Source organism: Eublepharis macularius, chromosome 16, assembly GCF_028583425.1.
Source record: "Eublepharis macularius isolate TG4126 chromosome 16, MPM_Emac_v1.0, whole genome shotgun sequence".
Lineage (NCBI taxonomy): Eukaryota > Metazoa > Chordata > Lepidosauria > Squamata > Eublepharidae > Eublepharis > Eublepharis macularius.
This window is the reverse complement of record NC_072805.1, coordinates 47,659,217-47,875,492: the sequence shown is the minus strand read 5'-3', so window position 1 is coordinate 47,875,492 and position 216,276 is coordinate 47,659,217. Positions and strand designations below refer to the sequence as shown.

The following is a 216,276-nucleotide window of genomic DNA, read 5'->3' as shown; positions in this document are numbered from 1 at the left end:
ATGATACACTTTTGTGGAGAACCAATATAAAGGCTTCTGCTAGGAGAACAGGTTGGTAATGCTCCGACACTTTCACAATTTCCCCAACAGAAATCGGTCAGACAGCACTTCCCTAAACAAAGAGTTGCTTTCTCTGAAGGCAGCAGGACAGCAGACATCCAAATAACCACCTTATTGCGAAACTCTCTTATTGATGGGTCTGAGCCTCGATTTAAACATGGTGCTGGCAGCGAAATAACATACGACTGAGTTGCAGTTCCCCCAATTGTATTACCTTTGTTCTAGTTTGAAATCATACCTTATACCTCAAGGTAGTACCAGTGGGCAACAAGACGTAACTTCATCAAGAGAAAACAACGTAAAGAAAAGAGAGACTTCCCTAAGCAAAGTCTGCTGCAGAGCTGGGTGCAATTAGCCTGGGTCCCTCATCATGCCTTCTACCTGTCCTGAATGGAGCACTCATGAGATATTATTAGAATTATAGGCCTTAGCATTTCGGCTCTGGGATGAACCTTGATTGCAATGGTTCAGAATTAATACAGCTGGAGATGCATCACAGAGATTACATAATTGTCGGCATTATCATCCACTCTTGCAAATGTACAAAATGTAACCTTGAGAAGGTGACTTTATTCAGTGCCCTTTGAATGGTAATAAAGTTTCATTTGGGAACATATCCAACATTCAGAGAATATAGACGTTGCCTGATCCAGGCCGACATTGCTGGGATATACTCCAGCTATGGTATCACTGGAAGAAACGGGTAGGGGAAAGCAGTATTTTGAAAGTGATTTTATTGTTCCTGAAGGAAGTTGATATAGAAAGCAACTGAAATGTGACAGTAATAGGCTTGGTAAGTTAGATTGCTTGTAATCATTTTATTATTAAGTCCCTCTCTCTGCACTTGTGGCCGAGTTACACTTTTCCCATCCCCCCCTGCTCACTGCACCGTCTTTCGTAGACTGCTTCCCTCTTTGGACACATCTTGGGTTTTCCCTGTCGCTCACTGGAGAGGGCACGGAGCGTACCAGCTTTGCCAGCATTTACACAGATGTGAAAAGTAGCTGTTTCCCAAAAGTCCTGTGGAAAATGGGAGGGTTGTCCCTCGTATTCAGGTAATGGCTTTGTTTCAGGCTATGACATAATTGAATTGTGGTGGCCAATAGGAGCGCCTTTTGGAAAAGGTGGGGTATAAGTATTTTAATTAAAGTAACTAAATTAAACTCAGGAGGTTATTTTCTTCTAAGCCTACTTGGTTAGACAGGTGCGCTTCGAACAGCTGAGGAGTTTAACACCCGATCCAGAAGAGAGATTTTCACGTATGTTTCTGCAGTGGCCACGTTATGGTGCTCCCCTCACCTTCAAATCTGGATTGACTGATTGATTGGATTTTTAGCCCGCCCTCCCCGCAAGCAGGCTCAGGGCGGGTTACAATCATAGATAAATTACAACAAATAAAACCAGTAAAATACAACTCAGTACCAACATGGATTTCAACATTCCAGGTAGTTGTAGAAGTTGTGGGAAATCCCAGGCCAGGATGACAAGGAAAAGCAAGCCTTGTGCACACCAAACCTGGACTTTTTACGGTAATCAAGCAAAGCCAGAATACGCAACTGCTGCTCTGCAGCATCCAACCCAACTACAGTACCTGATTCAATGGTACAAACATAATCATTGAAATGAGAGGAGCCTGTCTCACAGTCAATGAGGCCAAGAAGCTTATCCATCTGTCAGAGAAGGCTCGCCTGTAACATTGAAGTGGTTATATATCTGTAGACTGTGCTACTGGGTACTGTCTGTTGATGTAGGTATGTTCCTATTGATTAGTTTCCGTGTCATTGAATATGACAAGCCAGATTGCTTATATGCTGTTTCAGCACTTGGTTCTCTATTTGGGTTTATGTTATCCATACCCTATCAATGTTTATTGAATGTCCCATCCATTGGTCATATTAATTCTGCTCTGGGTAATCTGCTTTGAGTCTCAGCAAGAAAGGTAGACTATAAATAACTGTGCATTAACCCACTTCATGCAACTACATCTCAAGTGGTGACCTAGATGCACCCTATAAAGTGGGCATGACAAAACCTATTCCTTACAGAATCCTGTAGTGAACAGGTTACAGCCCGGTTCTCTGTCAAAATATGCAAGATATTTTGAATCAGTACTGCTGGACTTTATAAAGATTCATACTGGAGAGCAACTGCCAGAGATGATACCGACCTTGAAAAACGTGCAGTCCTAAACAGAATCACTCCAGTCTAAACCCACTGAAATCACTGGAGAAACTCTGCTTAGGATTGCACTGTAAGGATCTGACTTGCTTTAAGGCAGCTTCATGTGTTTGCAGTCCTTGCACCATAATCGTTACCAAAATATTTACAACTAGAACCATATTAAAAGCAAATCTGGTGTTACTTGTTAGGGATTTCCACACATGGCGGTCCCTGAACAAAGACCCAGACCTTGCACCCCTCTGCAGGATATACAAGCCTGCGTTGTCTGATGGCCATCTTGGCTAAAAGGCTTTGGCTACCCCAAGGGAGGTTTAAATTTTCACAGTATTATGAGATCTCTGACCTGAAAAGGCATTAATGACTTTTTCAGAAAAATTATTAGAGCCAAAATATTAGGGAGTAAAAGCGCTCATCTATTAATTAACAGTTTGGCTGCAGAATGAGCATGCAGCTGGCACCCAGCTTTTCAGGATCAAATATTGAAAAGATTATAAGGGTACAGAAATTATTCAATTTGCTTTAAAGGAAGACATTATGGATAAAATGCAGAGCATCAATATCCACAAAAGGCTTAGGAGTGAAGGCTGTGCTCGTTACTAGTCACTCCATGCCTTATTGTAGGAAAAGGTTTTTTTTCATATTAGATCCAACACTATAGAGATGCTTGTCAAAAGAAGCCATTCATGCCAACATTCTCCATCTGTCAGGAGTACAAAGAAACAAGAGACCAGCATACTGAAGCCCACCACCTAGCCTGTAAGCCAGAGTTCAATTCACTTCTCTTGCACCCTCTACAGCATAAACTTAATTCAAGTCAGAAACTCAAAATGGGCAAGTTCAAACATGCCAGGATTGTGTCCTTTCTTGCTGCCTCTGTGTGTTTAACATAAATTAAGTGAGAAAAGCTTTCCCCTGGAATTTATCTCTATGCCATGAGCAGCTTCACTGCTTGGTTGTGTGCATCAGCCTCCTGCTAAAGGCACAAAGGCAGGGGTAGAGTAGAAGGCATACCTAGATACAAAGCAGGTCCTCTACCACAGAACACACATGGTATCACTTGACACTGCCTAATTAGCTACGCTTTGATTGGCAGCCTTGGGCAGAGAAAGGTCTTCCTTAATACCTGCAACCTGGGACATTCATGCAAAAGACCTGCTCTACCATTGAGCCACCCCCATTTCCCTGAAGCCCATGTACGTGAGGTTAGAACTGGGCTCCTTCTGTACGCAAACAGGCACTCTTCTGCTCTCCCAGCAACCCCACTCTTTACCTCTTCTTACTAGCAGCAGGGTCTTGGACAGAGAGACATCTTCACCAGCACCTGCTGCTGCCTGAACATTTGGGAGTGGGAGGTGCTGATATGGACCTTGCAGCACTGCCGGCACTCTGCCTGTAAGCCATGGCGCCTCTCGTGTTCATCCCCACAAAACAAATACCTATGAAGAAAAGACCGTTTCCTGACACAACACTGTTCTGTGATGGTCCAACCACAACAGACTTTCCTGTAGCTCACCTTCTATTTTTATTCCTCCCTCCTCTAAGGGCAGTGTCCCTGGCTCTTTCTTCCTTTTATCCTTACAACGCCCCTCCGAGGAAGGTCAACCCAAAGGAGAATGACTAGCCCATAGTTCCCCAGTAAATATTGTATTTTGCTCAGTAAATGCCTTAACTGTTGATTACATGATATCGGGTGTGGGGGGCTACACTGTAAGGAACTGTTCTCAAAGAGATACATCAGTACAGAGAAAGGAATAGAGATTTTGTTGCTATGTATTGTCTGTTGTTGTATGTATGATCTTATGAGGTAGTTTCGATGTTGTTTAATATGTCAGTCTTAGAATTGTTTATGCACTGTTTTAGCATTTCTTTGACTATATTGGAATTCTACTGTTTTTAAATCTTTGCAAATTTGTTCTATTTATTGAAATGTCTTTGAAATTGACTATACTGACTCACTGTGTAATCTGCCTTGAGCCTCAGTGAGACTGTAAATAGGCAGGCAAAATATTAACTTGCACTATGTAATCTACTTTGGGTCTCAACCAGAAAGCTGAACTATTAATAAAGAAATAAAAATAAATAAGTTCCATGGCACACTGGAGATTTGAACGGCGGATGTTTCCAGTCCTAGGCCTGAGCTGTAGCCCAGGAAACATGGGAGGGGGTTGATGAGAAGTTAAAGGAGAAGTGGAATTCACTCTGCCAAAGCACTTCTGGCTGAGTTGCCAACTCCAAGTTTCGAAATTCCTGGAGATTTTGGGGGTGAAGCCTTGGGAGGGTTTGGGGAGGGACCTGAGTACGGTTTTCTTGAGAAGAAACAGATCCGTGTGGCCTGAAGATGAATTGTAATTATAGGTCTCCAGGCCCCGCCTGGAGGTTGACAACGCCCCTCTCAGTAGCAGGGTGTAATGCCACAGAGTCCACCCTCCAAAGTAGCCATTTTTTCCAGAAAGGTCGTTTCAGGCGGGTAGCTGTGTTGGTCTGTAGTAGAAGAGCAAGATTAGGGTCCAGAAGCACCTTGGAGGCCAATTCCAGGGGGACTGATCTGCCTTCCGCCTGGAGATCAGTTGTAATTCCGGGTTTGCAGGGAAAAGCGACGGCCGAGGCGAAGCTGCAGCGTCCGGAAGGAGCGGGGAAGACGAGGTTCAGCGCGATTGTTGTTATTCTTACTTGGTTCAGCGCAAAGGCTCGACAACTCCAGACTAGGCCCCAAACGGGTAACCCATAGCAACCAGCGCGGGGGCCGAGGACGGGCGCCGCGACCCACGTGACCCCATCACGCGCCGGCCCGCTCGGCCAATGCCAGGGACTCGGCCCCGCGCCCCTCCTCCGCGCTGGAAGCGCAGGGGCGGGGCTCCTGGGCGACGCCGCGCGCGCCTGCGCGTCACCCCGGCGGCCTCCTCTGTCTCTCTCCCCCTCCCGCTTCCCTCTCCGCGCGCCGCCAGCCAATGAGGCGCCTCGTCTCATCGGGCCAATGGGAGGGCCGGTCTGTGCGAGCGGCGTCGTCGTCGTCGACGGGCTGCGAGGAGGCGGCGGCGCTGGCCGGGCTGGCGGGCGGGCGCGGGACCCACCGGCGGGCGAGCCAGGGAGGCGGCGCTGGCAGCAGCGGTCGAGGCAGGGAGCCGGAGGCAGGCGGGCGGGCCATGGAGCGGGGCGGCCGGAGGAGGCGACGCCGGGGCTGCTAGAGGCCCGCCGCCCCCCGCCGCCCCGTCAGGCCTCCGCGGGCGCTGCAGGCCGCGCCGGTAAGACCCGGCCTCGTGCTGAGGGGGGCCTGCCTGGGGGGAGGGGCGTGTGAGGGGGCGGGCCAAGCTGGGGGCGCAGGAGGGGCTCCCTCCCCCGGGCCCTTCAGCCCCCCTGGGGGCCGGTCGAGGGGAGGAGGAGGAAGGAGGGGCGCCCCCCCGGCCCGGCCCAGGGCGCGGCAGCTCGGGGGTGGGGGGCTGCGAGGGGGCGTGCGCGCGCGTGTCTGGTGGGGGGGACGGGGGGAGCGTGGGGGGGGGGGCAGCCAGGCGCCCAAATCGGGGCGGGGGGAGCTGTGGAGGCAAATGGCGCAGAGCTTGGGGGGGGTCGAGCCTTTCCAAGGGGGGGCAGAGGCCGCAGGTTTGGCTGCATGGTGGTGGTGGTGGCAGTGGCCGGGGGGGGGGGGGAGCCGTGCGTTCGCATGGAGGCAGTGAAATTGACTTTGCCCTGTGAATTTCCGTTTCCCATTTCATCATCATCTCGGCCGGCGCTGTGCGCGGAAGGCGAGCCTGCGCGGCCGGCCCCTCTGCGTTTATTTTCTTTCTTTTTTTCCATCTCCAAGTGGCTCAGCCTCTCCTCCCCACCCCCCACCCCTCCCGCCCGCCCGGGGTGGCTGCCGCTCTCCTTCTGTGCTCTTCAGAAATAAAAAGCAGCTGCAGGTCTCCAAGCAGAATTTAAACCCCGTTCTCTTCGCCCCCCCCCGGCCCGCTCCCTCAAGAAAGAGGATTGATTACATGTTTAGAAAGGCAAATCGTCCCTCTCTCTCCTCCCCCCTCCCCAAGAAGCCCGGAGGAGCTGAGCCCTCCAGTGCCCTCTGCCCTTTTCCCAGAGAAAGCAGCTGTCTTGTGAGCCATGCATGCACGCGGATTCAAAACCGGTCTGTTCATTGAGGCACAAGGGCTGGTGTGTTCCAGGCCGCCGCCGCTGCTGCGCTGGAAGTTGTGGCGCTGTTTTGATATTCGGCTGCAGGAAGGAACTTCTCTCCCCTCCCCCTCCGCTGCCTGGTTTTGTGCACAGATCTCTCTTGTCACCAGCAAGCCTGCCGCTTACAGCCAGCCAGCAGGGCCCTGGCTTTCTTTTAAAGCCAAATGCATCTCCAGGGATCTTTCCAGAAATAAGATAGGTAAAGAGGGTTAAATCAGCCAGCAGGAACACCATGTTTGTGTTTGAAAATATGTAGTAGAAATTCCTAGAAGTAGTTTCGGCTGTGATGGAAAATATGAGATGTCTGCTTAGTCCTGCCCCCATTGACCCCCAGTTGTTAAAATTTCAGTGTCTTGATGTTTGTTCTAACACACTTGGAGCAAAAGATATTTTGGTTAAAAGGAGTTTAATTTTAAAAAAGGGCCTCCAACATTACTTTTTAAATGGAATTCTCAACCAGTGCTAAGATTTGAGACTTTAATGAACCAAGGATGAAAATTATAAATCATGAATTTGAAATAACTCCTGTTCATCGAATTCCTTGTTAAATACAAGGTCTGGAACAAAATAGCATATGTTGTATTGATGTCAGAAAAGGTGTAGAACTTCTCCTACGAGACTGACGTACTTTTGTTGGTCTTTGAGAAATGTTATTTAATCTTGTGAATACTGCACCCGCAAGTTGTACTGTAGGATACAGTTCTCTGTGCAGCGTAGGTAGAATCAGCCCAATTTTTATTGTTTACATGGTTCTCTTATTCTTGGTTAAATTTACCAGTATTAGAGAGGCCGTGCTCAGGATATGCTTCTTCTCTAACCTGAAAGCATCAGTAATAGTTGCCCTAGTTGGGCAACATAATGGCAGCAGCATACGTAATTTGATGCCTGTGGCAGGGGAGGGAGCACGCTTGATCTCCTAGGGTAGTTTTTAAGTTATCACACTGGCATTACCATGACATTAGAAATTATGCCGTCGCCTGCCAGTGATGGCTGCAGGGAGATTTTATGTTGCCCTTCCCACACATGTCCACTGTGGATGCTGGAAAAAAGGATTTGGTGGCACTTAGCAGTAGGGATTCATAGATTACTCCTCTCTACTTAAGAACTAAATACAAAGAATTGTCAACGCCAGTTTGAACATACGGTGGCCTTGGCGGTGAGTTTTAGTTTGGTTTGGACAAGGCAAAGACAATATGTAAGTGCTAGTAGCTGTTTAAGGCTAGAAGAGAGAATGATGGCTGTGTCTCTGTCTTAGGATACTTATTCAGTTGCCTTGTAATATGGATGCATCAGGTTGCATGAAGGTGATTTGGTATCATAAACAAATTACTTGAAAAGTGCCTTGTAATATGCTCAGGATTGAAGTTTTTAGAACTGATGCGGTTAGAATACACCATGTTTTTACTGATACCAAGGAGTTGTATGATGATAAGGCTCACATTGGTTGTATGGTATTTTCAGTATTGCAGGCATTTTTTCTGAGAGGTCTTTTGAGCAAATGAAAAAATCGAAATGGTTAATATTTTTGTGTTTTAATGGAATGCAGTTTAGAGAATTGTTTGGTTGCTCAGGAAAAAATGTATTTTTTCTTTTCCTCTGCTTTTTCTCTGTTGTTCAGCAGAGCAGACAAATGTTCCCTTAGCAAGAGTCTGCTTAGTCAAGCTACGCTAATCATATTGTACCAGCAGCCTTTGCTTTTTCAGTAAATGAGATAGAATATATATAACCGGCTGTGATTTTTTAAAAAACCATATCCTTATAATGCCTTCTCAGATATGCTGTAAACATCTCTGGTTTGGGTAGTATTTTTCTTATTTTCCTTAAGGCTGTTCTGGATGTAGTTTGCAAACACAGGAGCAAAATATGAATTTTTGTTTTTATAGGTGGAACAACTGATTTGAGCTGATTTAACATCTTCAATAGGATCAGGCAGTTGTTAGAAATTAAAGCAGCATGGAAGCAGTCATAGGTATTAAGATTCAAAGTAGAGGACGGCCACCGACTTGTGTGTGGAGTAAGAGGTTCCATTGTATCACATTATATTCACATTTAATGTGTCACGCTTAAACGCTTGTCCTTTGTTTCCGCTCTGCTTCAGACTTCTGCAGTCAAAACCCTGTTGCATAGTTATATTTGCTGTTCCGTCTTATTGATTGTGTTCACTCACACTATGTGATCCACCTTGAATTGCAGTGAGAAAGGCGGTCTATAAATAATGTAACTAAACATTATGCAAATATCAGATCTGCAGTAATTTTTGCTTGTGCAGTGTTGGTGGCTGCTCTTACCTTCTAAGTGGAATATTTTTAAGGGTAGAACTTTTCTTTGTATGGTTCAGTGAAAAATACAGTAGTGTTCTTGGTTAGCTTTGTTGCAACTTGAAGCGAACACTGCATCTTTCTAGAGGAATGCCTTTTTGTTGAATTCTGCTTTTGGAAGTTTTTCTGGGTAGTATCAGGATTTCAGAAAGGTAGAAAGCATGTCTTGGCAAGCTCTTGTTGCAGTAATTGTTTCAGTAATTACATTGGAAGTAGCCTGCCTCAAATATGTTTATGTCAACAGTTTGCGGATATTTGAATTGGAATGCTCAATTTTTGATTTGCTGTTTGCTGTCAGCCTGTAGCAAAGCCATTTATTCAGCTCCTGGGTGAAATGCGCCTTTTGAAATCCTGTAATGATATTAATGGGCTTATAATGATCAGTATCAGGGTTTAGAGATGTGTCCAGTGGCTGCCATCTCATCCAAAGAGTCCTCCTTAGAACAGAACAGTGCACTCTGAAACCCATTGCTTGGAGATCCGTCTCATAGGGAGAGAGGTACACCAGAAACCACCAGAGTGGAATTTAGGGTAAGCCAGGCATGAATACATTGAGCTGGTAAGGAAGCAGATGGCTGTGTGAGTATACCATAAGCCATTGATGATGATGGTGCTCATACTGAAGTCCATGTAATAGATGTCGGCAGCTGAAGGCCTATCGATCAGATTTGCCCTTTGAGGTGCTGCCTGGCAATCTGGTTGCCAATGTAGATGCCAAGAAGCTTGGAGAACATGGTGCTTAGGATGAAACTTGACAGATACTGCTTGAAAGAGGAGGATTTGAGACCCTGGACCATTGTTTTCACTTTGGAAGAAATCTCATGCTGGAGAATCCTTGGCTGGTAGAATGAAAAAAACCAGGGTAGCTTCTGGAGTGCGTGGGCTGCGATTGAAAGGGAAACTGGAGGGTCCCGGCCATGAGCTTGGTGAGGCCCACGGCCAGCTGCACTCTTAAGGGTTGCGTATCTGTCAAATGACCTGGGGCCTCAGTCATAAGCTTTCACTTTGAATTACTTGTCAAAATGGATTTGGCTTGAATTTTGAGTATAAGGTTAAAATTCTGAACTCAAGTGATGCTCTTCTCAGAGAGGTTTACATTAAGCATTGTCAGATAGTTGTGGGTCGAAAGCCCGTATGGTGTCATGCATAGTTAAGAGTGTTAATCTAAGACTGCCAAGACCTGGGTTCAAGCCTCTCTCTGTTATTATGGAGGAAAGGCCCATCAGTGGTTATGATGAATAAATTATTATGGGACTTCTATGTTCAGAGCCATTGTGCCTTTGAATGCCAGTAATTGGGTGGGGCAATAGAGAAAGGCTTTGTTCTCTGGGTCCTTGCTTGTGTGCCTTCCAGGGTGTCTGGTTGTGAGAAACAGAATATTGGATTAGATAGACCACTGGCCTGGTCCAGCGTTGCTGCTTTTATATTTTTATATGTTCTCTTAGGCCTATTTACTCTCTCTACCTAACCTATCTCACAGGCATTCTGGGGATAAAATAGAGAAGGGGGAGAGCCATCTATATTGCTCTGAGCTCCTCAGAGGAAAGGTGGATAATAGATGCTGATCCTGCTTTCTACCTAGCGGATCTTTGCAGGTACGGAAAAGTCTCATGCAGTCTCATTTTGAACATGTCTGCTTGATAACTAGACCCACAATGTGTGTTTCCCCAAGTAAATAGGATTGATGTTTTACGAGTCAGATTAGAGTACTAAAAATCCCTGTTAGGAAGTACCCAATACTGTGTATTTTTTTAAGACCTAGATGATTTCTTGTTAAGATGGATCCGTCATCTTTTACCTTAACAGAGTTGCTTTCTTAGATTGCATTGTCCATTGTGTATGCATTTTGTAAAGAAATAAAAAGTGAAAAGAGGCATCCCAAATATTATGGTTTTCTGTTATCAGCAATATGGAGATTTCATGTATTCTATAACTTACTGTTTTGCAACTCAGAATTTTCCAAGTGATTTTAGGTAGGCAATGAATAACAAATTTTACACAGCTGGGAAAAGGTTTTCCTGTGACTTGCTTGGCAAGTATGTCATCCTATGTTTTCTGACTCTGTTTTCAGATGAACTGAAACTTTGGCAGCTATGCTAGTTGGGGCCTGCTGCCCATAGAAGAAAGCACTGATATTCACTTAGCAAGGCCAGACCTGCCCATTTATGCTGGTTAGCAGCACCCTTATTTTCTGATACATTCTTTTCTAAAGCTTCTGTTACAACCTTTGGTTAAACAAAGAAACTTAATGACTGTACGGAAACAAGAAGGGGTGCATTTTGTGTGAACTTAAATTGTGTTTGCTGCATTATAGAGTTCTGAAATGTAACAGTGAAAAAGTTACGGCATCCTGTTGGTCCTTTTGATCTCCTTTTCATTTGAAATGTTTTCTTCTTCTGGTGTTGCAGTTGCTTTGACCGAAAGTAGCTTCTGTCAGAGCTTCTGCTTCAGCAGTTCTCTTAGTCTTCGGGATGCTGCAAGGCTCCTTTTGCTTCTGTCAGATATTGCAAATTTCACGAATTAGTTCAGACTCTAGCTAGTACCTGAAATCTGTCTGTTTTCCCGGAAGCTTGGATCTTTTTTCGCTTGTTGTGTGAGTCTGTTCTGCTCAGCAGAATAATGTGTGAGTACAGAGCAAAAAAGAATCAGTTTTTGGATTTAGCAGACATTTCCCCCTGTGTATGAAAATGTGCAGCACTCCTTTATTGTTGCACTGAAGGGCCAGGGGACCTCTTGTGGCTGGGTTTCCCCCCCCCCCTTCACCCAAGTCAGGGTTGCAGTCACTTGGAGGCAGTGCTGTGGGGCCGCATCTTACACTCTGTATTGTCCCTGCCATCTGGATAAACGCAACACTTCAGTTTGCTGCACTGCCCTTGGCATTTAGGTCCTGAATTATTTATCCTGGAGGAGTCTGTAGGCAGCCTTTTCATTCTTCAAAGAAAGTCAAGATGGGTCTGTTGGTTAGAGCAAAATTCTCGCCATATTTAGGCCGCTTACTCCTTTTAAATTCAGGTATGTAAGCTTTTATAAAATAATAAATCGTTGTGTGGATTTCTTTGAAAGGTTATTGGGTTAATCCTTTTCATCTCCTTTAATTATTACAGGTAGAGTTTTTATCAAGGTTTTTTAACGGTGCAAATATGACCTTGGAAAGATTCTGTAGGCAAAGCAGTGAAATTAAATTGCATGAATAAAGAAGGCTTTGTCACAATGTAGAGGTGAGCCCCCCCGCCCCCACACACCTCTTTGGGAGTTTGGATGCATCTGGGCCTGCCTTAAGACTAGAAATACTATATTGATTCCTGTGTGCACTGTTTTTCACATGTGGGAACTATAGTGTTAGCATCTGGAAGAAGCTGCCATGCAACATTTGCATGTGTTTACGTAATGGGAAAAAAAGACTGTGAATTGTGTAGTAGAGTGGCTGGCTGTTTCCCATAGCTCCCTGGTAGTGTTGCTCCCTTTCAACCTCTGTGTGACTAGCCTGTCTCTAGGAAATAGTTGGAGAGGATTTTGCATTCAGGACGCATGCCGCTGTTAAAACTCAGTCATTAGGCACATGGTGTGATCCTAAGTGGAGTTCATATGGGGGGGTGTGGCGGCAAAAAGGAGGAAACCAGACATTCCAGAGGTGGGGAGAGAAGCTTTGAACAGGAGATGCACCACCTTGTTGTGAATATGTCACTTTTTAAAATGCTTCACTCATACTTTATGTCCTTGAAAAATGAGTTTACAGAAATTACAGATATTAACTGACTTTACTGAAATGTGTTCCATATATTACAAAGACACGCTCATTTCATTGAAAACCCTTTCTATTTTAAGTACATGAGCTTATTCATAGTTCAAAATGGTCTCTGTAGAGACCATCTTTTAACGTGTGGAATTACCTATAAATAGCTTTTTAGGAAACATACACAGATTAATTTAGCATTTTGGATGATTTTTTTTTTTTTACCAGCATGGGAATGGTGAAAGCATTGGCAATGGGAATTGTTCTGTGGAGCTTTCATTTTGTATACCAGTAGTCTCTAGAAGTTGCTTCACTGTTTTTTATCGGGGCTACCATACCGTGTGCTGAGATGCTGTTTTCTGGAGCTTCTGTCAAATCTTGTTCTTTCCAATTCAGGTGAATTGATGACTAAAGCACATTGTGGTTCTCTTTGTGGCAACATATGTTGTGTTCTCCACTTTTCATTTTTTTATACTTACAAAGGTGTCTTGTGTAATTCTGTATTGGCTGTCTTGTCTGTTGTAGCAAAATTACACAGGATTCCAGTGTCACCTTAAAGATTAGCCGCATTTATTTCATCGTGAGCATATGTGGTTTTTTTGGGAAGATCTGTGGTCCAACTGGCAATATGCGGTGATCCTGTGTGCATTACATGTTTTAAATATATCCAAGTTGACTTTATTCTTGTTAAATTTATTTTAACAGGCCTGTTTGCTGGAAACGAGTTGCGCTCTCAGGGCTGATCTGCATGCTAGATTTGTCAAGGGTTTTTTGCTGAAAACCTGATGCCAGTGAGTGCTCTCGGTTCTGGCCAGGTGATCTGCATGGCACACCGGGTTGTTATCCCTTTAAGTGTTTCTCATATTCCTGATCAAGTGAGGTCTACTGGATGGGCCTAACTCTGGCTGAACTGCATGTCCTCCTCTGCATCTGAGGACAGCTGTCTAGTTAACTTTCCTTTAAAAGACATGGGAGTTGCTGTGATCATGGTTTCTGTATGAACTGGGAAGCCTTGGGTTCCGATTCCAAACCAACCAAAAATACTGTGGGCCAGCTTCTTGCCTCCCTTATCTCAGAACATTATTGGGGCAATAAAATGGATGCCTCATATATTTGCCTCTTTTATAATCTGCCTTTCGTGCTGAGGGTCTACCTAAGCTGCTTGATGGAAATGTGAGACAAAACCACTGGCTTCCTCCAACGTGTGAGCTTTGTAGTCCATTTTAAATTTCTGCTCTGTTTGACGCGTCAACAGAACTGGAGCACCATTTTTTCTTTATCAAGTAACTTAATGCTTGCCAGTAATAAGCAAGTGAATTCTGAGTTCAGACCCTGCCTGCAGTTACTTTGATGAGCAAAATTTTTGGGTGGTCATTGAAGTTTGCAATAATATATTATGCTTGCATTCAGCATTCTAGTTCCTGTGTCAGAGGCTTTGTGCTAACTAAATCAACTGAGCTAAAAGTTAAGACCAGTATTTTGTTATAACCATTCTGTGCCAGTTATTTTTAGATGACATATTAGAGCATTGATTTCAGAAGACCGATTTGCAAGACCTGTATTGCATGGTATAATGATTTCAAGTAAATGCGTGCATGTGTCTTTAAATGCTTGGTGTGAGATAGGTGAAGAGTGGGGGTGAAAGAGAGGGGTGAGTGAGTGATATGATTGGTTGATGACTGAGAGGGTGGGCGGAGTGAATGCAGTTTGAGACGGAGTGGAGAGCCAAAGGTTCAGTCCGAAGAAAGCAGGCTGGCTGTGGGCTGCCTGAGTATGTTGAAGTATTTATGAGAGAAATAGAACCTGAGTGGAACCTGAACTGAGCATGTCTGTGAAAGGACACTCAGTCAGGGAAAGGGAGGCCAGCCGTGTGCTGCCTGAGCAGGTTTAAGCATTTCTGTGAGAGAAATATTGAGTCTAGAGAAAGCAGGCCAGCTGTGTGCAGCCCGAGTAACTTTAAGCATGTCTGTGAGAAATATTGAGTTAGAGAAAGGCTAACTGTGTGTGAAGCCTTAGAAGAGATCTGTATGAATGAGTTTAAATGAAGCAACTTTATGAACCGAGAACTACTTTTATGAAACCGATAACGCTTCTTGAAAAATTTATTTTGTTTTTGTTATATCGCAGAGTAGCTGTCATTGCTATATCCCATTCCTATCCTCAGGGCCGCATAGAACCACGAAGGAGCCTGACGCTTAGGCACGTTACAAAAGGGAAAATTTAAATAAAATATCTTGGAATATAATATTCCTGGTGGCAGCAATCTACCCAGAGGGTGTAAGGGAAAGATTAAAGGCAAAGTCTACCCTAGAGAAAGTAAGGGTCATAACACATGGCTTGTTTTGGAATTCGGCATTTTAAAAATCGCTATGGGATTCAACTGAAAATGTACCTTTTCACCATGGTGCAATGAAGACCACTGAAAATAAAAGACAGTTTGGTCTATAAAAAGCTTCTGGTGTTGTATGTCTCAATTCCAGCTATCATCATGAAACCACTTGTAAGGCAGGCAGCAGTGCTTTGTAAATATGGCTCTGCCTTGTAAAGATTTTGGCTTGGTTGGGCTCTTCCTGCTGCATACTTCAGAGATCAGGTGCCTGTACCTACCACTGATCTAAAGTAATTGCAGCAGCCCCTGCCTCTGGGTGACAAGGCCTGCATCACTTCCCAGGCACAGCTGCTCCCATGGGGCCCCTCAGAGGGTGTTTCCGAGGGCCATTTGGGCTTGGCTTGGCTTCTGGCCTGCCTGATGGCACAGTGTGGACACTGCTGTGAGTCATCTCTGTGTTGTGTGGTGGGCAGGAGCTTCTTGGCCCTGGAACAAGGACAGAAGTGTCCTGGTCACCTTGGGCTCCTAAGCACTCCAGCAGCAGAGCTCTGCATCATATGATCTGGCTCTTAATGGAATTTATTTTTGTGCACATTTTAATACATAGAACAAGGAATATTCTATTGCCATTGGAAGCCAGGCAGCCTACCAACTTCTTTAGTAAGGTCTCTTTGTTTTGAGGAGTGATTTAAACTTGTAGAACTACGATGTTGTTCTGCAACTGCAAAGTGCCTTTCCTTTTGAAGCAAGAAGGAAAAATGTGTTTACCTTGGAGTAGCCATGAAAACCCCACCTGGGGTCAGCCATAAGTCAGCTATGACTTGAGGGCAGGATTTCATTCATCCTAGAAGGAAGTAGATGCTTGGTGTTGACAGTGTCATAAAACTCCTGGCCTGGCCGTTTGGAATTGCAGGTCAGTCTCCCCCTCCCCTCCTTGTGTGTGAGTTTTGATCCCTGAATTAGATTTTGTGAATGTCATGTCATTTTCAGGAGACCATGTGGGTGCTTTCTGAGCTGATACCAGGGAGCAGTGTTTAGGAGGGAGTCAGAAGAACGAGGCTGTGAATGCAGATTGCTTTTTAAGCTAAGGCTTTTGGAGACCAAACTGCACAGTGGGACTGCTGCTGTTCCTCAGCGCAGCTTATATTTTCTCACTTCAATTATTGGTGTCAAATTTTGTTCCATATCTTTAGACTAGCGAAATAATGCTTCAGACACACATCTAGCAACTGCTCCCCACTGGGGTTTGCTGAAGTCAGCGTGCTTAAACATTACACTTCACGGAAGATAACACGCTCTTGGTACTATCCTGTGCACTGCTTTATAGGTGGAGTGGCTGGTTTTGTCCCGCCCCGTGTAGCTCTGCTGCCGCAAACGGTTCCAGTCCTGATGACTCATGAGGGGAGGGGGAAGGGAGAGGGAACAGTCTGCCGCTGCGCCTGCACGTGGGTTCAAGGCCCTGCTGATTTCCTGGACTTGTTTGGCCGGAATGTCTAATATTCCCATCTCTGGCAATGCTTTTCAGTAGGATTGGACTGTTTGTAGTTAGCTGTGTGTCTAAATCCTCTAATGCTTGCAAGTAACCAACCAAATGTGTGAAGAGTGACAATTCCATATGGAATAAATAGCACAAATTATATATGGTTTCCACAGATAGTGATGTGCAACAAACATTTCACTTCAAATTCAGGTGGAAAAATTCCAACCATTGTAGAGATTACACAAATTGAACATCTTTATGCCTATTTCAGACGATTATGTTTGCATTTACGAATTGTTGATCTGAGCAAAATAATTGATGAGTAGTTTCAGGTGTGAGACTTTGCTGCATGTTTTTGGCTGTCTATTTTAATGTATTTGACAGAACTAGTGAATTACTATGTCATTATTCTTCCTTCATGGAACACTTTTAGACAGCTTACCACCCATACAAGAAAGAACCATTCAAAGTGCAAGTCTTCAAACAAAGGAAGCAATTTCTTGTTCCAGTTTCAGCCAAATTTATTTCAGAATTCTGAGCATCTTAATAGCCAATTCAAAACTGTGCTCTCCTGGGAAGCACATGCAAAAAACACGTTCACCAGCCATGGACGGCAGCAATGAAAACTGCAGATTCTGAAAGCCCAAATCATGAATCTTTTTAATTAGAGTTAAAAAGAATGGCCAGGTTCTTGGTGTATCTCAGATTAAATGGATTTTTAAAGCTTTAAATATGTTTGCTTCAAATGGGTCAAAGACAAGTGCGCTAAACACATAAGGATAAATGATTAATAAACAGTTCTTAATTTTTTGGTCGATATGCAAGAGTACATTGAACTGCTTCATCAGAAGGCATACTGCAAATATTTCTGCATTTTGCATGTATTGTCATGGAGTATAATTTTCGCTTAACTGTAGTTTGCTTTATATTTTTTCCCTGGGTTGTCATGGAAACTCAGTCTAGTGTGGCACTGACTGCTAACGAGTGCTAGGTTACATTGCCTTTTATAACGGAGCTGTGTTAGTCATGCTGCAGTTTTTCAGGGATGGAGCCCTGGCTGCTTGGAGATGTGCTTCATAAAAATTATAACATGATTGCAATGTTTTGAGTATCTTTCAGCTCTGTAAATACTGAGTATTTTACAAACACTGTCTTCTGTCATGAGTTGGGTTCTTCAGTGGGCTCAGAATTTGTGCAGGATCTATTCATGATAGGATTTAGAATCTTGTATTTTATATTCATGTAATCAAATTGCTTAATTAGTAGCATTTTCTTCTTGTGTCATGCAGCTCCATTGAAAACGTTAATGTTTTGAAATACAAGACATAGTCTTTGTTAATGTCTGTTTTAAAAATATCTCTTATAATAACTTATCATTAATGATAAGTTAACAAACTGTGCATGTTTTCTTGAGTCATTGCTAGCGAAGGTTGTTGCCCTTTTGTTCTCTGTCAGGAACATGGTGCCATGTTGGAGGTGTAGGCATTTGCTGTAGAGGCAAATCAATTCTTTCTCTGGTTTGCACAGGTTTTTTGATTCCCATTTGGGAAAACAAAAATCCCGTTAAACTTGGAAGCAGTGTAGTTCTTATGCAAAGTAAATCAATCTGATGTGCTCATAGACTGGTGGAACAGATCTTGTTGTTGCTTGCAGCGTAGAAGGGCAAAGCACAGCCTATAATGTGTGGAAGCAAAAGCAAAGCACATGACATGGGTAGAGTAATCACTGTAGGACCTATCAGGAAGCAGAAATCTTCACTGAAGTTCTAGATTTTGGTGGCCTGATGCAAGTTGCATCATTGGGGGCATGAGGTAATAGACACGTCTTCTCTTTGGTTTGAATCTTTCGGCTAGCCCAGAATGAACGAGATTCCTGCTTACCTGCCAAGCCCTCTGTCTGATTTAGGCCTTGAGAATACTGTGTGGGCTTTAGAAGTCACACTGCTGAAAAATAGCATTAGCGCACCCTTAAATGCTGCCTTCGTGTGTGGACACCTGCTTCTACATCCATGTGGGCCAGAAACATTAAAGAAGAGGGAGCTGAGATTTCAAGTTTCGGGGTTTTTTTTTTGGAAGTAGTGGGCTGCACAAATGTCTCAGCGTGTGGCTTGTGGGCCTTGTGTTGCTTGCTGCAGGCACAAACTGTTTCTAATTTAACATTGTCAGGCAACCTTAGGCAGGGTCTAAGATGAGGGGGAAACGGCTTGTGTAACTTTCCGAGTCTGCAAGGGCAACATGGGAAGTCTCTGAACACAATGAAAGGTACTCCAGCTTCCTTGAATCGTTTATATTGTCAAAACTGGACGGTGAAAAGGTGGACTTGATATGTCTGTTGGTAAGATCTGCTTTTACAAGTTTAACTGTTAGTGGCAAGTAATTTTTAAATACTTTTTCTGCAGTTTTTTTAAAAAAATAAAGAACAAAAAATTCAGACGTACGTATATGTAATCAGACTTTTACCCACGAGAACAAAAATAAGGAGAAAGGTAATCTTTCCGTAGAAGTACTGTGCCTGGTGTATTCCGTATTCTGCATGTAGGAACACTTCTGCATTGTAGGCTCTTCCCGAGCATTCATCCGAATGCCTTTTTGGTTGAACAGAAGCTGCAATGGGAATGAGAGGGTTCGAAAGCCCAAGCGTAGACAAGCTCCCATGTATTGTGGGGGAACTGCCCCTGGCAGCCTGCATGCCAGCTTCAAGTCTGAATCCTAAAAGCATTTGGGCATTTGATCCGAATAGCCTGTTGCTGTATGGTTTTCTCCTAGTGTAACTCATGCTGTAGACAGAGCCAATTGATGGGAATGATAGTTGTGTGAGTTTGGGAGTGCATTGAGAAAAGGGCTGTATGGGAAGTTCATGATTGCAAGGCAGCAAAATACAAAGATGACAAAAATATTATAAACTCTTATTCTTGGGCTTTTTGAAGAAGGAGCCTGTAACTGAGGCCTAGAATAAGACAAACGATTCTGCTCCTTTTTGGAGTACAGAAACATATTGGCAAAAGGTCTGCCTTAGCTTCTAGCATTTGCTTCTTAAAAGTTGAGAAGCCAGTACAGTTCAGTGTGGGTCGTGCAAACTATCAATTGTTGTAATGTGATACTTTTAATAGGATTAAACATATACATTGCCAAACTGCTTTGTAATCATCTATCGTTGATATCAGTAAGATAACATCTTAATTTGTATTTTGTTCTCTTGGATTTGCTCTGCAACAATTATATGCATATATAAACATGCATTGAACAGGTATTGATTTACTAATACATTTTATCATCGTTACGGATTTTAATTATTGTAGATAGGCTTGGGAGCCAATATTGGCAGAAAATTGGATATTAATAAATGCTAATCACTTTCACTTTCAGCTTTTAAAAAATATTTGCTTCATAGGCTTGCTAAAGCTTGGGTGACTTTATGGTATTGTTAAATGAGAAAAATAATTGTTCAGAGCATTATGATCAATCAAGATCCCTTTCTCAAGAATTAAGAGGACATCACTATCGCAATTTTGAGAGCATTATTTTGAGATAATTTTCTGTTAATAAAAAAGGGGCGTGGAAGGCTTGGTTTGGATGGCAGAGCTTCATTTAGTCCAGACTGCGTTTTAGTTCAAACTGCAGTGTTTCAGTTAGTGTGAACACTGAATTATGGTTTTGGGAGAGGGGAGCATATGAGCATTTCTCCAGGCAATTGAACTGAAAATCCATTGACTAGTCACATACACAAGAAAGCTGTGTCTACATCCTGCCTTGAATTCAAAACAATATAAGTGATGGAGGAATTTTAGTTTTATATTTCCCCTACCCTTTGGGGGATAAATTCTTCTAGAGGGTTGATTTTACGAAATATTTAAAATGGATTTAACATTCTGGACCTGAGTGTGGATTGCTCTTGTTTTCTTGCCCAGAGTGTGAGAGACTTCTCCTTTTTGTCTAATATCACCCAGGTGCTGCTGTCAATCTTGCTTATAGAAGCCTTCTTTATAGGGCTCCACGCAGGGTTCAGGTTCATGGATGTTTGTTGCTGTGAGTGCTCATTTTGAGTAATGGGGGTGAACCTTAGAAGCAAAAGCACATCAGATCACTACATGTTACCAAATTCTGTTTTTGGAGTTTGGACATTTTTCTGATTGGCCTAAAGGCCATTATTTTCTCCTATGTTGGGGGTGGGTGGAGTGGAGCACAATGTGGTATACTGGGAAGCCAGTGCACTGCTTCCATAGGAGATTCTTCAAACCTGTCAGAGAAGCTTGGTCAAATGGTGGTTTTGTGTATGTGTTTTTAATCATGTTGAATCCTAAATCAGAACAGTTGTACGAATCCTAGAGCCACTCATTAACAGGGGGCATTGTGCATGCATGTTTCGTATTAATTATTTTGGTCTCTGTGTTTGGGCAGTGGTGTTTTGTGGGATAGGTTGTCACCTGTGCCAGGCAGTGACTGTTCATGGTACTCAGCAGTACCTCAGTCCTACTCAAAGCATCTGAATCTGTTTCATTATGAGAAATGCTCTGGGCAAGAGTCTACTGTCAGGACAGAATATGGGGAAACAGAATGGCTTTCAATTGGCAAAGTTGTCAGACAAGGATTCATATTATCTCCCTACCTGTTCAACCTCTATGCAGAGTATATCATAAGGAAAGCTGGATTAGATCTAGAAGAAGGTGGAGTGAAAACTGGTGGAAGGAATATTAACAATTCATTTGCAGATGACACCATGCTATTGGCAGAAAATAGTGAAGACTTGAAACAGCTACTGATGAAGGTTAAAGGAGAAAGTGCCAAAGCAGGATTACAGCTGAACATCAAGAAGACAAAATAAATGACCACTGAGGAATTACACAATTTTAAAGGTAACAGTGAAGAAATTGAAATTGTTCACTATTTTCTATTCCTTGGCTCAATCATCAACCAAAAGGGAGATTGCAGTGAAGAAATCAGAAGAATATTGAGACTGGGAAGAGCAGCTATGAGGGAGATAGAAAAGATTCTTAAAGATGTCTCTCTGGGAACCAAGATCAAGATAATGCAAACGATGGTATTCCCCATTACTATGTATGGATGTGGAAGTTGGATGGTGAAGGAAGCTGAGCAGAAGAAAATTGATGCATTTGAAATGTGGTGCTAGAGGAGAGTTTTGTGGATAAAAAGGCAAATAAGGGGGTACTAAATCAAATCAAGTCTGAATTCTCTGCAGAATCTAAAATGACAAAACTGAGTCTATCGTACTTTGGTCACATCTGAGAAGACAAGATTCTCTGGAAAAGTCAACAATGCTAATAAAAGTGGAAGGCATTAGGAAAACAGGGAAACCTAAAAGAGGTGGCTGGACTCAATAAAAGAAGCCACATCCTCAGAATGCACGTCCTCTGGAATGTGCATTCTGAGTTCTTGAATATTAAAAATACCATGCGGTGTCACATATGACCTTGATCCAGGCTTCCAGATGAAATGTGAACAAAAGCTTCTATTACAATGTGCTTTAGATCCAGGACATTTATAGATCTGTTCAGTAAATGTGGCTGGAATAGTCAATAACCTATCAACTGCGTGAATCTGGTGACATCTTGCTCTCTGTTAGGTTCTGTTAAACTAGGAGGGTTGGCACATGAGTTTCAGATGGCTGTGGCATGATTTTTTTTAACCAAATGAGAGTACTTACCCAGGAGGCTTTTTTAATGCTAATGTTATATGAGAGACTGCATCTGTTCAGTAAAGACAGTCAGCCCTGTTTGAAACCTCAGCCTGAGCCCTGATACTACAGAGAGTTACTGTTCCCTCCCAATAAATGTGAGTAATATGTATGGTACTTTGATCTGGATAGTCCAGACAAGCTCTATCTCTTCACATCGTGGAAACTAAGTAAGGTTAGCCTTGGGGCAGTAATTGGATGGGAGATCTCCAGAGAAGACCAGGGTCACTGTGCAGAGGCAGGCAATAGTAAATCACCTCTGTTATTCTCTTGCCTTGAAAACCCCCAGCAGGGGTTGCCATAAGTCAGCTATGACTCGATAGCACTTTTTGCCACCACCAATCTGCACAGCGCTCCTTGTGTCTTAGCAATAATAGTTCTCATAAATGGGAATGAAGCATGCTGCAGTATAAAAATATTGTCACGAGCTACAGGGTAAAAAGCAATGATGTGAGATTTCTGAAAAAAATGAATAAAACATTTCTAGAATTTCTCTGGAAAATATTTGGATGCTCTGAATGGAACGTAATTTGGTTCAGCACATTTGTTTGGTCTTTTATTTAGTAAAACTTTAAATATACCCCATGTTAGTTTTATGCTCCCTAGCAACAAATTCTGGAACTGAAATATTTGATTAGGAAAAATATAGTGTGATTTATTTTTTATATTTACATTCAAACTTTTTTTGGAAATTACTGTTATTGGAATAATACTTGTAAAATTTAAGCCAATATGCGCTTGTGCCACTGTGCCCCATTTAGAAGTCAATAAAACATACCGGTGCACTCTCTCACATCCTAATCACGTGGCAACGTTAATCACAAAACTGCCAAACTTGCCTCGTGCTGTGGCATGCGTTCACCATTGTTAGCTTTATGAAACAAGGAACCTTTAGTAATGGCAAAGTTTTCTGTAGAAAAATGAAGTACCACAAAATGTTCTGCCTCACATCTTTGGAAAATACAGCCACGCATAAATGGGATCTGGGACTGCAGGATAAAATCTCAGTTCTTAATACTAGAATGAAGGCTAATAGCCCTGCAGTGGCGTGCAAACACAGTGAACATAAACGAAATTAGGTTTCTTGTGTTGTGAGCACCTTGGACTATTCAGATGTCATAGACTGGGGTTTTGTGTAACTGTGTGCCTAAGTAAGCACAAACGCGTATAGCAAAATTTCAAAAAAAGGTACAGAATATTAAACTTTTAGGACCTGATGTATTGTCGAAGGCTTTCACGGCCGGAGAACGATGGTTTTTGTGGGTTTTCCGGGCTGTATTGCCGTGGTCTTGGCATTGTAGTTCCTGACGTTTCGCCAGCAGCTGTGGCTGGCATCTTCAGAGGTGTAGCACCAAAAGACAGAGTGTCACACTGAGAGATCTCTGTCTTTTGGTGCTACACCTCTGAAGATGCCAGCCACAGCTGCTGGCGAAACGTCAGGAACTACAATGCCAAGACCACGGCAATACAGCCCGGAAAACCCACAAAAACCATTTTAGGACCTGAATTCAAATTTATATTAAGCCATTATATTGGGTTCACAGTATGCCTTTGGAAGAATCACTCCTTGTCTTTGTTATCTCACAGGGTTGTTGTGAAGATAAGTTGGAATAACCCTGTGTGTTCTTGTATAACACAACTATTAAAGAAGAGTGGAGGAGACTTAAAATTTGTGCTTTAAAAAGTGTAATCTTTTGCAAGATCTGTAATCTTTGCAAGCCTGTACAGTTGTACCTGGTTGGCATGATCAGATGTGTTGCTTTACCTGCTTTGTTTTCTCCTCAGTATGGCACACAGCCTGCTTTCTGTTTAGAATTGCAAAAGATCCCCCTGGCAGCTAACAGAAATAGAAGTGTAACATTAGAAAGGCGTTTTGCTTTGTCTTTTGAGAAAGTGCTCTGCTGAAAACTAATCAGCTCTCCTTTGCTTTTCATTTCAATGCTCCCTCCCCATCTGTTCCTCACTTTACCCGCGAAGTTCATCTGCCACCTGTCCCCTAAATGTGCCCCCTTTCTCAGCTTGTTTTTTTCACAGGGTTCCTTCTATCTGGGTGTTCTTGAGAACCTGTTTCAGAGGCTACCAGTCCGGTTTCTCTTTTCTAACTGCATTTAGAGGCTGAGTGCACTAAAGTGTTTAGATGTGTCTGCAGGTAACCGGATTCAAGCAAAATCATTCCTGAGTAAAAGTGTAAAATTTCTGGCAAAATTCCTGGGGGGAGGGGGGGGAGTGGAATCTTTGATTCGTTTTCCAGGAAATAATTGAAATTTGAAAAAAAAAATCCAATACTTCCCTGTCAAATGTAAGCTTCCTGCTCCTTTAACAGCTTAAAATCCATAATTTCTACATTGGCATACGAAATTGTACAAATAGGCATATTTATGGAATTTAAAACTACAAATGCCTGTTTTCTACAAGCAAAATTGCAAATATACCTAGTATGCACTAATATAAGAGAAAGATGTAAATTGCTGCTCTCTGTGCTATCTTAGCGTGTATATCTTAATTTTTACCATCTGAGAGACAGGAAAGAAATAAGGTGAAGTTAGGAAAATTTGTAGTAAAGAAAAGCAACTGTATTTGGACAGAAACAGTCTCTCTCAGTTGTAAAAGTTAGGATTTTTCAGCATGCTTGGATATGAAGTTTATAACATTGAAAACACAGAGCTCTTTAATTTATCGAACATGTTTGCATGTTAATTGTTGCCAAAGTTGTTAACACATTTTCAGGGATATGTTTATTGTTTAAAAGTTGTTTGTCTACAGTATAGGAATTATCATTAGCAAGTGCTGTACATTGTCTTGTATAATTTTTTTATGTTGTACATTTTGAGGGAGTAAAATCTTGTCATAAAAAGCGTTCCAAAAGAAAAAAGACAGGAACATCATTAGTGCTCCCTCCAACACCTTCCCCCCCCCCAGTTTTGCCACTGGAAAAATGGGAAAATTTTGGGAGGAGAGGAAAGACCTCCCCCACTTGAGGCTTCATATCCCTGCCCCAGTAGTATGTGGTGGCTTGTTCATTCTTTAGAAGCATCCGGTTAGCAGAGCAATAAATCTTTTGGTTTTTCTTACCATTAGATTGCTTGATAGGGCCAGAGAGAGGGGGCGGGGGGAGTTGGTTGATACATGCAGAGTGAATAACTTCCAAATAGAGATGCATTGACTTGCCTTCAGGATTAAATAAGCAGCAGTCCCCTCCCCCCCCCCCCGGGTATTTGAAACCTTCAGCATCAATGCACACATTCCACGTTTTGGTTCAGCATTTGGAGCTCTTGTGCAGATTAATTTCAGCAAATATTGCTGGTTTAGTAATCTGGCTTCATAGTAGTCAGGACTGCTCACCATCTGCTTTGGCATTTTTAAACATATCGGGAGGTTCTCTCCAAATGGAATGTTCTGTACTTGGCATGGCGTAGTTTTTATCCTCTGCTGTCTAGATTGGCTTGTCATGCATTGTAGCACATGGGTTCACTTTCATAGTTCACCAGTGGTCTTCAGTATGTTGTACAGGCATTTGTGATGTAGTTGGAACTAGGCAAAGACTCAGATGTTTCCATGCAGTAGTTTTCACCCATATTTATAAGAAAACTAGTTAATTTTGAAACCCAAGAGAGTTCTTCCTTGGTTAAATGGGCATAGCTGGTTTGGGGTAGGATATGTTCCTTGTCTCTTTGAGTGAATCCGTGTGGCTTATCACTTAAATGTTTTGCTGTACAAAGTGCTTTACAATTCTTACTTGTTCTACAGCATTGAGGGTGGTTTTGCTATCAAAATGCACAGTTGAAACTGATTTCTCAGAGGTTGTAGCTTAGTGAGGACTTGAATGCTTGTCTCTGAAGACCAGGTCTACTTGTATTGTTTTTGTTAAATTTAATGGCCCATGCTTTCCTCAGAGGATTGCATAGGGTTCACATGTGGTCTCCCATCCAAGGGTTCTTGCCAGACTAAACCAGCTTAGTTTGAGCAATAGAACTACATTATGTACATTCAGACCATTCTGTGATCGCTATTATTGCGTTGCTCATATTTAATTTTTTCTGCATTCTTTTTCTAGTAAAGATTGTACATGTAGCTTTTGAATGCACAAATCTTTTCCTTTTATAGGTTAGTGTTGGCTTTTTTGACTTAACAGCTGGCTTCTCTGCAATTATGAGTCACAACCTGCTTCTTCTAGAATGTTAATAGCAGACACCAGATATATTCCTTAGGTAGTGGTTAGTTTTTTATAGCTATGAGGGTAATATTTTAAAAGGAGGGAGTATTTTATTTAAGAATATTTCTCTCTTCTTTTACTGTTTATAGTAAAAGGCTAGCATGGGATGGTTGTAAGGTAGGTAGAATTAACAGTGGTATTTGTAAGCGCTGATTTACATTGATAGCATCTGTTACTGCTTGTGTATTTAATTCTGGACACTAAATTTTATTTGCAGTGGTAATTTTTTTCTTTGGGGGAAAATTGTATCCTTTTATCTTGATTTTTGCACGCATTCTTTCCATTCCCTTGCCTTGTAAAATTTCTGACAGCAGCCTGGATGATGGGTAAACATGTTATATAATTTGGTGAATCCTAGGTTATTGCAATCAGCAGCTTGTTGTAAGGGTTAGTGCAAATTAAATGGCAGAGGTTTTTTTTTAAAAAAATGCTCTCTGCCCCATGCCAAGAAAACAGATGTCTTCATTTTATCCTGGCTTTTTGACAGGATTTTGTCAACTATTATTTGAACTCTTTTCTCTTTGTGAATCTAAACCCTTTTCTGAGAAGAAACCACATCTTGGAGGTGGGAGGACAACCTTGACAATGAGACTGCAGTCATTTCTAAATGGACCTGTGGTCAGGCCTAGAGCCAGGGAACCATTTTCTATCACTAAAATATATATTTATGAAACTTTAATTACACTATCTCTTGGAAGTGTTTTTCTACTCGTCCTAATAATGGGCTATTGGAATAGCAAAGCACCACAAGAATAGAATTCAAAAGAGATTTTTATGGATTTATCAGGCAGTGTAATTTTAACATGTTTTTTTCCTGAGGGTTAGACCATGAGTCTTAATATTTATACAAACTAACTTTTGTCTTTCAGGATACAGAACTTTGTTCGAGGGGACATCCTTTTGGATTTTATCCATGTCCTGCTAACTACTACTTTCAGCTATGGAGTCGGTAAATACTTTACTGCCTTTTTACTTAAGTACTTTCTCCTTGATCAGAGGAATAATTTATATAAAAGTTAATATGAAAGGAAGACACAGATATGAATTAAGGCAGTGATTTTTTTTTTTTGCACTCTCCATTCTTAAATCCAACTGTTTTAATAGAACTTGAGAGAATGGCTGAGTTGGAATCAGGGAGTTTTGTAGTGTAGGAGAATGTCTTTAGGTTATTAAACTGGCCAATAGAGTTGGGCATGAACCGAAATACGAACCAAAGTTCATGACGAACCGGGCCGGTTTGTAGTCTGCGAACTGGAAGTTCGTCAGAGCCCATTTCTGATGAGCCACCATGAACTTTAGGCTGGTTTGTTTGGTTCATTTTTTGGTTCGTCACTGTAGACAGCCTGGTGCTGATCAATCAGTTTCCTAGGCAACAGGGGATGGACTTCCTGCAGACCCTCTGCTGACCTGAAAGTGGCCTTCCGCTGGCCCAGAAATGACCTTCTGCTGACCTGGATGTGACGATTTCACGAACCAAACGAACCGGCTCGTGAACCGGGGCAGATTCGTGAAAGTTCATGGTTTGTGAAATGCGACGGACCACACGGTTCATTTCCCCCCTGGTTCGTGCCCATTTCTACTGGCCAAATATCGCAAGTTACTTTTACTGGAGGCCTTCTTATTGCAAGAGATTTTTCTTTTGTTGATTTCTGTTTCATTCCAGCACAGTGTGTGGTAACTTTGAAAAGAGGCTTGAGGGTGAAGTTGCCTGTTCTCTCCCCTTCCGTCATAGATGGGTGCACTTCCTTCCCTTTTAGGCAGGTTGTGCATGGTCATAGTGGTCCTGTTAGTTTGCAGTTACTGCTTGCTATAGGTGACCAACTTAGTGCCTAATTGCACGGCCAGTTTTATGGTGGCTCATAAGCCCTTGACTGCTGATTCAGTGTGTCTTTACAGGCAAGCATATCATGAGATTTCTTAGAGCCTATTCAACTAAACACGTAGACTACAAGTTTTTACTTGTTATATTTAAAAAGTATATATGGCCTTTCTGTTTGAGATGATGCGTATCAGTTGGAATCTCCCAATTTCTGCATGAGCAAGGGGGGCATTTCTGACACACACACACACACACACACGGTACTGTTCCTGGGTGTCCTGTGTCCCCCCCAGGAGCAGCATTTCAGGGGGCATTCAGGTGGTAGCAGGAGAGGGAGGCAGAGAAGAGGGTCTTGTTAGTATGAAAGTTACAAACTTGTATTGGCTGTTTTTGTTCAAGGTTTTATCAATTACTGTTGGATAATTTGAGAAAGCAACTCGGGTCGTGCTTCTATAGGAATGACTTGTGAGGATATTTTGAACACTTTACATGTAATTAAGAAGGGCTCTCATAACAGAGTGGAGGCCAAACACTAAGAGCGGCCATCCGGTCATGTGCAAATACTCGAGCGGCAGACCTGACTCATCCTGGATCTGTGCACATAAGGTTTTGCTTTTCATTCAGGCATCTTTAGAGTGTTTATATATTTAAAACTTAAATATAACCTTTCTGTACTGAATGAGAAATGTTTGTTTTTGACTATCCGTCCAGCAATGAGAGAAACGGAATTTCTGTCTGGTAGGAGGAAGAGGCTCATTTCCCCCCTCCTTTTCACTTCTGGAGGAAGAAGAAGAGAATAAGGATTCATATCCTGCAGATGCAGATTTGCCAGTTCTGTTGCCACCAGTGTGTGGACCGGTGTTGATAAATTGGGGGGGGGGGGCGGTTCTTGAAGTGAAAAGCACTGAACAGATTTTAGAACAGCCACCATCTGTAGGACTACATCCTTTTACTTTCAACTGGGAAGGGCCACTAAATCACAGCATCTTAGCTAAAGCCAAGGGTTTCTTTACAGAAGGGAGAAAGTTGCCTATAAAAAGATTATTTTTACCATAAGTTCTGCTAGGGCATCTTAACAACCAGATTATTAGTGAATGGGTTCCTGAGCAACTGAATGTTGTAACATAACCAGGGTAAAACCCAGGATTTCCTCCCTACATCTCACTACCAGATCACGTGATTTAACGTAGCTATTGTGGGGCAAGGCATGTTTTGCTAATTTGTATTTTGATGGATTTTGTACTCTCCTTTAAGAGCCGTATGAAAGACTGTGAAAACTTGCCGAACAAATAACGATTGCCACTTTGTTTAAAACTTTGATCAGGAAGCTCAAGCTTCATTCCACTTCAGTAGCTGCCCCCTTTCGGAGCACCCTCCTGTTTCGTATCTATTTTCCATAAGAATGTTCTAAGGCATGTGTGCTGCTGCTTGGAGTGTCCAAGAGACCCTCTGCTTGGACAGCAGTCTAAGCAGAGACGTTGTGATTTATCTGCTGGTTGTGTGTCTGTCAAAAGAAAAAATGATAACAGCTGAAAGGAAAAAACAGCTTGCTGTTCCTCTGGTAGCTGATTTAAAGCAGAATATTGGCCAGGTATTAGCGATAATGCCTTTTTACTTTACTGCAAATAGCGTGACCCACTGCACACAGGGCCCATTCCAACCTTTTGTGGAGGACTTCTAGCAGTTTTTGTTTTCTGCAGGGGAGAGATGGGAGGTTTTATTTGTTTATTTATTTATACTTATATTCCACTCTCCCCACGAACAGGCTCCGAGCAGGTTGAGAAGGTGACAGTTGGTCCAGACAAGATTCCCAGGAGTTTTTGGCAGTGTCCTGCTTGGCGATAGCCTGTAGAACTTCGTTGAGTCTCTAGCTTTTGGGGTATTCTGATTGCCTGCCTGCAACTGTGTCTTTTTAATTCGATTATTGCTGTGTTTAATGCTTGTTTCCGATTTGGTTTTATTTTTTTGTAGTGGATATTTTGGGATTGAAAAAGAAAAATAAGCCATGACTAGGAAGTCACTGGTGTGTGCCTCAAGTCCCAGGCATTCAGCTGGGACTTCTTTTCATACTGTGAGACCTTTGGGTGATCTCTAGGCACAGTTATGACTGTCAGTTTTTTTTTCTCAGACCTTTATTTAGTTCTTTACCCTTCCTTTTCTCATGAGCTCAAGGTGAGCGAGCACGTTTTGCTTTAAGAATGCAGCATGTTTCAAGTCACAGGTGGAGACAGCCTTGAATGTTAATATTTTTGCGTTCCAGAATTCTTCACAGCCTGTTCAGTTGGAGAGTTTCTCTCCAATAGTATGATGTCTCTCCAGTAGTAGTATGGCTGTGTCCTAAAGAACACTAGGTTTGCTGTGGAGTAACCTGGTTTTGGTGAAGTCGGAGCAGTGATGCATCTAAATGCTTTAGCGGCAGCTGTGTAACTTCTTTTGTGCCATGTTAGTGCCTGAACTGCATGAAAGCATCTCTGTAGCACTCTGCTAAAACTCTGTAGCACTCTGCCTAATTTAATGGAAGTACAGTAAAAAATACAACATGGCCGAACTGTTAAATGCCACAGGACACTTATTGTCACTGTGGCATGTGCTTTAGGTTCATATTGTTTCTCGTTGATTTTTCATTTGGTCTCACCAAAGCAGCGCACTCTTGTTTTTCTGCTTTTTGTCACCATCACCCGGAGCTAGTATTTCGTGGACTGGTGGCTGGAATCTTTCCGTAGCATCAAACCCCTGGGTGTAGTTCTCATTTCTTACATGAAGCTTGAAGGGTCAGTGCTCCTCTGTGCAGGAATGAGGTTGAAGTGCCTTTTGATGGTGGTTTTGTTAGCAGTATTTCGCGGAGCTTGTAATGCATGTGTAGGTGTAAGATTAAAAGGGTGAATATGGTAGTGCTGCTAAGCAGGATTGTTTTTCCAAGTTTAAGTCTTACTTCCTTCTGACCTCCCAGGAGGAACACAATTGTAAATCTGAGGCCTGAAGAGAAAAGGCAGTTTCACACCTGCTTCCAGCATCAATTTTTTTTTCTGAAAAAAAAACCCACAAGTCCTGGTGCAGGTAAAACTGTTGAGACAAAATGGGGCCCCTTTCCCATTAACAGCTAGCACTTTGACTTGGGTACCCTGGCATTTTAGCATTTCCTGATTCTTGAATGAATGGGGTGGTGCAATCATTAATTCAGAAGGGAAAGAATTTATAGGATCAGAATTCCATTAAAACTCTGAATTTCTGTATTTCATCCAGCGTTCCTGGTTACAGTTTCAGATGTAGTACAATGTGCCAAAGTTGGTTCAAGTTTTTAATTATAAACCCTCAGCCAAATTAAGAGTGTGTTTTACTAATACATCCCAAAGTCATAAAAATAATAATTAAAAAAGATGGTGCATTCAGCATACCAACTACAAAGGGGAAAAAACCCTTACCCTTTGTTAACTATTGAGTATTTTCCTTTGTCAATAGCAAAAAGCACAATAGCAAAGACATCAGAGGGTATGGTTATATAAATAAATGGAGAAAATATGATGTGTTGTCAGTTTCACCCTATATACTCCTTTAAGGTTCTCATTCAGTGCAGTAGGGGTAAAAATGACCCAAATACCCTCAGGCTACACACAGTGATTTACAGTAAATTACTTAGGGGGTGGCGGTTTGCAGCACCACCGAGCAATTGATCTTATAAGCTTGGGTAGTGCCTGGTGTATGATTTACAGAAGATTAAAAACCAGCTTCTTGACCCTACAGTCTGGGCATAGCATAGGATATAGGGGAAGCTTTTTTGTACTCAGCCTCTCCAGGGGCATGCTGTATTTCTCCTAGTACTGGCCTTCTGCTCTGTGTGAGGAAGTGGAGGGCATAGAGAAAGAAAAGGTTTGGCTTGGGGCTGGAGGTGTATTATCTAGGAGAAGAAGGAAGCCACGGTGTAGTGTTCCTTGAGTGCCTGTCCTGTATCCTGAGACATGGAAAATTGAATGGGCTGCTGCTCATTCCACTGTTTTTGGAAGCTGATCAACAACATGTAGCCCTCTTGCTTTTATTCTTCTGAGTCTGTTTTGCACTGAAGAAGATAAATGGAATTTAGGAAAAGGAGTCTTGCAGCACCTTACATGGGTATGAAGAAAATGTTTTTTCTCTATCTAACATACACCTAACCCATTGAGGACGCACTTCATGCACATGATGAAGTGGGTTCAGTTCCACAAAAGCTTGTGTAAAAATAAATCTTTGTCAATTTTTAAGGTGTGACAGGACTATACTTATAAATTCCACTCCTTTGAATTTTGCTGCAAACACAGGTAGGACTCTGGAAAGTAGAATTTACTTAATCAAAAGTATTTTTGAAGCTTTCTGACAGTTATTTTTAATGAGGCTTCTTGACTCTGCCCCTTCCAGGGAGTGTATATGAATAGTCTACCCAGTGGTAACACTCCTGTCTATTGGGCTGTATGCTAAAGATGGCTGCCAGAATTTTCTGAAACCCGTTTACAGTCTCCAGTAGTATGACTTTGGATCTAGGGGCAGTGGGAAATATTTGCATTTGGTACTGTTTAGTGTCTCTTTACATCTTTCTCAGAAGATTTTTCTCACATCAGATTGAGGGTATTGACTAATTTGCTTGAGTAAATGTTGGTAGCTGTTGTTATGAAACCCTTTTTCTGGGTGAAGCCTCCCCCCATCCCCAGTAAAAGTGATTGCTTAAAAAAAGAGGAGGATCCACACTTGGTCTAGTCACTACAAATATAAACAGTACTTGTGTTTAATGACAGAGGTCTGCGTATGTAGAACTACATCCACCCATTGCACTGCATTTGAGGACAGCATGGCATGCGATTGGTCAGAGGCAGGCTTCAGTGGCATGTAGAATGCTCTGTTTTACAAGGAGTGCATCATTATGGGCTTCCTGGTCTGAAGAACACAAAAGATTCTTTTTGTAAGGATCCCACACATTTGGCTCCCTTTCCTGTCCTTCACTCTTCAATCAAGTGACTAGGGCAAAAGTGGGCAGAGTGTAACAACCAAGTGTTAAATAAAGATCTCTTGAGGTATAATCCATGCATCCCAACTGTTCCATTTTGTAAATTCACGTTTAACTGTTTCTTTAGTCTTCAGAACTCGTGCGCTGTCTTGTCCTACTGTTGGGGGAAGCCCCATGAAAACCATTCAGCTGGCCCAGTATTAAAGGCCCATTTGTATTTATGTACTTTGAAATGTTGGACTCCGCCCTGAGCCCGCCTGGTGGGGAGGTCGGACTAAAAATCTTTTTTTTTTTTATATAAATTTTTTATTTTTCATAGCTACAAAACACTACACAAAACTATCACAAGGAAAGGGGAGAGGAAAGGGACAAAGGGGGGGGGTGGAAAAAGAAAAGGGGAGGAATGAACTACAAACACTAAACACTACACTTCAATGTTTCCCTTCATACTGTCATAATACAAAAATAGCTCCATAAAATAATGATGGAGTGGTTAATCATACAGAGAATAAACATTTCAAATTCTGGTTAAACTTTCCTCCCCCTTCTAGGTCCCGGACGCAATTCTCTCTGTGCAACTGCTGTTGCGATGCTCTCCTCCCCCCCCCCCTCCGGCTCCTCCTTTTCTTCGTTCTTGGTGCAGCAGAGTTCTGGGTTTTTATTCTCAAAATCCTTTAGTTGATCTTCTGATAATATCTTATAGGCCTGATCTTTATATCTAAACCATATTCCTTCCGGGAATAACCATTTGTACTTTATTCCATGGTCCCTCAGAAGTGCTGCAAACTTTTTATATTTAAAACGCCGTTTCCGGACTAGAAATGGAACGTCCTTCAAAATCTTGACTTTCAAACCCATAAAGTCCAAATCCGCATTGTATGAGTTATATAGGATGGTGTCCCGAATCTTTTTAGATGAAAAGTCAATAATGATCTCACGAGGCAACTGTCGCTTTGTTGCATATTTTGAAGAAGCCCGACGGACCTCCAAAATGGCGCTTTTAACCTCTTCTTTAGTCGTCCTCGCGGGTGTCGCCAGTAATTCCGAGACCAAATCCCACAGATCCTCATTTTCCTCCTCTTTCACGTTTTGGAGACGCAAAATTGTCTGCGTTCGTTCCACCTGTAGCCCGATCAGCTGGATCTCCACCAACTTCAGCTCCTTTTTTGTAGCCTTCACAAGTGACGCACTTTCCAGAGCAGACTTTTCTGCCCCCCCCGCTGCTGCCTTAATGGTTTTCACCTCGCTTTCAATTAAGCCCACCCTTTGATCAGTTTCGTTCAGCTTGTCAACAAAGGGTTTTATAGCTTCCACCACCGCCCTGCGTACCAACTCTTCGAGCGACTCCCCCTTCTGCAAGGTAGCCGAGATTGACTTACCGAGAGCGGGACTTTGCCTCTTTGCTGCCATTTTGGGGGGGGGGGGGCAACAAAATTCTGGAACTCAACGAAGGGGAAGAGCGAGTCTTCTTCAGATCAACCTCTCCTTCACAAACGCTTGTAGAACAGAAGGGATTCGCTTGTTTACAGGCTTCCGCCTGTTTCTTTTACTTGCCGTTTCTCGTTGCCCGGCGGCACTCAAGGCGCCGCGCACATCTGCCGGCCTCCATAGGGACAAACGGGCAATTCCCCCCCCCGCATTGATTTCGGGGAGTTCTTCCCGCCGCGTCCCGGACCCTGGCTCCCTCCCTGGGAGTCCTGGGGGCTAATCCTTGCGGGTCAGCCGCCCGGTCAGGGTGCCCGGTCGTTTCCTCCCGGACCAGCCGAGAGGAGCGTCCGGCATGGCTGAGAAAACGAAACCGAATCACCGGACTAAAAATCTAATATAATACATAAATAAATACATTTGGAAAGGTAGTTTGTCTTAAGGATTGAATAGAAAAGAACTGAATAAAAATTCTGAATATGGCCTGCTGCAGAATGCTGTGGGCTCTTTCCTGGCATGTCATCTTTTTTACGATGATGCAAAAGGATAAACCTCATGCACGGTGCTTTCCAAGCTGAGCATGCTACAGAAGACATCTTGATTAAAATCATATGTGACAACTTAACATTTTAATGACTAATGCTGCTATGGATCTTGGGAGTGGATGAGCTAATTTTAGTTCCTCTCTTCAGAGGCTGAGCAAGGAAGTGGAAAGAGTCATTTGGGGCCATTATTCCCAATCCAGGGTGCCTGAGCAATCCCGCGTTGCTCTTCTGTTTCTACAGCATTTCTTTTCCTCCCCGCCTCCATCAATTGGCAAAATGACGGACAGGACTGCTGTCCATTCCTAAGCTCAGCCTGGAGGGGGAATCCTGCTGGGATGGGGATGGTGCTTGCCTCCACAGTGCACAGTTGCTAGTCATTAGGGAAGGTTTCAACAAGGAGAAATGCGAGCCCAGTCATTCTCCGGTCAAGAGTATTTTGAGACCTAAATTGTTTTGAAAGATGACTGGGTGGCTTACAGGGTGGGCAATACTTTAGTTTCTCTTTCGAAATAGCCTGATTATAGCAGAATCATTGGTTTTGTATTAGTAAGCTAACAAACATGGGTCCGAATATCTTCTTCAGATCAAACATTATGATCTGCATAGTGTACCGCATTATGAGTTTCAAGGTTAGAGGTCCATGAGGGATTGCAGGAGTGGGGACTCCCCCCCCCTGCCAGCGTCCTGGGATTTTGCAAGCTGTCCACTGCTTGAGAAGGTAATGTCTCCGTTCTTCTTTTACTCATGACTCCTAGCATTCTGGCTTTCTTTGGGCAAACTCAGTCCTCCTTAGACCATTTTTAGATTTTGTGTTGTTAAATTTACAGTCCTATTTTTCTGCCTGCCTGGATGTACCCCCAGTTATCTAGAAGCCCTTTCCAGTTGTCGGCCTCAGTTTGCTGTTTTTCTAATTGGCATATGAGCCATGCTGGTTACTCTTAGGGATGATTATTGGCTTGCTAGTGGGAGCCAGGGTCTGGCTAGTCTGGCCCTGACTCCTGGAGGTGTCATCTTGTGTGTCATTTAGAGGATTGTCTTCTGGGCCCACCTGAATGATTTTGTATAATTATCTGAGCTCTTTGGTTTGCTTGGTTCTCATATTATGAATATTCTTTTAAACTTTTTAAGGACAGCCTAGGGAACTTAGAATGGTTGTCAATGTGAAAATTTTGTGGAAAAATTAAGCTTCTGTTTTTATATCTATCAAAGTGTACCAACGTGGATCGTTGTCATATAAACATGCTTTGGTTACAGTTTAACCAGTTAGTATGCACCATTGTTTCAGAAACACTTGGAGCACCAGCAGAAAAATTGATTTCATCCTGAGGAGAAAGCTGTGTTAGTCGGTAGTTGCAAAATAGTAAAAAAGTCCAGGAGCACCTTTAAGACTAACCAACTTCATTGAGGCATAAGCTTTTGAGAACCACAGCTCTCTCATCAGATGCATGCCATGCATCTGACGAAGAGAGCTGTGGTTCTCAAAAGCTTATGCCTCAATGAAGTTGGTTAGTCTTAAAGGTGCTCCTGGACATTTAACTGATTTCATCCTGATGGTTTAAGCCATGGTCATTTCAACAAGCTTACTCTGATATGTACTGTATGATCTTTGGTGCTATGAGACTCTCTGCTCCACTTGTGAACACCATGAGAATATTGGGGGTGGGGGTGGGAAATAAGGCAATGTCGTGAACATCTGTGCTGCTGGGCCTGCCGCATGTATGTTAATAGAGGCAAAGCTAGTTAAAGGAATGAAGATAATACTTTGGAACTAAAGAGAACGCTCCCTCAGAGATAACGTGACTAGGTATAAGGTGGCATTTCAGGGAAATGGGTTGGCAGCGGAGGAGAAATGGTTTTTGTAGGTTAATGTAACCTTTCTAAGGATATGTCTGTGTTGGGGGCTTTTCTTGTGTGTGTTTTATACAGGATGTTTAATCAGAAGAGCACAAGAGGAGTCACCTGTGTTTTGCTCCATGCAGTTGTCAGAGCGAAGAATTGTGTATGCCTTCTGCATTCTTGTGTATATATCCTCTTAATATAGAACAAAGAATGTCTTCACTCTGCGAATTCCGTGACTGGAAAGCCACGAGAAGCTACAGCCTCTGTCTTGTTTCTTCATTGTAATCTATTTGTTATTTCTATAGCACTAACATATCAACACTTTACAATAAAAGTTCACAACAGCCGCTGCCCCTCAGACATACAATTTTCAGAAATATTGTGGAGGAGGGAATTTTGGTCTGAAAAATAAATAACCTGCTTCAATTCATGCTGTGATCCATGCTGTGATTTGGAGGCTAGTGAGCGAATCATGCGCTCGTGTGCTCGTTCCTTTGTTTTGTGTGTGACATCCTGCTCAGGTTCCTGTTTAGTGTTATCTGTAGTTTGCTGGGACTCCTGGACTGGGAGACGTTGGTGTGCCCTCAGAAATCTACTTCAGGCCATTTTAAAAAAACCCTGATTTATTGGGTTGAATCCAGTACCTCCCGTCTGTTAAGCGAGGAATCTCCATTTGGTTGAGGACTCCTTTCATTGGAATCATCCTCCAGTGGAAGGCTTCTCACAATAGAAGGGAGCCGTTGGGTTTGACTTGGTTTGCCGAGTGAGATGTGGCTAACATGAAGTGGAGAGGGAAGCCATACGTAAGTTTGTTGCTTGTTTCTGACCCTTTTCTAAACCATGATTTTGGGGGACTATCTGACATGAGCCAGTGAAAAATGTGGACATTTAAAGTGCAGCTCACGATTTTGGAGGTACTTTGAAGTTTAAAATTTTAATTTCCTAGATTTCTGACATGTAACCCAGTCGGTGCTAGCAGTCCTGGAGCCTGGCTCCTAGGCCATTTCCTCCCACCCTTAAGGTTCAGCTTCTTTGTTCACAGCCCTGGAAAATGCTTTGGTTGGCCTCCGCCGTAATATTCTTGATAGATGTTCAGGGTCTGCTAGTGGGGAAGGTGGGGCTTCAGCTCACCAGTGTTTTTGTTGGCAAACTGCAATAGTCTAAAATTATAAAGGTGGACAAGCTTTTTTGAAATGAGACTAAGGAGAACCAACATGGCTCAGTTGGCATAGCCCCTCTCAACAGAGCTGCATCTGCATCTAAAATCCTGTTGCCCTTAGCTTAGTCCTGGGTGGTTAGGTTAACATCATAATTGTTTAAAGATCCTTAATAGTTCTGGTTATTCTCTGGCAGCACTAAACTTATTATTGCAGTCTTGCAAGAAATAGACTTCCTCTTCATGTTGCACAAACAGAATAAAATCCATTTGTTGTACTTAGCAGTCTCTCTCTCTCTTTTTTTAAAAAAAAACCCTCATTCCTGCAGTCTTGCCAATATCCTGTATTTGTTTTTCACAGGAAAGCTTTTAACTTTTCCTTAATGCAAGTTCAGTTGTGATAGGTTTTGCATGTTTTAATGTTTTTCTTTTCTAATACAGGATAAATATATATGCAGGAATGAAGCTTTTTTTCTAACTTTTCAGTTAGTGGAAAAATTATTTTAACTGAAACATTTTAACATGTTTCTATGAATTGTATCAGGGGTTTCAAGCAAGTTGTGTTTGGGCAGGATTTTCACCTCAGTGTCTCTGTTTGGGAGCCATTAAGCATCTGGCACAGATCTCCTGAGCACTGTAGGTTTTAGGGTTGCTCAGTCAAATCGGGGGAGGCAGCGTCCTGGCCTTTGGGTTCTCCTTGTTGCCCAGTGTGTTCTTTCTAAACATGCAGTGCTCCCCAAGGCTGCGCTGAATGCGGGAGGAGGACTGGGGTGGTGGGCAAGTGGCCTCTCAGGGACAGCCCCGCTGCAGTCCCTCTCCTCCTAGAACCCGGGAGTTTCCTGGAGCGTTGTTGGGAAGTGGCTGTGTTTGCTCCGAGTGACAGAGATTGCGGGTGTTTTCTGTCTTTCTCTCATTCCTTCAGAACAGCTAACCAACACGAATAGGAGCCAGTAACTCTGATAATCTAATTAATTTTTATTTTATCAAATTTATACTCCGCCCTCCTCGCAAACAGGCTCAGGGCAGCTAGTAACATATATTATACAATTAAAGCCATATACATACTAAAAACCATGTGCGTTATGTGCTGTCAAGTCGTTTCCGACCTATGGCGACCCTATGGATGAAAGACCTCCAAAATATCCTACCATTAACAGACTTGCTCAGATCCTGCAAACTGGAGGACGTGGCTTCTTTTGAGTCAAGCCACCTCATTTTAGGTCTTCCTCTTTTTCTGCTGCCTTCCACTTTTCCTAGCATTATTGACTTTTCCAGAGAATCTTGTCTTCTCATGATGTAACCAAAGTACGATAGCTTTAGTCTTGTCATTTTAGCTTCTAAGGAGAATTCCAGCTTGATTTGATCTAGTACCCACTTATTTGTCTTTTTGGCTGTCCATGGTATCTGCAAAACTCTCCTCCAGCACCCCATTGCAAATGAATCAATTTTTTTCCTGTCAGCTTTCTTTACCGTCCAACTTTCACATCCATACATGGCAATGGGGAATACCATAGTTTGGATTATCTTGATCTTGGTTCCCAGAGAGACATCTTTATCTTTACGGATCTTATCTAGCTCCCTCACAGCTGCTCTTCTGAGTCTCAGTCTTCTTCTGATTTCTTCATTGCAGTCTCCCTGTTGGTTGATGATTGAGCCAAGGAATAGAAAATCTTGAACAACTTCAATTTCCTCATTGTCAACTTTAAAATTGTGTAGTTCCTCAGTAGTCATTACTTTTGTCTTCTTGATGTTCCGTTGTAATCCTGCTTTGGTGCTTTCCCCTTTAACCTTCATCCGTAGTCATTTCAAGTCTTCGCTATTTTCTGCTAGTAATCTAAAAACCATAAAAACGGAGATGTTTCGGTAGGCCTATGAGCAGGGGTCATTTCATAGAAAAAGAACTGCAGGAACTCCTTAGCATATCTCTTTAGCATTTGTCACACCCCCTGACATCACCGGAAGTGTGTCAGAAGGCAACACCCACCCCTCAGGCCCCTTTCCCCAAAAATCTCCAGGTACTTCCTGAAAATAAAGCAGAATGAACTCAAAGCAGCTTACCCTCTTCTGGAGAGCCAGTCCCAGCAGCCCTACTTGCACGGACACACTCACTCACTAGTCACGAATGAAAATAAAGCAGCAGAATGAATTGAAGCAGCTTACCCTCCTTTGGCAATCCAGGCCTAGTAGCCCAGCGCGCGCGCGCGCGCGCACTCACTCACTCACTCACTCACTCACTCACTCACTCACTCACATACACACACACACACACACACACACGAATGAAAATAAAGCAGCAGAATGAATTGAAGCAGCTTAGCCTCCTTTGGAGGGGAGGCAGAGTGGAGGAAAAGGAATCGTGGGCGGGGCCAAATCCCACGTGACCACTTTTCAGCTCTACTGGAACGCCGTTCCGGCGCGTTCCCCCTCCAAATGAGCCCTGCCTGTGAGAGTGGTTGAGGAGCTGACAAACTATCCTGTTTGTCCCTTGCCTGTTTTCCTTTGTTCCACTCCACTTTTTAATGAGATCTGTGGATTTTATTTTTTAAATGATTTTAACTATTGTATTTTAAATTTTTTTGGGTGCTTTTATGATGTTGTGACCTGCCCTGAACCTGCTTGCGGGGAGGGTGGGATACAAATCCAACAAAATAAATAAGTGAATAAATAAATTTGCTGTCTCTCAACCAAAGGCCTGGCGGATCATCTCTATTTTGCAAGCCCTGCGGAACTGTAATGGGTCCCACAGGGCCCATATTTATTTCAGTTGGGAGCCAGGGCCTGGTGGAACATATTAATGGCATATATCCAAGTGCAACGATTTCTGCCAGATGTCCCTTCCCGCTGCAGACACCCATGCTGTCCTTGAGGGTCTGCTGACCCCCAAGAACAAAATTTAGGGAGACTTGGTAGACTGCAGCAGGTGGTAGAAACAGGAGTGTCCTGGTCGGATATACCCCAGTAGTTATGTGATGGCTGGGAAAGGGAGGAGCTTGAGCAGACACCCATTGATAGCTAAATGATAGGCTGTTGACAAAATTAGACCCCCAGTAGACAAATACAGGTATATTTGTATTCTTGTGCATGTATTGTGCATGTGATTTGTTCACAAGGCTTGAAAAATTAAACACACAAATCTAGTCTCCTGCTTGTATGTTTAATCTTACTTTGTCGTGGTTAACTGAGTGCTTTACATCAGTGATAAAATATGGATTGTTGTGATGACTTTTGGGGCTACTTTGGAAGGACGGGGAGAATTGCTTGCTTAGATTTCATGCAGAAAAATCTAAATAAATGAGACAGACGAATGAGGTACCTCCCAACTCTTCAGTGTTTAGACAATAATGTGCAGCTTCCACAAAGCTTGCTTATTACACTGTTGCCACTCTCTGTTATCAAGCTCATTATTCTGTTTTAATATAGTCAATTAGCAGCACCTATGCAAAGTTTGCCTTTTGTAATTAAAACATGATTCTCCTGAAGATTCTTAATTTAATAAGTTGACAGTCTTCAGATCCATCAGTAACCAATCCTTTTTTGAAGGATTGCGTCTTCCTGTATTTCCAAAAATAATTCTAGTTGCTGTTAAATATAAAATTACATCATGGTATTCTGGAAGTATGACACATTTTACATAATCTAGGAGGAAAATTAATGGGTCCATGGGTGTATGGAAATGTAACATTTCAAAGATTGAATTTGCAATCATATTCCAGAATGCTGAGCTCCTAAACAACTCCATCATATGTATCGAATCTCTATTAGCTTTATGACAGATCCAACAACTGTTTATTTGCTTTGCGAACTTTAGGAATTTTCTAGGGAGATAGATGCTGTTAAACAAACATCTTAATACAACTCTCTTATAATTCTAATTGTAAGTATTTCAAAAATTCAAAAAATGTACGTTGCATCTCTTGTATTGTTTTTAAGGGCTTCTTTTTTTAGAGTTCCGGCACATTTGGTATATTGTGGATCATATATAGTTTGCAGTTTTCTATAGAAGTACTAAGTATGTTATGTCTAGTCACCGCTGTGCCTTGCATCATTGTGTTTTCTCTGAGAAGACAATACAGCTCTGTGATTTCTTATGCAAGTTTGAACCAAGTAAGAGGACTGTAAACCTGATCTTCCAGCTGCATAAGTAGGACACTGAATTGAGCATAAAGGCAGCTTGGGATTCTCGCACCTGTTCATAGAGCACAGCACCCTACTGTCACACAGCTGAAAGACCCGCTTCCCCAGTCACAAGCCCAAACACTGCCAGTGGACCTTAGCAAACGCAGTATGCAAAGCATACCCATGGTCAGCTGGGATATTGGCATCTTTGGATTTGGAAGAGTGTTGTAATTGTGGTAGCATTGAATGCTGACATATTACAAAGCAGAATGGCCTGTGTGGGTATTGGGGGAAAGTTCATATTACTCCTTTCTAAGTCACTTGGAAGGTAAACAATTCATTATTGTCAGGGGTGGGGTGGTGGTTCACAGTGGTGTTGCGTGGGGTCCTGGCACCCGGGAAGTGTTCATCGCACAGGGTGTCCCCGCTTCCTAGCAGCACTCGCACAGTTTGGGCCACTTGCCTCCCCGCCCATTACCTGGCTGCTGCAGGAGCCAGAGGGCCATATCAGTGCCCAGCGAGCTGGCTGCCCTGTTGGCACGCAGGTGCTGCCAGCTCTACATACTCCTGGCGGGCCAGCTCGGCGCCCAGAAAGCTGGCCATCTGTTGGTGCGGCAGGCGGCCAGGGCGGTGCATGCTGCCGCCACCACCTCTGCATGCTCCCTGGCCAGCAGCTGTGTCTGCCGCCCTCTCTTTGGCGGCACCCAGGGCGTGACCCCCCCCCCTCCCAAATACGGCCCTGGTGGTTCAGGACATGAGCAGAGGATGCTAACATCGTGGATAGGTAACAAGAGGTGCTTGGATTAGCCAAGCTGAGTATAACAGGAATGTAGCTTTGTCTGATGAAAACCAAAGCAGCTCCTTTTTCTGTTGGTCCCAGACTCCCTGCTTGAAAGTTCAGCTTCCTTATCCAGAACTTCTATCTTCCTCATGTATTTAAGTGCCAACTTTTATAGGTCTTTCTGACCTACTACTTGCATACAAGTCCTTTATAGTGCAAGTCCTATGCATATCTACTGAGGCCTCAGCCCATTGAAATCAGTGGGCTTAGACAGGAAACATTCTGCATAAGATTGCACTTTTTCTCATGTTTACGCAGGGTATGGTTTCATAAAGCTTGTTTTGATCCTTGAGAAGAGTGAACTTGACTGTGATAAGTATATGAGATTCAGTGACTTCAGAATGAAAACCATAGATTAGGTGGCTCATGTATATAGTGTTTGGATCATATTGTGCAAGGTGTTCTGGTGGGGGCGAGGGCTCTGCCCCCGGCTATCACTTACCTGGCCGGCAGGGAGAAAAGGTGGGGGAACAAGCCTCCCAGGGCACATTCCTGGCACGGCGCAATGATACCACTTCCAGGAATGATGTCATTGCACAGGCCGTGGGAGTGCTCCCATACTTTCTGCCGGGCCGATTTGAGCCCCAGATTGGCAGATTTTTTTAAAGAATTGGCCCGGCGTGAAGCGTGGGAACACTCCTGCAGTCCGCATGATGACATCACTCCTGGAAGTGACATCATTGTGCCGCACCTGGCAACCCTGTACTCTGGAGATGTATTGCTCTGAAGTACTCACCAGTGCGGACAATGAATATATCAGAAGACAGGCAGTTAACTTTGCATACATGGAAACTGACTGGCCAAAACTGAGTGTCCTTCGTTGGTTGTGCTTCATTAACCATCTCATTGGGGAAAGCGGTATATTGTATTGTGGTAGATTTCGTATCGACCTGCAATAGATTTCGAGTTAGTTTCCTGTTTTTATGGAAAACTGTAATGCTGCATAGACTTGGCTTATGACCTAAATAAAGTTCATTCTCAGTATGAAGAAGAAAAAGCTGCATGTCCCAGTGGGGTGTTTTTTAAGCCTGCCAGTTAAACAGTGGGCCGGATTTGTGGCCTTGTCCTTTTCCTTTACCATGGCCGTGCAGGCCAGCTTCTATAAATCCCCTCAGGCCCTAGCTTGGTTCTGTAATACCCAAATGTATTGTTTGAGGTCTTGCATTCCACCGAGATCAAAGAGCCTCTGGGCCACATCCACTGAACATCTAAAGCTGTTAACAATCCTTTGCCTCCTGTCCGGATCCAGGTGCTGCACACTTACTGGGCGAAAGGCAACAAGGGCTGTTGCAGCTTTTCGGCTTTTTTTGCTTAGTTCTGACTGCTCTGATTCACCACAGCTGGTGAAACAGATTTGGTTCAGACATGTACGGTGGTAGCTCATTTTCATGCTCAGAATTATAATTATGTTCTTTCTATTCAAGCTCACAGCTGTAAAAGATTTCTTCGAGTGTGCATTACTTAAAACTTACAAGCGTTAAGTAACATGGTATAGGAAACATACCAAAGTTTACCAGCATCTATAAACTTTTTAATTGTAGTGTTCTTTAGAACAGGCATGGGTGCCTGCCTACTTTTCTTCACATGTGCCTGCTATATAATACCTTTGCTTCAAACGGAGGGCCTGAAAGAGTCTGCTCTATAAATGAAATGGGTGCTGTTCTGACTTGCCCGGCTGTCCTTGACATCTTTGCCTGGTGCAACTTGACTGAAGCTTCAACCTCCATATTTTACTCTTTAAAGCCTATTCATTATCTCCTAATCTCCTTGAGACACTTTAAGGCATAGCCAGTTGGTTTACTTGGTAAATGCGAGCCTAATTCATTTGATCTACTTTGAACGCAAGAAAATTTTTGACAAACTCTCTAAACAAAATGAAGAGCCCGGTGGTGCAGAGTGGTAAGCGGCAGTACTGCAGCCCAAGCTCTGCTCACGACCTGAGTTCGATCCTGGCGGAAGCTGGGTTCAGGTAGCCGGCTCAAGGTTGACTCAGCCTTCCCACCTCCCGAGGTCAGTAAAATGGGTACTCAGTTTCCTGAGGGTAAAGTGTAGATGACTGGGGAAGGCAATGGCAAACCACCCCGTAACAAAAAGTCTGCCAAGAAAACGTCGCGATGGGTCAGTAATGACTTGGTGCTTGCACAGGGGACTACCTTTACCTAAACAAAATGATTTTGTTAAATGTTGTCATACCATTTGCTGTATAAAACTGGCCATTCGTTCATTTCTGAGGGGATCTTTCTAAACTTCAATAATGTTGTCTCTACTGTCCTTTTTGTAAATCCTAATATGCAGGATTTTAACAGAGGCAGGACTGGAAGGTTTAGGCTCCTTGACCTCAGACAGCTCTGCAAGTTGCTTGGACCAATCTCAGCATCTCTGTTTTGTTGGGGTTTTGCACATACCAAGGCAGTGTGTTTCCCAGTGGGGCAACTGTTCTTTGCGTCAGGGTCTTTAGACATGCATCCTTGAGCTAAGGAGTTCCATCCCACATCGTACAAGGCAATGGCCAAGCTTGCTGAGCATTGCTGCACCCTGTCCCCCATCTGCTGAGGCTGTGCCCTAGAACATGTCCAGTGATCCCCATAGATGGCAGAGGAAGGTCTGTAGTAGGTTACCAGTATGGCAGAGAAGCTTCTCCACAGTCTTTTAATTAAGGAACCCTTTCCAAGTGTCCACTTGGTTACTAGACTTTGAGTGAGGAATCCCGTCTCTTTTGTGCTCTGTGCATTAAGATTTTGGCTGTAGGGAGTCTGATATATTTTGTTTTAGAAAGTTTCTTTGTATCGTGTTGTGGGAATGCAGTACCACATGTATGAGTCTGTTTCTAGTGAGTAAGAACATAGACTTCATTTGACTCTCATATTGAACCATAGTTTGCTCTAAGCCTGGTTAGTGGTGATGGCTGAGTGCAGAGGTGACTCAGCTAACTAGAGTTCAGTTGGAAGCAATCTGAGATATAAAACTGGGATGGTTTGTTAACTGCAGCTTGCACTAATTGTGGCTTGTGATACAAAGCACAGTTTGAACAGCACTGCCCCTTGGCAGTATAGGGAAGGTGTACTCTCTATGGGAGCCAAGATGCATCAGTCAAACCAGGGTTTACACACAGGCCAGTATCTATTTCTTACATCTGGTAGAGTAACCAGAATCTGGAACACAAAGCAAACACTTAAATGCCACTATAGTTCCTAAGAGGAGCCCCTAAATTCCCACGACATGATCCTTATTCAAAACATACTGATTTAAGCACATATTTTGGGTTAGGCAGCTTGGTGAATGTACAACATTCATAGAAATGAATCCTTCCATTTCTGTACTTTGGTATTTGGGGGAGACAGTGGAACATGCATGCAAGTGAATACTGTAGTATTCAAGGTGCCACTGGACAGTATTCCTGTACAACTGTTCCATTTGCAGAGGGGTTTTTTGGGCTAAGATAGTGGGTGGGTGGATAGGTTGCTCTGCTACTGGAACAGACTGTAGTATAACAGTTTGAGATGGCATGCTGGATCTTACTTCAGTATAGCTAGAGGTAATCTTTATGGATTGGAAGTCCAGGTATATAATGCTCACTGTTTGATCCAAACAATGGTGAGAAAGAAAACGAAAGATTGTGTTATCTTAATTCTACAGAGACAACTTTCTGGGGTAGCAAACTGCATTTTACTCAGATTATGTTACTTGAGACTGACTTTATGGGAGTTTGGCATTGTGACCTCCAAGCAGACAGAGTTTGGAAGGCATTTGTTTCTTGAGGCACTTAGGCAGGGCAGCAGTCTGTGGCCCATCTCTTGGGTAGAAAAGTTCTTGTGAAACTTTCCAGCTTTTTAAATGGGCAGCCAGTACAATATCTGAATGCAGCACCATAGTTCAGTGCTGTCGGCTGCATCTTCCAGAACAAGTATTTGTCATCGCATTCTAAACATTTTTAGGAGAAAGAGGATATCAGTGTGGAAGTAGAAAAAGAAGCAACTGCAATGAGAAACGTCCTACTAATTGGGGCAAAACATAGGCACAACCATGTGAAATGTTAAGTGTAGTTTCTATTTCTTGTGGAAACTGAAAATCTCACAATTAAATTAGGAAAATTCATACATACATTTTTATGTAGGGTTTGAGTTGAGTGGCACTTTAGAGACCTAAGCTTGATCTAAGCTTCTTCATATACCAACACTCAAAACTGTACATCCTGAAAATCTTGCTGGTGTTTAAAGTCCCACTGGACTCAAATCTGGTACAGACCAACACAGCTACCTACCTGAAACGATAATTCTTATATGTGATTTTTGTTTTTTAAGGATTTGGTCCCATTGACTCCAGTGTGGACTTATTTCCAGTTATGTGAGCATAGAATTTCAGTATATTGTTTTCCCTTTCCATGGGTTGTCTATTAAAGGCAGGGGAGGCAAGGTTCAAGCTAAATACTATTCTTGCGAATTCTGAGCATTTCCTATTTCATATGCAAACTAGTGTTGCTCAGGGACTACAATTGCAGGGCCTGGCAAACTGAAACTTCATTTTAAGGATAATTTTCACTCCTTTAGTATGCTGTGCTGTGATAATAAATAGCCTGAATGGAGACTTTAAGGACGGCAGAGAAGCAAGTTTTTTTTAGCTTTTTGCAAATGAGTGGTGCGTTTGATGAGTAAGGTCCTTTGATAGAGGAGGATGCAGTCTTGACTCCTTGAACAAGGATTATGTGAATGGCATAAAGGTATGGTTTTTACATTTGAATTAAAATACTCATGGAATGAGGCAGGTCTAAGGTAGTTATAGCACTTGTATGGCTTGGTTCAGATAATTAATAACAAGTAGGTGCTAAGAATCAGGTTCTGTTGGTATTGTGGCCCATGTCGAAATCTCAAAAGGCATTTTGTGCTGTTCTTAGCTACAGAGCTCTTTCAGTGGGAGGAAATGAGGAACTCTGTAGTTGATTCCTGTAATATGGGACCACTTAATACAGCAATTAGCAATTGCAAAGCACATTTCAAGAGTTCAGAGTGCTTTTCCATACACGAGCTTAGTGATCAGTCCTATAAGGTAGGTCAGAGAATAAAAATGGGTAAAATGTAATGTTTGCTCTTTTTGATCAAGGTAGATACTTCAGGAAATTGATCTATACAGCTGAATTAAATCCAGATAATGCTCACAGTGGGGGTGAGGGTGTTACTGTTTGCCATGACATCTAGAATAGGCAAAATGGTGCTGGGTATCGTGCAGCTTTTCCCCAGGTTTGGCTCTAAGAAGAGAACTATGACATTGAGAAATAACACCTATTCATGCAATTCCTGCTGTGAGAAAGGCTTGCATTTTAGCCATTTTTGAGTGTTGCACGTTTCATGTGATTTAAAACAGGTAATGTGCTTTGACTCGCACTTTATTATCCAAGTTTGGGATTCTTTCCCCAAATTATGCAACAGAATCAGACTGATAGAATTTTTTCCCCTGCTAGTAGGCATTATCTGAACAGACTCCCTTGAGGTTGCTTTGGATGAGGTCGTAGGAAAGACATACGTGGCGGCAGCTTGCCAGCTGAGGTTCTGTTTGCTCCAATTAAATTGTTGAATGAGGCACAGTCAGAAGAATTGCCCTTGTTTGCTTTTAGACTTTTGAAATCTTGCAGTGCCTTTTTAGTTTTGTGGTTTTGGTGCTGCATCTGAACTGTCTTGTCGGAAAGGAATCCGTGATGCTGTCCTTTAGGTTCAGGCTACTGAGATTAAGCTGGCTTGGGCGTAGAGGAAGTTGGACTTAAGGTCCTCATGGTCTCTCTCTTCCTGGACAGGAAACTGGAGTTTGAGAATCTTCCCACTCTGGCAATGGTGATGCAAGATTCTTTAAAAAAACAGAACAGGCTTTGCATTTTTTAAAAGTCATTAGCACTGTGTTCAACTGCTGCAGTGTAGCTCAGAGCTTATACTGTTTGTAACTCGAGCCATGTTTTAAATTTGCTGTGCCTCACCACTTGATAACCATATTCCTTATTAAAGTTCTTTTTGCTCATTCCCCCTCGGTGGTCAATAGTAACCTACGAGGGCTGTCCTTTCCTCTGGTGATGGTCATAGATCCAGAGGAGTTAGCTGTGTTAGTCTGTAGTAGCAAAATAGTGAAGAGTCCAGTAGCACCTTTCAGACTAACCAACTTTATTGTAGTATAAGCTTTTGAGTGCCACAGCTCTCTTTGTCGCATGCAGCTGACGAAGAAAGCTGTGGCTCTTGAAAGCTTTTGCTACAATAAAGTTGGTTAGTCTTAAAGGTGCTACTGGAGTCTTCGCTATTCTGGTGCTGGTGAATGTGTTCTCTTCCTGGTACTGCTTCTGGAGAAATGAAAACTGTGTTAAGTTGCTCTGAGTGGAGGCGTATTTTACAACCATGGTCTAGTACTTCAGCTGAATATATCATGTTGTAGGTTCTCAGACCCAGGAGAGGCAAATAAAACCCAGCCATCCTGTTTGCACAAAATGCGATAGTGTAGTCAGTGTATCGATTGGTCCCAGAGGGTGGAATGTGTGTAAGAATTGCTTGGAAGGAATTTTGTTTGCGGGTGTCAGATGTTACTTAATATTCTACTCATAAATACTTCCTTGAGTGCTTTGCAGCAGTGGTATAAAAATACTTAAATAAAACAGATGGTAGAAATCAGGGTGGATTTGATTTAAATCAAACTGATTTAAATCACGATTTAAATCACAATTTAAATCACTAGTCATTAAGGCTTGATTTAAATCATAGTTTTCTACATAAAGACTAATTCTTGCTGGTATAACTTTAATATGCAAGTAGATGCCTGCCTTACTGATAGGTAAAGGAACTTCATTAAAGTATTCCCAAACTGGGTCTCTTATACGGCCTGCTGCCATTACAGGTTTTTTCCTCCAAGGAAAGAATGTGATAAACCTCAGGTCATACACACAAAAGATCCAAAGACTTGTGCAGTATTGTGCTCAAAAAGTTTCACTTTCATTTTGTACTGCTTGCCCCTCCCTCCTCACACTTAGTTTCTTCTTGTGCAGATCTATTCCACTCCAGACAATCAGAAAAATATTGTTTCTATTCACTGAACTTCTTGAAACTTAGCACTGGAGGGGTTGATTCTGTCTTCGTAGGTTTGTAGAACAATAGGATTAAGGTCTTTTTCTCAACTCTGTTCATGTTATAACATTTTTGCTGTGAAGAAGAGGCATGTGATCTCTGCTGAGCTGACACAAATTCAGTTCTGAGAACTGCAAAACCAAGCATCTGTGATAATATCTTGTAGGCAGAGAAACTGCCCAATAATCTTACAAAAACCTCTGGAAGAGCATGACATTGTGAATGGATTAATGGAATTTATTTACCAAAAAAATTAAACATATACAGCCTTATTCTACATAATTAAAAACTAATCTTTATTTCATGATGGAATAACTTTTGGATGGTAATATATTTTCCTCAAAAAGCATTTTATTTAAAAAAAATCCAATTTAAATAAAAAAAATCCAATTCAAATAAAAAAAAATCCGATTTTGTTTTTATTTTTTTTAAAAAAATCATTGATTTTTATCCACCCTGGTAGAAATCTTATGGCTTGCCTTAGAATTCTTACAAGTTAATTTTAAGCAGTGTGTGAGTTCTGTGATTCCTTATGGATCCAGAGAAGGCACCGGATTTTGTATTGGCTGCAGCATCGGGAGGATCCTAGTTTGACCCTTATGCCTGCAGATAGAGATTAGGATGTTTCCAGGCAACGCTTGTTGAAATCTGTGAAGCTAGTTTATGCCTGTGGCTGTTGGTTTTTCAGTGGTTAAAGACTGGCACTACCACGGTCCTGCTTTAGCTGCATTCCCAGTCCCAAGACTAGAGAACATGTTATGCAAAGTGAGTGAAGATATGCAGACAGGATTTGAATACTTTATGCAGGATGCGTAATTGACTTGCCTGGATGCTAAACCCATAAAAGGAAGTTAGCAGTGTACCTGTTCAAGTTTCTGTTTTGTACTTCCAGTTTTAATATTCTGGCAGGAAACTTAACTGTCTGGGAGATGGAGCTACACAAGAAATTAAGTTTCTTATGTGTGATCTTTGTGGCTGTCCTGCTCAGAGTAGAAAAGGGGTTTTTAAGCAAAGCTGCCAATCTGGAATGTGTGCATGTTGCCAAGGCAGCTCTTGACATGTCATGTGCATACTTCGCTGGAATTTAATGTCTTCTGTGTTTGAATGAATGTGTTCACATTTGGTAAGCTTCTTTGCACCTGTCTAATCTACTTTGCTGCCTCAGTGTTAACACAACTGTCATTCATATAGCACAGTGCTGTCTTATGTATTGGGCTTTCCTTGCAGAATGGGAGAAGAACAGGGCCGGGCAATTGGTGAAGCTAAAATATACTTGAGCGCTCTCAAAAGGAGATGCAGCGCCTAAAATGCAGGGCCATCAGGGCTCAAGTTTAGGCAAAGCAGTGTCTCATTTAGCTTGTTGCCATTCAACCTGCAATAATCTCTTCTGCTTTATTTTATTAGTCATGCTGCATGTTAGTGATATTGTAAAGGTTCCAAGGATGCGTGCTTGGGGAAACAAAAGATGAAAGAATTAAGTAAGAACTGTATTTTCATGTCTGGTTACTTGAACCATACCTATGAAATGTCAGATAATCCAAAGCGGCTTTTGTTTGTGAGTTCATTTTAATGAGGGCAGGTTACAATGTCATCTCTGGCCCATTTTTTTCATAGGGTTCGTGCGCTTTAACAGAAACTTGTGGTCCTATAAAGTGGGAAATACATACGAGGCCATTTTCATGGGATGAAGAGCTGTTGCGTGCTTCTCCTAGTGGCTTCTGTGTTAGTCCTTGTCTTGCAGCATCTGTAAAACTGTAATTGCAGCTCATGGTGTGTTCATGTGCATGCTACTGCTATGGTGTGTTAGGGAAGAGGAGATGATGGCTGTGCATAGTGTGCTGGACCATATTGCAGTGGGGTAGGACTAAAGAGACTCCAAAATGTCAGTGCACATGTGCACTGACAATAAAGGCACACAGCCATACAGGTTGCAAATTATCTCAGATGCCTTGGAAAGAACATGAGAGTATTCCCTGGTGCTTTTACAAGGGTAAGAACTGGGTAGACAAGGGGGAGACTTTCATTTGCCGTCTGAAACACCATTGCTTTCTCTTCCCATTTCATATGCAAGCAAGCAGATGTTTATAGATGTATGGGGAGAGTCACTTCTACTTTGCAGCTGCAAAATACATTTCTGGGCCCATATTTTGATTATCTCATGAGTGCTTCTATCTTGCTTTTCAAAAAAAGAGTTTAGATACCATTGTTGGTATTGATAATACCAGAAATGGGCATGACCTTCTGAAAATAATAATTTTATTTCCTTGCCTCCCTCCTTTTTAGGGGTGGGTGGGGTGTATTAAAGACGGTGGCCGGACCACCCTTCCAGTCGTTGGGATGCTGTTGCTGGCTGAGTCTGTGGTTCCGCACGTGTGACGGTATACCACCCGTGGCGTTCTTCATTGGCATGTAGTGCAGGTGTTTCCAGCATAGTAAACTGAGTTGCCGTTGTTTGAGAAACAGCATGATGAGCAGCAATAGTCTTGGACAGTTTTTGTTTGCCTTCCCGTCTCTGCCCGTCTTGCTGTGCAGTAATGAACCAGGGTTGCCTGCTGTTCTGGGTTTGCTTTGGTTGTAGTAGGATGATTAACACGAAGCAAGAGGTTGGCCTGTTTACTGCTGCAGGATGCATCTAGATTACGTTAAGCCAAACTGATATTTGAGGAGAGGGTGGCATATGCCATCATCGATGCTATTTCCACCACTAAGTAGCAGGACTGAGACGGCATTGTCTGGCATCTAAGATTCCTCTGAGATTTCAAGGTAAGGACAAAGCTTAAAGTGGAGAAGGGTTAGATGTCTGAAAATATACATGTGGTAGAAGCTCCTAAATTACTATGATCCATATAATAAATTGTAGGATCCTGCGTGTTATGTGCCATCAAGTCGCCTCCAACGTATGGTGACCCTATTAATTAAAGACTTCCCAAAGTCCTATCATTAATAGACTTGCTCCTAGGATCTTCTATACCTCCTTTAACAACAAGATTTAATTAAAATGGATCTGAAGAGTGGTAGGGCCCACTTTCAGTGCTATAATTCAAGTTAATGTTGTCACAAGTCAAAGGTTGGAGGCTTTAGAAAATAAATCCAGAGCTGCCATGGTTTAAAAGAGAGATTTATCTTACTGGTAGCTCTGCCTATTTTACAGAAAACAAGGGTTTTATTTTAATAGTGGCAGATGCTATTTTTTGTGCTCTTCAGTTGGAAGCTTCTTATCTTAGAGCTTTTTGTGTACAATAAAACAAATTCAAAAAAGTTGATTTCTGTTGAGTGCATTTTTGTCCTACCGTTCCTCTGGGGAGTTCAGAGCAGCGTATGTGGTTCTCTCTCTCTCATTCTACCACACAAGGTTGTTGTGGTAATAAATGAAGCTGAGTGATTGGCCCAGGTTCACTCAGTAAGCATCATGGCAGAATGGGAATTTGAACTCAAGTTTCCCAGATCCCAAGGCAATCATCACTTCACCATGCTGGCTCTCCTAAATGGGCCAAATGTTCAGGGCTAAATGTACATCCCAGTTTTTAGTTTCCTAGTACATGACAGCAGCTTCTTGCCTTACTGAGTTCCCTGCAGTTCTGCAAAATGGGGTAATCATTACCTGATCACAGTGCAAAAAGAACATTATGGCTTCCAAAGGATACAGATTTGAATCCCAGTAGGGGGTGGTATGTGGTAGAGTCCATTTGCTGAAGCTAAGCAGGACTGGGTCAGGCTAATGTTGGGGTGGGGGCCACCTGGGAATCCTGTGCCTGCTGGATAGGATTCCATGATGGAAGAAAGGTGGGGGTAGAAATGAAATAATTTTTGAGACAGTGTAAACAACAAAGTCTTGTGGCGCTTTAGATTCAGACAGTTTTATTATGGCACATGCTTTTGTTGAATACAGTTTGCTTAATTAACTGAAAGCATAAAATATTCTAATTTGGGGGAAGGTATATGCATATACAGTGTGTTGCGTATGCACTTGTGTGCTTATCAGTGGTGGGGCAAAACAGTTGGTATAGATTTGATGGAGGAGTTGCAGTTGGGAGATGTGCTTTTTATGCTGTCAGAGTCCTCTACAATCTCACAATCTCTCTATACAGTCCTCCTTATAGGAAGAAGAACAGGAATTAGCCTCTTCCTCATAACTGAGAGGATCATAGGTAGACATGAGTCCTCCTCCCTCACCAGCAGGAACATTGTGGTGCTTCTTAACAACTTTGCACTTTACAGATGGACAGGTTAGCAAGGAGAAGGTTGGGCAATAGACAAAATAAACTCATTAGTCCAGTCTGATGCCCCTTTCACAGTTATTCAGCCATTGTCAGAGTTCAGTAGCTGCCCCTAGTCCCAAATGTGCAGGTGGCTAAGGCAGTGGTTTTGCCCCGCAGTGGAGACTCTATAGTGTGGGGAGAGAGGGAGGGATAAAAAGCACCTTCTCTTTGCCCTGCTTGTCTCCCTGTCCCTAACACCCCCCTTTTGTGTTCTGCACATGTAGAGTTGCCACTTTGTGTGGCATGGATTTTGGAGATGGAGGGGCAGAAGGAGAGCATTCATCTGTGCGCAACCTGGTTTACTGATCCTGGAGTGAAGCTGTTCCAGAGAAGAGAGAAAAATCTTCTGCTCTGCCAAGGATTAGGTCTTGTCAGCTGATAAAAATAGAGCCATTTATGATGTCAGTGCCAGCACTGCTCCCCAGGCTGGGTGTCCTGAGCAGGTCAGAAGCACAGCCTTGCTGGGTGTAAACAGAGCTTTTTGCATGGGGTGTCAGTCAGTCATTTCCAGCATGCTTAGCTGTCTCTTTGAGGGTGGGTATACTCAAAAGTATGTTGGCACTGCCCACTGAGTGAGCATGTTTCATTTTAAGACAGCTTTATAGTGGTAGCTTCTGCCTCCCTGCCCTAGGAAACAGAAGAGACTGAACTCTTGATGTGACAAGGCTAGAGCATTTCAGGCTCAGCAATGGTACCTGAACATCTTGGCAGTGTTGCTAAATGTGTAGCCTTTGACTGCAAAAGATCTGCTCCTGGCAACTAAAGTGGAGAGCACTAAAACCTTCCCTCCCTGTCCCCCAAAGGGGAAATATTTACCCTAATGAAATGTGTATTAATGCATCCCAGAACAATTGGTTCAGTATCATATAGCTGAGCATAGTGTTGGAAAATTGCCCTTCTATGACAGCCAATGACCCTATTTCTTGAAAATCACTTATAATTTACCTTTTTATTGGTGTATCAAATGGAGAAGCAACTGAGGTGTCTGTGCTATAAACCTGATGATGGTGGTTTCAGATGTAAACAAGAGCCATTGGTTGTAGTTTCTGATGCTATAATGTGAATAAACTGTGCAATTGTTTCCTTCAGCATCAACAGACTAATTGCTTTTGGGGCACATTCACGCACACTTTAGTGTTCACTCGCATCAAGCAGATAGGATAGTAGAAGATGCTGTAGGACTTCTGAATCGTTGCCTATTTCAGTGTGTGATCGCTTACTGGCTGTGTAGTGGTCCATGTTTCTGCAGTTCCAGTTGCAAGACTTATTTAGCCAGGAAATTTGGAATTTGGTACTAAAAAAAACCTTATGTAAATTGGACAAGTGTGTATATTAACTTCATAGTGTTTTACAGGGATCGTAGGAATCGGTAGTTTTGTAGCACTGGCATTTTGTATTCATGTTTGGGGAAAGATGCTTTTTGTGGGAGAAGTGCAAGTGGTGGAAATAAGTTCTTTGTTTCCTTTATTGTAGATGAGGTGGTTTTTCAAGATTCTTTGGAAAGGCAGTAGGGAAAGAGGAAGACCTAAAACGAGATGGCTTGACTCAATCGAAGAAGCCACGTCCTCCAGTTTGCAGGATCTGAGCAAGTCTGTTAATGATCCGACGTTTTGGAGGTCTTTCCTTCAGAGGGTCTCTATAGGTCGGAGGTGACTTGACGGCACACTCTCTCTCACACACATGCATGCGCGCGCGCGCGCACACACACACACAAAAGAGGTGTATGATCTTATACTGCTTTGACTCTTCTAGTCAGTTTGGAAGTTGATCTAATAGGTTGCCTTACCCCTTGGGGTAGACTTCTGAAGCCTTTGCAGGTTATCTTGAAATTGGGAAAGCAAACGGGTAGCCTTCTGTTGTCATGTGGGAAGCGTAAGATCCAGGTCCAGCACCTTAAAGACCAACTAGGCTTCCAAGATGATACCTCCGTAGTTTGGAAGCTGTCTAGGGGGAGAGAGGCCTGTGGCTTATTTTTCCAGTTCATTAGCAGGAATGAGAGGAGATGCCGGTCACTTCTTCCCTCGTGGATGCTATGTAAGGGCTGCATAAGGGATGCTATGCAAGGCCCTCTTCCTTGGCTCCCAACATGGTACTGCCACTGTATGCCGTGTTTATTACATAGACCTGATTACATGGCTGGGTCTCTTTCTTTTTACAGCCTCCTTGTGCTCCATAATAAGTAACTTTCAGAATTCTCAGGCTGCTTTTAGGACAATGCAGATACAGTTCTGGAAACAGGAAACGCGGCGATGAAAATGCGCTTCTAGCAGCAAATGAGCTCCAGAAGCCCTGGCAGCCAGCACTCCAGCTGATTAAAGAGCATTATGTTAAGGACGGAGTTTCTTTGAATGGCGCCCTTGTGCTCCCCCATTTTGTAACTGCACAGTCGGTTCAAGAGGCAGATGGAGATCTCTCCCCTCCCCCAAGTACAAAGTGCTTGGTTCCAGTTCAAGCTGGGGGCAGGGGGAGAGAGGCCACTCCATCGATCCATATACGTCGCCGCAGAGCTGTGGCAAAGGTTAGCAGCTCTCTGAAACATGGCTGGCTTGTGCCCTGGCTAGAGGCGAACCACGGCCATGGAGCAAATCAGAGACCACAGGTTTGTCACCTGCGAGAGAGAGAGTAATTTCACTGGAGGAGCGCTAGCTTTTAAGTTGAAGCAAAAGAGTCTTAGAGAGGCGGGTAGCTGCCCTTCCGTTGTTTTTCTGTCTTTTCCAATGGCTGTTCTCCAGGCCCTGCACTTCTCAGTGCTCAGCTGTGAGGCTTTGTGCTTCTCTTCTGCTTGTCCTCTTGATCTCTGTTTCTCTGCTTGTATTTTCTGCTGTTCGGCCCTTCCCCCACTGCTTGTTTCCACTTTTACTAGGGTAGGAGGTGGCACGGCTAGCTGAACAAGGCACTCCGGTTGAAACGGCTTTGAAGCTGAATGGTATTTTTTACTGATAGTTTCCCCCAATCTGGGGATGAAACAAAATAGTATTTTCCCTTCATGTAGGCAATAATGTTATATTTTGCTTGAAAGTGTTTTTCCTGACCAGATGAACAATTAAAAATGGTGCTGTCGTTAATGTGAACTAATCAAGAAGGATATATTTCTTTGAAAACCACTTTATTTCATCAGCCTGGCAGGATTTTTTTCCCTAGGAGAGCTTTCCTTAGTATTTGAAGGCAAAGTTGTAGTTCTCCTATGAGTTTTATTTTATTAAAAATCCTAATGGGAGACACATCCTGCCTGTCTTCTCGCCTGGATTCTCTTAATACTAGGATGAAGTCACAGTCAGTTACAGATAAACAGTCATAGTCACAGATAACCATTAAAACAAACTTTAAAATATATGAAAGATTAAAAACAAAGAAGGGGCCAGCGAGGAAGTGCCAAGCAGAATGGAAGTCTTCAGCTGTTGGCAGAATGAGAGAGAGGAATTGATGCCGCAGTGGAGAGGGAAGGCCCTTCTTTGGGTCGCCACCTGGAGCAGGGGCTCCTGAAGGTGACTGTGGTGGTCAGGCAGTTCCTATATAGGCAGTCCCTGTGTACTGTCCCCAAGCCACGTAGGGCCTTAAAGGATCAGTACCAGCACCTTGAATTGGGCCTGGAAGCAAATTGGGAGGTAGTGTTTGTGGAAAGAGACTGGAGTGATATGGTCCATACAACCTACCCCAGCCAGCATTCTGTACCAGTTGTAACTTCCAGACAGTCTTCAAGGACAGCCGCACATGGAGTGCATTGCTATAATCTAGATGTTTCCAGGACATGCACCACAGTAGCAAGTCTCCCCCTTCCCTGGAAGGGCCACAGCTGTCTCATCATCCAAAGCTGGTGAAAGACACCCCTGGCCACTTGTCACCTGTTTAGAGCGGTTGGCCATATTGAAAAAACGCCTTCTGTTCCAAGGTTTTGAACATTGACATAGACAAGATGTGTGTTTGGGGCAGAAACTTAGCAGTGACCTCAGCAATGGCCTGACAGTGAAACTTGGGCAGTTTATCTTTTGTCTGATTTAGTTTTGGCAAAACAGGTGTGGACTACTAAGTTTGCCACTAGAGTATATGCTTCTATATGAGACTGTAGGTTCTTCCTCTGAGGCAGAGGACATCTTGGGTTGTTTCTTTTCACCCAATCAGGGAGGCAGGAAGTCAAATCTTTTCCTCCTCTTCCTCTTGGAGCCTATGAACGCCCCCTTTGCCTCAGTTCTTTTCTGCCTCCAGGGAGAGCAGTCGTGGCTACAGATTCTCTTCCAGCCTACGTTTCCTCAATTTGCGCCTTATCTCTCTCATTTCTCTGCTTCCTCCTCTTCTATATCTTTCTCTTCTTTCTACTGCTCTGACATGCCCTCTCTTTTCTTTTTGCCTTTTTAAATCTTTCTCCTGCCTTCCTCTCCCCTCGTTGCCCGTTCTTAATCTCCACCAGGCCCAAGAGGATATGGAGTCTCGGGACTCAGAAGATAGCTTCATGGAAGGCAGAGAGGGAAGCGGCCGATCCCCACCACCACCCGGGTACTGTCCTGCCCCGGTACTGTCTTGCTGACTAGGCTTGAATGGCATTCCGGCACCTTTCCGCTTGACAAGCCGCATACTTCTTCTAAGAGATCTTGCCGTAAGCAGCATGAATTGGGATCAGCGGAGCTGGGTAGCTCTGGAGTCGACAGCAGCCCTGTTACAGCAGCCGTGGAAATGGCGGGAAACAACAATGGCATTTGCACCAAATCCCACGTGGCTGCAAACACCGTGGTTGCCAATCTTCCGGCGGGAGAATGATCCTCAAGCCCTTCTGCTACAGATGGGACCCTGCAAATGGCCAGTTCCAGCACCCAAGGAACGAGTAATGTAGGCAGCGATCTTGGTTCTCTACTACAAGGCGAATTTCTGTCCCTTCTGCACCAGACTATGAGAGAGGAGATTCTTAATTTCTGCCAGTGTTCTTTAGAGGCAGCGAGTGAGTCTACCTCCATCGGGGGAGGGGGAGGGATGGAGGTAGACTCAGCAAGGTACGCCACACTCAGCAGCAATGGCCCACCAAGGCTGCTCAGAAGTCTGCCCCAAATACTTCCAGGGACAGGGCCTGTGTTGTGTGTGTGGGGAAACTTCATCTGATAGTGAAGGAGAAGAAGGGGGAATTCCTCTCAGATGAGGAGGAGGAGGAAGAAGAGGAGACCATTATGCCTGATCAGCCTGATAGGCTATTTAGGGCTGAGGATTACCAGTATCTACTGACCAAGGCTTTGACAGCCCTGGACCTCTAGGAGAAGCAAAAAGGGGAGGATGACCAGGCCGGTGCGGGTAAGGCCACCTCTAGGCCCAAAGAGTGCAAGGAGTTCTTCCCCAGGGCAGATACCCCGGAGAAGTTCTTCCCCTTTCCTGAATACTTTGAAAGGCAGCTAAAAGCAGAATGGTCTTCTCCTGCTTCTAGTAAGCAATGTTCAAGCTCCATTAAAAAATTATATGCCTTACCATCTTATGCCAATGAGCTTTTGAAGGTTCCAAGGATTGATGCTCCAGTAGCTGCTCTTCAATCCTCAGGTCTTCTGTCCAAAGACGGCCAAGGCTCAATCACAGAAAACATGGATAGAAAAGCTGAAGCCGCTCTCTATACTGCTTTGGTCAGGCCACCCCTGGAGTACTGTGTGCAGTTCTGGAGGCCTCACTTCAAAAAGGATGTGGACAAAATCGAGAGGGTGCAGAGGAGAGCGACAAGAATGATCAGGGGTCTGGAGACTGAGCCCTACGAGGAAAGGCTGAGGGCCTTGGGAATGTTTAGTTTGGAGAAGAGGAGATTGAGGAAGGGGACATGATTGCTCTCTTTAAATATTTGAAAGGCTGTCATTTGGAGGAGGGCAAAGAGCTGTTCCAGTTGGCAGCAGAGGGTAGGACGTGAAGCAATGGGCTAAAACTACATGCACAAAGGTGCATGCTGGATATTAGGAAAAACTTTTTCATGGTCAGAGTAGTTCAAAGGTGGAATCAGCTGCCTAGGGAGGTGGTGAGCTCCCCTTCACTGGCAGTTTTCAAGAAGAGGCTGGATGAATACTTGTCAGAGATGCTTTAGGCTGATCCTGCACTGGGCAGGGGGTTGGACTAGATGGTCTGTATGGCCCCTTCCAACTCTATGATTCTATGATTCTTAGGAGAGCCCACGAAGCAGCAGCCATGGTGATCAGGGCCTCTTCAGCTGCATCCATCGTATCCAGAGCATCAGTGGTGTGGTTGCGTAAGCTGATTCAACTGTTCCCAGACAACCAGAAGCGCCACCTGGAAGGAACAAACAGAATTATGAAAGCTGCCGCCTTCACTGCAGACGCCACCCTAGATGCTCTCACCTTCTCTTCCAGGGCCGTAGCCTCAGCAGCAGTCGCTAGAAGACTCTTACGGTTACGAGCATGGCTGGCCAATCTCCGATCCAAATTTATTCTGATGGCATACCCTTTCCAAGGGGACAAGTTGTTTGGGGATGCCCTGGAGAAGGTGCTCGTGGAGACTAAAGACAAGAAGAGATCCTTTCCTAAGTCGATCAGATGACTAGACAGACGGTATTTTAACAATCAGCCCTTTCATACGCATCACTCCTTGGCAAGACCACGCCAGGACAACGAGCGCACCTCCTGGAACACTAACAAGTGCAACTTCAAAAGAACTAACTTCAGCTTCAGATCCTCCAGACAGCATCAGCAGCGGGGGGACAGGCAAGTGTATGACACTTAAGAATCAGAAATCCTGTCTCACTTCAAGATCCGGTGGGAGGGAGACTACAGGAGTTCTTTCAAGAAGCCTGGGAGGAGTCAAAGGCGGATGCCTGGACTCTGGAAGTAGTCTCAAAAGGGTATTCGATAGAGTTCAAGTCCTGCCCACCGGATCGTTTCCTGATATCCCCCCTATGCAAAGGTCATCAAAGAAGAACCATCACTCTAAAAGCTGTTCAACACCTACTGAACATCAAGGCAACAGAACCCTTTCCTCATCAAGAACAGGGCTCCAGAGTTTATTCTCTCTTTTTCACAGTACCAAAGAGGAACGGAGATTGGAGAGCCATCTTGGACTTCTGAAACTGAGCTTAGTGCTTCTTCGAAAGGTTCTGCATGGAAACTCTAAGTTCAGTGCTTCTGAAACTGACCTTAGAGTTTCCATGCAAAACCTTTCGATTACAGGTCATGAGAGTAAAACAATGAATTACTTAGTCATTCGGGAGCGCTTTGAATGATGAAAGACTTTCTGCTTGTGGAGTCACCAGAACTGAGGCAAAGGGGGCATTCCTAGGCTCCAAGAGGAAGAGGAGGAAAAGATTTGACTTCCTGCCTCTCTGATTGGGTGAAAGGAACAACCCAAGATGTCCTCCTGCCCTCAGAGGAGAAGGACCCTTCTTGGTAAGTGTCCAAAGGTCTGTTCTCTGCTTAAAAAACAATGCAGAAATGCTGTCAACTATTTTGAAAGTTTTGTGGTTTGTGATTGCCCCTCTGTTGTTCATTTGGGGGTCCTGGAGATGAAAGTTAAAAACAAGTAAAATGCTTTCTGTGATGAAAGACTGGTTACTTAAATTTTCTGTTCCTGTTGGAGACTAGGAGAGTACAGCCTAGTGCTACATGTTGATCTTTGCTTTTGTCCTACCTTGTTTCCTCCTTGTCGATGAGACGTTGTTTAATGCAGGTTTTGTGGCGAGTGAAGTTTTTCTGTTGCCCTTCAATGACATTTACTTGTTGGTGCTTGTGTTGCGTTTTTTTAAAATTCCATATTGAAGACTGAGTGGGCAAATTGCAGCACGAGCTACCATGGCAACTTTTGAAAGGACTTCCACCAGAGCTGCCAGCCAGTAGCTTTTTAGTGCTGTAGTGACTTTTAATGCATAATTGTTTCCAGACTATTTAATTGTTTTCTCTTCAAACATTCTTCCCTTAAATTACCTTCTAAAACCTTCTCTGGAATGTCTTTGTCATTGGACCAGCATTCAAAATCTAAACCGTCTCTTTGAGTTAGGAAATGCCCTAACTCAGAAATCCCGTAATGGTTCTGATGGCAGCTCCAGGCAAGTAGGAAGCCATGATTTTTCAGGCCTCTGGGGCTCCAGCCTGCATCTCCTGCATTTGGGCATTTCCCCCCTCTGAATGCAGCTGTCTTGGAGCACAATCTTGATGCAGCAGTTCCAGCAGAAATCTCCTTCCAAAGAAGCTGCTTTTTGTATCAAGAACTAACTGAGCAGATGGAGAATGAAAAGGAAGGCGGGTGCGTTCATCTTCCTGACCTTGTCCTGGGAGATGGCATTTTGAGCCATTATGAATATCTGTGCCTCACGTCTTACTCTAGGGGAGCAGCTGTGTTTCTCTGTGACAGCAGAAGGGCAAATAGCAGCACGTGAAGCTGGCAGTCCATAGGGGAAAGGGCTGGCTTACTTTTATGGGCAACTTTCTACCACTGCAAGGAAAAGCTTCACTTCCGTAGCAGTGGTGATGCGACAGGGACAGAAATCCAAGGGGCAGGCCCTACAGCAAACCCCAGGGCCAGGCTCTGTCCCCGTGTGCCCCAGCAGTGCTGTTGCTGGCCTTTAGCTCATCAGCCATGCGGCTGATGGTTCATCCACTGGCACAACCTTGAATGTCACATGTTACACATTATTCATCAGCAGTGGCCTTCCCAATGTATTTGTTTACTTGATCTCTCACCATCCCTCATTCCGTGTAAACCATGTTTCTCCCCCTGTCTGTATCCCTACAGCTAAAGCAGGCTGGAGTCTGCAAACGCTCACGCCACATTGTCTGTCCCTGAAGTTCTGCGTCGCTTTTTTGCAGTTGAACTTGCATATCTAAGGGTAAGAGGAGCATATGCAGGTGGGCCATCAGATGGTTTGGGGAGAGTTTTTTGTTTTTGGCTTTTTTAAAGCCTTCCATACAGCTAACCATTTTCTTCCCGATGGAGCAATAATTAGAAAACACTGCCCTTTTTTGGGGGGGCGGGGCGGGGGATAATTTGGAAATTATATAAGAAGGCGTGAGACATTTTCCTCTAAAATAGCATACTTTTAGAAGGCAGTAAAAGCCTAAGAAGCAGAAAACACAGAAGAGCTGCCGGTGGCTGCCACGGCACCGTCCCACACCTGGGAAGCCAAACATGAGACTTCTCTTGCCTGTTCATCACAGCTGTGACTTCCCTTGCCAGGAACCACAGGGAAGATGGGAACGGGCCTTTTCCCGCTGCTTGAAGCAAACGTAAAATGCTTTTTATTTATTTTTTAGATATTTATACTGTCCCTCCCTCGAACAAGGCCCAAAGTGGTTTACAGCATTAAAAACAACAATAAATATTATATTTTAAAACTTAAAACAAAACCATATCACTACAATTGAGGGGCCCCACAAGAATACAACCAATAGTAAAAAAAAATGCTTTCTGTCTCCCACTAAGACTTGGTTTTAGCAAAATTAGAGAATGGATTCTGGGCATCTGATGGTAATGGGTCAAACAGGTATTGGGTAGCATGCCTGCATTCCAAGGAAAACACCCAGCCAGGCAATATGGCAACCCTACACAGTATGTATTGTGCTTGTCCAGTTTGGAAGTCACTACAGCCTGTGTAACGGAGTAGATCAGTCTCTCCCATGGACAGTTGTGGTTGCCATGTCACCCTGGTTTAATCCTGGCAACGCTTGCGATATGAGCATCTGGGAGAAATGCCCGGACTGCAAACCCTGCCCGTCAGGGGAAGTGTGACACTGTCCAGTGCTAGTTGAGCTATGAGTATTGGCAGGCAGAAGGACTAGTGATCTGGCCCAAAATATTTTCCCTAATGGAAAAAAAAATGGGTGTTTTATTTTTTTCATGGGAAACTTCCCATCTCTAAAGACTATTTCCCAACAGGAAGCCTCTGTTAGAATCTCTAAAGTAGTGAATTACTTGTGATTGCACTATGTTTCAGTGAGAAAGGTGGGCTATAAATAAAATAAAATTTGAAACATCGTTTATGGGTAAAGAAACGAGTATGTTAACAATGGGGGTGTTATTTGGGGGTATCTTGCCTTAGTATCTCCACTTGGGTAATCTCAAGCTTTTGTTCATTGAGGTATAAGGTTAAATAAAATTGTACTGAATGAAGAAAACTCTCCTGCTTTATTCCCATCTTGTATCTAGATCTTGAAGTGTCTCTTTTTTCTCTCAATCCTCCTGAGTTGATTTAGAAATGAATGCAAGACATCTCGAGGTCCCTTGTTGCGTGGACTTCATTGCTTCAAACTCAAGAGTGTCGGAAAATGGCTTAGCTGGTCTTTGGTTGCAAAAGGAAGCCAGGCAGCCATCTTGAATATTATAAGCATTTATTGGTATAAGTGAGCGTGGAACCAGAATGGTTAGAGGTCCTGCACAAACTGTGTCCCCTTTTTTAGAAGGCAGCTTTGGCAGACAAAGCAATCTGAAAAATCTAATTCTTTTTACCGCCCTGGCACTGGCTGTGTAATACAATAGGATTACAGGCTAATCCTTTTGGAAATCGGAATAAATTTCATAAAGACTCTGAGATGTGAAGTGTTCATGTGAAAACAGCAAGGGATACAGTTCTACGAAGTAATGCTGGAAAATTGCGAGAACCCGTATAAAGCCCTTTCAAAAGTTAGAACCTCTTGCTTTTGTGCACAGTAAAGAAATAGACTGCAAATTTGTAATTTAATGTCAGAACAAAAGAAATGTGATGTTTTAGTTAATCCTAGCATCTTTTGGTGCTGAGTCCATGTCATTTTAAGTCTCAGTGGGGCAGCAGGAGGGAAACTGCGAGTGAGAATAAACGATCCATGCAATAATGTTTTAAATTGCCTTTATTACTCCAGAAAGAACTGATCTGCTGGTCTAGATGTGTGCTTATCAAAAGTGAAATGGAAAGAATCCACCTTGGTGGCCCTGATGAGGACAGAAAGAAAGGGGGTATTTTGTAAGTCAAAATAATCAATATAAGAAGAATCCAGTATTCTACAAACTTTCATAACCTCTAACCAACTTTGATAATTTACTATTGAGGAGAATGAGTCATGTGATCAGTAGCGCATCTTGTGAGGTGCAATAAATGTTTACGTCTTTTCTTTTTGGAACGTAACTGTGCCTTTTCCCCACTGGTTAGATACCCTGGTCTGCTCTGTCACTTAGCCAGACAGAGGGGCTTACAAGAAATATATTTGGCTGAAGTGGGTTCCTCATCCCTGTGCGTTATTAATTCCAGCAGATTTTTAGTTCATACAAAGGGCAGCTGCAAAGAACAGCACACCCACAGTTCTGCACCACGTGCTTGAAACAGCGGAACTGTTATCCTCAGAATGGGAGAAGTAACTCTTCAATCCACCAGTTTTACTTCAAATTGTATGAGGTTTTTTCTTCTCGCTATATTTTAGTTTGCCCAGCAACCCTTTTAGCCACTTGCCACCTGTCTCCTTTTCAGCAGAGAACACAACGATCTCCTTTTTGCTGAGTGCTACCTGCTCTGAATGCCGCTCATGTAGCAAAGCCATCAGAGAGCTGCACGCACCATTCTGCAGCCAGGAGGAGATGAATTAAAAGGAAGCTGGAGCAATATGAAAGGGCGCAGATGTGAGCATCTCCCTTGCAGCAGGGGGACCTCACAGTTCACTCGCTTACCTTGTAAATGCCAGCGTCTTGTTTTTATTCAAGGAGGAGTTCTGCCCCCTCCCCCGTTGATAGGGAGCATGAAGAAGCATGTAGTGCTCTTCAATTGGCACACAAAGATCTGTTAGTAGCAGTCTGCAAATGTTCAAGTTTTAATCAGGCTGCCAATTTGAATAAGCTGCTCACATGAGATGATGAAATAAAGTGTGTGTGTGTGGGGTGTGTGTGTGTGGATGAGGAAAGGACAGCAACAAGCTCCAAGGTGGCAGAGAACAATGAGTAGTGCTTTGTCCTCTCTGTGTTCAAGAATAACCCAATCTGAGTTTGTTTTATTTATTTAAAATATTTGTGTCTTGACTTCTGTCCTAGGGAGCTTCTAAGTTCAGGGTTTGAGGAGAGCCAGTGCAAGTCCCTTTTTCTAGGTGCAGCATCTGATCTAACGTTCTCCTAGCCAGTCACCTTCCTTTAAAAGCCTCCAATGAGGTTAGGGACATTTTCCTACATGGGTGCATTAAAGTGATATTATGGCCATATGCTGGAAAACAGCATTGGACATTCCAGATTTCTCATTTCAGAGTTTCATATCTCTTCAAAATGTCACGTGAAAAAAGTGTTTGATTTGCCAGGAAGCCAGTTAGTTGCCAGATTGAGTTGATTTATGGCTAGTGAGGAAAAAAAAATACTTCCCACTCCATAAAGTTATGGCAAACCGTGTAGCAAGTGTTGATTTAAAAATGGGCACCAGTGCTTGTGGTGAGATACAATGACAGGCAAGTACAGTAAGAGCAGATGTAGTTAGGACAAATGCATTCAGATTATTTTGCAAAAACGTTTCCTCTCTTAGTCCAGAGCTCAAAAAATGCAGCTGTGTCCCGTAATTGCAAAATGCTGCAGCTCAATTATTATCAGGAGCTTAGGTGGAGCATGAATATTACTCCCATTCTGCAGTCACTCCATTGGCCACCCCTCGCTTACTGGGCTAAGTGCAAAGCCCTTCATGGCCTTGGTCCCTCGTATCTGCAGGACTGCCTCTTCCTATGTTCTTTCATGGCAGCTTCACTCATCTAAACTGGGGTCTGTTGCGATACCATCCTGGAGATGGGCTAAATCAACAGCTGCCCGTGCACGTGCATTCTCTGTGGTGGCTTCTGCCTTATGGAATGCCCCGCCTAAGGAGGTCAGGAAAGCTCCCTCTCGCCACACTTTGCTCAAACTATGCAAAACTAAATTAGGCAGGAGTTTTCTCTCTCCAGATAATAGGGTTGTGCCATAAGAAACGGCTTAGTTGGTTCTTATGGAGATTCATACATGATAATTTCCCTACAGAAATATTATTTTAAACAGGAAAATGTGTATACCTGTAAACTTACTGGTTGTCAGATGGCTTTTCTCCCCTCATTATTACTGCAAAGGTTGGGGGGAAGTGAGAATGTGAAGAGCTGGCATGCAGGAGAGAAAGAGAGCCGTGCAAGGGGCAGGGCAGCCCTTCGGCAGGGCTTGCCCGCGACCCATTTTCAGAGGCTTCACAGCCCACTTCTGAATGTTCAGTTGAGTATACAGCATCAGAATTGCATGTCAGTGTGCTGATACAGCTGGTTTGAAATGAGGGAGCAAACGTTGGGGTCCCAGTCGCCTGCAAAATGAAGAGAGGGGCTGTGTGCTACGGCAGGAGGGGAGCACGGAGGGCGGGAGAGCCAAGGAATCCTGGCTTGCTTAGGCTGAGAGAGCCTGGCAAGATCACTCTGTTTTGAGGAGTGCAGTATTATATGGCATTATTGCCCTTGAAGGGGCAGCAAGGACTGAGAAGTGGTTGCGGTGTTTTGTGTGTGTGTGTGTGAGTGAGTGAGAGGAATTTCATGTATTGTTTTAAACTAAGAAGCCAGTTTGGCTGTTCCCTTAGCTTACCCCAGAGCCACCCGATGAGCAGGAACTGGAACCCAAATATCTCCATTCCAGATCTGAACCTCTGTTTACTCCCCAAGTCCAAGGGCCTTCCTTGTTGCAGTGTTTTGCAGACAGGAACCCTCACTGGAGCAGTAACAGCTAACTCTGAGCGTATGTGAAGCTCTCCTAGGTTGGCAATGGGACCCATCCACTTGTCCCATTTGATAGTCGGATTTAGACCTTAACAGCCGTCTGTACAGTGTAGGCAACATAAATGGGCCTTGAGTCCAGTTGAAAGGATGCTGTGCACACACATGGACAGTGAGGTTCCTCAAGTAATGAGAAGTGTCATTTTCACCACTCTGACTCATTTCCTCTTTCCCTCCTATGTACACATTCTTCCTCTAAATCTTAAAACCATTGTTTGCTGAGCACTTCGAGATCTCCCCTCAGAAAGCACTAGAGAGAGGCTATGGGATTATGGAGAATTTATTTTTGTATCTCTTGTGTAATAAAGGAATGAATGATGCTAATTAGGTCTGCACCAGAGAGAAAAGTCTGCAGTCTTCCTCCCAGGCATAAAGCAACGCTGGCCCTTGTTGCATCCTGGCGCAGCAGTGTATCCAGGAATAGTCTCAGGTTGCAAATCAGTGACTCCGAAAGACCTTTACTTAGCGAGGGGTGAAAGGTGTGATGTCGGACCAAAGCAAAACTCTCTCAAACTGGACTCTGAAAATGGTTTCACCCACCTTACTGCTGTATGTGGCCAAACCACACTCTCCTTCATCAAAGGAAGGCCTTTTGTTTCGAACATTGATAGTGATATACAGAGTTCTTAAACTAAGTGAAAGCATTTTGATTACATTTCCAGTCCAGCAAGAGGCTGGGGGACGATGTCATGAGAAGAAAGGGGGCTGTTGCCCAGGAGAGGAGGATTTGCCTTTTGCAGACAGCTGCGTCTAATCCATAGTAAAATCACAAGCATCTGGAGTTCCTACAGTGTGCTGGTAATAAGGTCTGTGAAAGCTTGATGCTCAGCTCTTACAGGAGGAAGGACATTTTGTGGAGGGCTGACCTTTGGCCTCCTCCAGGATTGTGCATTTCTTTCCCCCAAACCGGCTGAAGTTGCCTATCGACAAAACCAACCATTGGCTTCCCTCAGGTCATCCTTTGTGTATTACCAAATAAGGCACCTCTCAGTAAGACAGAGAACAAGGCGGCTTGTATTCCTTGCTAAAGACCAGCCTCCAGCCCTCTGGGCCACTTGGAATCCCCTGCATGGTGATTACCACGAAGAAGAAACCACCCCTTCCTGTGTTTGGCTGCTGGTGTTGGCGTTTGCCAGTTACCCACTGCCTTTCCCCACCCCTGAGCACCCTCAGCTGGTGGAAAGGAACAGGCCCCACCCAGCATGCTAGGAAAAGCGAAAGGTCTTCGGCGTGGAGCTGATTCCTTGTTCTGGGCACCTAGGCCTATCAGTTGCTGGACCATTGTGCTGGATGCTAGTCTTGGTGCAGTCAAGCCATCTTAAATATCCCTGTGCATGTTGACCTGGGTGGAACAGAATGCAGAGACACAGAGCTGACTTCTGGAGTTACCTGGGTGAGTTGGCAGTCTTGGACATTTCCAGAGCAGTTTAAATTCTGGCTTACATTAGAAATCTGAGCTAAGATGTGTAGCTTTGTACTAAGCCTTGAGAAATTCTCTTTAGAGTGAAGAGCCAGCCCCAAAATTTAGGAACCAGACAAACCGTTTAGACGGTAATACAAATAAGGCAAGATATGCCTATCTGAAATAACACCATTTTCCTCAAATTTCACTTTTCACAGTGAACAATTTTAATTAATTATTCTTTATGCCACTACCCCACAGATAAATGTGAAAGTGTTCTACCTTGCTACCTTTGGATTCTTCCGTTAAGCCCTGCCTTCTGCACGGGCTGAGGACTCCTGTTTTTAAGGTGAAGAGTTTTACAGGGCAGTCCCAAAGATTCAGAAGTGAGTCCCACCGAGTTCAGAGGGATGTGCTCTGCAGGAAGCCTGGTTCAGACTGCGGCCGTACTCCCCTGATGCCGGGAAGGGCATCATTATTCTGTTTCTCGTCAGGCACCAGCATAATACAATCAAATGTAGTCCAAGAGCATTTGTAGTATATTCGATCATAGGTGTTTAAGATGTCATCAGGTGGCAGTATCTGACTGGGCATTCAGTTAGTAATTTCTGGTTAGATAGGGTAGAGGTAAGGCAGCACCGTTTGTCCATTGTGGCTGCCAGCTGTCGGCAGAGCAAAGTAGCCTCCGTGCTCAGAGGCAGTATTGCTGGAGGTTAGTGGCAGGGGAGGGATGATGCCGCCTCCTGCTGCTTGCAGACGTCCTAGAGGCACGTGGTTGGCCTTTGTGGAGAACCCGAACGGCAGAAATCCCCTGCTGGACTAGGCCAGAACCCCCCCCCCCCCACTCTCTGTTACTCCGTTCAGGAAGAACTGCTGTATCTCTTCTCAGTTCTTATGGCCAGGCAGATGCTAATCATTTATAAACTTAACTTTTAAAAAATTTATTCCTCTCAACAACTTTGTTGATTATTTATACCTGCACTGTTGAAAACAGATACAGAAGTATCAGTACATTCCTTTTCTGAAAGAGAATGCAGCCTCCCACCCAACTTTTGGGGTGTGTGTGTGTGTGTGTGTGTGTTAAAAGTTCTGGCTGATGAAAGCCGCGGCCACAACTCTGAGCCAGCTGCCCCTCAGGTGCCTGCAGACTGAGGCCTGCTCACAAGCGTACTGGCCGTTGCTTATGAGCACAGGAACTGGCGCTCCTGTGAGAATTGCTTCTCGCTTGCTTCTCCCACACACTGGTCTGTCTCTCGGGCCGTGCACCGGGCTGTTAACTGGCCTTTCCGACTCTCCGTGGTTGACAAAGTGCCTTTTCCAAGTTAGTCTCTTTCCTGGTGCTGAGCCTTCTTCCTTGAAGCTTTTGGGCAAGTGACAGCTTTTCGGGCATTCTTGTACTTCTGTATTGATAAGTCCTTGGCGTGGGGACTTCTGGGGCTTGAGGCACGAGAATAGATTACAAGTCACCTTGGTGACCGGGCACATGGATTTGTCAAGACATATAGTACCTAATTAAAGGCTAAAGGAGGGGCTGTGACTCAGTGCTGGAGTCTCTGTTCTTCATGCAGGAGGTCCCAGGTTCAGTCCCCAGCACCTCCAGTTAAACAGACAAGGTAGAAGATGATATAAAAGGTCTCTGGAAAGCTGCTGCCACTTTAAGTAGGCAGTATTGATCTCTTGATGGACACAGTGGTCTGATTCAGTAAAAGGCAGCTTGTGTGTGTGTGTGTGTGTGTGTGGTGTGGTGTGGTGTGGTGTGGTGTGGTGTGGTGTGGTGTGTGTGTGTAAATGTGTAAACATTTTCCAAGGCTTGGAAAGCTGGCCACGGATTGCCTGTACATTCCAAGATTGACTCTGCCTGGGGAATGTGTGTTTTCCAGTGCTGGCATTATTAATTGTGCATAAGATTGGAGCACATTGATGTTAAGTTTTCTTAACAGAAATCAAAAGCTGAGCCGATAATATGTAAGAATACGTATGTGGGCTAGATTGCGATTGTGTTCATGCTTAAGCAGTAACATTTTTGATAGTTTAAATGGTTGCTTTGTTAAACAAATTGGACACATCCTTAATCTGAAACAGGGATCTCGTCTTGCAGCTCACATCAAAGCATATACTTGTGTCAGAGGTTTGCATTCTTCTGTTCGTGGGGTTATATGCAGATAGGTACTAGGAAGTAATCCAGTTGACTTGGCTTCTCTTCAAAGTACAAACATGTAAAAAATGATAGCCAGTGGTTTTGTGTGGTTAGAACCGATGACTTAGTGTTGCATCTGGGAGCATTTATCGCTTATGCCGGGCCTTCCTTGTTCATTTCCGAATACCTTATTGAGATACCCCACCACCACTGAAGTGTTTTCTGCAGACTTTATAGAGGGGAACATGTGGTATGTTAGAGAAAGTTGATCCTTGAAGTTTAGGCCCGAGAGACTAAGGTCGTTTTCACACGTCTCGGCATAGCGCTGAGCAAGGACAGAATCTTGGCGTGATGGCGCCAGAAACCACGCCATGATGGCACCCTCATTTCGTGAGACGTGTGAGAATGATCTAAGCTTCAGTCCCTTCTTCACCTGTTTGTGATTGGTCCCCCTGCTTTTGGGTGATGATTTTAGCTTTCTTAGAAATATTATTTGCTGCTGGTGATTTAGTTACATTTTACTACTTGCATTTTTAACTTTTGTGAGCAACCTTGGGATTTTTTTTTAAAACAGTGGGTGGGTTAAAAGCGTTTTCAGCGTTTTCAGTAAATATCCCCACAGCACAATCTGCTCCTTTCTTCTTTTTTCAAGGTCTTAACTGAACTTCAAGAGTTGGAGGGGGAGAAACGAATGTTACCTGTGAAATTGACATGTGGGTCTCTAGTTCATAGGATCTTTTTTCCCAGTGCAGAAGCTGGCTTTTCATTGGCCCTGCTGTTTAGTCCAGGGGCTTGTTTTCTTACTCTTATGCGACACAGAGAGACCTATAAAGTCCCGTCTCTCCATCAAAATAATTGCTTCTGAAGACTCACTTATGTCAGGCTGCTGGCATTGTTTTATTCAGGGTATGTTTTCAGAACTCACGGCAGGTCTCTCTTTGTGAACGCAGCTTCTGTAGAGCAGCGTGCATCGCTTCCTCTTTGGAAGTAGACTAGCATCAGTCACTCCTAGGTCTCACTGTTCTTCTTGGCATCTTGATTTCCTCGTACGCCGATAATAAGGAATTGCTGCCATAGATGCTGCTTTCACTGAAGGTTTGCTTTCTTAGGACACTCCTTCCTAGCTGTGGCTGAAGGGGAGCTTGTAAATCAAACTTGTATCTGAAATGAAAATCTTGGTAGTTTGAGTCCGAAGGAAATATATAATAGATGCACAGGTATACTGGGGAAACTTTATGTCCTGCACTCGAGAGAGGGAACTTACACACATGCGTTTGTTCGCTTTCCATCATAGGTGGCTTACAATATCCATCAAAAATATAATAAATTAGCAATACACATACTCACTGTTTGAAGTGTGGGTTGTCTGTCCTTGACAATGCTTTGTGACCCTTGTTGTTTGGGTCTGTTGTTTGGGTTTGACCAGATCATCCTGCTGCTGCTACAGAAGGTGAAGGCCGAACGAAGCAAGTTTAGCTTCTCAAGCCGCCTTTCAGGATGGATTTGACTGGAATGTTACACTCAGTGTTCAGACCTTCCTTAAGCATATGTGGTTTTAAACCAATGCAGGGAAAAATCTTCTAGACTTAAGAACCACAAACATTAAATGGATCTTATTTACTTAAAAAATGTGCAAGCTGCTTCTCCATAGGCTTCTTGAGGTGGCTCATAAGCATAATGGTGCAGTAAAAAAAGAAAAGAGAAAAAAAATCACAACACAGAAGCCAAGTCAGGACATTAAAAATAATCTCATGATACAGTCTAGAAGCAGACCATAAAAAAAGCTTTTTAAAAAGTTGGGATCCTTCAGTTAAAAAGCTGGGTAGAAAGAAGTGTTTTGGGCTGATGCCGAAAAACAGCAGAGCAGGTGCCAGGCAAGCCTCAAGGGGGGAGGGCCTTGCAAGGGGCAAGCACCACCAGCGAAAACCTCTCTGTGCCTGGTTGCCAACTGCACTGAGAATGGGGTTGAGAAGAGGGTCCTAACCGGCAGGGGCTGTACGGTGTGGGAGGAGGCAGTCTTCCTTAGTCCTGCCTAAGAATTCTGGGTGGTCTTTAAATGGCACATCACACACCTGTTTATGCAGGTGTAGAGGGCAATGTGTAAGATATACAGTGCGGAGAGAAGAAACCCACCTTTCAGCCCCACTTTAAGGAGATGGGATCAACACTGGGGGTGGGGGCAGCATTTGTGTACAAGAAGCAAAATAACCATGTGTACAAGCTCCGAACCTGGTAACATGTTTTTCTTACAGCTGCCCAAGAAAAATATCCAGGCTGATGCTGCAAGAGCGAGAATTTCTCCGTCTCAGATTTTCATACAGTGTTCATCATGAATCTTCCCAGAATTGCCTTGATGGTTGTTTTAATTGGCTGCAGACAGAGATGTCCCTCTTGGTACCTGCCTATGTTTCTTTGGGTTGGGTTGCTCCCTTTTCACAAAAACGTAGCTTTAAGTTTTAAGCTCCTCATAAGTTTTCCTTTTTTAATAAACATGTTTCGTCACAGTATTTGTTATGTTAGGCAGTGGGAGCAATGGCCTAAGTCCTCACGTGTGTAAAGATGTCCTGGAAAAGAGTTGGTTTGTGTATTTTGTTTCCTGATTTGCCAAAGGGTTTGCAGCTCCAGTTTGCATGGGGGGGGGGGGAACAGCAGCATGAGCGGATGTCGAAGTAGCTGGAATGAGAAGCTTTTGTGCCATTAATAACAGTTTTGGCTGGCAGCCAAGGCTCAGAGTGTGGGATTAGCCTGAACAATCAAGACTGCGGGATCAAAACAAGGAGGCAGGAACAGCGAGGTCACACTGCTGCCATCTGCGTTGCCGCAGTGCTGGGAGGAGAACGGAAAAAGATGGGGGCAGGGCTGGAGGAAAACGTGCTGCTTGTAGCTGCAGCCTGGAAAGAGCAGGAAGGAACCCCCCCCCCCAGTCCCTTTTGGAAATGTCTTCCCAGGGCTTCGTCTTCCAGGGAGCAGCTCCTTTTCCCTCAAGGAGAGAGGGTCTGTCGAATGTTGCCAGTGTCCTTCATGTTTAGCCCTTTTATGGGGCATGTGTGATCAAGGCCCACCGTCAGCTGTTTAGTGTTTGGCTTGGATTCATAAACGTTTCTGCTGCTTAACCATATTTTGTATTTCATTGGTGCTTAATTGTGTAGCACAATGTTTATTGTAACTTATTTGAAGATATTATTTGAATGAAGTAATTAAGTAAATTTGTAAGGCTGTAACTTTTCGGGTAGTCAGAGAGGGGGAAAACTTTTTGGTCAGACCTCAATGTGCATCGCGACTCAGGCAGCTGTGGAAGTAATTTTGACTGCGTACAACGTTTGGAGGTTTCTCCAGCCACGTGTTGTCTAAATCAGAGTGGCTTGCTCGGCATCCTGGAAAAGTGTTTATCTGAGGAGTGCTTCAAGTGATTACCTGAATACAACTACGTGATGGCTTTTCCTTTTCTTTTGGGCGAATTCCTGTCCTCCTTTTTAAATAGTATACCATAGACATAAATATGGAAGTTGAAATCCCACAGCAGTCTCTTGACTGCTTGCTAAAAATATTCCTGTCTAGTGCAGTTCACTCTGCATTCTTCTGTCTGACCAAATTTGAATGCCCTAATTGAGGTAGGATGGAAGGCAAATGTGTATGCTAATTGAATGGCTGACTTATCAACTGTAGAAGACAAAAAAGTGAAACAAAGCTGCCTCATTCTGCACTTTAGCGTTTTCTTTTGATTTTTTTTTGTATTGGAAGGAAGATCTAAAATATGAAGTACTTTCTACCAAAGTTTCATAGTGGGTTTCCAGAAAGTTCTATGCATGGGACTGCAATTTAAGTTTTATTTGGCATGTCTTCCAAACTCTTAGAAGAGTTCAACAGAATTCCAAATGGTGGTAACTGCTGATGTCTAGTAGGAAGAGATCCCAGGGAGTTTGGGGGGAGGCAGATTTTTCTGCTTACGTTTTTGAGCAAGAGGACTTCTTTTTAACATCAAAACGTTTTGCAGACCCCTCACATGATAATAATTGGTACCCGTTGATTGAGAATATCCATAATGAGAAAAATATCAAAATGACAATGCTTAGTGGACGTATGGGTTAGCAGGCTCCTTGCAATAACTCTGCTGGCCTCCCCAGGGGCTCTGGACGAAGTCGGTTCTCAGTGACTCAGCCAGTGAAAGGAGGGAAAAGAAGTATGGGATGCCCTGCTTTTAAATTTTAAAACGTAATTTTCCTATTTAACATAGTGCAGTGCTTTAGCAGGGCAAAGGGGAGCTCTGTCGTATAGAACGCCCCTCCTGCCCCCGAAATACGCCTTTTAATTTTTCCAAGGATGTTCTCATCCTTGAATTGTTTTCCCCTCCTGCTTGTCTGGCACTATTATCACTGTGTGACCCCAGCCAGCGAGCATTTGTTTTGTGATATGCTGCCGCGATGCACGGTAACCAATCTGATTTTACTACGTGGCTGTATCAGTGAAGGCGAGTGAAGCAGCGTTGCCATCACTTGAATGGGAAGGTGTCCCCAGGTCTTCGGAGATGAACGGGCTACTCCTAGCTTTCAGCGCTGTACTGTGAGAGCGGTTTCATTGTATGGCAAGGTGGGGTACACTGCCTGGCAGCCTTGAGAGCAAGTAATAAAGCGGCCCTGGCTCTGTGGCATTGTCAGAGCAACGGGGGTGAGAGGGGAAGACCATCTGCTTTCTCAGTGAAGCCACAGCACCGGAGTTCTACCTGAGCAGTACCCTCCCTGACATCTGAGTGTGCTGAAGCACATCTCCCAGTGAGACTGTCAGTGAGAGGCGTGCTGGAGGGCTCATCCAGGCTCGTGCTTCCTGTTTTGCCTAATGGGGCAGCATTGTTGCTGTAGTCTGACCAAACGGGGAGCATCCCTTGGCTGCCGTATCCACAGGGCATGCTCCCTCTTGCCTCTGAATGCTTTGGCACCCCTTCAAGTGCTCAAATGAAAAATTGCCAGAAACGAGGCAAGGAACACAAAAGTATTTTGGGAGTTCACTCCCTCCTCCCCCGCCCAAGTTTGGCTCACCTCTCATTTAATAATACATAAGCAGTCCCCATGATATCGCTGGGGGGACGTCTGGTCTTGATACATCCTTATGAGTTGAGAACTAAAACATTGCAGAACCTTTCTTTCAAGAGCCCCGTGGCACAGAGGGGTAAGCTGCAGTACTGTAGCCCAAGCTCTGCTCACGACCTGAGTTCGATCCTGGCGGAAGCTGGGTTCAGGTAGCCAGCTCAAGGTTGACTCAGCCTTCCATCCTCCCGAGGTCGGTAAAATGGGTACCCAGTTTCCTGAGGGTAAAGTGTAGATGACTGGGGAAGGCAATGGCAAACCACCCTGTAAAAAGTCTGCCAAGAAAACGTGATGAGACCGCTCCCCCACCCCCCCACCCCATGGGTCAGTAATGACTCGGTGCTGGCACAGGGGACTACCTTTACTCTTTTTTTTTAACCTTTCTTGCACTTGGTTGGGTCTATGTGTATGATTAGCGAAGGCTGAGAAAGCCAGCCTCCTTTTCAAGCATTGTTTGAGGGTAGGTTTGTATTACTTGAAAACAGTAAAGTATTTGCTATCATTTTAAGAAGTAGGGGCTTTGGAAGGCTATGTAAATGGGAAGGAAAGCTGTGTTGTCTGCCCCCCAATTTCCTGTCCAAAAGTAACTTTGTGGGAAGCCATTTGACACACTGGGCCGTAAAATGGCAGCAAGTGTAGCATTCCAGAGCTCCTCAAACATGTGCCTGCTTCATACCACCTCTAGCGTTGCTTGTTTCCCTCATGTGGGTTAGAGAAAGTGAGCAGGCGTCTCAGAGAAGCTGCATGCTTCCTTGGCAGGAGTTGTTTCATATCTGCTTGGCAGCCACAGTAAAGCAAGCACAAACTCTTCTGTTTTTCTGGGATAACTGCAGTGAAGCAATGCATGGGGGCTGGGCTGGCTGGTGCCCTCTGCACTGGCTGTTTCCGGAATTTGTTCCCATCCCCCTCTCACGTAAACAGCTCTGGAGCATCTCATTGCTGTGCAGAGGACTCCGTGCTGCAGCCGAGTTCTTGGAGCAAACTGTGGGAGAGTCATCTTCCCAGCCCCCCCCAATGCATTTATTGTGGTGTTTGCCTTGAGCTGGGGTGGGGGGGCTCGCTATTGTCTCCTCCCCTGCGGTTGGGGAATTTCATAGTTGAACTGAAAACTCAGAGGAGCCTTCTTTGTCTGCTGGAGAGAGGGCAGGAGGAGCAGCTGGCAGGGTTCATTCAGATGCGGAGTTCTCTGCTGCTTTGTGTGCTGGCCAACAAGCAGCCACAGGACATTCTCAGAATGTTTTCAGTATGGATTGTACCAAAGCCTTGTGTGGTGGTGCTTTAGGGAGTGAGGCGAGACCCAGGAGTGCAGCTTCTCGGTGCTTCGTGGCCCCGTCAGAGTTAGGCTGCTGGTCTTCAGTGGGGAAGATGCTGATGCCGTCGAGACGTGCCCTGTAATAGCAGCCATCTGCTGATTTAATGGAAATCTACCCAGGCCTTTTGATGGTGCTTCTGGAGCATGAATAATAGATGTCTAATGCGGGCCTTTCTGACCAAGCCCGTGCCGTCCACATCTTTCCTTTGTTGGTATGGCTTGGGGAAGCTTTGTGCCTCTCCTCGGGGACAAGCCAAGATTATACATCAGAAGAACGAATGTGAGGGCTGCCTACACTTGTACCAGCATGACTGATCCTGAGCGGCATAAGGCACAGAGTGTACCTTGCTTTAGGCTTGTGTAGTTGGCCCAGCCAGTACGCTGCTCTTCTGCTAGTCTGTTAAGAGGGGCCACAAGAATGAGATCCGCTTTGCCAATTGACACCGACCTCGCCTGATCCTCAGGTTGCCCTTGGCGTACTCCTTGAGGTTCTCTGCATGCTGTAGCTAGCATGCTGTTCATGAAAATGCCTGCTGTAAGCAGGAGACGCCATGGCCGCCAGCTCCTCTTATTGGCAGAAAAGACTTGGGCAAGGAGCCAGCCCTCCTTGGAGTTCGGCTGCAACAGGTGAGTGTACAGGTTGCGTTTTAGAGGAGGGCAGCAGAAGAGACTGAAGGAAGGGTGAGCCTGTTGGAAGGGAACTTGCCCGTTTGGGATAATGACAGAGTTCAGATCATTTCTGTACCCATCCATATTATCAGAGCTCTTCCGTTCTTATTGATGGCTTTAAGAGGGAATTGGGCATATCCTGGAGGAGAGGTGCCTCAGTGGTTACTAACTATGGTGAATAAAGGGAGCCTCCATGTGCAGAAGCAGCAAATGTCTGAATCTCTGCGCTAGGGTGCCGCATCAGAGGAAGGCCTTGGTGTCAGCGCCTTCCTCCTCGGCCCTCTGAGGCAGCTGGCTGACCACTGTGTGAGTCAAGAGGCTGGACTAGATGGACCACGGGTCTCATCCAGCAGGGACATTTTAGGTGGCCCTGTAGCATCGTTTAAATTTTAAACCAGTCAGATATACGTCGCAGCAGGCTACAAGCACCCTTCTGATGAGCTAGACCTAGTCTGGCAATTACCTTCTTGGGGCCAAAATATTTAAAAGACTGTGCATGAACCTGCCTAGCAATTCACATCTTCCGCGGTGGCTCTTTGTAGAACGGTCTCCTCCTTGCTGCTTGTTGGGCATCTGGCCTTGCTCGTTCTAGGCACAGAGATAAGATGTTTTCATTCACTCAGGCTTTGGGTTGATTATGATTGCGTGTGAGAGAGCTGGCCTTTTCCTGTCTGGTTGCTGGCGTTAGGAATGGACTTGTTTTTACTGCGGGCTTCTGCTGTTCTTGCTGGAAAACATGGGAGTGTTTTAAAATGTTTTTATTTGGAAACTGCCATGGAACCCTTTTCAGCAGCGAGGTATAAATCTTTCAAATAAATGTTGTCCATAGTATGCTCATACATCTAATCAGTTAGGGAAGAGAATTGGGAGTGTGCCTTTAAATGCATTTAAAAGGCATGCTTCAGACTAGCCCTCTCAGTGCAGCTGTGCTTTCCTGCGTGTGACAGAGCTTTTGCTTTCTGGAGCGCCGTTGCCAAGGGTAATTCCAGACTGTTCCTGATACTCAAAAGTTTTCATTGCAATATATAGGAATGGCGCATGCTGACATTGCTGTTGGCAGCAAATTCATATAAGCAGGGCTAGTCACATTTGTAACTCTGAAAATAAGCGGAGCAGAAATGAGGGGGAGGAGGGGTTAGGTTTTTGGGATGGAGGAGATGCCGCATGGTAGGGAAGGGATGCAACAGCAGCTGCCAGAAAGGAATGGGATTCCCAGCAAGGTATTCAAGGAAGGGCGGCTCCGTTTCTCTGTCATAGTTTGTGTGTACCATGCTGAGTTCGTGCCTGCACAGACCCATGGTTTGGAATCTTTTAGAAGTAGTTTTTAGGCATAACTCAGAAGGAACTGAGCAGAAAGGCGCAGCTCTTCCCCTCTGGGCACATGCCGTCTAAACAACATCTGTGAGGGGAGGAGGTTTTTGCACCTCAAAGCTGCATCTAGGTAGAAATTCACAAGTAGATCTCCACAGGCGGAAAGCCCATTAGTAAGAGCGCACAGATATTTTGAAAAGCCAAAACATTGTATGCAAAAAGAATGTACATAGCTATGTGTCACTACCCCGTCCAGGTTCTGTTTTTGCGTATTCTGGCTTTTGGATGCCAAAATGCTAATATAGCATTTTCAGCTTGTACTGCCAATGTGAATCTCATAGCCACAAAATTGTGCTATTTTTCTGACCCCGTTTTTGTTTCTTTCATTACTCTAAAATACTTTCCCTTGGGTTTAAAACTTTCCATACTTTGTTTCAGGTCAGAGAAACATGCAGGCCAAGCATGTTAGGTTTGTGAAATCCCTCAGTGAGGCAAGGCAAGTGGAAAATATTTTTCCATTTTAAATGTAAGTAAGCGGCCTAACAACTCAGAAGGCTAAACAGGCTTAGCCAGCAGCAACTCCAGCCACTCAAATACTTTCTCCAGAAGCCAAGGTGCACAAATCCCTGTTGTGTGTTACCACTGGCTGCCCCCAGTTCTTGCAGGAACTGCTTGGGAGTTCTGCACTCCTGTGTCGCACTTCATTATAGCTTGAGCAGTGCCTGGGGAAGGAGAGTTTGGATGCAAAGCATACTCCCCCCCTGCCCCCCCCCCGCACTACCCTTGACAACTTTTTGTTGCCTTCTCTTCATTTCACAGCCCTGGTTGTTGTGCAGTAGAAGTGGAATTGATTGTGTGGTATTCTTTGAAGAGAGTGGAGTCGGGAAGCAGTCTGGAAGTGCCTCATCAAAGAGCTGTACTTGTAGCCCACTCCTCTAGATGCATTAGTTCTTGCTGCTGTAGAGAATACAGCCGGTGAGTTGTGTCAAAGGACAGACGATACAGCTCGGTCAGCGTTGGGGATGAGTGGTTGTGGCTCCCTGCTGATTCTTACCCTTTTTGTAGTAGAGAGACAAAAACCAGACCGGAGGAGAAATGGTGTCTCGGGGCTGACTGCTGGGAATTGAGGAACTGACTTCTCTTTCCAACCTGCGTCGCTGGCTGGCTTCAGCCTTGTATTTGGATGCTTAGTTTCTTTATGCTTCTCTCTCTCTTTTGTGATGGGAGAATAATTATTGCCTGCCTCTCCAAAGCCCTTTGGAAGATGTGTGGATTATTCTTTTAAATTTGCTTTGATTACCATTTTTATTGTAATAAAGCTGAGCTGACTGAACTCAGAGCTGTGCAAAGTCTGGCTTTTTATCGCCTCTGCTTTGCCAAAGCTGCACACTTGAGGCTCCCTTGGTCAGGGGCTGAACAGGCTGTGATCTGAGACTTCTCACTCGGTCACCTGCAGCGACCTGAACACTCGCACATGAAGTGCTTTATACTTACTCAGGCCTTCGGCCCTTCCAGGTCCACATTCTCCAGGGCCTCAGGCAGAGGTCTTCCCCATCACCTACTTATCTGATCCTTTTGACTGGTGATGCCAGGAATTGAACCCAGGACTTCTGCATGCTAAGCAGATGCTCTACCACTGAGCCACATCCCCTCCCCTTAGTGGCAGCCTCAGTGCTGCCTTTCCTTCCAAGGAAGATAAATGGGAGGGGGAAAGGACAGCGCAGAAATGAAGATGTCTTGGAGATTCATGGCTTGGTTTACAGCAGGAGATGGTCAGAGGTGCACAGCTCAGCAGGTCAGCCATCAGGAATAAGTGGTGGGCTGCCCCTTAACAGTGCCTGGCTTATAAGGAATAGCTAGGTGCTGTTATGGGGCAGCCCAACTAATGTATACACCCCTGACCTAAACAGAAGATAATTCTTTTGTGACTTGGCTCTGCCTATGAGGGTGTGGGGTCAGAATGCTGCATGTCAGGTGTTCTCTGTGCTGAAGGGTGGTGCTCTTATTCCTCCTCTTGGAAAACCTCTTGTTGCATCCAAGAGCTTGCAAACATCAAGTGCCTGGGATCCAGTGGAGAAATTGGTTACATTTGCAAATGCTCGCAAAAGCAATACATTTTCTGTATCTCAGAACCTTGCAAATGCAAGTACTTGGAGTGAAACAGAGAAATTTCCAGAGTATGTATGTGAATGCTGTAGCGAGGGTAGTAAACTCCTGCCCCCCCAAGTTCTTTATCATACTCTGGAATGCTGCAAAAAGTTGGGGGCTGGTGATTCCAGAATGCTGCACTTCCGTGTTCTGATTCCTCCTACCTTGCCCTGAAACTCTTTGCCGGTTCCCAGCTGGGAGTGTTCTTATCCCACCAAAGGTCCAAGCCACGTCCCGTGGGTCTGTTATACCAAATTGCATAAGTTCCTTTTCAAATTCCTGTCCCTTACGGCAATCTCATCTGGAATTCCTTTCTATGCAAAGATAGTCAAACTATCTTCCTTGCTGAGAATCGTTCATTATTGTTCAGGTTAACACATTGGGCATCTTCTTATTCTTAAATTATCTTAATTTACCAGTCATTTTTTTTGTTTCTAATCTGTCATTTAAAGATTGGTTTTCAAACACACGTGCACACGCATCTATGAATCTTCACAAATCAAATGTTTCTTATGATTGCTGTTGCCATACAGAGGACTGCAGGCACCCAAAGGGTTAGAGAAGTATTTAATTATGGAATGGAAAGAATGCCCTACTTTGAATTTTTTGTATCCTTATAAACTCTGCTATAGCAGGTATTTCTGGCTTCCCTTGGCTTGAGACAACTTTGGTAAGTGTGTGGTGTACTATTTCACAATCGACATGATATACATGTGCAGGTTACGGTGCTAATGGGTGTTGGGGCCAGAAGTAAGAGCCCATAATAAAACACAAGAATGTGCTTTATAATGTTTAGTTACAGTGTGTGGCGCTTCACAGCATTTGAAAAAATATATGCCTAAAGACCCCAGGTCCTCACAGAGGGTCCAGAATCGCTAGGGTACTTCCCAGTGTATTACAGCCCTTGTACGTTGGCTCATAAAAGAACACAAGGTCCCTGTTGTGTCGCGCCTGGATTGTGGCATGCTGTTTCACACAGTGGCCAGCCAGCCAGATGTTCCACAGGGCATGCAGTCAGGACGTGGAGGCCAAAGCCTCACCCGTTGCTCTCCTTGCTGCCAGCATTCAGCGGTACACTGCCCCTGAGGAAGGGGGGCTCCCTTTAGCCAACGTGGTGAACGCGCATCGGTGGCCCTGTCCTCCAGGAATGTGGCTAGTTCCTCTTTCAAATCCATCTAGTCAAGCGGCCATCACTGAGTCTTCTGCCATTGCGTTTCACAAGTTGTCACGTGACAGAATACTTTCTTTGTCCCAAGTTTACTGCCCAGCAACTTCATTGAGTGTCCCTGAATTCTAGTTTGGGGAATGGTATAATTGTTATCCACTGTGACCTGGAGTATGTAGAAAATTTTGTACACCTTTATCGTATCTTCTTCCCCCTTAACTGCCTGTCGTCTTACTTCTAAACTGAAAAGCTGGGCTCTAGCTAGCCTTCATAGGAAAAATGCTCCAACACCTTGTGGGTCATTCACAGCTCCTCTTACTAATTGTTATAGTATATCTGAAGATGGGACAACCCTCCCCACAAACCCTCCCCACAAAAATTAAAGTACTTCCAAGCCATTAAGGAAGCTGAAATTTGATATGTATGTAGTCCAAGACATGCAGATATTTAGGTGTTCAAAACATGGCATCTTGGCTCAGGGGCGAGATGGTGGCCGCTTAGTAGAGGCTTTGTAGCCCTCAGAAAACCAAGCCAGCTATGGGACGTAATGTTGGGCTGTGAGAATTCTGTTGCCTTGAATGAACTGGGGCAGGGGGCACTTCACTTGCAGTCAGAAAGCAAACTTCATTCAATAGTAGTAGCACTTAATCTTAAGGCAGTTTGCAGTTTTGTTTTCTCTGTCCTTACCCTGTTGTATTGTTTATTGAATGTCCCAGTTGCTGATTGTTTTAACATACACTGTATAATCTGCCTGGAGCTTCAAGGAGAAAGGTAAGACTGTAAATAACATGAATAAAATAAATAAATATAGTCTACCTCCCTGTGGTGAGCAAGAATATATAACTACAGCATCCCCAGTGGGTGAAAATGCAGGCTCCGCTTAAAGACCTCTGGTGAAGCGCGGTCGACCATCTCCCCAGGTGGTCTGTTTTGCTGTAAATCCAGGGGGTGGGTTTCACATGGACACTGAAAGGAATATGTGGGCGCCTGGAGCTGAACAGTGCCATATTGCCCTCTGTCCCTTGGTTCTTTTATCCCATCCTCTAGCCCAGCTCAGTTCCAGTACTGGAGCCGGGTTGGGAAAAGGGTCCCCGAAGTGGTAGAGTGCAACCTCCTTTCACTTGGAGACAACCCATTTGGGTGTAAAAAATTAGACCTTTCGGCCCTGCTTCATGTGTGAAAAGGGAATCTCATGGCTGCTCCCAGTATGTCTGGTTTGGCCCCAGGTTTCCTCTTCCTGTGAAAATATTTCTTGGCTCCTACTTAAGACCGACTCATTGAAAGCATGTGTTCGGATTCCCAACCTGAGGGCCTCACTGTGCGATACTTAGTCAACCAGGTGTGTGTGTGTGTGTGTAGTTCCATGATTGGAAGAGCTTTCCTAGGTTCTCAGTGGCTGAATTCCCGTCAGGGCCAAGTGGCACAGAGGGAGGAGGCTTCAGGTCCCCCCCCCCAATGCCATTTTCCTGACCTGAAATACCCTGGGGAGACCACTGGGGGAATGTGCATGCGGCCCATTAGTCCACTAAGTTTCCCCAAATATTGGCTCCTTTGGGCTAGTTCAGGGCAGGAGAATGGTGCCAGGGGAGGCTTAACCCCTTGTGTGCTGCCATCTTGCTCCAGAGGGGGCCTCTGTGCCTGGAAATTCAGTTCTAAGCACGGCCCTCTCAGTGAAAGTTGGGTCTGTGGGACACTGCAAGGACACAAGGGGACTGGGTGTCGTAGTTAAGCCCTGCAAGAGGGGGACTCCAGTCCCTGCTCTTCTGCTTTCCTGTCACGGCAGGCTGCAGGCTAGCCTGCTGTCACCTTTCCCGTGCTTAGCTCTCAAGCCTTAGTCTTTGGCTAGAGGTGTTTCCTTCCCGTTTGATCATTTTTAAAGTTAAATTTGTTGTCATTTTCCATTAATTGAAGGTTAATTATTGTGCTGTATCTTTCATTTGGCTGCTTCACATTAATGTACAAATTGACTCGGCTATTAAATTTGTCCTACTTAGGTTATTGGTTGGCTTAAGGGCCCTGTGCTGTAAGTAAAGAACAGTTATAATTTTTGGTTAGCTGCGGAAGTGGCCTGTTGTCAGATTCTCTTTTCTTGATCCAAGTGAGCCATCATGTGCTTACCGGGGCATGGCCTTCATATTGGCGACGCTGTAGCCATTCCTGTATTTTTATGCCTGTCTTTCTCTTGGCCAATCCCGAACACAAGTTGGCTTGCAGTAATGTGTTTCTCCACACACGCCGCCAAAATGTATACACCCATATTGTTACCTCTGTAGCATGGAACTTCTCTTGAGTGATGTAACTAGGGGAAGCATAGGAAATACTGCAAGTAGCAGGATTAGCCGCTGGACTTAAGTGCTGACGTTTGATTAAGAGTTGAGATGAACTGTGGCGAACTTTCAGAAATCCACTTCCATCTCTTCCACTGCTGCTGCTGCTGTGCCCAGTCTCTCCCTTTGTGGGACTCTGAGGCCTCTGCATGTTGGCTTGGACCCAGCAGTGCACAAGCAGAAACACACATGGACTCTGCACAGTTCTGCTTGCGCGAGATCCTGTGTAGCGCTCGGCACCTTCCGTGCTGTGTGTTCAGTTGGCTGCTCAAGATCTTGCCCAAGTGGAAATGGCAAGTGAGGAGGAGACAGCAAGTTTGACTGCTGCCTTTTTCTTGCCTCTCAGCTTGTGCGTGAGTTCTGGCGCAAGTGGAAATCTGGTTTGGGATCCAGCCCCATCCTCACGTGCGTGCCCCGTCTGCTCTCTTTCCCCAGAACTGCCTTGCCTTTAATCAGTGTTCACTGCTGTTTCCCTTCTGACTCTCCCATCTAGCGGGACTTGTTTTGAGTACTCCAGCCCTTTTATTTTGGAGTTGCATCCATGCAAAAGAGGCTGCGCCATGCCAGTACTGTTGGTTGCTTGGCCCAGCAAAACCTTCAGTGAGGTCGAACTTTCTTCCAGGGTTTAAGGACCTTGTTACAGGAATTGACTCGAGCTGTAGATTTCATTTAGTCGGCTTTTATTGAAAGTGGAGAGTGGCTGGCAGAGTAGCCTGCCTGCAGATGTGGGGAAGTGGCATATCGTGTTGTTTCTTATGAATAAGTTTTTCTACACTTCTCCCACAATATTCTCTTGGCCAAAAGAACTGCAGACTTGGTTTCAACCTTTTCTGCCTGTGTTATCACTGCGTCTGTGCCAACCTTGGTAAATCATACATAAAGTCAGCTTCCGAGAGATGGAATTAGTCAGGAGCTTCTGCTTGAAAAGGTCCTTGTTGATAAAACAGAGGTGTTGATATTTTTAAAAGGCCGTGTGGCTTCATCTTCTAGTGGAGCAAGGACTTTTTTAGCTTAATGCAAAATTCATTTTACCATATGTAAAATTCATTTGTGTAGTTGCACACCCTGCTAGACACTGAATGGGCATAGGGGCATTTCTAGTCCCAGTGCAATTTATTATTTAAAAGCAGTAAAATTGCATTGCAGATAAGGAGAGTGCAAAGTAGAAAGAAGTAATGATGTAATGGGCAATCGTACTCCAGTTGCTGTAAGAGCCGCTCTGTACATTAGTGTGTTGGCTGGGCTGGCTGCGCCTATCAATTATTTATAGTCTTCTGGCGCACCGCCTGGACAGGGTCACAGTGCTGAAAGCTAACTTTATCTTCATTGTTCCCAGCCTCCTGCCCAGCTGCCACTCTGCTCCCTAATTTAATACACTTTCAGAGGGGTGTCAGAGGATGCAAGGATGGTGTGAGCTGTTGTCCATCACTGGATGCTGAAAGTCTTGTAATTTTTAATTGGAGAGGGGGGGGTAATACTATAGAGTTTGTCTGAGTTTTATCAGATTTTTTACTTTAGTTGCTGCACTTTCACTAAGATTCCTGATGCAACATTTCCGAGAGGCGTATTTCCCCGTTTTCACATCGCATCAGTGAAATGCTAGAAAGGAGGCACTCCTGAGGCTCACTGGTGCTAATGTATGAGATGCAAGACGGGCGATTGGCATGCTAAGTTTTTCTTCTGTATCACAGCAAAAATGTTCAGAAGTCATGTAGTTAAATATGTTGATGGCAACAGCAGAGTTGAGAACCAGTTTTGGATTAAAAACAGGACAGACTACACCCTACTCAAATTTGATTAGGTCATGTACATCCTTTGTTCTGGAAAGGTTATTTCTAGAGCGCAATCGAAGCTTTTAACAATTAACATAGCAGCTTAAACTGGAAAGGATTTTGGTTACCAGAATCACTGGGTGTTTCTGCTGGGGAATTCTTAGACTTAATCAGTAAATCGTTCCTTATTCCATATTTTTGTTTGAAGGTTTTACTAGTAAGGAACCTTTATAACATTAAGGCTTTGCATACTAGATCATTCTGTATTTGTAAAAACTAACACTTTTTATGTGTAAGCCTAGCTATTTTTTGTTAGTGTAGATCTTTCACCTTGAAATGGGAGAAAAGACAAATGCCAGACAAAGCCAGGAAGTATGACCTCAAAATGACATGCTGGGGCGGGGGGGGGGGGGGCTTTGACACCTCAGTCAGCTGAAATTATTTGAAGCTCGCTTGGTTTTTTTTAATTGCCTGAATTCTTATACTTTGAGCCAACAGCCAGGTAGTAGGGAGTATGAAGAAGAGGCGATACTAGTCACTGGTCAGTGCAGAAGAAATTTTGTCTTGGAGTGTAATGGGGTATTTGTTCCAAGCAATCAGATGAAACACGCACACAGGGCTAAAAGACATTTCAAGTACATTTTGAACATCCCAGAGGCAAGATTGTTTGGTTGTCAAACTATCTGGAGTCCTAATGAAGTGGGCTTTGTTAAATTCTGTCCAGTGTAAATCTTAACTTCACAGAGGAATTTGCTCTCTTCTTGTGTGTTGTAGTGAAACTGTTTTTCTTATAGTGAATTTGATGACTCTGCTGGAGAGCATAATACCAGGTTACTCAACAGTTGTGTCCTCTAACTAGAGGTCAGCATTCACAGAAGCATCTTCAAGATTTCTGTGATTTGTTTGCAGCACCTACTGCATTAAAATGGGAAATGGCTGGCTAGTAGTAGTGTGTACAGAGATGTGTGTACAGTGTGTACAGATGCGTTTGTACAGTCTCAGTATTTATTTAAGATTCTTCTATCCTGCCATTCCACTAAACAAATAATGCCCAGGATAACTTAAAGAATATAACTTTATATAACGTAACTTGCTTTTACCAGCATATCTAAGAAACTGTATTCTATAAAATGCTGAATAGCAGGATTTGAATCCAGTAGCACTAGGATTGTGCAACAATGGCAAAAAACAAAATCAGTATTATTTGGATTTGGGTGTCAGCAATACCATAAATATTTGGCATTCCTGATATTTGGGTCCAAAAAAACCAGTATGGTATTTGGAATTCCAGATATATACAACTCCATTATTCCCTATGGAGGAATCTTTCCAGGGAACTGGAAGGGCCATTTTTCAAGCAAGCCGCACCAAAGTTGCAAAGAAACATAATCATACCTGTCCATTAGAGACCCCCTAGGTTTTAAGTGAATTGGACCAATGAGTCCAATTCTATAGGCCCCTGAATAAGCTACCCTTAGCCCCACTCTGTGTTGTTTCCTAAGGGGGTGGGGAATCCAAGTCACCGTCAGGACACAGGCAGTCTTGGCCAACACACAACAGCAACCAGTGACCAGAACCTTCCAATGCAAAGAGAACCAGCAAAGCCCAGTGGAACCAACGTCCGCAAGAGAATCCCACCAGAACCGAGCTGAAGCAAGGGATGCTGTTATGTGCCCAACAGAACGAGTGTCACTCAAAGATATCAGGCAGAATCCGGGGCCAGTGCAAACTCACCAGAACCATATTCAGACTAGAGAACCCCCAGCACCCATCCTAGCAAGTCAGTAATACTAAGGGAGCAGCCAGACCTGACAATAGCTAGCAAGCAAGCAAAATTGCCACAGACAGAATAATGCTGCCTCCTTCCCCCCTCCCCTGTTGGCTGGGAAGCCTGCAAAGCTGCTGCACACCTTTAAAGTGTGATTCTCAGATATATCTGGATAATTTGGTAATATAAATACTGGTTTATCTGAATATGCTGGATACATCTGGATATACCCACATAATTCCGAACAGTCATGGTAAATGAAATGAAGGTATGTATTCAGTAGTTCCAAGCTGAATTTCACACCCCTGAGAGCCCCGTGGCGCAGAGTGGTAAGCTGCAGTACTGCAGCCCAAGCTCTGCTCACGACCTGAGTTCGATCCCGGCAGAAGCTGGGTTCAGGTAGCCAGCTCAAGGTTGACTCAGCCTTCCATCCTTCCGAAGTCGGTAAAATGACCTGGGGGTAAAGTGTAGATGACTGGGGAAGGCAGTGGCAAACCACCCTGTAAAAAGTCTGCCAAGAAAACGTTGTGATGTGACGTCCCCCATGGGTCAGTAATGACTCGGTGATTGCACAGGGGACTACCCTTACCTTTAAGTAGCACGTTAAAGACCAACAAGATTTTCAGGGTTGAAGCTTATGAGAGCTTTGTTTAAGGGAGCTTTGACTCTCAACAGCTTATAGTCTTCAAGGTGCTACTGGGCTTGAATCCACCGTTCTACTACAGACCCTTTTGCCTGGCCACCCACCAGAAAACACTTCATATGCTGGTCAGAAACGAACCCTTATTAAAGATAGAACATCAATTTCTTATAAGGACCAGTAATTTGTAATGATGGGAGAAGCAGAGTCAAGGTACATGCAAGGGTTACTCCCCAAGTTGTTTCTTGTATACATATAAAAATACAATGTGATCATGCAGCCGACTCCCCAGTTTGCGTATTTCCTTCCCCAGGGCACTGGGAGTGGCCAGTGTGCATGTGTGCTGACAGGCCTGCAATCAAAGCAGCCCTTAAAAGGAAGGGGGAGGAGTGGTAGATCTTGCTGTGACCTCTTCAGGTTACAGGAAGTGTTGCATTCTATCAGGCCACATTAGTATTTCTAAACAGGAAGCTATGGTCAGAAATGCTGTGTTCTGCTCATTGCAACAAGGTTCACTGATCCTTCTTTGCAGCTTTTATATTGGTGTGGGGTACACTGTCAGGCTGACTAGTGGGGCCACCCTGCTGTGGGCCCTGTCGTCCAACCGGCCACGAACACTCCAGCCTGTCTGATGCTATTCTTGCACTTGTTGGGTTGCAGGGAAATTGGCAAGTGACGTCTTTGCTCTCTTGGTTTAATCTTTGGTATAATTACTTCTCTTTCTGTTTACTGTTCAGTAGATTTCAGTTTGGCCAAAGGTTGCTTTGTTAAAGAAAGCATTGTCCGTGAATTGCTTTGATTGCCAAAGCATTAGAACGCGTTTTCCAGGGATATCCCATGATTTCATGCAAGTGCTCAGGATGGGGTGGAGGTTAACCTTCAGGTGGTGTGAAGATGGGTACTGCTGTCTTGTTGGTAGAGCTGCACTGTCTCCTATATCCATTTTTTGCAGTGAGCCCATCGTCCTGGGTCAACAAATTTTGCGGTCAAGTCTACTGAATACTAAGGCTGTGCATAAATGTTGCTGCTTAAAATTTTCTTGTACATTTGAAAATCCTTTTAAGCCAATTTGTTCTTCCCTTCTCAACCATTTAATGCAGAAAAGCAAAGCAGAGACTTATGTATCTGGAATAGGTGCATTGTTCAGAAGAATCTTGGAAATATGGATCTGAGAGAAATGAATAAAAAAAAACACCACAAGCATCTTGTCTTCCTCTCCTGTTCTGTTGGCTGCTGAGTGGGAGGCTTTCTAAATAATTCAAGAGCTCAGGAAGATGCCATGCGTGCGGGGATGTGACAACCTGAATTGACTGCCTTCCAGTCACCTGCTTGTCAGCTAGGCTTCCTGCTTATTCCCGCTGACCTCATTGTGGCTAGTGACCTTCTGCCAGCCCTTCTCCCGTGAACTGAGATTGGCTGAGGAACTGCGAGTGGCTCATGCCTGTTCTCATGGCAGTGTGTTGTTGACCCAAGCCGTTACTATTCACAAAGGTTCCATGTTGAGTTAAATGCCTTGGCCATTAGTGGTAACTATCACATCTCTCATAATGATAAGATGTAGCTAGTGTGGTTTTCCTTAAGTATTGAAAAGGGTGCCGAGGGGAGAAGAGATGTGTTTCATGTGTTTCCCTTCTGCATTTTTTTAAAAAAAGCTCTGAGCTAGTTGGTAGCCAGCTGGCTAATTTTTTCAAGCCGCTATCTTATTTGCGTGAGGATGCCAAGTTAACTTCGTTATTGTGTAATTATACACCTAACAACAGTTACAGAGATTTGGGGGAAAGGGGTACACAAGCAAGTTTTCATACATTGAATGACAGACACTATCTTAATTGTGTGGGGGTTTTTAGGACTTGGCTTGAATCCAGATTATTCTCCCCCCATGCTATTATCCTCTATTTACAGCTTTCAGAAATCAGCTGATGTCACTGCACATATGTTTAGAGCTGTTGCTAAGGTGATTAGCTGTAGAATTCCGCACCTACGCAGGCCTGTTGAAAGGTTGTGAAGCTGCTGGTTGGTGCCTGTTCTCATGGCAATGTGCTGTGGGCCCTCCCTGCCTGTTAACAGCCAGGAAGGAACATGGCCCCATTTGGGTTAAAATGCCTGGGCCACAAATGGCAACCACTGCGCTCTCTTTCACTGCAGCAGCTTTTCTTTAGTATGTTTACCTGTGTTCAGAACTTGAGCATAGCTTAGTTTGAACAGCATAGCTGAAGGCTGTTCCTTTGCCATGAAGAGGCTTGGAAATGCCCCAGACGTTCTTATCAGTCGGTTGGTAGCATGCGGAAGCCGAATGAGCCACTTGCTGTGAAGAAAAGGACTGGAACCCCAGTCTTCCAAGGCTCATCGCGCAGGACAGGAAGAGGAGGGCTTCAGGGGCCATTGGGCATGCTCTTCTGCGGCACATCCACATGGCCTGCAGCTTTTTGATTCCTCAGAAGGGCTTCCTCTCTTGCAATGCAAAATTAGCTCCACCTGAATCTCCCCATGTCCAATCACTTTGCTGCTTGGGTTTGTGAATTCTGATATGTCATGTTTTGTCACAAGAAATTGTGTTCTGTGTTCTGCCAGGCAGGAATGGCAGGAATGAAAAGCAATTTATCTTGTGCCACCCTCCTTTTAAAATATGGAACTGTGTCCAATTGCTTTTTTACACCACAGCTGAGATTCTATTAACATGCACCCTCCAGACTTTTCAGTAAAGCAAGAGAATGGCTTTTATTCATAACAAGGAAGCCGTGAAATACAATAAACCCAGCCCACAACCTCTACTAAGCTTTGGCAAACAAATTACTCCTTGGCAGCACTATAGACAACCCTTCGTCTTGTTGTATGCAGAATAAAACAGTATTTCCTTCAAGACCTAACTAATCATTAACTTCATTTAAGAAGAGTTTATTTTTCAAACTTGAGGGGATTTTGTTTCACTAGCCAGGTGCATTCCAAGTTGCCGCTCTTCTGGATTTCAGCACTTTGCTTGGAGACCCTCCATCTTTTTCTGTGGTCAGTTTTCAATAGGAAGCTGGAATTGCTTTGTTGATCAGCAGGGTGCACAAATTGTAAGTAGGTTAACAGCTGACCTCTGTTGGCCACCACTGACCTTGATCCCGTCTCTTGCCTGCATCTTCCAGGCTGCCCTCAGTTAAACTCCAGCTCACAGGGCACCAAAGTAAATAATAATAATGTCTCTTAACAAACACAGGCTTTCTTTCCTCCACCCCTTGTTAACAAGGATTTTCAGGCCTGTTTCGCCTTCAAGCTTTCAAGGAAGGGGGAAAGGTGGCCCTTTAACTGCTGGCTGCATAGTGGGAGAAGGGCATTGCAGGAAGAGCTGAATGGAGGGAAAAGGCACACATCTCCCATTCTGGGTGGGAGTGACTGGTTCACTCTGAGCATGTGCAGAGTGACTGAGCATTTAGTGACCTCAGCACACCATCCCAGTCTGTGTGTGTCGGCTGCAGTTACTGAGAAGGGAAGGAAGATACTGAGCAGAAACCAAAAGAATCCTCAGGTGACCGAAAATGAGAAAAGGCCAGGACAAGAGACAAACTGAAGCGTGTGTGGGGGGCGGGGGGAGAGGAATGGGCAGACAAACAGAACAGAAGATCAAGTAATGAAGGAAAGAGAAACGTGGTTGGGATGTTGACTGAAAAGGCAGGGTGGCTGGTCTTTGGGGGCGGTTAGATGCCATCTGACAGGAAAATAGCACTGTTTCTTTAAGGCCCCATCCCATATGGCTGAAAGGCAGGAAAAATCTGGGCCTTGCAGGGCGTGTGGCAAGTCCCGGTTCTGACAGCTTGGTGCAGTTGTAGGTCTTTTAAAACACTGCTGTGCTGGACCAGAACCACGGGCAGGAGTGGTGTGAGTAGCATTACAGCAGGAAGAACTGCGGTGAACCTCTTCCCCGGGCAGGATTCTCTCCTCCTCCATTTATCACAAGCTGGTGTGGTCGGTTAGGGTGTGAGAAAGTGAGCACGTGATTGGCCCAAGACCACTCAGTAGCTTTCAGGGCAAGTGGGGGTTTGAAACTGGGTCTCTGGGAGCCTAGTCCAGTAACCGCTGCTCCACACTAGCTCTCAGGGCTGTGCAGTTATATCTTGTTTTAAAGCATTTAAGTGGTCAGGGTGCACAGAAAATGTGCTTCTCCAGAATATACCACTGGCCACCCTGGCAGGTGTATTTCTCGGTCTCTGTTCATTGTTAAGCAGTTCTTCCTGGGACCCACGTGACTGGATTGGCATCTCTAATTAAGGATCTTTGCTTAGTGAAGTCTCTGTGTTTTGGAAGGGGCTGACTGGGTGCCTTTGCGTGTTTGCTTCTTCAGAACAGATGCAGCCATCCTGCTGTCTAAGCTCCCCTGCCCCCCCCCACACACACACCTCTTGGCATTCACTTTTAATCCAGACTCTTACATACTTGTCCATAAGGCAAGGGGCTCCCCTAGATTCATATTCATTTGTTGGGACAGGAACATTCATCGGCTCTAAATAGTATGAGCCTTGGAGCCTGTTGGGCTACTGAATGGTACAGAGATCTTGAGCATCTGCACAGCTTTCTAATGGACACCACTGGAATCTCCAGAGAGTCAGCATTGTATTTTCAGTCCCTGTTATTTTAGCAGGAAAGAAGCTGATGGAATTTGAACGAAGCAAAAGCAGATGGAGAGGTATCGGGTGTCAGAGAGCTGGCCTGGAAGGCGAAGAGCGGGATTGCATCAAAGATCTTCCCTCCCTTGGAAAGTCGGTTGTTTAAAGCAATAAACTTTTGTGGAGCAGCTGATGTTGCTGCTTTCCTCCTCCCACTGACCCTCTCTGTGATGCTTGGCCACTGTTATGTGGCAGGGTGGCTGTCAGCTAAGCAGAGATCAGGACATTTTTGTCGTTTTTGTACTCTAAGGCTCTTCACCCAGAATGTGCTTTTGCTATTATTAGCACCAAAGAAGCTGAGAATGCTGGAGGGAGGGTGTGCTGGAGCAGTAACTGTGGATTTGCATTTTTGATTCTTTTGAGCATGGGAAGGGTAGGGATTCTAAATAAAATTTGGGAACCATTATTGGGATGCACTGAGCCCATTAACCAGGTAATGCGACGTGTTCTGCTTCGCCTGTCATTCTGGGTGGCTTCATGACTGAGGTATAGTTCAACAAAACACACATCTGTACGTGCAGTTGGTCCCTTTTCAGCGTGCATCTCAGTTTTGGACTTGGACTGTATTTCTCTCCAAGAGGTAACTTGTTTCCATTTAGATTGCTGCAAGTTCTTGGGCTCCACATTGGTTTAAATTCCTGAGGGAAGGGAAGGAAAGAAAATAGGTCAGTGCCGTCTGTCATCTCTACCCCATCAGCCTTGTTCTTAAGGCACCTAACGCTTCCCTCCCTTCCTCTCTCCCCTTTCCCACTTTTCCTGTCACACACTACAAAGATGTTCCCTTGGCTTTAAGACCATGAATAGAGGTTGCCTAACTGGGCTTTTTCTCTAAGAGGCCTTAAAAGCACAGCACAAAACAAAGATTACAGCCTCTTGGTGAAAAGTTGAAAGGGTGGGGAGGTCTGCATTGGCATGCAGATGTTCTGGCTTGGAGTACTGGCATTGTTGTGTCCTGTAATATTGAGGAAGAAAAATGCAGAAGTTAACAGAGCACAGCATTGGGCCCTGTATCGACAAATCATTTCTCAGGTTTTTATATCACTCCTCAGAAGTCAGGGCATCTTGTGTGTCCCGTTACATCCTCTAAATGACACTGTGAGGGAGGCTAGACGGCGAGCCCTTGACTAACCCAAGACCACCTAACGAGCATCATTGTTTTCTGTTGCACAGAGCGCATTTCAAAACCACCTCTGTATGGGGCAGCTTGCAGTTAACGTTGCAGTTAGCCAGCTCCCATATTTGTAGCCAGACATAGACATCAGGGCAAGTTTAATGCAGTCTACTTGGCGACACTTTTGAAGAGTCAACCGGGTGTAGATGTTCAGTCTTAATTGTGAACCCGCTTTTCTGTATTTATTTAGCTGGTTCCTGAGTAACGGCCTTATTCTGCACTGAAGCATACGATCTTGTGTTTATTATTATATATTGCTTGTATGTATGTATGCCATTTATAGTCCGCCTTTCTCACTGAGACGCATGGCGGATTGCACAGTATGAGAGTAGTACAATCAGTATCAAGTACGTTTCAATACAGTATCAAGGACATTTCATAAACAATACCATAGGGTAAATAGATACAAGTTTAAAAGACATAGTATTAGCGAGAATCCAATACAGAGTAGGAAAAATACTGAAGCAAAACATAATCAACTCTAGGACTAACATTAGACAACATGGAGCACTGGTGGTACATAGGAGTACATATTTAAAGCAGCAGAAAATATGTAAGGCAATATAGTGATGAAGTCTATGGTCCCTACCTCATTAGCGGATCATCTGAGACCCCTTCCCTACAATACAGTCCTCCCATTTGAGTAAAAAGCCTTTTTGAATAGTCCGGTTTTGCATCGTTTAAGGAAAGCCAGGAGAGTGGGGGCTCTTCTGACTTCCTCAGGCAGGTCATTCCACAGGATAGGGGCCACCACAGAGAAAGCCCGTGTAGGGGCTGCTGCTGTCTTCACCCGTGTGCAGCCTGGCACCTGCAGGAGACCCTGTTCAGATGAGCGAAGCTGCCGTGGAGGGACATAGGGAGGGAGGCGGTCCCGTAGGTATGCCGGACCAAAGCCATGAAGAGCTTTGTATGTTGTAACTAATACCTTGAACTGAGCACGGTAACTGATGGGTAGCTAATTTAAAGTCAGGCTAGGATCCTCCCCCTCCCCTTCTTGCTTAATTTGTTCTCTGTAGCTTTCAAAGCATGGTTGCTCATCAGCAGACACTGAGGAGCTCCTAGCGCTACAGCACCTGGTGAACTTCTGCTGCAGTTTTGTTCAGTGTTTTCTCCCAGCGCCAGGCCTCCCGGGTAACGTGGACTGCCTGACCACAGTAAGAGGGCTGTGTTCTGGCAGAAGGCCTCCCTTCACAGGGCCTGAGACAATGGGAGTGGAACAGTCGGGAGGTAGATAAGTCGGGAGGCAAATGCCTAGGCTGATCGCTGTGTCCCTGCGGTGGCCTCTGTGAGCTGAGGCTTTATGCTCAAAAGAGCTAAATCAGTGTGAGCTGCTTCCTAGCAGGTTTGCAGGCAACCAAATAAATCATATCCCAGCAAGGAGGAGGTATGTGAAAAATGCCAGGCTTTAAAGCAAGGCCTTGGTGGGTTGCTGTTCAACCACCATGAAGGTCAGTGACCAACTTAACAGTGGCAAGTGAGAAAAGAGTAAAATGTTTCCTTTGTCGTTGGAGTTATTAAAAAACAAGCACCCCCCCCCCACATTTAGCCCTAACCTGATACTAGAGTCATTTAAAAACTTTTCTGTCTTTGGAAATGCAAGGAGAAAGCGCTCACAAGTGGATGGGTCTGTGCTTACCTTTTTAAAAGGAACCCTTAAACAGCACTCTAGCTGTTGGCTCAGCAGTTTAGGGCATAGGTCGTAACAGAGGCTTAGCTTTAGTTTCAAAGTCTTGTTTGGAATTCAGGCGTTGTTGTTGTTGTTGTTGTTGTTATTTACTTGATTTGTAGTCCGCTCTCCGCACAAGCAGGTTAAGTATGTGCTTAACAATTTATCTAGTTTTTGAAAAGTTACACAGCGATAAACTCAGAAATGGAACTGATTTGGGAAGTGCCCTAGGAATTGCTTGACAGTAGAGAAAACAAGTGCATGCTGTCCAGGTGGGCTCTTGCTCTTTTGAACAGTATGTTCAGATACGTTAAAGAGCAGGTGCCCAGGCCTGCCAGGTTGTGACGAGGTACACTTATGGACTTCCCTGGGTGTGGGCTAACTTAGGCCCGTTGTGTCAACCAGCTTGGAATTCCTACGTTGTTGTAGTGTTGCAGTGCCGTTTAACTCTGCAGTGTGCTTCAGCTCACAGAAGACTCCAAAGTGTTAAGGAAAGCATTCACAGCCTTTCCTCTACAAAAATGAGAAAATGCATTTTAGAAGTGAAATTTCCATCATCTGGCATCATAAAGTGTTTGAACCAGAGACATGATTTATCTAGCAAAAAGTTGGTCAAGCATGTTTCCCGTCTCCCGGCCCCGTGAAGATGCAGCCAAATCTGTATTGGCTTTCGCCATGTTTCTGGTTTGATGAACAGTGTTAGAAATTGATGATGAATTGAAGCGTGTGGTGTTCTGGAAACCAAGTAATACACATAAGGAAGTTTAGATACAAGATCATACGACTCTCCCTTAGTCATAGACCATCTAGCACAGGGTGCTCAGCTCTTACTGGCAGCAGCTCTGTCTGACCTCAAGCAGAGAAGGGCCACTCTCCACCACTGCTGCTCCCAGACCGATGATGCCAGTGGGTGAACCTGCCACCTTCTGCGTGCGAACGTCTGCCGTTGAGCCACGGTATCTCTCACGTAAGAGTGGCTGGGCCACCATCATCCTGTGAAGCCCATTACACCTGAATGGGGATTTGAACCAGAGTCCCCACCCAGGCTTTGGTCTGAAATTCTTTAACAACAACAATACCAGTTAGGCTCATCCCAGTAGTCCAGGTGAGGAAATGCAAGTAACTCGAGGCAGTGCCCCAGTCGATCACAACAGCGAATCATCAGTTTATATTAAGCAAACAGGCCTTGCAATGGACAAATACCATTTTTTGGAGTAGGTTGAAACTTGCTCAAGGTTAACCAGCCAGCCATTCTTCTTTTGGGGCAGCTGCTACAGGACACTGTCTCCCTCCAAGTTTCCAGTTCCTAAAGCATTGGAAGGAGCTGAATGGATAACATACTTTTCTCGCATTACTTTCTGATGTATTTGCCATAGCTGCCAAATGGATGTGGAGTGGGAGGAAGGATTTCTAAAATAAATTGTGGTTCCTTGCATCACCCGCACCAAAGCTGGCACAAATTTTATGGCTTGCATAAAAATATTGAGGCAGTGTGGTGTAGTGGTTAGATGGTCAGACTAGGAAACCCAGGTTCTAATTTCATGTATGTCAAGAAGATCCTGGCTTGTCTGTTTTGGAGTCGTGTCCTGCAGTGCAGTCCTGTGCCGAGTTACTCTAGCCTAAGCCCACCGAAGTGAAACCGGCTTAGACTGGAGTAAACTGTGTATAGAATTGCACTGCAAGTCTTCCAGTTTAGGGATCAGCTTTGTGTTCAGGTGTGAAGGATGTGACCCCTTTGTGATTCGGTGCCTGATGGGGTGAACTTGTCTGCTTGGTAAAAGGCTTTGGGTGATGAGCGGTTGTGGAGTCATTTTTCCATTGCGCCAGAAGAGTACGGTGACCACTGAAGCAGGAGGTTCAACAAACCAGCCAAGAAGATTTGCTTCTGTCCCGGCGGTTTTGAAAGAACAGAGCAGCAGCCCAGGTTTCCCAACACTCACCAGAAAACCTGGCTTTCAGTCCCGTTTACGCTTCCAAGTGCAAACAGGCTTTCACTGCCTAGCCACCAGGTTAGAATCTCTCCCACCAGGAGTCCTCCGACACCAGCCTGTCCTTTCACAAGAGTCAGGCTAAAGGGTACCAGGCCTGCTCATCGCCAGAGACCGCCCCAGAGGTAGAGTTCAGCCACTGTGCCACACTGCCAGGCAGAACTATACATGCAGCTGCCTGTTCTTTTGCTGCGGTGGGCCTGAGCGGAATTGCTGCTGTATTCCCCTCCAGCCTTCTGTCCCCCCCTCTGAATGGCGACTGGGTGCTGGGGCAGCCCTCCCATGGGTTCAGGGATGAAACAGCTGAGTGGCTGCTTGACCTTTCGGGGGCAGGACAGCCTCCTGCCCGTCACACCTGGCCTTCCACATCCGAAGCCAAGTTTCTTTTTGCTGAGCTCTGCAGCAGTGCTGGCCTCCGTAGCTGAACTTCCGCCCAACAGGCTTTCCTTCTGCACAGTGGGAGAAAAGCACAAGTCCTTGAGGGACCTTCAGCAACCTCGGATGGAGGGTGTACCAACTTTTGTAGGTCTGTCATCATCAGAAAATGAAAGAATTTTTAAACAAATGTATTGCTGCTGTTATCCTCAAAGGGGAAAAAAATTAAAAACCTTTGGAACTGCTTGGGTATTCATTGCAAGTGTTTGTAGATATGCAGTCTGTTCCTTTCTTCCAAAAATAGTCCAAGGGAAGGGCATAGCCTCTGTGTGAGTCTGCGCACTGCAAGTCTTATTCAGTGTAGAACAGGGTACAAGGCATAGGAGGGTAGCAAATGACGTCTGTCTCTTCCTTATCCCGAGTTGTCAAAGAGATCGGTGTTTGTGTGTCTGTGCATGTGCTTGCTGGTTTTTTTTTTCTGGAAGAGAGAGGTCATTTCTTTGTCCAGATTAAATCACTTGTTCCAGGCATATTTATAATAACAGCATGGTGCTTGTGGCTAGCCTGGTTTCACTTCTGCTTCTTATTTGCCACATGTACTATCCCAGAAAAGCCTGTTAGAGGTTCAGATTATGAAAGACCCTTTGCTGTCCTGCAGTTTAAATTGTATGCGCCGCAACAGCCAGCTTTTTAAAAAAGAGTAAGTCTGGATTCTATCAGTGGCTAACTGCAGAGTACACTAACTGTTTCATGTGTTAGAATTCATATTTTTCTGGTGGGTAGCACTTATAATGACTCAGTACCATTTGGAGGGGCATAATAGCCCTGCCCTAGCTGTGCTATTATGGTGCTGTCTGACTCCAGATCACAAAATTATCAGGCCAGGAAGAAGTAGATGTTGCAGAGAAAACACCAGGTGCCTGGAGAAGAGACCTGGCAGCTGGGGAGGGAATGCTGAATTCTCCCTTTGCCGGTTTGTTCTCCCCCACAGATCCACACCTCCCCCAAAATAGGGGCATGAGTTTGCGTGGGGAAAATTGCCACCTCCAGGGGCATTTATAGGTGAGAACTGGAAGACATGAGTAGGAATCAGTTCCCCGCTCTCCCATCCACAAAACTTCCCCTGCAATTGCTTTCCTGTCCATTCCTGTTATCTCAACAAAGGCAGGCTTCAGACGGTCTGTTTGCTGCATGATGCTCTGCTTTTATCCTCGGATGTCGAAGTGCTAGCATTCCTGGCGAAAGTCAAATCATATCTAAGTGAGGCTGATTGCGTGCCCTTAATCCTGTACTTAAAAACGGAAATGCTTCTGGTTGTGTAGAAATCACAGGTGCCTTGCTCTGAATAAGTGGGGGAGGTCTTAGTATTCCCTGAGGACCTTCTGCACTAGAAAGCCAGTGTAGACTGTTCTGCCCTAAGAACCAGTTTGTTCAGCCAGCTTTAAAATGATTCATGGATTATTGCTAACAATATTAAGACAAATAGCAAATATCTTATCAAATATATGGGAAGCAGGAAACTGTCTAGGGGAGCTGTTGGGCTGTCAGATGACACAGGGCTGGAAGGATTGTTGAAGGGAGATGGACGAGAAACTGAATGCGTTGGGTCTCTCTTCCCTGTGCAGAATGTAGGGGGCATGCACCCACCACGCTGGAGCTGCTGTCTGTGGGAAGGGTGTCTGAGGAACTGGAGTCAGATTGAGGGAACTAGAGAGCCCGTTCTAGGACTACCAGGCAAACTGAAAACGGACAAGCCTTGGGGTCCAGGTGGCCACGCACTGGAAGGTTCTTAAGGGACTCCGATAGCAAATCGCTGAATTACTAACCGCTATATGTGATTTGTCACTAAAGTTGGCTTCTGTGCCGACGGACTGAAAAGTGGCAACTGTCACACCAGTTTTTGAACAGATGTTTAGAGAGAATCCGGAGAATTACAGGGCAGTTGGCCCAACATTGTTCCACGTAGATTGGTAGAAACTGTTATTAAGCAGAATTCTTAAGCACACAGAAAAACTTCTGCCAAGAGAAGTCCTGCCTCACCAACTTTTTGGAATTATTTGAGAAGATGAACAAGCATGTGGATAACGGTGATCTGGTATCCGTTATATACTTCCAAAAGGCTTGTGACAAGGTACCTCGCCAAAGACACTTTGGCAAGCTTGGCGGCCACGGGATAAGAGGACAGATTGTGAAGCAGAGAGTAGGAATGAAGGGACGCTTCTCTCAGTGGAAGGGAATAAGCAGCGGGCCGCACAAGGGTCGGTAGTGCTAATGATTTGGAATGTGAGCTGAGCCGTGTAGTGGCCAAGTTTGAGGATAATTTTATTCAGGATGGTGAAAAAAAACAAGGTGGATTGTAAAGAGCTCTAGGAGGATCTCTCTAAATTGGGTGAGTGCGTAGCAGTGTGGCAAATGAAGTTCAGCATAGATAAGTGTAACATGATGCATATTGGAACAAAAAAAATCTGAAATTTAAACATATGTTGATGGGGTATGAACTTGCTGAGAGTGAAAAAGAACTTGGAGTTGTATTTGGGAAGCGTAATAAAAAGGCAAACTCCATGCTGAGGATGATAAGAAAAATGACTGAGAGTAAAACACCAACATTGTAATGCCCTCGTATGGAGCCATGGTGTGCCCTCATTTGGAATATTATGTACAGTTCTGGTTGCTGTTACGCGGAAAGGATATTGCAGAGCTGGGCAAAGTATTAGAAGAAGGCAACCAAGATGATTAAGGGGTTGGGGCACCTTTCCTGGGCGGAAGAGATGACGAGTTGGGACATTTTAGTTTAGAAAAAGGAAGGGTGAGGGGGGGGGGCGAAGATAGAGATTTATAAAATGATGCACGCGGTAGAGAGACAAATACCTCGCAGTGCTACAGCTATAGGGTTGCCAGGTCTACGTTGGGAAATTCCTGGAGATTTGGGGGGTGGAGCCTGGAAAAAGTGGGAGTTTGGGGAGGGGAGGGGCCTCAGTGGGGTATAGTGCCACAGAGTCCACCCTCCAGAACAGCCATTTTCTCCAGGAGAACTGATCTCTGTGGCCTGGAGGTCAGTTTTAATTCCAGGAGATCTCCAGCCACCACCTGGAGACTGGCAACCCTATACAGCCCTAAGCGACACTTAACTGTTTCTTACCAAAACCAGCACCCACGGAAGCCCAAATGTCCCCTTAGTAGTACTGGGTCTCAGGTTGCAGCTGAACCGAGGGATCTGTGCTAACTCCGTTGAAGGTGTGCCCCTGGGATGACCTCGCTCGTTAGGCTGTAGGCCTGCAATTGCCCTTCCTCCAAGGGATCGAAGGAAAGGAGGGTGTTCAGGCAGGTGGTCCTGGCAATGCGTGGGTGTTCCTGGCCCTTAGGACATGCACTCGTGCTCCCAACGCCGGAGGATGCTCTCGCAGTGAACGTTAATAAACCTTGTTTTCTCCCCCCCCCCCGAGTGTGGACGTATTAATCTCATTCTAAGTAGTGTGGCTGTTTTTAACCGAAAACATCGCCACCAGCACCTAACTTTGACACGGACTAACCATAACAGCCTGCTGAAGAGATGTGTAGATTTCGGGGTGCACAATTCATGCCACTTCACTTGGCTTTGTTCAAAAAGGACATTGTGCTAGCCCTGTTCTTATTCCTTTGGAAGAGTGTGTGTGTTTTATTGTTCTGGATGGGCATATTTGTGTGTGTTTTGCCTAGCAGAGCTACCGTATAAGGTGGCCTCACACTGGTAATTCTCTCCAACCTCCCTCAGGCAGCTGTGTGTGTAAATGTACTTATAGTCCACCACCCACAAAGGAAGCCCAAAGCAGCTCACACAAGATAATTCAAGAGAAAAACAGTCAAAACTAATGAACATTTTATGTTAAAAAAACACACACACACACATACGCTTCCCCTGTGCCAGCCACCAGTTAATGAAAGGTCCTCCTGAAAGGAAAGCCCTAAAGTGCAAAAGGGCAGCAGAGCAGTGTATCTTAAGTCCTTCCCCTAAAGCTGGGGCGAGTGGGCTGAGCTGTTCCAGTGGTGGTGGGTGACTCAGCCCAAAGCAGCTGATTGGAAGAGCGTAGCTTGTGCACTAGTTTAAGTAGGGTGTATTTTATAGGCTTTGTGGAAGGATCAGGTGTGCCCATGAAGGGGAGGGAAGAAGAGAGGGTAAAGTTTAAGCACACTGAAAGGGATATGGCTTTGCTTTGCTTTGCTTTGCAGAGCACTTTGAGCCGTCCCCACTGCTAGACATAAATGTTTGCAGCTGTTCTAGATTTTAAAATCTGAGCGCTTCTTGTCTGAAGCTTACGTTTCTTAAAAATATGAGCTTTCCCTAGAGAAATATGAGCCTTCTGCATGTACCACTTTACTGCCTCTGCCACTCCTTTGCATTTAACTTGCGCCAGGTTAATCATTGTCAGAATGTCCTTTGGTGTGAGGTGTTTGTTCTCCTTCCTCATGATGTGCCAGAGCAGATAATGAAATGAATTGGCTCCCTTTGTAGGCCCATGAAGCTGGCATTAGCCCCGTTGCCAGGGAACTAAATCGGGCCAGGCTTCCTCCCGGGTTTGTGTTTGTGCAACAGGCCTTGGGGCAGTAATGTGCCGTCACTGGCAAACAGGGCCTGCAAGGGGAAATGCACCTAAAACCATTACAGGGGCTCTCCTGGGTGGCGGCAGCAGCCAGCACAGAGGTGGACGCTGCAGATCATACTTTGAATGTGGAGATTTCAGTTCCTTCTGATACAGGCTCCCTATGGAAGTGCTTAACTGAGGCAGATGTTGCCACCGTGCCACTCCTGTGAACACCCACCCCGGACCTCTGTCTGACCACTGGCCGTTGGGTAGAAAGCACCCGTTGGAACTGCTGGTGGCTCCAGTGTGGTAGTTCTTAATTGCAGAAAACGGAGGACGTTTCTGTAGAGACTCCGGATCCTCTTTAATATTCTGAATGCAGATGAAAAAAGGAAGTTGACCCAATGGTTAGCAAAAGCTAACATTTGGGGGCGATTGGAGGAGGCTTGGAGTGCAGCTTTCTGCTGGTGATTTCTCTTGACTAGCAGCAGTGACTGTCTTAAGGTTAGCTGAGGTGAGCGTGAGGGTATTTCCATGACACATTTGGCACGTGACGGCTTCTAGCTGCCTTTGGCACAGAGCTTCCTACCCTGTCATCTCCACCAACAAGGAGGAGTTCTGATAGCTCTAGGATAAGCAGCCGAACACCAAGTCAGGCTTTCAAGAGCAACCCTCCAAGAAGAGCCCTGATTGTCGTGTAGCCAGACACATACCCAGAAGTCAGCACACGGGTGTTCTGTGGTGGCTGGCTGGGACGTTGCCAAAGAGGTCCTGCGCAAGCTTTCTATCTCATTTTCTCTCCACTGACCAATCCCACAGACTCTGGCTTCTTTCTGGAGAGGATTGCTACCGCGGCCACATTCCCTTTGATAGAACCAGCCAAGGCGGGCACCTGCAAACCTGTTAAAATGTGCCTTGAGCTTGTGCCGAGACATGGCTGCAAGATGACACTTGGGGCCATTGACCAGAGTATTCCCACAGTGGGCTTGGTTATGAGGGGGAAAAGGTAAGCATCGCATAGTCCACACCTGTGCAGCTCACACCCCACGAGACGGCTGCTAACCACCAGGGCTTGATAAGCCACTGGTTTTGCCGCCTACCTGGGACTGCTAGAGTTGGAAAAGTGACTTGGAAGGCCGTTGTTGCATTTGTCTTGGGGGTAGCAAGCTGCACTGGACTCTTCCATGAAAGGACTGGTTGTGGAGTGGCCTGCTTGAGGAAATCAGGAAGGCTTCCCACCCTTTCCCCTCATTCCCTGGACCGGGCCAAACAGCGTTGTCCAGAAGGACTGCATGCTGTCTGTCTGTTCAGTGTATGGGCTGTCTTGCTCTAACCGTGTTGTCTTCAACTTTTGTGATTCCATTTTCTGCATTGCTCATTGGTATTACCTTGCCTGATAACTTTTTTGGCATTGTTTAGTTCTATTGCGCTATTTATTGGATGTGCCATGCAATTGGATTGCATTGTTTTATACCGTGTAATCCACCTTGAATCTCAATGAGAGAGGCAGGCAATAACTAAAGTAAATGAATAAATGGTAAGAAGGTGACAGGGTGTTGCTGTCCTGTAGAGGAATCAGCCAGGGTTTCACACCTCAATGGCAAAGAATGAAATAAACATTCATATGGGTTTGAAGAAGTACAAGTTTGATGAAGGAATTCGGTTGGAGAGTCTCGTGCTCAGTTTCCGCTCCTCTGTGAAGCTCACTGGATCGGCCACATAGGCTCAGCCTAATTCAGCTTTCTACATGCCAAGAAACAAGGTGGCCTGGTTGTGATAAAGTGTATTCAGTGTATTCAGTGAAGAGGGTTCGTGGCTGTGTGACAGAGCACCATCTTTGCATTTAGAAGGACTCGGGTTCAGTCCCTAGCACCCCTAGTTAAGGGAATTGGATGGTAGGTTCTGTGAAGGCTTCTGGCTGAGACTCTGGAGAGCCACTGCCACTCAGAGTAGACTGTCCTGTCCTGGATAGATGAAGGGTTTGGCTCAGTCTAAGGCAGCTGGATGTGCCCAGGTACGTAAAATGCTCTCCGGTCCTACTAATGCATTCCTGCCCTTTCTCGGGAGTTTCTTCTCCGTTTTATCTTTTCAGCAGCCCTGCATGGGATGTTAGGCGGAACGTAAATGGCTGGCACAAGGTCACCTAATGACCTTACAACTGAGTAGAGGTGCCTGTCCTGGTCTCCCCACTTTAACTTCAATGACTCACATGATTTAATGGAGCTCCCCCTAGTATTTTTTCAAACCATTGTTTGATGTCTTACAAAAATTAAAATCTATAAAATAGACAGAAGTCCACCTCAGACAGATAGTGAAGCCAAACCTCTTTTAAAAGAGCGCCATCAGCACAGAAAGTTGTCTTTAAAAGTTCAGCCTTGCACAAGTTCTGAAACATACAGGGAAAGCATTCCTTGTGTGGTCTGGAAGGGATGGGTGCAGAAAGACAGTGGTCGTGCAGAAGCTGACCTCACTTGCCTACGAGAAGGAGCAACCGACAAGCCCAGATCAGAGGAGGAGCACAGCTTTCACAGGAGGAGCATTCCAGAGGGGACAGCTGTGTTAGCCCTCTGCAGCAAAACTAAACAGAATCCAGTGGCACTTAACGGATGAACAGTTCATTCCAGCATGATCTTTAGCAATCCCACTCCTGCCATGAGCTCAGCAGGTAGCCTTGGGCAAGCGATTCCTCTCAGCCTCAGCTCCCTGCCTGCATTGTGGAGATGATAACAACACTAACTTGTTCCCCACTCTGGGTGAGGCACTAATCTGTCTAGAAGAGCGGTATATAAGCTCAGTTATTATTATTATTATCCTATGAACCATTTCCTTGGTCTAGCTGCCTTCCACATATAAGTGCTATGGTAGTGCACTCTGCGGGTTGTGGCACTGCTGGATAAGGAAGAGGACCTGAGAGGTTTTGTTAGAGCTCGGTTGAGCTCCTCCCCCCCCATTCAACACTATGGCAAGATAAGATATTTGAGTGTACAAGCAGTGACATGAGGCAGAGGCCCAGTGAATTGTGGCTGCATTACTGAGTTTCACTTTCTGCTGCTCAGCAATGCCCTGTGGAAGGGCGAGGGAATGTTATAATTGGGTTTGTGTGTGTGTGTGTGTGTGTGTGTGTGAGTGTGTGTGAGTGTGAGTGTGTGTGAGTGTGTGTGCGAGTGAAGAAAGGGTCAGTTCAAGGGAGGGTCAACAGAATGACCCACTAGCTGGAAAACTCAGCTTATGATGTAAGACTGTTAAGGAGCTCCTCTCAGGAGTCTGAGAAGCAATTTGATTTAAAAGTTTGCATCTGGAAAAATAGTCATTTGAGTAATTTCTTTTCAATGAATCATCATGCATAAGCAGTAAAAAAAATTGAGTACCTTTGGACTGTAATTAGTATAAACCTCTTTCTGTTACAGTTCTGCTAAATTAATGATTTGGACGCATGGCCGTTTTTTGATATTCGACTGGTCAAATGATCTTGCCAGCGTAAAGCATTGTGCCTTGGGTCTTTTTGCCGATGACGTGTTCTAGCGGGTTTCACTCTTTTGGTACAGTTAGTGAATTCATCTATGCAGGAGGCAGTTGAACCATAGTCTGCAGTGTTGGCGGCAGCTGTGTGCATGTGTCCCTGCTGGCAAAGCCTGTTGTGCAAAGAAGTTCATCAGCAAAATTAATGGCTCACCCAAAGCTCTTGTGTGTGCAAGTGCTGTGGCTTTCAGTCAGCCACTGATGGACCTCTCCAGTTTGTGCAGCACATTTTTTCCACAGGCTGGATTCTCAGGAAAAATCAAGGTGCTCTGGATCTGGAGGGTTTTTCAGGAGGGAGATTTGAATGCATAATTCCCCACATATATAAAGCCACCATTTTATTTAGCTTAGCTAGACTTGAAATACTAACATCTGCAGAAGGACTTGGGTTGTTGTGGATTTTCTGGGCTGTATTGCCGTGGTCTTGGCATTGTAGTTCCTGACGTTTCGCCAGCAGCTGTGACTGGCATCTTCAGAGGTGTAGCACTGAAAGACAGAGATCTCTCAGTGTCAATGTGAGGAGAAAATGTTAGCCACGGCCATACAGCCTGAAAAATCCACAACAACCATCTGCAGAAGTCTTTAGACTTCTGGGGAAAGCCCAGATAGGTGAGGTATTCAGACCTAGATCATTCTAAGAATTACTAACTTGCACCTTGTGGAGCTGCTGCTTTTAAAAAGTGTTTAAATTTTACTTTAAAATAAGCAGTTGGGTAAGGGGGAAGCAGATACCAGATGCCCCTAGCTTCACCGAGGACTAGAGCTCCTTGGAGAGGGGGTAGGTTACTGGCAGTAATATCTGGGATTAAATTTGAGACAAGCTCATGTAGTAGAGGGAACCAGCAGAATTGAGCAATCTGTATTGTCACTCTTAAGAAAAGCAGCGTCGGCACGCCTGTTATTTCTATGTAGCAATGCGCTTGCTTTTGTTAAGACATTTCCTGTTTTGCTACAGGAAATATAACAAACGTTTTCTGAAACTGCTATTTTTGGTGGTGGATGTATATGGAAGGAGGGGAGGCTTTCAAGGGTCTTAAATTTGTTTTCAGGGGAGGAGCCCTAGCTCGGTGGTAGCACTCATGCTTTGCAGATACAGGGTTCCAGGGTTCAGTCCCCGGCACCTCCGGCTACCAAAGGCTTTGGCAAAGGCTGGCCCTGGAGGCCTTGGATGAGCTAGATGGCCCAGTGCAGTGACTGTTTGAGGGAGGCTTTATTTATTCATAATTTAAATTCGGTTTACCTCCTTACTCAGTTTGGTACCTGTTAGGGGGAAGGAGTATGTGTTGTGAAGCTACAGTAGACGAGGGAAGTCAAGAGTCTGTTGTCCATTGATGATGGGAGGAAAGAATTAGAATTGCATACTACCCTCTTGGTTCTTGGCATGTGTGGTAGCATAATGGTGTTGTTGCCCTTAACCTGCACTTAAGCATTAACTATCCCGTAGGAATGATCTGGCAAGAGTAGTAAAGGAAGACCATACTGCAAATATGTAGCGGTGGAGGGAGAGCTTGAGAGAGAGCAGAAAACGATATAGAATTTGCTCAGTTTCATGAAAGACAAGCATGCACCAACATTTCCAAGGGCTATGAAACTGAAATCCATTAACCCTATGTACAAGATGACGACAACGACACTCAATTTATATTCCGCCCTTCAGGACAACTTAATGCCCACTCAGAGTGGTTTACAAAGTATGTTGTTATTATTCCTGCAACAATCACCCTGTGAAGTGGGTGAGGCTGAGAGAGCTCCTAGAAGCTGTGACTGCCCCAAGGCCACCCAGCTGGCTGCAAGTGGAGGAGGGGGGAATCAAAGGCAGAGTGGAATGTCTGCCTGTAAAGCGAGGGCTTTGGCCTGGCTGGTAAAGTGCAGACTCTGCTGTAGGATTTTCTGCACTGTTTTATTGTGGTGCATGGGCAGCTTTATACTTGTGAGCCATCCTCAGTCTTTGGAAAGAAGCCATATAACTTTAATAAATTAAATCCTGATATTAGCTCTTGAAGACAATGATCTGGAACTGCTATAAGAGTCATGAAAGTCAGGGGTTTTGGGGAGGGGGGCTAAACTAATTGTGGGAAATCCTAATGAGGTTGCTCAAATCTATAATTTTATTTAAAATAGTTGTTTGGGCTAGGGGATTGGATAGAGTAAGAGAGTAAATCCTTTCCCCATTAACAGTTTCCCAAACAAAACCCTCCTCCACTTGCTGTGACCTCTGGTAGGGGAAAGAACAGGTGGGTTGTTGGTAAGATGGGAAAGAGTAGGGTGGATTTGACTTAGGGATCCCATTCCTTCAGAGGGGGCAGGGGATCCCCCGCTCCCAGTCTCCGGCGCCCATCACCACTTAATGGGCTGGCGGGAGGGGGGGAGAGGTGCAAAGAATGGACCTGGTAGCTCCTTGTTGTGCTGGGGATGATGTCATTCCTGGTGAGATAAGGAAGTGAAGGCCCCTGTGTGGTGAAACACTCCCCCTGCACAAATTTGGGGGGCAGTTTTTATCAAATCACTTCCTTATTGTACCAGGAATAATGTTATTCTCATTACGACAAAGAAGTTGTCCAGTATGTTCCTCCCACGCACACTCTCCTTTCCTTGGGTTGGTCCCGGGACACCAGGCAACCCTAATCTGATTAAAACCACTAGTCAATAAGACCAATTTAAATAATAGTTTTTACATAAAGGCTCATTCTTGCTGATTGTTATAATCTTAATATTTACAATCCAGATCAAGATTTTATTTTTAGAACAACTTCTCAGGTTAGTTTTACAGTTATATCAGAAATCTAATAATTGCGTCACTATTTACCATTTGAAATGATAGCAGGAGGAACAATCTTTAGTTTAATAGACTAATAATTCATATTTGGACAACTTTCTGATGTACTTTATTGAAAGGCGAAAAATAATCTCTAACAATAACCATTTAAATTGTTTTATTTAACTAAAATAATATTATATAGCATATGTATTATTGTGTTTGCTTAAACATCAATGTTTGTTAACTAAGGTGGTTAAATAAAAATATTCCCAAATTGGGTCTGATTTACAGCCTTATGCCATCATGTTTTTTTCGGGTTGCCGGGTCCACCGGCTTGTGCCGGGTGCTCTTGCTCCGAAGCCTTCCTTTTCTGCGCTGGAAACGATGTCGTTCCTGGCGTGAAAAAAGATGAGCTCCATTGCATAAATATATACCGTCTCGTACTACATAATTAAAAATTAATCCTTATTTCATGGTGAAGAATCTTTAGGCTGTAATGTATTTTAAATATAAAACTATCTTTAGATAGAATTTTCCTCAAAAAGGATTTTATCAAACAAAATCCAATTTAAATAAAATCCAGTTTTTTGGGGTTTTTAAAAATTGATTTTTATTCACCCTAGGAAAGGGTAGCCCCTCCCCTTTCCAGCGCTGCATCTTTGATTCAAATCTCCCCTCATCCCTGAACCGCTTTAAGATAAAATTTAAATACAGTGAGAGATCCAATCAGGGATCCCTTGCACTGCATCTGATCCCGTTGTGCCTTTGGCCTGTATTATCTGGGGTCTCTGGAATGCTAGTCTTGGCAGTGGCCTTTGTCCCACGCCACAAACATGCTCTTGAAAGAAAATGCATAGCAACAATGGGAGTTTGTAAACTGTGCTAGCCTGGCTGCCTTTTTAGGAGAATTGGTGAGGAAAAGGGTAATGGAATTGAGGGCTGGTGTTTCCACGACACACATTCTAAAATCTGCAGCTGCTTGCCAAAGCACAGCAGTACCAGCAGGCTTTCTGCTGTCTCATCGCCTAGTTAAACGTTATGAGGATGGTTCTTTCTCTCTTGCTTGGCTGCTGCTCTGCAGAGAGCCGTATCCCATACTTGAGGATGAAACGAGCTTACTGAGATTCTGAGCTCCCTTGCAGAACATTTCAGGCGATCCGTGATCCTCCTTATTGTCTGAAGTAATACAAGAGGCGGCCCTTTCGAGGTCCGCGCGCTATAGGGAAGAGAAGTGTTGGGAGTCTGTTAGCACCTGCCCTATAAATGTGCAGGGCATGAGTGTGCTTGCCGTGACTGGACTTCCTGGATCTGGTTCATCTGTTCAGCAAGAGAATTCTTTTAAAGTCTTTTCTGTAATAGCTTATTTCCCTATTTGTTGTATGCCATGTGCGTTGTGTGTGTGTACGGAATCCTTGTCTGAATATTATGCCCCCCTCCCCCAACACACACACAACCTTCTGATATATAGCGATATATAGTGCTGGAATTAAAACTGAAATGCTAACAAAAGAAAGTTTCTTACGTTGGCAGTTTCCGTGTGTGCTTCTTCTAGGCCTGTTCTATATCTCGAAATATCTAAACCTGGAGTGAGTGTGTTTGTAATTGGCAGAGTACGAGGTTTCTTAATAATGCACACCTACAGATGGCACCGGAGTTTGTGGGTGACAGACCCAAACGCGGTTATTTGCCAGGGGCCTGAGTGCGCCTTCCTTCCTCTTCTTGCGCAGGGCGCTTCCTTAAAGAAGGAAGTCTTCCACTTTGCTCTGGTAAGCAGGGCGTGTCTGAGCGGGGGCCCTTTTGCTCAGTGTGAGGTTTGTTTCTATCCCAGTACTTAACCGAGATTAAACCATGTTCTGTCTTCAGTCTTGGCATGTTGTGTGGTGAACGGGAGGAGGTAACACAGGCCTGGCTATTAACCAGGTTGGTGCCCATTACGAATGCACTTCCATTTGTTTGACATGAAATCGAGAAAGAGACACTCCTTTTTCCTTGTCTCTTGTTATCAGAAAAGGTTTTGTAGTATTTCAGCACTTGATCCGAAAGACATACAGACCTGAACCGTAAGCATCCAGTTTGTGTGAGAATTCCTTCTGGGATGGAAGTTTTCCACCACTAAACATGAATTCCTGACTCCCTAAAATCAGGAGGAAAAATGCAAGTTGAAATTCAGCATTCTCCGTCGTGACTCATTTTGTGCTAAATGTGGGCCAGCCTCCTGCTGCGGCAGTTCTGGTGCTGTTGTGTTTGCTAGTAGGATTACCTTTGCACCATTGTTTCCTCTCCAGCTTTTTCTTTCTTTCTTTCTTGGCCCTGACTTGTAGGTATGTTGGGATTGTAGTGGGAGAATTCTGGCCTGCCCTACCCGACACCCATAAAACCTGGCAAGGCCTGGCTAAACAAGCGAAGCTTTCAGGTTTGTAAGTTGTATGTTACCAGTGATAGGAAAAGGCAGCAATTTGCAGGGCTCTCTGCTCATAAACCGCTTGAACTGCATTTTCTCAGGCTGGTGTCAGCAGAACCTCTGGAGTGAATTTATGGCTCAGGAGGTGATCAACGTACTAGATGCAGCTTGCTTGATTTTTCTTTGTATTAAAAACGCTAAGACAAAATATTTTGAAATGACAGCTGTAGTCTCCTATTTTTAATAAACAGCGTTCTTGTTTAAAAACAGTTGTCCTTTCATAGTTTAAATTAGTCTTGATTAGGAATGGATAGTATGTCATGTTTTTCTGCAGTTCTTTTCAGATGCCTTCAGTGCTTCTCCAGAGGCAGTGTTGCCTTGAGACCAGATTTTCTTGCGTGTCTTCAGAGAGGTGGCTGGGCCCACCCAGTAGTCTGCCTTCCTAGAATAGCCAAATCATGCTCAAAGTGCTACACCTTTACAACCTGAGCATAACCAGGTGCATATTTGAAATGTGTCGGGCTAACTGGCCAGTGTTTGAGACAGTTCTATCATATTACTTGCATGTTGCCAGCATTATCTTACACAGACCTTAATATTTGTAAGGAAAAAATAACATCAGAAGTGGCCCTTGTTTAGGTCGTAGATGAGTTATCAAAGGTGAAGTTGTTCAAGGCGCCAGACCAAAGGAAAGAAAGATTAGTGGTTAGTAAGGTTCTGGAAGCCCCCTGCACCATTACTACAGACTGTCTGTCAATCTGGTTATTGAGTTAAACTTCATAATAATATTAAGCTCTTTAGAACTGTGTGTCCAGCAACCATCAGGGCCACAGCAACTGTTTACAAAATGAGCCTTGTGAAAGCCGTGCCGTGTCACTGGGATCCGAGGAAGCGTAGTGCTTAGAGGGTTGGACTGGGATCTGGGTGACCCGGGTTCATCTCCCCCATTCTACCCGTAGGCTTGCTAGGTGACCGTGGCCCAGTCACACTCTCTCGGCCAAACCTACCTCCGAGGGTGGTTAGAATAAAATGGAGGCAGGGAGGACCCTCAGCTCTTGGAAGAGGGACAGTGTAAAAAGGTTGCACTAAGTAATTTATAGAATGCATCTTTCAGAACCCTTGTCATCTCAAGAGTTTTACTGTAAGACCAGCTCTTTCTGATTCTTAACTTGCATTGATCTCCAGGAAATCCAAAGAACTGAAGATTTCTATCAGTTGGAACAACTTTGTTTGCCCTTTCACATGCTAGCATGTCTCTTGATTTGGGTCTGTTTCCAGATGTAGACCCATTTTTTTCACATACAGCTGCAGCTGGAGGAATTTGCAGAAGGCAACAGGACTGGATTTGCATGTCGGCATTACACAGAAAATGCAATTAGATATTACCAAACTTTATAGATCGTTTTATATAGCTATTGAACACTTAGTAGAAAACCTTTTGAGAAAACAGAGTCTGCCGAAACAGTATTTTAAAATCTTAGCTGAAAAGATTTTATTCTAATCATTCTGATCATTCTAATAGTTTCAGGAAGGCAGCTGTGTTGGTCTGTAGTAGAAGAGAAAGATTGCACCTTAAAGACCAACCATGGAACTCTAGTTGGTCTTTAAGGTGGTACTGGACCCAAATCTTGCTCATGATTCTAAAAGAATAAATCTTTTTGAAGTGTGTGTGTTAGTATTTCCAAGAATTTCTAATTTTTCTGTTGGGCAACAGAACCTGGCATTAAGGAAGAAACATTTCCCCCTCAACTCCTCAGGATTTTCCTGGGCCTTCCTATTTCCGTGATTTGATTTATTTGCCTAAGTATTGAACTCTAGTTGAACAAAAAAATCATAATTGCTGCAGAGCACCCATAGTTCCTGCCTAATTCTGTATCTGGTGTGCTTATGCTGAAAGAAAGGCTGGAGTCAGAATACTTCAGGTGGTTTCCTCAGTTGTTGAGAAGTGTTTTGTGGTTGCTTGTCAAAACTTTTTAAGGTAGTAGCTGCAGCATGTTTTCTGCGGCTGTGAGTTCCTAAGATTCATTATGCATTGCCAGTGCCCTCTACAGATGACTGCCTGCCTGGAAAACTGCAGTACCATGTGAAGAGGAGAGAACAAGAACTGTGTGCTAAATCAGTAGTACTTTTAAACTCACAGCTTGCTTTTTCGACTGCTCATTTGCCAAAGGCCATGTGCCACTTTCCAGAGGAGATGCTTCTCAGTGTGCTCGATGGCAGGAGACTGGGGGGGGGGGGGGTGGAGTATATGATTGAAGGCAATTGTTGCTATGTGACTTTTTGGTTTTTTAAAAATGTGTGTGTGTGTGTGTGTGTGTGTCTGTCTGTCTGTCTGTCTGTCTGTCTGTCTCTGTCTGATGGGAACAGAACTAACATGCACATGACAGTCAGATGTTAGTCCCATATTCAGCTTTCCTTATACAAGCCTACTATCAGAGGGTGTCACCAGTCAGAAGTCAGCCTTGATTTACAGGACTGTTGTTTCTCACGAAGCCTTCGCCCTCACTCTATCCCCATAGACTTTTCTCCCATTTTGGCAGGGGGGCCTCATTGAAACCAGGTACAGAAATGATTTGGGCTTCCCCCCAATATAATGCATTTTATTTTGAAAAAAACAAAACTGTTATTAGAAGCGAAGCGATACAAGAAGAAAGCAAAGTATTACATAACATAGTTATATAAATCAGAAACAGCTATAAAAACAGAATATATAAACTACGCTGTGTTTCTCCCCTTTTATGATAGGTGTTTTGAATCTCCAGTGATTAGTTGTTCAAAAGAAATGATCTGTAAATGGAAACTGCTGCCGTTTCGGGTTCAAAGGGCTGGAAAGCATGTATTCCGGCATGGCCCGGGAGAGGCCGGCTTCCACATACTTGGCTGCTGGCCGCATGTAAGGAGTCTCGTTTGTTGTTCCCGAGATGTGTTGGGGGTTATGTTATGCGGCAGAGCCTGCTTGGCCTCCCACTTCCTTGTTTTGCGAGAGACATGAAGTCATCTGGGTTGAGGAGCCCAGTTCACTGTTTACAGAGCAGAACTGTTGAGGACAGTCTTCCAGCCTAGGTAACAAAGTTTGAAAAACGAGTCTTAGAAGCAGTAATCTGTTAGATCTGTTGTAACACAGAGACCCACATTTCTTAGCAGAAGGGCAGGTGGTTAGGGATACTGAAAGATCAACATGGAAATACACCATGTGATCCGGACAAATGAAGAAAATGCAACACACTGAAGAATTATACAGAAGAGATGAAAGGATGACAGGTTCCTTCAAAGAAGAGTCTTTTGATGAAGAACCTGCAGTTTTAGAAAGTGAAGTGAAAGCTGCGCTGTAAGCAGTTGGGAGAAACAAATCACAAGGAGTACCTGGGATATCAATAGAGCTATTTCAAGCTACAGAATGGAGCCCATCAAAGTTTTAATGAGAAGATGCTGACAAATATGAAAAACAGAACGATGCCTCCACAGAGTGGAAATGCTCTACCCATATTCCAATTACCCCCAAAAGGAGATGCCAGAGATTGCAGCAACTATTGAGCCATCCCATTAATTTTCTACACAAGCAAAGTGATGCTCAGAATTTCTCTTGCCATATTTGGAACGAGAAATGGCAGATGTTCAAGCAGGATTCAGAAGATGAAGAGTCACTAGAGATCATATTTGCAAAGTTGTGATGGTTATTGGGGCATTCTAGAGAATTTCAAAAGTAAATCAGTTTGCGTTTTATAGATTTCAGCAAAGTTTTCAATGGTGAGGATTATGAAAGGCTATGGATGATCTTAAAAGAAATAGCTGGGCCGCAACATCTGATAGTTTGGATGTACAACTTGTATTCTGGAGAAGAGGCTAGTGTTAGGACAGAGTATGGAGAAACAGAATGGTTTCCAGTTGGCAAAGGCGTCAGGCCAGGATGTTTATCATCTCCCTGTCTGTTCAATCTATACGCAGAACATACAATAAGAAAAACTGGATTAGATTTAGATTAAGGTGGAGTGAGAATTGGTGGAAGGAACATTAATACTTTGAGATATGCAGATGACGCCACGTTACTGGCAGAAAATAGTAAGGATTTGAAATGACTACTGGTGCATTAAAGGAGAAAGCACCAAAACAATGAAGAAAGCCAACAGGAAAAAAAAGTCATTTGAAATATGATGTTGGACAGTTTTGCAGGTACCATGGACTACCAAATAGATAAATAAGTAGATTTTAGATCAAATTAAGCCTGAATTCTCCGTAGAAGCTAAAATCACTGTGCTGAGGCTGTTGTGCTTTGGTTGCATCATGAAAAGACAGAACTCGCTGAAAAAGACAATAATGCTAGGAAAAGTTGAAGTCAGTAAGAAGAAGAAGAAGAAGAAGAAGAAGAAGAAGCAACATGAGCTGGATTGACTCAATAACAGAAGCCTCAGCCTTCAGTCTGTGAGACCTGAGCAAGGCAAGGCTGTCAATTACAGGACATTGTGTGTGTGTGTGTGGGGGGGGGGTGTTGTCATTAATTCATAGGGTCACTGTAAGTTGGAAGCGCCTTAGAGCCCATAAGACACAGTTGGTAGGAGTGGGCATTTGTGTCTTCCTGGCTCTCCCCACACCCACCCCACACGCCTTAACAATGTGCTGTAAAACAAAGTAGGGATTTCAGGCCCTGCTGGTAATTGTTGTGCAAATATAATACTCCCTCCAAGCTGCTAAATAGGCCAGTGCTCTGTTTACATGAAGAGGCAGCCAGCTTTCCAAGTGTAATGAGTCAGCTCCATGAACAGAAGGGGTGCGGAATTAATCTGGCATCCGTCTGGCTTTCTCTCAGCGAAACAGGTTTTCAAAGCTCTCTGTAAAATAGGTATGTACCCTGGTTACAAATGGCCACGTTGACATCCAGAGCAAGCAGATTTTTTTCATGAATAGTTGGACTGCATGCATGGGCAAAATGGCTCTCCTAAACTCATTTTGAAAAGGGATATTGCTGCCAACGCAAGAGTCCACTGGAGGATAGAATGTGCTGGCTCCCGCTCCCCATGTGCTGCCTTTCATGTGAATCTAGCTGTGTGGCCAAAAGGCGCTTTGTAGGCCTGCTAACGTCCTGTGTGTGCTGCATCTGACTTGGCACCAGTCGGGGCCAAATTATTTTGGATATTTATAAAGTGCTTGTATTACCCCTGTGTTCCTGTTTCTGTGCAAGGGTGCCTGTGGGGTGACTCTCTTCCCATGCTTACCATAACCCTTGCCTCTTGGCTGTGTTTGGGAACTCTTCCTAGGTTGCAGCTGAGATTATGAAGGTGGTTATTGAGGAGGTGAATTGTCCTCCCTTGGGGTTAGAATAGGGATTTGAAGAGTGGTCTTTGGGAGATGGGCAACGGAGCTGTTTGGAACGGGGAGAAGAAAGTCATCAGTCCCTTTTCTGGTTGTTTCACTTAGCAAGGGAAGGGGAATCTCGAAATCTTCCAGGGTTTCCTCAGCTGAGGACTTCAAGGAAGGAGCAGTGCACTGACCATCAGCCAGTGGATGCGCTGTGTGTGTGTGGGGGGGGGTATAGTTGTGAATTTCCTGCATTGTGCAAGGGATTGGACTAGATGACCCGGGAGATCCCTTCCAACCCTATGATTCTATGAAAATCCTGCCCTTCCTTGAGATTCTCTCTCAGTTAAGCCTTATAGGTTGCCGGTGGCATTACACATACCCAGGAGTTCTTAATACTTAGCGTTTACAAAATCTTAGAATGTATGCTACTCTTTTGAGTGTGCAGAGTGCTTCACGTATTTTATCTTGTGGCAATCCTTAGGAAGAGCAGTATTATTATCTCCATATTGCAGTCATCAGACTGAGAGCTTACTAATGCCATGGGTGAGATTCTAGCCACAGACTTGTGGCTAAATCTTGAGCTGTGATGCTTCTTGGTTCACCTTGGGTACCTGGCATGAACTGCTCAAGTGCTTTCCTTTCCTCCTGGCATAGAAGTCCTGAATGATTGTGGCACTTCCTTATCACCATGCCAGGACTTTCCTGTTGGGACCTCCATAACTCAGATAGGAGGGCAGTGTTGTAGGGAGGGGGTCTCAGATGTCTCGCTGATGATGAGTTGGGGACCACAGACTTCACCATTATGTTGCCTTACGTATTATCTGTTGCTTTAAATATGTACTCCTATATACTGCCTGTGCTTCATGTTGTCTGATGTCAGTCCTAGAACTGATTGTTCTGTTTCAACAATTCTTCAACCCTGTATTGGATCCTTGCTAACACTAAGTCTTTAAACTTGTATTCATTTACCCTATGACATTGTTTATGGAAATGTCCTTGACACTGTATGGAAATGCCTGCCTTTGTCTTTGCTACTGATTGTACTAATCTCACACTATGTAATCCTTCTTGAGTCTCAGTGAGAAAGGCTGACTAAAAATGACATAAATAAATAACTAGTAGTTACTTTCATCATGGGCTTGAGCTGGTCTATTGTAGGTTTTTTGGCCAGGAGGACTATTATTAGGGAGAGCTGATCTAATTGCTTGTTGCCTTTATGTAGGCAATTTCCCTTGAAAAATACTTTGTTTGGAATCCTTTGGGAATAAAATTGTACTAGGTTGGATCCAGTCGCTCTCGTGCAGTAAGTGAGGAGTCTTCTCTCTTTGAGGAAGGGAGAGCTCCGTGATGCAGCTTCAGGGCTTTTATTCCTATATAACAGCCATTACTACTTTCTTGTACAGGTGGATCCCTCTTGTTGCTGAGAAGTAGCTCACAAACTTGGCATCCTCTTCTCCCCAAAGTCTCAGAGCCTCCTCTGTACCGTTCCGCTAGAATGTAAACAGTCCAGTCCCTGCTGCAGCGGCATGGCCACTGGCCCACTCTCCAAAACTTAGCAGCTTGTGTCTGAATGGCTTCTGGATCATTATAACATCTTTTTTGCATGGGCTGGCATTGAGATTTTATCGAGTTTGTACTTGTTCATTTTAGCAGATAATTTTGTCACTAACAACAACAACAAGAAACCAAGAAGTTAATCTGAAGCCCCAGAGATAGCGAAGTAAGGTGAAGTTTCTAAGTTGGAGTGGAAGTATATTCCCCATCTTTGCTGTCTGGGAATTCACCCATTTGCTGCTTCCTTCGTGAAGAAGGATCTTATTGTGGCTGTTTGGTGCAGAGTGCAAAATATTATGAATTTAACTCAGCATGATCTTTAAGCTGACTTGGTGGTGGCTGAGGGAAGGGCCATGGCTCAGCAGCAGAGTGCTCCTGTGCGTGCGTTAATGCCAGGTTCTGTCCCTGACACCTCCTGATCACATATCTTGGGTATCAGTCATGGGAAAGACCTCTTACATGCCCAGGAGAGCTTGTGCCTGTTGGGATATACAGTGCTGGGCTACATGGACCTCTCGTCTAACTCTGCATAAGGCCAACTTCGTATACTGTTACTCAAGCAGGTGGATTTACAGTGGTTACCATCTTCTCTACGTCCTCAGCATGATCCTCTTTGCCCCTTCTGAACAGATTAGGAAGGAATACAGCTGTGTGCTCCCTTGACGCAGTCTTGGCTTTGCATAGGGACATGGCATTTGGCTTAGTAAACTTTTCAAGCTGCAAGCTGACGGAGCATGTGAAGCATTTTTAATGTTTCACATTGAGGACGTTCGAGCAGGTAGAAAACAAAGAACTTTTTGTGGAGCCATGGGGCAGCCATTGCTAGTGAAAAGTGTTGAGTAGGATGTAGATCAGACTTCTGCCCTTCATCTGCATGATAAGCATTATAAAACCCAGGACTTGCCATACCATTTCACCCAAGTCTCCCCAGGCGCCCCGCAGGATGTCTCACAGTTTCACTTAAACCATAAAACTAGCACATCTTTGGGAGGGAAGAGTGAGACTTTCTGATTTTTATTGTCCCTCCCCATCCTTGGTTGGCTGTGGAATCAGGAGTGTCCCAGTTCCTGGACAGTTTCCTGCCATTGTTCCTTGAAAAAGAAATGCCTGCTTGGTAGCCAAGCTACTGGACACGAGCGTTTATCTCATCAGGTGGCAGTCAGCAGAGGAAATATTTTTTCCAGTGGCCGTTCGAGCTCTGCTTTTCTCATGACAGAGTCGGACCTTTCTATCAGCAATTGACTGAGTGGTCCATACAGGTGAATTGATGGATTTCTCTTCAGTGGAGGTGATGTTGAATTCTCTTAAAGTAATAAGAGAAGGTGGCTGCATACCATGTTTGTGATCTGTTCTAACACATGCTACAATGGTTTATTGCAGATGTCAGTTGTCTTTTCAACCCTGTAACTAAGCAACTCATGGCATGGGCAACGTTGCTTTGTTGCTCTGCTTCTGAATTGTGCCTTACCTAGACCCATGTACAAAGGCAGCACTGAACTGAATGGAGAAGACTGCTTTATAAACTGTGCTGAGAACATGAGACGTTGCCGCTACAGTTTACCATCTCTGCTTTCTCTTGGAGACAGCCCTGAATGAGAGGCATATTCTTAGGCACATCACAGTTCGCCACCCATTGCTTTACTGATAATCTCGTGACTATCCAGAGAATTCCGTTCAATTGCATCAACCACACGCAGAAGACAACAAGATTGGGCAGAGTTAGATAGTCACAGGAACCTCTTGGAGAATCTTTAGGGTCAGCTTGAGAGCCACTATATCGACAAAGAACCCTCATGCCAGGGTATTCCTCTAGGTGAGGATTGGGGGGCTATCTGCAACTCATGGGCACAAAGTGGGAAATCTGGTTGAGTGGGCTTCCAACAGCGTAACTCTTGACTCTCTCGCAAACTGCTCTGGGGGCCAAGTTCTGCTTTCCTTCTAGCTTTGAGAATTTGCTTCTTTGTTTGGCTGTGAGCATGCAGATTCTTGGGATGCAAGTGAAGAGCACCTGTTTGTTCAAATCGCCACATTTATTGCCTTTTTTGTGAGATTCTAGATAATGACCTGTGTATTTCTTCTTTTTACAGACAGTTGATGATGAAGCAATGGCAGCATAAATGAAGGCCAAGTAAGGAAGGCAGAACGATGCCCAAGGGGGGGTGTTCTAAAACACCACAATCTGAAGATTTCTCTCTCAGCAACGACATGGTGGAGAAACAAACTGGGAAAAAGGTAATGTGCCTTTCTTGTCTTGCTTCAGCCATTACTCCTGTTTTGTAAGAAGACAGGGCTTTCAGATCTCTGCATTTGGTGCAGGGTAACTACCTAGTACAGGATTTATCACCAGATTGTGTTGGATTTCAGTCAAAGATTTATTTCATGGTGACACTTTGGACATTCTCTGATAGCTGATGCTTCCTTGGCTTCATTTATCATATGCTTCTCTTGGCTATTTCTCTTTTATCAGCTTTGTTCTTTAGCTGTCTCCTGCGGCATCCCAGGGAAGTTGTTGCATGTGAGCTTTTAGTACATTCTAGTGATGCATTTTTGCAAGCTAACAGGTTCCCCTCCGTTGGCCCCCATTGCCACCCATGACATAGTTGATGGTGAGAAGCCTTTTTCTTTAGGCTAGGAAATGGTGAGAAGAGCATACGGTAGAGAGAGCAGGCCACAGTAGTTCGTTCTCCTCCCTGCCCCTAAGCTTGAACTAGGTGCCTTTGTGGCTTTACTATTTATTAATGTAAATATTTATCCTCTGTCTTTCCTCTTGACTTAAGCCTTGCCCATCTGTCTGCGTCTGCATCACTGGGGAATTCCTTGCTGCATCTATATGCAATATTAATACCTATCTTGAGCTTTGCAATGGAGCAGGCTTAAAGAACAAAATCTAAGATTGTCAGAGAAGACTGGAGTGCTAGAATGGAATGCTTGCTGGGGTAGTTGCCAGATATCACAAGGCAGCATGAATATTAAGGCACAGCTGCTGAATGCTGCTAATGGGCACGAGAGAACTTACCATTAGACATGGGCACGAACCAAAAAAAATTAACGAACCAGCGGTTCGCAGTTCGCTGCCGACAACGATCCCAGGATCGTGAACAGCAACGAACATTTTCTGTTGCCGAACCGGTTCGTCGTTCGTTGGGCGTGGAACGGCCCCCGTGGCACTTAGAGAGCCTATATTCCCGGGGAGTCTTTTGCAAGCTCTCCTACAGCCATCACCCAAGTTTGGACAAGATTGCAAAAGGGATCTTGGATCTCCAATCCAAGGCCCCCAGGAAACTCCCATAAAAATCCAAGCTGAATTATACTCTCAGTCTCTCTCCCCAAAGGCTAGCAAGTGGCAAGCAAGAGCTCTGTCCCACTCCACTGCTCGCTGAAAGTGAAACCCAGCCTAGGAGCCCACGGCTATTTAAGCACAGGTCCCATTGAGCAATGCAGGAGGTCTGTGTTTGGCCGTCAGAGCTGCCTATCAGGGTTTGCAGGGATGAGATTGGAGTGCCCGTGGCTACAGGACACCCCCTTCCCCCTCCCTCCCCTGGGTGTCTTCTCCAAACTTGTAACCGCTTTGCAGCTCCGTGGTTGGAAGGAAGACCTGCCGATCAAGGTTAGCTGGGCTTCCATTCGGGTTTCCAGGGCGACAGAAGGAGTGCAGGCAGATTTCAGGCATTCCCCCGGCTCTGTTGCCAGGGGAATTGACTGCTGGCGCCTGAGTGTCTGCCTTCCCGAACCGCGGCCGAACGCACCAAACCAGGCTTCTCCCGAACGCTGGTTCGTTGGCCGTGGACAATCATGAACCGCCGGTTCGCAATCGTGCGATTGCCAATTTCGTGGGTTTTTGAAGTTCGTAATGCGGTTCATGCCCATCTCTACTTACCATGTCCTTGATTGTTTCATGACATGTAAAGCTAAAATTCAGAAATGCCAATTGCAGGAAATGGTAGAGATGAGCTGCTAGTTTCATGCACAATGCTTCGCATGAGAAAAGTATAGTACAGTGGTGTCCATCTTTGTTTTATTGCTCCTGATGGCTAGTGTGTGTGTACGCGTGTATGCACCACTGAGAATGGAGGGTTGCTTTATAAATGGATGTAGGAGGGAGAAGATGTACTGTAGTGTGTGAAAATTGTACACATCTGTTTTACTACATGTGCTAGACTTTGTTCCACTTACACTTTTCCAGCACACTCATTATGAAACAGGCACAGGTGTAATCTTCATGCATGTGTGCCTACTTTTTTCTATAACCATGTAAATAAATACCATGTATTGATTTCGCTGTGACTTGTAACTTCAGGGCTAGGAATGCTAGCAGCCAGGACCCATAGCAGTGCTCCTCCCTCTCCATTTGCAGCAATGCAGATTGGCTTTAGCAAGGACAAAAGAATGGCGTTTCTCTAATTGCCTAGCCCTGATCTTCCCAACCTTTAAAGAAGTGTGCAGTCCTACGGTCACAAGGGAATTGGCTTGGGAGCCACTGCACCAACATATCATTGCTTTCTAGTTAACTTCTCTGCTCTGAGCTAACACAGTGACTAAGGGGAAAGGCAGTTGGTCATTAGACCTTTGCTTCCAGGGATTGCTGTGTACACACTTCTGGGAGCACAGCTTTTAATTTATCTTGTGTTTGTCAACACTCTGCAAAGGCATGCCTTCAGCTGTCTTGGGTTCACTGGCTTGGGAGGGGCACATTGGAAGCACTCTGTCATGGAGTTTATTCCAAGGCAGCATTTGCTAAGCCACTGGGCCTGCAAGAAGTGACAGGGCTGTGGAGTTAGGACAGAAGTACCTGCCTTACTTTTTCTGAATGAGCAGTTCTTGGGAGCTTCAGCTGGGGCTGGGGCAGTGATAGAGTACCAACTTTGTGATGCTCAAAGCCTCCAGGTAAAGGGATCAGGAAGTAGGTATGATGTGAAAGACCTTCTTGACCTGACACCGTATTGTCAGAGAAGACAACATTCACCTCGTCTACCTGACAATTAGGTAGGCTTCAGAGGATTGGCTGCGTTACCGGACACCAGTTCTGATCCCAGTTGATTTGGATGTGCTCTGAACGACTTAATCTTGCCACGGCATCCTTTTGGAAAAAAGCCTATTAAAATTGTTTTGACTGGTTGTAACTGCTGTTTTTTAAAATTATGAGTAAAAAACAGAATATGGCCTGTTTTGGATTCAGGAAATTCAGAAAATGGGAGTGTTCTTTTCAGGAGAGACAAAGAACGCCGGGAATTTTCGCCCACTGACATCTGTTTTCAGAGAGTAAACAATGCTGGAATTGTAGTGTTTGGTTTGTGTATTCTAGACAACTGACCCCCTTGCTGCTGGCATTCTGGGATTCTCAGCATGGAGCTTTCTGCAGAAGTGCTTATTGTTTAGGAAATCCCAGTTTCAAGGGCTTAGCTGGGACTCTTGCTTTTATCTTGGAAAATGGACATATGCTTATGTTCTTTAAAAAGCTGCATGCATTATCTTGCCGTGTTTTGGAAGCATGAAATGGGACAACTTCTATTCCCAGGCTACAAATAATACATACATTTATTTAGAAAAATTATCTTCTCAGAAACCTGTACAGGGCAGCTTACAGTATTAAAAACAAATATTAAAAATTATTAAAACAGCCACTATAAAAATATCAAAAACGCCATTAAGCAGCCTAAAAATTTACCTATAAAACAGCTGTCAGGTTTAGATCATAAGTCAGCTAAAAAAATGGAATGCTTCACTTAAAAGGTTGAGAAAAGATAAAAATTTTTACCTGGCACCTAAAAGACAATCAATTAGATGCCAGGCAAGATTCAGAGGGGAGAGCATTCTAAAGGCAAGGTGCTACTATCGAAAAACCCTGTCTCTGGTTGCCACCAGCCTGACCTCTGCAGGTTGGTGGGAGAGGCACAGAGAAAGCAGGGCTTGGAAGGGATATCTTAACAGGCAAATTAGACAGAATGGAAGGAGGCATTCCTTCAAATACCCCGGGCGCAAGCTGTTTAGGGTTTAAAAACTGGCACTTTAAATTGTGTTCAGAAACAGATGGGCAGCCAGTACAGATCTTTCTGTGCGGGAGCATCCCTGTATCCAGCCCTCAACAACAACCTGTTTGCTACATTTTGAACTTGCTGAAGTTTCCAAACAGTTTTCAAGGGCAGCCACACATAAAGCACATTACAGTAACCTAACCTGGGTGTGCTCAGAGCATACATCACTGTGGCCAGATTTTACTTTTCCGTGGGCAGCTGTAGTTACCAAAGCTGATAAAAGGTGCTGTATGCAGCACACACTAGGACAGGCCACCTTCTCGACCCTTAAGATGTCTTTATTCGTTCCCATTTTGGGGACAGGAAGGCACAAATTGGTTTTTTTTCTAAGTCTGCAAGTCTTTAGTTCCAATACGGAGCATGTTAATGAAGTTCTTGGGACACTTGGTTGTCAGGAGAGGATTAGGATTGTGGGCAGTGGCTGAGAAAGAGTAAGAGGCCTGGGCAGCCCCCTTCACAGCTTTTCTGGCATTCTTCCGTGGGTGTGCTTTTCCTCTGCGCACTGCCTGTCTTGCTAATTCTCTCCCACCCCCACTCCCCAGATATGAAAGCAAAATAAGCTGTGATTATGAACGTTTATTCAACATGCACGTTTCTGGCCATCCCAGCACAAGTATCTTAATCTACCTCCTTGACACTGCAGCTTTTTTCAAATAGTTTAGACGTCAGAAAATAGGGTAAGTATTTCCATGTTGAGAAGCCAAACAAAATGATAGTATGTTTACTTTGGCTCTTCTAGGTATGTTCTGGCACCTGAATACCTTCTACAGTAAGGAAAAGCTATTTTTTTCTGTTTTAAACTGTTAATAGTGTGCCCCTCTTCCTAAATACTAGTTAATTCCTAGATTGACCTCCCCACACAAGCAGGGGCTGACTGTTACTCCGAAGTAAGAGCTCACCATGCAGGGCTGTATTTCAGAGGTCTTGCCTGAAACAGCAACCTGGACCTGCTGTATAGAACTTCCTAATATACGTTCCTATACATCAGAAACAGGAGACCAGCCAGGGAAGCTGTTGGACAAAAAGGAAGCTATGGAACCTGGAGACGCAGAATCTTTGTAGAAGATACGGGCCAACTACCTATACTGTAACTGCTATTTGGGCTGTGGCGTGACTAAAGAATCTGAGTCAAACAGCAACGACAAGATATTATTTTTATGGCTAACTGACAAATTAGAAAGCAACAAGTCACTGAGTCTGATTAACATACACCCAGAGGTTCTTAATTGAACCTGAAAGAGCTGATCTCCCACTAAAGATATGTAACACATCACCAAAATCAGTCTCTATACCGCAAGGAATTGGAAAGCAGTACATTTGATTTTTTAAGGGACCCAGAATTCAGCAATGAAATTACCAGCCTGTTAGCCCAATATCTGCCCCAGATAAATTGGTAGAATGCATTATTAAAGGCAGAACAATTAATGAGTATGTAGAAGCGTAAGCCTTTCTAAGGCAGAATCAGCATGGTTTCTGCAAACACAGACTATTGTGCTTCACCAACATTTTGGAGTTATTTGAGAGTATTCTCCAACATGTAGATAAGGATGGTCCAGTGTGGTCAAGTGGCTGAAATACTGGATTAGGCCTAGGGAAGGCCTAGAAGTAGTCCGTCTTCCTTTGTCTAGAGTGTGGGATCGGGGTACGTGTGTGTACTCCCCAGGTTCCTCAGAGGAAGGACAGGATGAAAATCTACCAAACAAGCATGCCTGGATTTCCAGAACCTGGCAGTTAAGTCCTTCCTCAGAGGCTCCTGAAGTCCTGGCGTAAGAGCGCAGGTCTCTCATGAGCAGTTGCGCAGGAAAGAGTGGGCTGGAGTTAGGGCTGCGTCTCACGACGGAGATAGGGAAGTGGTCCCTATAAAAAAAGGATCTGTGTTAATATTGGTGCTGCTTGTTTGTAAAAGATTTAGGACCAAGGTGAGCAGCAGAGCAACCAGGAAGGTGACTGCAAAGAACTTCGGATTTAGTGTGTGGGCAGCCGTATGGCAGACAAGGATCAGTACAGTTAAGCGCTGCACATCGGAACAGAAAAATCCTAACTTTAAATGTATACTGATGGTGTCCAAACTAGTGGAGATTGAAAGAGATCTTAGTGGTAGTGGGTAGTTTGGTGAAAACGTCAATTCAGTGTTTGGCAGTGGTGAGAAAGGCAAACTCCATGCTGTGGTTTATCAGGATAAGGACTAAAAATAAAGTGGCCAATGCCCTTGGTTAAATCTGTGGTGTACCTACATTTGGAATATCATGTATAGTTCTAGCCATCAAAATGATCAGTGGGTTGAAGCTGTCCTAAATATGAGGAAGGACTAAAGATATTTTAGGGAAAATGATATAAAAGAGGCTCATGAAGTTATGCATAGTGTAGAGAAAGTGGAGCTTATGGCTACTGGGTTTAGGACAGCCAAAATAAACTACTCCTCAAAACATGTTGTCTTATACAATTCATTGTTACTCAGCGTAATGCTGACCACAAGTTCAGATAGTTTTTGAAAAGCTCCAAGAAATAGATAATGATTAGTAAACGGAACTTCTGCATTCACAGGTAGAGAATCTCTGAAAACCAGTGGCTAGGACGCAAGTAGTGGGACAAGGCCTACCTGGCCTGCTTGTGGCTAACCTGGGGGCAACTGTGAGAAATAGAGTGCGGAACTAGGTAGATCTTGGTCTGATCCAGCGGGGCTTGCCTTATGTTCTAATGTGCTGCTAGGTACTAAACCAAGGCCTGGTGATTGGAAGGTACCTTTTTAATACTTCCCTTCCAAACTGAGAAAGCTGCTGAAATCTATAGGGACAAGTAAATATAATGAATCAATAGAGGTGAATATTGTTTATTATTTTTTTAATCTGCCTGTTGAGCTCCTGCCAGAGAGGAACCCAGAAAGAGGAAGGAGTGCTGAGCTTACAGTGATGGCCTAGTCCTGTGACTTTGCTCGCCGCCTGAGACACCTGCCGCAATCTTATGTGCATTACTGGGTGTTTTTTCTCCCAGCAAAAGGGGGGCGGGGTGGGGGGGGTTGTTGGAGGGAGTTCCTGGTAATAGTCTTGCATGGACTACTGTTCCGTTTCCTTGATGTGTTCCCATAAGGAAGGGCTTAAATGGGCTTGAACCTCACAACTATTGCATGCATGTTTAGTTATAAGCAAAGCTAAACTGTGCTTGGGGAAAGCAAGCACACCGATTTGGAATAAACTAGGATTCTGAAAACGCACACCGTTTATGCAGGCACAGACATGCGCTCTGCTTCAGTGCAGAACATGCATCTGGAACTTCTGGGGCTGAAGCCCGGGATCTGATGTTCACGCACCTCTGGCCCCCTACCCCACCCCAGGGAGATGCTTTGCCTTGAAGGCTGGGATGAGCACCTTCCCACTCAGTTCTCTTTTGACTGATGTAAGCCTTGTAGAAAACATCTTCTGAGAATCGAGTCTCAAGCCTGCATGTACACACAAGATTCAAAAAGCAGGTCATGTGGTAAGCCTCTGGACGCAGATTCCAGGGGAGGGAACACCTCGGCTGGAGTGGAGTTGAAAGTGTCGCAGCTGGTGTGCAGTGGCGTTCACTCCCTTGAATGTACTTCCTCATCAAAATCGGGCCTGGAGTGAGACGTCTGTGTTGCAGAGGGGTTGCCCAGGATATCATGCGGGGATGCCCCTGTGCCAAGGGCGTGTTCGAATAAACGTAGAGCTGCAACTTGCTGGGATGTTCAGAGCCAGTCTGGAGTTGCTTCTCTTGGTCCCCCAGATTGGTTCCCGTTCCAGCTGGCTGATCAGCATTAGAAGGTGGTGGGGTGAGAGGCGGCCCTCTTGGCTTCGGCACTGGTGTGGTGGGTCCCACGTGGCTTTATTCAGGAGGGCTTCTTAATAAGAATGCACTGTAAGGAAATGGCTCAGAAAGGGATCGGGACTGTGGACCATACTACTGTGCACTTTCTGCTAACTAAATCTTTGCCACTCTGCCCTGTTGACCTTGAGGTTCTGAGGCATAGGGTGTAATATTAAAAGGTAAAGGCGAGCACCGAGTCGTTACTGACCCATGGCGGGGATGTCGCATCACAACATTTTCTTGGCAGGGTGTAATATTAGCTGCCTTTTATGTTTTAATGCTATATTTACACAATTGCTACCAGTGTTTTTAAGTATTTTTACGTATGTATGTTGTTAATCCACTCTGAGCCTGCTTGGAAGGAGAGCAGACTTAAAAATAATAAAATAAGTAAGTAGGCATGCTCCGACTGGATAGTTTCCTCATCATTCAAGATGTCATGTTAAATGGCTTATATTTTGTTCCAGTGTTGTTCGGCTCTGTATCAGATTTCTGCAGTCCATACGCAATTGCATTGCTTATTGAATGGCCCAGCCATTGATCATACTAACTTAAACTGTGTAATCTGCCTTGAGTGTCAGTGAGAGAGGCTGCAAATAAATGAAAATAAAAAATACTTGGTCTCCCACGCTTTTAACATATACAGATTAAGGATTTGCCTGCTCCAGGAGGGCTTCCGCTCCCCCTTAAAGAGCAGGTTTGCAGCTTGGAGGGCGTTTTATTAACTCAGCGCCTGCAGCTGGACATTCAGGACTGCTCTGCTGATCAATAGTGCCTCTGTCCAGCTTTGTTTGATGCACCATTTGTGCCCTTTCCTCGCAGTGCCTGATGTGGCCACATTTTAACAAACTGAAAGTTATGTTGGGTAGAATCCCATGGTCAGAAATACTTAAGGAGCAGGGAGTTCAAGGGGAATGGGAGTTTCTTAAAGGCGAAATATTGAAAGCACATTCACAAATGATTCCTAGGAGAAGGAAAAATGGGAGGAGCCTAAAGAAGCCAAGATGGCTCCATAAACAGCTTTCTAAAGATTTGAGAAATAAAAAAAGACTCATAGGGAATGGAAGGAGGGCCAGCATGGGTTTCCCAAGAACAAGTCATGTCAGAATAATCTTATCTCTTTTTTTGAGAAAGTTACTACCCTATTGGATCAGGGAATGCTGTATACATAGTTTATCTCTCTTTCAGTAAGGCTTTTGATAAGGTTCCACATAATATTCTTGTTGACAAGATGGTGAAATGTGGTTTGGAGCCTATTGCTGTTAGGTGGATCTATAACTGGTTGATTGATGGCACTCAAAGAATGCTTGTTAATGGTTCCCATCCTCCTCTTCTTAGAGAAGAGTGACAAGCGCCTCAGGGATCGGTCCTGGGACCTGTTTTGGATGAAGGAATAGAGGGAATACCTATTAAATTTGCAGATGGTATTAAATTGGGAGGGGTAACAAATATAGTAAAAGACAGATTCAGGATACAGGGTGATCTTGACAGGCTGGGAAACTGGGCTAAAACAAATAAAATGAATTTCAACAGAGATAAATGTAATGTGCATTTAGGTAGGAAAAATCAAATGCATAATTATAGGATGAGGGAAACTTGTCTTGGAGGTAGTATGTGCAAAAAGGATCTAGGGGTCTTAATAGACCATACACTGAACTTGAGTCAGCAGAGTGATATGGTAGCTAAAAAGGCAATTTTGGGCTGTATCAACAGAAGTATAGTATCCAGATCACACAAAATAATGGTATCACTCTACTCTGCTCTGCTTAGACTTCACCTAGAGTATTGTGTTCAGTTTGGGGCATCACATTTTAAGAGGGATCTAGACAAGCTGGAACGTGTCCAGAGGAGGGCAATGAAGATGGTGAGGGGTCTGGAGGCCAAGTCCTCTGAGGAAAGGCTGAAGGAGCTCGGAATGTTTAGCCTGGAGAGGAGACGACTGAGAGGTGATACGATAACCCTCTTCAAGTGCTTGAAGGGCTGTCATGTAGAGGATGGTGCGGAGTTGTTTTCTGTTGCCCCAGAAGACCGGAGCGGAATCAACGGGTGAAATTAAATCAAGAGAGTTTTCAGCTAAACTTTAGGAAGAACTTCCTGACAGTTGGAGCAGTCCCTCAGTGGAACAGGCTTCCTCCGGAGGTGGTGGGCTCTCCTTCTTTGGAGGTTTTTAAGCAGAGGCTAGATGGCCATCTGACAGCAATGCTGATTCTGTGAACCTGGGCAGATCATGAGACGGAGGGTAGGAAGGGTTACATCAGGGCTTGGTTCTCATGGCCCTTTCTTACATGCTCAGGGTAATGACAATCACCACTTTGGGGTCAGGATAGAACCCATTTTCTCCAGGACAGTTTGGCTAGGGATCCAGGAGTTTTTTTGCCATCTTCTGGGCATGGAGGTAGTTGTGAATTTCCTGCATTGTGCAGAGGGTTGGACTAGATGACCCTGGAGATACCTTCCAACTCTGTGCTTCTATGAATTATCCATGCTCTGATCACATCAAGATTGGACAATTGCAATGTGGTCTTCTATGTGCGGCTGCCTTTTGAAGACTAGACGTCTCGGTGCACAACCCAGCAGCAAGATGGGTAAGTGTTGTGAGACACTGGGAATATGCCTGCCAGTTTTGTAAGAGCAACACTGACTGCCAGTTTCCAGGCATGATTCAAAGTGCTGGTTACCATCTCTTATCCTGGGCCATTTTGTAGGGCTTACATATGTAGCTCCTCTGCAGAGACCCTGTTCTATGTTGCACCCTACCGTCACACGCAAGGGGGCGTGAGGTCCCTAGAGATGGACCTTTCCTGCATTGGGGCCTCTGTTCTGGGGCTTGCCTCTGACAGCAGTGAGCGCCAGAGACCCAGCTGGACCCCCGTTGTAGGGGGCAGGCGAGGCTTTTGCATTGATCTGACTGTGTCTTTATTTTTTCCGCCTTGTCTCGTCATTCACATGCTTTGTCTTGGCTTTCAGGCCTCAGTGATATTTTCTGTGTTATTTTATGCCAGCAAGTTGTGTTGTTCGGTTGAGGGTTGTTGTAGCTGTAAGCCACCTCGGAAGCCGGTAGGTTGAGAGCTGGCAGGATATTGACTCATTTAATTAAATTCCCTAGGATCCTCCACAGATTGCTGTGACATGTTTGCCGGCCACTTTGTGAATGAAACCATTTGCATTTGTTCTGAACTAGATGCCGCTGTCAATACGGTTAAGTGCCGCCTCCCAGAAAATGGCATTGAGTCTCTAGCGCTGTCCCCCATGGCAGTGTTGCTTTGAGGTTTTCTGGGCTCAGTCTTGCTTGCTGTGTTTTTCAGCAACTGCATGAAACCACGAGGCGAGGGGACCTTGGTGTTCTCCTCTTCATTTGTGTCCGAAGGGATGGCGGATGAGGTGAGAAGGGGCTCGAAGGCCGTAACGGGCTGACGGAGAGAGGCGCCGTCAGTTGGGTGGCGAGCTGTCCCTGCCGTGCAGGGGAACAAGTTTTCTTTTGGCTCCGCCTCATCTTCAGTCACCCAAGTGGCATGCCTGGATCAAAGTGCCAGCTGTGCTTTTCCTGGAAAAAAGTGCCCAGGCAGCAGTCGCTTATGCTCTCTGTTAGCATCACGGCTCTGGTGTTGTCATGCTGTAATCAGCTGGCCCCAAATGTTGCTGCAGAGAGAGAAGTAGTGGCATGCCGCAGTGATCATAACACCCTGGACATGGGAGAGGTACACTTGTTGTTGTTCGTCTGTTCCTCAGCATGATTGAAAGTGCTTTTTTGACCTGATCTGAGGGCCGAGCATCTGAAGGACAGGCTCCTCTCATGAGCCCAACCTGCCCGTTGAGATTATGGGGCTCCCCTTCTGAGGTGAGGGCTGGAGCAGGGCCTCCTCAGACGTGGTGCCGGGTCTGTGGGAGTCTTTCCTTCTGGGTGGACATTCAGCTGCTTGGGGGCGGATGTTGTTTCATTATGCTTTCGTTTGCTTTCTGCTTGGTGGTTTCCATTAGCCACGTAGTATTTACTCATTTGCAAGAGTAGTTTGTTTCCACGATATGCAAGGAGGGGATTGCTTTACATTCACATTCAAGATACAGCTACGTCTAGCAGGACATATTTTGTGCGTATAACATTAAGGGGGTTCTCCTGCATTGAGGCTTGCCTCCCTTTCGAGTAGATACAGTCATTTCCTTCTGGATTGTTTTTGTCATATTGGCTTCCGGCTTGATCTGTTTCATTTAATGTCTCATTTATCGACTGCTGCTATATTTTTAATTGGTCTGGTTTGTTCTTCACAATTGCTTCATTTGTAGGCATTCGTAGCCCTGTGGCGCAGAGTGGTAAGCGGCAGTACTGCAGCCCAAGCTCTGCTCAAAACCCGAGTTCGTTCCTGGCAGAAGCCAGGTTCAGATAACCAGGTCAAGGTTGACTCAGCCTTCCATCCTCCCGAGGTCGGTAAAATGAGTACCCAGTTTCCTGGGGGTAAAGTGTAGATGACTGGGGAGGCAATGGCAAACCACCCCGTAAAAAGTCTGCCAAGAAAATGTCGTGATACGACATTCCCCCATGGGTCAGTAATGACTCGGTGCTTGCACAGGGGACTACCTTTACCATATTGGCTTCTGGCTTGATCTCTTTCATTTAATGTTTCATTTATCTACTGTTGCTATGTTTTTAATTGTTCTGGTGTTTTCTTCACAATTGCTTCATTTGTAGGCATTTTATGGTACTTTGGTATGTTGTAAGCTGCTTTGAACTCTAGGAAAAGCAGGGTATAGATGCTCTGAGTCCTAAGTGAGGGTCCCTGAACTGTTCTGGTTCCCTCTTTGGAGCATTTCATTCTGGGAAAGGTCAACCTCTGGTGTGTCTCCAGGAGCATTTTAAGAACAAGGACCCCCCCCCCCTCCCCTCGCCTGTTTCTGTGTGAGCAGTTTTCCATAAAAGGCTCCCCGTTCCTCAACTCAGCCATGTAGCCACATAAGACCATAGCAGATGATTCTAACAGACGGGGCTGAGCGATTGCCTCCTCCCTTTCCAAGGATCCCTTTCTCAAATAACCGCCTCCTCCACAGCCAGATGCAGAGCCAGAGACAGCCTTGGGATTTGTTCTTCTTGACTGGGATCCCACAGTGACAGTCTGAAATATCGGGGGGGGGGGGGGCGTAGATATGTGGTTAGGCAGGTGGCCAAGAGCTGCCTGTTGCATTTCTTTCCTAATGGGAGGGGGCGGGGGTTGCAATTCTACTATCCTTCTTCCCCTCTCACTCATTCTGCCTACAAGGATGAGATTACATGCTGATGTGGACAGAACATATGTTTTAAGTACATTTTTTTCTGAGTGCTGATCCAATAAATGGCTGTGAAGCTTCACAACTGATCCGCTGCCAGAGTATGCTCCTGGTTTGAGTTCTCAGCGTCATTTCCTGCAAGGAAAATCTGCCTACCATTTTGGAAGAAGTATCATTTGCATTATATGGAATTTGTGGTGTTACTCCCTATAAACCCCAAGTATGTTTTCCAGATACAGGAAAGAGACCCTATAAAATGTTCAGGAAAGAGAACCAGCCCAGTGTAGCCGTGAGTGCTGGACTAGGGAACTGGGAGACCCGGGTTCAAATCCCTACTCTGCCATGGGAACTTGCTGCGTGCCCTTAGGCCAGTCACCGTTTCAACCTGTCTGTCTTCACAGAGTTGTTGTGAGAACAAAATAGAGGAGAACTACGTGGGCCATTTTAAGCTCCCATTGGGGACATAGGCTGGGGTGGGGTATAGAAGTAAATAAATTAAATGAACCGAAAACCTGACGAAGCAATAATAGTTTTGTGTCTTTATATATTATATTCAGATCATCACCAAAGCAGAATGCACTCGTTTAAATATTGGATGGTATTTCTCATTTGAACCACCTTGGCTGCCTTTTGGAACCCTTTGGGATATAATAGCCCTTTTGGACCTGTGGTTTCTGATTGGCTGTTTGTTTTGGAGAAGGGCTGGGATGCAGAAGCCCCGGCATCTTTTCTTCATGGGTTTTGGGTGGCATATGTTGGGGGTGGCCTTTCTTTCTTTGTCTCTTTGACCCACTAGAGTTTGGAATTAAGTCTGCCAGGAGGCTGCACCTCTTGGCTGGCTCTTCCAAGATCACTGACCACGCTAATGTAACTCCAAGTCCTCCCCCCAAACTCAGATCGGAACCTATGCGGAAAGGCACATACAGGGGAGGCGGGACAACATCTAGAGAAACCCATTGTTAGTTCCACCACAGCAACTGTGTCTCCTTAGAAGTCAGATGATTTATTGTACCCAAATTCCCAGGGTCAGCACTGAGCATGTGAATTTTGCAGGTGGTGTGTCTGTGAAACACAGAAGGAGTATTTTTCATTCTTTGCCCCGATTTTCCATGTGAGAATCCCATTTGGACTTTAGGGCCCAATTCAAGATGAGTGTGGGGAGAAGGTGAGCTGCACTGCTTACAAGAGGCGATGTCACAGGCAGCATTCAGTAGGGGCCTGTGCCACTTCCAGAACTTGTCAGATCTCCACACCAGTCAGGAAGTGAATTGCCAAACTACTCCCTCCCCCCGTGCATGGAATATGAGAGGGCATTTCAGGACCACCCTGCAAAGACTGAAATGCTGCTGTGCGGTGGCCCACTTTGAAGTGCTACAGGCCCACCCTTAGTCAAAGATTTTGCAGCATGTGTGATCTTTTTAGTGGCCAATAATTTCATTAAGCTCTGTAAAGCATCTCCAGGTTCAGTGAGGTAGCTTCTCAAAAAAGATCTTTGCCTGTTGTGCAAATATTGTGTGTCTTCTGAAACGGATTGTTTTCCTTTTCTTTCTAGGATAAAGATAAAGTTTCTCTGACCAAAACTCCAAAGTTGGACCGGAGTGATGGCGGCAAAGAGGTGAAAGAGAGAGCTACAAAGCGGAAGTTGCCTTTCACTGTTGGAACCAATGGAGATCAGAAGGATTCAGATACAGGTAGGGGAGCCGAAACCTCTCCTGGAAGTGACTTGGGGCTGGAGTGATATTGCATGAAGAGGCCAGGGCAGCACAACAGGGCAGGTAGCAAGTTTTTGGCTTCACTGAAGTTGCTTGTTTGTTTTAAATCCATGCATTGGTCACATTAAATACTGCATTTTCACTTCTCCTTGGCAAGCGGGATCCTTTAGGGTCAAATTTGTTCTACCACTTATGCTCAGATGGTTTGTTGACTAGGTAGGGTCCCTGTCTGATCTAAACAGTCATTGTTTAACTTTTACACTATATGTGAGTTGTGAATGTGTGCAAGAGGTACCAGCATGTTAGATCCACTTGAAAATGTCATGGTTGTTTATTTGGGGCAGTGGCTGACAGTTTCCAAGAAGAGCAAGAGTGCCGTAGCACCTATAACACTAACAAGATTTGTGGTAGGGCGTGAGCTTTCGTGAGCCACAGCTCCTTTCTTCAGATACCTGGTGTCAAAGACAAGTGTCTGAAGAAGTGAGCTGTGGCTCACAAAAGCTCATGCCCTACCACAAATCTTGTTAGACTTAAAGGTGCTACTGGACTCTTGTTTTTTTTCTACTGCTACAGACAGACTAACACAGCTACTCATCCTGATCAGCTTCCAAGAAGAGTGAGTGGTGCACATTGTGTCTTTTGATGTATCCTCTAATGGCTCACTTTTAACATTTTGTTTTTGTAACCTCTTTGATGGTCCTTTCTGTTGTTAGAGAGTAAAGCATGTTGACTAAGCAGAAGGGACAAGAGAATGAAGTTGTTGATCTGGAGTCTTATCTTTGGCACCACAATATGACATCAGTTTTCAGCGCCAGCACAACTTTTACGAATAGCATAGCCTCTGCTTTGCTCCCCTTCCTTCCTCTTCTGTATGCAGTTTCTCTTGTTGGGAAGCCTGAGGAAATTGTAGCCTTTCAGCTTATGAATAATAACAAGTGGGGTGATAGAGCCCGAGTCACACATACAGCCCCCCCAATTTGTTTACAGGTGTGAATAGGGCTGGATGTCAGTTGCAAAGATAAGCAACTCTTGGCTGTATGGGGATGGGATATTTGAATTGCCCCTCTTACATCTGAGAAAAGACATTGGCGAGAACAAGATGAAACTGCATGGAAATTCGTTCCAATATGTGAAAAAGGCAGAACTGGACTTGGAAATGGGGCCCTTACCTCTTTTCTGTGGCAGGTCACGGTCTTCCTTGGCCTTGAGTCCCCTCCATGTTCCCACCTGCGCTAATGCTGAAAACGGCAGCAGCCCGCAGAGCCCCTTCAGCCGCTTCCAGTGGGGAGGTGTGTTTTGTAGGCATCTGAGCTGTTCACTGGAAATGCACTCAGAGCCCCCCCCCCCGCCCCCCAGTCTTCAGTTTGAGTGGGAGGCGCATCATCCTTGCAGGAGGGCTTGTGTGTTCAGAAGGGGAAATAAGAAGCAGCTTTAATATTGATCTGCATTATTTGCATCTCAGTGTGACATTTTGTTTTAAAAGCAAATGTGCCAAGTGCTAAACTAGAGGCATTCTTAAGTGTTTCTTAGCATGATATGTAGGGGAGACAGCTTGCATGCAGTGTTCGGCTTAGATACTGTAGGTTTGTGTTAAGCCAATTATAGTCTCTCTCTCAATTGTAGTACAACAGTTGTGTTTGTAAGAGCCTGTTCAGTTTGGCAAGTAAAATGTCTTCAGTTCACCAATTCCTTAAAGTTTCTGGAACGTGTGTTGCAAGCTCCAGGGTGGGTGCTGTGTTCATTTAAAAGAGAGGCAGATGCCAAGCATCAGTGCACACAGAACTCTTCTCGGACTGTTTCCTGCCAGGTCCTGTCTAAAATACCCTGTGATCTATTTAGGATATCTATTACCATGCTCTGTGTCATGAGGAAAGCAGGCTGCCTTCGCTTCCCTCTCCTGACCAGCCCCCACATCCTCCTTTTCATGTTGTGCTCCCTGAGCTACCCCTAGCAGCCTCCCAGATGTGCTAGAAACACTGGCATATTTTGCCCCATTTTGTGCAAGCGTCTTCTGCATATAATTAGCTATGTTGCATCCAAGACAGAATGGAACAAGAAAACAGAGGCCAAGAACATATTTTAGAAATCCTTTCTCAGTAACGCAGCCTGGGGCAGATCTTTGGTGCTGTGTTGAGACAAGGGCTTGGAACTTTTCCAGATCCCAGATTGGCAGTCTTTGTTTCTTTAAATCTTGCCCGGGAATGTTTCATCAGCAGAAGATGCAGCCGCAGTGGAAAGTCCTTGAAGAGACCTGAGTTGGTGGCAAAGCTTTTCCCACTACTCCACAGGAGAAGCTTGCAGGATTTTGGGCTCGACTCTTGTTGGCTGCAGTTTTCCCTGACCTGCTGGCTGAGTCATAGGGCTGACTGGAAAGCGCCAGACTCCTCCTCCTCCTCCTCGGAACTGCCGTACTTTCCCTGTACGTCTGTCTTGCGTCCTGTGATAGGCCTGTGGTCTCTCTGCCCTGACAGCTGCAGGGATGCTTGCAGATCGCTGAGTTGCTCCTTAAACGGGGCCTCCCGGAGTGCCTTCACAGACGGCCGTGTCTCTCTGTGGAGGATCCCCTTACCTCTTCATTTCTAGTACCTATTTATTATTTGCTTGCTTCATTTATACCCCAACTTTCTCCCCAGCGGGGACCCAAAGGGCTTTACCTCATTCTCCTGTCCTCCGTATTATCCTCACAACAACTTTGTGATATAGGGTAGGCCGAGAGAGTGTGACGGGCCCAAGGTCACCCCGCAAATGACAGTGTGATTCCTACATCACCACCACCAAGATGAGGCAGAACAGCCCAGTGACCTCCAGGCACTGCTTCGCCTTGCCCTCCAAGGGGTCTAGGCTCCAGCTGCTGCCCCAAGTTTCTGCTTGGCAATGTGCCGCTCTCCTGGCTGCCCACAGAGCCCACACGTGGCTGTGGTAGGAACTACCCACTGAGAGGGCCAAGGCTCCCAGCTCCCTTATTGCGTTATCCAGCAGTTGCTTACCACAGGCACTGCTGACTGCGCTTGCATACTGCCGGGGGATCAGCACTTTGCCAGCAGACCACCCCTTTCTCCTGGTGCCCTTTTAAGGACTTGGCCGAGAAGGAGGGCAGTGGGTCATTCACAGTGAAACCTTCAACAACGGAACTTCCATTTTCAGTAGTTGCCTGGCTAGCTGGTGGATGCTTGCATGAGATTTGGCACAGTTGGCTTGGTGGAGCAATCTGTGGAGGGCAAGGAGTGTGTGCTGCTTAGTTCTGAGCTTGTGATGCTGAGGTTCCTCAAAACACAGTGGGTGTGTCAGGGAGGCAGGGGCCCTGTTGCGCGAAGGACAGCCAGGGCTGTGTCGTTTGGGGAGCGCACAGGGCCCTCCTCCTGGTCCTCTCTGCTTCCCCCTCTCAGTGCGATGACGAGGAAGTTGGGAGGGAAAGGTTCGAGGCTGGTGCTCTCCGCAGCCTGGGTGTGTACTGCCTGGGCAAAAAGCACACCTGGAATTCCTGACACTCGGGCAAGCATGAGCTTTGCTGGAAGGCTGGGGTTTCTTGGCTCAGGTTTCCTAAGCTACTGTGCTGCGAGGGCAGCAGAGCTGGAGGAAGGACGAGTGGCCTTGGGGCATCAGCATCTCTTAGCCCCATCTAGTTAAAGGGCTGTTGTGAGGCTCAAGTGGGTCCCCTTTGGACCATTCTGATCCTATTGGGACTTTGTTTAATCCAAAGTCCACTTTCATTGGTTGAAGGCAGTGGTACTTCTGCCTTCCTCATCCCCTAATATCCCAAAGATTCCCTTCCTCCCAGGAAGTCTGAAGCAAGCATATAAAAGAATGGGGTAAATGGACATTGAGAGCCAGGCAGAAACAAGAGGCTGAAAGAGCCATGGGCCCAGAGAAGAGAATCTGCACTGATGATCAGCAGAGGGGAATGGATGCTCAAGGCGGAATAACGTCGAAGGCTGTGGGCCGGGGGACCCAGTGAGGTGGCATTTCAGGAAGCATTCCACATATCAGTTGGCGCTTATCAGCCATCTCCTTGGCTGCAGGCCACTCATTACTGTGTGTTTTCAGTTGAGAACTGGGTTGGCAAAAGAGAGGGTATTCACGCTCCATTTTTGTTGGCAAGCCTTCGTATCACTTCATACCGAGACCCATGAAAAGTTTGCATTGTGTGGTAGATTGTGGGCAAGAATTCAGGTAGAGAAAAGCCTAACAAAGCGTGGCACTTTTGGGGACATACTGAGGGAAGTAATTGAGGTCTTAGGGCTTCTAGAATGACAAAGTGACTTGTAAGGCATTCCACGGCTGACCTTATCTTTAAAACTAGGGTGGGTGCAAGGACTTTCTACTCAGATCATAGGGCTGTGGCATAAGAAAGAGATCAAAGAGAGAGCTTGGCAAGGAACAGGGAGTATAGACTAGGCTGTTGGGTACTGTCTGCTGATGTAGATACGTTCCTACTGGGTAGTTAATTTAATTTATGTTGCTAAAGATGTCAAGTTAATGAACAATGATTTAAATCAGAAAGGTTTCATCTATGTGTTTGGCTTTATGCTGTTTTTCAAACGAGCGTTTACCGTATCCTGTTTGTTTTAAATGAATGTCCTAATTGTTGATCATATTGTATTTTTTCTCTGTGAATGTCCTAGCTGTTGAACATATTGTATTCACTTGCAGTATGTAATCCACCTTGGATCTCCGTGACTGTAGATAAACAACAACAATAATTCAGCATTCTTGTCATTGGCTGCTTGCTGTATGTAGTATTGCTTCTAATTAAGATGGGAAAAAATGACAGCCAGTGACATCATTTTTTAAAGTTTCTCTTTGCTGGATAATTTGGTGGAATAAAGGGGCTGCGTAACAGTAGAGAAAACAAGGACCGATGTTCCTGCCTTTTTTTCACCCAAGGGTCTGGGAAACTGTTCCAAATCTTAACGCTCCATGCCTCTTCTGAGGTGCAAGTGAACAAAATGTTATGGGCAGCCTTTGGGTCAGTTGATCTTGGCTATCTTTGGAGTGGAATGCAGCAGTTGTTTATCAGCACAGTGCAAGATTTCACAGTTGGCTACCATAGGAAGGAAGGGAGAATCCCATGTTCAGTTGCAACTGTGGAGGAAATCTTTGGAAGGCAGAATGCAATTTAAACCCAGTGTGTGGTAATCTGAAAACTGCTGCCCTTAGATCCATCAATGGAACATTGATCATTAACTTGTCTCCTTGCTTGTCATTCTAGCAGCTGCAGATTCTGCCCTGTCATTAAGCGGCTGTCTTTTAAGCTGCTTGGGTGGTGGCTTGCTTTTTCTTTCTCTCTCCCCCTTCTCCACCCCCTCCCCACATTTTCCCCTTGCTCTGCCATAACCTGTATTCTGCAGTTGTACTTTAATGTGGAGAAAGGAGTAGGTGGTGTTTTATTCTGAATGTATAGTGTCATACGGAGTTCATTGGAGATGCATGCTCCTTATAGTGGTAGCTGTGAATGCTATTGTTGGTGTGCTTGATTCTCGTCAGTGTGCTACAACACTACAGGTCTCATGTGCGCCCAAGTTCATGTTCGATGGTGCTTCAGAGCCAAACATCAAACATTGGGTATAAAATCCATAAAATAGTTCTCAATATCGAAGCAGACTATAAATACAATTTTTAAAAGGTGGAACTCCTCAGTTAAAAGTCTGGGTAGAAAGAAATGTTTTGTCCTGGCTGAGAGTAAAGTAGGTTTTATATGAGCCTCAAGGGGCGGGGGGCATTCCATAAATGAGGTGCCACCACAGGAAAATCCCGGTCTCTGGTCACCCCTATCTCACCTCTGGAAGTGTGGGGTTACAGAGAGCAAGGCATGGAAAGAGACTCTTAATTCCCTGAAGCTGGGAGCGTTGACTCTTGAAATTTATACACTAAAATCTTGTTGGTCTCTGGACTCAAATCCTGCTGTTCTGCTGCAGACTAACACAGAATTAACTCTTCCTAGTTTCTCCAGTGTAGGACTCTCATGCTGCCATGCAAGTACGCTCTTACGTAAAGTTCTGTAAATGAATTTTTTTCATTGGAGCTGTCTTTCAATCTTCTCTTCATTCTCACAAGAAAAAGCCTCAGCAAGGGGGAGAGAGGTCATGAAGGAAATATTTATATAGTGCTTTTGCTAAGTGGTGATGGCATTTCACATACATTACCTCAGTGAGTAATTAAGAGAGAGAGAGAGAGAGAGAGAGAGAGAGAGAGAGAGAGAGAGAGAGAGAGAGAGAGAGAGAGAGAGAGAGAGAGAGAGAGTTGCTTGCCTAAGCTAACCACTGAGTTGCAGTTTGGGCTGATACCAGCATGAGAGGTACAGTAGGTATCTATCTGGAGTCCCTAATAAAGGGGTGAGTTGCTATCTGGAATTGAGAACATTGGTGCATTCAGGCTGGAAACATGCATGCATTTATGCACCTGTAAAGGTCAGTTAAGACTTTCTTGGGCAGCAAGTGTCAAATTCCAGGGCTCGAATTGTTTTTCCCGTTCCCTAGGTGTCCGCATCACATTCTTGGAGAATTTTACCCAGCCCCAACAGATACCATGGAAAACAAAGGCCGCTGTGGGGCATGGCAAAGCTTCCTGAAGGACCTGTGTGTGGCACCTGATGCCGTGAAGGCAGAGGCTGCTTGACCTCGTGCCATTGACTCCACGTAGCAAAGACCTGGGGTTGTATTTCACTGCTTTGAAAGAACAGGGACATATTGTAGCTTAGCTTGGTCTGCTCACCTGTGCTATGCCTTTTGTGGCATGAAAAAAGGCAGTGAGAGTTGACTTTGGTGCCTTTACAAAATGTTGCTGTGTTTCAGCCTCCCCTGTGCTAATCGTTAAACGTGTTTGTGATGCTAATTAGTGGGTTAGTGATGCTTGATGAATCAGATGAACTGTCAGCTATTACTCTTCTCCCTCCTGGAATATGAGCATTGTTGGTTGCTTAACTGGCTGCTGCTGATGTGTTGAGCTGGCTTCCATGGGAACAGGCTTGTTAGTCACAGGTTGCTTAATTGGCTGGAGAATCCGTGAGAAGCGAGTTGCTGGCTGGTGGAGAAATGCCTCTGTGTATGAAACTGTTACTTGTGTGTGTTTCTGTTGTTGGCATCGGTATCATCCGTGCAGCTGTGGACTCAGATGGGCTGTTCTGCCTGGGCCTTTCTTCACTTGTGCCATTTCAGTTCTTTTATTTAAAGAGAGAGAGGAGCCAAGGAGCTGTTTTCACCTAGCAACCATAGAGAGGAAGGATGAATATCCGAGCCTCTTCCTTCCGAGCCGCACCCTATAATGCTAGTACAGTGTGCTTAGATTAGCATGCATCATCCTTAGAAACTGCATCACAAATTGCTCAGCCATCTGTGGAATTTGGCACTGAGCAGCTGGTTGTGGTGGGGGGGGGATAAAGATTTGCCCACTTCTCCTGGCCCCAGTGGCTTCCTTTCTGAAAAGCCAGAGAGGAAGATGTTGCCGAGTCTTTCCTTGGTGACTGCTGCTGTTATGAGTGGTGTTGTACTTCCCATGTTCTGGCTTTCTGGAATAGAAGAATCTTCCTTTCATTTCCTGATAGTCAGTGGTTAGCCCAAGAGAAACATTTCACTGTGCTTAGCATCTGTATAATTTATAGGAGCCTGGGCAGAAACTGAAAAATGTCAGAAACCTTAGCGTGACCTAGTACCTCGGATTTTTCTAGCTAACAGACCTGAGTTGGTTGTATTCTGGGGACTTGTTCAGACATCCATGCCATGTGTCCCTAAGAAATACATCTCTGTGTAAAATACAACATGTGATACAGTCTCCTTGGTGCCTGTTTCCACAGTTTCATTGTTTGTTTACATTATTCATAATCCACCTTTCTTCCTGAGGCTCAAGGCGGGTTACACAGTGTGGGTCAGTACAGTCAGTTTCAAGGACATTTCAATAAATAATGTAATAGGGTATATAAATGCAAATGTGTAAAGATTTAAAACCAGCAGAAATCCAATACAGAGTTGAAGAAATGCTGAAACAAAGCATAAACAGTTCTAAGACTGACATATTGAACAACATGTCCCTATCTCTTTACTGATACATCTCTTTGAGACCCCTTCCTAACAGTCCAGCATTCATATCTGAGTAAAAAGCCCTCATGATTAATTCAGTTTTGCATTGTTTGTGGAAAGCCAGGAGACTGGGGGCTTTCCTGACCTCTTCAGGAAGGAGCATTTTCCAGCTGCCACATTCAAAGGAATAATTTTTAGGAAACTGCTTCTGCGTTCATCACAATGCATTGCTGTGGACAGCCTGGTCACACCACATTTTCGAAGTCTGGACCGTCTCTAAAATTACTTCTGTTGAAAGGTTGTGTTAATCAGTTTCATTTGGACAAAAGCTTGAAGACCAGCTGTTTAATAGAAGTGCAGCTGACCAAAGGAGGAAAGGGTTTACTTTCCTTGCAGCATCTCTGTGAGTTCAGTTGTTGATCATGTTGGATGTTTTTTCCTCTTTGCCTTACATTTGATTTGAAGACTGAATGAGGGAGTAGTATTAAAATCTTTTGGGGGGGGGGGGTGGCCATCTTTGAATTTTGCATCGAGGGTCTGCCGTAGAAGAGGCATTTGAACGTGTAGCCTTTGGATCCACAGCAGTCCATTGTATTGGGGGAAGCTGAAGCTCTTCTGGTTAGAAGAAGAGCGCACTGAGATTCCTTTCTTGATTTAAACCCACACACACACCCTCCCAATTTCTTCTTCAGACTGAGCCTTTAAACTTTTTGGTTCGGTCCTTTTTGCGATTCTCTGGGACCCTTTTGGTGCTGTAGCTGAGCCACTTCCCTGTAGCTGTTGACCTCCATGGCACCCTGCCTTCTCCACTTGGGCAAGCATACTCCTTGGTTGTGCCCTCCCTCCTTCCCTTTCAGGCCTTTGTACAAATTCTGAGCTCCTCCTTCATTGTCATTGCTAGTTCCTTTGGCTCTCAGCCCATGCCCCTGCCGCTTCCTTTTGTCTGTCCTGGCCATATGGTCTATGCTCTTTACATTAACCGGCTTCACTGCTCCGTATTTGTGCCTGCCTGCCTGCCCTTCCTGCTTGCTTGCATTCAGTAGGCTCAGCTGCTCACAGATACTGGGTCTTGGCCACACACAACCATTCTGCTGTTCCTCCTTCCGAAGCTCAGTTGCGCTCAGGTAAAACCCACTTCCTTCCATCTGAAAGTGTAAGCATTGTTGTGTGCTGCAGTGCCCATGGTAAGAATGAGTCACATTCAGCACATGAGGCTGTGAATATGAAAAGCAGGGCGTGTTTTGTGCTTCCTCCCAGGGGCATAATCCATCCTCTCTCACCGTCTGTGCAGTTCTAATTTATTCTTATTGATCCTTTGTTTGTCTGCATGCTTGGGAATATGCTCCTAAAAATGAAAGCCTTTCAACAGGACCAGGAAGTGACGCCTTCCCCCACAGCACCAGGGTTGTAAGTTTAGGTATTGCTCGATGCACCACCCGCCTGTGCTTGGGCCGGCATGTTTGTGTGCTGAGGCTTGCATTGAGCAGGGAGCTTGGAGCGGGAACCCCCCAGCCTTGCTGCAAGTGGGATGCTGCTCCGGCTGCTGAGCTTTTCAAGTCTTAGGGCATCATAGCAGGTTTTTCCCCAGGGCCAGCCGGGGCAGTTTATTCCTCTCTCCCCTGCCCCCGTCTGCTTGACGAATTGTGAAGCAGCATGTGGAGAGGGGGCCTCTGGAATGCTGTCTGCCAGGCTTCGGACCACCAGAGATTTGTGCTCCAAATTAAAGCTGCTCAGGTCTGTATTTCACATGGTTTTGATTCTGTTGTAGAGCCAAGAATAATCTGAAATAAAATGTGCAGCACTTTGTTGTCCTCACAATGTACCCCTGTTCCAATTGGAAGATTCACGTGAGTACAAGAAATGCAGCTCCCTGGTTCTCTTGGGGTAGGAGCAGCGTCCAAGTGTGGATTCTCTGCCGGTATCCATTTTTCATGACCCAGATTGGAGATAGGAGGGTTGCATCAAGGGGAGGAGGAAGCCAGCGAGCTGAACATCATAAACTGCTGTCAGGGGGATGTGTGTGGAGCAGGACCAATGAAATCCCAAGTAACGGGTTTCTCTGTTCCTAGAAATTTGATGCTGCTGCCTAATTTGATCTGCCGCTTCCTGAAAATGAATCCTGGTGCCTTGGAATCAGAAATATTGTTTCAGCAACTCTGAGTAAGCACGGATGGGAACGCTCCCCTAGAGCTGATTGCCATAGTCTGTATACGCCGAAGACTCCAGGCCAGTCCCTCGCCTCTCTTCCCCCTCCCCTCTGGTTGCAGAAGTGGACAGTGGGCAACTTTACCCACACCTCTGCGCACTGTGCTGTCACACAACTCAGAAACCCACAAGGCTCTGACATCTGCTTTACACGTATGCAAGGAACACAACCAGGTACAGACCCCACAGTGTTTAACAGGGCCAAGGACACAGCACTTAATTCTGGTGGATTTTCATCCAAGAAGATCCAGCAGTCTCCTCCTCCTGAAGCACACTTTGATCTTCTCGGTGTGCTCTATTCCCAAGCTGCCCATTTGGCACATCAGTGCAAAAACCAGAATGGACCCTGCTAAGCAGATTGCGTAACTCAAGGTGGTTCTCGCTGCCTCAGCCTCTCCTTGCAAAGGGGCATTGGGCCAAATTAGTCGAGCTGCTTGTTTATGGAAATAGGCTCCAAGTCACGAACATTGCTGTAAGAAATTATGCAACAGAACGGTCTTCTCAAAAACATCTGCAGTTTCCAGTTCTGCAAAAGGTGAATAAACTGGCCAAGATATAGTGAGGACTTCAACCCAGAATTCTTCCTTCTCCTGTGTAAATTTGGGCCCGTTCAAACTCTTCCCCCCCCCCCGCCCCCTCTTTTTTGTGGAAAGAAATTTTCCAAACATATACCACCCATTTCTCCCGCAGGATCTCATTTTTGCTCTGTAGTGGGAACTCCCCCCCCAGTTACTTCCTGTCCTTGTGTCTATGGTGCTAGGCTCCACCTAGGGAGACTGTCCCTGAAGGGCAGGACCTTTCTAGGTCCTCTTTTGTGCTTGGATTCTGCCACCAAGCACAAGAAGATGTCAGTACATCCTGTGCCGTTTCTAGCCTGCTTTCTCCACCCCTCCCCTCCCTCTCTTGTCCTTCCTGTTGACATGCGGACTTGTTTCCTGGCCAGAAATGGGTCTCACTCTTGCTCTTGACCAACTTGGCAAGAGCTTGTGTGGCAGCTGACAGCAGACGTGGTTGCAAGCAGGGGGGATTGGGTCTGGGTCATTTGCCTGTGCTCTCTTGTGTGTGTGTATATAAAGTGCCATCAACTCGCAGCTGACTTATGGTGACCCCTTGAGGGGTTTTCAAGGCAAGAGACCTTCAGAGCTGGTTTGCCATTGCCTGCCTCTGCGTAGCCACCTTGGGCTTCCTTGGTAGGCTCCCATCCAAGTACTAAGTGGGGCCAACCCTGCTTGGGGGGAATAAAAACCCACAGTCTAAAAATTTAAAAGTGTAAAATGAGATTATTCTTACTTTGAAAAAAGCAGATTTTAATTGTAATTTGTCTCTCCTAAAGAAATCTGGTTTTAAAGGGACTCCGTCTTTACTCCAAACATGCATATTAAAGCATCAGCTTTTGTCAGAGCTTTTCTGTATAAAAGAGTCTTGAGGGGAAATCTCTGAGATTGATGATCTTTATTATTATGTTCTATCTATTATTGGACTCAGGGATTGGTAATCGCCACAGGTGGTAAGATCCAGGAGATGCCATCCTAGATCTTACTTGGATCATCCACTAAGCCTTCCTGAGTAATCTTGTATTTTTATTTGCTCTCTCCAGCTTCTGAGTTCTGCAGCAGTTCTCAAGCTATTAAAATGTATGATTCTGTCTACCAAACAGCAGGGACATTTGCTTCCCATTTCATGGAGAAATACTGTTTTGTCCAGTAGGTATCAGTTCTTGCATCTGAAAACTGATGAGATTTAGAGCCTGATCCTGTACATACTTTAGGTCCCACTTCATTCAGTGGACTTGCTTCTCTCTAAGCGTGCCTTAGCTTTCAAGTAAGTTATCTTGCTTTGCTATCCATGCATGTGTACTGGGTCTTTTGTTTGGTGAGTTGTATGACAAGAGGCTGTGGATTATACTCCTAGGTAGTGTTTTGTTGTATGTTGTTTATTATAGCAGCTAATTTATATACCTACTTATTTACAGATTTTAAACACCACCTTCCTTCTGGATCTAATGGCAGAAAAGATTTGGGCTGTGGTTTTTTTCATTGGTAGGTGTATGCAACTATCAGCTGAAGTCAGTCTCCTTGAAGAGCAGCATGAAGGGTTTTTTATGTTAAGATTTCAGCGCATTTAGACTCTTGACTTTGCATTTCAGATGAGCAGCTCTGGCTGCTAGTTAAAATCCTCTGGCTTGCGGGTCTTTGCTTTTGAGCAGTGCTGTCCTTTGACAAGTGCACAAAGAATCTCACTCCATGTTCGTCTTTGGGAGACGAGTGTTTGAAGTCTTCTGGGTGCTGTTCCTTCTAGTTCTTTCATAGACTTCTTGTGCTTTGAGCAGCACAGAAAATGAATTCAAGAGCTAGAACACAGAAGCAGAGGGTTTGAGGCGCATTGGCTGCAGTTCTCTCTCTTGGGCTCTTGTTGCAGCTGATTGTATTTGCAGCAGAACATTGGAGAACTGGGCCTTCTTTAGGAGAGATGTGAGCTGTGGGAGATGCTCTTGGCTGCCCTTCTCCTCTTCCCAGAATATCAAGATTAAGACTCTTGGCAACTTTACCCAATTGATGCAGTGCACCAGATTTTGCACTGTATCCCTTTTGCTGAATGTCAGCACTTGTGGGACAGCCCTTGGTTTCACGTACTACTTGCTTTTGCGAAGGCTGCTCTTTGGGGACTTAAAACATATCCACAGTTATGGAGCGGTTTATGTGAAGAGGGTGGTTGCACAGGGCAAACCTTGTTGGAGCATGAACGTGTTCCCCAACTGAAAAAAATTGGCAACTGGAACAAACTGCACAAACAAGTTTACTTAATCTGGGTCAGTTACTTTGCTTGGAAAATGTTATATTTACAGAACCTGGGAGTTTTGGATGCTTGAGAGCGGGGGTGCAGGAGAGACTGTTGCTGGCCAAATACATTGGAGAGACTCCCTGAGGCCTGCAGTGAGCAAGCCAAGTGCCACCATTTGTGGTTCAGTCTTGTGGATTTTTGAAATTCCCTCTGCCACGCTGCTGCTCCTGCCGAACCTCACCATAGCTTATAACACAGTTCTCTGTGGCCCTTTCCCCTCCAGTACTACTGTAGCACTGCTATTTTTCCTTCTGGCACAAGCCCTGTCCTGCTGGACTCAAGCAGTGTCTTAGCTCAGAATTCCCAAGGAAGAGCTTAACCTGTAGACTGATCCTACAGTTAACAGTGAGGGAGGTGGAAATCCCGGCTCGTTCCTTGTCACCTTGTGCCTGGGGATCTTGTGGCATTTCGCATTCAGTAATAACAGTGGCCCCTCTGGGTTCTCTGCCTTACTGCCTGCATCTTGTAGGTGCAGAAGGTGGGGTGCCAGAGGAAATGAAGAGCTGCCCCAGATCTCTCAGCGGGTAAGAGGCCGGGCTGGGAATTGGTTGCTGCTATGCGCTGTTTGTAACCATGAGATTCTTTCCTGTGAAGGATGTGAATCGAGCATCTCCCAAGGCCTGCATTTCCCTCCACCCAGGCCCATCTGTCTAAAGTGAGAGCACGGAAGTCTCTCTTCAGTTTATTTTTATCCCTATCGATTGCAGGCTTCTCATGTTAAGTGTTCCGTGGAGGAGGAATTTTCTGCAGTGGCAGAATTGGTAAGATTAAAAATTTAGCGTTCTTAGTCAAACTTTGCAGGCTCTTTTCAAACCCTTTCCCCCAGCCCTGGGCTCCTCCTCACAGCCTGTATCATCTGAGTAATATTAATGGAAGCATCCCAATTATAATGGTAAACTTGCTTTGAAGGCACACACAGAACACAGCTCTTGAGCACCTATTCACCTTTGCCTTCTCTTGAGCTGTGTGTCATGGAAATAGCTCAGGTCTGGGGTCCTGCTGTGACTGCCTTGGCACCCATTATGATACTGGTGGTACCAGGGGGAAATTGTGTGTGTGTGTGTGTGTGTGTGTGTGTGTGTGTGTGTGTGTGTGTGTGTGTGTTGGGGTCCTTATTTCTTTTTCATTTTGGCGTCCACTGACTTTGCATCCTTTCCTCTCCCCTGGCATACTTCATCCAGGAGCTGACAACAGTCCAGAAAATAAGGCGTTGTGGGCAAAGGACCACAGCTCACTGGCTTATTTGTGTACAGATAATCTAGCGTGCTCTGCATCAGTACGATGCTCCCCAGAATACCCAACATAGGAACTCCATGGCTCCAAATATCCAAAACCGTCAGCCTCTGGAAACCTTGACGAGAGACTTCAGAATCACAGTGCATGGGAGCATCCAAACGCGGGTCTCTTGTTTAACTTTGTTTCCACCACCATTAAGACTAGGTAGGAGAACGAAAGTGGTGACATTCCCAAGGCTGTATTAGATGCCTCCCAGCAATATCTTGGTGGTTGTGTGTGGGCTCTTCGTTACTTTCCCCCAACTGAACAGCACAGGTCTTGTACCCAGGGCCGGTGCACCTATTAAGGCCAGGTAGGCGGTGGCCGCAGGCGCGGGGTGCCGGAGGGAGCGCTGGAGGAGGCGCGGTGGGTGGGAGCGCGCGCCACAAAGCACCAGCCTCCTATCCCTCCCACCCTGCCCTGCTGCCGCCGCCAGCACAAGCCCCCAGCCAGGCGCAGCCACCGCAGGCAGGCATCTGCGGCGACGCAGGCAACTGAGCGGGAGAGCTCGGAGGCCGCCCACCGCAGCAATTGGGCCGGCGGCGGTGCGCGCGCTCCCTTGATGACATCACGTGTGATGTCATCACACAGGCCGGTGCGCGCTTGCGCTCGTGCGTGCGGGGGCAGCTGGCCGGCTGCGAGCGTGGCAGACCCTTGCGCTGCCCCTGCTTGTACCTCCACGGCAGAGCTATGTCGCCTTGTGACAGTTGCATCCAGAGGTTCAGTCGTAGCCTGGCATTCTTGACTCATGAAGAACCCTTTCCCCAGGGAAGAGATCATCTTCCCGTCTTGTTATTGCTGTAACTGCAAGCACATTCTGGTATTAGACTGAGCACCCTTCTCAAAAACGTCTAGAGTGTGCTTAGTTATTAAAAGGAGAGGACTGGAAGCTCACTCTTGTCCTGGAAGCCCTTCCCTATAAATGTATATAGGGATGTTGTACTTGCCCAGTAATGAAGAAAAGACTGCACACGCTCAGAGTCATCATTACGTCACATGGTGCAGGCTTTAGTCCTTGCACTGAAAATAGTAGGGGCTTATCTTGAGGTCCAGAGGCTGTTGTCCTGGAATACATACGGGCAATACATTTTGCAGATAAAATTACTTGCATTCGCCACAGTTTAGGCACCATGGCCAGAGTGGTTCAGTCCCAGGGTGTTATTGGAGCGCAGGGCCTGGCCCAAGGCGGTTACAAGGATTGCATCCCCCCCCCCCCGTGCTGAAAGATCTGCACTGGCTGCCCATCTCTTTCGAGGCGCAGTTCAAAGTGTCGATTCTTGCCTATATGGCTCCAAACAGCTTGTGGCCGGGGGCGGGGGGGGGGGGACCTGAAGGACTGCCTCCTCCCCCCTCACTGTCTAGCCTGCCACACAGATCTGCTTCTCAAGTGCTGTTCTCTGGGCCCCTAAATGCAGAGCTGGGGCAGGTGGCAGTGGGAGACAGGGTCATTCTCTGGGGTGGCACATGGCCTTTGCAACGCCCTTCCCCCTTGAGGCTCAGCTTGTGCCTGCTTTACTGTCTTTTAGGCACCAAGCCAAAACACATCTTTCCCCCCACTCTTTTTAATGAGGGGTTTTATCTTAGCGGCTTTTAAAACGGCCTGCTTCTGTTTTATGTATAGTGTTTATGCTGTTTGTGTGGAAGGGCTTGTTTGAAATGACTTGTTTTTATATTGTTACGTTGTTTTAACTGTAAGCTGCCTCGAGCAGGACTTTGGAGAAGGGACATGGGCATATCCTAAATAAATAAATAAAAATGGTCTGGGATATTGGGAACCTTGGTAAACCAGGGCTGAGATTAAGCCGTGTTCTATCCTCGTCTTAACTTTGAAAAGGAGTGCTTAAGCAACTGCTTTTGCCAGGGTGGTTTTGTTGACCTGAGTTGAATTTTATGCCTGTAAATGGTCACTGAACTGCCTGCAGGACTGGTTGGAAGGGATGTTTTCTAGTACAGAATGATGATTTGTACAAAATTTCAGGAGCATTAAAGAAAATACGTATAGGCAAGAAACCGTTAACTGAGCTTTCCTCCTCATGTTGGGGTGGAATTTGTGTGTCTTAGCAGCAACCTCTTGCTACAGCAAAAATCTTTGCCTGCATTTAGCACTGACTAAATAGCTGCAAAGAATGGAGGTAAATGTCCAGAGAAAAAGATGAATAGTAACACCACTTGAGGGATTATTGCAAGAAGCAGCGTTTGGTACAGAGAGAGTTGCATGATGCAGGCTAAATTTTGCTGACTATTTGTGACATTTCAAAGCTTAAGAATGAGACACAAAGAAACCGGCATAGAAGGCAGCAGCTCCTGGACGGAATGGTATGTGCTTGGTGGCCACAGCTCACATTAGGAAGGCCACATTCAGTGTGCAGGTGAGGGCCCCCCCCCCAAGTGGTTCTGCTGCCCTGGTGGCTACTCTGAGGGTGCAGAGCGCCTCTCCCCTGCTTCTGCTGCAACATGTTGAAGGGAAAGGCCTGTCATCTCTGCCGTTGCTTGTCTCAAGTGCTGTTATCACAAAGCTCTCCAGTTCAGTGCATTTCAGCAAGGCCTGAAGCCTTGAGCTGTGCCGAGCGGATCCTTTGGCAATGCCCACTCGGTCACAGGTGGTGCTTGAAACCCAACTCTCATGGAAAAGTGCCTTTCTAAACAACAACCAAACCCACATCAAGCCAGACTGCCTGCCGGGACCAGAGCATTGCTGGCAGATGCCTCTTTGCAGGATGCGCTCAGACCCTTTCTCCCGCTGCCCTTCTGCACAGCTGCATTTAATCCGCAGCAGGCTTTTGTGTAGAGGGCAGTGGTGAGTTGGGATTGACTGAGATGTTCTGGGTGCAAAGTTGTGTCGGTATCTACAAAATGACAGGTGATAATTGGCATTCTCTTCCAACTTTTTAAAAGGGGACAAAACTGAAAGTGATCAAGGGAAATAGTTTCTTGCTTTGTTGCTCCTAATTTGTAATAGCAGTTTCCACTGGTGGCTGCTGAGGTATTTGAAATATGAAGCTGAGGGGCGGAAATTCACTTGTGAAGCAGGAGGGCCCTTTGGAGGACCTGCGCAAAGGGACTGGGGTTTCCTGGCCCCGCCCTCTACCAGCTGTAGCAGGCGGAGAGGCTGCGTGATGGAGCACACAGTTTCCCCCCCTGTTTGACTTTGAATGGTAGGAGTTACAGACCCTCCTGGCTGGTGTAATTGAGGATACAGTTGTCCCCCCCAAAGGCTTCATAACAGGGTTATTGTCAGCATAGCACTCCAGACCATATGCTGTATTGTTTTAGATGTGTAGAATCCACCCCGCCCCGCGAGTTGCCCACGTTTTTAGCTCCAGACATACTGAACTATTTGTGCATCAGACACAGATCCCCCTCCTTCCACAGGCCAGAAGCCTAGAAGAAGATGGTCTCCACTGTCACCCTGAAGGGTGCATTTTATATCACCTGTCTTGTTCACAGCATCAGCCTTGCACGGTCAAAGGGCTGATGGTGCAGCTCACAGTTAAGAGTGGGCTCTGATGCGTGTCGGTTGACCCTGGCAGAGGAGGCTTTCCCCCACAGTTGGCAAACATTGGCATCAGTGGCCAAGGCCTGGGGGAGAACCATAGAGCCAGCCTGCCTTGACAAAAGAGGCAGCCGAGGAAGGCGAAAGAGGCGTGGCAGGTGGGGTGCCTGCAGTTTTCAACAGCTTTGTGACACTTTCAGCAAGGAATGTTATCCTGGGAGGGTGCAGCCTGTTCTGCGCAATGCCTGGGAGTGGGCTGTGTTCCATGCAAGAGTCCTGCCTCCCAGGCTTACATCTCACTTAATACCCTTGCACTGGTTTGGATTTCAACTTATTCCTGGACTTGGTTTTAGCGAGGCCACTGGAGTCCTGTCAGTGAGTCACTGGGTCTGGTTTATGGAGGCATCTGTTTTGGAGCCAACCCAGCCAATGAAAAGATGTCTCTGTAAACCACTGCTACGTTCAGTGTGCTGTGGGGAGTCAGTGTTGTTCTTCATAAGGCACCAAGGCACAAATGCCACCGTGTGCCCCAGTTCACTGCTGCACCAGAGAAGCCTCTTCCGATGCCATCAGAAGGGAATTCAAAATGAGCTTGTGCCAGGCCAGCATCAAGCCACTGGGGGGTGAGACCTTGTGGTATAGTATTTGGTGTTTAGCTGCACTGGCTGAATAGCTCCTCTTGCTTGAGTGCTAGATAGTTTTGCCCTTGGGGGAAAGATGGGGGAACTGGTGGCCAGGGACCGGAAGGCTTCTCCTCTCAAGCGCCCCGTGTTAACTAAAAGCCCTTCCATTTAGTAATGAACTTCTTTAACTGTGCCCCCATCAACCTTTAACTCACGCCAGGCAACATGAGGTGTGTAGGCTGGATGGCTACTGTCCGATGATGTCAGTACGTGACTGGTCAGTCTTCCACAGAAATGGTTGCCAGCCATGAGGAAGCTTTTCTTCCTGATGATTGTCTTTAAGGCAGAGTAATTTGCACCGCTGTGCCTTTACGAGTACTGTAGCCCTGGCTTTTGTGCTAACCCCAACCTTTTTGAGCCTGTGGGCACCTTTGGGGGGTGGGGGTGGGCGCGACTAGAAAATGGCTCCTAGAGGAGGCAGAGCCAAGCACAAAATGGCTGCCAGAAGAGGCAGAACTAACCGCAGAATGTCAGGGAGTGAGATCATGCATTACGCGAATAGAAACTCTTCGACATTTCAGGCAGAAGCTGTATAACAGGGTGCCTTTTGAAATGAACATTTTGTTATTTTTTTGCACGCATCCCGCTCACCTTCAGTCAGGCAGCGAAAGTTCTTGAGCTGTGGTAGCAGCTGCTGCAGAAGCCATTTTTTAAGTACCTGCAGAGCCCGTCAGATTTCCCGGTGGCCAATCAGAAGCCCCGCTGGGTGAAAGCCCCACCTGGCCCCACCCACTTTCTAAAACACGGCTGGTGGGCGCCAGGAAGGGTGTCAGCAGGTGCTGTGCCAGCGCATGAATGTGGGGGACCTTCTGCAAGCAGAGCACCAGCGATGTAAAACTTTAAATGTTTAAACTGTTAAACAATAAGAATTTGTTTACCATTTATCTATTGCTGTAAATGTTTAAACATTTTCCCAAAGCTGGCAGAGGGCATTTCAGGTGAGTCTCTGCCTGAAGAATATGTGGCTTCCGGCGCTGGCTTTACTGGTGGTGTTCTGCTGCCGGCCTGGAACATGTCTTAATGTTTCTTAACCAAAAAGAATAAGTATGTCAGCTTAGATGGCTAGCTTGTTGAAGTCTAGATGATAAAATGTGGTAATTTAAACTGTTGCTTTGTTAAATGAAATGTACATCCCTATTTTAGCCCTAAACTACCCCTCCCTCTTCAATCTGGAAAAAATACTGGGAAAGTGGACTGTACCCAATGGACTCGTGCTATGAAAAACGTGTCAGTCCTTGTGCTTGAAAAATTTGGCCTCATTCATAATATATTCTTTTTGACAGAAATTTAAACTAAATGTTGCATGGTGCCGATCACATTAACAGCAAAGACAGTGTGTATCTTTTGTTACATAAACAAATGTAAAGAAATTACAGATAGCTCCAAATTTCTTCACATTTTTGTGACATTTTGTGAAAGAAATTTCCTTCATCAGAGTAGGGGTGTGCAGGGCCAGGTTGCTTTGGGTTTCCTGCTTCGGGTTTACCCGAAGCAGAGAAAAAATCCAGAAATACCTTAATTCCAAAGCGGCTTGGTATTTTACTCGCTTTGGTATGCTCCGTAAATATTCGAAGCCTACTGAAGTGAGGGGGGGAACTCCCCCACCTCCCACCCCCCTGGGGCAACCCCCCCCAGGGAAACCCCTCCACTCCCACCCACTTACCTGGCAGGAGGGTCTTTGACAGCTGGGTGGTGGCAGCGGCGGCAGCAGAATGAGGCTGCAACGGACTGGAGCCAGCCGGTTCGGCTCCTCTGCCACCGCGCCACTGCCTGAGCCTGCGGGGCGGTGGGGAAGGCCGGAGCTGCCACTGCCTCCGGCCCTTCCTGCCCCTCAATTGGCCACGGCACAGCGGCAGCCATTTGAGGGGCAGGAAGGGCTTTCTCCGCCTCCTCTGGCCCTTCCTGCCCCTCAAATGGCCGCCAGTGACCCGCAGCCAATTGAGGGGCAGGAAGGGCCAGAGGTGGCAGCGGCTCTGGCGTTCCCCACGGTCCTGCAGGCTCAGGCGGTGGCGCAGTGGCAGAGGAGCCGGAGCCACCGCTGCCGCCAACAAGGTAGGTGGGGCTGGGGATTGTGGTGGGGGGCTGGGGTGGGGGTGGGATGATGTTTAAAGGGCCCCGCTGCTGCTTGCAAGCAGCGACAGGGCCCTTTAAACGCAGCCCCGAAGCTTTATGAAGCATTCTGAATGATTTGGAAAGCTTTGATTAGGGATTTCCGAATCGGGTCCCGCATGCTGGCCCCGATTCGGATATCCCTAATCTTTACGGATTGGGTCCAATTCGGGTAATTTACCCGAATAGGAAACCCGAAGTGCACACCCCTACACCAGAGTATGCATGTGTTGTACAATATCTGAGCCAGTGAATGAGTTACCTGAGGAAAAAAAGTTAAGAATTTGAAGTAGGTCAAAGTTATAAAATTACTCACAGCACAAGAGTGAAAAATATGTGATGTATTAATTAAGTGAAATAAGAATGAAGATAGCATGCATTGAAGAAGGGGAGGGCAATTCTTTTCAGTTTAAAGATTTGTTTTCTTTTATGAAAGGAGCACTAAAGCTCTCGTAGTCTGTTAGCCTCTTGTTACAAGGATTGTGATTGGCGCTTGCAGCTGGCTTGTAGAAGACAAAAGCTGGTTGCTCAGGCCGTTCACAAGCTCTGGACATCTGCCCCCCCCCCCCCGGCTCTGCTGCTGCATAGGACAGGGGTGGAGGAGAACCTTGAGAGCAGAGGCTGACTGCTGAGCCATAGAGACAGAGGAAAGAGGGTGATCAGGAGGTGTCTCACTGCAGCCTGGTTCTGGAAGGTGATTTGTTTTGTTGCGAGCATTTGTTAGCAACAGATGAAGAGAGGAGGGAGTGCCTCGTTTTTATTTGCTGTGTGTGTGCTGCGTGGAGAATGCAAGGCGATTGTTGGTAGCAATCTAGATGGTGTTCGGTGTGGGGAGGGGCAGGGATCATATTTTCACATTTCCCAGCCCGTGATTGTGATTTTCCTTCTCTGCAAATGCAGCAGTTTATGAATGCTGGGTGGATTGTAGTGGCTCTAGTGTGACAAGTACTTCTTACATGATGGTGCCTGTCTCATCACTGCAATGAGTAACTGAATCCCTCTTACCTCTCTGTCATTTTGAAAGTATTTCTTATTTTAATAACTCCTCAAACGGCTGAGTATTTGGGTTGCATTGGGTTCTACTGTGACTTTGGTTGTGTTAATGTCATTGCTGTCTTTAAGGAAGCCACACCAAGGGTTTTCCTCATAGTAGAACAAGATACTTTCAGCCCTGCTTGCAATGACAGACCCCGTTGGATTTCTTCTCATCTGCGATTCTCCTAGTTTCTGCTAACTGATGCGGAGTTCTTAGGCCTTGCACAATGGAAGAGGCAGGGGAGCTTTCTTAGTTGAAAACAGCCGTTTCCTTGAATCTTAATATTTCAGAGTTGTGTTCTGACAAGTAACTGTGATGAGTTAAATAATTACATTCTCTTTATCTTGCGAAATGTGGGCTCTTTATTAGCATGCCAAAAATATCTGAGATGTTGAGGACCTCCAAGGCTGTGCAGTGCTTGTCTCGGTTGGGGCCTTGGATGGTGTGTCTGCTTTGTTCCTCCACCTTCTTCAGTGAGTCTGCGTGCTGCATTGACGTGTGTGTTTATAGGGGACTGGCTTACGTTGGACACATCCTTGTGCTGCCAGAGAGCAGTGGCATCTGTTGCTTATGTCACTCATCTTGCAAGCCATGCAAAACTAGTTGGCACCAGCATGCCCGCTGTGTGAGGGAGGCAGTGCTTGATGTGTGGCCGCATGGCTTTCTTCCGCTGAACGTGTAATCGTGGCTGTCCTGCACTGGCTGTGCTTAGAGGGCTTCTTTAACTCTTCACGTGGCTTATTCCTTAAGACTCTCCCAACATATTCTGGCTTTACTGGAGCATATTTAGGCTTGTCAGGACGAGGTCTCATTCTGCCTAGCATGGAAAAAATATTAGTAAGAAAGGCTTTATGGAAAATGGGAACACTTGTCGATAGGCCATGTGACATGCACAGCAGCAGCTCCACCACTTTGCTTGTGTAGAATGAGGCATGGAAAGATGTAGGATCTCTTGATTACTTTATCTTTCTCATTGAGACTCAAGACACAGATTACACAACATAAAATAACATAATTAAATAGCCTGAAAAATGTAATGAGCAGTGCAGTAGGACTAGCATTACAAAAATTAGAAACAGTGGAAACAATTATCGGACATGATGTCAAGCAGCACAGAAAATGGGGTTACAAAATTAGAAAACAATGCAGTAAAAGCAAATACTTACAAGTAGATAATATATAGCGTACACAGTGTCATGGGCTACAGTCCTGTTCTCTTTATAAAAGCGCCTTTCTGAATAATTCTGTTATTGTCGCTCTGTGTTACCATTATAAAACTGCCCTCCTGGATAGTTGTGTTTTACGTAGTTTGTGAAGAAGTGCCGGGAGCCTTCTTGGCCTCCTCATGCAAGCCATTCCACCAGGTGTGGACCAAAAAAGAGAATTCACATGTCAGTCTTACCTGCTTGCTGGGTGGCACCTTCAGAAGGTTTTTCTCAGATGAGTGTTGCTGGCGCAGCAGAGCAGAGCGGAGCAGAGGCGGGAGTGGTGGAAATATGCGGGTCCATGAAGAGCACCCTGTGCGATAACCAGTACCTTGAACTGAACCTGGCAATTTATAGGTAACCAGAATGAGTGTGTAATATGCATAATTTTCCTAGCTCCCAATAGTAATCGAGCTGCAATGAGCTGCAACATTCTGAACTGGCTGGAATTTCCAAGTGGACTTCAAAGACAGGCCTGTCTAGAGTGCATTACATTAGTCTAGAGGTCCTCATGGCACAGACCCAGGTGGTCAGATGAGCCAGGGCAAGGTTGGGGGCCATCTTCCAGATTAAGTGGAGATGGAAAAAAACATTTTTTGCAGCTGTGTTAATCTGCTTCTCCAGCAATAATGTTAGATGCAGTAGAACTCCTAGGCTCTTAACCGAGTCAGCAACCGAGTCAACTGAACCCCACTGAATGCGGGAAGGGCAGTGCCCTTCAAGACCCCTGGTCTGCTGTCTTCTCAGGATTCAGTTTCAACTTGTTCACTTTTAGCTGTTTAACCAGGGCAGTTAGGCAGTAGATTTATGGATCATCCTGAACTGTTGTTACTTGGAGGGATCACAGCAAGAGCACTAATGTCTGTGAATATCCAACACTGTCATTAAATATCTGTCTGACCCAGCAACTGTCAGTGCATAAAAATTCTGTCTCTTCCCAGGATTTTTTAGAGCGAGAGGGTTCTTCTTCTATAGAACTTAAGAAGGTTGCCCTTTCTCTGCATTCTCTAAATAGAGTTCTTTCTTATAAAAGTAAAACATTCTTCATCTGATGAAATGGGAGCGTTTTGCTGAGCGTGGCAGTCTTTATGCTTCTGCGGACTCGAGACCGGAGAGGAGTGTCTGCATGCTGAGCCTTTGCATCCCTCCTGTAGCAAGTCCACACCTGAACAAGGGAGGAAACTGAAAATGACCACATTAATTTTCAGGGGGCTTGGTGAAGATAATGATTCTGGTGAGGAGGAAATTAGAAAGCGGCTGAGGGGAAAATATGAATTCCAGCTCCTCCTTGAGGTTTGCACATTGGAGGGGGGAGGGGGGTTGGTGGCTCAGGAGAGGAAATGGGATAGCAAATCACTTTGTCAGATCTTGCTGCAGGGCAGGGGGCGGGGGGCAGCCCGGACGCACTCATTCTGTCTCCCAGTTGTCTGCTGAGAGCTTCTGGAAGGAAAAATCAAGATCGCCACAAACCCTCCTCAAGTTTGAGGAAGATCAGGCTGGACTTCTGGGCCACCGGAAGAGCTGCCTTGCCTGGTGGGGGCTGGGGAGACTCTTCCAAGGAGGATCGCTAAGGGCCCAGTTGAGGCAGTGCTAAGCAGGATGGGGGAAAGGGGGAGGTGCAGGAAGGCCCGTCCTTTACCCCAGAATTCACACCCGGGACCACATTGCCCTTTGCTCTTGAAACAGAAACAGGACACCTGTTCGTGTTTTGGCTCACCTGGCCTCAGTGCTGCAGCTGTGTGTGCTGAGTGGCAAATGTGTAACTATTCCAGGTTCTTATCTTGAACGGCTGCTCCGGCCAGTTCTCGGGGCTGTGCCGCTGCCGCTGCTTCGCTCCTTGGGATTCGCCGCCAGACTGTTGTAGCCCCCAAAGTGGAGTGAATGACCAGGAAGGGGCTTTGGGAAGGCTGGCCCAGCACAGAGCAGTGATCTCTGGGGCGAGGCAGAGGAGCTTTTTTAGGTCTGTGGGTTTTCCACGTGTCATTGGGAGTAGCATGCATGCGAGTTCCTTGGAAGAAGAGCTCCGCTTTCTCCCCCTACCTGCTTCCAGACACAGGTTCTTTGGGAAGGTGACACAGGAGACTGATGAGATTTGCCTCCTCCCGTGCGGCTTCTCCTGTTCCTGGTTCAAAATCTTATGCCTGGGTACATTCGATGAGTTAGGTGTTTATAACCTGCTTCCCCGCCCCCCAGTGGGAACCCAAAACAGCTTACAGCATAGATCTCCCAGCATTCATTTTATTTATCACAACAACCCTGCAAGGTAGGTTACGTTAAGAGAGCGATGTCCCACAGTCATCCAGTGAGCTTCCATGGTGAAGTGGGAAGTCAAGTCTGGGTCTCCCAGATCCTAAGCCAGCACTCATTTACAAAACTCATATCCCTGCCCCCTCTGGGTTGGAGGGGCAAGGCACAATGGACACAGTTTTCAGTCCAATCCTCCAAGGGGCTCAGGACAGCAGACATACTTCTCTCCGCCTCAGTTTCATCACCTGCAACAACCTTGTGAGGTAGGTCAGGGTAAGAGGGAGACTGGCTCAAGTTCATCCATTGAGTTCCACGGCAGAGTGGCAATTTGGACCTGAGTCTTCAACGTTCTAACCACTGCATCATGTTGGTTCCACACTGCAAAGCCCAAACACGGCTGGAGATTTACACCACAGCATCCCAAGCATATTGTGTAATCCGGACATGATTCAGCCCATTCGATTTCAATGAAATCCAGATTTCGCCTGAAAAAAAAGTTTGCTCCCAAAGGTGCTGTGTCACCCACTAGCTAAGCCAAGCCAGAAATGGGCTTATGAGGTAGGCTGCCTGTCTTTGCACTTTATCATGGTCTTAAGGAGCCCCCATAGACTGAGGCTGACAGATGTTCCATCCAGAAACTGCTGGCAGGGTCTTAGACAAAGGGCTCTTTTGTGCTAGTCTGTCTGTCTCAGGAGCAAAGCTTCCAGCTCTTTTTTCTGTTCTCTGGAAGATTACCCTCTGCGGAGGAAGCTATGGTTAGCAAATGTCTTTAAAATGAATGAATTCTAGTGGTAGAAATTATTCCTTTCTGTTTCTCTCCCCCCCCCCCCCCGCTCCTCCCCATCAACAGAAAAACAGGGTCCTGAACGGAAAAGGATTAAAAAGGAGCCTGCAGCTCGAAAGCCAAGCCTGCTCTTTGGGATGGGTCTTTCAGGAATCCGCGCGGGTTACCCGCTCTCCGAGCGCCAGCAGGTCGCCCTTCTTATGCAGATGACAGCAGAAGAGTCTGCAAACAGTCCTGGTATGGACAGGCTCCTTGGAGTTGAGTTGTGCCTTGTGGGTTCTTTGAACGGCTTTGCAGATGGTGCCTTTCCAGGATCTCAGAAACATCCAGTGAGGAGCATCATACGGGTCTTTTTGCAGCCCCCTTTGAGTTTGTGTTACGACTAGGTGAAGAGTGAAGCTCAGCTTGGGGGGTCTCCCTGGACTGGTGAATTTGCAGCTCCCATGAATGGAGACTTTTCTTCCTCCCTTGGGTCTTGGGCGCCTTCATTCTTAAGAGAAACCACAGCTGCTTTCCCCAGTATTTGCTAATCACAGCCTCCCATTAAGGTCTCCATTGTGTGTGCAAAGGCATTCCTTTGCCTGGGAAGATTAACTTCCCCCTCCCCCATGCCGCCATTACCTCAACTTGACGGCAGGATTGAAATATATGGCAACAGCTCCCTCTAAAGGCTTTGGGGTGGTGTCTTTGGATCGAGCTCCTCCTTCACCCATGTTTTCTTCCATCTCTTCCGCCAGCAGTAGATACAACACCAAAGCATCCCTCTCAGTCCACAGTTTGTCAGAAGGGAACTCCTAACTCTGCCTCCAAAACCAAAGATAAAGTAAACAAGAGAAATGAACGTGGAGAGACTCGGTTGCACCGGGCAGCAATCCGAGGGGATGCCCGACGCATCAAGGAACTTATTATTGAGGGCGCAGACGTCAACGTGAAAGACTTTGCAGGTACTTGCTGGGGCTGGTGGGGAGCTGGAGCAAAGTGCTTGCTGGCTTCAACATGTGAAGGAGATATTATTGTACTGGCACCTGGATAGTTGAGTTTCCCAGCTTGGACTGGGACCCAGTGCCTCAGAGGACTGGGCAAGAATCGATGGCATTCCTCAAGGTACTCCCAACCTGACTTGGCGTCAGTCCCCGCTATATTCCCATGGATCCTCCATGCAGAATATGCTGTCTCGTGCTGTGCTCGCTGGGTACTGTAGAGTGTGCTGCTGTTCAGGGAAGTGGCCCAGCATGGCTGTGTTCAGGTTAGGTCTGGAACACGAGTGTAACAAGCTGTAGGTTGTCTTTGAGCCTTGTGTGCACTTGGCGCTGTTTTCTGATTCGGGTGTGTTCCTGCCCCAAGTGATCTCTTTTTGGGAACTCTGAGCACAAGGAACTCCCTTACAGGGACTGCCCTAAGGACAGCTTGCTTTTCCATCCTACTGGCATCCTTTCTTCATTTTATCCCCAGAGCTTTGTCTGACAAGAGAGCTTTTTGTTTCTGTGCTGTACCATTTCCTGCCCCAGGGCTGTTTAGCTGTCGGAAATCCAGGCAGTCCTATCAGGTGGCCTGTTGGTCAGTGTCTCACCTGTTCAGGTGGGAATGGTCATTCTGAGCAGCCGCAAGCTGACCACATTCCATCAGAGGCATTCCTTTCCACAAAAGATTAGGAGAAACATACCTGCACATCGGATGGGCAGGCCTACATGCACGCGCGCGCGAGTGTGTGTGTGTGACTTTTAGCTTTCTTAGATCACTAAACATCTGTTCTTCCCTTATTTATAGTGGAGAGTTGGAGTATATATTGCCTAGTCAGACAAAAGCCTGAATGGGCAAAACACCAGGCGAGCGCCTGCTGTCTTGTGCTCATGCAGGGCTAGATGCTGGGTCTGCAGCCAAGCTCTGGTGCTGGCAGCCAGCATCATCCATTGAGGCGCCATTGTGACAGGGTTCCTGACTGAAACGGGCCATCCATGTCACGTGTCTGTCTGTGTTTCCTTCGGCAGGCTGGACGGCTTTGCACGAGGCATGCAACCGGGGTTATTACGACGTTGCAAAACAGCTGCTTGCTGCAGGGGCCGAGGTGAACACCAAAGGCTTGGACGACGACACTCCACTGCACGATGCTGCCAGCAATGGGCACTACAAGGTCAGTTCTGGCTGGATTTGAACTGGTAGCTCTTACGTTGGCTCAAACTTCCTTTCCATGGGTTTCGGCCCGTTAGACCATCTTCTGCCCCCAGCCACGAGAGGACACTTTATAGCCCCTTCAGGTTATTTCTCTCCGGCTAGCGGCCCTTCTGCTTGATCTTTATTCATAGTATGAAGAACCTGCTGAGGTTAACATCCCACCTGTAATGTAAGTCAGCATCTTCTTCCCTCCTTGATATGCCATGGTGTCCTTATCTTCAGGTATCTGAAGCGTAGCTGCCCTGTTTGGTCTTTGAAGGCAAGAGAGAAAAGCAGGGTAAGGCGACAGGGTGTCTGTAGAAGAATATGCAGCTCCCTGGAGTCTGAGTCACACCAATGGCCCCTCCAGCCTTGTACGGCCCAAGCTGGCTGGCGGAGGCCCTTCAGGATTGCCGGCAGACTTCTTTCTCTGCCTCACAGCCTTGACTCTTTGGGGATATATTTGGACCCTTGTACATGTCATGTCTGTTTTCTCTCATTGAGCCATGCAGCCTCTGATGGTGGGCTGGTGGTGAAGTAGCTGACGCGTCTTGTTTAAGGGATTCTTCCTTTCAGCTTCCTCTGATATGAGATTATAAGCATCTAATTCTGATGCAGTTTACCAAGACTTTATTTTTATATAGGTGGTGAAATTGTTGTTACATTATGGAGGAAATCCTCATCAACTTAACAGGAGAGGAGAGACGCCATTAAAAGTAGCGAATTCCCCCACCATGGTGAACCTGCTGCTTGGGAAGGCCACATATCCTTCTAGTGAAGAGAGTTCCACAGGTAAGGCTGTGGTGTGAAGGACCCAGTGTAGGGGTGCCTCATACAGGGGTGTCTCTAGAAAGGACAGCCTCTCCACAGAGCGGCTATTGGGGCCAATCCAACAAATAGCTTCAGATTAGCTGAAATCCAAAGAGAGCGCTCATGCAACTGCCCAGATGAATTCCTCCAGAATGGATGAGTTTTTGCCGCTGGTCCGTGAATGTGCAAGGGACACACCCACAAGCACTTGCTTCGCGCACGAGAGCCGTGTTCCTGAACTCTCCTCTTTGCCAGGGCCTATTTAGATGACCTCCGCCCCTCTTGACTTCTGCATTTATACCTATTGCTGTGTGCTTGCAACTGTCCATTGTCAGAGGTCGGCACCTAATCAAATGCTCCTGGGCAATATGAAACAGAGTGCTGCACAGTTGTTCATCCTAGAGTTGACAATGCAGAAGAAGAATGGCTTTGCCCTGGTGTTGAGGAGGGCCCCGGTTCCAGTGCTTTGCTTGCCCCACTGTTATTTTCCCTCCTCATCTCTGCTAGAGGCATGTCCCCCAGCTAAGAGTGGAAAGTGTGGAGAGGGAGGTGACTTAATTCTTGTACTTCCCACTGGTTAGTCAGTATTGTGCAGTATGCAGAAGTAGCACTGCCACATAGCAGGAAGGGGGGAAGAAAGTGGCTCGTGCTCTTTCCCCTGCCTAACAGCGTGCCACTCAGGTACTCCCTTAGCTATCTCCTGTACTGTTTGGTGCCCTTGTTCACTTACCAGCATCACTCAGGCCACATGGTAACTTCATGCTGAATGGTACGGGTAGGTTTTGTGCCCAGTGTGGATGGCACCATGGTAAAAACAATCTTTCCCTTGGCCCGGAAAGGTGCAGAAAGGGCAGGCAGGCAAGCACTGTCTCTTGCTGGACTGGTGTATTGTTAGAGATGATCATGGTGTGGAACAGTGAGTGAAAGAGGGTAGGGGGAGATTAAAGGCAAGGAAAAGATGCTTGGAAGCTGTGGACAAGCGACACAGTCGGCAAGGGGAGGACTGGCTGGTGGAAGAACAGCCTCTGCCGTCTGATCAGTGGGTAGCTTTAGACAAGCCCCTGTGCTGCTCTCCACCCTGTCTCCTGAGATGGGGGGGGGGTGCCTTGTAGGGAGCTCAGGAAGAATGTAAATTGGAACTCTCCTGCAGTTATGACTCTGAAGGTCTAAAACGGTGCAGAAATGGGGCCTAATATGCTACATTATGTAGAGCAGCAGATGGGAAGCCTGACCAGCCCTTGTGTTAAGAAAGCAAGTGGTGCCGAAGTGGGAAACAGATGCACCATCTCTCTAGTTGTAGGCTGGCACGGCCGATTCCTGACTGTGCTGCAACTGTTGGGTGCGGCCCCTTTTGAAAGGAATGGATGTTACACCACAACAGCTCTTACTGGATTTGCACCCTTTCTGCCCAGATGCTCCAAATGGACTCCTGCCGTTGACTCCCTGCGCGGCTTTGGCCTTTTATTCCAGAGGACCTCTCTGACCACCGTGTAGGTAGAGCAGCTGCAGCTATGCTTTGCACACAGAAGATAGATTATCCGTTCAGGTATTGTGGGCAGGTTTCGTGAAGAATGCTGCTAGCTCAGGGGGACGGTAGCTGCTCTGCCTCACCCTTGCTTTCTGCTCTTGTTTCCCCAGAAAGCTCCGAAGAGGAGGACGCTCCGTCGTTTGCCCCGTCCAGTTCCATTGACGGCAATAACACAGACTCCGAGTTTGAGAAAGGTCTGAAACACAAGGCCAAGAATCAGGAGCCACCCAAAACCATCACGCCTGTTAAGGACGAGTATGAATTCGATGAGGACGATGAACAGGACAGGGTCCCGCCCGTTGATGACAAACATCTGCTGAAAAAGGATTACCGGAAAGAGACTAAAACAAATAGTTTTATTTCCATCCCCAAAATGGAAGTAAAGCCCTATACTAAAAATAGCACAATCACACCAAAGAAAGCAGCCCACCGGATCCTTTCGGACACATCTGACGAAGAAGATACCAGCGTCATGGCGGGGACCGGGGAGAAGCTGCGGCTGACGACTCACTCCATCCTTCCCAGCAACAAGACTCGAGAACCATCAAATGCCAAGCAGCAGAAAGAGAAAAACAAAGTAAAGAAGAAACGCAAGAAGGAGGCAAAGGGCAAGGAAGTTCGGTTTGGCAAAAAAAACGACAAGTTCTGTTCTTCTGAGTCAGAGAGTGAAAACCTGGAGAGTGAGGAGGATGACAGAGACTCTATACAAAGTGCTGGCTGCGTAAAAGACTCTAGATTGGTGTTAAAGGAATCATCCTTGTTTAATTCCCTTTCTGCCTCCTCTGCCTCTTCCCACGGGAGTCTGGGGTCCCAAAAACATAACCCTAACCTTACAGAACAGCACTCCAAGCACTGGAGGACAGACAATTGGAAAACTGTCTCTTCTCCAGCCTGGTCAGACGTCAGTTCCTTATCTGATTCTACGAGGACAAGGCTGACCAGTGAGTCGGACTATACGTCAGAGGATTCAAGCTTGGAATCGCTAAAGCCTGTGAGGAAGAAACAGGAGCACAAGAAGCGAGCCCAGCATGGGGCAGCAGTGGTGGTGGAGAAAAAGAATTCATTCCATGCCAATGTTGACGGAGCTATTCCAAAGCTGGACAAGGAAGGGAAAGTTGTAAAAAAACATAAAACAAAACATAAACACAAAAACAAAGAGAGGGGCCAGTGTCCTGCTGCCCAAGACATTAAAATAATCAAAGCCTTTTCTTTTGAGTATGAGGACTCTAAACAGAAACCAGAAAAGGCCTTGATTGTAGAGACTGAAAGCTCTGTTGAAAGCAAACTCAAGGTGCTCAAACATGAGCGGGAGCAGTTCAAGAAAGAAGAGAAATTCCTCAGAACGAAATCCGAGGAGAAAGAGTGGCTCTTTAAAGATGAAGCGGGGAAAAATTCCAAAGAGGAGAAGTCACTGAAAAAAGCTAAAGAGGCGAGTAAAGACATCAGTAAATCTTTCAGAGAGGAAAAGACCAGCAGACTGGAAAAAGAGAAAGCCATAAAGGAGAAATCACCTAAAGAGGAGAAGCCTCGAATACACAAGGAGGACCGGAAGAGAAAGTCCAAGGACAAGCAATCCAAGGCTGAAAAGAAAAATGAATTGAAAGAAGAAAAACTAGCAAAGTCAGAAAAAGAGAAAACCATGAAAGAGGAAAAAGAGAAATGTAGAAAAGATAAAAGTTACCGAGAAGAGTCCAGCTTTGAAGACTTTAGTAATAAAAACCAGTTTCAGGAAAGCGAGGACACAAAGTGTAGCCTCTCTGACGATCAACAAGATCGGTGGTTTTCAGATTTATCGTCCAATTCTTCTTTTGATTTCAAAGGAGAGGATAGCTGGGATTCACCTGTGACGGACTACAGGGAGATTAAAAATGACACTGTGGCAAAACTCATCATAGAAACAGTGAAGGAAGAGGTAAAAGAAAAGAAGCGGGAGAGTAAAGCAAAAGATAAGAGGGAATACAATGAGAAGCGCAATGAAAAAGACACTTTTCTAAAAAAGAAAGACCGAGAATATGTTGAGAAAAATTCTGAGAAGAAAAAGGACCAACCCGAAAAGCATAAAGGAATTCCCAGTTATCTGCCTGAAAAAGACAAGAAAAGGAAGGATTCTGCCGAGAGCTTTAAAGAAAGGAGGGAAAAGGATGCTGGTGAAATTAACAAAGAAAGAAGAGACTTGTCCGATGGCTGTAAAGATAGGAAAGATGTTAAAATTAAACAAGAGGATTCCTATAGGGATGAATTCAAAGACTATGGCTGTGAAGCATTCTTCAAAGAAAAACCTGACCCTGAATTTAGTGGGAAAACTGTGGAGACCTGGGAGAGGCATCATTCTGGAAAGGAGAAAAAAGACATGCCCGAGAAGGACAAGAAAGAAAAATTAAAATCAGAAAAGTATAAGGAAAAATCCAAAGTAGAAGACAAAGAGAGAAATGAGAAAACTCTGGTTGAAAAAAACCAGAAAGACAAAGAACTGGAGAAAGGCTTTAAAGAGAAGAAGGATGCAAAGGAGAAATACAAAGATCCTCACAACAAAGATAAAGAAAGAAAAGCCTCCTCTGACCAGGTTAAAGATAAGAAGGAGAAGAACTTCTCTGGGGATAGAGAGGACTTCCACGAGAGGAGGGATGAGAAAAAAGGCCGAGAGAAGAGCTGGTACAGCATCCTTGACATCTTCACTGATGAAAGTGAGGATGAGAAGGACGACTTCAGCCCAGGTGGATTCAAACTGGGAGAGAGCATTGGGAGTGAAATGCACCGGCTAGAGAGTCTACCAGACAAAGATGACGGCACGGTGGCTGAGAGAGACCTTTATCTTCCTGACAAGCACAGGAAATATTCCTCTGATAGGCAACATTCTACTGAGAAACAGAAAGACAAAGAGTCCAAAGAAAAGAAGAAGGACAAAGGATTATTAGCTGAGGGTGGGAAGGAGAAAAAAGAGAAATGTTCCTTCGAAAAACACAAAGAGAAGAAGGACAAAGAGAGGAAAGAGAGGAGCTCAGTAGACTCTGCCCCAGAACGGAAGACCAAACAGAAGCTCCCAGAGAAAGCAGAAAAGAAGCATGCGGGAGAAGAGAAGGCTAAAAACAGGCACAAGGAAAAGCTGGAGAAAGAGTACGCAAAGGAGAAGAGGTCTTCCAAAAGTGGGGAACCAGAGAAAAGCTTGCTGGAAAAACTGGAAGAAGAAGCCCTCAATGAATACAGAGATGACTCCAATGATAAAATAAGTGAGATTTCTTCTGATAGCTTCACAGATCGAGGGCAGGAACCTATGCTCACCAGTCTCTTTGATTGTTCCAGCATTTCTCTTGGAGATGCTTCCGAGGAGAAATGTAGAGAGCCTCTGCCTTGCTTGCCAGATAAACTCAAAGAGCGGGAGAGGCATAGACATTCTTCCTCCTCCTCCAAGAAAAGCCACGAAAAGGACAAAGCCAAGAAAGGAGAGAAGAAGGACAAAGCAGAGGAGTTTAAGGACTCCAGCAGGAAGGATTCTGCTCAGTATGAGAGAGACTTCTCTCTGGACGGAGAAGGCTTTGGCATTTCCTATGGTATGAAGACAGAGGCTGAGGACGAGCTGGACAAAAATATGGAGTACTTGTTTCCTGACAAGAAAGACAAAAATGACTCTGAAAGAGAATTTCCAAAGAAGGCAGAAAAAGACAAGGCATATGGCTCCAATGTGGTCAGCACAGCCAAAGAGAAAAAGAAGAGGGACAGGCACAAAGAGAAATGGAAGGAGGAGAGGGACAAACACAGGGACAAGCATGCCGAAGGGTTCTTCAAGCACCACAAGGAGGAGCAGAAGTCTGCCAAAGACAAGGAGAGCCCTCAAGTGGTCACTCTTAAGGAAAAATCAAAAGAGGAACCACCAAAAATTAATGATCTCAAAATGAAGGAGAGGCTCAAGGAAAATCAAGAGAAGGACAAAGCAGAGTGTCTTAAAATGAGCAATGGAAATGATAAAATAACCTTGTCCAAAGAGAGCAGCAAGAAAGACATCAGACCCAGGGAGAAGCTTTTGGTGGACGGCGACTTGATGATGACGAGCTTTGAAAGGATGCTGAGCCAGAAAGATCTGGAGATCGAAGAACGCCACAAGAGGCATAAAGAGCGGATGAAGCAGATGGAGAAGATGAGGCACAGATCTGGGGACCCCAAACTGAAAGATAAAGCCAAGGCCAATGAGGACATGCGCAAGAGGAGCTTGGATCTGGCCCTGAAGAAGCCAGTGGCGCTTGACACTCAGCTGAAGGACAAGAAACTCAAAGAGCTGGGACCACTTGCTCCAGTAGTGTCTCCTGAGAACAAGACGCAACCGGCTGTTGGGGTGGTGGATTCCAAGGACTGGATAGCTGGTCCCCAGCTGAAGGAAATCTTGCCTGCTTCTCCAAGGCCAGATCATAACCGACCAACAGGGGTTCCAACACCAGCATCGGTCGTTTCTTGCCCAAGCTACGAAGAGGTGATGCAGACACCAAGAACGCCATCGTGCAGCACTGAAGATTACACGGACTTGATGTTTGACTGTGCTGACTCCCAGCATTCACTGCCCATATCCACCATGTCCATGAATGCTTGTTCTCCATCCTTTTTTGACAGATACGCCAATCCTTCCAGTGGGTTCCCCGAGAACCCGAGTCAGACCCCATCAAGGACCGTTCCCTCTACAAACCTTCACCGTTCAATGTCTGTGGATATAAGAAGAGCACCGGAGGAAGAGTTCAGCATTGGAGACAAATTTTTCAGGCAGCAAAGTGTCCCAGCCACATCTAATTATGACTCTCCCATTCAGCACACGATGGAAGAGAAAGTCCCTCTTCCCTCTGTCCCCACGGAAAAGTTCCCGTGTTTATCTCCAGGGTATTATTCCCCTGACTATGGAGCCCCATCTCCTAAAGTGGAAGCATTGCTCTGTGCTCCAGGAACTGTTGGCAACGTCATCCAGTCCCCTGAAAGTGTCTTTTCTGGATTGCAAGCCAAATCCTCGCCTTCTCATAGAGATGAGCTGCTTGCCCCTTCTGTTGAAAGCGCTCTCCCGCCGGATCTTGGCCTGCCTCTGGATGCCACAGAAGAGCAGCAGGCAACCGCTTCTATTATGCCCCCGGAGTCCAGCTTTTTGCCGCCAGTTGAGGAGAACCCATTTGGCTCTGGTATTCCAGAACAGAACAGTGCTGAGTGGGACACCACTCCAACAAGAAACCTGGATCCTCCTCTCCCCCCAGGTTTGATGGGTGGTACTTCTGACCACCCTGTCAGCTGGTCAGTGGGATCAGAACTCCACATGAAATCTCCCCAGCAGGCCCCTGAATCCCCCAAGCCATTCTGTTCTCCGGACACCTTGCACCCCACTCCAGTGCCCTTCACTTCTGCAGAATCACCTTATCCCGCCTCCCCCGTTTCATACCCTCTGGCAGTGTCTGAGCCAGGGCTTGAGAAGGCAAAGGAGGACACTGAAGCAGAAATCCCAATAGAAATGGTAGCCCCAGAACAGCAGGCTCCCTTTGCTGGGTCCCCTGCTCGACTGGACACGTTCTTTGATAGTTGCAAGCCTGTCTCAGAAGAAGCATCTGACATGACTTTGCAATCTGCTAACGTGCCTGCAGAATCCCAAGTGGACGCTGCTAGTGCTCTGGAAAAAAATTATGTGGAGAACAGCACCACGGCCCCAGGGAATGTTGAAGAACCAGTCACATGGCCAGACCCGTTCGCAAATTCGGAAGATGACTTGGACCTTGGTCCTTTCTCTTTGCCAGAATTGCCACTTCAAGCAAAAGATGTTCCAGAGGCCGAAATGGCTGAGGCAGTTGCCGAAGGCTCTTCAGGCACCCCAGAGACCATCAGGGTTGGGCTTGTGGATGGTGGAGGGGTGTCCATGGGGTCTTTGGGTGAGCAGGAGGAGCAGATTCCAACCCCAAAGAGCATTTTGCCTGGGGAGGCAGAACCGCAAGCAGATGAACAGAAGGGTGAAGGGGTTTTGCTGGAAGTTGTGCCTGATGTACCAGCTACCCAAGATGGGAAGAGTCTGCAAGAATTGGAGACACCCCAAAATCTTCCGGAGGCCACATCGTCGGATTTTGTCCTGTTGGAGAGCAAGCGGGTGGAAGGGGATGAGGAAGGGCTGCCCCCAGCTACTCTTCCGTCGGACAGTGGTTCTCCGACCAGACGCACTGAGAGCGCGGGTGCTGAGGGTGGGGCTGCAGCAAAGAGTGCTGGGCTGGCTGAGACTCAGGCCGAAGCCACGGAGCCAGCGCCTAAGACAGTCCTTGAAGCCCCAAAGCCCCCCAAAATAGAAGAGATCCCCCAGCGCATCACCAGGAACCGAGCCCAGATGCTCGCAAATCAGAGTAAGCAGAGTGCCGCAGCTGCTGAGAAAGAGTTCCCCCCAGCTTCTGCCCCTTCCACGCGGGCCAAAGGGCGCGTCACGGAGGAGGAGGACGCCCAGGCGCAGCACCCACGGAAGCGCCGGTTCCAGCGCTCAAACCAGCAGCTGCAGCAGCAGATCAACACCTCCAGCCAGCAGACGCGCGAGATGATCCAGCAGACGCTGGCCGCCATTGTGGACGCCATCAAGCTGGATGATATCGAGCCTTACCACAGCGACAGGTCCAACCCCTACTTCGAGTACCTGCAGATCAGGAAGAAAATTGAGGAGAAGCGGAAGATCCTCTGCTACATCACCCCCCAGGCGCCCCAGTGCTATGCGGAGTACGTCACGTACACAGGCTCGTACCTGCTGGATGGCAAACCTTTGAGCAAGCTGCACATTCCAGTGGTACGTAGTGACGTCCTCCAGGCTGACTTTGAGAAGCATCTTTGCCTCTGGAGCAGGGCTGGAAACGTCGCCCGGCCTGCAGTATGGATGGCTGATGTGGGGCTTGGGGGGCGGGGGGGGCGTTCCTGAGTCTGGATCACGGCCCCCCTCTGTTATTGGTGGTTCCCTTAGATACGTAGGCAGGGCACAGGGACAAGGAGCCGCAACTTCTCCTGCAATGGCGTGCTACCACGATGCTTGTGCTGCAGGAGAAGGGTGGCCGGGGGGGGGCAGCTTAGTGGAGGTTCAGAGACTCCCCCCACACAAAGGCTCCACCAACCCATGATAGCGGGTTGGTGGAAGAGTACACAAGAAGGAAACTGTACGGAATCCAAAATTAAATTACAGTATTCACACCCTGAGCACAAATCCCAAGGAAATCACTCCTGACAATCTACATTTGAGGAGCAGATCAGAGTCCAAATAGAAGGCAGTTTAAAGTAGTGGAAGAGCTGAAGCATCCAGGGGCAGCTCTTTCCTGCTCTTCTAATTAGTCAGTGAGATGGGGAGAGGGGGCGAGTCTTCCCCTGGCGGCGATGCCCTCGCTGCATTGTCCAGACTTTATGGTTGGCAACAAAGAAGGCTTGCAGGTGGAAATGCATCTGTGGGCAGGCAGGGACACCTGGCCCTGAAGGAGTTCCCCTCAAGCCTCAGTCCTATGTCAGTCTCTGGTCTCTCCGTTTGCAGCCTGGAGCGGCGTGCAGAGCAGAGTGGGCTTGGAGGAAGCCTCAGAGGGTGGCAGCATTGGGGCCCCCCTTGCCACGCAGCAGCATGGAATCCCCCCCCGCCCCCCACAGCGCTCTGTGTCCTTCTCAGAATGGGCATCACGAGAGCCCTGTGTTAGGCGGCTTCAGCAGCTGTGAAAAGTACCTTCCCTCCAACGTGCATGAAACAGAGATCCTCAAATTGGGGGGGGGGGGCTTGTGAGCCTTCGAAGTCCATGAAAACAGCTCCCTGAGCCTTCCCAGAGGAAAAAGATTCCCCTTTGAATGTTTGTCTTTGCCCTTGGAAGCAAAGGGAGAGAAGGATGCTTAGTGGCTCCTTTGGCAAACGCCCAGAGGTGCTTGTTCCGCAGCTCCCCCGTGCATGCGGCCTGGGGGGCATGGGGGAAATGAAACAGAACGGTTGTGCCCCTGAACTTTGATGGGGGTGGGGGTGGGGGTGGGTGGGAAAGCAAGCGCCTGCTGAAGATGCCGCACCAGTTCTCAGCTGCAGAAAAGCCCCACAGGAGCCTTCAGAGCAGGGCGCAAACTGCTGACTCGGGCGCCTGCCCCCCCCCCCCAGCTGCATCTCGTCAGGCTGGTTCAGAGTGTGGCCGCCTGTGCAGCAGGAGCAGGGTTGGGAGGGAGGCAGGCCTGTGCCTGAAAGGTGAACAGGGGGGATCATGGAGCACCAGCCACTGCCGGGCCGCGTCTCTTCCTGTGCCCGGCTCCAGCTGAGTCCTCTGCAGGGGGCAGCTGAGGCTGCTGCGGGCGCTGAGGATGTGGAAAGAGCAGGGCAGAGCTAATGCGCTGGCGCTTCTTCCTGTCTTTCAGATTGCCCCTCCTCCGTCGTTGGCAGAACCCCTCAAGGAGCTGTTCAAGCAGCAAGAAGCCGTCCGTGGCAAACTGCGGCTCCAGCATAGCATTGAGCGGGTGAGAGCCCCAGTGGTCTGGGGTGTCCGAAGCCCCTTATGCTGGGATACCTCCCTCTCCCCCTAAAAGAAGGGGCAGAGGCCCCCTTTGTCCCATGATGACTCTCGCTCTCTCGCTCTCTCTCGCTCTCTCTCTCTGCTCCCAGGAAAAGCTGATTGTATCCTGTGAACAGGAGATTCTGAGGGTTCATTGTCGGGCAGCACGGACAATTGCAAACCAAGCAGTCCCCTTCAGCGCCTGCACCATGCTGCTGGATTCAGAAGTGTACAACATGCCTCTGGAAAGTCAGGTCTGTGCCTGTTTTCTGGCCGTTGCCGTGGCGTCCGGGTTGTTCCCTCCCCGAAGCTGTGGGGCCTGCAGGGTGATGGGTGGGTGTGGCAGAGGGGAGAGGGCCCTGACTCCACCCCGGCGCCTTGGCCTTGTGCCAGAGACGCCGTGCTTCCCGAGGCCTTGTCTGGGCTGGCGACTTCTCCGCAGGAGTGTGCTAAGGAAGTGCTGGGGCAAGAGCGCAAGCCTCTCGTGGTGCCCAACAGCACGTTTGGCCTTGGCCATTCTTTTTATGGCACCCCTGTGTACAGGTTGGTAGGGCTGCTTTTCAATTTTCATTCATAAGAGGTGAAATACAGAAAAGCCAAACTCTGCGCCTCAGCCCACAAAGATGGCTTATGAAGACTCTGGAGCTGCTTTGCAGCAAGGGGAGAATTTTAAAGCCACTGCAGCCAAGCAAAACAGGGACATCAGTGCCTTCTGCTGGCGAGATGCGTTGAGGCAGCTCTGCTTACTTGCCATAAAGCTGTCATCTCGGTCTGTGAAAAGCAGAGTGCTGCATTGCAGACGTCAGTCCCTGTGCGCTGGGCAGGAGAGGGGGAATTTATTAACCGTCCATCCTATTGATCTTTGCATCTGATTTACAGCATAGCGATCCCCAGCATGCAAAGAAAGAAAGAAAGAGACAGAAGCTTGGTTTGGGGGGCTTTGGCTCAGGAGATCCAGGAGGGGTGGGCAGAAAGAGACCCCTAGGGGGAAGGGCAGGAAGGGCTGTGTCCTGTCCCGGGCAGAGCGTTGCTACGGACGGACAGACTCTGCACTCCTGAGACTCTTCTGTGCTGGGAGAGAGAAGAATGAAGAATTCTTTCTGTTCTGTTCTCTTCCCCTACTTTTTGTCTTGCAGGGAGATGAGAATAAATCTGTCAGGGATCGTTTCAATGCTCGGCAGTTCATTTCCTGGCTGCAGGATGTGGATGACAAGTATGACCGGATGAAGGTGAGGAAGGGAGGAGGTCGAGGGGGGGAGGTGACCCAGCTGTGCTGGGGGGGGGTTCCTGTGGCAACACACACACGCGCACACACACACACACCCTCGACTGGTTTTGCTTTTCAGAAAGAAAGAGGGCTGGGAGATCCTGACCTTTTTGAGGGGGGCATTCGGGGGTGGGGGGTGGAATCACAGCAGCCCCCTTCATGCTCATTGGAGGCAGAGGCCCCCTATTTGGAATGTAGATTGGAATGGTTTTTTTCCCAGCAGAGCAAGATGGGTGGGGCGTGGATGCCATTTTGGCCCCGGAACATCTTGGGGAAGGATCCCCTCCTGCTGCCACTGCTCCCCAGATGCCTCCACAGCCTGCTCTGCTCCACTGTATACCAGGAGCACTTCCGTAGGAATGAGGGTGTGCTCACAAGCCCCTTTTCCTACACGCTTCCCACCATTTGAAGGAACCTTCAAGAGACCTCTTCTGGCTCGGGGCCCCACCCCGCTCTCTGGAAGTGCCTCTGCCTCCCCACCTGCCTCCCTACCTCACGCTCTCCGTAGGTCAGCCCCTCGTCCATCTCTCATTTTTCTGGGCTGGCCCAGTGGCCTTTCCCCTGGGGACTGGGAGTGGTGCCCCACCCTTGTGTGCCAGCTTGGGGGGGGGAACCCTCCATGACAGTGGCCTTCCCAGCTAGCCGTGCAGCAAGCAGTCTAGCAGCCCCTTTGTGGACTCCTCCCTTTCAGTACACAGTTAGAAGAGGTGGAAACTGTTGACCTTCCCGATAAGGCGCTACCCAAGCAGCTTAGAAGCGTTTGCTTTTCTTGGAACTGTTGCCAGTCCCCCGCCTTTGCTAATGGCTCACTCCCCAAGTCCAGCTTTGCAAACAGCCTCGTTATCAGGTGTGCAAACGGCTTCAGTCTCCCATCAGTGGGCTTGCACATGACTTCAGTGCTTGAGCCTGCCTTTCTGTTGTTTTCTGAGCCAAGGTCCTTGCTTGAATGAGCATGTGTTTTTATTGATAAAACTCTGCAAAATCCGCCTGTGAGGAAAGGTAGCTGTTTTGAAGATGGCATTCTTCCTTGATGCAAGCCCTGTCCCTGAAGACACATTCCCTCCTGTGGTGAGAGGAAGACCGAAGGCCAGGCTGCTGCCTGGAGCTTTTAGACGCTGGGGTGTTGTTGCTTTTTTTAAAAAAAAGATTGCGGCCATTCTTTTTCCCCCAACTAACATTGCCACCGTCAGCTCGTCCAGGAAGAGAAAGTGTTTGCCCAGCGGAGGGTCTCTGAATGCCGCAGGCACTGCCAGGCTGTGTGTGTGTGTGTGTGCGCCCCCAGTGGAGGACAGGTGTTCTGTGATCTTGCTATGCCACCTTGCATTGTGGACTGGTGCGGGGGGGGGTGCAAAGCTGTGCTCCCCGCTCTGCCACACTCACTGTGCTTGGCTTTCTTTTCCGGTCCAGACATGCCTGTTAATGCGACAGCAACACGAAGCAGCGGCCTTGAATGCCGTGCAGCGGATGGAGTGGCAGCTGAAAGTCCAGGAGCTGGACCCTGCTGGGCACAAGTCGCTCTGCGTAAACGAGGTGCCCTCCTTCTACGTGCCCATGGTGGACGTAAACGATGACTTTGTGCTCCTGCCAGCATGACAGTACCACACCTGGAGACATTCGCACTGCAAACTGGCATGGGCGGGTGCCCCCCAAGGACGGGTGCAGGCGCTCACAACCCCCCCAACCGCTTGCTGATGAATCCCTAGTCAGAAAAGGAGGAAGCAGAGACCCCACGAGAAGGCAGGCGGCGCTTTCTTCACAGTGTCTCCCAGCACACCAGGCAAAGGGAGCAAGCGGGAGACGGGAAGGCGCAGCTCCCCCCCCCTCCCACCGAGTCGCGGAAGGAAGGAAGCCTGCGCTGGACTGGAGGGACGAAGAGAGGCTGGCGGGAGCAGGAGCGGTTCTGGAACACTCTCCCGACGCTGCACCAGCTGCCTTGGGGGCAGCTGGCCAGTGCTGGTCGCACGCTCACGGTGACGGCAACGTCCGGCGCTTTGATTTTTCCATTTGGCTGCGGGTGGCTCTCCCCCCGGAGAAGCTGCAGGGTGAAACCATGGGGTGGGCGGGTGGGATCTTGGGGGTGGGGTGGTCCTTAAGTTTCTCTTGTTCCATCCATACTATGGTAAAATAAGTTGACATGGGAGGCACCCAGCTGGGCCCCAGAGGTGGTGCAGGGAGGGACCCGCCATGGGCCTCGAGAGCCAGGAGGGGTTCCAGGTAACAGATAGTCCAGGGAGAGGCAGCAGCCACCTGGCCCTGTACAGTACAGTGGCACAGAGCAAGGACCGTGGCCACTCTGTTTTTAAGTGGAGTGAAATCCATACGGTTTATATATATATATATATAAATATATATAAATATATATATTTTTCCTTTAATCTTGGGCATTTCGTTTCTCTTTCTGAGAACATAACTTGAAAAAAGATAAAACACTACAAGAGCCAATACTCATATAAAGAGAAATTGTATCCCATAAAAGCTGTACAGTTTTTATATACATTAACAATGTACTTTTTGCTGCCTTCTAGATAATTTATTTTGCAACACATTACTGCACAGTTGTAAATAACTTATGTACTGTAACATCACTTTCAGTCATGTGTAAAGAAATAAATAAATTAATTAAAATTATCTTTGTATGTATAGTTCACCCTAGGCAGCCCTTCCTCCCCCCACCTTCTTACCTCCAGAGGAGAAAACAAATTGCCAGGCCAACAGCCAAGAGAGGTGTGTGGCAGAGTTCGCCCTGGGCCCTAGAGAGTGTTTCACGGCGGTCACTCCCCGCTGCCTGTTGAGCGAAGCAAAGTCAGGGCATTGCCTGCAGGGAGCCCGAAGCCATATGGCCAGGTTTAAACAGGGTTGTTGTTTCTGGGCAGGAAGAAGAACTTGTTCTACCTGAGGGAACAAGAAGGTGCCTCTTTGCATGTTGGAGCTGCAAAAGGCCTCATCATGTTCTGGAGCGGAAAAAGGCCCCCCCCCCCCCAAGTTGGGACGGGGAGCCGCTGCAGCCATTTCTTCAGCCAAAGCCTTAAGCTGTGCACTCCAGGAAGCAGCAAGTCTCAGCCCAGGCAGGGCAAGTGCTGTAGCCCCAGGACCTCTCCCTGCTTGCTGGAGGGGGTTTGGTCTCTTTGTTTCTCAGGGTAACGTGGATTATCTGCTACAGTTTCTATGAAGCAACGGTTAGTACAGAGTTGCGCTGGATGATCCTTGCCCGATCGCTTGTGACCGTGCTCTGTTGATGGTCTGCAAGCTAGAGAGCGGTTTGATGTGCAGGTTGGCCGCCACCATTCTGACCTGGGAGTGGTGGTCCTGGGCAGCTTTCCTCAGGTCTAGAAAGAAAGAAAGAAAGGCCTCCAGATGGGTTTCAGGTGGCGTCTTCTTTCTCAAGGAGTTTTGTTGACTTTAGGATCCTGTTCCTACCCTCTGATGCTGTAGACAATTACAGAAAGCCCACATTTTTTGATTGAACACCTGGGACCTGACTGCTTCCAGGTCTGGAGAACTCTTCCCGGCTGCCTGGCTAGAGAGTCTGAGAGAGATGGTGATGGGATAGGCCAGGAATAGCATTCTCCCAGGGGAGAGGGGCAGCAACAAGTCGGTGGAGGCCGGTTCTGTTTAGTTCTGTAGTTTCAGGGAGAACCTCCCGGTGCTGTTAAGCAGGTGTTCATGATGAATGTAAGGAGGATCCTTTTTCTTGGTGGGGCTGAGAGCGCATCATGTCATTGCTCCTATAACTCGGATATGTCAGCGATATCATAAGGCAGAAGCACTGTGATGCGTGTGTATTTGTGTGCCAGCAATAGTGACGTGACAGAAGCTTAATCCAGTTGGCCTGGCTTCTGCCTGTACACACAGAAAAACCTGGCAGGAAGCTTGCTGCCTCAAGCTCTAGCCCTGGCTCCTGCTCTTCATTTCAGATTCCTTTAAGACCCTTCATTCTGTTGCATCCTCTGTGTCTAGACATGCCTTGGGGCTGAATATTGCTCCATAAGCACCATTTCCCCATTGTTCAGCCAGTGGGGGGGGGGCTGCTAGGGTGCAGACCACGGGCAGCTCCTGGTCCTCGGGCATTATTGATGGGCACCCATACACTGATGCTTTGTAACTATGCCTGATGTGCAAAACAGGCATGCCAGCTGAAGGCTGTTCTCTGTGGTGCCTGGCCAGTCCTCCCCTCCCTCCCCAGCTGATCACCACCACAAGACGTCCTTTAAATGCATCCCAGACCAGCTGTCCCCTTTGCTTATTCCAGTCCAAGGAGTCACTCAACCAGCCACTTGGGCCACTTATCTAGAGAACTGGGAGAGGAGAGGGTTGGAATGAAAGGAGTCTTGACTGGCACCCCATTATCCTGCCACAGCAGAGGTTCCCTTTGAGAAGCAATTATGAATTGGAGAAAAAACCTGTAGATTTTCTGAAGGGGAAACTTGTACTGCAGGGGGCTGCTAGGAGAGTGTGTAAAACACCTTTACAGAGAGAGCCTGCAAGGATTTGCTTTGGCAAGTGTGAACTTAGACAGAACGGAACTCTCTGTTCTCTGCTGCTGAAAACCAGCCTGTTGGCCGTTGTGGAAAACACTTGTGCTTCTTGCCTACCTTTCTTTCCCTACATGAGGAGAGGTTCCCTCCAGGTCTGAGGCTTCGGCAGCCGCCTAGTGTCAGTGGGCTAGTGACAGGCGGGGTCCGTGCCTTTCTCTTCCCGTTGAGTTCTTTTATGCACCTGGGCTTTGGGCAAACTCTTATCTTCCTCCCTATTTCTCTTGCTGGTGGCCGATCGCCGCCTCTCCCAAGCAAGCTATGCTGGTTAGGAGAGCTGTGTGCACATGACAACAGTGTTTGGCACGTCTGCCTTTGTGGTTGCTTCCAGTGCTCTGAACCATTTAGGGTGAACATTCCACCCAAGTAAAACATGGTTCACTTTGGACTTGGCTTTGCATAAAGCAGCCCCAAAGCCTTGTGCGGTTTTCCATGCAAACCTGGGGGTGGGGGTAGAGAAAGAGAAGAAAGGCGAGCTTGTTTAGAAACCACAAAATTAGTCCCCTTCTGGTGCCACATGCAGCTCAGGAGCAGGTGGGCCCTGCTCTCCCCCACCCACCCACCCACCCACCCCCTTTTTTTTGATAACCGTAGCAGGAGAACATGTTGGACGGGGTGCTCTGTTGACTTGGGCCTGGGTGTAAATGTCCCTCCTGGCAACGCTTCTACCAGACAGTGTGTATATATACATGTAGATAACTCTCACAGGTCAATTCACTCCCTTCTGTTTGTACTAGTGCAACTTGCGTAGAATGTGGGGTGAAAACAGCAGCGGGGTGCGTTGTCTGTAATGTAACAATGTAATTTTTTTTTTACAATGTAGTTTGTGTACATATTGTTTGGCAGTGCTGGTCCTGCCACAGCCACTGCTCTGCCGCCGCCACACAACTGTCCTTTAGCTGTACAACTTCCTGCGGAAAGAGGCAAAGTGAATACAGATGTTATTTTCTACAGTTGCATGTACAGAGAGAAGCGCAAAGATGCTGTTGTCCCTCAAGAGATAATGTTCGTAAATAAATTCTTTTTTAAAAAAAATACGAAGTTGATTCTGGACTCTTTAATGTTTGCTGTGTTGCAGAGGCGACTCTGTTCCATTGCCTCAGGGCAGGGAACGGCTCCCCTGTGCAGCTCAGTCTTGCACGTGCAAAGTGCTCCCGTCTCCTTTATCCTCACGCAGGGCGCTTTTTACAGGCAGAGCGCGCCCAGGTGAGCCTGACCTCATCAGATCTCAGAAGCGAAGCAGGGTTGGCCTCGGTTAGTAATGGGATGGGAGACCTCCGACGAAGACCAGGGTTGCAGAGGCAGGCAATGGCAAACCTCCTCCGTTAGTCTCTTGCTATGAAAAAACCACCAGGGGTCGCCATGAATCAGCTATGACTTGAGGGCAAGATTTCATTTTTCAGCTAGGGATGGAACTTGCATCTGTGTTGAGGGAAGGATTTGAACTCAGGCTTGCCTCTCCCTGAAAACACGCACATGCCCACCTTTGACAGTCAGATCCAGTTCCTGCCTGTGTCACTCTAGAGGATGCAAAGGGAGCCTGGAGTCCAGTCCCTCCCAGCTCAGCCAATCCTTTTTTTAAAAAAATAAAAATATAATGTTATTTATCAGTAAAAAACAAGGAAAAAAACAAGAAAAACAATGCTAGCAACAAAAAAACACTGCAGGCAAATCTATACATACACTTCTATAAAAGGTTTTCCAATATCTAAAAGTAAGTCCATATGCAATTGATGTCTATATATTATACACTCAAATGTAAGCTTATAAGGTCCTCAGTCTAATGAGTTAGGGGAAGTGGGCCTTTGTCTTTCCAGTGCTGTAGTATAAGTCTTTCAGTGACTGTCAGGGAAGGGTTAGGGCTCATGTCAGCTGACCCTCAGTCGGGCTCCAAGAGACAGGCAAATAGTTTAAAAGTACATCAACATCCTCAAACATAAATGAGTATTCTAATACAAAATTAATATGAGCAGTAATTTCCTCCCAATAGGGCCAAATAAATGGACATGCCCAAAGCATATGCTTCAAACACATCTTGTAAGTTACACTGCCAACAGCTTAACCTTTTAGTAAAAAGCTGCCGGGGTGTTCCATATACTCTCAACGTAAACCTGACTTGCACAGGTCCTGCCGTCTTTCCCACCGTGTGCAACTGGTGGAAATAATTCATCATGAAACATTTGCATGCGTGTCCAGAGTTTGCACTATATGGTGTGGAGGGTTTTTTCAGGCTATTGCTAAACTTGATGCCGCCTTAAACAGAAGCTTAAAGGGGCAGGAAGCAGGTGGCTGGCGTGCCGCGGAAGACCCACGGGAGTCTGCTGCTGCCTTTTCTGTGGGGCTGGCTTTCTTCCTGGGGCCTCGGAGTCCCGTCTGACACAAACTCATCTCCGCCTCACTCTTGCTAAAGCTATACTGTTATTACTCGGTGGAGTGGAACAAGCGGACCTGGCCCCACTCCTTTACTTTTTACTCTGGAAATGGAGTAAATTGTTTTTCTCCAAGCAAGCGTGATGATGGTCCTTCCATTTGTCCCACATTCTTCAGTTGAGGCCATTGAGAGAGCTGCTGTAGCACAGTGGTTAAGTGGACTGGCTGCAAATCAGCACTCTGCTGGTTCGACTCCCACTCCTGCCATGAGCTCAGTAGGTGGCCTTGGGTCAGCCCCACTCCCTAGCTGCATTGTGGGGATAATGATAACACTGACTTGGTTCACAGCTCTGAGCGGGGCACCAATCTGTCTAGAAGAGGGGGATACAAGCGCAGTTGTTACTATTTTATGGCAATGGCAGATTCTCTTGCCAAATGCCAACGAAACCCGTTGCAGTGCTTCACAACACCATTTTGTGGGTGGGGGACAGTCACAATTCCTCCAGTATCTACTCAGCCGGGTTTAGTGCACACAGAGTGTGATGGGCTGTATGGTATCCAGGTGAGACGGCCCCTGCCCCAGGTGGATGAGCAAGACCACCAGGAAAGAAGAGGGCAAGGCCATCTGCTGAGAGAGACCACCTGTCCATTCAGCCCTGTCCTGTGTCTTGTGACTGGCCATGGTTCTCTAGAGTCCCCGCCAGAGAAAAGTCCTCAGTACTGGCGTTCAGAGAGGTCTTTCCGCTGGAGTCAACAAGCTTTGAAGCTGTACCTTCCCACATGCCAGCCATGCGCACTGCACCTCACCGGCAGGGGAAACACTGCAGGTGTGTGGTTAGGGTGGTACTGGGAAAGCAAGAAGCCAGGGAGAGGGGAGGGGCATGTCGTCCATCCCAGGCATGTTGTCCCAAGCGGGAAAAAGCGGGTTGCCTTGTTGGTCCCCAGCAGAACCTACCAACTAAGACATGTAATATCTTATATGGAAACCAACCAAAATAACACAACATAGGGCGCAAGCTTTTGAGTTCACTAGAAGTCTTCATCAAGCTGGCTGTTCAAATGGGGAGGAGGGGGCATTTAGAGAGTGCTCCTAAGATCGCTGTCTGCATTCTGTATAGGATGCTTTGCTGGCTTCAACCGCACATGTGTTGTGATTTTGTTGCTCTTAATAAAAGATTGTCATGCTCATACACGACAAAGACATACAGGTTTTTTTAAAGTGCTGGTGTGAGGCTCAGAAATCAGGTTAAAATCCAAGCCCCACATTTCAAGTCCTGCTAGCAGTTGTGTGGCAAACTTGAATTTTTAGCTTCTGGCCAAGTTAGTTCCACCTTGTGAGTTCGTAATTTTTGCAACTACAAACAGTGCAATCCTAAACAGAGTTACTCCTGTCGACTAGCGTGACTCTGCTTAGGATTGCACTGTGAATCACTCAGTCTGACCTCATGAATGGGCTCCATCTACCTTGCCTTGGACAGGATAAAAGCAACACCACTTTCCCCACCCCTTCCAAGCATGCTTATGAGAGAGTAAGAAGTCTAATCTGCACACTTTGTGACTGCAAACAAAATCAGAGGTGGGTGGCTTTATTCTGGGCTAACGAGAGCGCGCAGCACTAAGTCTTGGTATGTGACCCTCAAGTGCAGGATAAGTTTCCACCACAAGGTGTCGCTAGGGGTTCACAGATGCAAGGCCGATCAGCTGCCAAGACACTCCACAAACAAGTAGAAAAAGTTGTACAGCCCTACCGATCCATTCAACCCCCTCCAAATATGAACAAATTCTTGTGTAATGCCTTTTATTCAGAACTACCAAATGAACACAAAATATTGTGCAAGATTTTGACATCAGAACTCTTCATCAGGCTGGATATTACAAAATTTAAAGAGAGAGAAAGGGAGGAAAATAGATGCTTCTGGCCAGGTTGTTAAAGATATGGTCTTGCATGCATCTCAGGGATACAAGCAGGGAATTCGCCTCACTTCATTGCTGGCGCGTCGTCTTACAGCATATTTTCTGGTGAGCTGAATGGAGCCCACGTCCTACATCCTTTTGTTTTTTACTGCAGAAACCACCCAAAATTAGGACAGACTTGGCGTGGCTTCTGTATTTCAGTGAAACGTGTCAGGTGGTACCATTGCCAGCATGCGTCTCTTGGAGCATGCATGCATGCATGCAATCTCACACTGCGACTTGAAGAATCTACTTTCCACTCTTGAGTCTTTTTTACATTTTTTAGTTCCCAGCCTGATGAAAAGTTCTAGGGAGCTCAGAAACTTGCACAGTATTTCATGCAAATTTAGTTTGTTCTCAGAAAAGGTATTAGAACAGATTTCATTCTTGTTTGTAGATTCCCTTGAACAAGCTGGTCTTCAGGCAAGTATTACTGTCTGCATTGGGGTGGGGGAGACAGCTATACCGGATGCTCTAGAAAGTGGTGCTTCCAGAAGCCGCAGGGAAGGCACAACCTTGCATCTCTCCCCTGCCCTTCCTCCAAGGGGCTCAGAGCAGCGACTTGTCTCAGGGACAGGTTGTGAGGGCAGGTCACCTTGCTGGCAGCACTGACTTCCTTACGACGAGACTCTGTTTCATCAGCGGAAAGAACATTTGTGGCTCAAGGCACTTGGGATTTTGCAAGACTGCTCATGCCCCACTGAAAACAACCACTGGCTGCAAGTCCCATGGAAAGGGGGAGGGAGGCCAGGAAAAGGTGGAAAGCTACCTGGAACACCAGCTTTATTAAATGCAGGGACTGGGCACTGTGAAAGAGCTTCGTACCAAGTCCGGGCCTGGTGGGAGACCTCTGCACCATCATGGAGCATTGCCTGAAGCACATCATTGATGCCTCCCCAGAATCAGCCCTTCCTTTGCACAGACAACAATCACCAGGCCTCTTAAGGATGCCCTTGGCTCTACACAGTATGGAGGCAGTGGAAAGTCTGCTCCCTTCCCCAGCCAGCCTGGTGCTCTTGGAGTGCTTTTCCAAGGGTCTCTTTTCCCCTCTTGTGCATCTGCTAAGGGCTCGTTCCCACAGCCCACTTTAGTCCCTCCACCAGCAGCAAACTGATGGGCTCTCCACTGCCAGCGCCCCCCCCCCCGGGAGGCTTTTTCAGAGGGGGAGGAACACCAGAGCCTTTCTTTCGGCTTCTCCCGTGACTGATCTGGGATTTCCAGTACGGAACACGGCCTCTGAGGCCCCTTCCACTCTAGGACTGGCTGACCAAGGAGAGGGCAGCCAGGTGCAGTGTTGTCTCAGGGCTCACTTGGGGAGGGGGAGACAGGAAAAGGCCCCCTGAATAACTCCTGGAACCCAGCAGGATTTGAAGGGTTTGCACCGCCTTGTTGGTCCCCAGCAGGATGCTGTTGTCTTGCAGGAAACCACACCCTGATGGAATCCTGATGGAATCTCTAGGGGGATTTCCCGATTTTTTCATCTGACAAAAAAACTGCAGAGTGGGGGGAAGGAGAGGAGACGGTCCTGCCCGAAGGAGTGCCCAACCACTGGCTTCAGGATGTCTCTTGGGAGCCTCACTCCCCACCCCACCCCCAATCATGGAGTCAAATTTGAGGCACTGCCCTGTTCTCAAATGACTGGTCAGGCCTGATTAAGATTGAGAGCCAAGCCACAAGTGACGCCTGACACAGGTTGGACACTTGTCAGCTTCCCTCAAGTCTTGATGGGAAATGTAGGCGTCCTGGTCTTGCAGCTTGGCTCTCCATTACAGCTGCAAGGCCAGGATGTGCCTACATTTCCCATCAAGACTTGAGGGAAGCTGACAAGTGTCCAACCTGTGTCAGGCGTCACTTGTGGCTTGGCTCATAGGCATGCACTTACAAAGCCCTGAGTGTCTAGTTAGCTTTCCTATATCAAATCATTTAACTCCTGGCAAGAGAGACACCACAGATAACCTTTTAGTTTTGTTACCGGGTTTTGTACACAAGTAATACAACTACAGAATCTGTTTCCATTCTAAGCCTTTATTAATAAAATAATTATTTAGCAATCTTAATATCGGCTCAATCAACAGAAAATCATACCATCCATTATAACAACTATATAGATTATTGTGCGCGTGTGTGTTATGTGCTGTCAAGTCACCTCCAACCTATAGAGACCCTCTGAAGGAAAGACCTCCAAAACGTCGGATCATTAACAGACTTGCTCAGATCCTGCAAACAGGAGGACGTGGCTTCTTCGATGGAGTCCAGCCATCTCGTTTTAGGTCTTCCTCTTTCCTCAGTCTCTGTATCAGGCATCTGACGAAGAGAACTTGATTCTCGAAAGCTTATGCTACAATAAAATTGGTTAGTCTTAAAGGTGCTACTGGACTCTTTTTGATTTTTCTTTCCCTACTGCCTTCCACTTTTCCTAGCATTATTGACTTTTCCAAAGAATCTTGTCTTCTCATGATGTGACCGAAGTACGACAGCCAGAGTTTTGTTATTTAAGCTTTTAGGGAGAATTCAAACTTGATTTGATCTCATACCCACTTATTTGTCTTTTTGGCCATCCGTGGTATCTGCAAAACTCTCCTCCAGCACCACATTTCAAATGAATCAGTTTTCTTCCTGTCTGCTTTCTTCACTGTCCAATTTTCACATCCATACATAGTAATGAAGAATACCATAGTTTGGATTATCTTAATCTTGGTTCCCAGAGTGACATCTAGGTGATACTGGTGGAGGATCTTTCACAGACAATGGCAGTGTCACTTTAACTAACCCTGGTTAGTACTGCGAAGCAGAAGGCGGCAACGGTAAACCACTTCTGCTAATCTCTTACCTTGAAAACCCTATGATGAGACAGTCCAAAATGAAAAAAGATAATTGTGCCGGAAGGCAGGACCCCCCGGTCGGATGGCCCTCAGTTGGCTACTGGGGAAGAGCTAAGGATATAGATCATTAAAGGGGAGCAATTTATATAAATCCCCCCCAAAGATCTTACCCAAAGATAAGCAGGTCACGGGCAGGCAAGGAGCTCTTTTCTAGGAGCAAGTTCCTCCTCATCACTCCAGCTTCCCATACTCACCTGGTTTCGGAATCCTCTCCTAAAAGTAACCATCTGTCCAGCATCAAAAGGCACACATTCTTGGCGAACTTATTATAAATTCAAACACTGGACAAGGTTATCCGTATTTGAAACATCATCATATCTAAAAAAATGTCAGTACACTCTTGTTACCTTTTATCTTAGCAAAGTCTGTGTAAAATGAATGACTGCAGGTTTCTCACAGGAATACCTCTCGGCCCTCCACCAATACACCCATCCGCGAGTTCTCTCTCTAATTTCTGTGAAGTCAGACATTCCTGCCCTTCTCAGGTGCTCTCTCCACCTGGGCCCTAAGGCACTGTATATACTGATATGAATTAGATGGTTCTTCTAATACACACAAGGCCATGCCACTGTGGCACTCCTCTGTTTTGTTGATCTCTTCTAGGCTTCTAGATTCCCTTGGTTGCATGTCTAGTTAAGGGGCCGGGCCAGCCCTGGTTCTGTCCGCAAAGGTATCTGCTATGCCTTTCTTGGTGAAATTCAGCAACTGTTCTATAGGACTAGCTCGACGGCACACCCCACAACAGCTGCAGAGGGTGGCTGTAAGCAACCTGTGGCTGGCAAGTCAGGAAACCTGCCGGCCCAGTCTGGAGAGCTCTGCCGCCTCCTTCCCAGCTGCTCTTCCCCTCCCTTACCAACTGCCCAGCCCAGCTGAGCCAACAGAAGAGGGAAAAGCCACTGCCAGAGGCCCTGTCGGCGAGGGCCACGTTTGCTCTGCCAGAGGTTTGCTTGGATGGGGCAAGAGAAGAGAAGGGGCTCTGGCCCTCCCCACTCTGCCCCTCCTGCCTGCAGGAGAGGAGGAGCCCGGTGGGCACCAGAAGAGCCTCTTGGGCAGGAGTGCTGCAAGGGTCAGCTGGCAGTAACTAGGTGGGGACTCTGCCTGAGCTGTTTTCCTCCAAAAGGGAATGACCGGGAAACCCACCGGGCCCCCAGCTCTTCCTGCTGTCGTCTAATCTGGGGCCTGAGTCTGCAAGGACGCCTCCAATGCAGCCATGCTTGGACCCTGGCACCCTCGGGAGAGCCCGGCCAGAGTGAAAGCAAGGGGGAGGGTCTCTTACTCCCTGCCAGGGGGCAGCTGGCCCCCACCCCCACCCCCAGCAAGAGGCCGACTGCTCCAGGAGCGTGGGCCAAAGTCACAGCGGGGACAGGCGGGGGGTTGCGTAGAGCACCAGTGTGGCTCGAAGCGGGGTGGGATCGGGCAGCCCCGGGTGCGAATTCCGCCCTGGGCCATGGAAGCTCTCTGGGTGGTGCTCCCTAACCTGGCCTACCTTGCAGGGCTGTTGTGAGGCCACCACGGAGGGGAGAAAGGGCGGGTGGCAGCGAAGCCGACGAGCGGAGCAAGAGCGCCTGCGGAGGGGCCGGGCCAGGTTCGGGCCTGGGCGAGCCGGGCAGGGGCGGGGCGCCGAGGCCGAGACCGCGGGCGGGGCCGGGCGCCGCCCCTTAAGCGCGCTGCCCGCCGGCGCGGCGCCGCATGGACTTCGACGGGCGGCTGCTGCGGCGGGCGGGCGGCTTCGGGCGGCGCGGGCGGCTGCTGGCCGCCGCCTCGGGGCTGCCCGCCGTGCCGCTGGCGCTGGGCCTGGCCGCGGGGCTGCTGCTGGCCGCCACGCCGCCGCACCGCTGCCGCCCCGACCCGGCCCTGCTGCCCCCGGCGCTGCGCAACGCCTCCGGCCCGCAGCTGCTCAACGCCTCGGCGCCGCGCGGCAGCCCCTGCCTGCTCTACCGCTACCCGCCCGCCGCCGCCGCCGCCGCCCGCCCCAACGCCACCGGGCCCTGCACGCGCGGCTGGCACTACGCCCTGCCCGCCGCCGGCCTGCGCTCCACCCTCGTCACCCAGGTCCGCGGGCGGGCGGGCGGGCGGGCGGAGGAGGACGGGGCGCCGGGCCGGGCCGGGCCGGGCCGGGCGCGGGCTGAGCGTGTGGGCCTCGCTTGCCTTGCAGTGGGACCTCGTGTGCGCGCAGCGCTGGCGGGTGCCGCTCGAGCAGACCAGCCACCTGCTGGGCCGGGGCCTGGGCTTCGTGGCCCTCGGCGCGGCCGCCGACAGGTGAGGCGCCCCCCCTGCCCCTTGCCTGCTCCGGGCCGCGGAAAGGGGGCGCAGGGCCGGGGCCGCTCCCCGGGCGCCTCTGGGACGCCCCCCCCCGTCGCCCCGTGGCCAGAGCCGGCCGAGCAAACCGGGGCCTCCCGCTTCGGGCGCACGTCGGCGGGGGCAGCTCCGGAGCCTTTCGGCCGCCCCCAGGCTGCGCCTTGTTGCTCGCCCGGCTTCCTCGGGGCGCCTCCAGGCAGGCCGCTGATCGCCGCTCGTGGCGGTGGCTGGGACAGGCCCGGAGGCCGGCCAAGAGGGGGTGGGCGGGCTGCGGGGGCTCCGGCGGGGAAGGAACTTTGCTTACAGCGCCCCCCCCCCCGTCTTCAATCGCCAGGTTGGGGCGTCGGCCGGCCTTCGTCTTCTCTCTCATCCTGTCCATCCCGCTGGGTGCGGCCGTGGCCCTGGCAGTGAATTACACCATGCTGGCACTCCTACGGCTGTTCTTCGGGGCCTCGCTGGCGGGCACCTTCGTCTCGCTCTACGTGGCAAGTGAGTGGCCCTGTGCTGCCCCAGGGCTCCCTGACCGGGAGACTGGCACGGGGAGGCACTCTGTGTCTGTGGCAGGATCCTTAGAGGCTAAGCAAGCTGTGAAGGCAGGACGCCCTCACATGGCTGGGCCCCAGAGCAGGGCTCAGTCTCCCGTGGGGCACCGGCAGGGCATCTCTGTTACGGCCTCACTGTACGCAGTGGCTACAGGCCCTGTATTACTTGCGCTGATCTGAGCCTAGGGTGCTGGAAGCAGGGTCTTTTAGGGTCTTGGGCCAGCTGCAGCACCTCCTACACCCCACCTTTGTTTAGATCCAGAGGAGCCAGCCGCTGCCTGCTCTCCCTGCCTCACTCCTTGGGAGGGGAAGGCAGGCCCACGAGGGGCTGGGCAGGGGCCCCAGCTGTGCACGGTGCTGCTGCCCTGCAGACTGAGTGGGCCCAAAGCATGGTTAGGGGGCTGGCAGTCACCTGCTCTTCCTCCCTCTTGCCTTTGGGGACAGGAGAAGGTAGGCCAGGCAGGCAAGTCCTGGCAGCTGGTGTCACTTCCTCACATGCCATGCGCTCAGGCGGAGCCCTGGGGCCAGGGGGTGCTGCTGGGGCCACCGCTTGTCTTGGCACCCCTGTCCTCTGGCGCTCCAGGCCTAGGTCTGCATAATGGCCTGGGCGTCTCCAGCTAGAAGCGGCAAAGCTCCAAGACGTGGAGGAGAGCGCCTGGGAGATCGCCATCTGGGGCCGGTCAGAGATAACTGTGGCTCCTTAGGGAACTGTGAGCCAGCAGTAACTAGGGGCCACCTGCAGATTGGCCGACCCCAGGGTGAAGGTGAGCTGGATGCGAGAGGCAGGCCGCCTTATTTTTCCAGTTTGGTTGGAGTTGTGATGTAAATCCAATCGAAGCTGAAATGGGTCCAAGAGACCACAGGCAGTTGGCTGGCAAAGGGAACGGCATAGCCACAGGGGCTGGTAGGTTCTTTCTGGGCCCGAAAGGGAGGGTACCTGTGTACTTACAGGGTTTCCCACAGAAGGTGACAAAGTGAGATTTGTCTCGTATAAGCTTTACACCCTGGGGAACCTGGTTGGTCTTGAAGGTGCTGCTGGACTGCTACAGACTAACTGCGCTAGCCCCCTGGAAAACCCCTTGCTGTAATCGCTTGCTGCCTGCTGCTCCCCTGCTGCCACCGTGCATCCCCCCCCCCCGCCCTCCTCCCGCTTTTCTCTTTGGTTTTGCCTCTCGTTGTGCTTCCTCCCCAGGGCTGGAGCTGTGTGACCCTCCTCATCGGTTGCTTGTCACCATGGGGGCCGGTTTCTGTTGGGTGTTCGGAGAGCTGCTCTTGCCAGGGCTGGCAGCGGCCTGCAAGGAGTGGCGGGTCCTGCAGGGGGCAGTAACCCTGGGGCTGGCGCTGCTGGCGGCCTGTTGGTGGTAAGTGTGTCTCGTGCGTCGGAGACGCTGATCCGAGGGCAGGAGCCTTGGGGCTCAGGTGTGTGACTCTTCGAGGTGAGTGGGGGCAGCTAGCAGCATCCAGCCTCTTGAAATGATGCGAAGGGTAAGTTGACGCAGCCTCCCCCCCCCCGCCCCCCGGCCTCACTACCAAGAAACCTTTTCGAAGATTAGGACTCCCTAGCCTTTTGTGTTTTATTTCCCACAAACATTACCACTGACTTTGTGCTCTCAGCATTATTAAGCATGCAAGCTGATTGTGCCATGTGAGAGTGGAATTTAACGTAAGGCATTGTGGGGACTTCATATTCTAGGAAGTGGCCTTTGTGGAGGTGGCTGGAAAAACTCCCCAACTGATCTTCTGGAGTGGGGGGAGCAGGGGGGTAATGGAGGGGCTCCTTATAAAGAACAGCCCGTTTGCAGCATTGTAACAAAGAGTCCGGCTGTATCAGGCCGTGGTCCGTCTGCTCCATATCCGGTCTTCCTAGCCTACCGGGAAGTCCGACAAGCAAGCCTGGAAGGCCAAAAACCCTCCTCTTGTACTCCACACTAACATTCCGATGTACAGTGCTCCTGAATATGAAGGTTCTGTTTGCCTGTCATGACCAATAATGGCCCATGCATCTCTCCTCCTCTAGTTCCCCCTTTAAAGCCGTCTTAGTTGCTGGCCTTCATTATACCTTGTGGCAGTGAGTTCCAGAGGTTTACTTTGTCATGTGAGGAGGACTTCAGTTTGCCTGTCCTAAATTGACTTTACTTGATTCTTTCTAGTCTTAGTATTCTGAGACAGGGAGAAAATGTTCGTACCTCTCCACTCCCAGCCCTCTTAGGGAACGTGGGGTGCTTGGGAGGCCCGATGGTGAGGAACCTGTGCTTCCCGGGGATTGTGGGCCCAGGAAAAGCTAGCGCCTTCTGGGTGGGTGCTTGTGCATTTCCAGGGCCTTGGCTCCCTTCTCTTTCTGAGTTCATGGTGTCCCGGGTCTGTTGTAACACCCACACCTTTTCCACACCTCATATTGCATATGGCCTGAGGATGCAGCTAGAAGTGAGTGTAGGGTTGCAGCTTTCTCGAGTGCCTTTTCTGGAACAGAAGGGCTTCAGCACTCCAGCAATGAAGAATGTTTGCTCAGCACCCATCAAACACTCCAGGAGTCCTCTGGGATGGCAGAAGAAGTGGTGCGTGGCCTTGGAGAGGCCCCTTCCCTGCTGGAAGGGTTGCAAGGAAAGCTTGCCAAGTAGCCAGCAGGGAGAGGGAGGGGAGGGAGCCCCTCTGGGGAGTACTTCCCTGTACACACTTTCGCAATAACTTTATGAGGTGTGTCAGGCCTGTCCTTTCTGTTTCCATCCCATAATCTTGGAGCGTGGCCTGCTGCGTGTTGCCTGCATGCAGTGGCCATGGTTTAACATGGCGGCGATTTCTAGGGTTGGAAAGGTGCCCCCCGCCCTCCCCAGTGACCCATAGGCCGAGACTCCCTTTCTTGTGCAGGTGCCCTTCCCTGTTCCCCGAGTCCGCCCGTTGGCTCTTGGCTACCCACCAGGTGGAGAAAGGCAAGAGGGCACTGCGCAGCCTGGCAGAGGGAAACGGCGTGCGCCTGGAAGAGGACTTCTACACCCCGGAGCACCTCTTTGGCGGTGAGGGCTGGCACGGGTTGGGGCACAAGCATGGCTTACAGCCATAATGCCCCCCTTTTTGTGTGTGTGGGTAGGTGCCCCAGCTCTTCCCTGTTGTTGATTCCTGGAGAGGGGGAGTGGGCTTGAAGGCCAAGCCCAGGCAGCCCTGGCGTTTGCGGTGGGGCTCTGTCCCTGTGGCTTGTAGCTCTCACCTACCGAGGTCTACCTTGTGCAACTCCGCGAGAATGGCACCCGAAGGAGGGAGTTCCTCTTGGCCACTCCCGAGCTGGCTTGCCTGGTGAAGAGCACCTGAGCTGGGACGTCTCCTTGGTTGCTCTGAGTAGCCCCCCGGGGGCGCCAGCAGGAGTGGCTGGGAGTGGCCAGAGGCCTCCTGGCTCCTTTTGGCTGGCTTAAGGAGCCCCCTTTCTGTCCCCAGAGGCACAGAATCTGTCGCAAGAGCTGCCCCGGCCCCAGTACCACAACATCTGTAAGATCTTCTGCACCCGCGTCATCTGGAAGAACAGCCTTATCCTCGGTTTTGCAGCGTAAGGACCTAGCCAACGTGGGGTGGCTCTGGTGGTGTCCAACTAGCCAGGGGAGCTGCAGAGCAGCAGCTCGGCACGTGGTCCTGTGGGGTGGTTGGGGGAGGGGGTGCTGCCATGCTTCCTTTTGGGGCCCTGATCCTTTCTCTCAAGGAGCCGCAGCTCCTCTTGCAGCTGCCAAAACCAGCTTGTCGTCGCTGTAGCTATTTCAGTGTGCAAAGCATCTGACCTCCTTCCCTCTCGCTCGGTCAGTTTCATCGGGAGTGGAATCCGCCACTGCTTCACCCGCAACCTGACTCCCTACCCGCCGCACTTCTATTTCCCCTACTTCTTGCTGGCCGGGGCTGAGGGGGTGGCCCTCCTCTTCCTCTGCCTGACCGTGGACCGCTTTGGACGCCGGCCTGTCCTCCTCCTGAGCACCATCGCGATGGGGATTTCCTCGCTGCTCCTGCTGGCCCTCACCCAGTGTAAGGAGAGAGGCGGGGCACGTGATGTCATTTCCTGGGAGAAGTGCAGCACCAAGGGATAGAGGCAGTGAGGAGGAGGGGCGGGGCTGTGTTCATCCTGTAGTGGGCGAGAGGGGACGATGGGCTCTCTGCTCTGCCACGGGAGAGCGTTTCTTATTCTTGTAGTTTTAATGTGCAAAGCAGCTTTCTATCTTCTCTCTTGATCTGTTGTTGTTGGGAGGAGAACTTGCCTGCGTGGTTTGGCTTGGCGGCTTGAGTCACCAGCCAGAGTTTGCTCCGCTTCTGTCACAGCGTGGCTTGGATTGCAAAGGGTGATGTGTTGGGGCTGGGCAGAGGCACAAGAGCAAGGTTCTCTGTCTCTTCTCTAGACTTGACGGCCTGGCTCATTCTGGCGCTCTCCATCCTGGGCATTCTTGCGTCACAAGCTGTCACTGCCCTCAGCATCTTCTTTGCCAGTGAAGTCCTGCCCACTGTAGTCAGGTGAGAAAGGTGCCCCGGGGGGGGGCCTTGCTTGCGGGAACTGGCACAGGTGGAACACACAGACGAGCAGCAAGTCCCCAGCCCTCATCAAGATCCTGTGGTGGCATTCCCCGCCCAAGCCAGGCTTCCTGTCCCCAATGCAAGGCAAATGTAACCCCCCCCCCACCGTGCTCTTGTCTGGCGCTCTTGCCTGCCCGCAGCCCCAGGGCACGGTGAGGTTGGTGGACTGGGAAGGGAGGGGCCAGAGGTGGGCAGTGGGTCATGACTGCCCCTTGTCTCCTTTCCTCTCTCTGCAGGGGGGCTGGGCTGGGCCTCATCCTGGCCGCCAGCTCGGTGGGCTTGGCTGCTGCTCCCATCATGGACCTCCACAACAGCCGGGGCTTCTTCTTGCACCACGTGGTCTTTGCCTCCTTCGCCATCCTGTCGGTGCTCAGCATCATGCTGCTCCCTGAGACCAGCGGCAGGCCTTTGCCAGACTCCATGCAGGACGGGGAGAGCCAGCGCCGGCCTCCTCTCTTCCAGTCCACTCGCCGCCACCGGGATCACGTGCCGCTGCTCTCTCCCCGGTCGGGGGACGGGGCCTATGATCCAGCCAGCTACGCTCGACTTGTCTCGGCCACCAAGAATATGCTGGGAGCACATCGAGGCTTGGATTCCCAACTCCGGATGAAACTGCTTCCGGAGCCCACGGGGCAGGACAGGGCAGCGGACGGGGTGTAGAGGGTATCCCCAGAGACTGTGTTGCACCCCAAGCCGTGGGCACGAGCGGCAAGAACCTGGAGCTGTTTGGGGCGGGGGACTGTTAAAACCACCCCGGCTCCCTACGTCAGAACTCTTCGGTGTCGTGTTTGTAGCTTGGCCTCACCAGGTGACTCTGTAGAGCCCCCCTTCTCTTGAAGGAGTCGGCGTGGCTATACAGGGGCAGAGCACACACACACTGCAGTTTTCTGGCATGAACAGGTCCACCAATAAACGGGTCGGCTGTTTCTAGGCCATTCTCTTTTCGCTTTATTTGCAGTTGCCACCCGCCCCTCCTCCAAGGCCAAAGGCTCCTCCCAAGACACTTCCTTATCCCCCCCCCCGCCCCCCCCCCCGCCCCGCCTCACCAGTCTCGCAGCAAAAGCCCAGCACCTTCCGTGCAGTGGCTGGCACCGAGAGCCCCCTCCTCCCATGAGAACAGGGCCTGGGGCTGTCATGGCGGGCAGCGGGGAAGGAGCCAGGTGCCGTCTTTGGGCCGGGTATTCTGTGCACAGGGCAACTTCATGCCTGTGCCAGATGGTCACTTGGCGAGGGCAGAAAGGGGCACACGCTCCCTGTGACGTAGCTCCCCAGTATCTGCCTTGGCTGGTTCCCCTTTGATTTAAAGTCCTTCAACTTTGCCCAACTACCCTCTCCTGGCCTTTCTGCTGTTTCCCCCCTGGTTTCCCTTCAGTGCCAGGATCTGTCCCGATTCATCTGCCATCAGTTCCTTCATGCCCTTCCTTTCTTCTGGCACGATGGGAGGAGTGCCCCCCCCCCCGCCCAGTTTCCAGTCCTGCGGGGAGGTGGTGCTCAGCTCTTCTTGCAAAGCATTCTCCAGGGCCCACCCCCGGGTGTCAGGCTTTTCTTCCAGGCAGTGGGCCTGACTCCCAGGGAGTTCTGCTTCAGGTGTGCCAAATGCTGCCTCCCCCGGAAGGGTGGGAGGCTGTTGCTGCTCAGGGAGGAGTAATGGTCCCTCCCCCCAGCCTAGATCCCAGGGGAAAGATGATCCCTGCAGTCTGTGAAGGGTTCTTGAGGAAGTCCCAGGTCTTTCCACGGCTGCCAGGAGGCCCACACTGTGTCTTGGCGCACCTGGCTCCATCTCGTCCCCTCCCTCCAATCCCTGTGCCTTCTCCTTATTGGCCATAGAGCTCCGCCAGGCGCCGGAAGCGTGGCCCCCACTCATTGAGGTAGTCGTAATCCTGATCCTCATCCGCTGAGCTGGAAAGAATGGAGCTGAGGGACCCACCAGCCGAGCCGTCCCCCTCGTAGTCGTAGATGAGGGCTGTGTCGTAGGGAGGCACGCCAGGGTCCGCATCTGCTGCCGCCAGCCCCTGCAGGGGAAGACGGGGGCTCTTGAGCTTGTTTGAATGCTTCCCCAGCCATCCACAGGACTTTCCCGTCCCTGTCCTGGATATTTTGCTGCTGTTCCCATGGGTCTATGGCATCCATGCTCACGGGTAGGATCTCTCACTTCAGTGGGACTACCAATCATGCCCTGCCAGCAGGGACTAGGGGATGTGGGGTGCTGCCCTGTGGCTGGCAAATCTCTACTCTTAACTGTTACTTAATAACAAGCAAGTCTCTTGCCCTACAGAGAGAAGACTGGAAAGGTGTGAATTGTGCTAGTGAAATCCTAGGAGATACCTACAAACTTCTGTGGGGGTTTGGGGTGGGGTATACAACTTAAACCAGACCAGTTTCTGTCAAAACTCCAGAACAGAGTTTCTAGAGGGTGGCTGGGTCGATCTGCAGTCAAAGAGCAAAATGGGGGTCCAGGGGCACTTTAGAGACCAAGAATGTGCTTTCAAGCTGGATCCCGCGGGCCGTGAGGCACTGCCTGAAGCCCCTCTAGAGCCCCCCTGGAAATCCAGTTGGTCTTTAGGGCGCCCCTGGCCCCGGATCTGGCTCTCGGAGTCTCTCTACACGAGACATCTTACAAGAGGCAACTGCCCAGAGAGGCAATGTTAGCGGGAAGCGGAGTTTAAAAAGCCGGAGGCGGCGGCGGCGCTGTCAATCGGCCCCCGCTCCGCGCGTTTGTTAATTTCTTCTTCGCCTCCGGGAAAGGGAGGAGAAACCGGCAGCGCCTTTGCGGCGGCGGAAAGGCCGCTGACAAACCCTCCGAGCCGCGATCTCCGCCGCCTCTGGCGAGAGGGGAAAGCGGCAGCGCCTCTCTTTCCACTAGGCCCGCCCCCGCGTCCCCTTCCCGGGAGTGCGGCTCCGTCCTGCGCTCGGGGCCACGGCGGGGCAGCGGCCTGCGGGCGCCCTCCGGCCGGCTCACCTCGCGGATGAAGTCCTCGATGTCGGAGGGGCCGGCGGGGGCGCGGCGCGGGCGCGGGCCGAAGGCGGCGGGCGGCTCGGGGCGGAGGGGCGGCCGGGCCGCGAGGAGCTCCGGGCGGCGCAGCTGGCTGAGGTCGTAGGCGTCCTGCGGGGAGAAGGAGAGGGAGGCGCCGGGCTGCAGCCGCTGCCCGCCCCGCGCCCCCCGCGCCCGCCGCCCCGCCCCGCGCCGCTCACCTGGTCCTCCTCGCCGCCGCCCTGCTCGTCGTAGTTGAGCACGTTGTCGCGCACGTCGTCCCGCCAGCCGCCCAGCAGCGCCCGGCCCAGCGCCCGGCGGCGCCGCCACGGCTCCACGGCGGCCACCAGCAGCGCCAGCACTGCAGGGAGGGAGGGAAGGGCTGGGCTGGGCTGGGCTGGGCCGGGCAGAGGCGCCCCGGACCCCCCCCCCCGGAGCCCGCCCGCCTCTCCGCGCCGCGCCGCGCCCGGGCCACTTACGCAGGAGCAGGGCGGCGCTGCTCAGGATGACCGCCAGCGCCGCGGCGCCCAGGCCGGCCGCGGGGCCCTCGAGGGCGGCCGGCCCGGCCCGGCAGGCGCCGCCCCGGCCGCAGGCGCACACCGACACGTTCAGCAGCTGCTCCCGCTCCCGCGGCGGCCGGCCCGAGTCGCGCAGCAGCAGCCGCAGCACGTGCAGCCCCGCCGGCGCCGCCTCGCCCCGGCGCCGCAGCAGCGCGTGGGTGGCTGGGGAGGAAGAGGAGGGTGAGGCAGGCCGGGCAGGCGGGACGGGCCGCCCCCCGCGCCCCCCGGCCAGAGGGGCTCGCCAGGGCCCCGCCCGCAGGTACCGTTGGCCGGCGTGAGGCTCCAGTTGTGGGCCAGCTGCGTCCCGCTGGCGCTGAATCCGAAGTGGAAGGGGGCGGCGTGGGGCGGCAGATCCTCGTCGGTGGCGCCCAGCACCAGGCTGCCCCCCGGCTGGCACAGCTCGCCCGACGCCGGCAGCAGGAGCGGCGCGTGGTCGTTGACTTCCAGCACCTCGACCGAGAGGGTCCCCGTGGCGGTGAGGGGGGGGCTTCCTGAAAGGCAGGCAGGGAAGGCGCCGCGCTTTCCGGAGGGCCCCGTGCGGCGGAGCCTCCAGAGGCAGGGGCAGCGCAGCCGGCTGTGCCAGGCGCTCTTGCAGCCAGCGCCCCTGCAGCGTCGGCCCAGCTGCTGCTGCAGACTCTGCCTGGCCAAGAAGGGAGCGGGACGGGGTAGTTTTCGCCAAGAGGGGAGGCCGGGGAGCCTTGGAGGGAGTCAGTCCCGGCGCATTTGCACAGTCCCTTTACTGCCTTCTCAATCTGTTCTGCAACAGGAGAGATCAGCAGCAAGGAGGGACGTGTGCAGGGCCCCGCCTCCTTCCCAGACGGCTCTCCCGAAGCACCCCCGTGGTCCCTGGAGAACAGGGCTGCTTTCCTCTTTGGGATCCAGCCGTGAGCAGCCTGCGGGGGGGGGGGGGCACCAGGAAGCACCCGTTTGTGGAAGCCAGCCCTGCTGGACTGAAGTGGGCTGCCCGACGCCGTGGCTTCCTTTCCCTCGCTCTCTGGAGAGGCCAGTGTCCAGAAGACTGGCTGCACCACTCTGACACAACCAGAAGAGCAAAGCTTGTGGTGCCAGGAAGGCTAGCAGGGTTACTGTGGCAGAAACATCTGGGCCACATCAGCCACCTTCTGTTTGTACATCTTCTTGCCAGCTGAGCAGACCACTTCACACAGCCAGTGAGGTGGGTTGAGGCTCATTGGCTGTAGCTTTGATCAGCATTTTAATTCATACCAGTGCAGTGCCCAAGAGCGGCAGCCATTCCCTCAACGTTTCTGGGCCAGAGCCACACCAGCCTCCCTTCTCACCATTATCACAGGCCAGGATCTGTGTGGTATACCATCCCTCCAAGAACTTTGCCCGTGGCGGCACCGTGTGGCGTGTGCGCACCATGCCGGACTCAGGGTCGACTTGCAGCCAGTTGTCTGGGCTGAAGGCTTGGGAATACCTGGGGGTACAGATTGGCAAGAGAGAGATGCTGAGAGATGCAGGGCCAGGGGTCCGGGGCTTGTCCTTCAGCCAGAGCACTCACAGCCTGCCGTGAGGACTGGGTGGTGGGGGACAGAAGGATACACCCTTCTGCACAAATCCAGAGACACAAGAAAACATTTCCACCTTTCTTTATAGTCATAAGAGTTTGAGACTTAAAGGTGTGTGTGTGTGAAGATCACACAACGGGATGCCAGATTCATCCTTCCCTGTGCAATGAGGGATGCATAGACCAGAATCCACCCAGCCCTGGCGCACCAATGCAGGCTGCTCCCAGAATGCTTCCCACTCCCTTCCTTCTAGGAATAGCCCCCCTCCACGCCCACTCTAACCTGCAGTGCCTTCGGGAGTTGAGCAAGGGCTGGAAGCTCCTGGAGAATCCTGCGCCCCCTCAGCTCCGACTCACCTGAGTTCTTGCGCCTGGTGGGTATCGGGGTCACTTGCACGGTAGATGGTGATCTCCGTGCCGGGGGGCGCACCTTCATCCACCCTCCCCTTCCAGGGGTTCTCCCGGAAGAAGGGGGCTTCATTGGCATCCAGCACCCGCACCCGCACTGTAGCCAAAGCCCGGGCAGCCTTGGGGGCTGACGGCTCCAGGGGACTTTGGTTCTGGGCGGAGACAAGCAGTTCAAACTGGTCCTGTTGCTCGTGGTCAAGGGCCTGGAAGGGGAGCAAGGGCGGTGGTGGGTGGGGCCGGCACCCCTTGCACGCCCAGCATTTACCTGTTCCAGGGCCCAGGCCAGGCAGGAATAAAGTGCTCAAAGGAGACGGGTCCACCTTGGAAGTCCTGCCTTCGGATTTCAGGTGGGGAGAGGGGGAGGGAAGAGGGATAAGAAGCAGAATGCACTCTGTGCATGTTCAGAGGCACCCGGAACATCCATGGCTGGCTGGGCCTGACAACAGAGACGGGCTCCTTACCTTCACCAGGGAGACAATGCCGTCGTTGGTGAGGGGGTCTGCCTGGATGGCAAAAGCTCCCTCGGGGTCCCCTTCTAGGATGGTGAACTTGGCCAGCCAGTTAGGAGAGCCAGGAAGGTCCTTGTCTTGCACCATCAGCCGCCCAACAACCACGCCCTCTTTGTTCTCAGGGGCCTCCATGAAGAACTGCAAGAGACGGAGGAGGGGGCTTTGAGCATCTCTGGGATGGGCACGGATGCTTCGCACCCCCTCCCTCTCCTCATGCTGAGGCTGGGCTCCACCCATCAGTGAGAGACACAGAAGCTGCTGAGGAGCAGATTCCCCCAAAGCAACCAGCGTGGTTGAACAGTCGTGGCATCACAACTAGTTGCTTTTGCACCCCAGCAGCCTGGAGCTGTGTGTCTTTGAGGGCCACACTGCTAGTTGCCTGTTCCTGCTGAGAGGGGCCCACCCCTGCCACTCTCTGCGCCCCCAACGCTCCCAAGAAACCCTAAAAGAAAAGCCTCGGGGGGGGGGGGGAGAAGGCAAGGACCCCTGCAAACCATCTCTCCACCCCAGCCCAGAACTCATCCTGCAGCCTCTTTGTTGGGCCAGGCAGGGCAGCACCCTACCTCCTTTGCAGAGAATTCAGGGGGGTTGTCGTTGATATCGTCGATGTAGATCACTGCACTGGCTGTCGTGGTGAGCCCCTCGCCAGACATGTCCGCCACTTGGAGGGTCAAGTTGTAAACGCCAACTACCTGCACAGACAGTGCCAGGCAGTGGTGAGGGGTCCAGGAAGAAGGCAGGCACAGAGTCCCGTCCCCCCCCCTGTTCCCTGTTCGGTAAACCAAAGCTGGTTTCTCTGTCCCCCCAACATTCCTGCCCCCATGAGAGGGGACGTCAAGGCACGTTGAGGGCCAAACTGTACTTGCCCCTGGAGTGAAGTGACTGCTGTACCACCCCCTAATTTGGCTAGCCGGGGGGGGGGGTGCTGTGGTGCTGGTTTTGCTCCCCCCCCCGCCTGCACCATTTCTGTTGGGATTTTAGCGAGTGTCCTATATTCAGTCGTGAAAGAGTTAAATTGTTATTCTGTTTGTTTAGTCAGCTAGCTAAGCATAGGACCACTTCGGCCCTGAGTACCTGAGTAAAAGTTCTTGCCAAAGAAAGGGGAGTCTTTAGTCTTAATGAGGGAATCCAGGATTGTCTATTGGATGAGCCAGTCTATTGGGGGGCAACTAACTAGCAACATATATTAAGATTTTATTGCTCTTTGTTCTTTATTTTCTTACCAAATGTACCCTTTTCCTTGATATGTAGTGAAAGTATTTTTCTAGAACTAAAACCACAGAAGTCTGTCTACTTATTCCCAATGAGCTAATATTAAACTCTGCAACTTCTTTCTTTTTAATTTCACACCAACAATTTCCCAGATTAAAATTGCTCCCTGCAGTAGGGAAGCACCAAACAGGAAGAAAGACCGAGGTCTGTTTTGCCTGTTCTCCCCCTTTCTAGGGGCTGCCAGCACCTGGGATGGTCACTTCCAATCCGGGGGGAAGAGGGGGGCCACAGGGAGTTAACCCTCTCCAGTCTACTCTCCCCTGGGGGTTTCTTTTGGGGGCCCAAGTACCCATCCAGAGTCCCAGTCACAGAATTGTAACATTGCATATAGATTGGATGGGGATTTTGCAGGAAACTGAACATGTTACATTTTAATATTCTAGATGCAGAACATACTCTGACACTGTGATTTTTCACATATTGCACTGAGGCACAGCGTTATGTCAAAACAAGTCTTTTGCTAAAATAATTGAGAGAATGTCTACAAGTGGATTTGAATGGTAGGATAATTGATCTCCAGAGGAGAAGGCTTCTATATGGGATAGTAATAAAACTATTTCCTTGTTTATTACACGTATCACCACCTCCTTAAGTATATTGTCCTCTACCTTTGTAACTCCCTTTCCTCATTATGACCCAAACACTCAGACCCTTGAAATCTCGTTGGTCTTTTGGACCCAAATCTTGATCTTCTGCTACATACCTATATGGCTACATACGTGAAACTTTCCTCATTATGGTATATCATGCTTTAGACTATTTTTGTTTGCATTGGTTTTATAGTTCTGTAATCTTAGTCCCACAGCATTGTTTACTGGAGATCTTTGCTGTCTAGTTGAAAATCTTTCCAAATTTTGTGATCTGCTTTCAGTGAAAAATGTGTGATATACATGAAGTTAATAACAATATCAAAAAGAGTCCAGTAGCACCTTTAAGACTAACCAATGTTATTGTAGCATAAGCTTTCGAGAATCACAGCTCTCTTCGTCAGACGCTACTGGACTCTTTTTGATTTTGCTACTACAGACTAACACGGCTAACTCCTCTGGATTAATAACAACAATATGCCACATTGCTAGATTCAATGGTTCTGAGACCTGTTTTTTCCAAAAACGTTTTCATCTCATTAAGAAAAAGATGGTACTGGAAGGACATCAATTAGACATCTTTACAGGCAAATTCAAATGAGGAATATTTCTCCCCTGTCAGGTCTACTTTGGATCCAGTTTGCAGCCATTTTGTTGCTTTGCATGTAACTGCAGGCTCCTCATTGCCACAAACAGGCCACCACGTGGCACCCGATGGCCTTCGCCACATGCACCCTTGCCAGCCCCAGGGAAGAGGTGGGTACCTCCCGGTCAAGCTCGACTTGAGCCGTGTGGAGCTCCCCAGAGAGCTCATCCATTGCGAAGACGCCGTTCAGGGCAGGCTCCAAGATGGAGTATCTCAGTGCTGCGTTGTCGGTCTCCGGGTCATCTGCATCTGTAGCTTCTGCCTTTAACACGAACGTACCTGAGAAGCCAGAACACCCTTAGTCCAGCCAAGCATTCAGAGCCCCTCGGAACCTGGTCTAACTTCGCAGCTAGCCCAGAGCCTCAGCCAAGTAAAAGTGGCAAAAGGAGTTCTTTTGGTTTGTGTTAACAATCGCCATGACGTCCTTGGAGCATTAATTTCCCGTAAGAAGGGAGCTGGGCTGAAGGCCTTTCTAAAAGCCACTTCCTGGGAAATAGAAAATAGTCCAGTAGCACCTTTGAGACTGACCAACTTTACTGTAGCAGATGCATTAGAGATGGGCACGGTTCGTCTTGCATCTGCCGAAGAGAGCTGTGATTCTCAAAAGCTTATGCTACAATAAAGTTGGTTAGTCTTGAAGGTGCTACTGGACTCTTTTCTATTTTGCTACTACAGACTAACATGGCTAACTCCTCTGGATCTATGTTCCTGGGAAATATGGGTAAATGGGGATAAGCCGCCTTGTTTCATACTCGTCACTAATCCCTCCATCATCTATTAAGGGGCCAAAAAATACTGGGGAAGGCTGTGAACAGTTGTATTGGCCCATGCAAAAGCCAGGAAAAGAAATACAATTCTGTGTAGTGGTGCAGTGGTTAAGAGCAGCAAGATTCTAATCTGGAGAGCTGGGTTTGATTCCCCACTCCTCCACTTGAAGTCAGCTGGCTGATGTTGGGTCAGTCACAGCTTCGAGGCGCTCTCTCAGCCCCACCCACCTCACAGAGTGTTTGTTGTTGTGGGGATAATAATAACATACTTTGTAAACTGCTCTGAGTGGGTGTTAAGCTGTCCTGAAGGGCAGTATATAAATTGAATGTTATTATTAAAGCGGCAAGCCTATGCACGCTCACTTGGGAGAAGAGCGCACAAGATGCCGGGTTTGGCTTTGATTTGGCCTCCTTCTCAAGGTCTCTGACCTCAGGGCAAGGTACACACCCAAGGGACTTGTGGTGGGCTTCCTTCTGGACTTGTGGTGGGCTTCTGCTACCAGCTTTACCATCAGACACCATCCCCGATCCACTAAGAACGGTGCCTCCTGCCTCCCCCAGGCCCCTACTCCTAAGCTACCAGGTAGCTCCTGCTTGGGAACTGACACTCCGGAGAGCTGGCGGCTCTCCTCAGGAGCAAGGCCCTTGGACTCACCAAGCTGTGCCTCAGCTTGGGTTGCATATTCTGTGAACAGGCAGTAGCTCCGCTGCTGCAAGGCCTGGTGTGGGTCGCAGGAAGCCTTTGGACTGGGCCGCTGTCACGGAACATGCAACCCCTCGGTACCTCAGTTCCTGCACAGATACAGCCACCAGCAGGGCCAGGAGTCAGGAAACTGGCCCGTCCCCATAAAACAAGAGCCATTGGGAGGCCTGGCTCACACACCTGGGGCAGCTCCTTCCACCACATGTGCCGAGAAGACGTCTTGCTGGAAAAGCGGCCGGTTGTCATTCTGGTCCATGACCACAATCTCCAAGTCAGTGGGGTCTTCCAGGGTCACTCCCCCCAGGTCCAATGCAAAGGCCTTCAGCTGGAGGAGGAAGAGTATCAAGAGTATGGGGTGTAAATGTGCACTAGTCCTGCTTCCCCCAGCTGGGGGTGGCTTAGCTCCAGGGAGGGCATTGGGGCAGGGTGTGGACCCCTTGCCTCGCAGAGGCCTCCATGGCAGATGGGTGCCCATGCTCAGGGGAACACCACATGATTCAGGAGGCCTTGACTGCTGAGGCCCCCTCTGCCCCCAAGCATTGCCCCCCTCCCCGGCTGCCTGACTGGGTCCCTCTCCTGGAAGAGCAGTCTGTGCTGAGTCCTCCTGCTCGTTTGCCATGGCACACGTCTTGACCTGCTTCCCCCTTTCCCCAGCTCCCACCATCCCGTCATCTGCCAAGCACCCTTCTCTCTTGGACATGCACCCCTCCTTGCTTCTGCTTGGCAGCCCCTGGCTTTCATCCCACCCTTCCTAGTGATTTGTGTGTGTGTGCGTGTGTGCGTGCGTGCGTGCATGTGTCCCGGGGACCTCCAGATGGGGCCCTTGTACTCACACTCGGGCCCAGGGGTCCTTACCCGAAAGTGGTCGTTCTTTTCCCGGTCCAGCATAGTGTTGAGGTAGACTTTCCCGCTGAGCTTATCGATGGAGAAGACTCCCCGCGGCTCCTCATCCACGCCTGGCCCCTTGAGGTTGTAGATGACTCCTCCAGGTTGCTGCTTGTCTGATTTAATCTGCGCAAGAGGACAGACTTTGCAAGGTGGGAAGGGTTGGCAGCCCCCCCAAGCCGCCGGCAGGACGTCGGTGCTGTGTTACTTGTAACCAGACACACCTGAGATGCCCACCATGCTCAGATGCCCCCAGGTGGTGTGGGCCCAGTGGGGGGTGTTAAGGTGATGTGCCAAGGAGGGCACCTCGTGATCGACAAGGGAGGAACCTGTCCAGGCACTGGCTGACGATGCACCTGTGCCTTCGGGATGATGGCGCATGAGGGAGCACGTCAGGACTTATGCCGTAATGTTCAAGGTAGGCATGCTGAGGAGCTGCTAGGTGTGCTGCTAGCTGATTATGGCATAGAGGAGATTTTTTTTTATTAGAACAAAAAAGGGTACAGAAAGAGAAAAGGGGGGGGGAATCAAAACAAATGTAGAACGATGTGCTACAAGGATTGCTAAAATACAAAGTTCAAAAGACATAACCTTTATCAGTGTTGCATAGAGGGGAATTGTTGAATTTCCTTTTTCACTCCCAACTAGAGGCACCGAGCAGGGCAACTGATTCTGCCCGACTGTGGTGGGCCATAAGGAAGGAGGGGTCTCTGTGCAGGACTTGGGAATGTGGGGGTGAGACTGGGAGGCAAGCGGGCACGGCTTGGCCTCCGAACAAAGCTTCCTGCACGGGACCGTTGCCCTGGCAACCATCGGCCCAACCCTCTGTGCCATGGCTCCAGGTCAGAGCCAGGAGCCGAGAGCAGCGGCCTGCCCCTTTGGTGCGCTCCGTCTGCTGCTGGACATCCTTTACCCTCATCACGGCTGAAAGCCCACAGTGCTGTGCCGTGCCCGTGCCATACCTGCACCAAAAGGTGAGGGATCCGCTTGTGATTCTCAGACACGCTGATGGGTGGGATCACCCAGGCCCTCTTAACCCTTCCCGTTCCAGCCTTCTGCTGCCTTAGGTGCAATACAGGGGAGCTAGGAGCCGCCTCTTCAGAGCAAGTGATGTCCTGCCAAGAGAAAACTACCTTAGTGCCTCCTCATGTGACAGCCTCCTGTTCCCTTAGAAGCTTTGCCATCCCAGGGAGACTGGCTGGCACTCCAGGCCCGGTGGCAGTCCTGGCTGCTGCCCTGGTATCCACCCCCACCCCAGGTGTAGACTGCAGAACCACCTTTGCAATATTCAAACCAAGTGGTAGAAACCATAACCGAGCTCCGTCTGTGGCTAAGTCTTCAGCAGCGGTGACGCTTCTGTTCTCGGCATCTTTGAGGACCAAGAGCGTGGTTTTTCACTCAGAGCCTCCATTTCATCCCAGCAGAGTTTGCTGAGCCCTCAGGGCTTACACCTTTCATTGTTTTAGGTGTTGGTCTGCAGTAGAACAGCAGGATTTGAGTCCAGTGGCCCCTTAGAGACCAGCAAGAGTTTCAGGGTAGGAGCTTCCAAGAGTTGGAGCTCCTTTCTTCAGACACCAAGAAAAAGAAGGGAGCTCTTGAAATCCCACCCTCTGGAAATCTCGTTGGTCTCTAAAGTGCCACTGGGTTCAAATCCAGCGTTCGTCGTGGCATTAATATTATTAATATCCTCCAGAGGCCACCCCCCATGGAACCTCTGCCCACGGAGTGAATAGGTGCCACTTCCCTCCAACGGCCGCCTTGTGGGTTGTGGTGAGTGGCAAATGGCAGGTGTGGGAAATTCCTGTCTGGTAACACAAGCCTCTTTTGTGGCAGGAGCAGCTGTGCAGGATTTGGGAGAAGGGTTGTGCAGTCACGGGGGAAGGGCTGAGCCCTGCTCTTTTGCCACCAGAGCACAAAAAGGAGACAGATTTATGTGGGGGAAAGGGAGGGGGTAGCACAACTGTGATGAACCAAGCAAGCAGTTGAGTTCCTGTTGGGGGGGGGCTGGGGGCCTGGAAGCAGAGGCTTAGTTTGCACAGAGCAAAAGGTCTTCTCACAAGCGATATGGACCCTGGCTAAGGGTGCTGGGGGAGGTCTTTGCAGCGCATTCCGTCGGGGAGTCGCGTCTCCTTTGGCCCAACAGACCCCCCAAAGCCCAGCAAGAGCAAGTTGGGGTGTGGAGGCCAATGGAACCTGCTGCTATAAAAAGAAAGGCAACTGTGGGGCAGGAATGTGCTGTCCGCCTCCCCCCCCCCCCCGCCCAACAGCTGCAGGAGGCTGCAGGACTTCTGACCCCTTCTTTTCCCAAGGCCCAGATCCCAGCCCTGCCTTTGGCACAGTTCGGCGGTGCTGTTTGGAGCTTCTGGCCCAAGGGAACACCCTCTCCTCCCTTCTTCCCAGGCAGGCTTCTGTTTTCCTTTGTTTTTGAAAAAAAACGACGCTCAGAGCTGCTTTTCCCCACATTCTTGTGCTCTTCCTTTGGAAGAGTTCCCTGGCGTTCATCTTGCGGCTCCACTGTACAGCCCTCCCTGTGTGTTTCCTGCAGAGGACAGGCTGAGCCAAGGCCCGGCACAGACCGGGCCCAGATGGTCTCAACCCTTCCTTGGCAACATTGCAGGCCTGCCATACCTCTCCCAAAAGGCCAGGAGCTTCACAAAACAAAACAGACAGCTACTAACGCAACTAACCACATTTATTCCAGAACAAGCTTTGGTGAATCCACGTGGTTAGTCTTTAAGATGCTGCTGGAATTCTGTTTGGCTTTGCCCCAGTAGACTCACACGGCCACCCCACTGGAGTTACTGAGGGGGCTTCAGCCAGCAACTCTCCCCCGGGATGCGTTCCTTTGTTCCCATGAGATGCCTCCATAGCCAGCAGGAACGTAACATCCGATGCGCACAAGCACGTCCCCTCCCCCTCCCCCTGCCCCTCCTGCTCCCCCTCCCCCTGAAATGGAACCCAGCCCAGCCCTGGATGCCACGGCAGCAGGTGGCCAAATGCGCGCGCACACACACACAGCCTCCTGCACAATCACCCCCCCTCCAGCAAGAGGATATCTTCTCTTGTTGTTCGGCTCAGACAGACCAAGAGGCCCTTCAGCCTGGACACGCAGGGGCGGGGGGTTCCAAAGCCCCAAGGCAGTGTCAGAACTGGGAGGGACGAACATTGCGGCTAGGCACAGGGGAATAGCGAGAGATCCTCCTCCCTTCGCCAGTTGTGGGACCGGCATACCAAGGGAGCCTGTGCCAGTCTGTGAGAAAGCGCAAGCAGAGCCCACGAGCGCCTGGAGCTGCCTTAGGCAGGGCGAGCCCCTTGGGCAACCAAAGCCCGGCCTACCCAAACTGGCAGTGGCTCTCCAGGGCCCAGGCAAAGAGGGCTCTTTCCCATCACCCTCCACGTAATCCTTCTGGCAGGGAGAGGCCAGAGTTGGAGTCCCTGACCTTCGGGTATGCTACGCAGACGCTCTTCCGCTGAGCCACCCTGCCTCCCCTGAAGCTAGTCCATCTCCAGAAGTTGGGGGGGGGGGAGGCCTGAGGAGGCAGCACGGATGGGGCCCAAGGAGCTGAGCAAGATGGGAGGTCACAGTTCATGCTCACGCATGTGGCTTGGTTTACCACTCCCCCCAGCACCCGCTTGCTCCCTCTTGCAGGATAAGCCTGGCGTAGAGTGGAGCTAATGCGTGCCACCTGGCGCTCCCACGTTCCTCCTCCCAACCATTGTGCCGGCTTGAACTGGGAGGCTCCCAGCCTGGCATTCGACATTCTCCTTGGCATTTCCTGCTGGTTGGGTGGCTCAGCAGGCAGCTATCGGAAGCTGGAGGGAGGCATGTCCCTCACAGCCAAGAAGGGAGGGCTGAACAGCTGGTGAAGACCCCAGACTTCCTGGCCTTCTTCTCTGGGCCATCCCTCTCAGGGAACCCTCCTCCTCCTCCTCCTCCTCCTCCGAGGAAGGCTACTTATTGAGCATCTAGAGGGGAAGAGCCAAGGCTCCAAGGGTATCCCACTGGGCTGAAAGTCGTTTGAGGGAAGCAAAGTGTCTCAAATCCCGTCTCCCCACAGCTCCGTGGCAGACTCTGGAGTCCTGCTGGCTCTTGTAGTGTCAGCCTCCCCCCAGCTACTCTGGAGGGACAAAGGGGGCTTTCAGTGTGGGGAGAAGGTCTGGGGCCTCCACCTGTTCCTTTAAGACAAAGGAACGGAAGAGCTCTGCCTGTGGCGAACGTCCATTGGCGGGCCACTCCCTGGCCTAAGGGCAGCAGGTCTCCAGTATCAGCGCCAACTGAATGGAAGCTGAGTGCGCGCACAGCTTTTCAGGGACCTCTGGGGACTGCGTGTTTCAGTGGCCCTCAGCAGAAGCGCCTCTTCCTGGCCTGCACCCTCCCCCAGTCTTCCACCATGGAAAGGAAAGCTGGTTAGCGGTAGCTGTTAAAGAAACTAGAAGTTCCAGGTTGGGTGGCTATCCTGAGGTCTTTTTGCAATAATCTCCCCCCACTCCCCGAAGCAACACTCCCCCAGCCACAATCACAGACCCGTCTCCCTCTTGCAAATGCAGACGGTGAGGTGCCGGCACGGCTTTCGGGACAGGCCCAATCCCCTGGTTTGGTGGCTCAGCAGTGCTCATGTGCATTGTAGAGCAAGACCTAGGCCCAACAGCACCCTAAAGATCAACTAAGTGTCCAAGGTATGAGGTTTCGAAAGCTCCCTCATGTGGTCAAGCCCCCTATCCAACCTGCTGTTCTCAGCAGAGTTTCCATGGGTGTGGTGCCCCCCCCCCCGAAACTAGACATTTCTGGTAATGCAACAAAAAAGGGGCCCAGCAGACTGTGGTGTCCGTACACGTGTTGCTGGAAGAGACAGGATTTGCACACATGCCTATGTAAGAGGTTAGGACAAGCACACCATTTGCGGGTTGAATGTACAGAAACAGCCCTGCAAAATAAGAAAGACCCCCAACACATCACAGCACCCACACATCTTGTGCACACCACAACCCAGCTCCCATAATCCAGACCTCCATGTGCCAGATGCTGAAAGCAGGAGAAAAAAAAGACCACCTAGATGTAGTTGGGAAAGGAGGGGCACTCTGTGTATGCTCAGAGGTACCTTCTGCTTTAGCACTGCTTTGCCTTGGTTTTGGTAACTAGCCATGAAGACTCCTGTCTCAAAAGAAGCATCATAAGGGGTGAGGAGGAGGAAGGAAAGATGGGAGAAATCGCTCCAAACAGCATGCAGCACAGCCTGCCAGATCTTGGATACCACACTGAAATTCCAGAAGGAACTGGGGTGTGTGTATGGGGGGGGGTGAGTCTCTGGTCCCCCAAGATCCTCTCTCTCATTAGGGCAGTACCTGATTGTCTGAAGAAAGCAGAAGGAACCCCCCCCTTATCATCAGTGGGGCGCTATCCACGCTCAGCTCCTGCCATGCCAGTTCACCCTCACCCTTACCTGAGCCCAGAGCATTGCCAGGAGAAAAGCAGCGAGGGTGGCGAGGATGCCCATGCTGGCCGGGTGGTCGTGTCTGGGGCCTTGGGCAGGTCTCTGAGCTGGACAGCCTCTGTCGCCGCCTCCTCTCTCACACAAAGCGGCTCTGCTTTGGACGGAGCTCAAATACCCAAGGCCTGGCTCTGACAGACAGCACATGTGTTGGGGCTGCTCTGGGGCCTGGGAGAGGAACGCCGGATGGGGGGTGGCTTGGAAGCGGCCAGGCCTGCCGAGCTCCCCTGCCCTCAGCCCTTGGGAGAGGAGTGCTGCTGGGCGTGCAAAATTAACACTTGCTTGGCCGGCTCCCAGAGAGTCCTCCCCAATCCATCTTGCCCTGCCGTGTCTGGCAGCTCACAGCAGCACCAGGAGACAGAGACTGGGCCAAAGCAACTCCGCAGGGCGGGTGAGGCCTCTCACCTTTCTGCCTGCTGGCTTATTCTCAGCGGGCCAAGCTGTGAGCCACTTACAGGCAAGTGACCGGAATAAGGCTGCAGACAGGATTCTGGCGTGTCCGGGGACACGCGCCCCAAACAGAAGGCGATTGCCACTTGATGTGCTCATCTACCGCAGACCGACATGACCTCCCACCTGAAACTGTCTTCAGTGGCCGTCTTAACCCACCCTTAGCAAGCACACAGTTGGAAAGACCTCCCCAGGGAATCGTGTCTGGCCCTCCATCCAACCGCTAGCAAAAATGACGAGTCAGGACAGAAACCAAAAGTTCCCAGGGGAGTGAGCCGTGTGAGTCTGTAGTAGCAAAATAGTAAAGAGCCCAGTAACACCTTTAAGACTAACCAACTTTATTGTAGCATAAGCTTTTGAGTGCCACAGCTCTCTCTGTCCGATATGTGGATGGAGAGGATGCATCTGACAAAGAGGACTGTGGCTCTCGAAAGCTTATGCAGAAGTTCCCAGGTGAGGAATTCTCACCCAGGTGCTTGGCAAGGACACCCCCGCTTGGGTTCAGAGACTGCAGGTGCCTTCCGGTCATTCTGTGGGCCTCTGAAGTGGCGGGAGAATCTATCGAGCCCTGGCCTGGCTGGGGATGTCATTCTGGACTGAGCCCCACGCTGAAACGGCCCCCCCCTTTTCTTTGTAAGCTGCTGGACACTCCCGGGATATTCCCGTTGGAAGGTATCCTATCAGAATGCTGCCTTCTGACTAATGCTGAATATTCCCTACCACCCATGAGCTAAATCGGGGGCTGAGCAAGGACAGGAGCCCCCCAAAGGCACCCGGAGAGAATGCTGCTGCCCGATCACACCCCTCAGGAGGGGGCCTGGCCCACCCGGAGTCTTTGCCGCAGCCCCGGCCTGCCTCTTCCCAGACCTCCCAGCCTCTCGGGCTGCCTTGCTGTGCTTTGCTGTCTCAGCCCAGTAGAGCTGGACTGGGGGCAGAAGGGAGGAAGAGCAGGCAGCAGGCCAGGGAGTCTGGGCGCGGGAGGCAGGGTAGCAGGGGGGAGACCGAAGGCCTGGCGGAGGGTTCTGGCTGCGGCGCACGACTGGTCTCCCCCCTCCCTCCTCCGAGCCCTCTGGCCTGTCAGGCTGGGACGTCCTGGAACAGCTGCTGGCTGCAATCCTACCAGAAGCAAGTGGGGGTGATTTCTCCCAGGGTGCCCAAGAGATTGCGGGGGGGGGGGGCAGTTTGCAGGGCACCTCCAGGTCTGTTGCCTGCTTGGTAGCGGCCTGAGGAGGTCCATTCCTCCCCCCACCAATGAGCTGAAAAGCCAACAGAGCCGGGGGGTGTCTGTGGTTGTTTTGGCAACTCTCTCCCCGCCGCCCCCCCTCCAGCTGACTTGGGGTTCTCTTCCTGGCACGGTGCCGCTCTGAATGGAGACGCCTGGTTAGCGCGGCCGATGCTTCCTCCCTGGGCCCCTTTGCACCATGGAGGAAGGTCTTTTGGGCTGTTCATTCACTTAAAACCTTCTGCCTCTGCCTTCTCAGCTACTGTTCCTGAGGCAGCTTTTCTGCAATCAGAGTGGAATCGAAACAGCGACACTGCCCAGAGGCAAACGTCTTCTGTTAGGTTTATGGGACATAGGAGAATTTAGTTCCTGCAAAGAAGGTCCTGTTAATCTCTGCATCTGTCCTTTTAAATGCGGACGCCGCCCTCGGTGCTTTCACAGCACAGCTGGGAGCACTGCTTGTTCTCCACGCTTAATGAATTACTCCCTTTCCATTCCCAGGGACCGGCACAGGCCTGATCCAAGTCCTTCTCAGAGAGTGGGTGGGAAGGATGCCTAGTTTGCTGCTCTCACCGTTGCAGCCAAAGTGTCTGCTTATTAATTTTTGTGAATTTTTTCCTGAGTTGCAATTTTTAAATTCTGCAAAGATGAAAATAAAAAAAATAATGCTAATGTAGCTTTTTGCCATAAAGAAAAAAGCGGTATTCAAAATTCAAAAGAGAAGCAATTAATGATCCATTCAAGAATGCCTTGTAAGTGACCAGGAAATAACTGGGCTAAAAAGCAGGAGGAGCTCTAAGCTAACCCGGAAGTGCTCGTTGGAGCAGAATGCTGCAGCTCAGTTATTATCAGGAGACAGGAGAAGAAGGAATAGTACTCCCATTCTTCAGTCACTCCACTGCCTACGTATCAGTTGCCGGGCTCAGGCATCAGTTTGTCAGATGCATCTGACGAAGAGAGCTGTGGTTCTTGAAAGCTTATGCTACCGTAAAGCTGGTTAGTCTTAAAGGTGCTACTGGACTCTACTGTTTTGTAACTACAGACTAACACGGCTAACTCGTCTGGATCTATGACCATGGAAAGCTAACTTACACTGTGTAATCCACCTTGAGTCTCAGTGAAAAAGGCACTCTAGAAGTAACATGAATGAATGAATGAATGAATGAATAATAGATGGAAGAATGAAAATGTAAAGGGACGGTAGCACTCAACTGCTCTTGGCCAATGTGTGCACGGGCTGCATTCACACAGTGATGAGTCATTTTCATTTGGCCTGTAAATAGCTTAAAATGTTGCAGTTTCATTTTAAGTGGGGGGGAAATCAACACAAACCAAGTCTAAAAAATTATGGGAAAAACAGTACACAGAAATGCTGGAATGCAATACTGCAACACATTGACGATGGTTGCTGATTTTACCTCCAGAGGGCTTTCCTCAAATGAGCACAACATTTGGTAAAATGCAAACAAATCAAGACACTGGACTCTGTTCTATTTTATGGTTGAACCTTGAACGGCACCCTTTATTCTGCCCTCAGAGTTCTGATTCTGAAGCATGCAGCTGAGCTCTTGCAAAGCTCATCCTCCGGCTTGTTTAACGTGTGACCCATTTTGCCGAACAAGCCTAGCAAAAAACAAGGACTGTCCAAGTACCCCCAGGCTGGGAAGTCACACAAAATGAGCAAGTGATCTTTGGTTTGCCCTAGTCAGAGCTCAGCTCTCGTAGAAGGCAATTCATCTGTCTTAGATATGCCAATAATCTCCTTCAGAAACTTCAGTGGAAAAAAAATTAGCCTTTTATTAGCACTGTAAGGAAAAACAGGAACCAAGAGAAACTAGCAGTGAATTTTTGAAATGAGACCACTCAGTATTGTCTATCCCAGAACTTGCCACAAGAGGGTTTGCAAGAATAAATACAAAGAAGGAGCAGAGAGTTCCTCTGTCCCTCACACTGCTAAACTACACCCAAAGAGGAAATCATGGGTATGGGTGCTGGGTGGGGACGGGAGGGGGAGCCCTGGCAAGATAGAAACCTCCTCAGAAGAGGGCAGCTCAGCAAACTTCGGTGTGGACAGACCATGAATGGCAGTGTCGAGCGGAGGGCGGGGGGCTTGGGACACTGCCCAGTGGGGACCAGCCGGGTCCTCATTCTTGGCACCTCAGTCCCCAAAATGCCAGGAGAGTCGGAGCAAGTGAAGCTGCCCTCTGGTGGCAGGAAAGTGCCAGAATGACCGGCCACTGGAGAGGCAGGTCACAGGCGTTGGTCCCCTGGGGCAGCTGTGCAGGAATCTTCTGCCCCCTCCTCAAACATCTCAGAGAATCCTAGAGTGGGAAGGGGCTGACAGAGCATCTAGTCCAACCCCTTGTCTAGTGCAGGAACAGCCTAAAGTATCCCTGACAAGGATTTGTCCAGCCACTCCTTGAAGTCTGCCAATCCCCAGGCAGCTGATTCCACCGCTGGATTACTCTTAACGGGAAGAAGTTTTCCCCAACATCCAGCTGGTACCTTCCCTCCTGCAGTCTGAACCCATTGTTTCAAGTCCTATCCTCTGCTGACAAGAGGAACAGCTCCTTTCCCTCCTCTACGTGACAGCCTTTTAAATACTTAGAGAGCCATCCTGTCTCCCCTCGGCCTCCTCTTCTCCAA

General features: G+C 47.4%; 3 protein-coding genes and 1 non-coding gene across 7 annotated transcripts; 2 read left to right on the top strand and 2 right to left on the bottom strand.

Annotated features, from left to right (window-relative positions):
* The first annotated feature begins 5,259 nt into the window (after positions 1–5,259).
* ANKRD11 (ankyrin repeat domain containing 11) lies at positions 5,260–178,565 on the top strand. Of its 4 annotated transcripts, none has more exons than XM_055000781.1 (13): positions 5,260–5,483; positions 27,036–27,115; positions 121,654–121,798; positions 136,232–136,370; positions 162,348–162,518; positions 163,022–163,225; positions 164,270–164,412; positions 165,077–165,224; positions 166,881–173,542; positions 175,117–175,215; positions 175,361–175,504; positions 176,387–176,479; positions 177,925–178,565. In XM_055000781.1, exons 3-13 carry the CDS (start codon positions 121,712–121,714, stop codon positions 178,108–178,110), a joined length of 8,076 nt encoding a protein of 2,691 aa, XP_054856756.1. In that variant the 5' UTR covers positions 5,260–5,483; positions 27,036–27,115; positions 121,654–121,711; the 3' UTR covers positions 178,111–178,565. The 4 variants fall into 4 exon arrangements, with proteins under 4 accessions (XP_054856756.1, XP_054856754.1, XP_054856755.1 ...); XM_055000779.1 differs by having other exon boundaries at positions 163,019–163,225; XM_055000780.1 differs by lacking the exons at positions 5,260–5,483; positions 27,036–27,115 and adding an exon at positions 65,106–65,123 and having other exon boundaries at positions 163,019–163,225.
* On the bottom strand, positions 81,395–81,465 carry TRNAA-AGC (transfer RNA alanine (anticodon AGC)). The gene has a single exon. It is a non-coding gene; the product is annotated as a tRNA-Ala (tRNA).
* An 11,378-nt stretch (positions 178,566–189,943) lies between the features above and the next one.
* Positions 189,944–196,563, top strand: SLC22A31 (solute carrier family 22 member 31). The gene is made up of 9 exons (XM_055000760.1): positions 189,944–190,306; positions 190,410–190,513; positions 190,887–191,041; positions 192,287–192,455; positions 193,960–194,105; positions 194,521–194,629; positions 194,879–195,093; positions 195,462–195,573; positions 195,870–196,563. The coding sequence occupies exons 1-9, from the start codon at positions 189,944–189,946 to the stop codon at positions 196,291–196,293; spliced, it is 1,797 nt and encodes a 598-aa protein (XP_054856735.1). The 3' UTR covers positions 196,294–196,563.
* Positions 196,564–196,675: 112 nt separating this feature from the next.
* CDH15 (cadherin 15) lies at positions 196,676–212,057 on the bottom strand. The gene is made up of 14 exons (XM_055000151.1): positions 211,911–212,057; positions 207,432–207,584; positions 206,440–206,595; positions 205,765–205,909; positions 204,233–204,393; positions 202,173–202,301; positions 201,562–201,747; positions 201,050–201,303; positions 200,463–200,602; positions 199,428–199,655; positions 199,084–199,326; positions 198,826–198,965; positions 198,593–198,736; positions 196,676–197,645 (listed from the first exon to the last, which is right to left on the bottom strand). Exons 1-14 carry the CDS (start codon positions 211,962–211,964, stop codon positions 197,448–197,450), a joined length of 2,331 nt encoding a protein of 776 aa, XP_054856126.1. The 5' UTR covers positions 211,965–212,057; the 3' UTR covers positions 196,676–197,447.
* Between the last annotated feature and the right edge of the window lie 4,219 nt (positions 212,058–216,276).

What these genes read in the sequence shown, in the direction of transcription:
- ANKRD11 (XM_055000779.1), top strand. Translation starts at nt 121,712, where the DNA reads ATGCCCAAGGGGGGGTGTTCTAAAACACCACAATCTGAAGATTTCTCT. An exon ending in TCCAGCATAGCATTGAGCGG is followed by an intron (nt 175,216 to 175,360) that starts GTGAGAGCCCCA and finishes CTCTGCTCCCAG; the next exon opens with GAAAAGCTGATTGTATCCTG. An exon ending in ACAAGTATGACCGGATGAAG is followed by an intron (nt 176,480 to 177,924) that starts GTGAGGAAGGGA and finishes TTTCCGGTCCAG; the next exon opens with ACATGCCTGTTAATGCGACA.
- SLC22A31 (XM_055000760.1), top strand. Translation starts at nt 189,944, where the DNA reads ATGGACTTCGACGGGCGGCTGCTGCGGCGGGCGGGCGGCTTCGGGCGG. An exon ending in GCTCCACCCTCGTCACCCAG is followed by an intron (nt 190,307 to 190,409) that starts GTCCGCGGGCGG and finishes CTTGCCTTGCAG; the next exon opens with TGGGACCTCGTGTGCGCGCA. An exon ending in CCCGGAGCACCTCTTTGGCG is followed by an intron (nt 194,106 to 194,520) that starts GTGAGGGCTGGC and finishes TTCTGTCCCCAG; the next exon opens with AGGCACAGAATCTGTCGCAA.
- CDH15 (XM_055000151.1), bottom strand. Translation starts at nt 211,964, where the DNA reads ATGGGCATCCTCGCCACCCTCGCTGCTTTTCTCCTGGCAATGCTCTGG. An exon ending in CAGCGCCGCCCTGCTCCTGC is followed by an intron (nt 198,966 to 199,083) that starts GTAAGTGGCCCG and finishes CCCTCCCTGCAG; the next exon opens with TGCTGGCGCTGCTGGTGGCC. An exon ending in GCGGCGGCGAGGAGGACCAG is followed by an intron (nt 198,737 to 198,825) that starts GTGAGCGGCGCG and finishes TTCTCCCCGCAG; the next exon opens with GACGCCTACGACCTCAGCCA.